We start from the raw sequence: 286456 nt of genomic DNA, 5'->3' as shown, positions 1-286456 counted from the left end.
TTAATAAACATCATTTGGCAGCACCTCGGGGTAGTTTTTGTTGCTGCCATTCTGCTACAACCACACTGTGATGATATTGCACAAGGTGTTATTGTAGGTGATGTGCCTGAGTGTGGCTCTCTTGGGACAACTTTGTCTTTGATGTAGCTGCCAGGCAGCTAGTTGGATGACTGATCAGCTGCCTCTGAAATGGGAATGAGAGGCTATCAGGGATTTTAGCTCAACAGCCACAGGCAGATGGTGTTGTGTACTCACGTAAACACACAGAAATGTATAGTTCAAGAGACTGTGGAACACACATACATACAATACAAGCATTCACGTTGCTTTCCCAGCCCACACTTGCAAAAACCCAGGTACACAACAACTCTCTCAAGAGGTATTAAGTACAACATGACTAATTAAACACACACACACACACAGACACACAGACACACAGAGCCTTTTTAGAGATTGTAAATTACTGTGGCTATAATTGCATTAGTGCAGTAAGTAAATTAAATGGCTGTACGCTTGCAGGTCTCTGCTCTGCTGCTGGTAGCCCTAACAGACCCTGCAGTGTTGTCACCTGTTCCATGTCATAGACCATTACCTGCAACTGGTTACCATTTTAGATACACTCATCTGAAAGCACACAAACACACACAGAGACTTGTGCTTTTTGTTCCAAAAGTAAAATTTCTTAACTGTGTCAAGATGTAATTCAGCAGTACATGTATTATTCACAGCTCTTCGCCAGCTCGCCCTTGTTTCTTCTGTAGCTACACACGACTTAACGGACAACACCTGAGAATACTAAGCAGGCAGCCATGCAGATACAGTACAGATGGATAACACTATAGCAAACTTGCCTGCATGTCATTACACATATACACACACACACACACACTAGTAAGCTTAGACAGCCAGGTGTAGATGTTGTGAGCGTTATCTGTGTCAGTATCAGGAGTCACATCACGTCAGGGGTGCTTCTGGTCACAAGCTAAGGGGCTTAGCCAGCTGGATGCCTGTGACCTATTAAACAGCTGATAAGTCCTCTCAGCGTGTCACCAGGTCAGCTTTGTGCATGCTACAGACAAGTAAAGAAAACTTCTAGTTATGGAATATCTTAACCAATATCATGAACACCTATAGTCAACAGGGAATCCCGCAGAAAATCGATTAGCCAAGGTGGTACCAGGAAGGGGGGGCATGTAGCCTATCTTAATGAAACAGATGTTATAAGAGTGGCATGTCTCTTTTAAGAAACTGGGCAGTGAGTGTGTGTGTGTGTGTGTGTGTGTGTGTGTGTGTGTGTGTGTGTGTGTGTGTACCTGGGAGAGGTGAGCTTGCATGAGTGTGTGTGAGAGTATGTGTGTGTACGAGACGAAAGAGAGGTTGTGTGCCCATTAGTGGCGAGCTGTTTGTTAGTGGCAGGAATTAAATGTACAGGTACAGAGTAAAACAATAAAGCTACAGCCCTGCAAGGACATATTTAACCAATAGATGCTGCGATACAGCCTTATTTCAGTGTCTACGCATGTGTGGATGCGTACAGAGTTAGGGCGGGGGGCATTTGTTGTCAAGGCGGCCACCTTAACAAGCCAAACCATCAGGCTGACATTCCTATTATATTAACAGCAGAACTAATCAGCCTAAGACAATTCACTATGTTAAACAACATAATTAAACACTCTAACAAAATATGAAGCAGAACACTCAAGTATAATGTGCTATGTCTCCCCAGATGAATGTCAGCAACACTTGCATGCTCAGCTGACCTAGAGGCAGTTTATAAGGTTATCTGGATACTTAGCAACTGAAATCCACTCCTTCCTCACCAGAAAACAAAGGGAGTGAGGGTGGCTGCAACTGTACCAATTGCCTAACCCTAACCTGGTTGTGCTGGCGCCTACACCTAACCAAGCAGCTGGTGAAAAATTAATAAATTAGACAGTTGGCACAAAGCCTGGGTAAAAGTCTGGATACAGCCATTAACCAGTGCTCCTCTGTCACTGTTAAAATCACACTACACTACCTCATCCAAATGATCATATATGTTGTTGTTGTGTTGAACCGACTTGGCACACTTTCTGTCTCTCTACTAGTCAGCAGACAGTCGCTGGTAAAGATATTGATTTGAAAATGGAGGCTAATGGTTGGGACTAATCAAGCAGAAAGGCAGGCTTCAGGGTGGGGGGTAGGAGCTCAGTATCATAGGGTGCAAGCCCTCTACATTAAAAAAAAATCCATACAGTAGGTAAGCTAATGGAAGCATTCTGACACCAATCCACATGTCTGCCATCATACAGAGCAGAACAGAGGTCACACCAAAACTGTCCAATCCTATTTAGACACATGGATCCAGATTACAGACAGCATTAATGCACATGAGTTGGAATGGGATCAAACTGAGCAAACAGCCACAATTACCACCACAGCCTGAGCTGGCATCCGTCCGAATGATTACGCTGCCATCTGATGCAGCTTGAACACAAATGGCAGAATATATTTTGTTGCTAACACGGCAAAAAGCCCAAATCCAGTGACTGAATGAGGCTGTCTTTTGAGGTGTGGCAACTGGAAATATCTTGCACTTGGAAATGGTGCATGTTGTTCTTTTAAAAAAGTTTAAACAGCAACTGGATCAAAGACAAGAGCTTTCTAGAAAGAAAAGTCCAATAGATAATATTTGGAAGAAATGATTGCAACATTTTCCTAAAAGCTCTATTGTCTCCAAGGAATCTCATTTACATTTTTTATTCTGGATTTCCTCCTATAGGGAGATGGAGTAATTTATGCCTCTTGTTACTGGGCTGTCTGCTCCAGTTTTGAACTGAATCTGCTATTGTGGTGTGACTTTCTTCCTCTTGTGTGTGTGTGTGTGTGTGTGTGTGTGTGTGTGTGTGTGTGTGTGTGTGTGTGAGAAGCATCTGAAGGTGTCTTAATGCCTGCGGCAAACTGGCACACTCAGCAGATGGGAGAGAGACTGATCCTCTGTTTGTTGACAGTGCACTTAAATGTGGATGTTTGTGTATGTGTGTGAAACCTCACATCATAAACCATCTCCGGTGAGTAGTGAATAAATCATAAACAATTCACTCAATCCAGAGACCAGTCAGATCCGCTCACTTCTTTATTTCTCGCCAGTATGTGTGTGCGTGTGTGTGTATGTGTGTGGGAGAAAGGCTGCATGTACTGGTTTTGCACTTTATAGGTATTGAGGTTAATACATTAATGAATTATTAATTTCCATTGGAACTACTGAATGTTTAAGAATTACGAAAAAGGGAATCTGAATAGTTCCAAGGAAAGAAAAAAACCAAAGGTACACATGTGAACATCTTTTTAGATGACAGAAATGTATACTTCTATCGGACACAGATAGAGAGGTGGAGACAATGACAGAGAAAGAAATGACGTCTATCATAAATGTTTCATGAAGCTCTCAGAACTGTGAAGGATTCATCAAATCCAGAGGGAGGTCTCTGGCCTTCGTACCACTCCCTCCTCTTCAGTTGCTGGCATCTATTTTCTTCCTCTCCTGCTCTGTTTTACGCACACACACACACACACATACTGGAGGGTTATATATGAGTGTAGATAGAATCAGCTGCAGAGTTATCATCATCTGGCTTTTCATTTACCAGGCCTATTAGCCCCATTACCCTCTCAGCCAGACCCTCTGCTTGCCCTTCTGCTCCCTTTTCACAGCAAAACCATGATTATCTTTCGGAAACCCTTCTATTCCAAATGTATTCAGCTGCTCCCTGCAACTCATACTTGGCTGAATGTCTTCCAAGTTGGCGGACATGCTTGTTTGCTAACTGACTGGCTGGCTGACTACCTTAGCTTGCTGGTGGTTACCTGGCTGGTCAGGTCATCTAAGGTGCCTAAATGATGAATTCCACACTGAGCGGGTAGCAGGCAGATGGCTTGGCTTGTGTTGTGTGAGGGGAGGAGGGAATGTGAACTGACAGAGGGCCTCTGTCTCCGTACACACCAGAACTCAGAGCAGCGTGTAGCGAAACACATAACATACCAATACACACAAAACAGAGATTATGAATAATTATGTTCTGAGATCCTTCATGTAGATCAAAGCAAGCCGGCACCAATTTGGTCACATTCATTAAAAGCCATGTTTAATGCATGTCAGATATTTTGAAACAGTGTGGTATGTTAATGAAGTGCTGCATGTTTGGTCTAGTGAGACGAATACGGCTAATTAAAATTCAAACATGTAAAAAAGGTTTGTGATTATGTTTGTCCAGTGATATACATTGTAATGAGGTACATCTAATGTGGTTCATTTTATATTAATCACATGTAACGCTGTCGTTTGTGTTTAACAAAGACAACCTGAGTGTTTAAGTGAGAGTGAACAACAGTGGGATCTCCCATAGCCGTAATGATGATTTCTCCCCAGATAATAACAGTTTGACTGTGTAATCTAACATACATGCTTTTATATGCTGCAATGGAAAAAGAGCAAAAAAAGACCATCTGACCAGAAAACAAATAATTATAATTCCATGTAAAAGTTGACCCATATCATGACCAATTGATCATGACTGCAAAGAGGCCACAATGGCAGCCAAAAAAGTGGCATAGAAGCGTGTCGCACATTCACACACTGTGGAACAATATTTTTACATGACACACTAGAACAGTGAGGCTATCACAGCGCTTAGAGGCAGGACTTATAAAAAGGCCATGGTCCATCTGAATGAGGGACACATAACTAAATAGTCCCAGGAATATATAATAGCAGCAGCATGGTTTGGCACATCTGATTGATGTGGCACGACCAAACATCGCTGGCTCATCCCATCAAAGCACTTTGATAAATGCTAACATGCTAATCCATATTATGGATACTGTAACCCAAGGAAAAACAAATTTACCGTTTGAACTCTGCCTGCACCTGCTCCTTCCATCACATAATTAGAGCTCTCATAAACCCAAATGTGCGCTTGTGTCAGTGCAACAACATACTGTAATTGCTTTAATCTGTCCCGGTTTGCCTGTTACTGAGCAGAGGACTGGCTGTTTGGGGGAATTAGCTGCATGCGTCAGAACTTTCATCTAAGGCTCAGGATGATTTTTTTTTTCATATGTTTTGCCTCTCCCTTATAATGTTTCAAAAGATGTGTTTCCAAAACAAATTTTTGTAGTGCTGATCGGATGTGTTCAACATCAGCTTCACCTGTTGTGGCTCTGCTGCATGCATACTATGTAAAACACCCTGAGGCAAGACAGCATCTGAAGGCAGACAACCCATCAAAATGACTGACAACTATTAGTACAAGAACTTGACCGCCTAAGGGGGAAGAGGTCAGGACTGAAAATACTGTGGCTTTAAGGCAGACAGTTGTATATTGTGCCTTTACATTTTCACATATCCTCCAGAGCGCCTGGATATTGCAGGATTCTGTGGTGGCAGATGGTTTTGAAAAAAGGCTAGAAATGAACAGAGGATGACATCTCTGGTAGAAATGTGCAAGAAAGTAGTGTGGACAACTCACTCCTGTACTGTGTGGGTAATTAGGCTCTCATGTTTTTAAAATCAAACAATCGCAGTGTTGAAATACAATGGTGTACAGTGGTGTTGCTGACACCACTGTACACCATTGTATTTCCACCACCACGATAAAAACGTCCAAGGCCTTATTGTTGTCCACTAAAATGACCTCAGCGAAAAAAAATCCAACTTGTGGCTAAAATATTATACTACACACCAATAACTTAAGCTGAATGTCTTTTACTTGTCAGGGAATGCTTTGAGGGACAGTAATAGCCCTCTTTACGGTACGTACAGATAAGTCTGTTGGAACCTGGGGATCAATAATAAATTAAAGACTGCTCCAGCCACTTCACACTAAAATCACTCCCTGGAGGGGATGCCAACAAAGTCTTTCTATCTGTCCTAAGGAGCTACCTACTTGATTTTATCTTACTTTCAAGCTCTTTAAACTTAACCAAATACTTTGCAAAAGTGTAATATTTTGTATCGTACAAATCCATCAGCATTTATCCTGTTACGATAATTTATTTAAATGAGCTAAACAAATCCTAATTGTACAAAACACAGAAGCCAGAACATCACCCCAGGCAAAATTCCTGACGAAGATTGACCAACATTGTGTTTGTGGAGCTGTAATATCAAAATATAGTACTGCTAGATTTATAAAACACAATGCAAGCAGGTTGTTCATCTCCTGAAAACCAGTAAACATCACTTATGCAAAAGACAAACAATGTGAGGGAAAAGTGGTGTGCCGTTCTAGGGGAGTGAATGTGCAGGAAGAGCGCAGATTTTTCTAGGAGCGCAATCAAAGCCAGCGCTGGCATGACATGACATGAAGTTCATTCTTTGATGGGATGGAACGGCACAAAATAAAACATTTATTTTGTAATGGAACATTTTATTCAGCTCAACATGTTTCAGTCAGGCTTGCTGCAGTGATTACTGGTGGAATTAAATTGTCCTTCACAACAATACGGAACTAAACAGCACATAATTTGGTTATACGTTGTCATCTCTTTCAAATGTTAGTACTGGACAATATCAGGGAGTACTCCATATTGCGTGATTAAAAGATAAAAGTGGGAGCGAATGGCTGATGCAATTGGTCAATGTTACTTCTTCCGTCACTCAAAATAAATCACTGACTCACTCTCTCTCTTATTTGTGGCCGCTTTGCGTTGGCTGCTGTCAATTTGATTCTTTTCCTTTCATGTCTGTTTTCTTCAGTGGTAGTGCATGTTTATGTTGACGTCTTTGTCCTGGCTGTTGGCTTTTTTCAGGTCATGTTGCACTCTAAAGATCACAACAAGCTTGCAGGGTGAGGTTGGATGCATTCAGGTGGCTGAATCCAACCAAAGCATCTCTGAGCAGGGCTGAGACAGGGGCTTGCTTTGTTATTTGCCAAATTTATTACTGTTGTGTTCGACATGTAGTCATGCCAGCAGCTTATTGTTCACATGGGTCAAACAGACCTTCCCAGCCCAGTCAAGTCCCTGCCAGCTAAGCATGCCACATCTACATGAGGCTGGAGATAAGACAAATGACAGGGGAGGTCATTAAAACAGAAACAACATCACTGCTCTCACCCAGACTGAATATGAATCGTGCAGACAACTTGGATGCGTGAATGTGCAGACACATATGATTCTCAGGAGAGAAAGCCTTTGCCTGTTGCTTGATGCTTTGGCTCTCCGTTTTCTGGCAAGAACCATTGAAATGCAGACTGAGGGATATGGATAATGGACTGTCCCACAGTGGCACAGCGCTCTGAACGCTCTCTGCCAGACAGACACTCATGCCACTCATGCTGTAGTCCGCACTACACATCCCCTCTTTTCAACCCTAGGGAGGTGCTGGCGAGTGGCCAACCATCACTGAGCGTGTTAGTGACTGAATATGTGCTTGTGTGTTTGTGCGTGATTTTCTTGTGTGGGAATATAGGAAGCACTTGCTCGCCAAGAGCTATGCTTATTAATGCCCTACAGACTAAGTGCTCTCTTTTGCGCTCTCCTCTGCCAATCTCATCCGCCTTCTGAGTGGTCATTGCTGAGAGGGAAGGAGGAGGAGGAGGTTGTGCTGCTGCTGGGGGACAGGGCAGGGTGCTGGAGGGAAGTACATGAACAAAGCAGAATATGGGAGGAAACACACTATTGGGCTTCAGCAACGCTGAACACACCCGCTGTCTCCCAGCTGCCTTCCCTGTTTGATGCTGAAAGCGATCAATAAATTCAGAGCTGCGCTTCAAATTGTCTCACACTACTCACCCTAACCACACACATCAACTTTCACCAAACACTCGTGACCAATGCCACACACTATCAAGAGTTATGAACCTTCGCATATTCTTCTTTTTAGCATTGGTAGGATTTACCAGAAGATTCCTACAGTTTCAACAGAAACTGCGTTGCAAGCACACAAACCGCCTCTATAACCTTGTAGCAAGTACAGAGACCCAGAAAAATTTTCTGTGGTTTCCTTCGTGCTTGGGCCTAATGTTATTCTAATAGTTTAGCTTACAGTGCCTGGTCATAACTCTATACGAGTCTGTTCTCTGAGTGCGTGTTAAGGTGGCTGTGTAATGAGACAACTGGGACCAAGCATAAAGAGGCCCATAGCTCCTGTCTGAGAGAGGTAGGGCAAAGGGTCCAGAGCTAGTTTAAGCATATTTAAGGGCACTATAAAGAGAGCCTGGCCTATTCCATATACTTTAAAGATAGACCAGGCTAAGTCTTGCTGTTGTTGATTTTCTTGGCTAGACTTTCATCTCCCTTTCCACCACATCCATTCATAACTATCACCTCCTTTCACAATCTTGCTGTCTTTCTCTTAGCACCTCTCTCCCTGCACTGGGTATAGATGGCAGCATGCCACTTTGCCCTCTGGGCACCCTTGTCTGATTAAGGAGAAGAGGTTTTTGTGGCCATGGCATCTGGCAGGGGTCAACCCAGCATATGAGAAACAATGGCTTATACATTCTGCAGCACAGAGCAAACAGAGAGGGACGCTCCTACTGGACCGAACTGAAAGAACCACATGAATGCAAACAGACCCCAGTACTGCAGAGTGGACCCCCTGAATGAGGGGTCCTGTTTGATTTAATCCCAGCAATGCGCCCTGAACCTCACGCACACACAGATTTCACAGGCATTACTCGGGGCCGCTGTTTGCACTGAGGCTATAGCACATCGCAGAGAGGTAACCCACTGAGGATGCCAAAGGTTTGGATTTTCCCATGATAGCAACCACTCTCACTGGATAGAGGGTGAGTAACCAGGAAGGAATCTGTCCCCTTTCAATGGCCACTGAAAGGGGAGCTGTGAAATTGTCCGAAATTTCTCTGTGTGTAAACAGAGGACTGAGGGGGGAACCCGTGGAGCCCGTCTGGGCCAGACCACTTGCTTCCCTGGACTCTTTCTCTATCTCTCATTCTCTCTTTCCGTCTTTGCCCCTCCTCCCTTTCTTACTGTGCACTCCTGTCTCAAATTAATTTTCTGTCTGTCTGTCGTCCCTCCCCACTGTGAACAAGTCCCACACTGTGAGGACACGGGAGCATTTCTGCACGCTGTTCTCAGATGGTATTAATTAGATTTGAGCTTTTCTTATTGAGAGACAGATGCTAAATACTTAAATAACAACCAAAGCACAGACTGTATTTATCTCCCAAAGCAAAATATCACCTTATGAACAAACAACAAGGGTGACAGAAGAAGAAGAAAAAGTCACCTGTCTAGATGTATCATTCCTTCTACTGTATATAACTTTATCTTTTTAGCACTCAAAATTGTAAATCCAGTTCCTCCAGTTTGGTGAGCACGACCACACACAGGAATTTCACTGAACTTGTTTTTTTTTTTTTTTTTTTTAATGCTGGTTGCTAGGTGATGGCTTCAGCTCCTGCAAGCATGCTGTGTGAATGAGGAGGGGGTAACTAATGTCCTCACCCAATGACCGCACTCTCAACAGACTGTTCTTGTCCAGTTAAAAAAAACATTATGCTACTTCCTCAATGTAATCAAACACACTGCAGTGGGCAGGCTGAAAAGCACTAATACTCAACATGTGCTGTCTGATGTTGTCCAAAGTGACAAACAATGCTAAGACTTTTAAATGTGGGAATATCACACGGAAATCAAAGAAAAAACATTTGTCAGAGCAGAAACATATTTCCCCTTCCCCTGACATGTAACAGTTACAAAAACAAATTGAAGGTTATTATTTGATATTATTGACATTTATATTCAACATTACACTTTTTCAATATATATTGTTAACATTTACACATTTACACAAATTAAAGCTGTCACAATGTATTGCTCCTGCTGCCTAGCAGAACTGAATTCTTCAGATGTTACAGTCATGTTTGTGGAGTGTGCCCTATTCTCTTACGAAAAGAATCAAACCGTCATTGGTGCACAATTTTGGGGTAGGTTGGAAGGTTGCACCCAGGATCCTTTCCACCCGGGGAATAGATGGACACAACACTGTGAGGCAACCATATCCTGACTTGCCAGATGTTCTGTTTCAAGTCTGGGAGGGCTACTGAAGAAACTATTTGCAAAGGGGAGGTGCTTTCAGATCCATGCTTGGTAGGTGATTGGGTAAACTGCCTGATAGTAACCGCCTATCACAATATAATTTGACTCAAGTATACACAAACGCTAACTACAAGCTGTCAGCATTTCTTATAAAACAGAGGCTGTACTCGAAGCCATCAACTACATGCTACCACCAACTACATACTATGCAGTATACTGTATTTTGCATTTCCCTTCAAAAAAAACAATCTGTTCAGGTACAATTAATAGATTTCTACACCAAGAATCGCCACTGCCTGTTAGATATCCACAAATAACCACTACAGGGATGCCAGAACTACCAGCATATTTCAACAGGACTAGCCAGGAGTAGACCATTTCCAGGCGGATAACCTGGCATCATCATCAAAATGACCATACATTTAAAACAACTAGATTTTGTTTTACAGATGGATTTGAGGGTATTTAAACTCACAGATGCTGTGAGAATCAAGCTACTGCTCAAATTTACAAAAAAAATAGTCTTCAGAAGTAGTATAGTCTGGAGAAGGAATGCACCAATCTGATTGATTGTGATGACTTCTAAACTGTGATGACTTCTAAACTTAAATAGAAAAGAGTACAAATAACTCCATACAACAGCCTATCTAAAATGTCCCCTCACTCATTATGAATTCTCCAGACAATGTCCTGCTCTACCCCCACAACGGCTCATTTGAACATTAGACGCACTTTGCATTCAGAGGCTGGCACTAATGTCTGCTGCAACCGAATCACATTTCCAAGTTCCCAATTACAGCTCCTTTAAGTGATATCCAGGTCTGCTGATTTGAAACGTGCTTCTGTCAATGTAGCACTCAGGAATTTTTGTCAACTATTGTCAACATTAACTGTTCCTCCATATATAAAGATGCATTTTCCTTTTAGGAGAATATGAGTTTGAGATGTGAAGTTTTAAAGCTTTCTAGGACTGAAGCGCAAAAAGTGAAGCAGAGACACAGACAGGGAGCACAGCCTCATCATTTTTCAGACCACATGCTATAGATGTTGTGGACTGAGTTCAAGCTATGTGACATAACATTGTCCTGCCGCTGTGCCATTCCTTAGTGACAAGACTGTTGCACACACACACACGCCCTCATACACACAAATGCATGCTATATGTACACACACGTACTGCAGATATGCACAGGCTGTGAAAGAAACTCCAAGAAGCAAAAACAACTGTCTCTCAGTGAGAGGAATAAAAATATCCTCCAGTCACTGTGGCTCATATCTGCTATCAGACTGCCTAGCTGCAAAAGCTTCCTCATCTATATTCCGGACAACCATGATGTTTCAACCATTTGCTTCACATTTGTGTCCAATGAATGACGCTATGATACATCTCTCTGTCAATGTCAGAGCCAATGACAAATCCATCCACTGCCTATTGTTTAACTTTCCTCTTAACTAATCATAGAAAGGAACTCCTAAATAACCACTCTACCTCATAATTTGGAGCACGGCAAGGCACCCACTGCTCAGTTTACTCCCTTCAAATGCATTTAATTCATCTTAACGGAATAAATATGGCAGGGAGTACGAGAAAGGACTCAAGAATTAGAGCTGTGCTCCACAGCTAAATCATATTTTAGTGCACTTACAATACCTCTAAAAGCCTGGGTGATACGTCCTCACAGCGAGAGCGATGGCTCACAGGACTGTGGTGGGAGAAAGAACAGCTTGAGACTGCTCGTTACAACCCTTTAAAACAACCTGAACTACCAGATGCTCACGCTGAAATGCCTCTTCAAAATGCCTCCTCCTTCACTTCTTTGTGCCAAATGCTTGGATCCATATATCCATATATGATAAAATTAAATTTTACTGCAAAACATAAATGGAATAAATGCATTTTAGATTCTGACCACTGAAAGTACATTGCCAATTGATTTATAATCCTCCAGATTATTCTGTTTCAGGCTTAAGTGTTTTTAAAATGATGAGCATAAGGTGACACATTAAAACACTCCAGTCCATTTGACTAAGAATTATCTGGGCTTGGAGCCAGTAATCTTTAGGTCTATTGACTTGGTTAGAAAATTTTAAGATGTGCCAGCTCTAAAAGATTTCAAAAAATGTTATTTTTTGTCCATAATGCATGTCATTCCAGTACCATGTCATGGCTGTGTTTATACAAAGGTTTAGTGAATGGTCCACTAACAAAACAGGTAGAAAGAAAATTACAGATCTGGTCGAAAGAAGGCAGCCTTTTTAGGAGCATGGATGAACCCTTAGGTTTCACAAAGAGCGGTTCGAAGGCTCAGCATGAGGGGTATGGTTGTCACCATACTGACAGTGCCAGCCTCTACCCTACTCCAAAAATGGGCGAAAAAGAAGAAAAAGAAGCGGAGTACAAGGGAAGCCGTATGTGGTTGGCATGAACTAATTATCTGTAGAGACAATGGTGGCTTTTGTACCAGACTGTAAACAGGTCTACTTGTGCTTTTATGTTAGGCATTTAATTATGGAGGTTTTAGACATTGGCATCTTGGATGTTCAGAAAGTAGTCCACAACAGCACCACTGTCAAAATGGTAACCACTGAGTACCTTTTATCATGGGTAAGAAGTAGTAGTCTGGGTAGTATTCCAGTTCATGGATGGCAGAAGTTGCCAGTTCTGATTTAAATACACTTTTTGGATTACATTAGTTTGTAAGCCAAACTATATAAAATAAATTCGATTTTAAATAAATGAAATGAATGAATGAATTCTTGTCTGAGTAAGGATTTTGTTATTTTCTGTTAGCAATGAATATCTTGTGATAAGTACACATCCTAAAGGGGGTAATGATGGATCTAAGTAATGTTGAAATAAGTAATATTTGATGTCTCTTCATTTTTGAACTACGTGTCAGTCATTTAGAAAATAGCTACAAATGCCTAGATCCGATTTAAAGAGGAGGATGTTTAAATAAATAGCCCGTTTGTCCTTTTGGTTGTAATTATATCTCATTTGACATGAACTCATGTTTGTTTTAACTTGAGGTGAAGTGTCAGTCTGGATTTGTCAACATCATCCAAACTTCTGATTTGGTTATTCACTGCTGTGATCACTCTACATTTCTTCACTGAAACTTGTCCTCAGGGAGCTCATATGGTGGCCACATCAGCATGACTTTAATCCAGACTCCTCCTCTCACTTCTGATATGGTTATTTTCCATGCTCTTATCTGAAGAGTTGTTCTCTATAACAACATTTTTTTAAAGGCAGGCATTAAGAGGCTTAGCGGCAGCAGTGCTTTAGCAGCCAAAAGGTCACTTTTGCAAATTGGGTTCATTAATCTTCTAGTGTATGGCAGCCCTGATGGGACACTCTTCATACATAGACGCAGATTAAAATGGGAAAAGCACTCGTAGATTAGCCTGGAAAAAAAAAAGCTCTTGGAATGATAAAGACTCTTCAGACGAAGTTGAGACTTGGCTCTTTAAAGTCAGATTGCCAGTTTCACTCATGTCAGAGGGAGAGAGAGAGCTGGAGAGAGGGAGCAGTGTCGTTATAAGAGGGGGGGTAGTTTGACTGAGCTGTGATTATACCATCACAGATGATTATAGTTAGCATTCCTCTGACCCAGTGCGTGACAGAATCTCTCACTTTTCCCCACTCTCTCTCCCTTTTTTTTCTCCTCAGTCCCTGGGTTTGTGCCAGCTCTCCTCCAGCAGTAAAACACCTGCTCCAGCAGCAAGACATGATATGAGCCCATAGCTGCTACTGTAGAGGTAAGGGTATCTTCTAACAGATCAATGGGCTGCAGAGACAGTGCCAGACCTGCATGCATTACTTCAGGCCCATTGACCCATGGGATGAAACACAAACCAAAAGAGCAAACTAAACAAAAACAGGTGAAGCCAGAGGAATGGGTCCCAAACGTTTATGTCGTGCACACCAATGAGATGAGCTTCATCAAACACCAACTTATTATTAAATCTTTTTGGATAAAAGCTTCGACCAATAATGTACAAATATAGCAGCATGAATTAGTAGCTGTTAGACAAGTATTTTAAGCCTTCTTATTAAAAATATATGTTTATCCATATATTTACCTTTGGCAAATCAATTCGTTGGCCATCTAGAGCTTCTATTTTAGCTCCTTCGACTTTTGATGGACTTTAGATTCAAACATCTTCATAGAATACAATGAATAAGAGCATATAATATGTGCAAACTCTAGCCTAAGATGATGATTAAAATTAACTAAGATGAACTGAATTGGACTCCATTGTATTTGCATTGATGTGCTAATTATGTTTAAGCATCATTGTTGTTAATGCACTCGAGAAGGAGATTATAAAGATGGTATTTACTTGTTCTCATAAAACTCGTCCAGCTCCATTAAATCTTTACTGTATAATAAAAGTGAAGTACATTAGCATAATGTTCTAATGACCACACTTTGAACATTCAGAGTGCATGCATAGCATGCAAGTATGTGTGCCACACTTGCCTTGAACCCATGCTCGGGCTTCCTGGCAACAAATGGAAATTAGATCTAGATCCACTAATACAGTTAATCAAAATTTCATTTATCCATTTTGTTTTGACAAACCATCCCCATAGTCCAGATGGCGTTGTGTGTTTTCGGTCTCTGTTCTGCCATCATGATGCTTATTAATAATTTATGTCTCATAAATGACTTATCAGCTCTCTTCATCTCTCAGCTCCTTTTTTCCCTACATTACGGCCACATGCACAGTATAGATGGTTGGCACTGGTCCACTGAGCCAATGAAAACGCATGATTTGTTCTACAGCTATAAAATGACTTGAAACTGACTTGGTAATCAATGGTTTGTTTTGTTTCTTGTAGTAATGCTTTTCTCAGAATGACTCTGGTCATGACACCATACATATTTATGTATATCAGCTAATGTGTTTTCTGTACACATGATAAAACGTGGGCTCCAGGAACTAGTCATCACTCACATAATGAAAATTATTCTCACCTAAACATTGTCATTAAGGAGAACTTTAAAGGCTCTAATGAAACTAAACTCATAACGACTTCCTGTAATGATCAGTAAGAGTGCAGATGGGATTTGACACTCCCACATGCACACAAACATACACACTCACACATTCAAAATTCGTATTTCATATTCTATCCACTGGGTGTGTAATGACGCCCGTTATTAAAGCGGGTAATTGTCTTACGGTGGAGCTGCGTTATTAGATCCGGGGGCATTTCTGCAGACACAGTCAGAGGCAACTGGATGTAAAGTCGCTGAGCAGTGAAATAGGGAGCAGGGCTGAGCAGACACACAGAAGATAGTATCAGCATCAAAGAGAGATGCTAGCATTGTGCTGTCTGACCCTTGTGAATGGCACTAGGCCCACCTGTTACCCTATCCCTCCTGAGACTCTCACTAACTCTGTCTCTTTGCCTCCTGGAACCAGACACTCAGCTTACTAGAAAATCTGATAAAGACCCTGCACAGTGAGATTCAAAGACATCAGGCACAGAGGTACAAACACATTGCACCATAGAGCAAACTGGGCCATGTGATTATACAAGCTTCTCTTGCAGAGGTCTATAACAGATCATGTCCATAGAAATTGCTAAATATAAATAACTAAAGCTCCTTTTAGACATGCACACCTTTCCATTAATCTGACAACAAAGGAATGTGCTGGCTTTATATCCAAGTGAGCACCCTTGACCGGAAAAGTCAGAACCATAATCTTACTATGTCACACCTCATAGCATTCATTTATCTCTTTCTACATGGCACTTTGCAGCCGTATTAACAGATAGGCATGCACAAGATTACAATCAAGAAAGAAGGCTTCTGCAGGCTTTTGGCAAACATGGCCAGAGACTAAAAGAGAAGCTGTCTGCATCCAGGAGCAGAATGAGTGAGAGGACAGAGTTTGTACAGGGGCAGGGGAATATGAAAGGGAAGGAACGAGCCATACAGATGGCAACATGGAAGGAGGCGCAGAAGCTTCCAATCTTGCACATCTGAAAATAATGCATGCCTATTGTGCCGCACACTATCAGTGTTGATGTAACACATTGTAACAGACTATGTTACTTTGTCCCAAGTCAGAAAGTAGCTTGATTCTTTCTCTTGGTATAAGACCTATTGAGGTACAGGTCATTATTCACAGCAGAGGAAAATCCGTGTCCTCTTTTCTGTCAGACATATTCAAATCTTTGCCATTTTTTGCTGTTGAATGCTGAGACTACCTTGGCATTCATTATATTCCCCTGCTTTTTCCACTGCTTTTAACTCCTGCCAGATTAGACAAATTATTCATCTGTCATTATTCGCAATCTGCAATAGTTATCCCCACATCTTTTCATTTTTTTCCCCAGTTATTTTTATCCAAAAATGTCATTTATTTATTTTAAACTACACAGTCCACAGAGTACATGAACATTTTTTTACTTCAAGAAGGAAAATGCACTGCCACATGTAGGAGACACAGCAGCAGCAATGATATGTTTAGTAGGTATCTGTCATACATGAACTGCAGCATACAGGGTTCTCTCAGACACAGGGATACAATTTACAACACAAAAAGGATGACAGAAGACCAAAATGAGAGCACAAGTATACCAAAATATCAATGATAATCAAAACCAAATATATATAATATATAATATTTGCAGTCACCTAAGAAAAGTAACAGCGTAAATCTGTGGATTGTTGCATAAAACATTTTCTAAAATGCACCAAAACAAAATTGTGGTCTTTGTAAACAAGTAGCTCCATGATTTATGAGCATATATTTGAGATGTACTAAATCAATGTTTAATGCAAACATTGCTGTTGGCTTGTCCAGTGAACAACTAAGAATTGCTTACTTGAAATTTTACTCTTGTTTTACGGCAAGTGACAAAGAGTCTGTTTAGCTCAAACAGAGCTTTGGAATATAAGATTTCAGAAAAGCCTGACACACAGCGTATGTCACATATTGACTTAATTTGTCCAATAAGTGGTTATTTATGCACACTGTGCAGTTGAAAGATCATAAACTGTGATATGTTGATGAAACAAAAAGAAATCACCTCTGAGAGAGTCCCAATTAACCAGCAATGACCCGGACACAAATCAACAGTCTCATTCAGACGTGCCCTCTCGTTGCCTCTTTGATTCAACAAAAACAAACCCATCCTCCTTTACAGCATCGCTGAACTCTCATTTAACGCTGCCCTCACAAACACCATTAATCCAGTTCCTGTCCAGCTGTGCACAGTGTGAGGCACTGCTGGCAGGAAAAGAAGGAGGTGGACAGCCCCAATACCCTGTGGTCTGCGCTCTAGCCAACCAGCTGGTGTCATTGGAGCTTTCCTGACTTGGACCGCGAAGGTGATTTCTCAGTAGGAGCCGTGGGCTTAGTAACACAGTTTTTTAACGGGGTCATTTTATCAGCAGGGCGCTTTCATGAACCATCAAGATTGTTACAGGAACAGCTCACTTAAGACACTAAACCACACATTACGCAGTGAGACTTAAAAGTAACGCCTATCTATATCCAACCCATCTAACTAGAGACATCATGGTATTGTTAGGGGTCAGCGAGGACAGTTACCCAGTGGAGAGCCTGATGGTGTCACATTTTCACTTTGGGGCAGACGTAGGGCAGGAAGCCATTATGTCTGTCTGGCCAGCAGACACTTTTTGAAACAGCACTCTTCCTAAAGTGTGAAAGCTTCAGCACCCAGAGGTAGAAGACACAGCGGCCAACAACTGTGATTTTTTTTTTTTTTCAAACCAGCACAAAAAGAGTGTTTTAATTTTTTGTGAGGGCAAAAACCTGCTGTGTGGATTAGCTGTGTATGCTTGTGAAGTTAAGTATGAACTGTAAAAGCACCATGCTTTTTTTTTTTTGCTAAAGCACAGTGGCACACTTCTTCTAGTATTTACACAGTGACTGGAAAAGCCAAGCTATTTCCTCCTTTGCCAGACCAAAGGCAGCCAGGGAGAATAAACAGGCCTTTCAGCCCATCCTGTGGGGATTGTTTTCCTTTTACCAACCACCACACGGATTTTAACATAAAAAGGTCAAAGCCAGAGTTTCTTTTATCCAAATAACTAAGAGAAGAGATTTGGTTGCATCCTGTCTTAATATATGCAAAGTCCAAAAAATTACAGTGGAGGGAGAGAAAAATGGGATGAGGGAGGGTACAAATCAACATGCGATGGCCCACAGTGTAAAAATGTTCAGTTTTTTTAATGCTACAAAGTGGAGCAGTTTATAAAAGAGTCACACACAGGACTTCCGTTTAGTTAGGGGGCAGACAAATATCTGAATCTTTATTTCAGATTTGTGAGCCTGTTCTCCCACAGTCAAGCTCTGCTATGTTAAATTTATGTTAGTTACGGTTTAGGAAAAACATTACCAATCTGAAGCATATTTAAACATTATTTTCTGTATGACTGAGGTGCATCGATGCTAAAGACTGTGACTTCAGATCAACCTGTTTCAATAATAAAATATTCAATATCAAAAAATACACACTACATGACATCCTAACTAATGTCATAACAGATACAGATGCACATGAATTATTCCTAAACTACCAGCTCTGAGGCAGCTCAAGTTTTCAGGAATCAGTGCGATTTGTCTGCAAAGTGTCTTCCCATCTACTCTATTCACCTCAGTCACATCCTTCACATCAGCCCCCTGTCTCATGTCTCATGAAAGGCAGTCCATTACTGCATATTAGCAGGCGAGTGAGGCAAGCAGATAAGGGAGGCAGCTGATCAAACACACAGACAAATCGCCAATGACAGAAACACACATTTGTTGCTCAGCGTTTAGCTTTGATCTCTGACTCTGCCAAGAGCCAAAGAGAAGCAAATCTCAGCCTTTGAACTGGAGCTTTACAGACGAGGTATCTCTCTCACTTTTGCTCTCTCTTATGGAGATCCCAGTGTACACTCCACACATCATTTGCAATCCCACTCCATGACTGATCGTGCCTACATATTCAGCAGGACAGTAAGGGGATGGATACAGTACAGGGCGGAGAAGAATCTCCACATCACTGACAGAGAACATGACACAGGTGATGTTGATGCTGACTATTTCAGACGCTAGGACTCTGGTGGGCTGACAGGGGCCTCTTACCCTGCAGCAGCCAGATAAAATGTTCATATATTCACAAATCACAGTCAGCACTGGTATCAACAAGTTATGATTAGAACACAAACTTGTGATTATGATTCAATCCTGTGCACACAAACAGCATGCTGACACACACATAAAGATCTGATTAGCCTTTGCTGCTAATCTTCTGATTTTGTTTTGATATCACACTTAATTTTGTTTACATCCTTGCAATCATGTGCGGACACTTGCACACATGTGAATGCACATACTCACACACAGGGGATGACAAGATTGTTTTTGTAGCATAGTAATAATAGATAAGTGGCTGCTGTGTGTCTAAGCTGTCAGCCATGGATCATCTCATTTCCTGACCGGGCCAGCCGAGGCCCCCTGTGTGTTATTACAAACAGCCCAGATCATGTGACAGGGGATGAAGATTACTGGAGAAACTAATTGAGGCTGCTCTGTGGGTTCCCTGCTGGAGAACAGTGGGGTGACTGTTTGGCCAGGCGGCCTGATACTCGACCCTCCTATGTCCCCTGCAACCACAAAATGGCCATTACAAACAAAGACCCTGTCAAAGCCAACTGACCTGGCCAGCCTGTAATGAACCAGATCGGTCTTTTGAAGCTCAGGGATTCCCCTCATCCTCATCCTGAAGGGGGTGTAGGAGTATGGGATTAGCTATGCATCCATCCACCTGGCTCAGAATGTCATCTGATTAGACTCCCTGTTAAAGTCGGGGAGAAACACAAAGAATGACTTTATGGATCGTACTAGTTTCATTTCCAGGATGATATATATTCACTAAAGTGAAGTGATCCCCAAATATGCCTCTCTGCTTTATCTTTTCTCTGATGCCCTGACCCAGCTACATTATTGATGACGCATGTCGCTCAGCCTGCCATGTACAACAGCTGTAGCATCACCAACCCTGGCATAGCACTATTCAGTGGTATTGTTACCTACAGTACAATGGAGCTGGAGAGAGGCCACCATTAGCAGCAGCAGCAGCCATAGCAGCAGCTAGAGCCCACTGGTCCTCACGCAGGAACAACTGTCAGCTTGCATTTGCTCTGAGTAGACCAGTATGGCTGTCACACAGTGCTATTATTATGACACAGCCCAGGGTCAGGCTGGGGCTCCAGGGTGAAACAAAGTGATCCTGTGTCATCACTTTCAGATCTGCTTTTTTCATAAATCAGCACACTGTAAGGTCTAAGCAAAGACATGTTCACATTAAGAACAGAAAAAAGAATCTCTTCTGACAGGTGTTACACCCAGAAAACACAATCACACAAGAAAAGTGTGCTATGTTTATCAAGAGAAGACACACAACCTCCTTTTTCCAACAACACCCACACAGTGACCTCTTAAACCCACTGCCCTCATGTAGCATAAACAGTCACATATACACCATCACATAACCAATCACACGTTTCAGAAGAGAAGATCCAGGCCCTGGCCTGGTAAAGCAGACAGTGGGGGATGGGGTGGTGGTATTGTATTTCCACACAGGATATGGTCCCTGTGTTTTAATGTGCAGCGGGCCCCAGGCACGGCCTAGATCCAGCCAGCAGTGGCAATGCCAAGGCTAGCACAGGTGCCGAAGCTGGCTGGACAGGTCTGATAGCACTTTTACAAGTGGGAATCTGAGAGCCACTGTGCTTTTAAAGCTTGGCTACTTGTGCTGCATCTCAAATGACATCCTCTTGCCACCAATAAAGCAATAATCTTGACCACTCCTGTGTCAAGTGGCTCTCTGGCCATAAGTAATGCACTATGTGTGAGTCTGAGCAATTTAATCTGGGCTCTTGGGAGTGATCGCCCTTCTTGGACAGGATTCTGGATTTTGTAGGAGCTGAAATGACAAACGACACTCAGGTCATCAGGAGTAGAAGTATCTGTTGAGTAGTTGATCAGTGAATGGTGGCCTCATAAGCAGGAACACCGCAGATAGATGACAGATCTTGTGGGAAACCTAGCTCTGACTGGGTAGCTTGTATTCTGTGGCTGCTTGAATTAAACACTCAGGCTCAAATGATCCTGATAAAAACTGAACTGCAAGCTGTACACTGCGCCGTTAACACTGTGATGCACACTGGAGGCCATTTTGCAGAAGTTTCCCTATTTCCATGCACCAAATTTTGTTCACAGCACCACACTCTCTGGCTGGCATTAGTACCAATTTATCAATGTGGTGACATGTCAGACTAGTTTAATTTGAAAAAATGACCCTAGCAACATATGTAGCAATTTCCTGAGCAGACATCGGCTAATTTTCTCTGCTCACTGTGGCTCTCCAAACCACAGAGCTGATGATGATTATGCAGGTTGAAAGATTTAGGTTCAGTAGAGCGAGTGGCAGTGTGTCTGATAGATGCTGTTCCTATGCCACTGTGAACAATAACCAATCAGTAACAAACTGCAGTTGGTCTATCAAGTACCGCCATTAAACAAACTGTTGTGATTACACTTTGAACTCTCACTGACTACTCTAAGACTACTCTACAAGACTTATTAGAACCAGAAAGTTGCTGATATAACCTGTAATACTGCAGTTTATGCTTTCTATTTTTTCCTCTATTAAGTACACAAAAATATTAAAATTCATGCCCCAAGTAATGTGACAATTTATTCAATGTAGCAGTTTCTTGAAGGATTTGGCAAGAATTAGCTATGTTACACTTTTGCAATACAGCAAATGTCCTGATTCATACATTACATTCATACAGCTATGTCCAATACATCCTCAAACAAAAAAGCAAAATATGTTGATTGTCAGAGAATCCCTAAAGAAAACATATTACGTGGTTGCTAGACTGCTGAACCTTTAGCTAGAGAGACAGAGAGTGTTTTTATTTTAAACCTAGGACTAAGTACTAAGTATTAAGTATTCTTGTCCCTGGAATAGAGTTTTTCTGTCATTTACTGAGTTTTGCAATACATTTAAATGACAACAGTAAGATGCTAGCATTTTCAAGTTGTTTCAAGAGCCTAAAACATTTGACTTTACTCAGCCTTACAGCACAAAAGGAAAAGAACAAACAGCACTCAAGTCATCCACTAGCTTCTCAATGTAAAACTCTGGTACTAATTGGTAAATTAAACCATCACATTGATATGACCAGACACCTACATCATGGATAGTGTACACTCCTACAGCAATGTTAATGCACCACTCTGTGTTCCTGACCCCCAGTCATTGTTCCCTGAGGCACTTTTATTATCCCACCAATGTAATTGGTGTTTCAGACCAGAAAGCCAACCTGCTAAGTGACAGAGGCAGTTAGAGCAAATTCACAGGTGCACTTCTGACTCATTACAAAATTATCTTTGCCATTGACCATTCAGCAGCAGCAAAAAAATAATCATACCCCATTATGAGCAATATTGTGGTGAATCTAGTTAGTATGCTGTGGCATGGTGATGTGAATTTGTTTATTTATGGCTGGGTGGTTGTTGATTACTCAACATTTGACAAGAACAAATTTACAGTCATGCCAATTTTCTTCGAAAACCATCCAGCATGATAAAGACAACAGGGCTTTGATGGATTTTCTCAGGGGACTGATCATGTCAGCCAGAATACACAACACTCGTTAAAAGACACATACCGCTTCTTTTGAACACATTTGATTAGGTTTGTAAATTACTTGCAATCCTTGTGGATTTGCCTTCAGGAGACACAACAACTTGACGTGCAAATAGAAGTCAGATTGTAATTTCATTTTTGCATGCAGTCACAGTGACTTGTGTCTCTCTTTACTGTTGACTTTTAGGAAATCTTGCATTTCATGCAAACACACAAGTGTCCTATAATGCTGACATATAAGCTCCAGTGAAGTGAAGCAAAGCTTGCGGCTATAATGGAAGAATCACACAGCCTTGATGTATTATCACCAAATAGCATATGAATCAGGCAGGGAAATAGAGTGAATTAGCATCAGAACAGGTCTCCTCCCCCAGCCTTCCGCCAGCCTCCCATCATTCATTATGATGATCTATGGCTGCTCTTTATGCCCTGACTTGATATTTCAGACTCATGTGAGGTGTGGATCATTAGGGAAAGCTTTTACCATTAATAAGCAGACGTTGTTTACATGACTAATACTCCAAGAGGCAATGAGGTTGAAGCATTTAGAGCAGGGCATTCATCTTCCCCACACCAGTAAATATCACCCAGATGCTATTGATATTTACTGGGCTATGGAGAAAAGGGCTAGAGTGGACAGACTTCATCATATAGAGCAAAGTTTGAGGAAGGAGGAAATCTAAGGGAATAAATGAAGGAAGGAAAGGATGGAAGGATAAGAGCTGAAAAACAGTAAAGAAAGAGAAACAGGAAAGCAATCTCAGTGCCAAACAACAATATACGTTTAAAAAAAGACATGATTCAGGTTGGGCTGTTTTCTCAGGGAGTAGGTCTTTGTGGTCTTATCAGACCAATTAATATCCAACCAATGGTAAACAGACTCCAGCGCTATCAGCTCAGAAAGATACCAGGGGATAAAGCAAATTGTTGAATTCAGTCATGAGTATCTACACATGAACACATGTATGCTGACACCATTTCTGTTGAGAACAACTCCTACAGTTCGATCAACAACTGCAATAAGAAAGGTAAACATTTGAAGGAAAGAGCAGAATGTGCGATTAAACACAAAGACAACATGATATTAGACAGAGTTTGTACATACAAATATGTATCATCAAAAAACAAAAGGAAGGAAGCATGAGACTGATACTTGTCAAACAACCCCAAATGAGGAGGAAACTATCTCTTCAAAATCAAACCTTGGAATAGTAAAGTTCATAGTTTCAAATGGCTGCCACTTGTTCTTCCTTCTTGTGCATCTGTACACAGACATTCACACAAATTAAGCCATATGCGAAGTGACACCTGCAATAATTAATAGCTCTTGGAAAAAGGTTACAGAAAGCAGATGCAAGACCTGGCCTTTTTCAAACATTATCAGATGATAATGAGAAAAACAGAGTGTGAGTAAACAGAAAGCAACAGTAGCATGAACTAAAGGTAACATGGACGAGGTGGGGCCATGCTGAGTGTGTTACTTGTCAGGGGATGCGGCTTGAAAGACTCTACACCACCACTAGACACTGATATCTCTTCTGTGTCTGTAACTGTGTTAAACTGCAATTATGTCCTTGTTCATGCTGTAATAGAGCAGGGCATAGGGGAGAGTGGGGGATGGTCACTGTGGAAAGACCACAGAGGTGAAGTGCCGTGTAGGGACATGGTTACATTTCCTAATAGTAGTCCCATAGTAGCTGGGAGGAGATGGCGGCAGTAATTTTCCACTAACCAATAGCTGGAGTCATTGATGAGTGATGACAGCAAAGACATTTCCATCCACCCAATGGATTATTAAGATTAGCTTTTAGGCCCGCCTTCGTGTTTCAGACCTAACCAGGAAAAGAGTGGCTTAACTTGTCATCCCTTTAGAGAACGATGTAATTAACAGGCTCTGATGAGCAGCTCAATCTCCGCAGACAGGAGGAGATTGGCCTGGTTTTGGAGAAGAGGTGCAGTGTGTGTGTGAGAGAGAGAGAGAGAGAGAGAGAGAAAGAAAGTAAGAGAGGAGCTGGAAGGAAGAAAAAGAGAAAGACACACCTGAAAAATATGTGCAACATCCCTGGTGCTAACTTGTCCTTGGATTCAACCTTGTTAGTTTTCTTCTCAGTTCTCATTGACTTAATGGTTTTAGTTTTCATTGCATTATCCCAAACAACCCAAATTTTTGATTTAAAACAAGCAGCAAAAGCAGAGGCTTTCCAATGCCTTTACAACACATTTTAAAATACATTTGGCAGATGTGGGAAAGGACAAGATAGTATAGGGCTGCTGACATGTTGGAGGGGAGAAGGAGAAGTGCTATTGTCAGGAATCCAGCAGTGCAGCACTTCCTCCCGTATCCCCTAGGGATAAATATTTGAATCAGATTATGTACGTTATTTCTGTCTCTACCAGTGACGTTGGCTCTCAGCATCAGAGGAAACAATTTTGCACACAGCGTTTCATCCAGAGTGGTATATTTTGAAACACCAGCAGTGATGGGGTGCTAAAACCATTCATAATGCATGGTTACACATCGCATACTGTAGATCCAAGCACATGTATCTTGTGAGTCACTACACATGTGGAGACATGGTTTACAAGATAACTATAACATTTGTGTGAAATTCAAATTGTTAAAGCATAAGCAAAGCATTAAATTACAGAACTACAACAACAATAAATGTACACCTAAAAACAATATAGAACTTACTGATACTATAATACTTGTTTCTTGGACATGGAGCTGTGAATTTGAAACAACTTTGTTTGATGTAATAGTTCCCATGAAAACTGCTTACACTTTGTTCTTTGGATCATCCAGAAACAAGTGGGCCGCTTTTACTGGAAAGAACGACTGCTCTTGAATTTTTAAATACTACTTTTAATACTGCGAGTGTTTCAAAAGAAATTTAATTCACCTCCATTTCACCTAATGCATGGTACAAATATAGGCATCCCAACATAACCCTGACAAACAGAATCGCAGTAAATGGAGGGATGATGTGCAGGTTTTAGTAACGAGTTGCAAAGAAATAATATGTCTCGGTTGTCCATTTTATACAAAAAAGTCTTTGCCTTTTGTGATTTCTTGTTTAGAATGTCCCTGAAACTGTCTGGCCATGCAATCTTTTGATCTCAATAATCTCAATACTACAACCTCATCTGAAATTTAAAGAGACTGGGCAGAGAATTCCCCTTAGTAATCTGTCAACATTGAGACAGTGGGAGCACTTAGGAGACACAGATAGCAAAGGAGAAACACAATACAAAGCACACAGGCAGATCTAAAGTCAGATGAAACACAAACCCCTGCCGTCACAGGGGCTTTAACCTGACCTATGACTTTTTCATTACTAACTTGCTTTGCAGATTTTAAGCAGGATTTTAATTGAAAGACTTATTTGTATCAGTTTTTAACAGATTCTTAAACATTTCAGTTGCAAAAAAACCCACTGTCAGACATCTTTAGAACTCTGGTCCTCACATCTAAAAAGGCAGCAGGTGAAAGCTAACACCAGACTGAGTGAATCTCACTGAGAGTGTTTAACGTTGTCTTTCTGGCACGGTTTCCCTCACATCTCACAGACATATGGATGGAATATGAACTGGAGAGCTAGAGGACGGAAGCCCAGGACACAGAGTGAGAAGTGGACATAAGAGAAATGCAGATAATGCTGGCTCCCTTCGAGCTTAGTACAATATCTGAATGCACAAAATACATCTGTCATTCCCACTACACAGGTCACATGTGACATACTTGGCTTTTCGCAATGTGTGGGGGAGTTTGCTTATCTCTGTTTTCTGTGTTTCTCCAAGTGGATGGAGAGCTCCATTTAGTGAAAAGGTCAAGCCTAAGCAATAACTCTACACCAAAAACAAATGCAGAACATTTCATTGTTGAGTCCTGTGTTGAAATTAAATAAACCGGAGAAGCTGTCAAGGATTCTAAACTTTTGAACTCTACAACCCAAGTTGTTTCGAAATAAGAAAATACAATTAATCAAATCATTATATAACTGTGTTTTTGTGTGCAGTGAACATTTCTTCTGTAGATGTCTATGAAATTTATGGAATTGGCACATATACAGTTAAAACCCCAACTCTCCTGTTTTCCCCTGCTCAGTCACATCCTATGTGTAACATATTCTACTTAGACCAAAATAAGACACAAATAAGACACCTACTCTGTGGTAAACTTCCTGTTTATCATGACCTGCTGCGCCTGTTGCCTAACAACCTGCAGTTCATATTTAAGGGTTTATTCTTCAGTTGTTATAGTTCAGTTTGTAGAGTCCACTGCATTCTATTGATAGAAGAATCCAAGCATCACCAGCCTGCAATGAATCCTGCGATATGTTGGGCCATGATAGATCCAACTGAATCATGCTTTACTAACAGAGAAAAGAAGGCTGATTTGAAGGAGCTTGTAAATGGGGCAGCCTTGACGTGCTGCAATCAAATCTACCTTTGAAGGATGCAGCCCCTGAAGTGGTATGCAGCTATGGAAGTTAGTGGAATTAGTGGCAGAGATGGCAGAGAGTCTAAGAAATTACAGTGGTGGCTATGGTGTCATCTTTACATCACTGCTAGCTGGAGCTGAAAACCCATGTGGAGCTAAACACCTGTGACTACTGCAGGATCGCTTGGCCTGGGAATGGATGCTGATTGTACTCATTTTCACTGCAGACAAAATCCCAGCTTGCAGCTTGTCTAATGTGACATTTTATGAGGTTAGATTCTCATGTTTTTTTAGCAATTATTGTTGTCATTTCTGCAGGGAATGGAAAGCAGCATGCAGGGCAGGTATACCCAAAGAAGTTAACCCACCACTTTAGTGTGTTGTTCTTTATTGCAATGTCAGGTCTGTGTTCATTCATTGCACACACAGCTGCCACTGAAAGAGGTCAAAATGCATTAAGTGAGAAAGGACAGTGTGTGAAAAGCAGCACAATGCGAGGGATTGATTCATTTGACCTTCACAGATGGAAGTCATCAGCAAGCAGCATTCAAAGCCCAAAAAGACCAAAGAGCACAAGTTGTACAATCAAAGCTCAACAGGCAAGTTACTTTCACTCATGAAACAAACAAAATTTAATTCAGTGTCAAACTCTTCACTACCCTGGCTGAAATAGTTTTTTGTCTGTCATTCGACTGAGGTTGTTAAAATATAACACATTCATAATGATTAAACTGCTTTCAAAACCCCTCAGAGGCGTCTACTGCTCTTTCACCTTAGCCATCATTGCCGTTTTAGCTCTCTGAATGTTTGACGTTGCTATTTTTTGCTTTCCCTGGGTTGCAGTTATCTTCTAATCTTTACACACCCCTAGTGCGCCCGCAGTGCAATGTGAATTTGCAAACAATATGAAGCAACAGCAGCTGTACACAAATACTTTGTATGAGATGTTGTTTTTGACTATTTATATGGGCCTTACTTTTGAGCAGGTAAAACTTTTATGAGTAAGTAAGTGTTCAGAATCTTCAGTCTGAGAGTTCTGCCTTTGGGTTAATATTAGAAATCCAGGGCAGGGCAGTTAGGTAGAACTATTATGTATAAGAACACAGAACCAAAGTTACTCAGACTAGACCTCCTTTGCAGCTAAGTTAATATTTTCTATGGTGTAATAATAACCCAGCAGATTAAATGTGTGATATTAAACTGCAAACTACTGTAGCAAATCTAGTGTTTAATATAAAAATGTAGAAGGACACTGAACCATACCTACTTCAGGCCTTATTAACTCGCTTCCTCTATGACATCATCCTGTCTGGGAGTGAGGTACGTAATGGACCTTCAGACATTACAACATGCCCCTTATCTTTCCAACTGGTGTAACCCCTAAAAATAAGCACTATCGACATTTAACCATCCAAATTGTGTGGAATGAATAATGAAACACACAGAGCTCTCAGAGATTACCTTACTCTATTTGTCCCTCTCTATATTCTCCATCCACTTGGCCATAACACAGAAAACATATTTTCTTTCTTTCTAGTTTTGTTTTCACTGAAGTGTTTTTGTTTGAAATTTTTAGGGATACGTTCAAACTGTGGATAGAGCACAAATGGCAATTTTGCAAGCATAATACAGCCAACAAGGCCTGACTTTTATTAAGGTAAATAACAGGGTTTTTTGTTACAAATAGTTGCCTGGCTAAGATTAACAGTCAACACAAATGACAGAAGAGGCTGCTTCCCAATTATTCCCCAAACAACATGTACTTGTTGATGGCATACTCGACTCCAAACTTTAATCAACTCACTCAAGAGACTATGTTTTGTGTTCTGGGTTGGAGTGCTGTTTTTAAACTAGGGGCTTAGCTCCAAAAGCGAGGCAACTTACCCTCCCAACGGAAGACTTAAAATTCCGCATAATAATTGGAGTGGCCCCTTAGAGTGAGAGGAGGATGCTGAGCTTCCTGCTTCCACCTGTTTCCACCTGCCTTAGCTCTACTCACGCTCCACCTCTTTGCCTGTATTTGGATTTTAGGCAGACTCTGACAATGCCAACATGGCAACAGTCGGAGCCCCCCACACCAACTCAAAACAGCTCTTCACAAACCAATACGTGCTGTCACAAACACTCCATCCATAGTCACAAATAGCTAACCTGGTGTCTAGTCCATCAAACTCAATCACTTCTGTTGTTTTTCTGATGCAGACTGGCTGAAATTATTGTTCTATGATGGGTAATTCATGTAGAAAGATTCCATTTTATCTTTGTACATAGAAGACTGAGGTTGCCAAATCAGACTGATTAGGGGCAGTGGCAAGCTCAAATCTCCTCCTGCAACATGGCAAGAACACTAATGGATTTGTTGTGGATGTTCTCAGACAGTGCTAGAAAACACTACATAATTCAAACTTTCTACATAATCACTCAAAGACTTGGATTGAATGTAACAAGAGCATAACTGTATTTATCAACTGCTAATCATATTGATCTAAATTGCAAAGATCAACACAAAACTTTGTGCCAACTACATATGTTGCCATGAGTTGAATGATCCTGCAATAAAGTTTTTAAGTTGAGTTGCACTTCATTCACAGCCTTACCATACTCATTTCTAATCATAAATTTCACTTTGCTGGGATTTTAGCATGCTGCCAATTGCTGTTGTTTAGTGCCTATGCCACACACACACACACACACACACTAACACACACAAGTGTGCTCATTAGTCATTCTGTCATAAAAGCAGTGTCGGCATGAACAATAAACATGGCTCATCCAAAACAAGGTTTTTTGTCTGTGTAAAAGAAATAGTGTTGGCAGACAGTGCCTCAAACAATGCAATAACCAAATAGGCCACACACACACTCACTACACTGTATCACATGTAATACAACTGCTCCTGTACGCCTGTCTGATTATAGTAGGTGATAAAGTAGCAAGAAATTAGCTTATCTGCCAGGCCATCTAAACAAAACAAGGAGATGTAGGACAGAGACACCAGAGGGGGAAGGGAAGATAAAGCACACAGAAGACCAATTAAAGAGAGATAAGGTAGAATTATGAGGAGAAGGTGAGTGATGAGGGGGAGGAGAAAACATTAAAACGTCAATATTTGCTTACTTTTCTATACAAAGGTGGCAGGGTAGGGAGGGCACTGCTACATAAGTAAGAAACAAAAACAGGGAGTACATTGCTCAACCATAAAATCGTAACATGGGGAAATATGGACATTTCACACACCTATGAGCAGTAGTAAAGTACCCCCTTCTCTCATGTTCACAGTCAGTGCAGGGAGACAACCCAGCCAGAGACCAGATGGTTCCAAATTCTCACACTCATGCCTGCACACACACACACACACACACACACACACTAAAGAAGATTCTCAGTGCATACACTGACACACACACTAGTGAACTTGCGATGTGACTGATATTTTAGAATTTTGCACGTCTGGGCACCACGCAGACGGTGGCAGACTGGTTCCAGCAGCAGAAAAGTGTCCCGATGCATAATTAACAGGCTGGTTTGGCACCTGACAGCCTCAGAGGTCACGGTGTCCTCTCCATTAGCCAGGCGCCAATCAGCCTCTGGATCACCTGAGCACGTCCTTGTCCCAACAGCAGATTGCCCAGAGGACATCAGTCACATTATACAACCCAATCAGTAGCTGGGACTCACACAAAGACCGGTGCAGACACAGCCAGAAGATAGAGTACAGAGGTGATGCCTCCCAAATGAAGCTGAGCTGCCACTCAGGGTAGAGGGAGGACAAGACAAAACACACCCTGCACAAGGATATGACCTTGGACATGCAGAAACATTGCACTCACAGCATAGATCAAAACAAGACTGATGCACACAGACTGATTCAGACTTACTGTCGGCACCAGTGGCAATTAAATTGGTTTCTTTACTCAATGCTGGATGTATTCATATGTCTATTAAACTGGATTTGTTGCAGTAATCCTACTGATGGGTGCAAATGTGTTTCTTTTAAATGTCAGTCCTGTGCAGGTCAGTATAATTGTGTTTCTGAAAATGCCACAGCAGGTGTCACCAGCTTTAATTTACCTTGGACATTTTGTGGCATTTTGCTGGGACGTGTTGAATAACTTTTGCAATACCAATATAAAAAAAAAAGATTACATGAACTTTTGTTTGAGGACCCACACCTAACCTCAGCCTGCGACCAGGCGATAGGATTTAAAGCACAGAGTGACGCCTCTGTCATCACAGTCATATTAGTTCTGCTGCAGTAATACTAAATACTTAAGTCAGCAATACCTTCAGTCTGATGGAAGTTCTAAAGCTACTTCAGACCGCTCACCAAACAAACCATTTGTTCCCACTCAGACTGCAACTCTAAATCTCTGGGCTCCCATTGACCTGGAACCGGGCCTCAACACAATACTGAAAGACTCCTTTGAGAGGGCCTGTACGGCAGGCAGCAGTAGGAGGGGTTTGAGGCCAGGGAAGCCAGGCTGGGGTTCTGTGAGTTGTGGGTCCCTTAGCTCCTGTTTCCCAGCTTAGAGTGATAGGCCCAGGCAGATGAAAGACCCTCAGACTCTGTGAATTGAGCTCTAGACAGGTCTCACAAAACTAGATGTGCTAACACAGGGCCTCCTTCAAAACTGCAGAATGACCTCTTTCAATTGGCAGGCCTATTGTCTTTCCTTAGAAAAGCCAACGTTTGACTTCTGATAGGCAACAATGCAGCGGACACACGGTATTGTTGTAGCTCCGTTGAAGGCTTCATTTTAGAGAACTGAAGCTGTAACAAGATTACAAACTCAACTACTGTCTCTTTCATGCTCCTGAGTTAAGCTGACGTAACCACAGAAGGACTCAGATTTACAAGTATTCTGTATTTTACAAACAATTTAACTCATCAAACACATTTTGTTGTAATCAAAAGTAAAAACAATTTCATTTTGCCAGAAGTTCTAAATACAAGATGACTTCAGGTGTGTGTTTTTTCATCTGCAAGCATCTTTTACTACAGCGTGGTTGGTGACCAGTCTAATATTGTTCAAAAAAAAATTACTAATGCTCTGTTTGAAGTGTGTGTCAGACCACTGGATGGTGTTGGAAGTCTCCACCCCTCAGCGATTACCCCACAAAACACATTTGACTGGGTAACACCATTTTTTTCTTTAAAATTAACACATTACATGGTTCAAAAGTATCAATTTCTAATGGAAACATCTTAACCATAAAGGTTTTTACAGTAAATACAAACTATACTCAAACTCTACTGGTTTGTATGGTGTTACAATCAGGACAAACATGTTCATAATTAGGGATGCACCGATGCATCGGCTAAACATCGGTATCGGCCGATGTTTGCCTCGTTAACTGCCATCGGCCATCGGCAAATAAAGATGACAATTGCCGATGGCAGTGGCCGATGTTTATATACTACGACCTCCCGGCCACTCTCAGTGCGCATCAGTGGCAATTAATTGAAAACTTTATAACACTCCTCTCCCCGTTTGAACAATTGACAAGAGAAGTTAGCTCATCAGAGGCATCAGCTGCCGATGTTATCCCCTCTGTGACCGCCCTGAGACGTCTTCTGAGTAAGCAGGCTGACAGCGTTAAAACAACAAAGGCCTCATTATTAGATGCTGTAAATAAACGCTTCGATCAAATCGAGAATGATCCCATGTTCTGCATTGCTACCTTATTGGATCCCAGATACAAGGATCGTTACTTTGATGAGGACGTTAAACAACGCGCACGAGCAATACTTGACGCGCACCTGTTGCCTGCTGCCGGTGCCGAGGATGGCACACGCGATGGAGAGAGCGCATATCACCCACAGCTCAAGAGGCAACGAGCCGACGGAGGGGCATCCCTGCATGGTATGTTTGAAGAGATTCTGGAGGAAAACGGACCAGAGAGGCCAAGTACTTCTGTATTCCAACAACTGGATATTTTCTTGGCAGAGACCCCTATTCCCAGAAGCGAGACTGCACTCGGCTATTGGAGAAATAACCACCTGCGCTTTCCAGAAGTGGCACAAATGGCACGCAAATACCTTTGTGCGCCATGCACCAGCACGGAAAGTGAGCGGTTATTCCGCTCTGTGTCTCATGTCTTGGATGAAAAGAGAAATAGACTTTGCTGCGACAAGGCAGAGATGCGTATCTTTGTAAAGAAAAACATGCATCTTACTAAAAAGTAGGCGAAAGACACAGCAGGTGACTTATGTATCATTAATGTTCAGAAAAGGAAGTCCGCTGTATGGGACTGTTTTTTTTTTGTTTTGTAAAGATGCCCCACGTTCCAGCCTGTGAGTTCTGAAACACTGTAATGTTTTAATATGAGAAGCACACAAGGTGAAAGGTAGCCCTATTTATATTTGTATTTTGTATTGCATGAGGAACATAATTTATTTTATTTCCCACTTATTTTTTTGTATTTTTATTTACACTTGATGTGTTTTTATTTTTTGCAAAAATATTTTTATTGGGCCATAAAAAAATCTTCTTATTGAGTAAGTTTTTGTTTATCAGGCTAAAACCACATTTTGTTGGGCAATTCAAGTACAATTTATTCAATGATTAGGTAGCAGTCCAAGAGGGTTTTTGAAAATAATTTTTAAGAAAAGAATTTACATGTGAATTAAGGTTAATCTTAATCTTAAATGTCAATTAAAAAGTGACATTAAAGGTTGTTTCATAAATTTGTCTAAATTTGTGCTCATTCAAGGATAGTATGATGAAGAGTTGAAAGACTTGTATGTTTCTGTGCACAAAAGAAGGAATAAATAACAAAAAGAAAAAACATCGGAATCGGCATCGGAATCGGCCAAGTTGTTATGTTAAACATCGGTATCGGTATCGGCCCAGAATTTCACAATCGGTGCATCCCTATTCATAATTGTTCTACATGGCCACACTGGAAGAGACATCTCAAAATTGGGATAATGGAGCACACTTTCAGAAAGGCATGTATTGCGTTGAAGCTGCTTGTTCAAATACAGTGCCAAAAATAGTAATGATAAGTTCCACACCTCAGCAATGTAAAGTGGTTGTATGATTGCAGGTTTCAGAACCTGTCAGACAAAGCAGTCCCTGTATTTAGATGTTGGAAAAGTATGGAGGTTTCAGACGCATTACAGAAAAAGCCGTGACTGCTTCAACCTGCTGTCATAAAGCTGTTCAACAACTGTGGCCATTAAAATAAAGGTTATGCCAAGGAAGGCGCCCTTCTAATGCACAAACTAGTGGTTAATGTTTGAGGAGTGCTGACTTAAATTACCTGTGAACTAGAGCAAAATGATGAAAATTATCAGCATAAAGTATGGTGCATTCTATGTGAAACAACACAAACACTGACTCACAACTATGTGCCAGGAAAAACATGTCAAAAGAGAACCTCTTTTTTTTCAAAACCTGCAAGACTCAGCAGAATTAGGTTTGTCTTTACCAGAAAGAATGATGAGATGTATCTGATTTCTTTCACATTGTCTTTGCAGAGTCAGGCAGTGTAGAATCAATTTGCCTTTGAATGCTAATGCCTGAGCTTTTTTTTTTTTTTTTTTTTTTTTAACTCAACATGTTACAGCATACTGTGGCGTTATGCATCCACACCTTTGTGGTAGCTGACAAATCCATTCTGGACCTGTCAGGTGGTCACATAAGCAAAATCTTCTCTTTTAAAGTAACAAAGAAGAGTGGACCACACAACCCCTCTGGCCTCTGTGGCCTAGTTTTCCTTTGCTTCCCCAGCCAAGAGTTCACAGAGCTCTGCCCACACTTCCATCGTACTTGTCTGTCTTGCTGAGATGGGGAGGTTTTGTGTTTGGTTTGAAAGTGCCTTTAATCCTCTCTCACAAGTCTGAAAGCACAGTTGGCTGGTCAGTCTTGGTCATGTGATAAAGTCTCTTTGAAGATATAGATGTGAATTCATGGTAGGAGGCCAGTAAAGAGGCTAGCTGTTCAGATAGAGACACAGAGGGATGTGCTACAATAAAGAAGATAAAAATCAGCATGATAAAATTGCATTTTAACAGCTGATGGAGATGTGAGGCAGAAATGTTCAGCGTGTCCAGGACACACTGATACCCTCGCACAAAATGGGTATTAGCTGCAGTGTCCTGTGCTGTTAACATTGCAATGAAGGAGGTGAATATGAGGTTCTACGGGTCTACAAACTAACTGACAAATTGTCTGCTGTCTTTTACATCTGATGAATATAATAACAGCCAAATGCAACTGAAACGTTTGTTCAAACACGCATTCCTGTACTGTGCATCACCTCCTCCACCCCTTTAGAAAGCATCATAGCATCCAAAGAGTCAAAACATCCACGTTGCAGTATAATCCCAGCCTGTGACAAGCTAAAGGCTCCACACAGAGAAACAGCACATTACATAAAGCTGACATAATGAAGACCATTTGCTGTAAACTAAACTTACAGCTTTTCCAAGACTCTTCAAAAAATTGCACGGACTGAAGATAGAAAATGTTGGTCCACTGTAGTTTCTAAAGCCAGCTAACTACACAAACAATTCAAAAGATTTGCCATTATTCTATAATCTAATTTCAGACCAATAACCTCTTTGTAGAACTCCTAATTGTCCGAATTTTCAGTTAATCACGTCCAAACACACCTGCTTACTCTTGCGCAATTAGGCGTTAAAACTGTACACAATTACGGAGCTCATTCAAAACACTGAAGCGTAATGTAAATATAGATAGATTCGTTGTGACTTACGGTTTCCGAAGATATCTTTTTACTTCGATGTCCGTTGAGAATAAACGTCCGTAAATCCCAATTAAAACCGTCAAAGAAAATCCTCAGGTCCAGAACTTGATTGGGAATCACCAGAATTTCAGGTCGTCTTCGGTCCAAAGTTAATCATGTCAACATTTTCTGTGCATCTATGGATACAACGCAACCAAAACCTGCTTATTGAAAATCTGACCTACTTTTATCGTCCCTATAAAAACCACCACATAACATACAGAACTAATAATCGAGGCTACTATATTAATTGACGCGTATACTTCCTGTTTACATCCCTCAATGCATTATGGGAACTGGTTGCGTTAAAATTTCCATAATATACATAATAATATACAATTATTAGTTTAATTGCTGCCAAGCAATCAAACTCTTGTTCTTCTCTTCTTTCTTCTACTTCTTATTCTTCCGTATGTTTTTTTGGTGCAGCGTATCTTCAGCATACATTGACCAATTTCAGCCATTCAACTATTAAAATGTTCATCTCATAGTGGACATTCTGGGTCAACATCAATTGATTTTTTTAAAAAAAATTATAATTTTTCAGATATTAAGCAATTTCTGCATCATTTTTACATTGGAGTCTATGGAGGAGCCTTCAAAACCACCTTCATCTTTGACATGTAACTAGTTCCACATGCTTTCAGCTACAGAAACCATTCAAACGTCATTCTGTTCAGCTCCTCAAGGGATATTAAACTTATATTCAGATTTGTTCAAATATGTTTCGTTTGTAAAATATTAATAACAATTCAAAAGCCATTTAACATTGAAGTCTATGGGAGAGCCCTTCAACGAGGGTCATCTGCCAAATGTATCTCCAGTGGCGGAGGTCAATAAATAAGGAGGAGGCTGCAATTCAATTCAATTCAGTTTTATTTATATAGTGCATTTTACAATCAGAAATTGTCTCAAAGCGCTTCACAGAGACCCAGAGCCTGAACCCCCTTAAGAGCAACAGTGCCAGGAAAAACTCTCTTTTGAACAGGACCCCACATAAGGAGAACCTTCCTGCTGCCAGTCGGCCGGGAAGAGGAGGAGAAGGACAGGACAGAGAGGATGAAGGAGAGAGAGGAGAAGAAGATGGAGACAGGACAGAGAGGATGAAGGAGAGAGAGAGGAGAAGAAGAGGGAGACAGGACAGAGAGGATGAAGAAGAGAGAGAGAGGAACAAACATGCAGCAAACATCAAACATTACAGAGAACAAACATGACAGGTTGCAAAATGGATAATATGATGATAAATGGTATAAAAAAGAAATTCCCCATTTTCTATATATTTGTTTCAAATTAAACTAACATAAGGCAACATAAGGCATGTAAACTAGAGCACTACAACTGTACTAAATCAAACATATGTCCTGTACTAAAATAGGACTGCATTTTATACATAAATATTTGTTAGCAATGATAGTGTTTTCAGATTTTAATAAGCAACATAAAAGGTTGCAATGTGTACACATAACCAGTTCTGGGCAACTAGTCATTTTGATACCTGTGTGATGGTCCAGACTGTGGGCATCAAGTGAAGATAGATATATATGAAAAGTAATAATTCCCCACTTTTTACTCTGTATTTAACTCATAAAACCAGCTGACAGCAGTATTCTTACTTTAGTTTAACGTTAATCAGCCTGTCATTGATGGACGGACTTATGTTAGAAGACAGTAGCTAACTTGTTAGGTAACCGACGAGCCAGAGCAGTGCATCATGGATGGACATTATAAAAACACACAACAAACTCTCAGTCCAGCATCAAACTCTCAGTCCAGCATACAGTCCTCTGTCTCTCTGCCTGCAGTTCTGCTGTCTGTCTGGTTTGGCCCCAAAACTTCTGTGTGGTTTAATGATCTTAACGATAAGAGCTCTCACTCCTTCGATCGTCCACGCTACTATACACAAACACACAGTGACGCACGCTATCACGACAGAGTGAGACCTCCCTCCTTCACTCCCTGTCCGGTCCATTTGGAGACCCAGAGGTGAGCTGTCCCCCGCGCCCCCTCCCCTCCTCTCACAGCTTCTGTACGGCAGCTTCTCAGCAAGCAGGGGCGCCTGCAGCTGCATGGGGGCGCTAATTTGCCAATTCTCCACACAGTGATCGATAATATACAAGGAAAACCGCTTAGCAGATGATTTTTTTTCCAAATGCTCTGCCGCCCCCTGTGTGATGCCGCCCCGGGCGATCGCCCGGTTTGCCCGTGCCAATGTGACTATGTATCTCCTCCTACAAATTTCAAGCTACAGACTCCATTTTAGTCTTAAAACGCTCATTAGATGCTGCTCTAAGAAACTTGTATTCAGAAATTTCTAATTCCGAATCATTTCCGCGTGCCAGGCTCTCAAAGCTGGAGTGGTTTTTGAGGTCTCCTCTGAGTTTAACATTGGTGTGTGTTGCGCAGAATGTTGGGAGCCAGAGTGGATGATGTCATCACTCAGAGGGGAGAGAGGCTGAGGAGATGCCTAAAAAAATCTCTCTAACCTGCACTCAGGCCTGCACCTTCCATCTAACTGGGATAATTTTTATATCAGTTCGAAGAAACACTCGTTAGCTTTCTGACGGTGTGACTCTTTAAACTAGCCAGCTGTTCGGGGAGAGTGCCGGACATTCTTCCATTAAGACATAATGTAAAACCAAAAACAGAGAAGCAGAGCAGGCATATTTTCTAACTCGCCACCATCTCCACATCTTTGACATCATAGACATAAAAATTATTCTGTGTTGTAGAGCAACTTCTTGTGATTCTGACAGTGTCCTTATTTTTTGTCTGAAGGCTTTGGTTTGGACAAAAAGAGAAGTTGTTTGGAGGGTGCAACCCCCATTAAAATACATGGGATCTGCCGTGACAGGAGTGAAAGGAGGCTGACACACCTGAGTCTCCATCGTAATTAGACAGACAGGCAGGCAGACAGGGCTGTTACCGTGGTGACCAAACATCAAAGGTATACCTTTGATCATTGATCTGGGGATTTCCGTGAAAACAAACCTGCCTGAAGTGCATAGCAATAGGCGTCCTAAAGGAAAATAATCGCAAGCGTGATTACTGGACTAAACGCAAAGAACAGAAGGATCAGAGAGGAAGAACAAGAAACACAGCTGCAAAGGAGGCTAACATCTCAGCAACATTTTTCTTCATACAGTCAGATTCGTGGTGAGTACCAACAGTAGTAAGTGATAAGTGCAACTTCATCGCGTTTATTCAAAGAGAGAGGGAGAGAGAATCATGCGCATTTACGCACATGCCGTGTGTGTGTGTAAGTGTGTCTGCGCATATTGGTGAACTTGCAGAATGGCGAACTCCATTCTGCGTGATAGAGAGACCAGAGCAGTGTAAACCCAGGGACTGTAGAGACGGTAAAGCTCTTGGTGACGTTAAATTGATGTTAGACTCAACTTAATGAAAACGCTGGGAGGAAGCTATTGTCTACTTAAAGTTACAGTAGAGGGTATTATTTGGCTGATGATCTGTTGTTTGCCATATCTGCGATGGACATAAGGAGAAGGGTTACAGGCTGGAATTAGTAGATCTGATTCCAGAATCGGAAAATAAGCGTTTACTTCTGTATGTTTGGCATCATAGACATAAAAATTATACTGTGTTGTAGAGCAACATCCTGTGATTCTGACCAAAAGGCTTTGGTTTGGACAAAAACAGAAGTTGTTTAGAGGGTGTTTTTACATTGGAAACGCATTAGGAAGGGGACAGAGAGAGCTGCAGTTAGGGGCAGTTGATAAACATTCAGGTTGCATGGATACAGGCAGGGCCGTTACCATGGTGACAGCTGACACACAAGAAGCACGCAAAGCAGCCATTTGTAATCTTTATCAGAATTTAAGCATTATATCTGTCATATTGATCATCCTTCAGCTGTATACTACTTTTTCAAATTCAAATCACACAGCCTGTGCTTCTTATAATCTTATGGTATTATTCCAGCCTCAGACCTTTCATATGGTATATTCACAGGCTATTCTTTAAGGTCATGACTTCATACTGTTTTTGTCTTCAGTTGTTTCTTTTTCATATCTTTCTAATACTCAAACATTTTCTACTTTTCAAAATAAGAGCTTTATCTTTTCAAATTCTTAAATTTAAATTCAGATTGCAGATTCTCCAGCAATTCAGAGCAATCCTTCACATCAGCGGTCAAAGCAATGCTTCAGCTGCAGCAATCAAACTTTCATTTTCTTCAGGAAATGCTTTTCTAGTTGATGATGGTGATACTTTGTCCAATTTTTTTAGTATTTTTTTTGTAACAGCCCAGTTTTCAGTGGAAAGTGGAGTGCTGTGACTGATAAACATGTGACTTGTGCACATGGTGCAATATGCTTCACCTGCTATGACACCTCTTGCTTCTTTGCCCCCCCCCCCAAAAAAAAACACCTCTAAAAAGATGCACAATGTTAGCAGCCATTACCAGCTGTGTGTTGTCACCAGTGTGCTCTTGCTGCACCAGCTAACAGCTACATTTCGGCTCTGTGACATGACTGTAAAGTTCCTCATTTATTTCTTTGTGTGTGTGGCTGTGTGTTGGCTGAATATATGTCGTGTCACTGGATTGCCTCCTGGGCCAGGGCTTTATTTACTGACCGGGTTTGGTGTATGGTGGGAACACAGCTGCCACAGATCACTACACGACCTTAATTATGTTATCAGTCAACTCTGGGCGTAAATATCCCAGAGAACGTATTGGACCCAGCGGGACACACACACACACACACACAGTGACTCACCAACTCATCCAGTCCTTTAGTCACCATTAGTTACGATCTTTTTCTGCCTTCTGACTGACGTGATCAATATGTCGGAGGAGGTTCGATGAACTTCTTATTTACAATCTGAACAAAGAGCGGAGTTGGGGCAACAACAAAAAAATACAAAACTCTAGTAAGTGCTGAGAGAAATGGAAAAAACAATTCAATCATTGAAGAAAGAGGCAGCTTTTCAAGGACTGCTGTGGGCAGAGCGTTCATAGATTGATCACACAAGTACAGTAACCACACACACACACACACACACACATACAGGCACATCTTGACATACTTCAGTATGAGTGGAACTGTCAGAGTCAGCGTTGTTTATCCATGGTGAATATATGAAATATGGAGCATGGCTGTGTCAGGCTGCCCAGAGCAGCAGAGCCGGGGATAAATAAACGCCCTGTGCCAGAGAGAGTTCAGGTTTGTTTTCAAAGGACGCTCCAGCCAACACTGTTGTTTTGGCTCTGAGGACCTGCCTGGACCCATGTTGCAACAATAACTCACTCTTGAGATAACTTTCAATATTTTCACCTCCGTAGTGGAATAGCAAACAAAGACGAGAGCTTAATACAAGGTATAACAGCATTTAAAGCTCTGCCGAACATCAAAAGTTCAGATCTTATTTTGATTATTATTCACAATATATTTCTGATCAGTTAACTGCACTCTGTAGTTAAAGGGCAGTTTTAAAGTGCTGCAGATTCTCAGTAAAAACAAACATCAGTGGCAGCTGATACCTGACAGACTACCAGAATGCAGACACAGAATCTGTGTATTTTGTCTTTGTCCTAATGACATGTATATTTGTCTCAGTGGTGTGTCTCTGTAAGCTGTAGCCAGTATTTTAGTGTCAGTAGCCTCACCGCGGTGACTAAGTAATTACCACGTGTGTGACCCGCTCCCATCCTGCGCTGTCCTGCCTAATTGTGGTTGTCACCACAACTTCCATGTAGCTTCAGATAAGAAGCTGCAGGATGCTGGTACATGCAGACTTCAGACCTTTTTTTAACAAAGGACACATCAGGAAGATAAATGTGTTTACTAATAACTCTTTCACATCCTCCGTTCAGGCTATTTAGTGCATGCTGGCTGGTGACTCATTCTTACCGGCACAGGATGGGCAGAGGTGTGATATTACAGTGTCTGTGCATGTAATAAAAGGCAGTGATGGGGAGGGGGGGGGAGATTCTGACATGTTTAAGGGAGACAAATGTGGCACAAAATTATGCAGCTGTGCATAAGACGATGCACATTATGTTGTCCTCACACATCGCCTCGTACGCATATGTGCATGTGTCTGCTAAAAGTGATGGATAATGAGTTCTCTGACGCTCAGTCTGCTCATCATGAGTGAGGTCTAACAGTAAAATGCGCCATTAAACCTTGTGATTATATAAAGAGCCTTACATAAAGCCTGGAGCTGGCTAAAAATACAGAACCCAACAGTGTTAACCCTATATATAGGTCTACCGGTGAATTATTCAATACAAGTGAAGTCTGACAAAAAAAAAATACACAAATCTACGCACCGACTCAACTCAAGTGCCTTCCTGCCTGCCTGCTGAGATTTGAGGTCACCACTGTAAAGTGGTTTGAGCAAAGTTTGCAGCTGTAGTTTTTAGCAGGCAGTAAAAGGCAGCGAGAGGTGAAACAGAGCTTCAGATAAGACGAGAGTCTGGCTGTAAAAAAAGAGATAAAACACAGATTCATGCTTTGTTTTCATTTTTCTGTTAACTTTGGTGTCTCTCTGTGATTCTGCTGATATGAAGGTCTCCTTTCTCCTATAACCTTCTTATTGACTTGACCAATGATGTAAACGTGTTCAATTTAAACATTTAATTTTCATTTCCGACGAAATGGACAACAGCACAGGGGGGTGTGTGCTCTCAGAGTAACTGCTTAACCTTGCCGCTCTGGGAAAGAATTCATCAGCTGCTGGCATTTTCTCAGCAGGAGCTTTCTTTTATGCAAACACGATGCTCTGCCCAGAGGCCACCCGGCCACACAAAACTTGTTGGCTCATAAACACATACAAAAAGCCACTGGAAATGAATCATTACATATTTAGCTGAATGTGTGAAGACTTTAATAAGACACATTTTATAATTTCATTTGCAGTATCATGCATTCGTAAATGTTAATGTGAACAACTGAAGTTGTGCAGTAGGATGTCCTCAAACCAGTTCAATGACAGTTCAAAAGACTAAACAGGAAACAACAAATCATTAGCAAAATAACACTGCAGCCATATTCAGTATTCATGCACATTCATACAAAGGACACAGAGCAACAAAACAAGAATAAACACATTGACTTTGATTGAAATATATGGACATATAGAGCAATCTTACTCTACAAGATGCAAAATGTATGGACATCTGGAGTCATTTAAATGAGCATCTGACAAAAGAAAAAAGAACAACAACAACACAAATATGTTAATGAAGATTCTCAGTCATCCAGGTCATATTCGTATAGATGAATGAAGCATCTGGAAATATTGTACAGGCACTTAGTTACAAAATCCACAGGAGGGTCCAGGGCTTTGTAAACTCCTTTCAATTTGACTGCTGGTGAAGATGGGCTATGCCTTACCAGAGCAGAAACGTCCATCCAATTCCAATCAGGAAGTCTGCAAACAAAACAGAAAGAAACCTGTTGCTACATTTTAGCCAGTGTTGTGTAGAGAGTTCGAGTCTGTGTGAAATTGACCCTGGATCTGTGTCCCATACTCAGAGGGGAGCTGATGGATGGGCTGAGTGTTAGACCATTTGGCCTAACTTGAAAGCCTCCTTGCTTGGACCCTGGTGGTTCTGTTTGTTGCAGCTCAAAACACTTTGTTTGACTCTGTTTGGAAGTACAGTATGAGTGTGTGAGTATTTGAGTGCACGCTAAGATCCTGGCATGAGTTTTCTAACAACCAAAGACTGTGGCTATAGAGAGAGGTCCTTTTGATCTGGCTTGTGGTGGTGCAAATGAGACATCCAGGGGAGAGTCTGGAAAGGAACAGAAAGAAAGTCCTTCTGTTGATGTGAGTGAATGCAGGTAATGTTTGGCGTGGTCTTGATAATCCAGGCATAATGGGAGGAAACTAACAGAGTTCGGGAAAGCACAATAACCCCTTTTGATGTAGCAGATTTTCTTTATTCACTGTAGTTTGGAGAGAATAAACGAATTGCAAAAATGAGTCAGCCTAAAACTGTCCATCGCTGTATAAAACTATCTTAAGGCACAAGAGACTTTGGGAGAAAGAAGAAAACATTTTGGGAACTATAATGGTTAGCAGAGTAGGCAATCCACTGAAAATTTCCATCTGGATCTCATCACAGGGAGGCAGAGAGTGGCTTGCTTTTGCTGCGGTGACTGAACTCACCACACACATATACACAAACACACAGAAAGACACACGCAATGACTCATCCCCGACAGGAAAGGGAAGTGGCGTGCAGCTGAAACATGTATAACTGGACCTAAAATTAATTCTTACATCCGAAAACCATAGTTTAAAAGTCAAGCCAGCCATGAATGGACATTCCTCTTAAGGGCATGGCTTTAAAGATATAGTGTGGCTGCCACTGTATAACATACAGCTTCATTCATACTTTCACTATAGGGAAGCAGAGTTCAAAATAACTCCCCTTACTCCCACCTAGATGCTATTTAAGGATAATTGGAATAGCAACCCAGTTAATTATAGAGTACATCAGGCAATATTAAAGTGGCTTTGTTTAGTAAGATATAAGGCAGTTGTATAGCATGCATGCTAAGATGCATGTACATGGACTACAACTACAGTACGCACCCCCATGCATTCCTCTGTGATCTTTAACAGAAATGTTTGTACTGGCTGGGAGGCTGAGAGTTTGAACCACAAAGAAGGATAGCCGATATACATGCACATTTATCATGAAGAAATTAGAGTACAAGGAAGAAGACAGGTGGAAAACATTGACTCAGTTTGCTCTTTAACCAGCCACCTGGCTTCAAACAGTGCACCCTGCTCTCCTGTTTTATAGAAAGCCCTTACAGAGAGATAAGAAGGGAGATAGTGGCGAAAACACTGAATTAAACTTCCAAAGAGGGCAGAGTCCTTCCTATATGTAAGAAGCAAGTGAAATAGACTTGAGGAAGAGGAGGAAAAAGGAAGATCCTGCCCTCCTCAGCACAGTACTTTCTTGACAGAATTATAATTGTACTGTGTGTATCATCAAAGGTTCCTTCCCACTCACTTCCTGCTTGCTATAATTAGACCTCTCTTGCTGGCAGCCACCACCACCAACTTTGGGAAACCTCTGCCTTGAGCTGCCACAGGTTGTAGACTGGGGGTCTGATTTAGAGCTTCCCCTGTATAGGAAGCCTGTGAGACCAGCGAGTTTTTGGGAATCAGCAGAACTCCAGATCAGCAGTCATTAGGACGAAGTAGAAGTGTAGTGTGACGTGGAAAAACAGTCTGGCCACATGGTCCCACTCACACAGACCTGATCCAACAGCCCTCCATGACCCCTCATAACTCATCCACTCACTACACATACACACATACACACACAATTAAGACCCTTAAAGAGAACATAACAGCCCAACAGTTTGAAAAACCAAGTGTGTGAGCTGCAGCAGAGCAAATTCCCATGTATCTGATGTGAGTTAGCATGTGTGTATAGGCATGTGCGTGTACACACACACACACACACTTGTGTGTGAGAGAGAGAGGTGGAGTTGAGGCTTTTCTATAGAGCAAAAGCAAACAGTCCATAAAGAGGCCCTGCCACTCTCCCATTTCAATGTAAATGAGTCTGACTCTGTTTGGGGGTTAAAGAACTCTCTAGGGGCCTGACGACTACCACCGCTGGGGTCACACATGCACACGGATTCACACACACGTGCGTGCAGGCAGAAACACAACACGCCAAGCACAAACATGCACACAGCAGACACACAAATTCTGAAGCGAGAGGCCCAGATAAAGAGCTCAGAGAGCCTGTCAGAGTGTCAGCTCCCATTAGGCCAAAGGCTGTTGTGTGTGTGTGCAGGCAGGCGTACTGCTTTTTACATTTCATTCAACACACACACCCTCTTTTTCTCACACACACATCCTCCCAGAGCCGCCCCGCCTGGCTGACATGCTGTTTCAGACAAGACACACAAAAGACAACGGAACCCGCCTGAAAAGACAAACATCTCCTACATTTCCTACATCACACACAGCCGGAAAAAAGAGAGGAAACAACACAAGCTCTAAATGATTTTAGATGAGCGAAGGGTTGTGCAGAAAAAATGTGGAAGCTTTCAAGGATTCCCTACATGATTAACCTCTCTAGTATACAAGAAAGGAAACTTCTACAGCGGTGATGCATTTTAAGTTCCCAGTTTTGAACATCAGAGTGCAGTATTTATTTGTTATGGCAAAATCAACTGTGATGTCATGCATTATTATACAGTAACTGAGTGGAGAGCAGAGAGCAAACCACATCAAAGAGATGGAGGCGGAGGCAGAAAGAGTAGAAAGACTCAGAGAGGCTGCGTAACCTCGGCGACATGCACAATTAGTGCTGCGCTCCCTTGGCTGCCTGTGGCCAGCAAGTTGTGTAGAGCAGGATTGGGCTGTTAGGACACAAACAGAGAGGACAGGAGGGCTGACTTTCTCCCACAGCGCCTTCAGAAATGTATTACAACCTAAGGAGGAGGAGGAGGAGGGGGAGGAGGAGGAGGAGGAGGAGGAGGAGTGGAAGCACAACAACAACCTAGAGGGAGAGAAAGATAAAGAGCATGACAGCAAGGAGGAGAAAAACCTTTTGATCCCATGTTCAGCCCCATAAATAAAGACATACACACCCACATTTCTTCAGTCACACATGCCCTGACTCAGCTGACTCAGGCAGGTGTGTCAGTGCGATGCAGCCTAAAGCATTGGCATGCTGCAGCATCCGTGTCGACTCTACCCACATAATCAAAAGTGTCAACACTAAACAGAATGGCTGGGATAACTTGAAGTCTCTTTATACAGATTTTTTTGTTGTTTTGATGCCTGGGTGTTAGATCTTGTCCTTCTTGCCTTCCATCTTTGCCTTTCATGTCTAGAATGCAGTCTGACAGCTGTTGCTAAAAACAGTCATCTGAAAACTGCGTATGCTTGATCTAGGGGAACTCCAGCCACCACAGAACATTCATCCTATACTCACACACACACACACACACTAGTCATGCTACTGACACACAGCTCAGTCTGCCTCTCCTGCTTAATCACTCCTTCTGTTCTAAAGCTTGAAACCACAGCCCAGACCCCCTTGGGCAAGAGACCGATTCATACAGCATACAGTCAGAATCGTTCTCGTACACATGCTCAGAGTGCTCATTACGGAGTTCACTTTTCACCCACATATATCTTCCCCAAGTCTAAGGATTGGCCATGCATCAGTCACAGCCAAAACGTGTACACACAGGCTCAGACAACACAAAGAAACAAACATAAAAACACCGCATTATGGAATTACTGCTGACGACACATTCACATGGGCTGGGAAATACACGTGTGATGTATTAACTTATCAGGACCCCGCAGGTCTTTCAGGGATACAACCAAGGAGGCCAAGCTTGGCCTCACTAAAACAAAAATAAAATAGGTATTTGAAAGTGTTTCATAACTCTGGCACTGAGATCAAAGAGCCTGCAGTAATAAAGCTGGCATTAGCCCACATGAAGTCTTTAAATATAGCTTTTCAATCTAGAATTAGAGAGAACAGTGCCAATATCACAAAAGTGGGGTTGCATTTATGATCAAAACATTATAGAAGTTAAAGTTTGCACGGAACAGATTGAGAAGTTTTCCATCAAAAGGTAAATACAGTGTCACATATACATGCAAAATATTTATATGCTATATATATATATATCATATATATATATATATAAAATTTGTAGCTGTGATTGCGCTTCTAAAACAGATGGTAGCAGATCAAATGTTGCCTGGTTGACCAAAAAAAATATTTATTTCAAGGTGATATGTTAAAATAATCCTGGGAGAGATGGTCAGTAGTCTGAATCAGCTCCTAAAACCCAGACAGCTACTGGATTCTGGTCACTTTTCCATGAAAGTTGTGACATCATCTTTTTAGGGTGGACCTAGCAACCCTCAACACATTCTTCAGCACATAAACAACAGAACAGGTTGTTCATGGTTTATGGTTAAATGTCCACAAATGGTTGTGAGGCAGATGGTGACAAAAACAACTTTATTACTGTTGTCACAGTTTGGTTAGGTTTAAACACCACAGTCACTTAGTCAGAATTAAGAAATGATCATATTGGTGAAAAACAACAAGATTTTCTCTGCAACACACTTCTCAGGCTAACATGGGGGATTTACATGTGGTATCATTAACCCCACAAATGTTAAGTAGTCCATGTGTAAGCAGACCCTCAAGGACCCGCAAAAGCCTTTGGTTGACCTGAACACATACGGTACTTTTCTAAAAGTCTGTCTTTATTCAGGGGCAAAGGGAATATGAGGACAGGAAAGGGCCATGCAGATGGAAAAGTGAAAGGAGATAGAAGGAGTTTAGCATGTCTGGCAAATATCATGTGTGTCAGAAAACATTAACATAAAAGTGATCTACATCAGGATGGCAAAGCTCTCTCACTTTAACAGATTTCTCGCAGATACCCCCAGTTTAAAACTGGCAATAAACAAGTTTGTTTTGCTCTCCTACTCGAAGAATAATTGAGTCTGGCTGTTGTTCATAAGTTGTAATTAACTTACTAAACCTGGCAGAAACTTTCATGCTTGTTAAAGCTATATAATTCCTTCCCCTAGCCACAGTCTTTCATTCAGCTCTCTGTGCTGCTCTGCTAACTCCCCAAATCTCACTGTCACACAATACCTGTTGTTTCTGCTGTTTGACTCCAAACACAAGCTACAGCAAAAAAAACAGGCTTCCATTCAGCTCTGTTGATAACAAGGGCAATGCTACTACAGAGGGAAGCCAGCAAGTCAGCAACATTTACCTCTTAGAGAAATGAGAAAGCCCAGGGCACTGGCCAGTGGCCCAGCAGCATCCCTGCCTATGAAGTATAGATAATGGTTTTGAGAGCCCCTGTAGAGAGCTGTCGTCTCATTTCCATATCTGCATAGCAATGGATATGATACAGTGGTGAGGATAACATGATCCACTGAAAACTGAAGCCTGTGAAATAATCTGTTAGTTAGCTTCTTCCTAATCAAGCAAAGGATGTGAAAAACTGAAGGATTTTAAAATAAGAGAGAGGGCCTGGAAAATCAAAAGAGACAAAAAATAGAAAGGACGAAATGGGAGGAGAGCTGAATATAAAACATGATTGCCCGTGGATAAGGCTCATTGGAATGACTTATCATCTGCTGGTATCCATGACTGCAGCTGTAACCTTTGCTAAATGGCTCTACTTAGGTCCTCGACACAGCCACTAGCCCAATGGGAGATAAAAATTAACATCCTGCAGCAACAGTGTGCTGACACATGCCCACTAAAAGCATCTCTGCAGAGATAAAGACTGAAAACAGTATACAGAGGCAACAATCATCAGATCTCTTTCTATCCGTGACATGATATTGGGACGTATCCTATTAATATAGCCTGATGGAGGCACAGATGTGAAGAGTGAGAAAAGATTTAACTTGAGGAACCGGGACAACAAAGGGGTTGCTAAGAGGGGGGAAGACTTTATTTAACATGCAGGATAACACTTGTCTATAGCCCCGGGTAGGACAGAAACACAGAGCTAAGCTACTTCAGCGCTCCATCCACCAGGAAAAGTGCAGAGGAAGGGTTTTCCCTCTAATGGAAGCCATTAATTATCATATACCCTTCTTCTTTCCAGTCATCACTATCTCAAGTTAAATCCTTAGAAGGGAGTTTGTATTGTCAGAGATAGAGGTTTTCTAGTCAGTCAGTCAGTCTGTCTGTCTTTGGGGTGTACTTAAAGGCCGAGCACACACACTCTGGAGCTGTCTTATGGAACTGACTGATGTTATCAACAGATGAACAGCCATGCAGGCCAAAGGTCAAGTCCAGCTCTGTTGTTTTGACTCTGAATCCTGGTGTGCTTACTCTGTTTCCTCTCCTCTAATCCCCACCAGCTGTGTGAGTGTGTGTGTACATGCACTTCTGTGTTTAAGGCTAATGGAGAATAGGAGAAAAATAGCTGGAGTTGGTGTGGATAGTGTGAGTGTGTGCAGTGCTTTGTGAAGCTGCAAGAGCCAGACGACTAAACAGGAAAAAAATTTTATGGTATATTCATTTAAATATAATCTACCTGTGGGAGACATAAGACGTTATATTTATTCAATGGCAGCTGGCATCCAGTAGGAGCAGAGACATCCATCGAAATACTCATTAGGCGCAACAGGAAGGAGAAATCAATCCCATAAAAACAGAGCAGTTAATAGAGTTCTATTAAGCTGACTCTTAGAGCTGTACAGAAATGTCCACTTCACTGCAGGGAGGGCACAGAGAGGCCACACTGGTTTCACCAGGCTACAATTTAGACTGAATAAAGTCATGCTCCATTTTCAGCCAGCCCTGACAACTGCTTTTTAAAATGACACCTGATACCATCACGCCCCCCCCCCCCCTACCACCATTCAGCTAAAGAAGCCACACTTGAAGAAGAGCAGGCAGCAGACGGATGAGAAGCAGGTTGAGAGCTTTGCAGAGGAGTGTGTGAGTGGTGTGGGTGGGGGTGGGGGTCAGACGCCAGGGCAGCAGCATTTCTATCCCGCCACCTCACATGACTGTCTCCAACTGTTTAAGGCAGTGCGCCTTGGATTTCACCTGGTATGTAGCCGTCTCAGGCAGTCAAGTAGTGCAGCAGGAGTGTTGACGTGAAGCCGTCAGTGATAGATTTATCAAATTAGACTTATGAAGGGATGTGGAAAAGCATTAACAAAACTGTCTGCTGTACAGCTTACAGGAAGCTTTAGTTTTACCTGCAGAAAACTGTTTTAGCCCTGACCTCAACTGAACTCTGAACACGATATTACAAATGATGAATTTTAAAATAAGGATAGATGTGTTATCCAATATTATGGCAGTATGTCTTTATTTATTTTGTCTCTTCTGGTTTCAACACATGTGCTGAACTCCTAAAAAGGCATAAAGCTAATTTGGAAATGCCAAAAAAATATATATAAACAAAAACAAAAGTGCAGTCCCACAAAAGGCCACTTGAGACTCAAAAAGCCAGTAAACCCCACAGACCCATGTGACCTGTGGCACATCTATTTCTCACATCTGACCTCTCCTAATCTGAGATATCATGGTTAACGGTTAAGGTCATGTCAGGTGAACAAGGATAATCGGTGGACAAGTATTTTCAAAGAAGGAAAAAGTTGTTTATCTTTATACACAGTCCTTTTAAGAAGAATAAACATTGTGTGGTCTGAGGTGTTCAGAGGCAAGATAAGGAACATTGAATAATTTCATATAAAACAGCAACCACAGCAGAAACAATGTCTCTGATCAAGCCTTAGTCTTTATTGGAGCAATTGTTCCCCTAAATATATAGTCATTGCAAAGAAATTCCTTTATGTTCATGATGCCTTTTATAAATCAGGTAGACTTGTGGTGAACTTTGGAAAGCTCCATCACAGAATTTGGTTTAGCCCCAACAAAACAACATAAGAACATTTCACAGAAAAACTTGCATGTTGCATGGTTTTGTATCCCACCTAATTCCATGCACTCATCTGTCTCATGATCCCCTGAGGAGTTGTGACATAGAAGCCAAGAATCAACAGCAGAAGCATGTTGGAGCTGGTCAAACCCCCAAAGTGTGGCGGCTGGAAAGTATTAACCCTGAAACGTCTAGCTAGGAGAGCTGGGTGTGTGCTCCATGATGGGTCTGAGAAGGAAAGATTTCCCTGTTGGTGCGTGTTAATTAGGCCAGAGTTAGTGGGGCTTGCTACAGCTTGTCTGATGGCTGACCTGGAGAGACGGGATTACCTTCTCCAGCTGCTCTCCTGCCTGCTGCCTCCCCTAATGTCACCTATATTAAAGGGGCAGGTGGCGTAGGCACTATCCCTCACTCATCACTGTTGGGTCATTCGGTACTAAGGTGTGTCACAACCAAGAGGACATTGGGCCAGATCAGGAATAACTCAGCAATTTTTACACAACATTACTGGGAATAGTAATACAATCATCCTGCATTTCACAATCAGATTCTGTCTGTACATGTTGGATCAGGGATGGAGAAATCATTGGATAAAAGAGAAAAAGGAGCTGATACAGTGGGAAGAGTCCGTGGAGAGGGAGTGTGTGCCTGGCATGAGAGAACATAGTATTATGTGGGTGTGAGCGTAAACATTTGCTCTGCACTTGAATGCATCTGCATTCACATGAACAGCTGATGTAAATGTGATAAGAGCTGTGTGGACTGGTCCAGTGAAATCCATCATACTTGCCCTCCTTGTAAAATAACCCACCATTTGCTATTGTCATGCAGGCAAGGCCATTCTCGTCATTTCCACTCTGACAAACACACACAGACACTAAACACCCCCCAGCTGACCATGTGTGTGTGTGTGTGTGTGTGTGTGTGTGTGTGTGGACACCTGGTCTAGATCTAGAGGCCAATGGCATTCCTGAGAGCTGGAAGCTTAATTCCCTAGATTAGCCTATACAATCCACCCAAAGGTTAATCAGCATGTAGCATCGCATCCCACCAGCACAACCCTTATGTGTGCCCACTCAATGGGCGTACATGGATACTGAAAATATACAAATTACAATCACATGTGTAAAGTAAACAGAAAAAAAACACTGAAAATATTCTCCACCTCATTTCATAATTTACACACCGTGCATTTGCTCTCACAGAAAACTTTGTTTGCCACCTCTGAGCAGCAGAAAAGATGCCATTTGCAGCTTTTGTGGTGTTTTGCTGACATGAGACATTTGCTCACCCCCCCAGCCCGTAGAGAAAGTCCTGGATAAAAGGCTTTTCCCTTAAATCCCAGATAGCCTCCGAGCTCCAAGAAGGACTTAGCTGGCGACTGACAGCCAGGATGGGAGGTGGGAAAGGGTATTCATGCCTGGGCTTATGACCAGTGCTGGGGTTGGGCTAGGGGGTAGGTAAATATTTGGGCCAGCAGTCGTAGTTTAAGTGCTTTCATTGGCTAGGTTGTGTGGGAGGCTGTCTGGTCGGAGTCAGTGCTGTGTCTCGGGTTTTGGCGTGCACAGCGGAGGCAGACTCATCTTGTTGTTAGCTCAAAGGTACAATATCATGCCTGAGACAGTGACTTCTGTGTGTGTGTGTGTGTGTGTGGGTGGGTGCAGTTGGCCCCTTTGAATGGCACCTTGCAGCTGCCCTCAGTGTATGTCTGTGTGTGTCAAATGCTGTGTCTGGTGGTTCGGTTAGAGAATGCAACAGCAATACCTCCCAGCTCGCCCTGCGCAAGCGCCTACACACAGCTGCTCACTATACAGTCAGAAGCACACACAGCACCTGTCTGCATGTATGTGACTTAGCCAGATCACACACGAGAATAGACACATGCTTCAGAGCGTGTGAATGGAGTAACCTCTGCTGCTTTTCCTTTCCTGTTCACACTTTAGACTCAGCCTGCTAAATCCTGCTTCTATCCTCTTCCACCCTAAATAAAGTCATATCCTTCCTTCCTGAAAATGTTAACTTCTCCAATAGCTCATTAACTTCATTACTGGGAACGTGAGAAGGTCTTGGATCATCCGCATGGTTCAATGCCGTGTTTAGGGCATTCATTACCCGAGCTACGTTGATGGATTTTAACAGAGATGGTGAGGAGATCAATGCTGTAATGAAGGGCATAGTGTGTGGGAGGAAGCATTTATTATCATTATCAGAAGTCATAAAACTTTTGCCCCCAACAATGGGTTCCCTCCCACGCCAACTGAATGTCAGTGTTAGGCTTGGGCTTAATTGGTGGAAACATTGTCGTAATGGTGTCAAGGTGGCATTGCTTTATAAGCACATCATCCTTCATTTCATACATAAGACGGAGGGCAGCTGTGTCGCCATCAACCAAATCTGGGAACATATCATATAGCTCTCCCACGTCGGTGCTTCGATGGCCGTGCAGATTAAAACATTTAGATGGAAGCTGAAATGGTATCAATAAATAATGAGTCAAAAATGTCATGTGTGTCACTCAATCATCCACATTTCAGTGATATAGCAGCTTATCGCAGGCTGCAAATTACCCACAGCACTGCCTATGAATATTATTAGCATTCTCATTTTCCCCATGAAAATTTTAATAAATACAATTACATTATATCAGAATTTATATCATACCTTTCCGTGCACTTCCTTGAGTAAATGTGGCAGTCATCAGAATCACATCAAAGTAAACTAGATATTGTAATTCCCCTAAATTTAGAGCAACAAACAAGTTATGACAAAACAGATTTGCCTCCTCTGCCTCAATATAACCTCATAAAATAGCTGAAGGAGCAATATGTGCAAACAGAGTACAGGTCATTTCATTGCAAATTACAGATATATGTTTCAATCCTACCTCCGTTCGGTGCATTATACTGTAGTCTGTAAAGCGTGCTACCTTTCTGTGACCTTTGGTAAAGCTGAATATTCCATAAAAGCAGGTGATGAAATGAGTTTGATGGCATCATCATCAATTTTACAATATGTGGCACACAGCTCAATTTAAAAGCAGAAATTAAATAACTTTGACACTGTTGATTCCAAACATGAACTGTTCTTGAACTCTTTTCTTGATAAGCAATTTAAGAAGAAGTGACAAGTTGTGCGGCTGATTTAGTAGAGGTTGGCGCTGTATAACACTTTATATTTCTATTCCGAATACAATCTACTGCCACCTGCTGGCAGGGAGAGATTTTTTCTCTCACAGGCATAAATCATAAATGCTAATGGGCGACTGGGTGTAAATTGTAGGCCTGTACACAGACAGCTCTTTAATGTTTGTTTATCTGGGGTTTAGCATGATGTAACTGACATACATGTATTATCTAATACTGTACGTCAATGAACTATTATTAAAAAGAGGAACTGAAACTGGAAATCTGTCCGCCAGATTCACTTGGCTCAGACTTCAAAATTTTGCAAAAGGACGTCTGGAGCAACCAGCATGCTTATATTTTTCTTAGCAGGTAGAGTTTATTTTTATGTTTTTAATGTTCCATTTGGTATTTACTCTAATCCAAAAGGCTGAGCACCAGAGTGAGCAAACAGATTTTTGACATGGGTGGCCCTGGTGGATCTGACTGAGTTGGGGATTTAGAGAAAAGGTCTGCATGTAGATCGGAGGACAAGAAGCTTCTCAACAGGACTGCACAGTCAGGTGACAAATGGTGCCCCAGGCCAGCCGAGTGCCAGAAATGGCCTCTTAATCAATCAGAGGTCACCACTTAGGTGCAGTCCAGACTGCCTCCACCCTGAGAGGCAGCCATCTGATAGAACACTTAATGCCAAGCCAAGAAGCACACAACCCCTTCTCCTAGTTACTGCACCTCTAAGTAGACAGTCAGTCAAATCTGTTGTCTTAAACCTGTTTGAATTTAGCCATGTCCTCTTGTGTTGCCTTGTTTGTACTTTATATTATCTAGTCCCTCTGATTAGCTGGTGTTTTATGCTGCAGTAAAAACCTTAACTCTTTCTCTGGCCTCAACCCCAACCTTAAACCTGCAGCCCCCATCCCTGACACAGCCATCTGTACCAGCATTTCTGGCAGTAAATAAGGGAGTGGAGGGTGCTGCACCTTTCTTGTAAGGCCCAACCTAAGGCCAAGCCCACACATTTTCTTCAGCACCCCAGGGCCCACCCACACACACCCCCTGGGGTTGACCTACACACTGCAGGGTCCCCAAGGGAGCATATCAGACTTTAGGAGTAGCACAGGCCTTCTGCCTTCTGTCTAAACCCCCACACATACTCCATGAATATCACTCCACTCTCCCACCATCCATCTCTCCATCTCTCAACATCAATGCATTCATCTGTCCATTCCCACTATCAATCCAGACACACTCTCACACGTCAAGACCTTTGTCATTCATCCATCTGCTTCATCTTTATTCACACTGTTTGCAATTGTGTCTCCATTTAATCACCTAGATGTAGTTTGAAGTCTTCCTAACATTTAATATCATTATTGCACTTCTTGCCTAATCCCAATAAGGGCAGGGTTGGCCATCATGAGTGTAGAGAAACCCCCAAAAAATCTAAATGTGTAAGCAATTGCTTTATTAATCACACTGACAGACATTCAGACTGTTGTGCTTCAAAAAGCCATCAGAACCAACTGAAATGGTGTCACATTGTCATTACGCTACCAATAACCTGTCAAAGAAAAGAAAAAAAGACCAATCAATGGACCTACCAATCACCGGACTGCCACAGATCCATATATCTATTCATCCACCCTGACACTCAAGACCTACATCTGGCAAACCTCACAGAGATTGATCTTTCCATCTGATCTGTCTTCTCCCACGTAGAATCTCATGCTGATTCAGTCCCCCACGGGATGCGGGGCAGCACGCAGGACTGACAGAAACATTGAGTGGAAAGATTGAAGTGTGCAAAAAATAAGGGGAGTGAATGTCACATGGACTGAGGTCTTTTAGTTGAGATAGCACCGGGAGATATTGGACAAAGATTGAGGAAAAAGAAAGGTTCTGTCAAGTGAAAAGACAAGAAGAAAACAAGAGGAAGAGGGGGTGGGACAAGCACAGACAAAGACAAGCAAGAGGTGCCAAACCAGAATCAGGCAGATCAGCAGTGCAAACTAGTCTTTCCTACAAGTATTGAGATGCAGATCCCACTTAATGGGGGCTGTCAGGAGTGTGTGTGTGCTGGTGGGTGAGGATGTTCATGCGGGAGAGATTCTCACACATCTGCTAACCTGCTTCTCTTAATGGGGTGCAAATGGGCTCTTTTGTCGAGCTTTTTTCAGACCTGGCCGGAATGGCCGGTCACACATGCAAAAACGAGCTTGAGCTTCACATGCATACGAGAAGATGCTCAAACTTGTGTTTGCATTAACATGCAGATTTCCTCATGCCTGGATATAAAACCAGGGGATTTAACATTCCTGTATCCAGAGAATTAACGTGTTTATACTACATATTATTATTACATAAGAAGATCTATGTGGCAGGAATTTATGTGTAAACCACATACCTGCAAAACTGTCTGACTGTGTGCAAAGTGCATGAACTGACTCTGTACAACTTTGTAAAGACAGTTACTCTAATTTTTAAAATGAAAGTCTGATGTATGATGTTGCACTGAAGTAGAAGATTTGTGCTAAATCTCGTTCTTAAAGATGTCTAAAGCGGTTTTACTAAGCGGGCAACTTGCCACAACTCAGCTGAAATGATTTTAACTAGGCGCTCTTGCTGACTTGGTGTTGGGGGATGGGGGTTTAACAGAAGGAGGGGGGCAATACGGGGTCACACAGGAGGAGAACGGGGAGGAGAGGGAGAGGAGGGGGGGGTCGCTTTTTCTTTCTCTCTGGGCTTTAGGAAAGAAAGGAAGGAAGCCAGAGCAGAGCAGAGAAGCCCAAACCAACCGAGGAGAGATGGACGATGGGGGGAGGGACTGGAGCAAGAGCGCTGCTTATTGGTAGGCTGTGGTTCTCTCGCTGGATGGATTGACTTAGCACGGGTCGAATTACACCATTTGCCGTGCATTAGTTTGTTTTTCTCCGAGCCAGGAGAAGTTGATTCACTACGACGCGCAATATATACACATTTTTCTGGGGATTACAGCAACGCAAAAGGATACAAAATAATCCATTCAGATGAGGTGAGTTCCGTGCTGCTACGTGGATATACTTTGTTGCACCAGCATTGTGCAGTGAAAGTCGAGGTGGAAAACTAGAGAGGAGAAGTCTTTGCTGGGAAACAAAAAAATATTTCTTTTGACCATGTCGCTATGCTGTTCTGCAAATCTGATGCTTGCAGGACAGAAATAGTTCAGGTCCGGACTATTTTTTTTACTTATGCTTTAAGCAATGTATTCATTCATTCCTCATAAGGGTGACAAAACCAATCTGTCCAGCAAGCTCAGAAGCGTCTCTCCACCAGTAACAGAGGGGTGTAAGAGGAGATAAACCAAGCGCAAAGTGTTTACGCACGTCTTTATTTGTGAAACATTTTACGCGCAGATATATTTATCTTATTAAGCTTTGCAGTCATATCAGTAAACTGCGCATCTGTCCGATTAACTCAAAGTTATGTGTTCATCTGGACAAACAGGCACAGAAAAGAGTTGTGCGTAAATATAATAATCAATCATCCTGTTCTGTTCCGCGCTGTATCCACCTCCACGCACGCCCTTCCTCCATTTAAATCAGTGTTTGTGGCCACATAAAGTCATAGAGCGGCGTAGTAGTAAAGACAGCGCACCGTTAATGTTTATGCTTTCCCCTCTGCTTTCCAAAGTTAATCGTAGTGGAAGGGGGCTGGTGTATTGCTGTATGAGGGAGGGGGCTGTGTGGTCGTGGCAGAGCTTTGAAGATCACTCATCAGAGCGCAAGGGCCCGGGGACGGAGGCAGAGTCAGAGTCAAAATGCTCATACGTGGTCAGGAGCGGAGCTGAAATCTGTGCGCAACTGGATAAAAAAAAGAGAAAAGTGGTGTCCGGATGGAGCTTAAAATAACAGGAATATTACATGTTGGGTGTTTTCTCGCAAATGGATTACTAAAGGGAATATGACATTCAGTCGGACTGCCCCATTCATGTGTGATTTCGGATACTTAAGGTAGGTGTCCCTGGGTGATGTTTAATTATTGACGAAGTGTGCCTTTTTCTGTTTTTAGTGTCCCCGTGTTGTATTATTAAGGCGGACTTTGGATTTAATACAGGGTATATAAGTGGCCTCCATTCTATCCGGAGAGCTACTTCTGTAAAAGACACTCCAGCAGATTCAAAGTATAATGTATCACGTTATAAAACAGACATATACGTGTTCAAATTGATTGATACAGATGATGATGAAGATGGATCAATCGGCAGTAAAAATTAAGCCAATCAGACCCTTTAGTGCAGTCAAGTGTCCACAGTTTCACCCACAATAGCTCGGTTAATATTTATTGTGAATTGTTAAGAGTGGGGTTAAATGATTAAAACCTTAAAAATAAAGTGTTTCAGACAAAAAAATAACTTAAGGATAAAAAGCAACCTGTGCGTGATTGAACGGATGGAGAAACACAGGAGGCTGTTAAACAATAAGAGATGATCAGGACGGACAGTTAACCATTAGAGCTGTTGTCTGTGATGCCTGTAAGATATTTAACGTAACCCGAGCATCATTGGGTTATTTATTTTTTTATGTAGGACAATAAATTACAAAAGCGCTCGTAACCTTTTTGGAGGCAGAGCAGCATGGAAGCCCAGCCCTGTGCACGCATTAAGTGCTGTGGAGGCAGTTAAACGCAGCCCCATCACACTGTTGTCACTCCACCGCTGTCCCCCCGCGTCTTTGTTGTCTTTTGTATGAGTCCTACATGTGGACTAAAGGGCTCTGAAAAAGATTTACCACGGACTAAACTTGAATGCCTTTATGCCCCCGGTCCGCACAATGCAAGCATTAGAGCCCGGGCTGCTGCGTGGATTGTGTGCGCAAAACAGAAGCGGAAGATCCACACGCACAACTTGGAAAAATGACCAGACCTGAATAAAGAAATAGAAGCGTGGAAAAATGGGGGACCAGGATGGTTCATTTGCTTAACACGAAGGCGTGGAGGTATGGAGGTTAGAGTAGCTTTTGGAAGTGAGTCTAAATATCTAGGAATTAAAGTAAAGGTGGGGAAGCAATTAAACAACAACATGGATAAGTCTTAAAGTTGTCACTAATATTAAGTGTCAGGCAGGTTTATTGTAGTTAGTCTGAAGTCAGCATGCTGGTGCTGGTGCTCTAATCTCAAAGAATTTCCTTTCCAGAAAGAGGAAGGAAGATCTGCACATTTCCTCTCAGATCTGTCTGAACTCTGACAGAGATCAGAAAGCTTAGCTCAGCCATTGATATTACAAACTAGTTATTGGCAAAAGCACCCCACACCTAAGGCCAAGCACAAACATCAGAACCAGGTCTGGGTTTGTTGACGGAACAGCTGGCTGGTGTGTCTCACTTCGCCTCACTGGCCACAGGGTCAGAACTCAGCGACCAGAACGACCACTGTTAACCTCCACTACAGCCGGCTATAACCCCGGAACACCCACCATTAAACCATACAGTGATAAATGTTAACTCTTTACAGCTGTGTGGCTTCCCGAAAATGCTGATCACAAAATCAGATTGTTCCACTGGTTGGGTGACAGAAGTTTGACTGTGTGTGTGTGTGCAGCATTTGGAGTCAGCATGTTTACAGGTTGCTTTGTTGCCTTAGAAGCTCCAAAACAGCTCTCCTGAATGTAGGTCCACTGACCGGGGGTGGGGCTCCATTGTGTAGAGTTGCCCAAAGCCCCTTTTGTTTCTTGGTCACACCTGCAGCTCAGTCCCTTTGTGCTCTACTATAGCAGAACTACTGCTGAGAACAGCCTTTCTCCTGTTTCACTCCGCCTCTCGTCAAGGTAGTGAAGAAAAGGGAGGGAAGCATGGTTTAGGGTGGCACAGCTTTTTCCTTCTGCCAAATCTCTGAAGCAACAAGTCCAACCAAGCCCCATCACAAGTGATCCTTACATAAATAGCATGTGATTAGGGGGGTGCGGGTTATTGATGAAGTGGGAAGAGGAGTCATAATACATTTCTGAGCCTCTGTGGTAGCTGCTATTATCATGCAGCTGGCTCACTCCCCTAGTGTGGCTGCATCTTCATTAGAATCTTACAGAGTTGTGACAACCATTTTATAAAACATATCCCGTTTTAGACAGGCAGATACGCATTTAGACAAGCGTGAGGAGTGAAGTGCCTGAAATCGAACTCCTGGGTTATCCGATTTCTTGTGCTGTTAGGTTTACAGCTCAGTATGGTGCATGATGACAAGTCAAGCAGCCTCAAGCAGCAGCACCCATTGTTCTGCTGGGATTGCATCCACCCATCACACATGCACACAATTTACGAAACCTCACGCACCACTGTTGTTTGTCATCCTTTGATGAGCCATAATTCCTCCTCCCCCTGTAAAAAAAACGCTGTGAAGGGGGAGAGGTTATCGCTTTCTTATGCCACTGAAAGCACAGCTAAGAGGAGAATATGTGTTAATCTGTCATTTTAAAGCGTGTTACACTAAAGCTTCTGCTGTAACCACCAGAATTGGGCTAGAGACCCTTTACACCCACCACCAGCAGAAATAGCAATCCAGCAAAACCCCTCCCCTCCCCATGTTTAACACCATGGGCCTGAGCCAACTACATCAGTAGGGAAAGTGCGTGGTTGTAGGACATTGAAAAGCCTGTAATAACAGAGGTAGAGTGAGGCAAGACTGAATGGCACAGAGTTGCGTGACAAGCCCAGCGTCTCAAGGCTTGTTGAGGCCTATATGCACACACACACGCACACACTTGAGGGCAGGAACCAGAGAGCACAAAGCAATAGTCAATAGAAAACACACAGGGCTCACTAGAGAGATTGAGAAGTAATTTTAGATCACTGACCTCTGGATGTCTTCTGTTTCTGTTTTACATTAAAGTTTCTGAGGAAAGCCTTTGCTGCTGCATTGTGGCTTTTACCATGCAAGGAATCATGGGAGATCAGCGCTGAGCTTCTGCCTCTGCTAGGAGTGTTTTTCTCCTGAATTGTTTAGTGTGGGAGAATGGCAGGGGAAAAAAGTGGTGTGAATGTGAGTGCTTTTGAAGAGGCGATACAGAGCAGGACTGTAAATTCTGACAAGTGAGGAAATGATTTACCTGCGAACACAGCCAGCCGAGTGCAGGCTATGAGTACAGCCTGCAGCCTGTACGATAGCATTATAGAACTGAAATGTTGAGCTTGGTTTATTTACCTTTCATAGTTGCTGTCTTTTCCCTGTTGTTGAACATTTGGTATCTTTTCCTCTCCCAGGCCTCTCCTGGAAACTCAGCAATTTATTGCTGGGTTTTTGAAATAGCTGCAAAGCTTTTAAGGAACACCACAGAGCAGCGTCATCATTTCTTATTTATATTAAGTTCCCAACAGTTATTCTTCTGTATAGATCAGTGTGCATAGATCTGTCCGGAGATTCATTTGTATCTGGATTAGAATTAGTAAGTGCACCAGCATCATTGATGTTTGTTGTCATAGGGGAGAAAACAAGCCTTTATTAGCCCCCTTAATATCCTCCTGTTTTGCAAAAACATCAAACCTGTAATTTAACCACTAAGTGGACTGATTGAGTCAAAGCATCGTCTCATTCAGGACTCGCATTACTCAATGATAATGACACTGCTCTTTTTTCAAAGGCCCACAGCATGCTGAATAGCCATGATTACACACTGTTGATGACTAAAACATGTCGGCTATACTCTAATTCCATCTCACCACCGATGCCTTTCTTCCTGTGACACATCATCATACAGTAACTGTTTAGTTAATGCTTAAAAACACACAGGAGGGCGTGCAGCCAGCTTTTATGTTATATAATCCACAACCTGACAAAGGCTGACAAGCTGATCTATATTGTTGCTGTCAGGTAAACACCTCTTACTGCTTAACACTTGACAACCATGTGTTTTCCAATTAATTCACTTGACAACCACATCTACCTTATTTAATGTTTTAAATATTAAAAATATTTCTCAAGGTTTTTCAAAAATCTTTCAACTTATTAGAAGTCAAAAATCACCATATTTAGAGTAACACAACACTCACATGGCTACAGTGCGGTGTTCCATTGATAGCCCCTCTGGCTGTGGATCTGCCATGTTTCCTGTGTGGATCAATCAAAGCACTAATGGCCTGGCAGGCAGGGCACACAGACAGCACTGGAGCAGGTGTGCTTTGGGGCTAATTGAAAAATGAGTCAATACAGTGTGCGTGTGCATGTGGGTTCATACGCTCACACAAGCATCAGCCTTTGCATTATAGCATTTGAACAAGTGATTATGTATGTGCAGCCGCGTATGTGTACGTGCGCGCATCTCAGTGTGCTCCGAGCTAATCCATCCCTCTGCCTGTGTGACGTCTCCCAGTAAATTGTTTATATCCGTTCAGGCTTTGCCCACATGAATAATTTGTTTGCCTTATAAATATTTGAATGTACACCAATCATTAATATGCACAGACACAGTCTGTCTCTAAAGTACCCCTCCTACACACTAACATACACACTAAACCTTGCCACTCCCACAATAAATTATTACCAGGGTAACTGTTACTGTATCATGTCCACAATCAGATGCTGTACAAACTATTCTCCCCTCCAAAAAATGACTACTATGTCAAAACAACTGTTCAACGAGAAGGAACTCACAATACCAATATGAGTGAATCACTGCAGCTGCAATAAAGCACACCGACCCAGAGGAAAGGCTGGAGCAATAAGAGCCAGCAGAGTGCTGATAGAAGTCTGCTAAGGTCAGAGCAGAGGCTGCACTACTGATGGTGATGAAGTTGCAATGTGCTGATTAGTGTTGAGCCTGGCCCAGTACAAACCAATCAGGGCACAGATGTACTGAGACAGCAGGCCTGCCACGTTCCTAACAGAGCGGACTTCCGCTGCATCCAACACACACAGAGACACCCCACTGGTCAGTTGGCTGACCTTCCCTTAGACAGCAGATGCAGGGAAAGGTAGAGGGGAAAAGCCGAGCACTGCCACTGAGTGCTCAGTCATCAATAAATCAGAGAGGATATTATGTATGGATTTGCATTTTTGGCAATAAGTTATTTTCTTGTTTTGGATTTGGTGCATAAAATCCATGCATTCCTTGTGTTTGTTTCCAGGTAACATCTCCACCAGTGTGAAACAGGAAGTGTCGTCTGTGAGCAGCCATGGGCCAGAGAGCTGCGCTTCTGCTCATTGAGCTGCTGCTGCTGCTGTTGCTGACAGCCTCGCACACTCTCCTCGCAGTCAGCTTCCCAGAGGACACCGTACCCCTTGATGTCGTCGACGCACAATGTGAGTGCACGCACAAATGAGCTCTGCAGAGACAGGGGTTGAGATTATGGTTAATATGTCAGAAAAAAAATCATCAGCAATCAGTAATAAACACTGTTGATATGCATGGTGTTAAAATGAGTAGCAGCAGCTCCTCCATCGTGTCAGCAGTTTAGTCGGTAGTGTGCAATATCCATAGTAATAAAATCAATCTGCTGTGTGGTCAGTTGCAGCTAGCATTAAGTAAATTTTATTTTTCATCTACGTGATGTACTGCAGCTTCAGAGAAATGTGCTGACATAAGCAGACGCACAAACACAATGACACAGGTCTGACTGAAGTTATACATTATTTTAATCATTTACACTACACCATTACCATAATTGTACAGCATATTTATGTTAAAGCACAGTGCAGTTAACGGCAGTAATCCGTTCATCTGCTCCTGCCCTTATTTTTTTCATTAACTGTACTGTATATGTGTGTTTGCAGTTGCACGGAGGTACCCTGCGTTCAGAGGCAGGCCCTCTGGAAATGAGTCACAGCATCGCCTTGACTTTCAGCTGATGACCAAGATACAGGACACTCTGTTCATCGCTGGCAGGTAAAATCAACACACACACACACTATTTCTTTCTCTTTCACACATCCCCCACGCCAATATACTCAGTCACTCCTTGGCAGGTAAACAGCAGCATGGGTGGGAGGGGGGGGCTCTTAGTGTTATTGAATCTGTGGCTTCTACGTCTGCATCTGATGTATATGTCCTGTATTGATCCGCTAAGGGCGTCTATCATCCTGGGCCTGACGTGCCATCAGGGATTTCTTGGCATCTTTACATGTCTTGTATTTATGGGCACTGGGATTAAACTGACCGCTAGCACTAATATTGTAGCAGGAAATCACTTCGACATCTACAGTATAAAACTCCCACCTCTGTTGTGCTGCATGTATCTGTTGTCAGGTGCTTCTTGCTTTTGGCACTTTGGGGTATTTGTGTGTTTTTATTGAAAGAAAAATGTTCTTCACTATGACATATAATCAAAACCAGGAAGAAAACGGTACAAACAAGCTGCTGATTACTGACCACAGATCCTCTATGAACATAAACTGGTTCCACCACCGTTATGTATTCTATAATTGTACTCCTGGCTTTGTTGCGTCACTGAGCTGCATGTTTTGTATTTGTCTGTCCACAGAGATCAGGTGTACCTCGTCAGTCTGAGAGAATCCTACAGGAATGAGATCATTCCTTACCGGGTAAGATTCTCGCCACAAGCTGCTCTCTCAATCCACCAACACCATAAGAGCTCTATAGAAAATACAGGCCCATTCATCACAAACTGGACAGGTTGTAAAATGAGAGAGAGTGGAAAAGGGAGAACTGTGTGCGTGTGTTTGTGTGTGCACACCATATATGTGTCTTAATTCTCCATTTTGTTTTGTTTTTTACAGAAGCTAACATGGCGATCGGGCCAAGCTGACAGAGAGATGTGTGCTGTCAGGGGAAAACACAGAGTACGTATTAAAGACATCCTTAACCACACACACCTTGTGTTCTATAGCTCATCACGCAGACAGTTAAACTGTGAGCTGCTGTGTCTGTTTACAGGACGAGTGCCACAACTTCATCAAAGTGCTGGTTCCCAGAAACGACGATCTGGTGTTCATCTGTGGGACCAACGGCTTTAACCCCATGTGCAGATACTACAGGGTGAGTATGCAGAGTCAGGCACGCACACACACAATCTGGACTAGCAGTGTGGTAAAAGAAATTTGAGTAGACCTATATTTCAATATCAAATACATTTGACTAAACTGATTTGACTGCTTTGCGTGCATGCTGGTGCTTCTGTTTGTTTTCCCGTGTCTCTTGATGAAACCTCCTCTTAATGCGTGGGTGACTGTTCCCTGCAGCTGGATAACCTAGAGTTTGACGGGGAAGAGATCAATGGACTGGCACGGTGCCCGTTTGACTCCAAGCAAACCAACGTTGCCCTTTTTGCTGGTAAGGGTCAAACGCACAACCCGCCCACGCATAGGCATAGTTCGTCTTGCTGAAGACGAACTAATGTGTTCCTACTTATGCTCTCATTATCACCTCTGTGTCTTTGCCACAGTAAAACAGTGCCGGCAGCGATAACAAGTCAGCCAATTAAGCCTTATAAAAGAGGAGAAACAACAAAAGCAGTGTATTCCTTTTTTTGTGAGTGTTTCTTCTTGTTTTGTGTTTTAGAGGGGAAGCTGTATTCTGCAACCGTAGCTGACTTTCAGGCTAGTGATTCTGTCATCTATCGCAGTATGGGTGATGGATCAGCTTTGAGAACCATCAAATATGACTCCAAATGGTTGAAAGGTAAGCAGCACCTCTTCATCTCTCTAAATCTGTACTCCTCTCTCCCCATACTTTCCCGAAGAAACATGTGTCTACCTGCCAGCTTACTAAATGCCAGTGGCGCCCTTGCATGGTCTATGTATGCATGTGAGCTGTTTTTTTTGGAGTGATAGAGAGCTCTCCTGCCTTGCCAAGCTCTAGGGGGATATGGCCTGTTCTCTCACAGGCAATCTAGGTCACCCCCAGTCATATACAGCCTTGTACAAATCCCTGAAATATTCAACATGCACAGTGGTGGTGACGGTGCAGAAACACACTTCAACTCTTTGCCTCCGCCTCTCCCTCAGAACCTCGTTTCCTGAATGGAGCGGAGTATGGGAATTATGTGTACTTTTTCTACCGAGAGATTGCAGTGGAGCACAGCAATCTGGGAAAGGTAAGACAGTGCACCTGCTGTTTATAATGCAATACATATTCCACACATAAAAAAACACAGGGCAACACCTCCCTCAGAGCACATGTAAACAGGCCTGGTGGTAATGGTGCCCGTTGAGGCGATGACACTACATCACATTAGAAAACACAAGAAATTTCAACCACCAGTGTTTCCTGGGACTGTTCCACTAATGTAAAACCATTACACAGCCAGAGGATTTGTCTGCCTCTTTCTGCAACACACACACACACACACACACATAACAAGCAGACGGAATTAGGATGTTCTGTGTTTGAGGCCAACTTCGTTGATTTGACCATGCCTCATCCTGAGCTGGCCACAGGAAGCCAGCATCCTCCATCAGCCACCAGCTAATAAATATTTCAACCCAACTAATGCTGATGTGACACCTGGCCTCTGATGGAGGTTTGCACTTGTAAATTATTAAAACTGTCTTAGCCAACTGCTTCACATACTTCATTTATACTCTAAGCCTCGTTAATATGTGCAATCAAACACACTTTCACATGGTGCTGCATTAAAGTCAGCCAGGGCCATTCTTCTTTTTTTTCTTTTAAGTGTTTGCTTCAGTTAAGATGAACAATCTCCACACTCTAAGTTAAATATGAGAGAGCGTGTGTTTGTGAAGTCATCTGTGCTGAGTTGCTACAGGATGGAGAAATGCATAATTCAGCATGTTGAAGTGTTTTTAGTGACATTCACTGAGATGACTTCCTCTTGCACCCGCCTCTCTCAAACCTCTGCTCTTCTCAGGTTGTGTATTCTCGTGTGGCCCGGATCTGTAAAAATGATGTTGGAGGGTCACAGCGGGTCCTGGAGAAGCACTGGACATCCTTTGTGAAGGCGAGGCTGAACTGCTCCGTGCCAGGAGAGTCCTTCTTCTACTTTGATGTGCTTCAGTCCATCACTGACATCATCAACATCAACGGGGTTCCCTCAGTGGTGGGAGTGTTCACCACACAGATGAACAGGTGAGATGTTGTTAGCCGCACAAGACACTGGATGCAGAGGTCAAACATGGAGGGTACATCGATTTATTCTCTCTCTGCAGCATCCCTGGGTCTGCAGTGTGTGCCTTCTCCATGGCAGACATAGAGAAGGTGTTCCAGGGACGGTTTAAAGAGCAGAAGACTCCCGACTCTGTGTGGACTCCCTATCCAGAGGAGAAGCTGCCCAAACCTCGGTAAGGACTTTTTCTCCAGACGCATCAGCAAGGCGAATATAAAAAAAAATGGCAGGTGGTGCTCGACTCTGCAGCTATTTTAACTCCTTCTTTGTCCATTTTAAACCCAATGAAATCAAATCCTTTTCACAACTAAAGGACCAAGTTATTAGTTTTGACCCAGCACACACATTCACCATCTGCTGATGATTAAATAATTAATTTGGTATAATTAGACGCCTTGCATATTTAACCTGTTTACCGTCAGCATGTATATTTGCAGCCCTGCCCTGTGTCCAAAACACAAAGTCCACAAAGCACCTCATTACCGCAGTAAATCATTGATGGAGGATAACCATGCATATGTATATTTTATAGTTTCCAGCTGAGGCCCTTTTTGTGATCCTAATAAGCACCTGCTCCCCTCTCATCGTGCTCTTCCATCCATTTCAATACAAGTTATTATTACTCCCTGGAGTGTCATCGTATAGGATGATCTTTGACCTTTTGCCCTTTGGATCCTAGACCCGGGTGCTGTGCAGGTCATGGTCCAGCTGCGTCCTTTAAGAGCTCTGTCGAATTCCCGGACGATACCCTGCAGTTCATCAAGTCCCACCCACTCATGGACACAGCTGTGCCTTCGATTGGAGATGAGCCGTGGTTCACCAAGACACGTGTTAGGTAAACACACGAGGGAGAGATATCAAGATTTATAGCTTGTTCTTTTTTGGATAACTAGTAAGTTTATACAGGAATAAAGATGTGAAAATCAGTATTTCCAAAGTGAAAATGATTTCTGTATTCCCAGGGTCTGTCCTATTTTGAATGCTTCAACACCTGCTGTGGGTAACACATGTCTCTCTGCTGTGCTTAAAGGTACAGACTGACAGCACTGGCTGTGGACAATGAAGCAGGACCCCACAAGAACTACACAGTTGTGTTCATCGGCGCTGAATCAGGGGTCGTCCTCAAGGTTTTAGCCAAGACCACCTCTGTTTCCCTAAATGACAGCCTGCTTCTGGAGGAGATGGACATCTTCAACAAGGCCAAGTAGGGACATGCACACTTTTCACTCTCACTGTCTGCCTCTCTTTTAGCCGAGCAGTCGACTGTGCACTAATAAAATGAAGGTTCCTGCACAGCCGGCAGTGCCTGTCTGCTTATGTGCCTGTACTTTGTGTGTGTTTTTAATGCCATGTGTCAGAGGTTAAAATCCTGTTAAACTGTGTGAGAAAAAGCTTTATGTGACTCCACCACCTAACAAGTGATTAAATCTACTGAGACTGAAACAGTAGACAGACTTATCTGATGGACCTCTGATTAGGTTTCTCTCTTCCCTTTCCCAGGTGCCTGTCTAACCGCGAGGATGACAAGCGTGTCCTCTCTCTGCACGTGGACAAAGAGACGCACAGCCTTTATGTCGCCTTTTCAAGCTGTGTCATCCGTGTTCCCCTGAGCCGCTGTGAAAGGCATTCTTCCTGCCACAAGTAAGTGACGCGCTACCTGGGGGGTTCAAATGTGCTTCGTGCAGTCACGTTTGTGATTTTATTGTTTTGTTTTGATGGTAAATGCCATAAAAGGAATGATAACAGCTTCACCACAAGCCTTGAGGTTAATGTTCAGTCAGACACTAATGTTTATAGTGCATTTTCCAGAATGATTAAACCCGGTGTTCTGATAGATGGTGTGTGTATGTGTGTGTGTTACCAGGTCCTGTATTGCATCAAGGGATCCTTACTGCGGCTGGAAGCCTCATGGCGCCTGTGAAAGGATACTGCCTGGTGTTTTGTGAGTTCAAACCCCAGCTGCAATATGAAAAACAAATATTATAGATGAGAAAATGACAAGCCAAGAATTGTTTTTTTGGAAGTTTTTGATTAATATCTATCCCATTTTTTTCAGGACTGGATATGAGCAGGATGTTGAATTTGGAAACACAACACTCCTCGGTGACTGTCAAGGTACGACTCTCATCTCCATGCCATGCCATCAATCCAGATACAAGCACACATACACAGATACACACATGCACACTCACATACCTCAAATGAAAACTCATCTCCACATACACCATAAGCCTGCACACTCACACCAGTAACCACTCCAGTAACTTGCCCCTACATTAGTCTATGTGCAGTATTAACACACACATCTACATACAGTACATGGCCACTTGTAACTAATGCTGCCTGTGAGGCACAAACATGGACATGTACAATCAAGGGTCATGTTCAGCTGGTGCAAATGATACAGGTCTTATTTCTGGGCCAAAATGCGCCTTTTGCACCAATTTTGCTTTAATGCGTCTGTCATATGTATCAGCTAACCATGACCCAGGCTGAACCTCAGTATTGATCAGAACCAGAGGGCCTCCAGTGAGAAATCGACACTGCTAGCGAGTGCTTAATATCTTTACTGTTAACACAACTAAACAGCACTCTTAGTGTCTCTTAAGGGTTTTTATTTTTTCCTTCTGAATTCCCTTATAATGATTTCTTGTCCCTTTTTAATTCTTTTAGCGTTTTTGGGCACTACTTCAGCGCCAGATTACAAATCATTTGGCGACCCTACCTCTGGTTAGTTTGATCTTTTACTCAAATGGTTTCTTTCCTTGAGTTCAGCATCTCCAGCCCCTTTCCTTTTCCACTGCTGCTACCATTCATCTTTGTTTTGTTTCAAAAACACCTCCTGAATGCCTCATTTTCATTTCCACAAACAACAAAACCAACCAGGCGGTGCTCAGCACAGATTCACCTCCTCGTCTTCACTCATTACGTCCTGTTCTGATCCATCCTCCCCCCTCTCTTGCATGCCCACCCACCATCTTTTAGCATCCTTACTGTTGTGTACCAACTCCTGTAGGAACACCAGTATCCTCTCTTTTTTCCTCTTCAAAATGTTTTTTTAATGTGCTTTAATTGATTTGCGAATGTAAAAAAGTGTCAAGTTATTGTTTGAAAAACACCGTGACCATGCCTACTAACAGGGATAATAACAGTATGCTTTACACCCATCTGCAAAGTTTGTTAACAGTTTGTTTGTCACCACAGACATGGAGTTTTCATCACCGCCAGTCACTGTCCAGCCCAGTGGGCCCATACACCCCCCAGTACTCATACCCACTCAGAGCCCCAGCTCTGGGCCTGGTCCAGAGCTCTACGGCTCAGGCTTTGTGCTGCAGGATGACCCAGCCACCCATTCTTTAGACTCTATCCCAGGGGGCCAAGAGGGTAAGGCCCAAGGGGAGGCAGCCAGCATGCTGCATTGAGCTTGATCTGATAGCTGCCAGCAACTCTCACTAAACCACACAAAATGTGGCTATAAACTATAAGGGTTTCTGTTAGATAACATGGCAGATGTACATTTTACTCACTTTATTTTTTCTTTGTTTCTTAGTTGTATTTTTCTTCTTCCCTTCTTTTCTTTTTCAACGATTTATCCCCAGTTCTCTAATCACTTTTCATTTTACATTCACTCTTCTGATAGTTTCTCTAAAATCTTTAGTTTTGTTTTCTCTGCCAGTATAGATCTTATTAACTATAGCAGTAGTTAACAGCTTCCTCTGGCTGGTAGATCATTGACTGGGCCATGCTCTGCCACATCGCTTTTGTGGCTGCACGGTGGATGACTAACTTTTCCAATGTCTGTGGTTACTAACAAACATCTCATAGAGCAGCAGCACCAGGAAAGCAAGCACTGCTCCTCCTTTCTCTGACCAATTTCCTGCTGGTCAATCTTGAAGATTGATTTGGCTCTCGGATAAGAGTGCATCCCTTAACCCTTTTTTACCGGACGCATGACAAACATCTAATGGAACGTGGTTCAAGGCAACATTTTCCTTGCTTAACTAACACTGCTTCTTATTTAGATGGTGAAATGGATGTGGGTACATAACATCTTCTGTTCACCATGTATCTCCTTCATCTTAGTTAGTCATGGTTGTGTTCTCACACAAACATGTTCATTTCTGCTGTGGGTGAATGGAGACGTACGCATCACTGAGCACTTTTAATATTTCCACCACAGGGTTAACCAAAACCTCACTGTTTTTATAGGTGTGTGGGATATCCAAGCAGGTGAGACCAACCAGATGGTCCACATGAACATCCTCATCACCTGCGTGTTTGCTGCTTTCCTCGTTGGTGCCCTCCTGGCTGGACTTATGGTTTTCTGCTACCGAGACTCATTTCTGCGTAAACCAAGGCACGACCACAAGGATGTCGAGTCTGCACCACCATCCTGCTCCGATTCCACTGGAAGCTTTGTCAAGCTCAACGGCCTCTTTGACAGCCCTGTAAAGGTACAATTCTGATGCTACGTCTTAAGTGGAGAGCAGAGATTGAAAAGCATGTGAATCTGTGTTTAATCTTCCTCTTTTGTTGTGCGCAGGAGTACCAAGCCAACATTGATTCACCAAAGCTGTACACCAATCTGCTGAGCAATGGCAAAGATCTGAATATCCCCAATGGTGACACAAAGACCATGATCCTGCGGGATGGCTGTCAACCCCCTGAGCTGGCTGCCTTGCCCACACCTGAGTCCACGCCAGTGCTTCAGCAGAAAGGCCTACAGCCCATCAAGAACCAGTGGGAGAGGGCTCACGGGAAGGTCAGTGGGCCCCGTAAGGAGTCCAGCTCCTCAGCGAAGAGTCCTCAGTTCCTTCCTTCTTCTGCTCCTGCTAACCCCCACCATCCTCATCTGGCCCTGGGACACTCCAACATCCCCAGTGCAGTTGTCCTTCCCAATGCTACACATGACCATCCTAACCTTGACAATGGAGATGATACACTGCCACATTCTTCTGAAAAGAAACTTAAGAACCCAGATTCAAAGGGAAGTAGGAAAGATCAGAAGAGGTCTGTGGATGCCAGAAACACCCTAAATGACCTTTTAAAACACCTCAATGACTCTGTGGCCAGCCCCAAGGCCATTCTTCAGGAGGGATCAGGGCCCCGCCCAAGGCAGCATCTTACACTGGAGCCCATGGAGGAACTGACTGAAGTACCCCCCAAGGTGCCCAGTCGTGAGGCCTCATTGTACTCTCCCTCATCCTCCCTGCCTAGGCACAGCCCTACCAAGAGGGTGGATGTGCCCATGCCCACAACTCCCACTACACCAACGGGAAGCTTAAGCATGGGGGGCACCCTGGAGAGGCAGAGAGGGGGGTACCAATTGCACCGGAGTGCCTCTCACAGGCACTCTTTATCCACCTCACCAAATGGGGTAACTATGGGGGTGTCTGTGTCTCGCCAGCACAGTATGAACAGAGGTGGTTACATGCCCCCAACACCCCCCTCTAGACTTGACTCCCATGGCGGATTGATGTCGCCGGGAATGAACCCATCCTCTGTAACCCGACAGAGCAGCTACAGTGGGCACGGCTCACTCCCTCGCACGGGGCTTAAACGGACCCCATCGCTAAAGCCAGATGTGCCCCCTAAACCCAATGGGTTTTCACCACAGACTTCACAGATGCGAGTGGTCAATAAGTACAGTTACTGAAAAAAATAACTTTTATTTATATAGCACTTTTTTTTTTAAACACACAGTTTCAAAGTGCTGTACAATAAAAAATACCATAGACATTTCTGAGTGAGCTCTTGACCTTGACTGTAGAGCTTTGAGCCCTGAGGGCTTGTGGGGAGGGGGAAGTATGGATGGGATGAGGCCTAGTGTGTGTCTGTGTGTTCCCCCTTTAATTGATATGCACATTCACTCACACTTAAAAGGGAAAAATCACATGTGCGGCCAAAGATACTCATTGGAGCTTCTTTGCTCTCTACGACCCCATCCCCCTCCCTTATCATGGTAGCCACAGGATATGAACAGAGGACAGCAGTGACTCTGCTGCCCCTCTCTGTATCTGGGTTTGGGTGTCGCCCGTTCCCATCTTTGGCACGAGGTTTAGGACACCAGCTAGGAGCCGCTACGGTGTATGTGCATGTGGTACCAGGTCAAAAACAGTGGAATACTTGAAGAATGAGTCTCATTTGTCACTGCCCTTGAGCACTGTCTTCCCACTAATGTGAACTGAACAAAGAGGAGAGGTAGCAGATATGGCAGAGGGCAGGGGAGAGGAAGATCAATAATCAATAGTGTGTGTTGCTACAAACAGCTGAATCAAGCAGCAAGCGAAGAGAAAAGAGAATGTTTCTGAGTGTGTGCGTGTGAGAGAGTAACTGGAAAGCAGATTTGTGTAAAGGCAGCACACATATTAGGCCTTCACACTCTCGTAATCGAGAGTGGTGCCACATGCTAGAGGATGGTCCTTAAAACTGGTTTAAGACCTAAGTCACTGTCTTTCATTTCATACAACCTAATCTCTATAATCCCATCTGAACCATCCTTTATGTCACTCTGCGGTGTCGTTGCTATTGAGGTTTGGCTGTGGCGATGTTAGTCATGTTGACACAGAAACTCACTGGGAAATTTTACTTAGCTGCTACTGGTTTAAGACATACTAGCTGTCTGTTCTTTACATTTCCTCTCTACCATGTTGGGATCACTCCTGACATGGGTGTGCACATCTGTTTGTGTGTGTTTGTGTGTGTGTGGGTATATGTGTGTTGTATCAGACAGAGGCCAAGACGTACAGTTTTAAGCAACCAAATGCACTGTTAAAACTGATACAGGGGGGAAAAAACTTGTCTCTCCAGAACTGAATTTTCCTCCACCTAACCTCTACTGCCTGTTTTTAGGGATTATACTGGTGGTTTAAGAGTCATCTGTCTTTATGTAGCAATGGTATTAAATAATAAAAAAAACAAGCATTTCTCATCTCATTCTATAAATGATTGCTTTTATAATGTTTTACTGTTTTATTTAAGGAATTTACCACACAAAACTAAAGCAACACCAATGGTTTAAGCCCATGTATATGACTTCAGCATTTCAGGGCGCTTCTGTTCTGTGTTCCCTAGATTTTTCCTCCTACATTAATCCTATTAAAGGTGTATTCAACTGACCCTATAGAACAATACATGGATGTAACATCTTCCGTCATCTGTTGTGCTGGTTCTGCAACCCATGTACCTTGTGCAGCTTCCCTGTGAGTGGCCAGTGTACAATCAACACAACATTTATGTACCAATGTGTCCAAATGAGTCATGCTGGGAATGACAAGATCCTGTATATACTTAAATACTATAAATAAGGAGTATAAATATTTTTAGGCAAGTGAACCTGAATCTGTGCATTGTGTGCCTTATTCACAAATTGAAGTATATAATATTGGCAATGTCAATTGGTCCTCTGTATGTTACTGTCATATGATATACAATTTGTTTTAGATATTACAAATTCAGCAGGATGTCGCTACCTAATCTAAACATGCTAAAACAAATTGACAAACACAACTGGACTGTGCAAATATTGGGATTTGAATCAGTTTTTAACTTTTACTGCCGGTGTTGAAAAGAATGGTGGTTCCACCATATAGAGGTGCCATGCAGTGAATGTATTTTCTTGAAATGTGGGATGTAAGGTGGTGAGACCTTGCACTGTGGAGCAGCAGTCCACTCAGCGCAGCACATTCTGCCCACAGATAATGTATTAACACAGTGTTCATATGGCCACTGGCCGTCGTGCAGAATCTGTAACTCCCCAGGATTGCAGAGACGGGAATTGTTTGTATTGGCCAGTATAGGGACGACCCCGAGGGATCATTTCTCGTAGCAGTGATTTGGGTGACTTGTGCAGTCTTTTTTGAGTGTCAGTTGCCTGGTTTAGCCCAAAGCCACATTTTGTTTACAAGTGATGATTGTATGTAAAGACTCTCTGCCTGTCATCTAACCAGTGTTTGGGCTCTCTTTTTTCTACTCCACAATTGCACACTGACATCAACACACACACACTCAACATACACTGCTCAACTGCCTTGTACATTGCAATATGAACTGGGTCTGTCTGTTGCAATCTAAATTGAAGCCTTTATATTTCAGTCTGAGCTTGGTCTAGGTGCAGATGAACCAGATTTTGTCATTTTATGTCATTTTGATTTAAATACTGTGCAACATGGCAACACGAAGCCAGCTGTAAATATTATCTCCAGAGTATTTGAGCGTGTAGATAATGTTGTAAAGTTGTACTGTGAATGTGTAAATAATAATGATGGTCTTTGTTTCATGATATTTTTTGTTGATTTTTTTAACACGGCATGTATAGTTGAAATAAAACATTACTGCACAGGAAAGGGGGGTTTGGTGGATTTTTGTTTAGGAACTTGTAGCGTGAGAGCTGTAAAAAGCTGCATCAGGACTGAGCTAACGCTGCATGTGTCTAATTTGTGAGCTGAATATCAGAAAAGTTAAGAGTCTGCTGAACGATTAAGACTATTTTTAGAAGTGGGTTGTTTTGATGTGTGAGGCCAGCGCAGAGTCAACCACACCAGATAGCATGTGGGAAAGTTTCCAAAGTACTATGTTGTTACAGAGACACCAAACATCTGGACTAAGTACTGCTTGGGGCATAAGATCTAAGCCACCAATGAGCTGTGGAGGAATGCTCACAGACACAGACACACTTGCATACACTTAAATGGACACAGCATAAACATCTAGGGCTGTGATGTTACGCACAGATAGGACTGAGATGAGATTAGCTGTGTTGTCTTGTAGGGGAATGACCGCTCATTCCCCCTTTAAACAAAAGACCCCCATATATGCACATATGAGCATCATCTGCTGCAGTATGGAAAAATGCCTGGTTGTAACAGGATTTAGTGTTAAAACATGACAACGGGAATGCAGGATCACTCAACTGTTGGATGTCACAGTGGTTTAGAGATCTAAAACGCATCACATAACAGAAACAGCCCCGATTTGCATTTCCTGTATATACCTGCATCGCTTGCAGTCAAATAACATGCAGTAAAAATGAGAAAAAAATGTTTCTAAACAACAGAGACAACATTTTGTAAGTGCAAACCCTCTTCACAAGCATGATCAGCAGGTGCACAGAGGGTTGGAGGACTTGTCCTAACAATAAGCTAAGAATGTGTTCTCTGTTCTCACTCACAAACATGTCCTATACAGATGCTTTATAAGGATACCAAGACATCAGTGTTCACGAGGGGGAGGAGTCCAGTTCAGCTTTCGATCCTTTTAGGCCAGAAAATTATGTTTTAGTCGTTTTCTAAAACTTCTATAAAAAGCAGAGCACAGCTAGTGAAAAAAAAACTTTGCAAAACCAAAACTTGGTTCCTCACGAGGCCTCCTCAATGAAAGTCCTGCATGACTGATCTTCTACCAACCCCTTTCCTTACTACTAATCTGAACCGAGTGGCACACTTTATACGACTTCAGACACTGAAGGGGCACTTATGCCAATAGTTTTGCTATATTTAATATGCATTAAAACATTCTGCCATAGCTGTTATTTCCTCTCACTCTCTTGACAATTTCAGTTCATTTTTGAAAAGTAAAGTACTTTACAATTGTTAAATTAACACAGCAACTGTGAGATCATTTCAAAGTCAAATGTAGAGCCTGAAATAAAAGTGCTTTCATCTCACTGATCTGAACACAAAGAAGAAGTGTCGGAGGTCTCTGAGAGCACAGCTCGTGCTTTTTTTGCAGGGAGGTGATGCAGCCCTTTGGATGTTTGTCCAGGAGGCTTTGTGGCTCATCACTGCCGTCAGAATGTTGACACAAGTAGTCCTTCATTTGCTTTCAGCAGGACCTCCCGAAAACTCACACCTCCTAGCAACCCAGCTCTTTCTCTCCCCCTTCTCTCTCTCTGTCATATACACACACACACAGACACCCACACACACAAGAGAAACATTCTCCCCTCTGGGTGTTCTGGCGGGGGTTGGGGTGTGATTTGGTTGGAAATGGGGAACAACAAAGAGGCGCCTCTTGCTATTCTGATGTACATCCCATCCTCTCAATTTATCAGATGGTCTCTTTGAATTAGTGGAGGCAAATCAAACACAGCCAATGATTCTGTAGCCGTTTCATTCATTTGTCCATCCGCCTGGCCACACTTAGTCTCATTACTAGCACCGACTGTTCCCGGACAAAAAGCATGCGTTTGTTGTCATGCAGACGAGTGTGTGTGCATGTGTGTGTTTATTCCACCTCTCAAGGGACCGAGGAAGCAGATGCTAAAAAAAAAATACACACACACACACACACACACATCTCTTAGTTAAGTCTAAGTGGAACATGGCAAGGTCACTCATCTAGATGTTAAGTTGAAAGTACAGATTAAAATGTGCTTCATTACTTGCAAGCAGAAAATACAGAAAATAACACACACGCACACATACGACAAATGATCAAGTCCATTTCTCTGCCTTTTGGCTCTCACAGCAGCATCTCTTTAGAAATTTAAGGACAGTGATTAGACTGAAAATCATCCACCTGCACTCCTTCCTGTCCTTTTTCCTTAAAAGCCCGGAGGTGAAACCAGCAATTACACTTACAAGCCTCAGTCATGGAAAAGGTGCTTACAGGGGTTCTTTGTGGGCTTTAGCGAGCACATGTGCTCTCTCTGATGCATTGAAACCTGACAGAAAGTCCACAAGATGCTTCATTTGAAAGTGGAACTAAATGACAGGGAAGAAGCTGAAATTTCTTTTGAGTTGGAGGATGCTTTGACACATCAGCCGGCACAGTCAGGAAGAGCCATCAAAATCTAATCCATGTGCCCTTACATTTACAGCTTGGTTTGTGGCAAACACATTGCATTGAAAAGTGACTTAAAACAGCAGATGAGTAAAGGAGCAAAGAAACCGTGAAAATGTGAGGAAATATAGGTATTTGAATTTAAGATAAACAAGCAAAGCATCCTAATGAGGGAAAAAGGCTCATACTGAGACGTTTCCTTTATCTTCCTTACAGAGTTTACAGCCAACCTCTACTATCAACTGCATTGAGAGTGAGACAGGAAGGAGAGAGAGCTCAGCCACGGAGATTTTACTTCATTGGCATATTATATAATGGCTGCTAAGATTTTCCAGCAGTGAATGATGGTTGTGGTCCCAGATAACCTCCAGAATATAACATGAAAACCTTGTTTGTTTCCATGCATCTTTACTCCAAACCGTGTTTTATCACAAGGCATAATTATTACTAATGTGGAAATAATTATGTTCACAAAAGCAATGCTGAGTCTTACGTAATAAAGCCCAAAATTACTTAAAGGAAAAAAACACTATCACTCCACACACAGAGCCATTGTTGCCACAAAACTGTACACTGCTAGAATATCCTGCTCCTTTTCTTCCCAGCACTTAAACACAACCATGCTGCTTGCCAGGACACGGTGTTTGTTTCATGTAAAATGCACCTGGATTATGTAATCCAGCTTGAAAGGATATCACCACGATTTGTGTCTTTTTTTGCTGGAATTTCATTCACAGGTGCAAAACAGTAGAAAGTCAGGTCTGTGAAATTGTTAGCAGCCCGATATTTTTCTGCTAGATAAACACAGCTACCCTGATTCATCATCAGGAGTTGGGGATTATTTTAATGTAGGACATTTCCAATGTGCCATCTTCAGCTGTGGGGATCTTTTTTTTGTGGGGCCTATAGCCATCCTTTTGAGGCTGTCTGCAGTAAATCAATTTCACGCATCAATCGATCAAAGAAGTCACCAAATAAAAAAAGAATACTGGTTCATCGCCAAGTTACTGTAGGCGGTGCCATGTAGGCAGCCCTGTCGGTCTGCATTGATGTCAGAGGAGCGATTAAGTTCAGCAACCTCGCTGCTGGACTTCAGACCATCAAGTCGGGGAGGGATGTAACATCAAATGCTGCTCCGTCATATTCAAATCAACAATAATGATGTGATATTAGTTTGACATGCAGCCACTTAGAGTATTAGATTTAGTAGTAGATTTTTTTGCTCACTATGAATGTAATGTCAACTTGATGATGATGAAATGACTATTGGAAAAAAAACACCTTTAATAGTCCATATACATGCACCCATGCACATATCTATATAAATACACAGCATATATTGATTTCTTGGAGAAAGAGGAAACAACATCATGATAAAATAATAAATACATTTCAAACTGGAGGTCCTCAGTGTAAATATGTATGAGTCACATCTAAGAATGCATCACTTTTCATTGCACATGTTTCCGTGCAGGCAAAAGACATCGAACTGCACCTTTAGATTCTAAGACTCAAGATTCAAAGTGTTTATTGTCATGTGCACAGTAAGGAAACAGGTTTCCCTGTGCAATGAAATTCTTACATCACTGGTCACACTGAATGCCATGAAAGGATTATAATAAAAATAGAATAATTTAACAAAATAAGCAATTGAGAAGAGCATTCAAACAAAAAAAGTAAAAAAAATATGAACTATAAATAGGAAAGTTAAGCTATATACAAAAATGTGCTTGTGTGCTACATCAGCGATGTGCAAACTCAGCAGAGAATGAATAATTGTGCAAAAACTGTCAGGTGTAAGGTGGAGGGAAAGAAAGAGTTCCTGAGTCTGGTGATCCTGCGGTTGACAGACCTTGTTGGGGATGGGTGGGGTCCTTGATGATGGAGGCAGATATCAACTGGTAGATGCTCTGCGGAGAGGGCAGAGGAGTCCTGGTGATCTTAGATGGGGTCTTCATCACTCTTTGCAGGCATTTACGTACCACACCATACCATGCAGTGATGCAACTGGTCAGGATGGACTCAACAGCTGCAGAAGTTGCTGAGGATCTTTGCTGATATGCCAAACTTCCTCAGCCTCCTCAGGAAGAACAGCCGCTGCTGAGCTTTCTTCACCAGCTGTGTGGTGTTTAGTGTCCAGGTGAGGTCCTTGCTGATGTAGACCTACAGATATTTAAAGCTGCTCACTCTCTCCACTTCCAGTCCCCGGATAAGCAGTGGCTGATGAGGGCTCCTCTCCTTCCTCATGTCCACTATCATATCATTGGTCTTGTCCGTGTTGAGAATGAGGTTGTTGTCCTCACACCATGTCACCAGAGTGGCCACCTTCCTCCTGTAGGCCGCCTCGTCCCCGCCAGGAATGCATCCTGAAACAGCAACGTCGTCTGCAAACTTCAGGATGATGTTGTGCTTATAGGGGGCCACACAATTAAGCCACAGGGCACTTAAAAACTATTTGAAAATGGCTTTCTTCTCTCTGTGGTTGCACAAACTACATCTTAAAATATGCAAAAGCAAGCAATTTATCATTCTTATTAGGCTACACAAATTTAACAAGGTGCACAATTAACTTTCAAGCTTTTTCCCTAAATAACAATAACAGTATTGATCACAGTGGAGTTACTGCTGTCTTTGGAATGAAAATTAAGCTGACAAATCATTCTGTGTTACCATGCAGAGCTTTAACCTCAGTGACACACACCAGTCTGAGAGGAAGAGTCACAAGACACAGATAGAGAATGGTGCTAAGAGCAGGAGGGGAGAGTGAGATGAATATCTGTCCAATATGGTTCTTGAAGATGCAGAGACCCTGCTCCAGCGCCTGCAAGTAAAGGTGCTTATCTGTCAGATTTAATCTGCTCACTAGGCTCTGTGTATGTGTGTGTGAATAAAGAGTGTGTTCTGGAGAAGAGTTGGGTGAGTGGAGCAAGTCGTAGCAAGCCTAAGAAGCACGTTTTCACTTTACTGAGAGTCTGAATACCTGAACACCTTGTTGCAAGGGTATCACAACAAAATCTGTTTTGTTAAGGTGGAAATAATTTAATTTCTCTTCGTCTCTTTCTTCTTTTGGTGTTTCTTTCCATTGCCTTTACGTGCCCACTTTGAAGCCTGACTCAGGCCTTTTACAGTGTGGGTGTTCTGGGAGCTTTGCTGGTAAACCAGTGGATTATCCCAATTGCTTTATGACTAAAGCCTAGCCTACTATTATGGCGCTTTGTCATTGAGAAATCGCATCTTCCCAGACACGCACGTTCAGACACACCCTCAGACACACACACCCTATCCCCCCCCGAGGGGTAGGGAGGGCCTATGGCATAGCAGGACCCTCAACACCTATAAAACAATCTCAAGCCTGGGAAAGCCCCTGATGCACAGACACACATAAACAGCCTTAAGAATAGATCTATCATCTGGCAAATTCCATGGATGTATGAGCAGGATGCTATAATAATGAAAAATGGCTTAGAGCATAATGCAGCAATATTTTCGGGTTCATTTAATGGCTGATCTGATCAAAAATATAAAGTCAGACATAAAAACACGTCTGGCTGTGAATGACAAAACTACCATAACACAACTACATCCCATGGATCAGATTATGTGGGGCCGCTGTAAGTGCATCACTCTGCCTTTGTTACCCAGCTTAATTGAACATAGCTCGGATCTGACGCTGGCTAACAACATGAAGTTAGCCCTCTCCTGCATTAGTGCCAGAGCAAATTAATTCTCCCTACAGATCAATGGGCTTATAGTCCACACATATCAGAGAGATTTCACAAGCAGGCTGCTGTATTAGCTGCCTAATTTTCTGCCTCTATTGCACAGACATCCCCAAACCGACCTTGTTTATCATTGAGAGGAAATCAGATCAACACACAGAGGCCAACACGAAGCCAACTTTCCTCTGTCGTTTTCCCCTTTCATCTATATGGGTACAAACATAAACGTGCCCTCACTGCCCTGCACAGAATCTAGATCAATACGCAATGGCCATCACAGTGAGCAGATAAGCCTTCTGTCACTCTTCCCACCCTGGCTGAACACTGTCTCTTTGTGCTGTTAGGGCACATCTACAGCCTCAGAGAGAGCGCAAAGGACTGAAGGAAAGAAGCTGGAAGGGAAAAAAAAAAACAGGAGCGAGGACAGAGAGTGACGGAGGGGAGAAGATGGCAGGAGGGAAGAGCCGAGCGCCAAGATGTTGCACAACAACCCCTAGTCTTTCCAACAGGCAGAATTATCATTCAGGGCAAAAACACATCAACAGTGATCCAATACTCTGGACGCACAGGATACAGCTTAGCACCACCCCCATCCCCAACTGCACATACCCACACACAACCAAAAAGAAGCTTATATTCACTTCCATGTCTACTTCCAATATTATATTTCAAAACATACCTACTGACGCCTATAAGACTCTTTGATTTTTTTGCCCCCTTGTCCACTTTGTAAAAATAAATGCCCTGACTGAAGACGTACATCTTCTTAAAACAGAGTAACAAATATTTTAACACAGCAAAGAGGCTTGGTAATTTCCTAAAAAACCACAGAGTCAGGTGGAGGAATAAAGTAGATCAATCAATACCTGATAGCTTGTTGCCTTAGGTTTTTATGTGACAGATAATTGAACCATTACAACCTTGAAAGAACAATCAAAGCACTGGAAACACTCTGAGCCTCCCAAGAAATCCACATGAGTGAGATGCTTCAGGCAAAATGATGGCCTCCGTTTTCTGAGATACAAAGAGAGCGGTGCAGGTGGAGCGCCTGGAAAAGGATCACACTAATATAGAAGTTTCAATCAAAGACTCCACCAAGAAAACTACTGAGCTTACAAGTCTGCAGTGGAGATGGCATCCATCCAGGAATGTGGATTTGAACTCATCTCACCACCACGTTCACGCCTATTCCTCAAATGCCTTGATGACTTTGTAGACGTGTTATGAGCTGTCTTTTTTATGTCAGGTGAAGTCTTAAAAAAATCATCAGATAAGTATTGATTAATGTATTTTGTGTCAGAGAATAAAATATGAGAATCATTTCATAAACCTCAGACCTTTGCAGCTGTATCTGTCCTTTGTTCTCTTAATGTAAACCTAACAGTGTCATGTCAGGCATTATGTCTATGTGTTCTGTCCATACATTTATTCATTCTGACAGATGTATAATTTACCAAATTTCATTAACATCATTAATTCATAACTTATTTTATTGACAAAAAATAAAATGTTTTTTTTTACATTACAAATTTGCAGAGGTTGTTGCAGAGGTTGTTTTGCAATCTAAAATCCATCCATTAGCTTGAACCCAATTTCAGCTCAGGCAGACTGCATCCCCCATCCACAATACTATTCCTTGCTAAATCTTCATGCATCAAGTGCTTTTAAAATCTACATCATGTGGGGAAAATGGCAAAGAACCTTTAGTACCCATCAGACTGCTGTTGAGAGCTGCTCGTACAATACCGACTAGTCAGAGTTGTAGCTTTAGCTTAGCGGCTGCGCCTCTGCATGATGTAGAAAGTAAAAAGGCTGTCGTCTGGCCTTAGGAGCACTTCAAAAGGCCTATAGCAGTGTGAGCCGCAGCACAAGTGACAGACACGCACAGGGGGTCAATGGCTTGTGTGTGTGTGTGTTGTGTACATGTGTGCAGTGTAGGTGTTTGCGTGTGTATCTGTGCATGTGTGTTTATATGTGTGCGTGCTATGGGAGGGGAGGCCTATTAAAAAGCTGCCTGAGGAGAGGGCTTTCAGTTGGGAATCTGTGGGGGGCAGAGAGAGGATGGCAGGGCCATTGTGTGTCATAGTTCCATCCTGAGAGCTGGAATTAGAGCCTTTCTCCTCTGCTCGGCTGGAAGACTCTGTACCACCACCGACCCCGTGTTTAATTAGAGCAGCTCTAGAGAGACAGCCTGGAAGGATGAGGAGTGGGGAGGAACAGGAGCGTATGAAGGAGTCAAATTTAAAAAATCATAATCGTTGGGGGAAAGAGAATGGAAAATTGGTTTCACACCGCTTGGCAATGCTGTGCAAGTCTGATTGAATGTGTAATGAGGTGAACGATAACAACATGATATGAAATATGATAAAGGGATCATCGGGAACACTATGGCATGACACTGATTGGAAACAGCAGCTAATAAGAACAACTTTCACCAAGTGCATTCGACTTTCACTTCAATTAGCTTTCAGGATTTCTCACATAAACAATGTCGAGAAGTGTATGATATGCCTTTTTGGAGGTTATAGTCCAATCAAATTAGGTAAACAAACATTAATGGATGATAATGAATGTGAGCATTATCTCCAAATAGAGTGCCCATTAATATTGATGATTGTTTTTATCCCTGACGCATTACAAACCAAAGCAACATCAATATTTGTCAGAGCAAATGAGTGCGAGAATGTACATTTATCAGTGATTGGATAATTAAATGGATAGACAAGGGAGATAAACACAGGCTGTTATCTCCTCAGCCGATGATCTATCCCTTTAGCCTTGTAAGGTTCATTTATGTTAAAAGGGTTGATTGTTACCTGAGGTAAACAACATGTCAGGCTTTATTCCAGAGCATCTCACTATGGTAACAGTTAATTGACATTAACTGGTAACCATAGGGAGATTAAGATCTGCTGGTTTGTCTTTGAATTACCTGCTTGTCTGTTCAAAGGGGCTATCCAGTTCATAAGGATTAGAGTTATTACTGGATGTTGGGGTTTCTGATCTATAGGTATCTTCCAAAATCACAAGCGGCTTTCCAAAGTTTCAAAAATTGCAGTTCCAACCATGGTCTTTGGGGGCTGGCTCCAACAGTGGGTCAGTCTCCACAAACTCCTGTTAACATGCACAACTTTACAGCAGGAATAAACATGTTCATAGAGGGTGCAAAAACAGCCTGGCCTCTTTTTTATGACAATTGTTCAGGGGGTGAATAATCGTGCCTTAGCTCCACTTATCCTCAACATCTTTGCCTGTATTTTCATTAACCGGGGGTTAAGGTGGACTATGGCAACAGTCAGAGCCACTACAAGGGATTTAAGAAATTGACGTTTCATCCATATTTTTATACAGAATCTGAGTTAATACTAATTCAACTTTTAGTGCTCTACTATATAGACTATTGTATAGAAGTTATTACTTTACCAGGTCACATGATCCATGGTATATGTATTATGACTATATACTGTATGTGGATATTAGTCAACAATAAATGATCGAACAGCTCCATACAGATGTGTCTTTTTATTTACTTTACTTCTGGGGTTGTTCTGAAATGTTCAATTTAACTTGATCAGTCTATAATCAAAACATGCAACTGTCCAACACAACAGTGGACAAATTACATGTTGATGACTGCAGTTCACAGAGCAGCCACAGGTGTCACTGTTGGCCAAGGTTTATTAATTCATACATTTAAAACCTTCAACCCCATGATAGCTCACGTCATACATAACACTGTAAAACAATTAAACCAGGAGAAAAACACCTCATCACGGGACATCATAAGACTGCAGAGTCTATAGTCCATAGACACACACACACACACACACACACACTCATTGCATGAGGTGTGTCCTGATCCTGGCTATATTTGGACTTTCTCTCTCCAGTGTGTCTTAATCCTGCTGTCTGCTATGTTCCACCTGATTAGTCTGATCATTCACTTCTGACAGGCCCATTTCTAAACTCTCTCCATGCACAGAAACAAGCACACACACAAAGGAAGTCATACAAACACATGATGCATCACATACACACAGACAATCAGCCTTTGAAGGGCAAGAAAACCTAAGAGAATGGTTTGTTGGCCCAGCCACTCACCAGGAAAAAGTCCCATCATTGCCTGCAGTTACCAGTGTCACACATCACTTCACATGGCCAGGCGCAGACACTGGTTCATTTAATGTTAGGGACACAGACACACACACACACACACACACACACATGAAAACACACACATAATTAAGGCTGATCAAGGTATAGAAATCCCTCAGGAAAAGCTTTCCACACCAAAATATGAATAATGAAGCTACGTAAATTCTCCTAGGGGATTTTACATGCAGAGAGATAGAGAGGTTGGAACTCAGGAGGAAAGAAACAAATGCAAATGTGAGGTGCAGCTGTGGGACTGTAGCTAGGTTTCCCATACAATGCCTGAACAATATTGTCCTTCACCTGCTGAGATCTAAAGCAGTAATCAAGAGGCGTGGAGAGCCGTGGCGACTGTTTCTGTGCGGGAGACCTCGCTGACTCTGAGTGACTCCCTCAGGCTGCAGATAAGAGTCAGAATACCGTGTGTGTGTGTGTGTGTGTGTGTGCTTTCATGCATGTAACTGAAGGAAGTGTATCACTCCCCCTGCATGTTCAGCCATCTCTTTTTTCTCTCTTTGTGTTGCTCTCTCTCTCATTGATCTCATTATTCCAAACAGTTCCTCGATGACTAGCCTGCTGTTGTAGTTGTAGTTGATTTAGTTCAGCTTGCTGTGACTGAACTCTGAGGGATCTCCTCAATAGCTGCATTTATTTACAAGGAGGAGCGAGGTGGATGGAAGAATGGGGGACGAGTGGTTGTTTTATCTGTGTTCATGTTGAGCGTGTCCAAACCAAGTCCACCAACCAGGGTAATAGAGCTTAGACTCTTTACTGGAAGAACTTTAGGGTCAACTGATTGAACAACCACTGGCAAATGTTTATCACATACAAGTATCACACACATAAGGCATTATAGCACATAGTCTAAGTAAAGTATTTGCTTATTGGTGTGGAGACAGGGATAGAGGTGATTATTTAGAATGTACAGCAGTGGGTGGTAAGCTGTGGTACTGGTGACCACACACTACATCCTGATAGTTTGGTCTGAACAAAGGCCAAAATGTTACAAATATTTGGCCGAGCTGTGTCTGAAACTACTGTATTTCATGGCTGTTGACTGGTTGCCTGGTTGCCTGATTACCCACAACAGATATTGTAACAAACGCACAGAGCCAGGCTGGCTGGTTCCCACTGTTTCCAGTCTTAGTGCTAAGCTACGCTAATCAGCGTTATATAGACACATTTGAGAATCTTTTTTCTCATCTACCTCTCCAAGAAAAAGCAAATAAGCATGGCCAACTCTTTAGACTCCAGACATTCCTCCAGGAGGCTTGTGTGTTCTGTGCTAAACCTTTACATTTTTTACTTTCAGCATTATGACAGAAAAAAAGTTTTGGGTTAAAGCTACCCATCTGAAACAACCTTAGTGACAGACTGAAAGACTGAGGAAGGCAAATATCTACATGGAAAGGAGTGGTTTACCATTTATTAAAAAAAAGAAAGCTGCTGGTGAAAAAGAGCTGGTTTGTTGAGTAACTTTGAGGAAAAATCTATTTATTAAGAGCCTGCTGACATTTACAGTTGCAGGTGAGATCGACTATAGTCTTTAAAAGGGCACCATGTCTGCAGCTATGCATATAAAAACTAAAGATGCTATACAGCATTTCAGAAAAACTACAGGATAAAGAAGTGTTGTTTCCACAGCCTGGTAATCTTTATGTTGTTGTTTTCTTTGATAAGAAGGATCATAACAACATTAATCATTAAATATTGTAACCTATAAACTGTTTTTTTTTTTTTAAATCATTACCAAACAGTTCAGTATTTGAAAGACCTGATGATATCTTCCTTGCTGTATCCTATCCTCACCTAAACCACAAATCCCAGCTCAGTCTAGACCACACAATAACGCTCACAAAGAGCTGCGGCTGTGTGAGCAGGAAAAGTTTGCCAAGCAATTCTCTCCTTCTTTCTCATCGGCACAACAATCCTCCTCCACCCTGAGGCCAAGATTCTCTTTGTTTATGTAACATCACATGGTGTTCTAGATGACCCTACCTGAAGCTAGAGACTCATATCTGTTTCACAACTTTACCTCCACCCCCCCACCCCCAGCTTGGGCCTCAGCTCAGCCACAGACCAGCTACTATCCCGTTGCGTGGACAAAGGCAGCTTCACTGGGATGTAACTCATGCCTGCACATATAGAAAGTCAGCACAAAGCCTTCTATTATCCCCCTGACAACAACAACACCTTTTGTCTTCTTTGACAAAAGAAAATACACAACATTAGCCAACAAGATGCTAACAAACGGACATTTAATAATAACCTTAAGTTGGTATAAAGTGGTATGAAGAACGATTAAACTGGAAAAACATCACAGCTAGAATTATGCAATCAGAATCTTATCAGACTCCATGGAACTTATCTGTGCACCATGTGCGTGTTAATGGGTGTAAAAACAGTATCACACTACATAATGTTAAGGTCAGAAGGAGGAATGATGATAATGTTGTTTCTATAAACATGATAAAAACTTGGGGCAAAATACTGAAAATGTATATCTATATTTAGATATGGAGAAACACACCAAACAAACAGGATCCCTCTAAATGACAGATACCAGCCAGGACTGTAGCCAGCTCTGTGTGTCACTGACATACAAACAGGATTTTTAAGGTACATTATTCTAGTCAGGTTTGTGGATATTAAAGTAAATACACATATGAAATTCAGGACAATACAGAGAAATATTTCCTCTCTGCCATGGCTGTAAAAAACAGAAATGCTCACAACCCGCTAGAGTTCATATAATATCCTGTTCGGAGGAGACGCTGTTCTCCTGAACAGATTTGATTTGTGTCTGCTACATCAGTCTATTATTTATACTTAAATCCAAATTGTCCTTCTGTGCTGACTTGTCCTCTACAGTGCTAAAACCGTCTTCCTTTACAAGATCACGCCCCCCCCCCTCCTCACATGGGTTTTATACTATTGCACAACATGTAAGCATCTGCTGTATATACAAACTTAAGCCAGCGGACATAACCCGCCCTGGCATGGTGACTGGACATGAATATAAATGCAGGAGAACCTGGTGTTGTTGATAGAAACACATGGCAGACAGAGGAAACAGACAAAAACAGGCTGGGGGGGGAGGCGTGTCGCAGACTGTACGAGAAGTCAGACATTTTTATTACGCTGACACGTCATTAGATCAATTTACAGCTCCCAGGTTTACCTTGAACTTTGTACTCATTACTGCAGTCTTTAATTAGTTTAGTTACAGTAAATATGATACACAAGACATTTCCCTGTACTCCTTTATACATCCAAAATATTGTATTTCTAATTCATCTACCCAACAGCTATAGGTACCTACTTTTAAAGTACACACCCTTACACACTGGATCATATAACCAGCTTTCAGCACACTGTTAAACAGTAAACCATACGTTTCCAAACTCATATGTCTGTATCTATCCTATCTATCCTTCCTCTACTTCTAACATGATTTCATTTCAATAAGAACTCAGAAACAGATTTTTCTATGTAGGACTTTCTTTTCCATTGATCACATGGTGACACCTCAGATTAATCAAATAATTTATATAACTAGTTTCATGCAGGACTTTTGCGTATTTTTACCAACACGTCTTCACAAAAAACACCACATGTGGTCGATAATACACACGCCTGCTTCAACTCATGGTGACATTTATGCTAATGAACCGAATTCATAATATTAAACACATTTTTACAAGGAAGACTATATCCACATGGTCGACAAATTTGGGGATGAGTCCCTGCCCCCATGAACACTTAGAGATGCAGACAAAGAAATACACTCACATATTTATCTCATGTTAAGACTTCCTGGTTTGACCACCACTGATTCCTTTTATAACTGGTTAATGTTTTCTTCACATCAAACATTTATTGTGTTGTTCTTTGATAGTATGAAACATAAAATCTGCTGTATTACAGAGAAAAAACGTCTTCATCTGACAATGATTTACTTTCAATTGAGTGTTACTGAAGTTGAGCCGTGTCCCAGCACTGACCCTTCCTGTATGAAAATGAGGACAAACCTTCAAGTGACTTTTATTGGTGAACCAAATGGCAGCCACAGCTTGTGGACAAACTGTGTAGGGAAGCCCAGGCAGGCCTGCGACAGATGGTCGGAGCGAACCGGTGACTGTCGACAATGTGTGCTGCGTTCAGGAAAACACATTGAATACAATGACACAGAGAAGATCCTGAAGCTTCTGTTATGCCTGTGTGACACACACAAACTCTCTCTCTCTCTCACACACACACACACACACAAGTGTTACACATGCATGCAAACTGGGACTGAAAAGCACCGAGCAATCACAAAAAGACAAGAGACATGGTGGCCCCTAGCCTGGAACCTGTGCACACAATTTTTACAACTGATGTTAATTTTAGCTTTTTCCCAACTCACCACTCACATCCAAATCCTAACACAGACATCAACCCCACCCTAAATCCCCATCTAATGGCTCTTGTGCTTTTCTCTTTGTCCTGCTAGTGCCTTGCAATTAAGCAAATGGGTCATTAATTAATCGCCACAGGTAATGAGACACACGAGGAGTTAATCAGAGTGGATGGATGGACTGCTGGGAGAGAGTGTGACACACAAACACACATACGCGGTCACACAAACACATGCTCAAGTCCACAATCTATTGACATTTCTGAAAAAAGTGGAGCCTCTGGTAAGATGTGTCGGAATAAAATTACAGAAAATGGCAGGGGATGATGAAAAGCAGCTTGATCATTGATTCATGTCGTCAAACTGTGCTGAGTGGCAGTTTCTTCTAGGGAGGAAACTTTGGTTGAATCCTTGCCTCGGGGCATCAACATTCAGAGTGAAACAAGAGGATATTTTTCCAGCAAGTGATGGTGTGCAGCTCAAACGCTGAGGCTAAAGATTGCTGACAAATCATTTTCACGAAGTATATACAAATCAGGCTATTGACAGGGAAACCCATGCAGGATTCATATATAGGCTGGATTTATACTGAGCAAATTACTCTGATAAGTACAGATCCAGACAGGTGCATGCTCAGTGCTGAGACATCACTCTGGCTGTGGAGACAGAGGCTGATTGTGAATGCAGACATGTTTCTTAAACCTTTTCTGCTTTAAAGACGGGTTTTCTCTAGAGGCACGTACCTCTTTTTTATCTTTCTCTCTCTCTCTGATGTGTGTTTGTGCAATTGATGTGTGATGGGTGGGATTGAGGTAATGAGATGCACAAATGTTGGGAATGTTTGGAATCTGCACTGACAGGAGGAGAATACCAAATGTGACCCACACCATGCAGGGAGGAGTGGAAGGTATTTCTCTTTCGAGAAATAGAAAAAACTACAAAAACATAATCAGGAATGCAGATTTTAATCCTGTGACACCTTTGGACTACTACCTCTTCCTCATAATGAAGCTACTCACCGTTTTGACAGTGATCCCCTCATCACTGATGTGGACCCCTTCCTGACTGGTTAATCAGTATCAGTGCTGTACACTTACTAGATCAGATATTGGAAAATGAAAATATCAATGCTGGTCTATCAGCCTAAAATATCCTGCAAAATGCTATGTTGTCTATCACGGTGCTTTTGTAGCACATCGTGTGGTCAGCAGCACTATGGCTATGCATGAGCAGAATTAAATGTTTCCACAGTTTTTGCTGTAATTTTGAAATGGTGTGGTGTAGCATAGTGATTCCATATAAATGTATTAATAACAGTGGAATCAGTATTGGCAGATAATTGGGGCATCAGTATCTAAGATAAAAAAAAATGTTCACCAAACGTAAACTTTTCTTGATTTTTAAACAGCTTTTATCAACGTTCAAATGCAGTCTAGGCTTATTAAAACTCATATAACGCTAATTGCATAGTTGACATGTAAACAGAGAAAAGAGTTTTTAAAAAGTGCTTGTATGAACCATGTTTTGTCTTTTTAATACACTTGTGTGTAGACAGGTACTTTAACCCTTTTCTACCTCAGGCTATGAAATTATCAGTCCCCCTTTATAGTATTGTACCTATACTGGACAGCAATTGGATTCTTTAGGAGACACATGAAACCTGCAACACATTTTCTAATTTATTTAAAAACCTGGAAAAAGTTTGTATTTTCATATAAATAACATGTTCTTTTAATCAACAAGTTAATGACTAGCCTACTTTATGCCATAAAGTGCACAAACATGCATGAAATCCAGTTTCTCAGCTAATAAAACTACTGTTTTTCCTCCAGCAGATGGCAGACTTGTAATCCAAACCACATTCAGTAATAAATGCTAAAGCCAACGCTGGAAGTGATACAACATCAAAACAGACCAGGGACCTTATTTTTTTTAACCCTTTATTACAGTCAGATAACCATCACTTCCTCCTATTGAGCCAGAGGGGAAGAGGTGTCTCTTCCTCAGACGTCCTCTCTTTTCATAAGCCTGCCCTTTTGCTGTCAGCAGGAAAACAGAGCGAGCAGTGTAGGGTGAGCCGGCCAGCATGTCAAAGCACAGGACAGGGCAGGGAAGCAACAACAATGACACAGGATGAGATTTGTTTAGTCCAGCACTATCTGATCTACCAGAGGGGCAACAAGAGGAAGGAAGGATGCACAATATCAGGCAGAAGGTATATGACTCTCACCTGGACAGGCCTGAAATAGGACTGCTGCTGGCATTATATCAAATGTATGCACAACGTGTGAAGCTGACACTTCCTGATTAGATAACACTGATGGCAAACATTGCTGTATTAAAAGTAGGGAGCCAGACACATGAGCCGCCAGTAAAATATCAATTCATTTTTATAGAGGAGAGCCAGAGTCCCTGCTAATAATATGAACATAAACTGATTGGCCAAAAGACATAAACCCTGCAGAGAGAAGTCTCAATATTTACACTTCAGCTAGAGATGTGGAGGCTCATATTGTACAAGCAAGGCTTCCGATCTAATAGTCTGTGCAAGCAGTAATAAGAAATATTTAATGTTGTACTTCCCGACTAAATGGATTCATTTGTTTCTTACTGCACTTTTATAATCAAATTTCCCTCCTTCATTAAGATAATTACTCAGACAGGCTGGGACGAGAGAGCCTCAGACAAGACCAACTACTGTAATTTAATTAGAAAGACTTTGTTTCGGTCTGCTGAAGCTGCAGAGAGACCATCCAAAGACATACACACACACACACAGCTGTACAGCAGCAGCTCGATAGATCGATAGATCAATAGATAGATAGATGTGCGTGTGTTTGCGAGTGCCTTAGTGCACTCACAAACGCACATAAAGATTTACAAGCAACCAAAGATGAAGAAAACCAATAGAACTCCTCCACTGGGCCAATAAAGTATACAGCCAATGAAGTTCTCTATTTCATTATGGCAGGATTTATTTCGCTGTACGTTCCACTCAAGCAAGAAATTGCCCTGAAGTACCTGAGGACCAAACGTAAAAAGATGGGAGTGGTAATGTCACCATGTCATTTTACCTGCCCTCACTGGAAACCTCTGCAAGCAGTGATCTTCTCCACCAGGGGGCACTGCATGGCAACCATAAAAGAGGCTGAGACACAGGAGACACAGAGGAGTGTGGGCCTGAAGTCTCAACATTAAATAGTGTTTCAATATAGAAAATGTTTTTGTTATTCAAGTGAGAACCTGCAGCTAAGTTTCTCTGTTTCCATAAAAAAAAACTTCAGATATTTTCTGTGATTGCAGCAGATAAGCTCCCTGAACACTACAGTGGTTAATTCCAGTGTTTGATTCCTATCTGGACCTGAAGGTCAAGTGCTGTATTAGAACACAGCCACCAACGAGTATGCCATTAAATGAAAACCTTCTGACTCAATTTTCTCCTTAACAACCGCAATAAATCAGAGGAGTGCCACCGCAGTGTGTGTGTGTGTGTGTGTGTGTGTGTGTGTGTGTGTGTGTGTGTGTGTGTGTGTGTGTGTCTAGTGCAGGCCTTGCCAGGCTGCACCCAGCCTGGCCAGTTAGTTCCGTATTGATTCTCTGTCTCGTTGTTATACCACTATAACCATCTGACCCATGAATGCTGAGCTCACAACACTGGCCTGAAATCCGGTACACACTGTACACTCAGAGGGGGAAAGACTCAGCTCACCCTGCAGGTGCTGGACTGCACCTGCTGATACCCTGATGACTTTAGCTTGTACACCTGCATCCCTGCACCGGGACACCTCTCAACCGTTACAATCTCTGATCCTGCTGCAAGTCATTTAGTCTTTAGAGGACTTGATGGTGATTTAGAACAGCAGCTCCTGTGGTCTGCATCGCCCCCTAGAGGCCACAGTGATCCACAGGGGTCTTAGGACAAGCACGTCCCAGAAGCAGCTCTTTTAATATTAATAAATAAGTGGAATTTAGTAAATAAATGATACAGGTACAGGTGAAGTAAGAAATAAGGGTCTGACAGCACGGTCAGTCAGTGGTTCCCTTCCAAGAAAGGGTATCCCAGATACCACTGTTACGTAAATTCATGGTCTCTTTCCTACCAGGTATCGGACACTTTCACCTTTTCAGGCTTCACTGAAAGTCGAACCAAAGACCACATTTAGGTTGATTCAAGTCATGTCCACATTCTTAAAGCCAAGGTTTGCCCTGAGGGGTCAAATTAGTTTAATTTAAGAGGTCAAATGCCAGCCAAGGTACGGGAGCCCTGCTCTAAAGGAACAAGCTCATTTAAGATGACATATTGTCTGACTCAGACAATATGTTCAAAACTCTGAGGAAATTCAATTCAACATCATGAGGGGATAATAAAAAAAATAACATTACTATTCCATCACTATTCAGCTGCATATCTCTGCCTGCTCGGGCAGGCCTCTCTACTTATGTGGTATGATGATTATCCAGCTCAAGCTCAAGGTGTGTGTGTGTGTGTGTTTGTGCACAGCTCCCACCTGTGCAGAGGTAATTACACTTTCACTGCTCTCCAACAGTCATCGGGAATAAGTCCATAACTCTGAAAGTGAGACACTGCTTAACCACACACAGCATATACTGTAGGCCTGTCTGCTGTAGAGCAACCCACACGGATATTCATATTCACACACACACACACACAGGCACACACACAGACACACAGTCACTTTTCTTAGAAGCGCATAACATTTGCCTCATTTTGAGGGATTTATTGCATTCTATTAAGCATCAATGTGATTTAATACAGGAAGTAATATTCATGTTTTTTTTTGCAATATAATTTAAGACTCTTGGAATCTGTAGTGAATATGAATCAGTATAGAAACATATACAGTTTAGTACCAAAATCACCAGCAAATAGAGAGATGAAAATATTCTGTAGATTTATCATTTACAGAGCGACACACATAGTATCAGAATCTTAAATTTAACCAGTTCAGAGGTAGAACATAAGGATTCAATTAGCTCCAAATAATTCAAATGCAAAAACCTGGAAGACCTTTTTAACATTTTGTGCTTGTATGTGAAAATCAGCTGCTTAGAGGACTGTACATATTTCACCTTTAACAGACACAACTTCATGACTGATAAACCAGTTTATCCGCATTATATATATATATATATATGTATATATGTATGATTTCAAAAGCCAGAACACAAAAAAATAAGTTCCCACTATCAAAGAAAAGCATCTTATCTACAGTTCCTATGACATTCATTTTATCGCTGTAGCCATGGTGCAAGAAACAGATGGTGAAGAGCTCCTTCTTATTTCGACATATTGCTGAAAAGCCTCAGGGGGTTTCACTCACTCATGGCAGCGCTGTGTGCGAGTCTACCTGTGTTCCAGTCAAAGGGTGTGTTTGCAAATTCTGCCCGACAACCTGACAAACCTTATTTACATAGAGAACCATATTTAAAAAAAAAAAAAGACAAAGAGAAAATTAACCTGATTAATAGGAGTAATTTATCTTTTAATGTAGAGACAATGGTTCCTTGTTGGTGGCAGCAATTTGGCCCCAAAACAGAACAGATATTCAAATTCTCCTTATCCTACTCTTTCACTTCAGGCAGCATCAAGCAGCTGTGTTTACTATGCAAAACAGAAACTTGACACCGGTGTCACACCAGGAGGACTTGATTTTTAGAATGTAGTCCAACCATCTAATAAACACACCCAACAGTCACAAGGCAGACACAAAGAAAGTGCAAGATCCACAATGATTAAACAACATGATTCCTGTATTTTTTTTAACTATATGACATTGTCTGCATTACATTGTTTTTTTCCTGTAGGTTGATTTCATTGTGCTGGTTCAATATCTGTCTTCAAACTGTGTCCCAGTTTGTTGCTGTTTTGTTTCCATCACTCATCCCCTTGCAGCCTCCGAGTCTCCCTCAAAGGCCCTGTTGTCATAGCGATGCTGATGTCTCTCTGGGTCAAGGCTCACAGGGTCAGTCAGTGGGACTTCATACATGGGTTCCCCTCCTGCCACTGTGATCACGGTGACCTCTGCTGGTGTTTCGCTGGAAATGTCCTCTTTACTGTCGTCCTCAACCCCGAGGGCCTTCAGGATATCGCACTTGCACATGGGGCAGGTTCTCCTCTCCAGCAGCCAGGGCTCGATGCAGACTTTGTGGAAGATGTGGTCGCACGTCAGCACTGTCACCACATCGCCTGCCTTGTAGGATTCAATACACACAGCGCACATGTGGGAGTCAGACTGGGCTTCCTCATCCCCTCTTTTCAGTGTGCGCACCTGTAGACGTCCTATGGCCTTCTTAGCCTCAGATTTCAGCCTCCTCTCGGCGCGCCGGTGCCTGCTCAGGTTGTACAGACGGTTTGCAGTGATAAACACAAAGTAAGCAATTGAGGCCACAGTCACAATAAAGAAGGCAATTGACAGAAAGTAGAGCCAGTATGTGTCCATCCAGGGTCCATGAGGGCTGCCGACGTCAACAGTCATATCAACGTCCGTCCCGTTCGTTACCAACCGGACCACCTCCATGCCCTGAGTGTTGCCGATCATGATAGCCACAATACCATCCGCCTCTGGGTGAGCCATTTGAGTGGTGCTGTTCCCACTGCCATCTGTATTGTACACCACCACAGCAACTGCTCCCTGACGTTTGGCAGCATTGATTTTGTCACTGAAGGTGCAGTTGCCCCTTTTTACCAGGGCTATCCAGGCAGGTGAGCTGGAGTTGCGGCTGTAAACGGGATCTGGGCCACAGCCTCTGGGGTCTCCCTTAGGAAGTGTAACAATCCCTGAGACCTCTTCCAGACGAGAGTTACGGCCAAAAACCCCACACTCACAATATTTGTCCACAGTCATATTGTTGCTGTTGATGTAGCTTATTTTTACCATGGCTGTCCATAATACCATGGCAGCTGAAAAGTGAACAAGCTCAGACAAACACAGCAACAGCAGCAGGCAGTGTTGTGTCTTCTTACCCATGGTTACGCTCATCTCAAAACAAGAGGAAGCCTCTTTAGCTTCGTTAAAAGTCCCTTGTTTAGTCCCAGTTCCTGGTTTGTTTGAGCCACAGCGATCTGAGTCCAGCTATGGTTTCACCCGACCTGCTGTCTTCTGTAATTTGATATGAGCCTCTGGTAACAAAACACGAGCTATGCGTCAGCCACTCACCTCTCGTTATCTTCCTGAACCTTGAACACTGAGCACTCCCTTGCCGAGGGCAGGGTGCTGCTATCCAACAAGTTGAAGTACATAAAACACACAGACCTGTGCAGATTTGAGCACCAAGGATCAGTGTTCTAGAAGAAAAGGCACGATAAGCAAACGATAAGGAGAATATCCAAGAGCAGTGACACGGCTGTGACACCACCGAAAGCTGCTGTGTGTCCTTGTGTAATGACGTGTGGACTAGTTTTTCTGGCGTGACTTGTTTCCTTCCCCTTTTGTTGTTAAAAAGCAGACTGACAAGTATGACTCCTCTGTCTTCTCTGTCTTGTGGTTAGACAACTACAGCCCAACACATTTTTTTTTTAAACCAACCCAAACATTAAAGTGTGTCTTTTAAATCACACAGTTTTTCCTACTGTTTGAACATAGGGAGCCTCATTCAGCACAGCCAGCATACCAGTGACAACTGAGATGGAACGGAGCATTGTCAAGTTTCCATTGTATCTTCTTACACACACACAAGTGAAAGCACACACAAACAGAAACACACACACACACACACAAACACAGAGGCTTCAAATGACAAATGAGATGGAGATGTTTCTTGCCAAGTTGCTCTTTTAGCTTATAGCTCTCCAACAAACACGCACAATAGTACACGTGCTTCTGCTATTAAATAATGCACTGCAGAAGGACAAAAAAGGGTAAATAACAGAGAGCCTGGTATTTATTCCTTCAGCTGCACCTCATAGCTCTTGATAACAGGAACAATCGAGCTGCTATGACCCTTAAATTCCTGAAATTATCACCTGAAACCAGTTGAAACTAAAAGAACAATGTGAAGCCAATGAATATTATGACTAAAGAGGATGTAGTTCTTCTTTAAATAACACATTCTAATATATGGTGTGTAATTATAGGTATCATATTTTCCAGGCTTTGTGCTCCAACACTGGCACCTACTGGCTGCTCAAATAAAACTAAAAAAAATAAAAAATCATCTGAGTCACTCCTGGCACACACTGTGGAAACCAGCAAATAATGGATATAAAGGTGTAAAGGTGTTAATGATTGACAGAAAGGTTTCAGCAGTATTCCACTGTACAGAATAATGTTAAATAAAACATAATATTTTAACAAAATAGCTCTAAGGACTGTAAATATAATAATATAGAATATAGAATAATCTGACAAATGTCAGATCATGTTTGTAATCTTTGGGCCCACCAGCCAGTCCAGCCCAACATCATACTTACTGTTACACATATGATACTACCGCCTGTTTTTACCTGGCTTATCAGTTAGTAAAATAATTGACAATCATTATAGAGCTCCGTTTTCTGCCTCTTGCTATCCATGTAACAGTAACCTTACGACCCCGTTTTGTCCCACCTCGTCCCACCTCTCTCCTATTTTTCGGGCCCTCTACCTGCCCAGCATCAATCATCTGCTTCTTCTTCCTATTTTATTGAACATGACTGTCACCCTAGTGCTCACTTTGGGTGGGTTCAGACTCAGGATCTGTAAAGAATTTTGTGATCGTATCCGGCACTTATGAACCTCTACAGGTAGCACTGGGTGCTGCTGATACAGTGAATGAAAGGCCTCAACACAGTGCAGCCTAGGAACATGCATGCTGGTCGTAACTGACAAAACCATCAACACATGCAAATACAACACAGACATGCACTGACAGCAGGAAGGTTTCCAGCACACACAGAAGCCATGTCATTAAACAACACGCATGCCCCTGACAGGTCTGTCACTTTTTAAGGTCCTCCTTCTGTCCCTGATCATGCTGTGTTCCAAGTGTATGCAAATCCAGAATAAGCCAGCAAACCACAGCACAACCGAAACCACACAGGGGCGCCATTAACTCACTGCAAACTCTTCAGTGACAGTAAAACACAAAACACATTGTTTAGGCTCCATCACAGGAGAAGCACGCGCGGCGGCCTGCGTCTCACTGACAGTAAATCATTCGCAGCTCGGGACAGCACGTGTAGTCCCAGACTTCACGGTTGAGTGGGGGCCACATTAAGACAAAACAGGCTTATTAACTCACCTTCTTGTTGCGTACGAGTGCGCTGCAGAGGACTGTCCATCACTTTGTACGTGCCGGTGCGCACAGAGTTATGTCTCTGGACCTCAAACATGTCCAAACAAAACCCCCGGCACCCCGTCACTCCACATTTTCACACACACACACACACACACACACACACACACACACACACACACACACACACACACACACACACCTTTCCTGTCACGTGACTTGTGTGCGACAGTTTTTAGTATTTTCTAAAGTTACGCAAAAATATATGAAAAAAAAGCTTCACGGGGTTTGTGCCAAAAGTTCATATGCTGATAAATATTTAAAATGGAGACCACTTCATGTATATAATTTACACACCGAGACAAATGACGGTGAATCATAATTGATCCAGGATCAAAGTATTATTTTAGGTAAACCCAGGCATGTCAATCTGTGCTACACTCACTGTTACCAGAAAAGCCCATTTTCCACTTTTACAGACAGCAGTGAATCCGCGCTAAAGTACTTTATGTTGCATTACACCCATGATGCGCCTCAGGCCCCAGCAGTCCAGTTCAAGTCGACTGGAATGACTCGCAACTCGTGACCCCCCCCCCCCCCCCCCATTCTTGGTAGTGCCAGGGCCTTTAAAGATGCTTTCGCCCCTCCAATAATCTCCCTTTCTCAGCTTGTAGCCGGTAGTGTAGCGTTAGATGCAGCGATTACAATCCCACAGCACAACTCTGCAGGTTTATTAGAGTAGAGAAACACATGATTCCTGGGAATATTTCCTCCTGTTACTTTATTCATTTTTCACGATAACCATGAGTAACGGTGCAGCTCTACAGAAAAAGAAGAGGAAAGATTTTATACCTTACTTTCTGGGATTTGTAATATTTTTGTATGGCACTGTGCATCTTGTGTCATTTACAGCACAGACCACTCAGGAAAGACACTCTGTCAGGGTGCGCCGCGCTCTTGGTAAGTTTGGTTACATTTCATCTTCCCATAATGAATGAAGACAGCTTTGTTTTGTTACTTTTAATCTGTAAAGTGTGGTAAATATATCACTGCTCATTTTCTTGCTTCACAGAGTGTGTATAATCAATTGTGGCTCAGCAACTGTGACAGTGTTTACTCTACTAATCCTGTGTCTTATACTAGCGTGAAGCAGCGTGTAACTGCCATTTAGGGTTCAAACAACCTTGGCAGAGTAACTTAAGGCAGTTTTTGTTAGTGATGGTCACTGAACTGTGTGTTTGTGTGTGTGTGTGTGTGTGTGTGTTTCAGAGAATGAGTCTGAATGCATCTCACCACAGTCATCTGAGTTCCCTGACGGCTTCTTCACGGTGCAGGAGAGGAAGGATGGAGGGCTCGTTATTTATTTTATGCTCATTTTCTACATGCTTCTGGCTGTGTCGATAGTCTGTGATGATTACTTTCTGCCATCACTGGAAGTGATCAGTGAACGTGAGTTGCATGAAGTATCCTGCAGCTTATATGTGTGTGTGTGCGTTAGAAACAGCTGCAGCTGAATAGTCAACATGTATATATTTTATAGTGTATCAACACTTGTTAAGTCATTTTTTAAGCAGAATCAAATAACCTGATCATCTCAGGCATCCAGGATTTGAGCAAAGAGCATGTGAACTATTGTGGGTTGGTGATGACGTACATCTGTCCAAGCCTTGTGTGATGGCAGGCCCATGATGTCATAAGTCAAAAACCACACTAAACCATTTTAAGTGAGGTTTATTTAATCAATCAATTTATCTTTCTTACATTTTTTCATGCAACAAAAAAGAAAACCTGCACATCCCTGCAGTCAGTGGATATTTGGGATGATTAGATGGATATATATACCGAGCACGTATGTAAAAGCTGAGGTCCAGACAGCTGAAAGAAAGTTATCATGAACCACTGCTACCAGAACCTCCGTCTGCAGTCAAACCATGATATATATATATATATATATATATGTATATATATATATATCATGCCTTTGTTTCTGAGGTAGTCATTTAAAGTGTTGAAGTGATCTCTGCTGTTTTGTCTCTCAGGTCTGGGCCTGTCTCAGGATGTAGCAGGAGCAACATTTATGGCAGCTGGAAGCTCTGCACCTGAACTAGTCACAGCCTTTCTGGGTATTCACATTAATTATAATCAGCATTCCTAATAACAACACCACCATCACTGTTGCCAGTCTGACAACTGACGCGTTCTTCATGTTTTAGGTGTGTTTGTGACGAAGGGTGACATCGGGGTCAGCACCATTGTGGGCTCTGCTGTCTACAACCTGCTGGGAATCTGTGCTGCCTGTGGAATCTTAGCCCCCATGGTACAGTGTGACACAACAAACATGATTACTGAACTATTCAGGCGGCACCTTTGTTGTGCGTGTGTTCTGTTGTTGAAGCTGTAAAACATTTCTTTTTGTTTCCTTAAACAGGCGGGGCGCCTCACCTGCTGGCCGCTGTTCAGGGACTGCCTGGCATACGGCATCAGCGTCGCTGCTGTTATTGGAATAATATCTGATAACAAAGTGTACTGGTGAGTGTGTGTGACTCGGCACTGTGCACTATCATCCTTACATAAGATACGGTGTCTTGTGACACAGAACAGCTGTTTAGTACAGTGCATAATTATTACACTAACCGTACACAACGGCCTCTGCTATAGACTCATTCATTACACACATTTACATTTAGAAAGCTTCGCCATTCATGAGGTCACAGGAAAATCTAACCATGAGTGATGAGTTGTGTGTCTAAATCTGAACTGTGTGCTGTTTCATCTAAACAGGTACGATGCTGCCTGTCTGCTGCTGGTCTATGGCGTTTACATCGTGGTTCTGTGCTTCGACCTTCGCATCAGCGAGTTTGTGTTAAGGAAAATGAGCCCTTGCTGCACCTGCTTGGGTTCAGGCTCCAAGGAAAAGACTGAGGTGCAGCCTCTGATGGGCTGGCACGATGACACCAGCCTGCGAGTCCACAGTCGCTCCAGGACAGACAGTGGGATCTTCCAGGACGACTCGGGTTACTCCCACCTGTCCCTCAGCCTGCACGGCCTTAATGAGATTCCTGAAGGTGAGAAACACTTTTGCCATTTTCACCATTTTGACTTTCCTAGATTGATCATGTGACATGAATCTCCTCTTAACATTCACCTTGGTCTGTCCCAGCAGAAGAGAAAAGCGTGTTTGCCGTGCCAGAGAGCGACCTGAAGCGGATTCTCTGGGTTCTGTCTCTGCCCGCCATCACTCTGCTCTTCCTGACAGTCCCTGACTGCAGACGGAGGTTCTGGAAGCAGTGGTTCATGATAACCTTCTTCATGTCAGCTGTCTGGATCTCAGCTTTTACATACGTGCTCGTGTGGATGGTCACTATTGTTGGTAAAGTTTGAACTTTGTATTCTGTAATGAGCTTGTATGAATTCTGTACATTTCTTTTCAGTTCGCCTGCAGGTGTAAATCACCCCCCCCCCACTCTGTCACTCACTGTGAGATCACAAGTGTTTGAAAACTAGAGAAAGAAAAAAGTCTGATTTCAGAGTAGAATCACATGTTGGTCTGCTGGCTAATTCCTGAGATGCCATTGTCCTGGTAAGTTAAGAGGGGGGTGATTGTAGCTCCAGTGGGCCGTGTGCCGAACCAGCCACAGCAGGATTACAGTCAGCCTCAGCCCTGAGGAAACACAGTCATGTGAGGAAGGGCCATATATTCAGAGTTTGGCAGGGTTTCAGCACAAAGGCTATTATAGTAAACGTAAAAGTGTTTCAGTTACTTAGATGTAGTTAAAATTGTTGATGCACCAACATTAAGGTGGAACTGAGACGTTTGGCTATGTTGTTCATGACTTTGAATTAATTAAGATTTATAGCCCCATAGTATTAAATACTCTGTACAGGACTGACCTGGGATCAGGCTTGAAGGGTAACTTCATCATGTGACAGTAGTACGTCTACTGAAGTATAATGAGATTATTATCCCATAGTCGTCAGATAGACTCACATGGAAGGGGAGCTTAGTCAATGAAAGTTAATGAAAGAGCAGGCCGTTCGACATATAAGTATTTGAACGTTTTCCCTGTGGCTCTGTTCTGTACATCAGTGACAACATGTGACCAGTTCCTAGAAAGGATGGTGGGAATTCATCTGAAGTGTTGTAAACCATATGAACCCCTGCAGACACTGGATATTGTTATTAAGTCCCACACACACCCAAACATTTCTTGAGTGGGTGGGATTTAGTCTTATTAACCTAGCAGCCCCAGCTACAATACAGGCGGTTGTTCTGTTAACGAAGGGAATCTGATTATGTTTCTTCTTACGCAGGTGAGACCCTTGGCATTCCTGATACGGTAATGGGACTAACCCTGCTTGCTGCTGGGACCAGCATACCGGACACCATAGCCAGTGTGATGGTGGCCAGAGAAGGTATCTTGAGTTCTTTATATAATGAAATACGTTATTATAGTCTTCTTCTGACACTGTGTATACTCTTAAGTGATCAACTAAAGCAAGGTTTACAAACTTAAATGTTTTCTGTCCAATCAGGAAAAGCTGACATGGCCATGTCCAACATCGTGGGCTCTAACGTATTTGACATGCTCTGCCTGGGTCTGCCTTGGTTCATCAAGACCGCCTTTGTGGACACCAACAACCCTGTAGAGGTCAACAGCACCGGTCTGGTCTTCATTTCCTCCACTCTTCTCCTTTCGATTGTCTTCCTCTTTGTGGCTGTGCACATCAACGGATGGAAGCTGAACTGGAAACTGGGAATCGTTTGTCTCATCTGCTACATCCTCTTTGCCACTCTGTCCATCCTGTATGAGCTGGGGATTATTGGAAATAATCCCATAAGACTGTGCGGTGACTGAGGTCTGACCTAACCAGGACTAAAGCCATATTTTCTGACAGTTTTTTTTTTTTAAAAACAAAAATGTTAAGCCTTTAAAAACACAAATGTCAAGGCAAGGAGGTGCTGTTCCACTCACATACTTTTAAAGATGCCATGGAAAAATGTTAAGCATGGTGTGTGCCAGCTGAGACCCACAAAAGACTTTTCTCACACAATAAAGGCCCCTCCAGCCTGCTAAGACATGTCTCCTGTCTTCACACAAGGAGGACAAATGTGTCATTGCACAGGAGAACCAGCAGAGTTCAGAGGAATCTGAGGTCAAGAAATAAATGTGTCAACTGAACTCATTTGGCCTTGTCCTTGTTTTTTAAATGGATGTTACGTTAAGATACAACAGGCGTTCTGTACACATCTGATAAGCTTTTACGAGCAGGAAGTAACCATGGACAGAGCCATAAGTAGTAAAAAGCAAAAGAAAACTTTCCACTCTTCCTCTGTGCCTAAAATAGACTCAATTAAATTTTTCTGTTGTGTTTACAACTCAAAGCTAACATGGACTTCAGACACTGACAGATCTTCTGACTATAATAAACCTAAAACACAAAAACAAGCTTAAATAACTTCCTGTAACTATTGTTGGAGAGAACACCTGATAGGTTCATGTCTAGTCATGCCTGATTTGTGATTAATGTGGAGTTTTCCAGCTTTCTAAAGGCACGGCAGTGTTGTCAATAGAACAACACCTCTGGATCAATGCACACACCGAAGACCGACCTGGAGACTTTGATCTCAGAAGAGTTTACGACCACAGAGCTTAATTAAAAAGTTTATTTTTTTATTTTGCCTGACAAATTAAAAAGGGTTTTACAAAACAAAGACAAAATAGCTATGAAGTTTATATAAAGAAAAAATGAAACATTGGACACGATATGATGTAATTGTGTTTTTAAAACAAAACAAAAGATCATTGGCAAAGGGGCTGAATGTGTGAGTGTGTTAGCTTAACTTCTACAAAAGCTCTAAGCATTGCGATCAATGCGGACGTCCACCTCTCGACCATTGATCTTGGTTCCATTCATCATCCTGCAGGCCTTCTCGGCGCTCTCTGGAGAATCAAACCTCACTGTTCCGCATCCCTTCGACTTTCCATTCTCCATCTTGATTTCTGCGAACATTACCTGACCTGCAGTGGACAGGAATAAGAAATGACTTGAGCCTGAGATTGCAGTGTTGATGAGCGCTGATGAATGTTCGATCATTAGTCATGATGAAATGTCAGAAGGCTTTGAGTGGTTTGTGAATTAAGTCACACAACACTTTAAAAAAAAAACAAACAAACGTACCGCAGTGACTGAACTTCTCTTTCAGCTTTTGCCATGTGAGATCATACGACAGCTGCAACAGAGAAACTTTTGTCAGCATTGAGATATGTGGAGTTAGTACTAAAAGGTTAAGACTCAGAAGGGAAATTCATATATTGTAATGTAACTCACATTTCGCACAAATATCTGACAGCCCGCTTTGGACCCAGAACTTCTGTCAGACATGCCTCCACCCATGTGACCTGATCCCCCACCTCCAAAGCCACCAAAGCCACGGTTCATGTCCATTCCTGACATGCCCGTCACACGGTCGAAGTTGGAGCCCATCCGGTCCATCGACATATTACCCATTCCACCACCTACAAGTAAACACAGTCATGTAAGGCACCCACACATAACAGCACTACTGTATGCCTGGAGAGCCTGATCACACAGGCCTGAGGTTCTACAGCACAAACATGGTAGACCTATATTCACTAACATTACTAATTTCAGCATGACATTGTTTATGTAGGTGGACGAGCAGTCTTTGTACCACCTGGGATTCAGTCGTTAAACAAGGAAAAAAAACAGCATTTTATTTTTGCATAAGATAACGATGACTGTTTCTCTGTAAAAATGGGGATTCTGATATAGATTTGCTGTCATGATGCTGTCTTGTTAGTGAAAATCAATGCACTGTATATTCAGTTAGCAGCTTCTCTGACCATCACTGGAAAAAATGATTCAGTTTGCAGATGACAGGTCACATAAGTTGTCAGCAACTGTTGTGCATTCATTTTATGAGAGAAAAATCTGGAGAACATGTAAACAAAGATCCAAAAACTGGAACCACTGCCACCAATAGACAATCCCATAAAAACCTTATATTCTGATTGTCACATATTTCTACTAAAATCATCTGATCTATACCTCTGCATTACTGTTGCTTTTTCAGCAAATCATGACACCCAGTTCGTATTTTTAAAAGACTGTGCAAACTGTGAGTCTATAAAATGGTGTGATTGAATTTTTCCTGTACCTAATCCAGTCCCCATGTGCCCCATGCCACCACCGCCCATTCCTCCTCCAAAACCCCCTCCACCTAAAGGAAAGAGTGCAAGTTGGCGCTGATTAGATTAAATCATAATGCAACAATATTGCACAATATCAAACTGATAAGTCACAGCCAAACTACACAAAGACACCTGCCTAACCTCCTCCGAGACTGGTGTTAAAAAAATGAAAGGACTTACCCATTCCTCCAAAAGAATCCCCAAATCCTCGGTTCATTGGCATGTCACTGTGGCCAAAGTCCCGATCCATTCCACCCATTCCTGGCCGGTACATATCTGAAACAGAAAAAGTGACCTTACATTCATGTTAACAGTAACAGTAACATAAAAGGACATTTAAGAGTTCACAGACTAACACCGAATATCATAGCCCCTTAATAAAAACATTCCCTCACCTCCCATTCTTCCAACTGATGACATGTCTCTCCCTCCAAAACCACCCATGTTGCCCATGCTCTCCATGCCCCCAAAGCCTCCACCGCTGCTCATTCCTGTCAAAAGCAGCAAAGGTTGATCATCAATGCTGCTTCAAAAAAAGGCTTTTATATGGTCATATAAAACTCTTACCTCCTCCACTAAGTCTGTTCATTCCACCATAACCTGAAACATCCATACCTAAGACAAAAGATGCACATCATTATATGATGCATCTACTCAAACACTTGGTTATAATTCCATGAATAGCCACTTGGCTGAGTAAAAGACCTGTGTATTAGAGCTCTGGTTATCTTATCTCTTCAACCAGTGTAGAGTAAAAGGCCTGAATATTTCATACAGTAGCACAGTATCTTTATTACTTTCTTCAATATTGTCACAAACTAATAGAGGTGCACCTGTTTCACTGTAATAAAAAACTGCTTGTACAGATTGTACAGACAGTGGTGCAGTACAGAACGCCATTATATATTGCATGTTGCATTTGTGAGCATTTCCTGCCACAAAACTAAAAGAGGGGGACTGACCTCCAGGTCCCATGGAGCCCATGCTGCTGCTGCCGCCGCCGCCGCCTCCTCCTCCTCCGGCTCCACTGCTCAGACGGTTGGCATTTATAGGCTGCCCTCCTGGCCCCAGTCCCATTCCAATACCACCTAGACCACCTACGCCACAAATACACAGACAAAAAAGAACTTTAAACTAGGCCACCGCCTAACCAAAAGAGAAGAACTAGTGTGGTTTATTTCTATTGTATTAAGAAACGTGTTCACTAAAATCCGTACTGTTCACAAAAACTGTTGGATTTGTAGTGCTGTAAACTGTAAATAGGTTTTCAAAACTATTTGTAACACAAGAATGCAAACACAAACAATTTTTATTTCATGCATGAAATCAGCATATTAAACTACACACTGCTTCAGCAACACAGTAGGTCACCTTACATCACTGTTGTTTCTCTTAATGTGTGGTGTCATAATGAATTCCCGAAGTGATCCAATGTACTCACGTGGTAGCTGAGGTGTTTTCTCTGCTTGATGGAAATCATCAGGGGGGAGAGACTTCTCATCCTGCAAACACAAACAGCCAATGTTACTGGTGTTCGTTTTCACAGCCTGTTGTGATTTATTAACAAAGAAAACACATACCATTTTAACATGCATCTGCCTCTCAAACAGCATCTGTCCATTGAACATGGCTGAGTCCAGGGTCAAGGAGACAATTATGGTAAAAACTATAAAATATTCTTGTTATATATTTTTTTAATTGTTTAGTTGTAAAGGATACATATAGCCTGCACAGCCTCCAGTGGCTGTTCAAAAGTCACTGTTCCCATCCCGCGACTTTTGCCATCTTTATCCTCCTTTACATCAGCTCGTTTCACCACACCAGCCATGCAGAACACCTCCTTCAGTTTCTTCCAGCCCACCTTGAAATCCAGCTGTAGAACAAGAGGAAGATACAAATCAGTTTAATCAATATCAGTTATCGTAATTGATTTGTTCATGAATATGTCCTCACATTGGCCACAAACACTGTGTTGCCCAGTCGTCCAGCCTGCAGTGCATGGATGACCTCAGGTGGGATGTTAGGGTTGTTGGCGATGGAGGGTGGGAGGTTCATCCCACTGGGGCCCATGTCCTGCCATCGGCCTCCCTGTGGACCTACCCCCATGCGCTGCAGTGCACGCCGTGCATGCTCTCCATCAGGGTCCTCAAATATGACAGACACACAATATGGTCAATCAAGACAATCATCACATTAGGTCAAGTGAGCTGTGCAATTAAAAATACACTGTAATAAATGTATTTAGTTACAATTATAATGTTGACGTTAACCCTCATTCGATCCTCACCTCCTTAATGTTGAGTCGTCTTCCATTCAGGTCATGCTTATTCATAGCCAAGACTGCCTTATTGACAAACTCCTCATCTTTGAACTCCACCACACTTTGGGGCAAACAAGAGTAGCAAATGAATGAACGAACGCAACAAACAAAAACAATTTAACATTTAAGAAAGTGAAGATAATTTCTTACCCACAACCCTAAACAGGAGGAATCAAAGGAGCCCAGGTAGCACATGAGGAGTGAACAAAATATAGTTAAAACCATACAATCCATGGGGACAGTTTAAATCTCATCTATCAACATGCTTATACTATGTTCTACAGTGGTTGTTGCTCTTATTTTGCCCACTGGTTGAGCCAGCAGGTGTCTGGTTGTGTTTAAGTCTATTGCAAACATTTTGGATTGTAATAATAACAATAAGCATTAAATAAACACTTGTATAAAGGATTCTGGTAAAATATTTTGGAACAGATACCAGTGCATTGCAAAATACTGAAAACATTTTAAGGTATTGAACTGGACATAAGTACCAGAGTAGAAAATACTAATAACAAATTTAGGCTTACTCATTTTAGACTTCAACAAAAAATAGGTTAACATTAGAATGCATGTTGCCATTTGATAATAAAGCATAACAATAAAAACACTACAGGATCTTTTGTTGCATTGGAGAGAAAACTGCCATATAACAGAATTAGAAAAAAAGGATTTTGAGACATGAGGGTCAATCAATGAGACAAATCGCGCAACCCACATTTCCCTTTGGAAAATGGCCAAACAAACAAACTTTTAAACTAATTGAAATGACAACAACAAAAGCATAGGTGTACTCTTAGATGAGTTCATTAGGCTACTTTGCCAAAAATCAACAGGACATCTCCCTTTCAAATGGATATCAATCGTTAGGCATCTATCAGGCTCAAAAACACAACCCACAGTATCTCCAGTTCAGTAGACCCAAAAGATCAGAGCCTAAAAGAGCACTTGATTAATAAGAACCTGCTGAGGGCATTTAAAACCTCGTGCAGCATGTTGGCCACTTCACTTACCCTTGACTTTCCTTCTGCATCCTTAAAGAGCTCCACGTATGTAACCTCACCAACTACATGAGACATACAAAGGAAAAATACCAAAAGAACAAAGGAATTTAAGTCACCAAGTCTTCAAGTCGCCGTTGGCCTTGGCAATGCCGCTACAGATGGAGATGTCCCATTAATGATCAACAGTCAGCCCAGACCAACATCCCACCAGACAACACCATGCCTTTCTGGGCAGTGACTGAGACACCCAAAGGCCAAGGCCAGAGAGAAACACAGCTACATTAAACCTGGGAAATTCAAAAGACTTCAACATGATCAGTGTGTCAACAGATACCATTCATAGCAGTTGAGAGTTTTAAGCTGTCCTTTGACCTTTCAAAAGGCTTCTTGAAACCCCCATAATTCAGAAGGTAAAACATTACAATGTTTTCATTCATATAATCAAGATTCACCTTGCAGCAGATGCAACAAAAAATTCAACTGTCAATTCTACTACAGGTTTGAGGTTACATTTTGGAGCTGACTATGCCGTAAAAACAAGTGACAAGATAACTAAGTTCATCTTCCTTTTCTCACATATCAGCCCAAACTAAATTGGTGTCCATCCAAAAATTTATTAAAACTCCAATAACACTAAAAATCACACTATGTTGATTCCTTTATACATCCAGAGAGAGATACAAACTAACCATCTGGTAACCAACAAAAATTGGTGAAGAACTTCTAATCAGCTGAAGAGATAGAGAGAAAGGGAGACACTATCCCCATTACTGGAGACATTACCTTTCTCACGCATAAGATCTTTAATTGCCTGCCACTTCATATCATACGGGATATTGCTGATGAACACCCGGTTTCTATGAGCACCCTTCTTTTCTCCACCATGTTTGTCTTTGTAGGGATGGTATCGGTTTCCTCTTCTGCTCCCAGAGGACTTCTCTTTAGCATCAGACTTTTCTTTGGCAGGTTTGCCTTCATCAGCATCCCTACAAAGTGTACAGACACACAAGGTCAGAGAATGGTTCATCACAAAACCACTTTTGAGTCAATATATTTGCAAATAGTAAGAGGCGCATATTGTGTATTTAAATCTGCATTTTGTTGCTACATACACCCTTAAGTTCTACATGACACATTAATGATAAACACTCAACATAATTTATTAGGCTTCATATTAAGTTTGGCAGCGGGGCAAAATTACTTTCAGATTTAGTAACGTTTATATTTTAGAATATTATTTATATTTTAGTTAAAACAGAGGTGAAAATAAATAAAGCAATTGTATATGTAAGACACTGGATTTTATTCTAATATGTATGTATTCTAATATGTCTAATAGTCTTCTGTGACCAGTGTTTTTAAATGTTATATTTTTTAGGTTCTGTTAAAACAAACCTTAAGTCAGTATAACAGTCACAATTACTGTGTAGCATTTGTAGCTAACCCAACGTTAGCTTGGCTAGGTAAACAACAAACACAATACTAAGCGCTCATACATTGATGATAATGCTAGTTGCTAACAACATCGAGTTTAATTTATAGGTTTTGGCCACTTAATTTAGTTGAAGTATTAACGTAAAGCTCAAGCTGTTGATTTAATAAGCGCTAAATTACAGCTAATAGCTTAAGTAAAACAAACGAGATTAGCATCCAGTAAAGCTTGGCCCATTAAACCACACATAAAGTTTGAGAGAGACCGCTAGTTTTCTGTCGACTCCTGTCGACAGTTATACATCATCAATGTGGTGAAATGTTATCCATAAATCTCTAACTTTGGTCAGTCATACAAGACGGGACTGTTTTTGACAACAGAGGTAAGAGGCTAACAATAGCTAGCATATCAGGACTCCATTTTAGCTAAGCTAACTAATAGCTGCACGGTAAAGGGGAAACCACAATACTGGATTTACTTACGTTTTCACGCCGTTGGGTGTTTCTGGAGATGTTTCATCAGGCTCGGACTTGATGGACGCAGTAGACTCCTCTTGCTTTGGCTCCTCTTCTAGATCAACGACATCTGCCATGCTGAGGATTGCTCGCCCCGCACACCACACACAACGCAAGATGCCGCGGTCGCTGCTACGCAGTTCAAAATGTGCAGTGGAGATTTGTGGGCGTAACGCGAGAGTTGGGAGCTGTTGCTAGGCAGCCTGGGAGAGAAGAGGAGACAACATAAACATACGTGTGCATACAAATATAAATATAGGGTATGTGCGTATATATATATATATGGGGAAAAATGTGAAGAAAAAAAAAACTTGCAAAAAAAAAAAAAATCATGCAACTCTTGCATGCAACCTAGAAAAGCAGATTGTCTATTATGGACTAGAATCCGCCAAGTCTCTAAAAAATACTCTGCAGGTGTTCCCATGCAAACAACACAATGCAACAGTTGTACTGTGCATTCAGTTTCTAATTTCAGAGTGTCATTCATACAGCAGTGCCGGTAATACCGACAATATTCCAGGCAGCTCACTCACAGACTATAAATGTCCCATCTTATTGATTACAATACAGCGCCAAGCCAATTCATCATTCTTGAAACTATTGATTGATGCATTTTTACTACTCTGGAGGAATAATTTCAATTTCTTTATACAGTCTGCTCAGAGTGGATTCCACCAACAAAGAAACAACCTTTTCAACGCCTCAGACAGCTGCACCACAATACAAAACTTTATCTCTGTTAGTAGTAACAGAAAATCTTGACCTCACTAATGAAGATGAATGAATATATTTCACCCTGTGAAATGTTTTTTTAATCAGATTACAGCTGTGAATTAGAGTGACCTTTAATCTTAACAAGCAGTACATGTATTACTCCCTGAATGAAAACCCTGATAATATGTTGTCTCAGCACGAAGATAATTTCATAATGTTGTTTGTTAATGTTGGTGCTTCTATTAAAACTTTATGAAACAGTATGAAAATAACAACACTGTAAGGTATTGCCAAATTAACCTCTCTCTTGTGGCTTCACTGAAAATATTTTAATAATAACAATTTTCTATATGATTAATATTATTTGTCAAAATGTCAGACCACTCTTATTTAATGAAAATGTAATTTTCAGCGGACCATGTAAATGTAATGAAGTTGTCAGCTCCAGGAGAGATAGCAATTGCTGCAGTTATGTTAATGAGGAAGCCTAATAAACTTGTTATACTCTTGCAATTTTACTGCATTTGTCTTTGTTCTTTGAGATTGTGTTATTACATGAGGGTGTGGTGTAGAGTTCATCGACATTAAAGGGAATCCTGGAGGAGCAACTCATAGAATCATGTGTTCGACTAGTCTCTCAGTCTCTCAGAACTCCAGCTCCTGACCTGTTTGGCTGTCTGTCTGGCTGAGATAAAATTCTGACTATATTTATCCATATGTCTTCTGGACACTGGATAATATCCTAATATGTTTAATGCAAAATAGATAAGAATAAAGTGGATCTACCCAAATCAGTGTTTCCTAACCTTTTATTGAGCCTCAGCACATATTTTACATGTTAAAAATCCCACTGCACACACACACAAAATATTTACAGTAGATAATTAATCATTTTCAGACTAATTAAGTGAAGTTATTGGATCAAGAAATCGCTGCGAGGCAATTCAGACTGTTTTGGCTGAGTGACGGCACCCAGAATTACCCTGAAAAAAGATGCAGCAGTTACCAAATTCTCTCCAAGCAGGATGGACTGGAGGGAAGGAGGAGCTGCAAGAAGGACTCATGGTTCTGAGGTTGTCTGACTTCATCAGGTCTAAATGTCCTCTGTGGTTCAATGAACCTTTTTACTACAATAACGTTGCTGTTGTTAGAAAATACATGAGTTTGATGGGTTAGGCATAAACAGGAAAGGCTTTACTTTGACGTTTGGATCAATCACTGTAAATTTTTTTATTTAACTTATTGATTAACTCATAATGAAAGAAATCAGAAAATAGCAGGGGAAGTTCAAATATTAGGTGTTCGAGTTTGGGAAAGACCCAACCAAAACGAATGAAAGGAAACTAACAAAGTATTAAACAAAAGGTCAAAGGAACAAAACCTGGACAAAGTGCATGCTGAAGACACTGGAGACACAGGACAAGACAGGTGTGTGTGACAAGTGACAAAGGGGAGCACAAGACAAATACACACAGGTGAGAAGAATCAGGGCAGGATGCAAAGGAAAACCAAACTGGGAATCATGACATTAGCAATAATTAAAACGTAATAAACATGCTGCAAAAATGTTTGGTTTAATAGATTAAATCAAAAATAAAATGTACTGTCCCACACACTTACACGTTTCCTGCCTTAAGTGTTTTTCAAAGCATTGTCAGTATAGAGAACAAAAACGCATGACGCTCACTCTCCTACCGCGGCCTGAAGAGTCTGAATTTTACGATGTTCCACCTACCATTTTGGAGGACAACAAAGAAGCCCTGTTAAACTGGATTGAGCTCGGACACTCCTACTCCAGCTGGATTGACATTCTCCAGTGTGAACAGGGCCTAAGAAGGGGCAACGGAGGTGCTACAACCATGTCCTCCTGGACTTGGTAAAGAGGTAAGCTCCTGAGACAGGGGTAGTAAATAACTGCATGAAGGTCATTGTCAAATCAAACTTCACTCAAACATCTCATGGGCCACAGACTCATCGCTCAAATCTCCTACAGCCCACAGCCAGGCAGGAGCAACACAAAAAGACCCCAGAAGAGCAAAAATCAACTGCACTATCATAAACTTGGAAGGGAATATATAATCAGGGAGTTATTAACAAATGTAAATTATAACACATTACACACCAGTGATGGCCATCTCCCTCATGACATGCCTTATCCTTACATCTGAGTCACTGCACCACCGACATGTGACACTGTGATAGGAATTTGCACTGCCTAACACTGAAGCAGGGCAGCAGACACTTCACTGATCCTGACCAGTGAAATCTGTTTAAATATCGGTTTCTCTTTCCCTCAGCATCTCCAGGCTGCTTGCATTGGTAAGCCTTTACGCAGAGGGGCTAATTCAATTCGACCACAGTAAACTGCACCAATTAAAGACACATCATCAAACCAGGCTTAGAGGATAATGCTGTGCTGTACTGTAATATACCTTTGCAGCAGCATTTACTGGCCCGAAGCAGTGAGAGGCAGCATTTCTCCTCCATGATATCTTTGTTAGATTCTGGTGGAGTCGTATTGAAAACGATAAAATAAGAGGGAAGAGTGAAGAAAGAAGGCACAGGTTGTTTATGGTGCTGCATCCATCCTGGTGTTGCTGAGGGTGGGGTACTGGTGGGTGGGTGGCGGAGGGGGGGGGATATTGTGAATGACTGAGGTAGCAGAGCAGCTGAGTGAGACTAACAAGTGGTTGCCATGCAGCAGAAGCAAGCGTGCGTGCTTCTGGAGGGAGAGATAGAGAAACAGAATGATAATGAGCAGGAGGCAGCAAGTGAAGGAGCATGAGGACAGGAGCTGTGTTGCTCAGAAGACTCACAGATAATAGCTCGATCCTGCCTCCTCTTTGCATGTCTTTCTGGCTTTCTGGCTTTTTGCTTAGATGAGCAGTTAGCCTAACACAAACAGTATGCCAGCAATGGATGGATTAATGGATACACGTCTGAGGAGACGGAGGAGTTGTTCGCAAGCATCAGCAGCAACAGGTCTGTAAAGGATGGCACAATAATGATGGTGAGACGCCTGCTTTTTCTTCCTTAGACATCCTCACTAGAGAATCTGTCAATGCAGTCTCTCTCTTTCACCCTACCTCACTCCCTCCCCCTCTCTCTCCCTCTTCTCTGTCTCAGCATACTTGTGCAGTGTCCTCCTCATCATTCTACTTCCTTCCTCCTCGCCTGTCGTTCCCAATTCTCTCTGTTCATTTCCCTGTCTGTATGTGTTCTCCCTCTCTCATCTAGCCCCCCCCCCCCCCACTCGCTCCAGCCACCTGCTGCTTGTGTTCATATGAAGAATTTGGGAGGAAAAGAATGACAGAAGCAGACTTTTACTGGTGTGACCACACCAATTCTGCGATTATGTTTAGTCCATTACCCTCGCTTTTTTACCATCTAACGGAATTACATTGTCTGGCAAGGCATCTGCTCACACGCAACAGGTAGAGATCCCTTTCTTCTAAAACAAACATACATCACAGCTTCATGGCATGTGACGTTTTCATTGTTACCTTTGCTTACAGCTGGCTATGCACTGCGACACACTGTATTTCTAACCTGACATATACAGGAATGTAGCCAAGGTATTATCTCGTTTTGTCTGTTTTGCAGCTGTCTCTGTCACTCCTCTGTTCCTCTTTGCTTTTTGTGATTTTATGCCAAATTCCCAGAGGGGCAGAGTGCGGAAAAATCGAAGTGTCCGGACATCTGTTTGATACCACATTCAATAGAGGTTATACATACCAGTAACCTTTCCTGTTTTTCTCAGCTCAATATTCAAATGTGGAATGTCTATATTTCCTATCTGCACTCCCAAACCTCTCTGCCTATGCAGTGTATGCACTAATTGTAATATATCCTCCCTGCACAAGAGGCACTAATCTGAAGCCATCGTTTAACCTCTGTGCAGGTAACATGCAGGCATCTAAACGCCTGACCCTATCAGAGGAGAGATGAGGCACCTAGATGCTGGTTTACCATGAGTAGCATCCACTTCAACCACTCCCTTGCTGCCATGAGCGGAAACGACATGATGGCGCACTCTCTGACTCTGGAGCAGAAGACAGCGTTTGCTTTTGTGGGGATGCTACTGGTGTTCTTGGGGCTGCTGATAGTGAGGTGTTTCAGGATCCTGCTGGACCCCTACAGCAGCATGCCCTCCTCCAACTGGGCTGATGGCATCGAGGGGCTGGAGAAAGGGACGTTTGAGTACGCCCTTACTTAACACAGGGACACTGACATCCACGGATGTCCTCACAAAAACAAATGTCTATAGAAAGACAACCACACAGACACACACACAAGCCGCAGCCTTGCACAACCACTGCACCTGCACCATCAAGACATTTCTCTGTGTATGTTGTTCAATGTGTGGGCGCCGTTAGTCCCTCTTCAATATGTGACTACATGTTTGTTGTATGTGTGTGACTGAGTGTGAGGCAGAAGCTGTGTCATATTCTCTGCCCGTCTGCCAGGGGTTGTGTATTTCAGCTCACTGATTTACACAGAACTTGGCTGAAGCTCCCTTTAACCCATACCTACATGTTGAATGTCTGTAGATGATGAGAGATGGATGTTGGGTGGCAAATTAGGGTGCAGCTGGGACTATTCAAATACAGTTTGAAGACTCAGGGACAAGAAGATTCCTTATACGAATCTGAGAATTGGGAGACCGTGCACCTCAGCACAGCGTAGCTGCTCTGCACAAGAATGTATATTGGTGGATACAGGGTATTATGTCAAACTAGTGCTTTGTGGACCAATCTGTTGGTGATCCAAATGGTATGTTGCTGCTGCTGCTGTTTGCAGTTTGGACCTTTCTGTGGTGTCTTGTTTTCCGAAGTCATGCAAAGAAAGGCAACTGGAAAAACTGTGACTTTCATTATGCTGTTACTGTTCATAATGATGCAAAATCAGCTCTTAAGAGTTTGTGCTGCTGCTGTTTTTTGAGTGATGGTTTACTGTAAGTTGACACAATTACATGACTGAGTGAAAGGAAAAAAAAAAACACAACTGTTTACGTTTGACAGTGTTCTGCCTAAAGGTTGGCTGAATGAAATCAAGCCAAAGAACTTTTAAGGGAAGGATTGTCTCACCCTGCTGCTGCTAGTTTTCTATAATGACAAGGAAAAACTCTCTCTACCTGTCTGCAGAAGAAAAGGTCACATGGAAAACAGGGGTGGGATGTGTGTCAGCACTGCACGCGAACATCTTTTTCCCTCTACTCTCAGCCATCCTCCACCTTCCTCACCTGCTCTATCTTCCTTCCAGACAGAGGAAGACAGGACAGTCCTACACAGAGAGTCTGTAAAAGGGCAGACTGCTCAAAGTCTGCAGTGTTCCTTTGCTAATTTTTACGGTATCTTCTTAGTGCTGTGAATCTGCCTTACTGTGACCTTCAATGGGTTTATGTGCCTTCATCTAGAAACAATAGAGCACCTGTGTGTGTGTATGTGTGGGTATGTGTGTGCATGTGTGTGTGTCATATCATGATGACAGACCTGTTGCTTGCTCAGCTGGTGGTAGAGATTTTTCATTGATTTCATTTAATTCAATGATGTGAAATAAATAGAATTTCTTCACTTTAATTACTGTCAGTCAAATCTTTGCTTTCTGGGTCTGAGTAGTGAGCGTGTTCACTTAAGTGGCAGTAGATCAAAATTCAGATCAAGAGTTTCAAGCCTTTTTATAAGAGTGCATGGGTAGATGTGTATGATGTAAAAAGTGACACACTGACGGTCTCATGTCGATAAGACTCGTCTTTAGCTGCCAAGCGGTCAGTTCACACACAGAGGCCACCATGCACGCTGCCCTTCACACACATCAATGCAATCATTATTGCACCATTATCTCTGACACCTATGTGGCATCCTTATCTAAAATCTATTTAAAAAACGCTCTTCTTTTTCCTCTTTATCCTGCAAGCCCATTTTAAAAAAAACAACCCCTGGAAGTAACAACGTGTAGCTATTAAATTTTAACAAACGTGTCTGCTCTGCATTGTATTTTTATATCTCACTGTTCAGACAGGTCGCATGATGTCTGCAGTTTATTGAAAGCGTCATAAATCACTTTTCCTTGTTTGTACAGACGGCTACTGTCATTGCATGGCAGAGACAAAATTATGATTAAATACATGACGTACATGAAGTAACTATGATATGCAACAGCAAAATGATTTCACTAATAATTAAAAATAATTACAATTAACTTTGACATTATGAGCTTTGGCTGCTGAATGTACAGAAAAAAACAGCTTACAGAATACTCGCAAAGAGTCGTGGACCAACTTTGCTGATTATCGATCATTAGCTTTATTACTTGTGGTCTTCGGACCTGGTCAGCTACGTCCTTGATTTGTTGTGATAAGAACAAGAGATACAATAGGTTTTTATATGTACAGTATGCAAAGTGCTGTGATACTAAATGTCAAAAAATAGCTTTAGGCAAGTGGCTCTGTGAAGCAGCACAGGACAGACACTTTATATGAAAGTGTGTGACAACAAGGCAACAACTTTGATTTTTAAACTCCCTGCCTGTAAAAATGGTCAATGATTACCTACCATGACATACTGAATAGTAACAAATATGAACAAATATTAATAATTATAAAGCTATTAAGCTTAATAAGTTACTTTAAATCAAAACTTTACTGTGAACTAATAGTTCTTAGATATCCTTTTCTTGGTTCTACGCAGAATAATGTTGCTTTAAATGAGGAAATATGACATTTTTCAATTAAAAACATATAATGTTCAATCTTAGCATTTAATCCAATAAGAATGAAATAGTTTTAAGATTATAATTTACATATCTATTATTATTTAAACATATTCTATTTTTTCATGTGCATGGGTGGTTTTGAGTCTTGGATTTAAATGGCAAATTTTATAATAAAAGGTCCCTTTGACAAAGCAGGCTAATGATAAATAGCCTCTTTAGTCTGTAGGACAGAATTTGAGCAGAGATTATACTGTATGAGTTTGTTATTTAGCCTTGCTATTAGTTCATATTTTATTCCACAGTCACTTGTTTTGGTCTTTGCCAGAACAGCCATCAACCCAGAGGCCAAATGTTGTTATTCATCAACTTAAATCTCTTTGATGTTTTTAATAAGGAGGCATACAGATTTGGCCATGCTCAACTTGAGGTACTTTTTATTTTCTGACAGACAGATATGATAAGTAGGTCTGCACTGTGACAGCAGCTAAGAAGATGAATAGGGTTTACCCAGCCTTTAATTCATCACAACCCTTTAAGATGTAGTATCAACTATCCTGTCTGCTGATATCTGCACTTAAGCATTTAATGACTTGTTCACATTGCAGTGAGCAGAGTAAGGTTTGATAAATGCCACAAAGGGATTTTTGCTGGCTCTTCTGAGCCCTTTGGACATTAACTAGAGTGCAAATTCTCTGCATAAATTGGATCTTGTGCACCTGCTGCCACAGGCTCACCACCAACAGGAATGCGGTATAGACTGAATTTACTAAAGCAGAGCACACAAGTCAAGCAGCCCTGATAATAAAAAGAAATCACCTCAATTTCACGTCCAGAGACTCAACGGGGCCCAAGGATCACTGGCTGCAAACAGAAAGCTGCAGTGTAGCGTGAGACGAGAGTGGGCTCTGTTTAACCACAAAATAAATTCAGATAAAGAACTGAACATTACTATTGTAAAAATGGCCTGCCACAGTTTACTTAGGAGCAGAGGACTTTATTCATTATATTCCATGCGGACATTTTTTCGTTCTTCAGCATGACTGTAAAATTCATTCTTGTACAAAACATCCTAACAGCTTTGAACCACGGTGTTTTGAATCAGATAAGCATTCTGCAATTGATTGCCTCCTTTCAGTCTGTGCATAAAAACACGTGCTGGAATATTTTTCTCAGCTCACAATACAGCCAAGGTCAGACTTCCAGTCATTAGCCTGCCTTTCACTGAGTGCATAAATCACTGTGGTGTATCAGTAATAAGGAAGTTTACCTGTTAAGAGGTCTTTTAAAGGCACTTTAGAAGTCATGTGGCTCCAGTGAAAGGCCTCCGGCATGTTCCTGTAATTCATAGTGTTATATTAACTCTCATTTTCCTCATGAATATGGCCATGGCCATTTAACTTTATTATTTAAAAAGTCATTAGGGGTAACACTTAGTCAGTTATATAACTCTTATGGGCCCAATATCTAGATATGTTTTCCCTCTGTTATTGAAGTTTTTATTGATTAAATCTGACTATTTCTATCATTTTATATTAGCGTTACCTTGTACATGCAAAGGCTCTGAAACCTTGAAACTTTTCCTGCACCAACATACAGGCTTTCTGCTAGTGGGAACTTCCATGTGGATATTTCCCAGTGATTCATCAAAAGGGACCATAGGTGTGAGGAAATACTATTCACAGTCCCATAAACTTGCAACCACAGAACAACATGTGCTGTTGCCCTGCACTTCAGCCAATAATATTAGTAATCAATTCTCCAGAACTCAGGCAATGAGCGCCTTTATCTCTCGTTTGGCGTTTATGACTTAGTTAATCGTTAAGCAATGCCTTTGTGTCCCCTAGGATGGAGCAAGGACATATCTGACACCCCTCGTTCACTTTTCTGAGGGTTGATCCAGAGAGTTAGCCAATAGCTGGCAGCCAGTGTGTGACCATTCAGGGTATAAAGGTAGGCCCTTCAAGACAAACTTAGCTCAATCACAAGAAGCTCGGAGCAGCAGAAGAGCTTTGAACGTCTGATCCTAGTCTAGTCTACATCAAAAAACAAGGATAACCACACCAGTTACTGCAGAGTTCTGCACTTTTGAAACACTGTTGGATGTGAAGAAGATTTAAGACCTGCACTGCTATTTTATCCTTGACTGTTTAAATCTGAGAATCTCCTTCAGCATTCCTGATGGAGAAGTATAGGTCTAATGGAGGGGAGCATGTTAACTCCGCTTATGATTCCAATCTGGATGAACCTCCTGTATACGAGGAGACAGACTTCTCTAACGGCGATCACCGCACAGTCAGGCCCTCGGTGGTCAGTGCCTTTGGCCATGACACTTTAGACCGTGTGCCAAACATTGACTTCTACCGCAACGCAGGCAGCGTGAGTGGTCATCGAGCTGTGCGACCATCCCTGCAGGAGCTCCATGATGTGTTCCAAAAGGTTAGTGCATCTGTGACTGTGAGTAACAATGGTAAATATGAATGTTTACTGCTCATGTGCTTAAAATGTCTAGACAAGTCAACTTACAGCTGTTTTCTTCCTCAGAAATTCAAGTAAAATGTCAATTTACAGACTGTTACAGCTTTACTTTGTTTTGCTTTGTTCATTTGTATAAAACCTGATCTTTTGTGTTGTTTAATCGTTCAATCATCCTCACAGTGTCCCCAGTCCAGTCATTATCTCTTTATCTAAAAACTTGTAAAACTAACACCAAACACTATTTCTGGAACTCAACCAAAGTCAACACACTTTGTTTTTACAGCTTAGAGGTCGATTTATAGGTTGAACTAGCTGAACTGATCAAAATCTTTAACTGTTTGCACTCTTACCATCAGCAAACAAAAAAAACTTTGTGCCAATTAAGAAATGTATGTCTCTCTACTGTATCACCTAATCATTATCATGTGGACAAAAGGATCATAAATAAATCACCTGGAGTGTTTTATGTAACATGTCCTCAAAACACTGTTGATAATAAACACCACCAAATTATCATGTTTCGTCTCCACATTTTTCTAACAGAATGGAGCCATTTCTGTGGCAGACACAGTGCAGGATGATGGGGTGAGTGATGGGACCCCCTCTGATGACCTGGAGACTGGTGCTCCCACTGACGACAACAAAGGAGCAATAAAGTTCGGCTGGATACGGGGAGTCTTGGTGAGTTATGTTGGGTCACGGCGAGCTCCCTCTGTTTTATATAAGCAGGGTTACTCTATATGACTCTGACCTAGCAGGACAAAAAGCGGTGATATCACAGCAGGGCCAAGTGGGCCTTTCAAGACCAGAGTCTAATTTACATATGCTCCAGCTAAGTGTTGATCATTTGTGGTGCTGGCACAAAGATAAAACATCGGCCAATATTTTGTTTAGTTCTCTTCAGCAGTTTTTTTTTCAGTTTTAACTATTAAGCACATTTAATAATTGCATCTCACCTAAATAACAAATCAACAAGAATCAACTTAGACTGTACTTTTCTTCCACAGGTGAGATGTATGCTGAACATCTGGGGTGTCATGTTGTTTATCCGTCTGTCCTGGGTTTTTGGACAGGCAGGCTGGGGTGAGTGAGACAAGGATACACAACCCTGACCACATTGTTTGTACAGCATTTTTGCTGGCTGTATTTTTTGCAATTGGGGTATTTTGCACTTATTTGCATGTGGTTGGTCTTTTCATTTTCTTTGTACCCAGGGTAGGTTGTCTAGGTGTTTAGGTTGGTAGGTCTTTATCAAGTTTTTGTGTAGCACACACATGTAGTGTGGTGGGCTCTTTAGACTTACTCCAGTCTCTAGATGATTTACCCAGTTGCCGATACATTGTCAGTGGCAACAACACTAATCCTATGAGTCTGAGGACAAATTAGCATACTGTTATCTGTAATTGTAGGGACTAGAGACAATTAAAGGCTTACACAGTCCTCCATTCACTAGCAGCGAATAACTGAATTGGGCCAGATTCAATTCAATTCCTTTCCCATCTATACTTGCTGGAGGTGTAGAGGTGTAGGTTTAGAAGCTTTATTCAGCTAGAGTAACTAAATGATTTTAAGAAGCAGAGAAAGCTGATGGCAAAGCAGGTACAGCAGATGACGATACCTTACAGCCTCTAGGCTCCTATGGAACTCTCACTGTGTTTAAAGGGAGAGAAGGCTTTCAACTCACAGCTGTTTATGAATAACCTAAGTTGTACTTTAATAAGTAATTATTTTAAGCTGTTACATATGTGTATTTCAGGTCTTGGAATTGTGGTCATTGCTCTCAGTTGTGTGGTCACCACCATCACTGGTCTGTCCATGTCTGCCATTTGTACTAATGGTGTGGTCAGAGGAGGTACGTCAATGCACAACCCATAGACAACAGGGTAACTGAATTCAACTATTCAACCTTTTGTGCAGACACCTAGATTTACATTTTTATTACCTTAGATAACATACATTGACACAAAATCTTTTAGTAAAAGAATGAAACAACCAGGACGTTCTAACCTGTGCCTGAATGTCACCTCTTGAAGCCTCCTGTCGGCTTTACTTAACTTGTCCTGACATGAAATCAATCAATCATTGATGTGGCGATTAATCATCCACTGCTGCCCATATGTGTCATCACTGCAGGAGGAGCATACTACTTGATATCTCGCAGTTTGGGCCCAGAGTTTGGTGGGTCGATTGGCCTAATTTTCGCCTTCGCCAATGCAGTGGCTGTAGCCATGTATGTGGTGGGGTTTGCTGAGACGGTGGTTGATTTGCTCAAGGTGTGTGATGCCATAATGACCAAGTGACTATGTGATTCATTATATTTGACTTCATGCTTAATGTACATCATCCCTGTTTTACTCTCAGGACAATGATATCCTGATGGTGGATATAATAAATGACATCAGGATTGTTGGATGTATCACAGTGGTATTGCTCTTGGGCATTTCAGTTGCTGGAATGGAATGGGAGGCAAAGGTGAGAAATTATACTCCTACTGGTTGTCTACCCATATCTGTGCTTATTGTAGTAAAATGATCTACTGTGACTTTAATCGATTACATTTTGTCCACAGGCACAGATAGTACTGCTCGTCATACTGCTGGTGGCCATTGCAAACGTATTTGTGGGAACGGTTATTCCTGCAACCAATGACAAGAAATCCAAAGGCTTTTTCAATTATAACGGTAAGACAGCCTGTCCAAAGAACTGCACGTCTGCATTTTGCAGTTGGCCTGTTGGTATAATTTTCCTTTCACCTTTTTATTCTCTTTTTCACAGCAAAAATATTTGCAGAAAATTTTACTCCAGCTTTTAGGGACGAGACATTTTTTTCAGTGTTTTCCATCTTTTTCCCTGCGGCAACTGGAATCCTGGCTGGAGCCAACATTTCTGGTGACTTGAAGGTATTTGTATTCCCTAAACCAAAGACTGTAGCTACTTTTTCTACAGAGACTACACCATGATGCAATAAAATAGTCTAACAAAGATCTGTCGTTATGTTAAAGGATCCCCAAGGTGGCCTCCCTAAAGGTACTTTGCTGGCCATCTTAATCACTGGTGTCACCTACCTGGGTGTAGCCCTTTGTGTATGTAAGTACAATTATTCATGAAATATAACTCCAGTCAATATAATTACTCATTAAACACTCTTTCAAGTCAATTTCTTTGGACAGATACCTAAGGTAGACAAATGTATGCAAACTGTAGCCTGTGTTCTAAGAAATACATTTTCTCTATTGTGTTAGCAAGCTACCATATTTCTCCTGCAAACAATAAATCAAACAATTCCTAACCAATGAATCTGTTCTTTTCTTTAATTGGTTAGCTGCTACAGTTGTTCGTGATGCCACAGGAAATGTGACAGACGCCATTACTAACGCAGTAGGCATGCACTGCAATGGGTCAGCCGTAGCTGCATGTGAGCTCGGCTATGACTTCTCTTCCTGTGCAGTACAAGAATGCAAATATGGCTTGATGAACAACTTCCAGGTATGCACTCTTTCAAACTGAACTGTGAATAAGAAAGAGTTTTTTTTTCATCGCATCGCCTCTGTTTCAGGTGATGACCATGGTGTCTGGGTTTGGTCCCCTCATCATTGCTGGAACCTTCTCAGCCACCCTTTCATCAGCACTGGCTTCCCTCGTCAGTGCACCTAAAGTCTTCCAGGTTAGTGAAGGAACTCTCGACTGAGAAATAAGATCGCTGCTCCAAAGTTTTGTCTTTTTTTTCTAACTTGTGATCTGCCCCTCCTAAGGCACTGTGCAAAGACAATATCTACAAGGGCCTACATTTCTTTGCCAAAGGATATGGAAAGAACAATGAGCCAATTCGTGGCTATGTTCTCACCTTCATTATTTCTGTGGCCTTCATTCTCATTGGTGAGTTCAGTCGGCCCTGCTAATGGCTGAGTCTCTGAGCTGCCAAAAACTAAGAAATGGATTGTAATGTTTTTTGTAGGTAATCTCAACACCATCGCACCCATCATCTCAAACTTCTTCCTGGCATCTTATGCGCTCATCAATTTCTCCTGCTTCCATGCATCCTATGCCAAGTCTCCAGGTGGGTCTACAAAGTAGCAAATGCAGGAAAAATTCTGCCATCAGCCTCAGAGAAATCTACTTGAACAGTAAAAGGCTGACTTTAATTTCCTTTCACTAGGTTGGAGACCAGCATATAAATACTATAACATGTGGCTGTCTCTGATGGGAGCTTTGCTCTGCTGTGTTGTCATGTTTGTTATCAACTGGTGGGCTGCTTTGCTCACATATGGCATTGAAATCCTTCTCTACGTGTATGTCACTGTCAAGAAGCCAGGTGAGCTTGTTCACATGCGTCAAACGTACCTTTATGAGGCCCAGATTGCAGAACTAACCTGTATTTTATCTGCAGATGTGAACTGGGGCTCATCCACGCAGGCAGTGACATTTGTGAGTGCTGTCAATAATGCTCTGTCTCTGTCTGGTGTGGAGGATCATGTCAAGAACTTCAGGTAAGAGTCTGTGCTGCACCACTGTGCAATGTTTCAAAATGATTTTACAATAATGCCTTGGCAGCATAACATTAAAACAGAGCATGACATTTTTCATATTTCTTCCTCAGGCCTCAGATATTAGCATTGACAGGTTCAACACGAACCAGACCAGCTCTTCTTGACTTGGCTCACTCCTTAACTAAGAACTATGGACTCTGTCTCACCTGTGAAGTCTTGCTGGTAGGTTTTATTCAAAACAAGATTAGCACATACAGGTATTCTCAGTTCTTTACATTTAACTGTCAATTTTTTATTCAATGCTAATGCCAGCGGGGTTACTTGAGACTAAAGTTTAGGGTCAGGAGTCTCAGTGTGGGTGTATGTTGGAGCTGTTTTTCTAACACTTACATTCAGCTGTGTGTTGGGACCTCTTCAGGGCCCGAGATCAGCAGCACTTCAAGAGATGAATTCTGGAATGGAGAAGAACCAAATGTGGCTCAGAAAGAACAACAGGAAGGCATTTTATGCTGCTGTAGCCTGTGACAACTTCAGGGATGGAGCTGCAGCACTACTGCAGGTCAGTGGGGTCACGATTTACACAGCATTTACAGAACAACAACTAACCTAGAATAACACTTACTGTGTATATGAGAGTTCTGATAAGAGGTAGACTTGTAGAAACAGATTTTGTTGACCCATTTCTTCCTCACAAGCTGAGTATCTATTGCTTGGTTATGACACTGGCCTACACATGTCTGGCCAGAACATTGGAGCTAGAGGAAGAGGAGGAGAGAGTTACAGCCTTATGGCTTTGACTATTGCACTCTGGAGATAAGGCCTCTGTTCATTGTCAGGATTGCTTACTTCAAACAGACACTGTAGATTAAAAGCTATAATTGATTAACACTGCATTGGATGAGTCCCTGCAGACTAACTGAGATCTGCTGAGTGATCCGGTCATAACTTCTGGCAGTAAAACAGCTTCACAGCCTTCTTGTCTAGGACATTTTGAAACTTTCTGGAGATTGTTTTTTTTTTCTTTCTTCATTTAATGAAGACATCAGGTTTTACAACCCTGGGCTGACACAGTGCCTGTGTTGCTTCAGTTTTACAGCTCTTTCTGATTTGGAGTTTTATCTTTATGCTATGTGCTTTTCCTTGCAGGCTTCTGGCCTTGGCCGTATGAAGCCTAACACACTGATGATAGGCTTCAAGAAAAACTGGAAAACTGCAGGCAGAGAAGCTATACAGAATTATGTGGGAGTCCTGCAGTAAGTCACAAATAAAGTCACACCGATATAACAGTAACACATTTAATGATTGAAGTGCTGTGTGTCTAACTGTGTGCCCTAACCCTGTTTTTGATAGCGATGCATTTGATTTTGAGTACGGGACAGTGATGCTGAGGGTGAAGCAGGGGCTGGATGTGTCGCACATTATTGAGGCTGAAGGTATGAAAGTGTGATTTATTTTCCCTTATATTTATTAACCCTTTAATCTACCCTACATCATATTAATACATCTCATTTTTGAATGGAAACAGCAACAGATATTAAAACAACTGTCCACACTATCCCAGTAACTGATTGTAATAAAATGAAATAGATAAGCCAGGGCATGGTGTTCCATAGATTATATTATATTAACAGTAAAGATATTGAAAGGGTGCTAAAATAACTACCAGTTTACAGCCTCAAACTATTACATTCTGGTTTTTAGAGGAGATGCTAAAAGCAGCAAAGGAACAACAGGAACTGGACAATGAGTTCATGCCAAATGGAGGCAAGGCAAAAGGACTGTTCAGGAAGGCCAGGAAATCATCTCAGCAAGTGCTCACAACCAGAGGTACAGTATCTATCTAGAGATTATTTATCTATGTGGGACATTTATAAGCCACTTCAAAGAAAGGGTTGCATCAGTGGATGAGTACGAAGAAAGTTTTCTTATCACTCTGCCAAACACACACATATCGCCACTGAGTTAAAGAATAAAATAACATACACTTAACAAATGAAACCATTGACTCACATCTTTTCTTTAATTTTCTCCACACTCACACTGAGATATAATTGAATCAACCTCTCTCACTAAAGAAGTCGCCAATGGTGTAATCTAATAATATGGTCCCTTTCGTTCCAGAGCAGCTCTTATAAGCATTCCTTTAACCCAGACAGCAGAGGGTGCTTAGAGCCTCCTGCTCTATCTGTCTCTGTATCTCTCTCTCTCCCTCACACACACACAAACACACGCAAACTGCTGAGCTGCATCTTGGCAAGAAAGTGATGGTCATTAGTATACAATCTGCATCCCACTCATTGGAACATTAGACCTGAGAGATGGCTTTTCCAGCTGATGTACAGTCAGCTCTTAATGTTGGTTTGCGCTACTTTCCCCATCCAACATAACTCTCCACTGTCATGAATTACATTCCCTCCTACGGTTGCTCTGCCTCCTCCAGCTGTCATTGCTCATATCTGTTTTTCCCTCTTCTCCCCCCCCCCAGTCTCAGTGTGTGGCCCGCCACCCCCGGATGTTGCCAAGATGAATGAGAAGTTGTTGGAGGCCAGTGCTCAGTTCAAGAACAAACAGCCTAAAGGCACCATTGATGTGTGGTGGCTGTTTGATGATGGCGGTAGGTGTTGGATCCCCTATAGGCAGCCTGCTCCTACATACTTTGCGCATAGATTATAGCAGATGTATCATCACATCCTTCTCCTCCTTGGTAGCTGCCTAAACAGCAAGACTAGATCCAAGTGGCTACATCACAGCTAGCTGCCTAAGCTTGGCTGGCTTGCTTGCTAATCACTTGAATATAAATATTTCACCATTCAACACAATAAGCTCAAAGCTAGGTGTGATTATATTTATCAAATATCCCGATGGACAACATCTGTGTAGTAAAATCCAGTGAATTGGCTTAAACATAATTTTAAAAATGTGTTTATCTTCTCCCAGGTCTTACCCTGCTGCTCCCCTACATCCTCACCACCAGGAAGAAGTGGAAAGACTCCAAGTTAAGGATCTTCATCGCAGGGCAGCCTGGACGTGCTGAGGTGGATAAACAGGAGTGAGTAAACATAAATGTTTCAATATCAATTATAGTCTAATGTGTGCAATTTAGGTTGGGTACATTAATAGGCGTAATCCAAAGATTAAAATTCATGAGCCAACACTCACATTACAGACAGTGTTATTCAACATTAGCCTAAAGTAATTACATTTATATAAAAGTTAATGGGTGCATAATAACTTGATTTGCAGGATGAAGTCTCTGTTGCAGAAATTCAGAGTTAACTGCAACGACATCCACGTCATCGAAAATATTCACATCGCACCCAGCCCTAACAGGTATCTGTATCTACTCATTTACAGCAGCAGGCCAGATGGTGCAGCAGTAACAGTAACAGTAAAATTTAATCAGCTCATAATATCAGCAAATGTTAAAAGTGAATGTATCCCACAGCTCATGTTCTTATCTGCATTCCTCCAGCTTGAAGAAGTTAGAGGACATGATTGAGCCTTTCCGTCTGCATGAGGGATCTAAAGATACAGCCCAGGCAGAAGCCATGAAGAAGGAGTACCCCTGGAAAATCTCTGATGCAGAGCTGTGCAGTTTTGAGGAGAAGGTAAAACCACTGACACGAGTAGGATCTTATGAACAGCACACATGTAGGATCACTAGTAAACGATGAAATGTACTTGTTTTACAGACAAACCTTCAGATACGACTGAATGAGATCATGCAGGAGAATTCCAAATTAGCTAATCTGATCATTGTGTGAGTATAACCAGCTGTTGCCTGGATAAATGTTGACTTACAAAGATTAATCTAGTGCGTGTGAAGTAACAAAATCTAACATGCTGTCTGTACACCGTTACCCTTCTGCAGGAGCATGCCCATTGCTCGAAAGGAGTCTGTCCCTGACTTCCTCTACATGGCCTGGCTGGACATTCTGACAAAGGACCTTCCACCCACCCTGCTCATTAGAGGCAACCACAAGAGTGTGCTTACTTTCTACTCTTGAAGACCATGCAGGCCAAACAGCAGAGTAATATGTTTCAAGAAAATGGATGATAGTCTAACACTAAATGTAACACCAGACAACATTGTCTCCATTAATGTTCCAATATTCCTTTGACCGTAGATCAATAGAAGAAAATAAGTCCCAGCTAAAACCTTTAATATTTAACTTGGTTTTATTGCTTGGTCTGACATGAGCTATTTCTTGAAGCCTTGTGGCAAGTTGTGTGGTTTGACCAAGAATTACTTTGCACTGTGTGGAGCTGCAGCTTAGTTTAAAACAACACTATATGAACGAAGGTTCTCTTTCAATAATGTCAGCAAGGGGGAAGACTATGAATAAAGAAAGCACATTCTGACACCGAATTAGTAAAGGTGGAATGAATGTGAAATGAAAGTGTTTGCGCATAAAACATTGTTATGTGTACAGAACTAAACTCATCAATTCAGATTACATTACATTACGATGTGGTCAGATCAGTTCAGCAGACAAAGGCAAAGACACAGGCAGCAACACAAGGCTGCTGCAAAGGTTACACTGAGTGACTGTGATTGTAAAATAAATGTAAATAGTGGTAGTAGTCAATATTTTTTGAGCAAATAATTAACCAAAAATTTCTTTATGGTAAAAATGATTGATTATTTTTGTAACATAGACTGTCATTACTGTTGTTTACCTGTTCCACATTGTATGGTTTTAATATTTTCAATGTTACTATCAAAGTACACGTTTTTATGTTAAAGGGTAATTTAGCAAGGCAACATATTACAAGCCTAATACTGCTGTACATTTTAGCTTGCATATTTAAATATGTAACTGTGATCACAAATAAAGAATTAAAGCTGCAAGCAGCATTGCGGGCCCTCGCGCACCTGGCGATCCGCGGGGTCATCGCAGTCTTCTCTCCTATGCTCTTGTCTCCTATACTCTCCTGTCCTATGCTCTCCTCTTATTTCCACAGAGATACAACGAACACATGTTTACAACCAAACTTTCCTGCTACCAGTAGGTGGCGCTATGACCGTATCATCCTATTAGCATATATATCTGTTCAGACTCGGGTCCATAGCAGTACTGTAAGATTTTGTCCACATTGCATAAAGTATATGGGTAGTACTGCATAAAACACAGCGAGTTCCTTTGTAATGGCGAACGGTCAACTTTGAGGCCACTCCCCCGCCACACGGTAATACTTTTAAAAGAGTTTTGGAATGCATCTATTCCCTATGGTGTCCTGAGTAGACACAGTGAATTTCAGCTCAATTGCATGAAGTATGTGAGGCGTGAAAAGTTTTGAAGCAGGGTCAAAAATAGGCAAACAATTGCCACAAAAGTCAAAATGGTGGACTTCCTGTTGGGTTTGGAGGCGGGGTCCAAGAGACTTTTTTGTGCGTCTTGGGGTGATACACATGTGTGCTAATTTTCATGAACCTGTGTCAAACTGGCCAGCGGGGCTACACATTAGGGCAAAAAATACAGGGAGTTCCTTTGTAATGGCGAATGGTCAACTTTGAGGCCACGCCCCCACCACACCGTAAGACTTTTGTAAGAGTTTTGGAATGCGTCTATTCCCTGTGGTGTCCTGAGTGGACACAGTGAATTTCAGCTCAATTGCATGAAGTATGTGAGGCGTGAAAAGTTTTGAAGCAGGGTCACAAATAGGCAAAAAATGGCCACAAAAGTCAAAATGGTGGACTTCCTGTTGGGTTTGGAGGGGGGGTCCAAGAGACTTTTTTGTGCGTCTTGGGGTGATACACATGTGTGCTAATTCTCATGATCCTGTGTCAAACTGGCCAGCGGGGCTACGCATTAGGGCAATAAATACAGTGAGTTCCTTTGTAATGGCGAATGGTCAAGTTTGAGGCCACGCCCCCGCCACACCGTCAGACTTTTGTAAGAGTTTTTGAATGCGTCTATTCCCTATGGTGTCCTGAGTGGACACAGTGAGTTTTAGCTCATTTGGATGAAGTATGCGAGGCATGAAAAGTTTTGTAGGAGGGTCACAAATCGCCAAAAATTAACAGAAATTTCAAAATTGCGGACTTCCTGTTGGGTTTGGAGGGGGGGTCCAAGAGACTTTTTTGTGCATCTTGGGGTGATACACATGTGTACCAATTTTCATGCCCCTACTCAAAACAGGCCAGGGGGGCAGGCAGAAAAACCTATGAAAACACAACATTTTGTGTAGGCAGTAGGTGGCGCTCTGTCAAAGCCTCAATATTGTTGTATAGATGTGTTTAGGGTCAGACTCTGATCATACATGTGACATTTCGTACAGATCGGACAGAAAACGAAGAAGTTATAGAGACTTTCTGTGTCCTCAGAAATGGTCAAACTTTGAGGCCACGCCCCGGCCACACCGTCAGACTTTTGTAAGAGTTTTGGAATGCGTCTATTCCCTATGGTGTCCTGAGTGGACACGGCGAATTTCAGCTCAATCCGTTGAAGTATGCGAGGCGTGAAAAGTTTGGCAGCAGGGTCACACATCGCCAAAAATGGCCACAAACCTTCAAATGGCGGACTTCCTGTTGGGTTTGGAGGGGGGGTCCAAGAGACTTTTTTGTGCGTCTTGAGGTGATACATATGTGTGCCAATTTTCATAATCCTGTGTCAAACCGGCCAGAGGGGCTACGCGTTGGGGGCGCTATAGAGCCATTTTTATATGTGCATTTCAAAAGTCAGCAAATTTCAAAATTTTTCGGGCGAATGAATTTTTCTACCAAGTTTGGTGAGTTTTTGGGCATGTTAAGGCCTCCAAAAATGCGATCTCGGAGGGGGAAAAAAAAAAATAATAATCCTAAGGGTTTCAATAGGGCTCTTGCACCATTCGGTGCTCGGGCCCTAATAAATGCAGTGTTGTGTTGTCTCTGCCAGTCATGAGCTGATAATTTAGTCAATGAAGCGGTACTCTGCATCAGGGCACAAGTCATGATGTATTATGTTTGTTTTTAACCTATACATTGGTTGTGTTGTGTGTGTAAAATTATACTGCTCACATAGTTTCTTCTAGTTGATATTATAGATTGATGAACTGGGGATTTACAAAATCTGTATTTAACACTACAACATCTATTTCTTGTGGGACCCCTGTTTTCAGGGAAGGTAAACAGGTGGATGCAAGACAACGAACGGCAGAACACGGCAAAACAACGGAAGGTGAGAATAAATCAACAAGAAAGTGCATGAGTTGTTGCATTGTTGGCTCATTGCACCAGAGTGGGAAATAAAACATGGAAAGGGCTGATTAGGCAGCATTGCTGCAAACAATCACACCACCTTGTGCCTGCACTGAGTTCCTGCAGAACAAACAAAACACCTCATGTCTAGATGTATATGGGCAAAGAGCTATTTAGACTCCAGAACATACCATGTTTATAAATATAAACAGATGTGCACTTTAGAGTACGACCAAACAATGTTAAGTGTAATAAGTCCAATCTTTAATTTGGCCTAATTAAACTTCAAATTCACAAAAATATATGAATATAAAATAAAAGTAGCCCTGAAATCCAATTCAAAGCTGTGTGTCTTATTTGTCTCTTGTTGTAATACAATGCATCTTAGTTGAGAGTCACATGACATAAATGATATTTGGGGGGGGGGGGGGGGGTTCCATTAAAAGAGCAATACAAAGGTCACAATTTCTATGAAGGTATTACTAAGAGGTGTGTCGTATTTATGTCTAGTAGGACTATAAATCCACATAGTTTCAGAATTGTTGGCTTACATCATATAGAACAGGGGTCTCAAACTCAACTTACCCGGGGGGTGCTGGGGGTAGAGTCTGTGTGAGGCTGGGCCGCATTAAGGCTGCATTAAAAAAAAAAGGGTTTCAAATATTCTAAAAAAGTACTGGTCCAATGGTCTCAATCTTTATTAATAACCGGTCAGAATAGGGATGCAAATTATCAATTAATTCATTAATCGTTAGTTGAATGACCTTATGGATCGATTAACGATTAATTGATAAGTGGTGATTTTCCTGGGTCTGAATTTCCCTCAGTTTCACTAAGACTAAAAGCTAAACATTGTTTACTAAATAAAAAATGCATGTCATATTCCTTAACGAGTGACTATGTTTTGCAGTACCTTCTATATCAGGGGTCTCAAACTACCTATATTTTGTGCCCCCCCCACTTGACATCAAAGTTTAGTGTTAGTGCGGCCCGCACATTTTTCTCACACACACTTATTTGCTGAGGCTTGTCCTGTGCGTTTTATTTTTTATTATTAATTGCCCCGTCAATATTTCTCGGATATTTAGTTTGGGATTTTTTTTGAGGAGTGGCAGCCTCAGTTCTGCTCGGCGTGTCGTTTCTGTATGCTCGCCCGGAGTATAGTCCCAATCAGATCAAAGTAGGAGGTTGCCGCGTGATAATCAGCATTTCCATTTGTGCTCGCTGTGAATACGCAGGTCACCTGAAGTACTTGGAATTTCTTTCTTTGTTTTTAATCAGGATGCTAGTTGAATAGAACACGTGTTCTCAGTAGCTGCCCTCACTATAAACAAGCGCCAACTTATTTACATGTTAAAGCAGCCTACATATTTTATTTAATTTCTATTCCCAATTGATTTTGTTATTCTAGCCTACATAAATGTCATTGTCTGTACTGTATCCCAATGGTACAGCCATTGGGATACAGTACAGAAAATGACATTTATGTAGGCTAGAAAGAAATAAGAAATTCCAAGTACTTCAGGTGACCTGCGTATTCACAGCGAGCACAAATGGAAATGCTGATTATCACGCGGCAACCTCCTACTTTGATCTGATTGGGACTATACTCCGGGCGAGCATACAGAAACGACACGCCGAGCAGAACTGAGGCTGCCACTCCTCAAAAAAAAATCCCAAACTAAATATCCGAGAAATATTGACGGGGCAATTAATAATAAAAAATAAAACGCATAGGACAAGCCTCAGCAAATAAGTGTGTGTGAGAAAAATGTGCGGGCCGCACTAACACTAAACTTTGATGTCAAGTGGGGGGGCCACAAAATATCGCTAGTTTGAGACCCCTGATATAGAAGGTACTGCAAAACATATGTATATAACAACTACAATCTTTCCTTAAAATATTAGAACAAAACGGAACTGACTAAAATCTATTTAGAACAGGTGCCCCTCGTCCATGTTTGTCACCTGTAGTAATTAGAGCACTTTTTTCTTATCTTTAACTAACATCTGCAAATTAGCGTTACATGTGTTGAAAACAACATTGATTTTGCGTTAAAAAATTATCAAACACGTTGCAGACTTTACAAAACATATTAACTGGAATCCGTTTATAATGGGTCTACTGTTTACCGTGAGAGTACCGCCTGACGGGACAGGCGGAGGAGGAGCGCTGCAGAGAGCAGACAGCTGACAGGACGTGAGCTCAGCTGGCTGCTGCTAGCTCCTCAGAAGGAGTTAGCCAACAGTATGATACGGGTGTTGCTCAAGCTAAAGGACTTTCCGATATTCTCCTCGTCTTTTGATGCTGCTCCACGTTTCTTGGGACGAGCCTTTTGCCCTCTTACGGTCACTAAAAATAAAGGCAAGCAAGACATTAGAATGGATGTCGTTACCGTTACCAGCCATATGCTAAGTGCTTATTGACGTTAGCTTTGCTAGCTGACGTCTCTGCTTTTATTATGCTACGTTATATATTGTATACTGACCGACTACATAACACTAATATTACACTATGCATGATGATGCAAAAATAATGCTCAATTATTTATTTTATGTATACTTACTGTAGAAGCTAATTTATTTTAACACCGGAAGTTAGAGATGTTGAGTAACTCTCGCGAGAATATGCAAATTACGGCTGGGTTGACAGTTATATAGAGTATACTTATTCTTGTTCGATTAATATATATTTTTTTTGTCCTAAAATCGAATACTGACGGTCGTACATCAGCTTGTATATGGGAGTGTGTTTCAGTACAGTCTGCGCTGTTTAATCCCGTGTCTGTTTAAAGCTAATCTTTTCTAAGGAGGGGCTTATTTGGCGCGTCATACAACGCGGGAAATTCATTCAAACAAACCAGTAACGCGGCAAGAAACTGGAGCAGAAGCTCAGAAGAGTCCTGTAGTGCAGTCTCTCTGTCTCTCAGTAAGAGTTTATTTATTTTATTTGGTGTACTATTAGTATTTAACTGTACAAACTTTGCCAACATGCCCGTCTTAGAAGTTACGGATGCTACTGCAGTTTCTCCATCAAAGAGGGCAAGGACAGAAACAAAGCCTGCAGAGGAAAGACCTGTTCTCAGGTTTTCTAAACTGTCTGAGCATGCTACAACCCCTACTAGGGGCTCAGCCAAAGCAGCGGGATATGATCTCTACAGGTAGGTTTTACTTTGGTATTGTATTTGTATTAATGAATGAATGAATAGCCTGGTGTGTAGTGTGTAAAATCCATGTAGCTTGTATTCCTACACAAGTATAATGCAGTAATTCATCTTCTCATCAATTCATCTCACTAACTTCGCTTTTCTAACTTTAAACAGTGCATATGATTACACCGTTGGTCCTATGGACAAGGCCATTGTGAAGACAGACATTCAGATAGCAGTTCCACATGGCTGTTATGGCAGAGTGGGTGAGTGTCTGACCTGCTGATGCAAGCCTGAATCTGTGAAGAAACAAATTGCAGGACAGCTTAACAACTGTCTCTAATTTGTCTTTGCAGCACCAAGATCTGGACTGGCAGCAAAACACTTCATTGATGTTGGTGGTGAGTCTTTATCCATAAGGCTTATTGTATGTCAGTAATGTTAACCACTGTGGTGTCAGCCATTTTAATTTCACTTTCTGTGTGTCTTGCTTAGCTGGAGTTGTAGATGAAGACTACAGAGGCAATGTGGGCGTTGTGCTTTTCAACTTTAACAAGGAGCCTTTTGAAGGTGAGTTGTCTCAATCAGTACAAATCTTGAACTACATATTGATGTGACATTTTATTTATTATAATCTGAAAATAAAATAATTTAAACAATAATGGCTTTCTCGAGCTGAAACTCTAACATTTTTGTTGCACTAACCTGGATATAAAAGGTAAAGATGAATTTTACGAGCTGTTTATGTTTGTAAAACAGTCTAATCTTTCTTTACAGTGAAAAAAGGTGACCGAGTTGCTCAGCTGGTATGTGAGAAGATCTGCTACCCAGATTTGGTGGAGCAAGGGGTAAATTTCAAACTCCTATTATACACATTGACTCTAGTTTATTATGTGCATCTTACTGAAACTGATGTAACGTATATCTGATCTCCATGAAGATTACAAGTTTATGTTGTACAACATGGTCATCAGGGGCTGTTACTTGTAGTTCTAAGCGACTTTGACACAGGCCACTGGGTCAGAGTATTTATATAAAGCTGGTCAGAGCAAGACAGTACAGCACAGCAGCTTCCTCCGTATGCAGACTGGTCACAGTGCCCATGCTCACCCCTGTTCACTGCAAAAAGTGTCTATAATAAGCACATGTGCGTCAGAGCTGGACCAGAGACTAACAGATGAAGGTGGACTGATGTGATGAATCACTTTTTACATCTATATTTGGGGAAGAAATAGCATCTGAATGGGAACAGGGTGGGTCAGCAGAGGCAGTGTGTTGCTGCAGGCAAACTCTGGGTACTGACATTAAAGTTGACATGGACTACACACATCCTTCCAGAGCATCAGGTAGGAGAGATGCTGCATCAGTGAGGGTAAATGTTAGAATCTGTATGCCACATTTAAAAATGTACAGCCTCTAAAATGATCAACATTAATCAACAAACAACATTGCAATTTTCATGAAGATCAGATTCATTGTAGGATTTTTGTATTAAGCTTATTACGTTTGAGGTCCTAAACTGGCATCCAGGTGTTACCTGTTTAAAATACTTGCATACATTGTGAAACAAGTTTGATCCCATCAATAATTCAAAATCTGCTGTAATGTTTCAGACTCTTGATGAGACGGAGCGTGGTGCCGGAGGATTTGGATCCACTGGAAACTAAAAAGCTATAAATATAATAAAAGTACTGTATATATTTAAAGTAGGTTCTAATAAAAGTTCAGATTTTTGCATTTTGTATTGTATTCTTGCTGATTGTATGACTCTACATACATAAAACCTAAAAGTCTTTCAAATGTCCACATGGGGGCAGTGCAGGACAAGAATTATATCTCACAGTAAAATGCTCCACAACTGATTTGACTCCCTAAAACATTCATGTTGGGACTGCAGAAAAGAGAGAGAGAGATACATTTCAGGCTGGATAAAGGGGAAAGCAGAGCAGTGAGTACATGTACACCAAAAATATGTTTTTATTGTGAATTTACAACTAAACCCTCACTGATGTGAACATAGAACACAGACTGGTGTCAGGCTGGTCCGTGGCAATGCAGCACTGATTTTACTTTGTGAGAGAATGTGTGGCCATGAAGACCTCAGTGCATAATCATGAAGGCCCAGGTTTGGCATCATCAATGTGTTTCTTGTGTGTGTGTGTGTGTGTGCAGATGTGTGTATGTATACACAGTTTACAAAGGAAGTAGTTGGTCATTATAAGCACCATTACAACCCCCTTTATTCCAGGGGCTTCCTCTAGTTTACAAATGCTTCATAGATTAAAAGTGGCATTGATTATTACAGTATAAACACAATTTACATGTAGTATAGAGGAGAGCAGACAGGCTATGAAGCTAGCTGTTACGGGATGCAAAGACATGAAATCTTCAGAATGGCCGATGGGATTGTATCTTGTTGACTACTGAGTTTTGTATAGTAGTACAGTGCATTCAGAAGTCTATGTGGACATGTTGCTAGCACCAGTAAATATGAATTATTCTAGTCAGTAGGAAAGATGGGAAAAGCATAGTTTAAATATGCAGTAGGAGTCATTCAAGCTCAGACATGGCTACACCTCAATAGTCCATAGTAGTTCCTTTCCTCTCCTAACCGTTATTTGTAATCCTCACTACATGAAACTGCATCTGGTGAAGAAGAAATGTGTTAACTTACATGTTTCCAGGTTGGTTCAGTCATTCACCTGAGGGGAGGAAATGAATGTATTTCAGACTATTGGGAGTCACTGCTTTTTTTCTCTCTTCCACCTAAGCTGAAAAAAAAAATCAGCTTTCGAGCTTTCTGCAGTCCACATGCCCTTCAAAGTGGCATCTGATTCCACATATCATTATACAACATTAAAAGCCTACAATTAAAAACCCTATTCACACCCTCAATAGTGCTTTAAATACAGCTGCAGTTGTGTCATTCAGCTGGTATTTTCCACAGATTGTATCTATGATATGTAGAATCATCTTTGGTAATCTAATGACGCAGTCCAATCCCCAACACCCACCCACCCTTCTTGTCTCTTTGGTGGCGAGCCTTTTCTCCCAGGTGGAGCAGGTAGAAGTTGCTCCTAACTACTGACCCAGAGTCAGAAATGTTTGGCCTTGCAGGGGGGGAGTGTGAGCCTGACACTGGATTAGCAGCTGCTGGCAACATCTGCCTCTCTCAGTCTTGTGATGGTTAATGGAGGATGATCTCCACCCTCATCTTCAGAATGTCTCCCAGCTGTCCTGTGAGGTAGTCTTTATCGTGCTGGTCCTCCAGCTCAGCCAGCTCCTTCTTCCTGTAGAGGGGCATGCTGCTGATCTGAAGGCTGTACGCCCCTGGTAGAAGGGCCTTCTTCTTGGCCAAGTGCAGGTAGCTGACACCCTCTCTCTGGTTGATTTTGAAGTAGCCCTCATCGTTTCCGTAGTCGATGCTGTAGCGCACGTGCTCGGTGAGCGTGGACAAGGCTGGGGTGAACTCAAGGATGTGGTCACGGTTACTCAGGGCGCTGATGTTCAGGTGCAACTGGAGAGTATCCTCAACGTCCACACTGGCCAGGCTGACCTTTTCCTCCTCAGTCAGCTGCAGAGAGAGGATGTTGTCCAAATAAATTAAGTGGATATAAGACATTCAACATGTTTTTCTGTTATGTTTATATAATTTATATTTATAGTTTATATAATTTAACTGGGAGAGGAACAGGAACACTATTCAAACAAAGCATTTGTTGTGCCAGGCTATAAATGACGATTTATTTCTGCTGTAAAATTGGGCATTTTTACATTGAGCTGACACTGACTCATTTGTAGTGCCAGCCTCATGTGGCCATAACAGGAACTGCAGCTTTTAGCACTGCTGTTGCTGTGTGTGAGGCCCAAACCTTGTTACAGCCTTTCCTACATTTTCTAAAACTCTGGAGAAGAAATGCCAAATCGTGTATGTATTTATTTATTATGTAATATTTCATAAGTCAAAAATGTTGCAAATAACTGCATCTATACTATAAAACCTAGGATATGACCTCTGTGTCTTCAGTGATAGATGCAGTCCTAAGGCATAACGCCCACAGATTACCTGCACATCTTCCAGAGGATCCTCCTCCGTTGAGTTGGTGCTGCGACGTTTGCGTCCCTTCTTGGGATAGCCATTGATCTTACATTCGTAGCAGGCCTCAGGTGAGAGTGAATTATCATCCACCTCACCTCCCTGTCCGTTACCAGGGCTTGTAAAGCCCAGACCAGTGACACAGTGCCTGAAACAAAAAAAAAGCCGTCAGTCAAAGGGTAGAAACGCCCAACAGGCTGCTTCCAAACACACTCATGTACCCTTGTCCTGCACGGAAGTATCCAGGCGGGCATCCACACAGGTAGCCCCCGTCTGTGTTAGAACAGCCGAACTTGCATGGGTTCTGGGTGGTGGAGCACTCGTTTATGTCTGTGCAGCCTCCGCTGGTCTGCTCGTAGTTGAAGCCGGTGGGGCAGAGGCAGCGGAAGCTTCCCAGAGTGTTGTGGCACGACGCTCCCCCGCAGATCTGGCTGTTCAGACACTCGTTCTCATCTGGGTCACAGGAAGTCGATGGGAAGCAAACAAACAAGGGGTCACTCCAGTTAAAGGACACAAACAATACTGGGAAAGTCTAGCATCAGTGTTGGCAGAAATATGTGGATAGATTCGCTCTAAAAATAGAGGTTTATCCAACAAAAGCTTGTTATTTTGGGGAATACACACACACACTGTTTGTCTATACTTGAACCAGATCTAATTAGAGAGGTTCTTGTTTCTATTCTCTGTCTATTTAAAGTGAGTAGGACATTAAGCATCTTCTTTCCTCTTAATGCAGTACAGAAAAGGGTTAAAAAGGAAAAACATTTGTGAGATATTTATATAATAAGTGGCAGGCATGAGGTGAAAGATAGACGGGTTGTTTTAAAAAGGCTCCAGGCCCAGAACTTCAAGGCTGCCTGGTACATTTTTTACCAGCCGAGTCATCAGGGTGCCCCAAAAGGAAAGAATTTTTATATTTGCTGATAAAAAAAAAGCATTGCTGACACTGACCGACACACTGGTTCCACTGGTAGTGCTGCAGGTAGCCTTGAGGACAGCTGCACCTGTATCCACCCACTAGGTTCTGACAGCCATGCTGACACCTGTGGTTTCCATCACACTCGTCCATGTCTGACGGGGACAAAAGCAGGAAAATTCTTGTAAAAGGTGAAGTTACTCTGCTCCCGCTGAGGCTGGTATCAGTTTCTTTTCCAGACCTTCACACGCTTGTCCATTGGGATCTAATGAGAACCCTCGCTGGCAGTCGCAGTTGAAGCTTCCCGGAGTGTTCTGGCAGACACCATTGGAGCCACACAGATTGGGGTCTGTTGCACATTCATTGTTGTCTACACAGAGAGGAGGGACGGTTCAGAGAAGGGTAAAACCAGAAACGTGATATATAGGCTGACTTTGAGCCTTGAATTTGTACGTGTGTAGTGAAATTCAGGCAACAAGCCTCCTCAGAAAAATACAGCAGGCCACAAATAAATCTGCAAGGGTGAGTCCCACCTGCTGATCTCATATCAAACCAGAGGCGGTAATTACAAACATCTGAGTGTTTAACAGTTCATTGTTGAAACTGCGAATAATAGTTTTGACAAACGTCAAAATTGATTGCTGGCATTTTCTGGGAAAAGGGCCTGGAGTAAATTAGTTTTGACACGTTTGATGGTTGTGACCGGAATTGTTGCAAATCGATTGTGTTGTTGGAGATGTTTAACAATGAAAAACAAAACAAAGAAGAATTTATTCTTGAAATATCAGCCGCTAAACGTGTCATCCTGTTGCTAAAACAGTAAATAGTGGGAAAACAGAGTTTAAAAGCGCAAAGCATGTCTCTTGTGAAACGGACGATTGATAAGTTTATGGCCCAAGTTGAGTTGTTCACTTGTTACATGCATGAATGAGCAGATCAGGGTTTTTTAAATGATTATGCAGAGAGCTTAGAGTTAATGACATCTGTGGTGTTTCTGTTTTGGTGACCGTAACTTCATGCAATCACCTAGAAATGTGAATTTGACTAAATCATAGTCCCACCCTTTTAATGTGAAAGGTCACCCACAGACTACTACCTCGAACTCAAAATGATAAAGGAGCTTATTGGTCTCCAGTTTTACAATGATGATGACACTGCTGCTACTCCCACCCATGTTTTTTCAACCTCATTTACTTCAGTAAGACTGTGTGAGAGTGTGTGTGTGTGTGTTTGGCCTGGGGTAAATTCTATAGTCAAAACTGAGGGATCCCTATCTCTAGTTTGATGAGCTGCTTTATGGTGTGAAAAAAGCTTGTGGTTGTCATGGCAATCTAATACAATCTTCCATAACACAGCATCACTAAGCTGCCATGACTACAAACCAGCCTAATAAGATCAGTGTGATATCAGCCGGAGTCCATTAACACTGAATGTGTTTGTAAAAAAGTTAAGACAAGAGGGTGCTTCAGGGGTCCATTATGGGCTGGAAGATGCTGTAAGAAATTACACTGTGAAAGAACTAATTGTGTGCAGACTGGGCACAGAGCGTACCACTCAGTGAGAGCCTTTGTTGGACAGATGTAAACTGAGTGTGTGTTTACCGACGCAGGCGGTGTGATGCTGTGTGAAACCAGGAGGGCACTTGCAGGTGAAGCCACCGATGGTGTTGACACACAAGAACTGGCAGTTGTGTTGTTTTGTTGAACATTCATCCAGATCTAAAAAAAAAAATCAAGTGGTAGAATTACAAATGTCCCACAAACAGTGTGTAGTAGTTTATATAACTGTCATGGTGCTGTGGTTGGAGTTGTGTCAGACTGCAGCACACTCTATACTGTATGGGAGCTCCGCTTTTGTGAGACAAATTCCAGTCCTTCTACAGTCACTGACCTACAAATGAACTGCAAATGAACCAGATACTGGAAACACAGAGGGGTACTGCAGAGGGGGAAACTAAAGCTATGGTAAATAAAGATGAAAGAGACACTAAAAACCTGAACACTCTGAGCACACTTGTTTAGATTTAAAAACAAGTCGGATAAACAGAGACACACACACAGGTGCTACAGACAAGAGGGTACGTGTTCATGAAAAAACACACGCATGTGCACACACTATTCCAAGCTGAGCGTCTCGGGACAGTGAGCAGAACACTGGCAACCCGCTCAGCACTACAGCTGCTCTAACCTGGAAACGAAATCAAGCAAGAGAAGCATGTCGCTAAACTCAACTGATCTGAGACGGTACCAGCGAATATTAGGTTTTTGTTAGTGTGTCACCTCTGCAGCTCTTTCCATCCTCCTGCAGGATGTATCCTCGTGGGCACGAACAGAGGTAGCCTCCCTCTGTGTTCTTACAGATGAAGTTACAGGGCTTTGGTGCCTGTATGCACTCATCCACATCTAGAGGGGGGGAGAGAGAGGGTGAGACAGAAGTAGTGAGAGATTGATCCTGAAGCCAGAAATTCCATAAGGGGAGCTGATGAGACCCACAGACTTGGGCTGCATTTTTGGGTGGACTGTGCAGGCAGTCCACCCACATAGTTTCAGCTCTTTACTAGACAGCAGGAATGAGAATGAAGGCAGGAAAATGAGTCTATAAAGCGTGAATGCTGGTGGTGAATTTGGACCTTACCCACACACAATGTGCCGCTGATGTCAGTGGTGTAGCCAGGTTTACAGATGCAGCTGTAGGAGCCCAAAGTGTTGATGCATTGACCGTTCTTGCACAAGTTCCCCATCACACGACACTCATCAATATCTAAGGAAAAAAAAAAAAGAAGTCAGCCACAGATAACAGTATCTTAACTGAATTACTTGTCAGCTGCAGGGTGGGGAATAACAATGTGTGTACTCAGTATTTAAGAAAATACCTTTGGTAATAACTAGGTTTTATTAATGAGTAACACACACCAAACATTGTCTTTCTATGCATATTTGACCGTCAGAACTCATAATAGGACTGTTTCAAAAACAACTGATGAGATTTCACCATCATGTGGATGGCATCTAATCATTTCAGCTTATGTCAGAAAAATGAAGAAAATGTGTCCTTGTGAACAATTTAATAGTCAATGAGCTTTTGATTGTACTGCCTGCTGACTCAGACTGACGCCAACAAGGACATTTCAGAGCAACAACAAACAAAATAATTTTCCTTCTCAAAACATTCATGTTTGTTTGCTGTCTTCTGGGTTCGATGTGCTTATTTGACTATGACAATGTTTTTATGTTGTAAATTTTGGTGGTAGATGCATGTGAACCAATGAAAATTAATCCAGATTGCTTGGAGAAAGCAATGGCTGAAGCAATTCAAAACAAAGCAACTGTGATGCTGATTTATTTTTTAGTTTTTTACTGTGATCATTTAAATTCAGTTCATTACCTCTGCCATCAGTGGTGTATCCAGGTCCCAGAGGGCACATCTTCTTGTACTGCGTAGTTCCTGGCAGGGGGCAGAGCTCACAGTTGGTGCCCCAGCCTCTGCCGCCATCACAGCAGCACTCTGACTTGGTCACCAAGTTCCTGTTACTAGAGGTCATCTGACACAGCGTGGTCAGAACTTCAGTGAAACAGAAGCCTTCGCGGTTATCTGGAAGGGTGAGAAAGACGATGGAGGGGAAAAAAAGAAACATGAGTGTCAGACTAAAAGGGCCAGAGAAAAACTCCCAGACAGGACCAGGCCTCACACGCCAGACGTAAATAGATAACCCACACTGCTCTATCACTGCTGTCTACGAGGAGTCAGATAGCTCATAAGAACCACCAAGCTTAGAAAGTCCCACTGGAGTTTTTCTCACCGAGTTCAGGAAGGGTTTCAAAGATTTGCCTGCTCCTATCTTGATAGTAACAGACATGTTTTTTCAAGAATGTGGGCACTGTCATGGAAAAGTTGAATTACCACTGAGTATATTAGAACGATTACGCTTTCATTAGAAAGTAACATTAAAATATTAGCCCCTATATCTGAATTTAGCAGAATTAAGCAGTCAAGTAATATTAGTGAATCATGAACCCATATCCCTGTCTCAGTAGGCAGAATAGGTAACTTTCAAACTTTTTTAAAAAAGTCCTGAATGCTCCTTCCAAGAATTAGAAAAAAAATATAACCAAGATTGATGTACATACCAATACATTCTGTCTGTGTGGGGTTTGCAATGAATCCTTGGTCACATCTGCAGCGGTAGCTTCCTACTGTGTTCTCACAGCGGCCATTTTTACAGATACCTGGCTTGGCTGCACACTCATTCAGGTCTAATACAGAAACACATGCATACAGAGTAAAGATGAAATTGACATAATCTGTTAGAATTTTCTTTCTTTTTTTTGTACATTAAGTGTCACAGTAGATGCATGTTGTGCACAGTGGAGCCATCATAGTAGAGCACTGTGGTATTTACCCATGCATCCCTCTCCACCAGGCTGGCGCGTGTATCCGGGTGAACAGATGCACATGTATGTACCAATCAGGTTCTTGCAGGTCATGCCTCTGCTGGCGCAGTCGTCTATGCCGTCTTCACACTCATTCTGGTCTGAAAGACAAACAGCAATGCTGACAGTGAGAGGATGCACACGTTTCGGGATGAGTAATCACAGCAGTGATGTAACAGACACACTCCAGATTTCAATCTAACCACCCAATCCAGCTCTAAGCTCTGTAGTGTTAACAGGCGTGTAATGGGAGACTTGGTGGTCTGTTTGGAGCTGTAATGTAAACAGTGACGCTATAGACACTGACAGGTTCCTCCTGTCTTAGCTCTTCCCTCCAAATACAAGCGTTACTATGGTGTTCAGGCTATCTGCGCAAGCGGAGGTGTAAACAGTGTCTCGACACATGCAGTGTTTTAAGTTCATCCCAGACAGAGAGCCCTTGAGGACCTTGCAGAGATAGTGTGTTATGTAACTTTATGGATGGGGCCAGTACGTCTCTATGAGGCACTTTATTTCCAACCAACACTTTTAACACTTGGACCATTCCTGAGAAAGCTGAGTGTGTGAGCGAGTCATCTTTCTTTAGTATACCTTTACACATCCTCTTGTCCTCGCGCAGCACGTAGCCGGTGGGACATTTGCACTCATATGATCCCACCACATTTACACAGCGGAAGGCACAGAGCAGAGGATTCAGGGCACACTCATTGATGTCTGGGTAAAGAACAGGAAGCAATGAGTCACAAGTAAAGTCTGGATGGTGATGATGATGATGAAGTGGGAGCTGAGGTGAAGCTTCACGTACCTTCACAGGTCATCATTGGCCCAGGCTCGAAGCCATCGTCACATGCACACTCAAACCCGCCGATGACATTAGTGCACGTGCCATTACCACAGGGATTGCCGATGTCACACTCATTAGTGTCTGCATTGACAAATGTTAAAAGACATTAAATAACTGATGAATGACAAAGAGGAAGAGGCAGAGAAGAGAATAAACTGACCTTCACATCGGACTCCACTAATGTCCAGGCGGTATCCCATCGTACATTCACAACGGAAAGAGCCGTCGGTGTTGATGCACTGGCCATTAATGCAAGGATCATTGAGGCATTCATCAATATCTGGAATTAAGAATCAACACTGTGTGAAATGTCACACCATCACAGAGACACAGGACAATGAAGATTTAGCATTAACAACTCTTATACCTTTAGGATGGTCGTCTGGCCCTTGCTGATATCCCTCATTAGGACACAGAAGAAGATATTTATCTGCAACAATGACATGTCAGAGGTCATAATTAATTTTTTTTCTGCATGTATGTGTGTGTGTGTCTGTGTGATGGGATAAATACACACCCTCTCCTTTGCTGGGACAGATTTCACAGGGGTCTCCCCAGCCTTGACCAGGCATCCCTGTGCAGCAGCATGCTGCCTTAGAAGTGTTCTGAGCCTTTGGAGCCAGGCAGCGTCCATTCTCAAACTTAGTGTAGCAGTAGTTCACACGGATATCTAAGGGTTAACACACAAAGAGGATCAGAATATTGAAAAGTGATGGAGGAAATATTACTATTCATTAACTTTCAAAGTTACACACAACCGTAAAAAAATTACAATCGATGTTACATGAAGGAAAAACACTCGCAAGACATTTGTCTGAGAATCAATCATTTAAAATGTTAAATCTCAAATGTTGTAGCTGCATCTACACAATATGCAATGGATAGAGAGGGGATAGACTTCAAACTTAAGTTTACAAATATACTGAGGTTGACTCCCATGACAACACAAGATGATATCATAGCAGTGCTGATTTTTCTGACACTTGTATAAAAATGGATTAAAGCAGGACTAAAATACTGAGAAGTATCAGGGTATTTTGTGGTGAATTATCTCTCTTCAGTGATCGGTGTTTGTCTTGTTCCTCCTGGACCAGGCAGGCAGGCACTTACTTGTAATGAGAAGCATATGGCTGTGCTCTCCTGCTAGTACCGACCTTCAGTGAACTCAACACAAATAAGCTTTCTGACCACTGTAGATCACACACACACACACACACGCACCTGGCTCAAAGGCAAAGATCACACATATGAACACCTGGCGCTGTGAGGAGAATGTCAAAGAGTGTCATGTTACTTCCCGCCATGAAACTGATTTGTCAGCCTTTCTGCTTGGGAGATTGATGGTGCTCTGTGCACAGCCATTCTGCAAGTGTGTATGAAGTGTTGGTATACTCACCAAAACTGTTATATGCTATGTAATTTGTTTTATCAGATACAGCATATAATAATGAAAAAATAACATGAAAGGCTCAAAAACAAGAAAATTAAGCTCTAAAATAAATCACTTAGCCAACACTGACAGCGGTGACACAAATTTGAGGTGGTGAGTGTTCTGACAGACAGTTAATGGTCATGATTATTGCAAATTTGCAAAACCGCGACAGCATTATAATTTAAAACACATCATTAATTGGAAAGTCCTAGCGGCTAAGTGGTTAAGACACATACTGTTTACTGTCGCAGCAAGATGGATACAGCCAAGGGCCAATCACGAATGTCATCAATCTCTTTCTTAACTGTCTCCTGTCAATAAAGGCTAGAAAACAACAGCCTATGACCTCATTATATTATTTATTTTCATATATATCTGTCTGTATCTGAGTATGGGTGTGAATGCTAACCAGCTATCATGTATTAGCCCTCAGTCCAACATGGAGAAGATGAAGAAGTAACACTGCCCAGGCAGTGGGTGTATATATCCAATAACCAACATGCATGATATCAGATTACATAATATTGGCTGTCTGTCTCAGTACTTTACAAAATTACTATTTAGATTGTTATAAGATTTTGTATATTTTTCTAGTAAAGGGTTAATGGTTGTTTAATACGTGCAAAACTGCATCACAACTTGACTTGGTTCTTTTTCCCTTATCATTTTTAACAAAAGCAAGTGTTTGGCTTTGTCCTGCATCTACTTCACTGCCAGTGTTGCTCACTCTCCACCCAGCTCCTCCTGTTTATCCTCCGGCCTTCAGCCGAGCACTTCTGAGACCGAAGAGAAAAGTGAAATGCAAACTGTAAACTGCCTCACTGAACTGATGATGTCATCACTTCAGTGTTTGCAAAGGGAACTCCCTAACAGAGGGACTCAGCGCACCCCCACCCATCCAAAAAACACACACATACAGTATGTACATAAACACACGCGCACGCACACACACACAGAGTGAGGAAATGGAAAAGTGATCTGTTCAGAGCCACCCTTGGCCTTGTTGAGGCTGCAGCAGCAGAACCAGCTGGAACACAGTGTGCTATCATGAAAAAGCAGGAAAAGTCTAGCACCACTGACTGCTGCTTTGTCTCCACTGGTGCTCGCTTTGCACAGCTTCTTTCTCGACCCACACACACACACACAATTACCTAAACATCTGCGTCCAGAGGCAGAGAGCTGGAAGCCTTCGGGGCACAAGCAGGTAAAGCTTCCTTCAGTGTTGGAGCAGGTTCCAAATGTGCAGATCTCAGGTGACTGTGAGCACTCATCAATATCTGACACACACACACACACAGAGAAAAACAGCTTGAATCACCTCATTAAATTTACAAATCCACAAAAACTCATTCTTCATTTGAATTTTCCCTGGAACTACCATGAGAGCAGCAGAAATGAGGTCATAGCAGCATGTCATCTCCAATCCAAATATGATAAAACAGAATGTAATCCTGCTAATAGAAAGTTGGATAAAGGCGTGTTATCTGGACTGGTCTGCATGTCACGTGTTCACTAATCACAGTGACCAGCTGCTGCTGCTGCTGCTGCTGCTGATGATGATGCTGAGAATTCATTACTGTTCCTCCCTGCTTCCAGGAACAGAGCACAAAGCAGGAATGTGTTGAAGTCTGCCGAATATCTCTTCATCAGCTCCACTATATAAACAATCCAAGTGTTCTGGCTCGGGCCCACTCCCACGTGTGAAAGGGAGAAGAGGAGAGTGTGTGTGTGAGGAGGGGGAGAAAGCTTATTCTCCACTTGTAGAACACAGCGAGGCTAGACTAAGCTGTGATTTGTGTGTTGGTTGCCTGAAGTGAGATTTAACCCTGTGTGAAGATATTTTATTACTTCAGAAATCCCTGTTTTTGTCTTTTCTGCAGAAAGGACTGTCCTCAGGCTACTTTACCTTCACAGGTTTCCTCGTGGAGATAGTAGCCGGGCGGACAGATACACCTGTAAGAGCCGTCCAGATTTAGGCAAGTTCCTGCACCACATGTGCCTGGATTCACCGCACACTCATTAATGTCTGAGAAAAAAAAAAGAATATATGAAGGATATTTATATTATATTATATTATATCTGTATAGAAAATCAAAAGATTTGCTCACCTGCACACAGTCTGCCATCCAAAGTGAGCTCATATCCGTCGTGGCACACACAGAGGAAGGTGCCCACTGTGTTCACACACTGCCCATTGCGACACAAGCCCCTCTGCGTCGCACACTCGTCGACATCTGAACGACACACAAATGTCACAATATATCGCAGAGCCTCTACCTTTACCTCTTTCTCCTTTAATCACACACACCCACCTATGCAATCGCCGTTGTGTGAGTTCTGAAAGCCGGGGTAGCACAGACAGTTGTAGGAGCCCACTGTGTTTTTACAGGTCCCATTTCCGCAGGGCTGTCTCTCACACTCATCCACGTCTGAAAACAGAGCAGTTATATCTCAGACAGGACTCAATTAGCAGAGTAACGCACATATGCGATGAAAACAAACGGCAGCTTACCGACACACATCGACAGGTCCCGGGTTGTTTTGAAGCCGTTGGGGCAGACGCAGCGATAACTCCCCAGAGTGTCGATGCACTGACCAGGGTTGCATATGCCAGGGTTCTCGAGGCACTCGTTACGATCTGGGGAAGGGAAAAAACAAACGTCAAGCTGACCTTTTGTTCATCTTTATTGCTCCTGAATAATTCAAAATCTCACACCTTGTTTTTAATTTATTGTGCCAAAAATAAGTTTTATGTATGTATGACATCAGAGATTTGTCTCTGAATGTATAGCTGTGAGCATATATTCTGAAATCATTGCAGCTTTGCCTGCCCATAAATTTAGCCTCTTCCACCGCTGTCTGGCAGGCTGCTGCTCGAGATGTATTATTTTAAGACAGCTGAGAAATGGATTAACATACATCAACGTGAAACCTGCACCACATGTGCTTGGAAACATTCAGAGATTAGTTAAATGTTAACTTAACTGAAGCTGAAACTGAAAAAAGTCGGTTGTACACTGGAGGTAGCGAAGTAAATGTAAAAACTCACATTAAAGTCTAAGTAGTGTTGTTTAAAGATGCAAGGAAGCACAAGAGACAGGATCAATTTGATCTCCAGATTTGATATTTTAGATATCCCTGCAGTGACTATGTTACCGTGAAATGACGCACAAAATTAAAAAAAGAATTTAATATAACTAATGGGTATTTGGGAACCGCAAACTGTTTTTATAAGACAGCATTTTTACTGGTTCATAACAGGAAATTGGCCCCTTAACTCAAATGCATTATAACACAATATGTGCATTGTATTAATTTATTAATGTAGTGATAATTTTTGATGATTTTTTATTGTATTATTATTTAAAATATGTCCTTACAGGTCATTATTACCTCCAGTCACAGTTTCCATTTTGTCTCACTGGAGACTGAGGATGTTGTGCTGTTAGGACTTGCATGAAAAGCAGGAAGCAAAACAGGATGTTGATTTAACATTTGCTTATCGGTTCGGACTCTCCAGACTGACAGCAACAAGTTTCAGATATGCTGCAGCACATGTTCAACAGCTTAACACATGCTTCACATTCTCTCCTCCTTAATCACAAGCCCACCAAGAAGAAGAACTCTCCCCCTGTCTGACTGTCACTGCACTGCCTCTGGTGCTTTATCTTTGGCAGCTGGCAAAGAATGTGCAGTTCAAAGAGTTTCATATAACCGAGTTTGATACGATAGCTCGAGGAGGAAAGGCAGTGTCAGGCCACAGAAAGAAGTTAGCATCATTCTCACGGAGGGCAGCAGTCTTTCGGCTGCTTATTCTAACCTTTTCTCTAATCTCCACCAAGATTACTTTAAGAGCCAGGTAAACTGCTGTAATCTGTATGAACGTTGATGAAATTGGTTCAGTGTTATTATTTTAGTCCTTTAAAGGTCGGTACAGCCTTACCTAGACACTGTCCTGTGGGGGTGAAGCGGTATCCAGGTTTACACTCGCAGCGGTAGCTTCCAGGCATGTTCAGACAGGCGGCGTTCTGCTGGCACACTGGACCATTCTGACACTCGTCGATATCTGACAACACCAGAGGGAAACATCTCCTCATGACACTTTTATAAACAAGGTATGAAAAAGGACAGGCCTGAACTATTAACATGTCACCTTCAGCACCTTACCCTCACAAATCAGCAGCTTGTCGTTGTAGATGAAGCCGATGGGGCACTCACACCTGAAGCTGCCGATCATGTTGATGCACACTCCATTCTCACACACACCAGGGATTTCCCTGCACTCATCAATATCTATCACATGAAGAGGCAGAACAAGATCAGCAATAAAACTTTCAATTTTTTATTTTAAGAACATTTGAGTAGGAAGATCTTACCAATGACACGTCCGGTAGTGATGTCAATATAAAATCCAGGTCTCTCACTGCCGCACAGGATCGCAAACTCATCTGAGAGCACATAAGCTCACTTTCAGGTGCTTGCACATATTTATGTCTTCTTGCCACTATACAGTATGAATAAAAAACCTCACCAGTGCTGGGCACAGGACACTGTTCACAGGGTTTATTCCAACCATGGCCAATGTTGTAAGAGCAGCAGCACATCTTCTTGGTCATGTTGAAGGTCAACTCTCCATCACATGTCCCGTTGTCAGAGTAAAAGTTCCTGTAGCAGTAGCTCTTCCTCATGTCTGTATAAGAAAGAGAGAGAAGTTAAAGTATGGACTGCTCTGTAGCTGCTGCCATTTAGGCCTATGATGATTAAATCATCTCCAGTGATGTAACACTTTTTGTGTTTTTGCTCATTTCAACATGAAGGTCTTTGGAGAACTGCATCTTGCTGATGTTGTGAAGTGCAGCACAAAAACCTACCCATGCAGTTGTTCCCTCCGTTGACCTGCATGTAGTCCACAGGACAGATACAGGTGTAGTTCCCGATAGTGTTGTAGCAGTTGCCTGGGCCACAGATACCTGGTCGCTCACACTCGTTAACGTCTACAGGACAACAAAAATACGTTTATTCAGGTGGAATTTGCAGATTTCACTCAAGTCACATCTATTTGCAGCACCACTCCTCCTCATATTGCATGTAGTGCATATACAATATCACTATTGTATCTATTGTAATATGATTTCTATTCTATATTTGTAAGCTTCTCTTATGTACTTTATCTCTTTACCGATAGTATTAAACACAGCTCTCGTTTTCTTTAGCTCAGCACTGTGGCTGAATGATTGAATAGAGACAGAGTGGATGTGCAGTTCTGGACTTCACACTCACTTTCTTCTGGCCAACAAACACACGCTAATTAAAATGCCGCTAGACACATGTCATTGTCCAACCCTTAGCCCCCTCCCTCCACTCTCTGTTTTCTAAACAGCCTTCTCATTTATCTTTTCTGCCTATCTTTAATTCTCCCTCCTCTCTATCATCTCTGGCTTGTCTACAGGGGACTCGATGTACTTCCCTGAGGAGAGGGCTGACCACATCAGAGCCTCGCTCCTCTGGACACAGTTAGGCGCTCAGCTGTCTCATCATCCTGACTGAGCTTTGCTGGGTTAGCAACAGAGGGAAACTAGAACAGACACATATTGAGCTAGAATGAGCTGCAGCGCTTCTCTATGGGACAACAGGGTCCAATATTTCTTTGTCTTTTTTGCTCTGTCTCCATGTGCTGCTGAACTGAGGCCATAAAGGCTGGACTCAATTTCCTTCCCGCTGAAAAAAACGTCCCGGGGCAGAAGCTTGAGAGCGATAGGTCACCTGTGTGTTTGTGTGTCTGCTCACAGAAGTACCTTCACAGACTCTGGTTTCGGTGTTGAGGGCAAAACCTCTCGAGCATTCACACTGGAAACTGCCAAATGTGTTGATGCACTGTCCTCCCTGGCACAAGCCTGGCAGCTCCTGACACTCATTGATGTCTGCCAGAGAGAAAAAGGAAACACTCAGCCTTATTGTCTGTGTGCAACCTCATACAGTCACAAAAGTGCCGCTGTCTGACCTTCCAAGATGACAGTGATGGGATTTGGTCGGAAACCTTCTCCTCCAGGACACAGTGTTTTGTACTCGGCTGTAACACAGAACACATCGCCGAACCACATTAAACAGCAACAATGACACAACACAGAAAACACTATTTTAATACAGGATATGTCAGTAATAGTTGGCCGGCAGTGAATACATTGATTAAGGACCCTCTTTCTGGCCATGGCTTTTTCTGTTGGGCCATCTCAGGGTTATTCTCAGAGCCCGAGGGCCGGACATGACTGAAGAAAAAGGTTTTGTTCTCGTCACAGAAGCAAGCATTTGCCTGCACTGCAATGGATGAGTCACTGCCTGTAATGTTTTGAACCATCTGTTGGCAATTTCCAAGTAGGTTGCACAAAGCTGTCTCTTTTTTTTAACCAGCAACAACAATTACTGCAAACACACAGTCATTGCATGACAGGATGAGGCAGCATGTTAGGACAGTATGTGGGCAGAGCAGCAAACTCGCATCCTATTGGACCTGAATTATATCAGCATTATTCTGTATTGATGTTAATGATGTAAAGACAAAAGGCCAAGTGTGGATTGATTGATTAGTTTACTGTTATAGTATAAACCAACATCAAAGTTCCCTTGTCTAGGACAAAACGTCCCTCAGAAAATCAGAACGTCCCAACAATTAGCACGCATGATCTGTGCCTGAATAGCTCTCAGTAAAACCCTTTTGTAACTTCTGCTACTCTTAACTGTGAGCACGGCATGAGTTGTTGGTACTGGAAAACTTCCTGGTTTCCATTTGTGGTCCGAGTAGTATTGCCCAATCACGTTCCACTCCGCCTTGGTTGCATTCAGACAGAAGGTTTGTGTGAAGAAGGTTATTTTGGTGGATTTTAAATTGTTAATTGAGTGTCAGCTGCCCAGTCAAAAACCCCAAACTAATTCCTGTCTCTCCTCTCAATTTGCTACTTGGCTGTAAAGATGGACCAGAAAACACAACGTGAAGTCTCTTGCCCCTGATATTTGTTACTCAGATATTAGCTGGCTTCACCAGTATGCCAAATCACTGGTCGCCTCTTTCAAAAACAAAGTCATCTATTTGAAGGTTTCCCAGATTTATCACAGAGAATCAGCTGCCAAAAAGTTGTGTTACAGCCATATATGTGTGGCTAAGGCTGAAAAAAAGCTTAATAATGTATTCAATGTGAAAGTAACATTTTCCTGACTCACTTGAGTTGACAGAGGGGCATGCTTCACACGGATTTCCCCAGCCCCTGCCCTGAGAGCAGCAGCAAGATGCTTTGGCAACACCAACTCCAATCTCATTGGAGCAGTCCAAACTCTCTGAGGCGTCTCCTCTCGAACGAACATCCAGATAGCAGCTTCCAGAACGAGTATCTGTGCACACACACACAAATAGATAGGTCCAGAATTTAGGTCTATGGGGACCTAAAATGAAATGCAGATACTGTGCAGTGGCAACCTTCAAGTCTCACCTACACAGCCCACCCGAGTGGGATTGAGTTCAAAGTCTGGGGGGCAGTTACAGTGGTAGCTTCCAGGGATGTTGACACACACTCCATTAATACAGATGGTCGGGTCTGCACACTCATTGATATCTGAGAAAGGACAAAGGAAGTCAATAAAATATCTAAACTGTAAAATCTAGATGTGAGTTGTCCGTCTCAAATCAAAGATCTTCCGTTTTTTGGGGGGTGTAGTGCATCACTTTTCTTACCTGTACAGTTTCCTCCACTCCTGTCCAGTTCATAACCGATGTTACATTCACATCTAAACAGTCCTGGGATGTTCTGACAGCGTCCGTTGACACAAATGGCAGAAAAGGTACATTCATCTATGTCTGTAAAAAAAAAAAAAAGACAGAGAGAGTTAGATAGATAAAGAGAGAGAGAGAGAGCAAGAGAGAGAGACCCAGCTGTGAGGGATTAGTGGATCATGGGATCATGGTGGAAAATTGGCAGGCAGCAATAGGAAGTGAAGGCCACTCACCTCTGCTACAGGATGACAGTTCTGGGGCAAAAAAAATGCCCAGACATATCCAGACAGACACACACACAAATACACTATCAGAGCTGCTGCCAAGGTTATGAAATTGTGTTCTTCCACATCATTAGACTCTGCACAAGTCATTACTGTCCAGTCCTGCTTGGGCTGAGGCAGACAGGACCGGACAGGTTATTTCAGGATGTTTGACACATCAGCACAATGAGGTCAGTCTGTTCATTCAGCTGAATCCAGCAATGCCTTATCACTGGAGGCATGGATCACACTCATCTCCCACCAATCATAACACAGCTCTGCAGTACAGTAGCAGGTATTGAAAGTAATATTTTACTACCTGTGTAAATGTTAAAAACACGGACCTGGATCACCAAGTATATCAGCAAGGTCATGAAACCAGGGAAACTCTTTCACAGCTATTTTTAGTCATGCATACACATCCTTCCATGTCTGGAAAGATGTCACTACTTCCCCCGCACCGTTATACGGCTCGTAGATTCTGACTCAAACTCACTGAACTGGATAAAGGACCCATTTTTCATGAGATATCTCCAAACTAAAAATTAATTTTGTTCAAGACTTGCCTGCATATGCCAAACAGAAAGTAATTAAAAAGAGGAAACCATTTCGTATTGATAATTTAGCTTAGAATGTCAGAATAAGTATTCCTGAAAACATGAAATAAACCTCTCTTTCGCTTCTTGTTGTCTATTTCTCACTTGGAACCTTCTGTTGAAACAATAAATCATCGCCCAAATTTGAAAAGCAAACAAGGCAACATCAATTTCTTCATCCCTGGAAAACTTCTCACAACTGAAACCACACTTTAATGCCAAGCATACCGTGTCTTTCCCATGCCCAGTATATCTATCTCACGAGTTCCACTTGAAGGCAGCATCTGTTTGGATCGGCTGTTCCTCCAAACAGCAAAACAAACAACCATTCACCGGAGTAACACCAGACCTTCTTAAATCACTCAACATGCTTTAAAAGTGGGCACTGTTTCAGAGCTCTGGAACCTGGATCGTTAGGAGCGCCTTACCCTCACAGGCCTTTCCATCAGGAGTGGGTATGAAGCCCATGTCACATTCACAACGGAAGCCCCCGGGCAGATTCAGACAGTGGCCGTTATCACACAGGTTGCCGTTCTCTGCGCACTCGTCGCTGTCTGTAAGTGGAGATCACATACAAAGTCTGTAAAAAGTATCTTTTAAAAAAGACTTTTGTATTTTTAGTTTGTATGTGCGACCTGAGCAGTAGAATCCATCTCCTGAGAATCCGTCCTTGCACGCGCAGCGATATGAGCCCATGGTGTTGAGACAGTCAGCATTGTTGCTGCACATGTGCGTCCCATTTGAGCACTCGTCCAGATCTGAAACACAACGAAGGCCAAAAACATTTACATTTATACAGGTGAAAACTATGTCATCCAAACATTGAGCAAAGAATACGACAATAATTATGTAATTTTCTATATTTTTCTTATTTACAAAGTGAAATAAAGGACTGAATGCACCTGCATTTGTCTATGTATTTTGGCTCTGAAATATGAAGCTTTTTTTATGAGAAGGAACTAAGTATAGAAGGCACTGATTTTCAGCCTTACCTGTGCATTTGAGGCCGTTTCCAACCCACCCTGGAGCACAGTTGCATTTGAAGCTTCCAGCTGTGTTGGTGCAGGTTGCATGTCTGTCACAGTTGTGGGCTCCGATCTCACACTCATTGATATCTGACAAGGACGAAACAAACAAGAGGTGAAAATAAATAGACAGAGCTCTGATGGTCTGGTGATTTGGGTCTGCTTTCTCATTCCAGCTGGGTTCTTGGCACTGTGGAGCAGAGTTGATGCTTGGGTTGAATTCTATAAAGACAGCAGCAGGGGAGACGACAGACCTAAGTCTTTCTGGCTCATCCGCAGAGAGCTGTATTTCAGAGCAGACGGCACCAAGACATTCTTGTGATCATTGACACTAATAGCCTTCATTCACAGGTTTAATAAGCACAAATAGTCCCTGGATTGTCTTACTCTTAAAAACTGAGCGAGAGAACAATATCCTAATGCGGAGGCCTTGCTCTGTGTTGCTCCGTGTACCCGGTCTGAACTAGTATATCTGAGGTTATTTTAGGCAAAGATTTCCCTCCTCACCCACAGACCCACACACTCATATGAGGCTTTTGTAACAGCACATTACAGTCCCTCTTTTAATACTCGTGTTTGGTTTTCTCACCAACCCCAGATGTCAAGTTTGGAAATTTAATCTTTCCAAAACACAATTTCCAGAAAAATGTGATGTGGTGAGGTGCCAACTCTTCAAATAAACATTCCTTTGCAGCGAAGCCATGACAGTTATATCTGAACTCAGCCTATGGATGAAATATTGAGGTACTCAGTAGAATGCCTCTCTATATGTGGTTCTGGAATCTAATAAACGAGCAACTAAAATTATTGCAAACAATTAGTGGCTTCTAATAAAACCAGCCCTGCCCATAAAGCTGTTTACATCCTGCAGGGTGGAACCGGTCAGGACCTCTATGAGGTGGTGATAAGTGGCTACGGCGCTCACGTGACCCACTACATGGCACAATGGAACGACCGTGTATAAGGCTACAACACGACAACAATGACGGCTAATCTGAGCCAAAACAACCCCGACCAACACAATACCTGGCCTTGAGCCCTAGGACCAAGCGTGTAACAGTCTCCATCACAAGTTTGTGTTTGTGTGGTGTGTTGCTGCACATCAAGGGGAAAGCCATGCCGTGAACTCGATCAAGATGTTACGACTCATCAGCCAGGGAGAGACACTCCTCTCTGTGTGTCTGTCTCTGCGAGGGTAGTAATCCAAAACACTGTCAATTAAAGATTAGCGCTGCTGGTTTACAGTCTTCCTGAGGAGAGGGTACGGTATATTTACACCACATTTGATGACAGGGTTAATATGAGGGCTGAGAGCAAACGAATCTCCCTGGATTACAGACGGAATTAACGATCATTTCCCCCGAGCCTTTGATGACACAGAGGGCATAACAAACACACACAAGGGCAAAAAAAAGGTTGTTGGATGTGAGAAGTGCATCAGCGGTCACAGCTGGTGTGAAAGAAGAGTTTTGATTTAACTAGGATAATTAAAAAAATGCAGGAAAAGGAATAGAAGAGAATTACACATTGGTCTTCCTGTCTCCAGGTATGTCTGCCTGCCTGTCTCAGTAACATTTGTATATCAGCCTTAGTCAATTAATTTGGAAGATCCACTCCTTGTGTTTTCACATTATCACTTATGCATTAGGGAAGCCCCTTATCAGAGGAATCATGATAAAACTTTAAGCTACCTTCAGGCTTTGCCTCGTGTATTTTCCCAGCATCTTTATCAGGTACATGTGAATGACAGGAAACCTGATTCCCGGCCACATGTCAGTGTTCATGGGCCGCTGCTTCTTTGGTAAGTTTTCAGGATCACTATGGACTCCAACCTCCTTTGATTAAGGCAGATAATCGTCTGTTTTACCCCCGTTTTTGAAGTTTTTTCTACTGAAGGCAGCCATGTTGCTGGTAATTTTGCTACTCAGTCTAAAGTAGGGGTGAGTGTTCAGGTGGGAAAGTGACATATGCACATACCCTCTATATAGGTAAGATGATGCAACCTGGGTTAACAACAGAATATCAACATGTCACTGTCACCAAGACAGGCCAAACCAGGTGAGTGTACTGAAGTGCCAATCACTGCTGATTAAACTATTGAAAGGATGATGGTGTAAGGGTTTTACAGTCCTGCTTCACCTCAAATAGTTTGACTGTTTTGTCATTTAGCTAATAGACAATAAAGACAGCCTGCTGAGCTTTAAAGAGGGGATCAGTATAAAAGGTTAAGACACTCCCAGCCTCGTAAACCCCCACCAGTACATCTCCACCCAGGCCTAACTTTCCAATCCACACGCAAGTGCTTAAGTGTACATAGAGATACTCGCGCCCTGCCCCTGAGTGTTCACTGTTGTGGAATAAAAACAGAAATAATTCTTGTGGGAGCTTCATCAACAGCTGGATCAGATCTGGGGCTTGAGAGCGCCACACACGCATGCGAGAAGATTTAGTCCACACATACCAACATGGTCACATAAGGCAGTTCAACAATGACAACCAATTTCTTATGCATTTTTTTTGCCTGAATATACTGGATGGGGATCTGTTCCAAAAAGAGTAGCAGGTTTTGTTCGCTTGTCTATAACAAGACATCCAGCCGGCCCAAGAGGAATTAACGTCTTGATTCCCTGGTCTGGAGATGAAATTCCAAAGCTGTGATTCAGAACCGGCTGCTTTACTGACTTCTCAGCTTTCTCAAAACAAGGAGAATACTGTATGGACATTTTAATGTGATTAGAATGAGTGTGTGTGTGTGTGTGTGTGTGTGTGTGTGTGTGGAGACTGATCACACTTCAGACAAACCTGTTTTTTTGCGTCTGAAGGAAGACGTGGCTGCTGCTGCTGCTGCTGACTGTGTGTCTGACTCATTGTTCGAGGAACGGCCAAACTCACAACTAGTCCTCAATCACAAAACTGTTTAAGTGGCATTATAAATCAGGCTTAATTCCGGCTAGACGATAAGTGAGCCCAAACAGGCAGTGAACTCCAGCGGCCGGATGGACTTTGTATTTATGTGTTCTGGAGCTGATAGAGGTTATTACATGCTGCAGAACTCCTCCAACCATCACGTAATGTTTAACTGACCTTAATGAAAGAGCAACAAAGGGATAAACAAAGGTGCAATGTGATGCACACGTCTGATGGAAGATAGTGACCTCACTGCTGCTGCTGCTGCTGGTGTGTGTGAGACGCGTGCTTGTGAACGTGTTTCTCATCAAATCAGACAGGAGCTTTTCACTGAGGGTGAGTAATGCTGAAGCTGCTTCTGGTTAGCCAGACATTCTCCCTGCATCCTCTCATTTCTCACCTCTCACTTCAACTTGCTGTCACTAATACCAATTAACACACACACACACACACACACACACACACACCTCCCTCACCACATAATTCGCAGCAGGCATTCACTGACTCACCGTCCTTTCACTCTTCCTGTTGTTTGTTCGCCTGAATGTTTGTGTGTGTTTGTTCTTACCTGTGCAGCCCGTGGTTCCCTTGCGCACAGAGTATCCCATGTCACAGTGACATATGAAGGACCCCTTGGTGTTCTCACAGTTCCCACTCAGGCAGATGTTTGGGTTCAGCTCGCACTCATTCACATCTAGGCGGGGAGGAAGAGGAGAAGGAGGAAGTTTAAGAATGTTAATCTGTTCTAAACATGACTAAGTTAAGGAAAAGTTTATAACGACAAAAACGACTCAATGAGCGTTTGTTGATTTGACCCGTCAAACAGGTTTTGATATGATGTTTCCCCACCAAACAGTTAGAACTGATGAAGCTGCTTGGATGAGCAGCGAAACGTCTTCAAGAAAACTCCTTGCTTCAATCTTCTCTACGGATATGATGTGACACATTTCAGTGAGTCTTAAAATAATGACATCATCAGCTGTATTGAGGCTTTAAATTCTGTCGACTTTGAATAAATATAGCAGTGACATTGTGTGTGTTTGTGCAGACCCATTTAGAGGTCCTCACTGTTTTTGTTTTCTCGCTCAGTGGAACCAGACATCTAAATGTCACACATTCCTACAGTCCAGCTAACACAATGTTCACCATCTGATAAATCAACAACAACACTACTCAAGACACAGACTCATAGATCTGAGTCATTGAGTCTTACTCTCATGACTCACATCTTTGAAGAGTGTAGAGCAGCAGATGGTTTATCTACAGTGTTATTTAAGTATATATTGTGCTTCCTTTACCCAGGCATGTCTTCATATCCTCAGATGACATGAAGCCGTCAAAGCACAGACACTGGTAAGTCCCCGGGGTGTTGGTACACTGGCCGCCGTCACAGATGTCTGGGCTCTCTTCACACTCATCGATGTCTGATGATGGAAGACAGAAAAGCAGGAAGATAAAGGAAAAGGGATAAGGCAGATAAGTCAGGCATAGACCTGAACACACAGCAATGTACAAAACATTAGAGTGTGGAGATGATGGAGTAAAAGGAGACAAATTGAAATTTGGTCTACATTTTCACACTGTTTAAATAATGTATCACATTATAGAGTCTAAAGAATGTATCCACACTACCTACACTGGTAGTGTGGATGCATTCTTTAGACTCTATAATGTGATACATTAATGATGATGGCCATCACTGAGCTTCTTCTTAAGGAAAAAGTCTGAGGGGGAAAATTGATTGATGAGGTGATCACACATTTCCGCCATCATCGCTTAGGAGCTTTCCTGGTTAAAGAGCACTCCTCTTGTCAGCTTCCCACACTGAACCGTTGTGGTTTTCTCTCTCAGAGATAAGTGTAGTGTCGTTTAGTAGGAAAACCCAGACCCACTCACAATGATTTGGCTTTCATGGAGGACAGAGACTCTAGTGGACCCCTGACTCGTCCATGATCACGCATGTCTGAAGAAACCTTTCAGCATCCTCCTCAAAAATGGTAGCTTGTTTCTTGTTTCTTGAGTTTCTTAGAGATAAGTGCATGTTTCTATGAGATGCCCAACTCTGTGACAATAGGTTATCTATTCATCTGTCATGGATTGTGTCAGAGTGACAAGTCTTCCAGGATGGGGGCCATCTTCTGGGCTCTCTCTGCTACAAACCCAGCAGCCCACCTCTTCACCATGCAGTCCTCCTCCTTCAGGCACATGGCTACACAATGTACATTTTTTTCTGAGACAGCTTTGATTTGTATTTTACCCAGAAAGAAAAATACCACAAACGGTAGTGCAGATGCAGCCTCTGCATTAAACCACTGTCTTATAAATCACACATCATACATAACAGCAGGCTGTGTAAGGGTCGAATCAGGATACGGCTCTCAAACTATTTCTCTCAAATTACTCCTCTACTGCCTTGATCTCTGTCTGTATATCTGTCTCTGGTAATTAAAGGAAAAGGAGTCACAGGACCCAGCCTCATCAGCAGTGCATAAAACCTGCTGTCATCCAGCAAAATGAACTTCTTTGAACTTTGCCTGAATAACCAATGAGCACCATCTATCACTGTCTGCTAACATTTGGAAGTTAATAACGAACATTCTTCAGATGTAGTCTGAACCTTCTTCCCTTTAAACACGTGCCAGCCACATCACGGCAGTGTCTCTCCAGTGTATATACAAGCTTTTCTTAATGTGCCTTTTTATTCCTGCTCTTAAATCTGCTCTCTATGACACAAACTTTGAAGTATTCTTGTACCACCACATGTGTAATGTAAAGACAATCTGAACTATAAAACATGTCACTGAGAGACAGTTTTGCTTTAGCTGCCACATCTTGACAAATGAGACACAAAGTGGATACAAGAATGTCCCCGCCGTATAACAACTGCCTCACACGGCTACTCACCAGTGCAGCTTCTCAGATCGGGCATCAAGGCGTATCCACTGTGGCAGCTGCACTCATAGCTGCCCTCTGAGTTAGTGCAGAAAGTCTCGCAGCCGCCGTTCTCGATGGTGCACTCATCAATGTCTGGGAAACAGGAACAGGTGCTTTAAAACTTCAACAAAATCAAAGAATCTGTGTATTTGTGAGGAGACGATGTCAAAACATACCAACGCACTCCAGGCGGTTCTCAGTGGATTTGTATCCCGTGTTACATGAGCACTGGTAGCGACCGATCATATTAACACACTGACCATTCTTGCACAGCCGGTCGCTCAGCTCGCATTCATTGATATCTGTGGAAAAACCAAAGCGATCAGCAAATGTCTACATACATACAAGCCGACGGTTCATTGTCGGCAGATAGATTAAATTCATGGACATAATATCCAAGTCAAGGCAGTAAGACAGATGACTAGTGTTAGATGGATGATGGAGAACCTGAAAGACCACACATCTGTCTGAAAGTGCTACATAACTAAAGTTTATTATCACTAAGACTAAAAAATTGCGATATAATAAGACGATCCACAGAAGAGGTTAGGGGTAAGTATTCAGTAATGCTTTCACTGTTTTTAAAACGTAAGGAGTAATAAAGAAAATAAATAGCTCAACAGGCAGTGATTAAACATTATGTCATGGACTGAAACTTTCATACTCTGCATTAGGTCATCAGGCTGACACCCTGTTAATAAAGCATAATCACTGCTAAGCTGTGACACTACTGAAAACACAGAAAAAAGATTCTTCACTTGTCTCTGGGAAAATGTGATAAAAGCAAAACTTACTGTAAGTTTCTGTTCATTATTCAGCCCACATGTTTCAGCACAGAGCTTTCATCAGGACATTTTACAGAACAAGCAAAGACCAGTCTATTTATACACAACAAGATGGCCGAGTCTTTGTCAATTATCCAACGAAAACTAGACACAGAAAAGACTGGCCTCTAAGGACGTTTCTAAATGAAAGTATAAACCCAACATTAAGAACATAAAACATAAGGACAGCTTTGTAAAGGTCTAAATACATAAATATATATCTAAAAACAGCAAAAAAGATCTTCTGATGTGCTCTGTTAAAAGTGCACAACCTACACAAAGGCCCAGAGGAGCTCATGGCAGCCCATCTATCAAACAATATATATATACCACACATTAGCAGACTCAAATAGAGTGCGCCCACACACAGAGACAGATGGACAGGGATGATGCAGAGCGCGCCTCTCCTTCTGTCTGCTCTGAGACAACATCTCCTCTCACTTAGCTTTTTCTTTTCATTCTATAGAGCAGAAAGTCCACACTGCCACACAGATGAAGGGAGAGAAAAGAAAAAAAGAAACAGGAACTCACTCACCTAAACACGCCGACCCATCGGGGGCGATCTCGTGTCCCTCGGGGCAGACGCACTGGAAGCTGCCCTCTGTGTTTACACAGTCTCCTCCACGGCACAGCAAGGGGTTTCTCTCACACTCGTCGATGTCTAACACGCACAGACACAATTTTCTCGTCACACTCGGACTCATGTCGGCAAACATTTGTTTCATGTCTCATCTGTTTCCAGTGAAACTCAATGACCTGATCATTTTAAAGGAGATTGACAGTCTGTAACTGCACAGTGAGAGAATACAAGCAGCTCGGCTTGCAGTAAAGAAAAGAAGAAGAGAAGTTTGGTAAATAATCACTGGTCACATTATTTCCAGATTTCTATTTTGCCTGTGTGTAAATGCGTTTTGGTCTATTTGGAGACATTCTGTGTGTCTGATTTCTCTCAAATTTAATCAAACAACGTAAAAAGGCAGACCGGAGCAAAAATAGAGCATTACGTTCTTTTACAGACGGTACTTGTAGCAGGATATAAAAATCATTTGTTGGGCAGCAGATTGTGTGTAAGTCCCTCACACTCCGGTCAAGTCAGGTATGTAATAAGGAATAATTATCTTTAAGATTTTATGGACCCATTTTGCGAAGTGATTGGAAAGACCCTTGTGCCAAACTGGGCCCTTTCAACAATCCACAGGGGTTTAAATAAAGTCTCCTTCTTTTCTCTCTCTCTCTCACACACACACACTCAGTCTGCAAAATTCAGATTACATCATTCGCCCAAACAGTGAGTTTCAGGTCTGGCATGTCATCCAAAGCACCTCATCCAGAGCTTATGGCCCAAAAGGGAGCGCGAAGGGGATGGCTGGGTTGTGATCCTGGGCCTGGGATTGTGTGGCAGGCCTTCCCCATATTTGGAGAGCTTTATTGGCTCTGCACAGTCCTCCACTCTCAGATACTGCCTCTTTAATAGGGTGTGCGAGAGAGGAGATCAGGTTTCACACTCGAGTCCTCACAGACTAAATGATTTCATATGAAAGCATACGGCTGAAGCAAATCATCTAAAAGCTGGAGAGGTGAGTCATAAATGGAAGCATCTTTTGTGTGTGTGAGTGTGTGTGCAGGTGTGTGGGTTCATTACTCACCCATGCAGTTTTTCATCATCATGAAGCCGCTCTCATAGCCTTCAAAGCACTCGCACTCGAAATCTCCCGGCGTGTTGACGCACCTGCCCTGTCCACAGAGGTCCGGAGAGATGCGGCACTCATCAATGTCTACAGGAAACAAATAATTTATTGAGTTTAATAAATCATTTATTTAACAACTGCTGACATGACGGGACGGCTCTAAAATTAGATGAAAAGGTAAAGTCTACAGAGTCTCCATCTCCCACTCACTCATACAAGGTTAAAAGGTCTCAACCATCATTTATTCACTAGGAGCCCATACATTATCTCAGAATGAATAAATGGCATTAAAGCCTATTCTGTGATGTGTGCAGAGCAGTAAAATAGCTAAGCAGACTGCAGGGACCAGCTCCAACAAGTCCAAAGCAGCCAGACTCCCATTAGACTGAATGAGCTGAAAGTAGGCAATGCAGGCTTTACACCACTTTACTGTAATTAGAGTTGGCAGAAGGATACAGAGAGGGGGGGCTGATGAAGAATGGCCAGACTTGTAGAGGCACAATAAAGCTGGTACATCCTTAAAGTAGATGTTCTGCATGCAGCACAGTCAAATATAGAAGCTAAGCTTATGTCAGCTGCCGATGAAGACTCCTGAAAGTTCACGATTCTGCTCGACACATGACTTTAAATATCTCAGACTGATGTAATCAAAGCCTCACCTGTACAGTTCCTCTCATCTGAGTCCAGAGCGTAGCCGTTATCACAGCGACACCGGAAGCTGCCGATGGTGTTCCTGCACTTCCCGTTGGAGCACAGCGTGTTTATCATCCTGCATTCATTTATATCTGAGCAGAGCGGTAACAGCAGGTGAGAGATCAATGATGCAACAGTCAGCACAGGCTGTGAATGGCACAATACCTTTAAGGAAGGGTCTGCCATTGATGAAGTCACCCCTGTGTGAGAAGCCCGGCCCCCGAGGACAGAGCTGGTTATATTCTGGAGTCCCCCTGTCTGGACATTCGTCGCATTCAGGGCCCCAGGCCACGCCAACCGAGCAGCAGCAGGCATCCACACGGTGCTTTCCTGAGATGGGAGCCCCACAGCGCTCGTCCTCATGGGTGAGGTAACAATGCTCCGTACGCAGGTCTGCACACATTTGTTATAAAAAAAAACATTTAATACACATCAGGTAACAGCAACACAACAGGACACACATACAAAACCTACCAATGCATGTCCTGCCGCTCACGTCCACTGTCATTCCAGGAGGGCACTGACAGAAAAAGGAGCCAGGTGTGTTGATGCATTTCCCATTAATGCACACACCAGGAAACACTTGACACTCATCCACATCTGAGTATCACAGTATAAAGAGAACAACATCAGCAACAAGCTCAATAAAATAAAAACACACGTCTGACTTCATCAAAGCAGCTCCTACCTTCACAGACGTTTCCTTTGACTCTAGCAAAGCCTTTACCACAGATTGGATCTGAAAAATGATTGGTCAAAACATTCTGTCAATGTTGTTATTTAATTTAACAAAAAGCCAAGAAAACTAAATGAGAAGTAGCTCACCTTTTTCACATTTGGCACACGGGCTGTTCCAGGCCTCCCCCAGCGTGGCGCAGCAGTGCGACTTCAGTGTGGCTCCGTTGATATTGACCTCACAGCGATTATTGATTATCTTCAGCCAGCAGGTGCTTTTAGTTGTCTCTGTTTCATGAAACACAACCACGGCACAATGAAGTAGCTGGTCTGGCACATACTCGTATCAAACAGATTTAATTAACTGCTGCTTTGTTTTTAGTTTTTTTTTTTGTCCCTTTATCAGACTTTACAGCAGAGCTGCAGCAGAGTTAAAATAAAAGAATAATTATTGTATTTTGTTAACTTGGCCTATGTGTTTGTGTGTAAAAGATTAATTGCAAACAAAAATGTTTGGAGAATCAGTCCAATGTTGTGCAAAAACACTATAGCCAGCATTAAAAATGTGTGTGTTTTTCTGCCACTGACAGGTTCTGATTGTTATTATAAGAGCCTCACACGCATCATAGATAGCATTCCTACAGAGATAGAATTGCGTCTCGCATGTAACAGAAGACTCAGTGTGAAACCTTGTAGGAGCCATCTGGGGAAGAGTGGAGTAATGTTACAGAGATGCAGTGTGGTTCATGTTTGCGAATTACCCAATTGTGGCAACAGAAAACACTTGTGGCAACACGTGTACTGACTACATTAGGAGCAAAATGACATACTGAAGCTGTGGCTAGTTGTGCTACAAATGGGTGACAGCACTAAGCCTCACAAGACATCATGTTTACAGTGACTGTTATGACAGCGGGAAGTCAATAAGTTAGAAAACAGGGCTTAAAATAATTAGGTAAATGTGTTTTTATGCCATATCAATGTTTGGTTTTAAAATGTATGAATATGTTAATGTCGACTCTTGTGTTGTTTTCGTTTTTGCTTGCTTACCGATACACTCCAGCCCGGTGCTGTCCAGTGAACTGCCCATTGAACACAAACACACAAAGGACCCTTGGCTGTTCACACAATTTCCATTAATACAGGGGCTCGAGTCACACTCATTCACATCTGTGGGACACAAATACAAACACCAGACCTCAAGCTGATCATCTCAGACACACAGATGCAGTGGTGAAGTGACACTATACTGTAGAACAAATCGGAGTCTCTGACCCTCGCAGACATCCGTCTCCGGATCAAATCGAAATCCTTTGGGGCACTGACAGGTGAAACTCCCCGGTGTGTTCCTGCACAGTCCGTTTTCACACAGTAGCCTGTTCATTACACACTCGTCGATATCTAAGGACACACAGACACAACCACGTTCCTCATACGGTTTGTTCTGATCAATTTTAGTGAGAAGATGCAGGCCTCATCATCTAGCCGTTGACCTACCGATGCAGTTTTTTCCTGTCAGGTCTACCTCAAAGCCTTCGTTGCAGGTGCATTTGTACGTCCTCAGCATATTCTCACACACTCCATTCTGGCAGACATCAGGGTCGAGGGCACACTCATTAATATCTGAGTAGGCAGAGAAAGAATAACGTGAAATAAATATCCTCTTTTCATATTTGGTTGTGTCGTGGTCAGTGGAAGACATCCAGACGAGCTGGTGTGCGTTACCTCTCCCGTCGCCGGTTATCCCGATGCCGTTGGGACACAGAGCCAGAAACTCAGCTGCAGAGAGTCACACAAACAGCACAGTTTGGTTGATAAAAGGAGAAATAACAGCTTTTCAGAGAAGATCACATTTACCAAAATCAGAGAAATCTCAAAGCAAGTCATTTAATACCATGTCATTATCCATTTACATGCTTTCTCATTTAGCCTACATGTATATAAAAGTGTCTCTTAATGTGGTGCAGCTTTGGCGTCTTTTGATATAGAAACTTTAATTGGCAGGACTAATGAGAAGTGACTGGATGACGTGTGTGTGTTTTTGCATGTTTGTGTGTGTGTGTGCGGGCGGGTGTGTGTGGTGAGGCTGTGGATGATTCCTAACTGTGGGCGTCTCTGTCAAACAACTTGACTTCATGACCGCTATTCTGTCATTTATGAAATCCAAGTTTGTCGTGCAAAAAGCAGTGTTTCATCTGGTCATCCTGACTGTGGCAGGTGTGTTCTAAATTAAACACAAGCGTGTGTGTGTGTGTGTTAGAAGCAGCGGGAGGTGGCTCTATATGTGTAAAAGGGTGGAGTGATTTGGGTCTTCGTACCAGAGCTTTGTGGTGGGCAGGGTTGGCAGGGCTCTCCGTAGGCGTATTCTGTGCTGGCACAGCAGCACTCCGACTTGGTCACAGCTCCAAATAAAGGCCTAACGCACTGCCCTCGCTTGTAGCCACCGTAACACGTACTGCGCATATGTGTGTCTGTTTTGACAAAACAAGACAGAGAAAGAGAGAGTTTGTGTGTGTGAGCAAAAGAGACGAGGAAAACGAAAGAGACGCAAAAGTCAGCAACTCCAATAAACAACAACACTGGCAAAACAAATGGCTGTTCTCTTTCCATAATATCCAGGGATTTGAGGCATTCTCCTGCACTGATATAATCCTGACAGACACTCACCCACACCGAACAACAGCATTTCAACACTTCCCACACAATAAGCAAAAAAAAAATGTCATTTGGAGAAATGCCAGAATGTTGAAAAATAAAGACGTAAACAAATCTCGCACTCCAAGAGCCTGGAGCACAAAGAGGAGGCAAAACATGCTTAGTGATGATAGCATGTGGTTGCAATAGGTGAACAGGATGCGGATGTTGATAAGGTTTTTTTTCGATTATTCTCTGCTTTGTCATGTTCTGTTTGCTTATTTTGGAAAATATTTGTGGTTATTCTGGTACAACACATGCACACAGCTGTGGGACAAAACCTTTGTGAACTCGAACATGTTTAATCGTGGACTGCATATAAAGATGGATGACTCTTTTGTGAAGTCATCTATAGGTTTTCCCTCAGACGAGTTTGAGTGTTGGAAGCTCCAGACATTGCCGCCTTGGAAGTACTTCATTCATTCATACTTCATGATTCGAGGTAGCGGGTGAGTGAACCCACTGGACACACTAAAAGTCCTGACTGAATTGGTTTGGAGCCAGCCTCAAGCAGGTATTTAAAGAGCTCTAGTTTTCACCAGATCCCCATTTGCTATACTTTTCAGTCCTGGAGGTTTTAAACTTGGCTTTTGTATGATATGCATTGCATTACATATCACCTGTACACCAGTGTGGTCAAAAAAAAGTCCATGAAAAACATGATATTTATCCTGGATGCATTACACACCCCTGTACAATACAGTTTTGCATCCAATGAAACATTTTCTTGGATTATCAAGCTCAGCAACACTATTCACTTTACAGGACTCAGCTCAAATGTGGATGGCTTTACTCCAGAAACAGCATCTTGGTTGTCTTACTTGCCAAAGTCACAATTTCTATCGAATTCTTCAGTAAAATTGAGAAGAGTGCAGTCTTTCCTTCTCCATAAGTAGCTAGTAACTACCTGCCTAGGTTAAAAACACAGACAGAACAGATGCGTAGTGGTAGAACCAGCTCAAGCTGTAAATATACAGAAACAACTTAACTGAATGCTAGTAACTTTCTAAATGAAAAAAAAATGTGTTTCTTTTCAACTATGGCTGGTGTGAAATCTTGTTTGTAATAGTATCCAAAATTCTGTCTACATATACTCACCAACGCAGACCCGTCCATCCAGGCCCACTGCCATCCCAGCCATACACTCACAGCGGAAGGATCCCTCCGTGTTGACGCAGTGGCCGTTCATACACATGCCTGGAGTCTCACACTCATCAATGTCTGTAAAACACATACCACAAAATCACTTCACTTTACAGTCTGTGTATGTGTATCTTACGTGTGTGTGCTGTTGTGAGTGGATTGAGAGAGAGATGATGACGCCCAAGGGCCCCTTTACAGACTACACATTTCATTAACGAGAGCATACATCAGCACAGTTCACCCACACCCTGCTCCCCTGTTTATTTATCCTGTTATGACTTAACCAGGTCAGTGTCTCTGAGATCAAACGTCTGGATCTGAAGCCGTTTGGAGCAAAACGGCTGCAGGTCACACACGGAAAAGATTGAGAAGATTACAGGGCCGTTTGTTGGCAAGTTGGGTGGTAAATACGTCTACTAAACGTCTTTGCAGTTGCATCTGAGGTTCAATACAACATCTGATGTGACAAAACGATGCCGTCTGCAGCATGCTATGTCAGCAGAAGGCCAAATGTCTTGCACAAGTTTAAGTAAAGCTGTCTGCTAGAATCTGAAAATAGGTGGGCCCCATCTATCCACACGTCCAGCTGGCCTGCCAGGAAGGCTAAGGGATTTTTCCAAGGCTTTTAGGGGGATTTTTGCCCCATGTGCTAAGACTCTCATAACAGAACTACTAACATGCCAGAGAGGTAGCCCCCCCCCCCCCCCCCTTCCAGGCGAGCTGAAAATGCAGGTCAAAAGAATAACTGACTCAAGATATATTCTGCCAATGACTACATGAATGTGGAGATGTGATTAAGGAGCTTTCTGACAAACACACCTACACACATCCGTCCGCTGGTATCAAGCAGGAATCCTGGTTTACAGATGCATTTGAAGCTGCCATCTTCGTTGATGCACAGTCCATTGAGGCACATGTTCCTGATCAGACACTCATCCTGGTCTGTGGAAGAACAGAAACTAAATGTTTACATTTGTCCAGACACTCAGATTCTCACAGAACTTGATTGCTTTAATCACAGTTTGCAGATGAATTATGCTGAGGACAGCAAAGACTATTTTTAAAACCTTCATTAGTGCATTGAAGCACCAGAAGTCAAGAAGACAAACAGGAAACATATTGATTTTAGCTTTCAAACAGACTTTTTTCAGGCACCCTGTATTCGAAACTTTAACACTTCCAATGAGTCATTAATATCATAACATCCAGGCTGTGCTGGACTGGATGAGACCATGTTTTGGGAAACATAATGAAAAAAGGTGGTGTTTAAAAACCACTCAGTCTCTATTAGATGGCGTTATTACATGGGTGTGTTGAATTCTCAGTGGTGATCAGTCATTCATGTTGTGTGGTCTGTTATTTATGAAGAACAGACTGCTGATATGTATAACAGACTGTTGCTATGGACGAGGCTCTGATTTCTCTTAACGGACCACACGCATACTGCTAAAAGAAGTACTGTAAATTTAACCTTAAATCAATAATCTCTTGGCATTTGCCAAAGAAATTATTGAATTGCTAAGTAAAGAGCCATGTAAGGGCTCATTTCTGATTGATTGACCACCTTGCTGTACATTAAACTGCACTTTTGATGAGCATGGAAAGTGACATAGTTCTGTCAAAATGGAAAATAGAAAAGACAGAAGTAGAGAGAGTGAAGTATGAACTCTGGCTAAACAGCAACCAAACTGGCCTACTTCAGCATAAAGTAGTTGTAACTGTCAGTATGCTGGTCTCCTACAGGTAAGACATAGGGTTCCTGTGATGGACCTCTTGTATCTAAGACATGTTCTAAAAATGAATGGAAACAAATGGAGGGCGGCAAACTAAGAAGCAAACACTAATAACATCGGGTCTTATGGAAAAAAGTTGGTAATATGTAATGAACATTTTTTGTAGTTAATGTGCTGAAACACACTAAACCACAAGCATGATCATTTAAAATTATGACACATGCATCCAGCAGGCATTGGTATTAAATCACCACCTCCAACAGATCCACGGATCATTACACATGAGCATTACACATACTGTGGCTATTAAAGAAAACTACGCTTTAAATATGTCTTAACTCAAGAAGTGCAGATGTCAGAGCTGGTATTAACAAGACAAACCTTGACAGTTTTTGCCATCTGCTGAAATCTCAAATCCAGCATTGCAGACACAGTGAAAGCTGCCTTCAGTGTTCACACAGCGGCCGTTGTTGCAGATACGACCGTTGGCCACACACTCATCCAGATCTGACAGAAACAAGTGCACAGCACAATAAGCACAGACATCCTCTTAAAGTGTGTGTGTGTGGGTGTACATATCTGTGTGTGTGTGTGTTTGTGACCTCGGCACTCTGTCCTGGTTGATGTGGTCTGGAATCCAGCAGGACACTGACAGATGTAAGACCCAGGAGTGTTCACACATTCTCCATGTGCACACGGGTTTCTCTCACATTCATCATCATCTGGAGAAAAAAACAAAAGGATGAAACACTGAAACATAAACGTCTTCATGTAGTTGCAGGTTAGTGTGAAGAAAACCTGTCAAAACCTACCAATGCACTCTCCCCTTCCATCCAGCTTGAAGCCCATGTTGCACTCACAGCGATATCCAATACCAGGCATGGGGATACACCTGCCGTTCAGACACAGGTTGCGGTAGGCCTGGCACATGTTGGTGATATTCTGGGTTTGGATGATAACAGGACCTGAGAGGAGCACATAAATAGATAATCTATCAAAAAATAAATATCACTTTAAGTTGTGAGAATCTAATCTTATAGATCTTACATGAAGAAGAATCATCTGCACATTAGTTTGAGAGTTTTTTTTTATTGCAGAATATGTTGCACAATTAAAGCTGTCCGACTCAAAACATTTCCATCATTAAGATGTAGCTCATTAGTTCACAGCATGGATTGTTGTTGTTACTCAAAACTGGGATTTTGATGGCAGTGTACATGCAGTGACTCAGACCAGAAAGTATGAGTTATAAGCTACACGTCATTTTATTTGTTGGAACATACCCGGTGCAGGCTGAATGGGTAGAAGACCTGGAAATTGTCCTGGAATTTGTCCTGGGATTTGAACTGGAATTTGACCAGGGATGTGTCCCGGTATTTGTCCTGGGACTTGTCCTGGAATTTGTCCCGGTACCTGGCCAGGAACCTGGATTGGGATTTGACCAGGAATCACTCCAGGAACTTGTCCAGGGGTTTGACCAGGATATGGAACTGGGTAGATGCCCGGTAGTTCAGGGGCCCCAGGCACACGTCCGGGTATCAGCACTCCAGTGTCAGGTATCTGGATGCAGAGTTTCTGGTACTCCTCTAAAAATGAGTGATAAAAACAACAAAACATCAGCTCACAGAAACACACAGACTCATCACATGGCGGTCAGTGTCCCCACCTGTTCCTCGGATAGGACACATTTCAGGAGTGGATCCATCAGACCAGCAGCGTCCACTATCACAGCAGCACTGCATTTTGGTAATCAACTGTGAGTTTTGATTGGCGCAGCGCCCGTTCAGCAGGCTAGCGTAGCAGTATCCACCACGAGCATCTGTGGGAAACAACAGCATTAAGTCAGTTAAAGTAACCATGCTATATGCTATATGGTACAGACCGTCTGCATGTTTGTGCAAACTGGCAAGAGAGCAATCAAAAAGTTTGTTATTGCCTGAGATTTTCCATAATTGGAGAATGGAGGCCACATCTTATAGTCATCATTTCCTATTTATGTGAACCTTTCCTTCATCCTGCAGTTTCTGGCACTGTGTATCAGTATGACTCACCCTCAGGTTGCCTATTAACATAAATGTCTTGTTTCACACCCAGCCCATCCAGGGCCTTGACAGACTACACCACCTATGGCTTGGTTAACTTTGACAGGATGTCATGCACGCATAGACCTGGTTGGAAGTAAAACAGTCAGGCCAGACTAGCAGTAGGAAACAGAGTAAAATGTTTGGCGAAACAGTTTTCTGGAACGACAGACTCAGACATTCCTTCCTCACAAACATGCTCTCCTGGGGGGGGGGGGGGGGGGGGGTAATGTGAGAGTGTGTTTGCATATGTTTGTGTGTGCATGTACCTCTAATGGACCGTTCTGACCCAAATTCTTCTCCGTCTGATTTAAACTGAGCTAAAATTGGGAGCTTTATAGGCTTTTTTTGGTGTGTATGTTATTGTGTACAGTTCAATGGCACTCCTGCACACTCTCACTGTTCAGACTGACAGACTCACATCTGATGTCAAAAGCCAAAGTCGTCTGAGCCCAAGAGGGGTCCCCCTGTAGTCAGCTTCAAGAGAATATGGCTCATTATTGTTGTGGAACCAGAAACAAGTAAGTGACTATTGACCTAAATTCTACCAGCTGGAACATTGGACACATTTCAGTTCTTTCTGCTCTCAGTGCCAGGCATAAAGAGAGAAGAACCGAAACATGGTGGAAAAAGGAAAGAGAATGAAGCTGCACCTTTTTTCAGCACAACTGCTCTGCCTCAGATTTTATCTACCTTAGTAACAATCAACCAAACCAAATACACAGCAGCAGAGTTACCTGTGAAGGAACTGGACAAGCAATATGACAGGTTGAATACTCACCTATACACCTGGATCCATCCACAGAGCTATAAAATCCCTGCGGACACTTGCAGATGTAGCTGCCAACAGTGTTGGAGCAGTCACCCACACCGCAAAGACCTGGAATGTTTGAACACTCATCCAAATCTGGAGAGGAGAGAGGAGAGGAGAGAGGTGAGGAGAGGAGAGGAGAGGATAGGTGAGAAGAAGAGAGGAGAAGTAAGAGGAGAGAGGTGAGAAGAGGAGCGGAGGACTGTATTGTAAAACTGCCGACAGAAGTCAAAATAAACTAAAAAACTAGCTTGAAATGTGAATGTCTCTAGGAATGGAGCACATGCTGGCAATAACAATGGAAATAGGGCACTGTCACAGGATATTAAATCCAGGGCCTCTGTAGCTGCTCTTCTGTTAGCACAGTTAAGTACCAAAAGCACATCAGCGGGCATCTGTTCAGAAATACACTGAAAATTAGACCCGTTTGAAATGTCTTTTACACAGTCCAGAAGTTTTCCGGCAATTATTTCTGGGCATTAAACAACACATATTTTACTCAAATGAGTGCCAGAAAGGCTTGCTCATTCGGTGTATTTCACCAGAGTTAAACTCGGTCTGGAAATTGTCATATTCATGTTTTAATGATCCAGTATTTTTCACATGCTTACTGTGGGCCCTTATTTGGGGAGAGAATAAGATGTGAGAAGGGTTTTATTAATTGTCGTTTTGCCAGAAACATATATTGTGGGTCTCTCAGTGGCACCATTTAAAAAACTCGCTATGAGCTAATAATTCTGGTAGCCAGTTGATAATTAGGATCCCAAGCTGAGAGAAAAGTGTGTTTTAAAAGCTATGTGTCAACGTCATCTTTTCTGATTCATAGTGTGCTCTGACATATCTGGATGAGAAGCTGCTTAAAGCAAGCAGCCTGCACAGGAGCTATGTTGGCTACAAGTGACAGCAATACTTAATATCTAATAATAAATCAGCTGGGTCACCAAAGCAAAGTAACAGAAGCTCTGATGGGGAAGAAGTGATGAAGAAGTAGTGTTAAAGTTGTTTGTAGACCAACATTTAGCTCTGTGACAAGAGGTCTCAATTAACCTCTTGGGATTCTGCAGTCTGTTATTTCTCAAGACTGTTGCTATGCTAAACAGACCGTTGCTAGGGATGCAGTTCTGATCAACAGAGAGGATCATGTCCACTCCTTTATAGAAGGCAAGTAAATTTGGTTTATAAAATACATGTATATATACTTGGCACCAACCATTTTCAATGCATTTAACAGCTTAAAAACTGTGTGTGACATGTTCTGTTGGACACTAGCGTAAGAATCTCTTGAGCTTAAGAGACAACCATCCAATAACAAAAATGCAAAATCACATTTCTGGGTATTTTTAGTGACTCAGACAAAAAAGCAGGTTACTTCTCCAACCATAAACTCACTTTAACACACTTTATTTTACTTCAGCATTCCTTCAAACCTCACATTTAAGTGTCACATAGGATCACTGAGAGAAAGCAGTGCTTCTGCTTTGGTTTAATTAAACCTATTTCAAGGGAAGGGCAAAGAGTGGCTTATGTGTGGTCTTTCCCCCACAAAGTAATAATCAGAATGCCACGACTGAGGGGAAGCTAACCACATCTAGACGGATGTGGCTTTTAACTCTCTTAACTTTTCAAATATTTTTTCAGTCTACTCTGTCATTCAAGCTGACACTGAAAGTTTCACAGTTTTACTAGGACGTCTGCGTGCTTCATTTCTTACCATCACATTTCTGAGTGATCTCGCTGAACTTGTGCCCGGCGGGGCATTTACATTCAAAAGATCCCACTGTGTTGATACAGTTTCCTCCTTGGCAGATGCCAGGGATGGCCTGGCACTCATCCACATCTGTACATACAGAGGGTACAATTAATACACACTCCCAGGAGGAAATACGGCACCACACACACACACACACACACAGTAGTTATACCACCGATTGAAATTGTGTCTGGTTTAACAGTCTGGCTGTGACTTTCCTGCAATCAACAGGGTGACAAGGAAAAAAAGAAAGAGGGAGAGGAAAGTCTCCTACAGGAGAAACTGAGGCAAAGTTGACCCCAGAAAAGACACATGGACATGTCCACACAGATGGTCATAGCTGTGATCACATGCAATGAATAACTGTGACGTCATCAGCGAGCTGATCTGGAGCACCGGGTCTGTCTGGGTTTAAAATCTGTTTCTCTGTGAGTATTGCTGATGACTAAATTAAATCCATTTAATGAATTGGACAGAGTAAAATGCAGGTCTCGGGTTGGAAACCTGCAGGAGGCTGTGACCTGATGCAGTCTCAGAGTACTCTATGTTCCTCTGGGTCCTGGCTCAGGTCCGCCTCCCCTGCAGAGGTTCTGATGTTGTTGGGTCTGGAGCAGGCAGACACAGGGCCGTCTTACCAGAAATGAGCTCTCCTACGTGGCACCGCCACTGACCCGTGTTACTGACTCTGACAGTCCCGCCACAGCGGGTGTCTGTGGGCATTCCATACACAAGTGGGAGGCACTGCCACCCACCCCACTTTAACCCAATTAGACCTAATCCTCTGCTGAGGGGGCGGCAGGCAGAGACAAGGGGATGACAGAGAACAGAGAAGGAAGGAGAAGGAGTTAAAATGGGCAGAAAGACTTTAGTCAATGCAGGAGAAGGGAGGGAGGGTGACAGAGAAAAACAAAGATACAAAAACAGAGGAACAGACAGAGACACAGAGGAACAGACTTTACCTTGGCACGCCCCGGTGCGGTGGTTTGGTATGAACCCTCGTCGGCAGGGGTGAGGCTGGGCTGGGCACATCTCACAGGGGTGACCCCATGCCCGCCCCACTGTGGCACAGCACAGAGTCTTTGTGCAAACGATGCCGGTGAGCTGGCCTTGACACATCTGGTTATTCACCGAGGCAAAGCAGGGACCAGTGCGGTAGTCTGGAGAGATACACCAGGAGTTGGTTATTGTCAAAATGTAACTGTATTCCAAACACAACGCAAAAAAAAGAGAGAGAAGGTTTTCAGATCTGGTAGCCAGTTAGACATGAAAGCAGGCAGAGGACAGATTCTGTGAGTGAATGGCTTGCAAACAAGAACACTGAAACAGAATGTAATTTTGAGTGACATCTACATCACACGTACATTATATGTGATGAAAGTGCTGCACAGCGGACAGTAACACACTCCATAAAGAATGCATTGTCTCTTCCAGGCATTTTAATCGGCCTGGCTCTCAGGTGCTTTGTGTGTATGTGTGTGTGTGTGTGTATATATTTGTGTAGGGCAGAAAAAAAGCAGAGATAGAGAAGAGGTCTGGAAAACCTTTTAAAGTTGTGTGGGCGGCTGTGGACACAAGCAAGGACACCCAGGCAATGAAAAACCAGTCTGCTGCACGTCTCTGATCATTTCAGGGGAAAAGAAATGTACAGTGCAGTGTGCAGCTCTTCATTATTTTTATAGTAATACACAATCTAGAGGACAAGTCAAAAGAGGCCGGGCGTGTGTATGGAACACAGTAGGTGATTTCCCCACCCGCTTCAGAGTTAAAGCTAAATAGCTTATAATAAATATGAGAGTGTGAAGAAAGTCCCTCCATCAAGATTCTTCAGCTCCCCTCCCCTCCAAACTGGTTTAAACCTCATTCCCTCGAGCCAGCTGCCTCCATGCATCTAAGCCTCACTTCATTCCCTCGCCGAACACCACTCCTTAGCTGCAAACTCCCAACAGATTATAACAAAATCACTGAATCTTATCAGGTGAAGGATTGGAAGATGGTCAGATAGGGACAGAGAGAGAAAAAAAAATGGGGAAAACGCATCACTCCCAAAAGAATCTGGACTCGGTCCAAAGGCAAAAATCATTTCCACATTTCACAGCAGACAACAGACAGCGAGAGGAAAGAGAGAGAGCAGTTCCAACAGCGCAGTCGTTTAAAACAAACGAGACATTGTGCGTTTCCCGTGTGGACCGGGGCCCAGCCCAGACCCGTCACGTGCACCACAGCCTCTACGGTCTCTCTGCCTCTGGCACCAGAGCTGTGTGAAACAGAACTGGGTCATCTCTCTTTCTCTTTCCCACTCCCTCCTGCTCAGGCTCCACTGGAGACCAAATGCTTTTGATTCTTTGTCTACTTCTTCTTCCAACAAAAGGTGGAAAGTAACTTAATACATTTACTCAAAAATAATTTCAGGTACTTGCACTTTACTAGTTAGTCGTACAGATGGTCAGTCACAACAAAAATCCGATTTACCTTCTAACCAAAAGTTAGACCAATGCTACTTGCACGACTGTACAGTAAATACAACCAACTCCAGCTGCTCCAGTCTAAATCTCAGCCTGTCCTAAATGTTCCTGCACATAACACCCTGTAAAACATGCCCCCTGCTGTCTTTACACTTCATTTTACTACTGCTAATTAGTGATCCTCAGAGGTGCAGGTAGGCAGACTTTGTTAACTCAGTCAGGAAAGCTGTCGTCTGCTGTTTCAGGTCTTCACACTACACTACAGTAATCATCCTATGACGCCATCTTTGATTAACGGAAATTAGAGTATTAATTAAATTTGTGTAGAGCGCACAAACACTGACCAAAGTGCTGGAATTGTCACCTAAAAAAACAGACAGTTTGGTTGTGCTCCCTTTTTTGCTCCCATGTGAGGATTTATATATGTAAATAATATAACCATAGAATATCAGAGGTCCATTGAGTTAGAAGTCATGATGACTGCTGTAAGGCTAAAGATACACAGCACCTTTACAAAGCTGTAAACTGCTGCAGACAACAATGCAAAATTCTCTGTCACTTTTAAGCAGCTTGCATGACATGGGAAGCAGAGGTCAGCGGATCTGAAGCATCTGAGAGTCAAGAGTCAAGCAGTTTAGAGATATGATCTGGTGCCACATAAAAGGCAGATTCTGTGCTTCACTGGTAAGCAGTAAAGAAAGGCTAACACAAAGGGAGCTGTGGTCTGTTTTCTTGGTAGCAGGCTGCTGCAGGAGAGATAAGGCTGACAGGCTGATTCCTACATACAGAGAATTGCCCTAATTGAGGCAAGAGAGAGGGGAAAAACACAAACTGTAGTCTCCAAATCTTTAACAGGCTGGAATGGTTTCTGCAAGATGAAAGAAGCAAGTGCTGACAAGAGTAGTATCCTTCTTATCTGAAGCTTGAAGACTAATTACCTTTTTTTTTAAAGAAACATTTAACAAGTCATGTCTACATTTACTCTAATGTTCTGAATGTTTTACCTTTATGGGATCAGAATCCTTTCATCAATGTCAACAAAGTCAAGAAACCAGTTGGCAGCGATCTTCTATGTTAAAGTCTGTATTATGTGTCTTTGCTGCAACAACAAAGGAGGAAAAACAACGACAGGATCTATGGAAAGTCTTCACATGGCGCCCCTATAAGACTGTTCTTTTCATCAGATTCACCCCATCTGACATAATACCTGCTAATTAGTGCAGGAGAGCGACACAGAGATTTGAGCGTGAAACAAAGTAAACACAAGCGCAGCACTTAAACAGTCAGCTGAGGTAAACAGGGAGAGGCAGACAGCTGTTAAGGGTGAAAATGGTGTCATTTCATCCGTCATCTCACTGCCTCTCTGAACTGCATACAGCTGGGAGATCCACCCATGTCCTGTACATCTGGGAGCAATCGCACGTGTTCACACACACACACACACACATCTCAACCCCAAGTCTAGCCAGTGATGACCTCAAACCACAACAAATCTAACAAAAATGTTGCTTTTGTGTTTGCTTTGCTGCCCTACTTTTTGGAAACATGCTATATTAGCTTGTGTTTGTCTTAATTAGGAACTGATTTCATGTTTGTGTTGAAGCGCAGTTACATTTTGAACACAATAGAAACGCTGGCCCCCTGAGCTGACTGCAGAGTTTCTGCACACCAACAGCCTCGGTGTGAACAGGAGGGAAACCCGACGGGAAGTGTGTCAGAAGTGTTTCCTGGATTATCTCCAAAATGTTTGTACACACACAAATCTGTCCACCTCTTCCACATCCACCCTTCCTCAGTCCTCCCCTCTGCAGATGGTGCACTCTCTGTACATGCACCTTACATGCCTTTACATATGTGTAATTTGCACATATGCATGTTTGTGTGATTTGTGTGTGTGCTGTAGGGTCTTATATCTGGGTGGAGTCTTCCCTGTTGGCCTGTCAGCATATTTCTCCATCCTCCCAGGGCTAAAACACACACACACACTTATCTACTGAGGTTTGCATTGGGATAGAACAGAGCCTGATAGGGGAAAGTTAGTGAGGCATTAAGAGACAAGAGAGCCCCTCAGCTGACTAACCGACTTCCCCATTGCTCTGGCTGCAGAGTGTTCGACTCACGTGTTACCACGTTTCAGGCCAGACTTTCACCACCATCCCAAGTGAACTCGATGGCGTCATACCGAAAGCTCGACTTTATTGCTCCGTAGCTAAATGACTCTGCAAGCAGGAGCAACGGAGCCCTGCATGCGATCTGCAGCAGTCTGGCTGGATCTCACCAATTCCTGCATTCCAACCTAAATCACATTTGTAACCAACAAAGGAAACGTTGATGTGCCAGACTGCATTTCCACTGCCGTCAGCCGTGCCTGGTGGTGGGACCACTGGTCAGCAGATCACCACTCACTTTGGCAGCACACAGCTTCGCAGAAAAGTGTTCAAGTCGGACCCTGATAGCACCAGCACATTTCCACAGTGCTCCCAAGTGCAGCTACTTCTCCCCCGGTCAGATCACATGCTAGTGGAAACCTCGTGTTCTAGCTAATGTGATAAGATCAAGCCATAATGGGGCATGGTTCTGTAAATTGCGTTATAAACTGTGTGGGGTGTGCGCACACATGTACTTCATGCATGTGCTTGTGTTTATGTGAAAGCACAATAAGTTTCCCTTGGAAGGTGATGGAACACAGCCAAGGAAATTCCAGCAAAAGTAACTGAACCTGCAGCGCCACTGTAACCGTCGACCTACATTCCACACATGTATTGATGTCATTTGGATGATAGTTTTGAATAAAAATTTAGTCAAAGTCTCTACCAGTTTACCAGTCAATGAGGCAACTGGGCAAGAAGACACACACATGAAGATATGCCCGGATCCAGATACTGCATTTTACCCTGATATATTCAGCTATCAAACACCGGAAGAACCACTTAAAACAGAACCAACAGACTGTGTGTTTTATTGCAGATGGAAGCCAGACACTGTGTTACTGCATTTGCTTTGGATATGTTTCCATGAACACTGTGTGAGGACTGCATGAATGCAGTGAAATATGTGGCTGAGATGGCAACAAGTCAATGAAATAGGTGTCATGTTAACAATGCTTGTCATCTAATAAGTGCAGACAAAAGCCTGATGTTAGTGGATCTCAGCGTAAAAGGGCCTTTAGCTTGTTATGACAACCCAACAGTCCAGATTCTATTAAACAGATAAAGCACATTTCACCTCTGAGAGGCTGAAACGAGTAAATATTTGGAATTTATGGCAAAAAAATGACACATAACAATGCTCTGACCAGTTCAGGCATTTCTGCATCGAAGGTTTCATAGAAACATTAATAAACAGTAGTCAATGATTGGCCTTGCCAGATGTGAAGGACGACGCATCAGGAAATGATGTTTTCAAGTATTTGTCAATATGACATGTATATAAACATATAAACAACTTCACTGAAAGAGTGTAAAACAATTCTGAATTCTTTGGATAGCCTCCATTTATGTGGCCTGTCTGTGGTGCATGTGTGAAAAGGACACAAACAGATACCTCAATTATTACCAGTTAAAATGTTAGGATAAATGACCAAAGATGGAAGGCCATTTTAACGCAGCTGCAAGTTTCACATATCACTCGAGCAGACAAGGAACTACCATTCATAAAGGCAGCTGACAGTGAGCAGCCTGTTTGCATTCCCATTACCTAACACGGCAAATCAGAGATTTAAAACCAGATGTGGTCGTATACTTTGCCTGAACATCATTTCTTTCACAACAGCAGAGTCCTTTCTGTGAGTCCTCGTGTTCTCTGAAAACTACGAACATCTAGAAGAAAAATGCTTTATTTAAATTCTCCAACAGTCTCACAAGACCATTGGCCAAACACAAGAAGGAGAAGAAGCCAAAGTCATAACATGTAGAGGTGTGCTTCAGCAGATAAGGCCCGTCTCTAAAGCATCAGGCAACCAGATAGAGCTAAATAGCTGCAAGGTTTGAAGTGAACTCGGACAACTGAAGCACGGCCTTGTTGAAAAGGGATATCACTAATTGAGACCTCTGCTGTCAATCCAAATATTAGTTTTGCAAGGTCATCACTTTGACCTCTGAAGGTCACCCCAGGCGCACACCCCTACACACACACTCACACTAAAGCCTCGGCTTGCGTGTGCTTGTATACTTTGGAGCCTTTGCTCACATGTGCCAGAGAGCAACCACAGGAGGTTGGGAGGTCTTCAGTTAACAAACAGCACACATTTAGAGAGACATTACATTCCCCAGAGCGTCGTTTCGGAGCAGATGTGGAAAATAATGGTCATTTCTGAGCTCAGGCTTGACATGCAAATGTTCCACAACAAACCACATTCCTGGAGCCGGTGGCATGACTAAGCAGGAACTGTCTTCAGTCACAAAATATAACCACCATTCAACATGGAGTCACGTTTTTTTTTACACAACCAGCACGTGCGGCTCTGAAAAACCATCTCAGCAGCAGGGAGTAGTGGATGTAGAGCGCGGAGACAGCATGATGTAAGAAGGGTGAGGGAAATGCTGAGAGCGCCAGAGTGTGGCACGCATTACGTACCTCTCTCACACTGAGCCCCGGTGAAGCCGTAGGGACACACACATCTGTTGGGAGCCACACACCTTCCTCCATTCAGGCAGCCATTTTCACAAACCGCTGGAGAGGAGAAGAGAGAAAACAAACAATGATGCAACACACAGACACCATGCAGTCTCTAATTTCTGTGAACACATAAATCAAACAGATGAATTGAACTAATTTAGGATTGATTGCTTTGCTTTGGTTTTGTTGTCGCTGGACAAGCACTTCCCCAAAAAACTATGACTGGTCTTCTTGGTACTGTCACATGTCCTCCTGCCCTGCTGTTGTACTTGCTGCGTTTGGGCTCAGTGGTCGTACACACCATCTCCTCCGATGCCTCTTTCTGTGTTACACTGATTTCCATAAAAGTAACTGTGTTTAATATGTATTAGTTTTAAAGAAAACATAACACAGCACAGATGCTAATGCTAATGCTTCTATGAGGCCGTACTTGACCTCAGCAGGTCTATAAGCTAAACGCAATGGCAAGCACAGCAACACACTTACAGTGTCTCTTTTCTCTAGTGACACCTATGGTGATAAGTAGTAATTGCAGGGTTTTTTTGAAAGATATTGTGCGTTTTTTGCCTTTAACTACAGAAGCAGAGAGAGTGGGAATGGCCAGATCACCACAAGGGCCACTGAGGACACCACAGGGTGCCTGAAAGCCATGTGGATTCCCCTTGTTGATGTGTGATTTTTTTTTGTGCCATCAAACACATAGAGAGACACAGAAGTGCCTGAGTGCACAGAGGACATGGCAGTTACAATCTAAATTGTACCCCTCTTAAGTCTCCGTGTTTTTATTTAGAGGGTTCTGGCATTATACGTTCACACAGCGAACGATCTGCTGGCACAAAAGAGGTGCAATAAAATGCTTCTCCATTACTCCTCTATGCTTTTTATGCAGCACAGCAACGATAAACAGTACAGAGACAAACAGGCTGCGTGAGTGCTTATGAGATTAGCACACTGACATGCTAATCTACGCATCTATGTTCACTTCCTTGGTTTACACTGTTTACAACCTTTGTTATGTAGCACTAGACATACTATAGAAGTTAAAATGCCAGAAAATGGTTCATGGTTTTAAAGAAATCCATAATTATGTTTTGCAGATAATGTTAGTCACAGCGGTCTGGTGGTTTTAACGGGATGATACTTACGTTGACCACAGTGGTTTCCCACGTAGCCTTTCTGACACAGACAGTTGTCCTCCGCACACGTTCCCCCATTCATACAGCGAATGTTACAGTGCTGGACTGTGGGCAGAACCACACACACACACACACACTGGGGTTGAGTTCAGAGCACCCAAACACATACTCCAGATTATATTTACAACATAAACACGCTTGACGCTGAAGCATGTTTCTCAAACGTCATGCTCAGATGTAATTTCCAAGAAATTTATGGTGTGCAAACAGATGAGCGCACTGGGTTGAAGCGCTGTGAGCTGCAAGAGAGCAACATGGAGGAGATGTTGATTGTGGACATTTTCCAAAACACACACACACACACACACAGAAACACAGAGATTGTATTTGCAAAAACGTGATTGCAACATATATCAGCTGCTACAATCTGAGAGAAGTTTGAAGAGATGTTTTCAGGAGGTTCTTTGGCCTTGTATCTCATACTCTTGTATGCTCATGCTGGTTAGTGCTCATTACTCATGATGAGGAGACAAAAAACAGCAGAGTGCTTCAAAAAATCTAATCCAATTACAATCTCTCTAATTCTATTTCTGAACAGAAAATGAGTCTAGACTGAATATTTTCTGTTATCTGTCATCTGTCACTGCTCGTCATTATAGTAAAATGTTTTCCTATGGTTGCAGCCTCGTTATTGAACTGAAGAGAGGTGGTCTCTGACATGCTTTCCCGTGTTTCAACACACACACACACATTCCTACATAATAAAACATGAACAACCTGACTTGGATCCACAGGATGGGGCGATCTGTCCGTTGGGGCAGGTGCACATGTTGGGTCTGGAGCAGAAACCATCTCCACATGAACTCCGGCAGATTGCTGCGTGTAGGAACACAACACTCAGTAACAACACGAAAAACTGTCAGGTGCAAGACAAAATAATAGCACAGCGCTCACATTATGGCGCCGGGATTTGTCTTTACTTTGCGTGAGAGAAAATTGATGTTATGCATCTGCTGCTTGTCAGCCTGTCCGCTGCAGGTTTTGAGTTTCTGGTTAGAATTTCAACTGGTGCAACTTAAGCCACGATCTAAAACCTCATACTGAATTCTCATCTATAATATTTAAAAACTCAAACAGACCACAATGAGAAAAGGGCCAAATTTTCCCTTTAACCTTCATCATGGTTAAGTTATAGAAGCCCTCTTGGCAACAGAGTTCAGCTATTTTCTTCTTCTAAGTTGTGTTGCCATAAATGTGTACCAGTGTGTGTTTTTAGGTTGTCTGTTTTTGCTCAGTGGTTCTCTTTCCCACAGACTGTTTGTTGGCATGGTCCACTCCCCCCCAGCTCCCATCAGGTAGAGTCCAGCCGCTGACCCCGACTCCCTGAACCCCACTGCTAAACAATGTCATTAGGGCTGCGGCGGGCATCCGGCCAGCCGATCAGCCAGTCTGCAATCATACAAGTCTACAGCTGCTCAGACTGTGCTGTCTACTGAAAGAGACAGAGGGAGAGGCACTGAGAGAATGCCCGAGTAATGCACCAAATTACAGTTGTTCAAGGTCATAGGTCAACATTTGTTTGTATCTTAGTAAAGTCCTTTCAATAAGTCCCATTATTTGTATAGACAAATCGGGCCAGGTCATGTCCACGTGCAGTTATGGCCAGAGATGTGTTTTGTGGGGTCGATATGAACACTCGAAGAAGTGCCTTCAGGACGTTGGGATAAACGTGACGTCATATTGACTTTGACCTTAGAACCCCATATCAGTTCATCCTGGCATTCAAAGTCCCACTTTGATTCTATGCTGACAAAGGTCTGCTTGTTGTAGTAATCTGTTGGGGGGCAGTACCAAAAATATGTGGACCAACTGAAACTGCAAACAATCAGTTTTTAACCAGTCATGTTAGCATATTGGTGGACTACACGATAGCTGCTGCAGTGGCTAAATTCAAGCACCATAAAGTGTACTGGTACTCACAATTTGTCACTATCAGCTAATATATATATATATATATATATATATATATATATATATATATATATATATATATATATATATATATATATATATATATATATATATAGTTTTAATGATCTCAATACATGACATCATATAGTCATTACTGCTTTTTGCACAGACACTGCAGATTTGTGTGGTTTTTAAGTCCAAAAATAACACTGATGCAGTTTTTTAACAAGTGGACCAGTTTACATTTTACCTCTACATAAAAAAAAGGGCAAATTAATCTGAAAACTACACCTCATTGCCCTGTTGGCTCCACATGGTTTTGTCAGGCAGAGAAATTAACCCTGCAAAGTACAAGACTTAAAAATGCACTCTCACTTACTTCAGAAGGAGCAGTAGAAGGACAAATAGAGCTAATACTCACGAACAATGCACTGGTTTCCTCCAGTCAGGGTCTTCCAGCCTGGGCAGCAGTAGGCGTTGTTCCTTGAGCCGCACACATTTGGTCTGGAGAAGATGTAGATGTTCATAATCCATGTCACAGTTTGAATGGCTATATAGTAGCTTTACAGTCTGTAGGCCTAACTATTCCTTTATTTGCTTAGTGGGCCACATATTGTAGAAACACCTTCACAGTTTCATGAACCCACTCTGCAGAACACTTCACTAGAGGCAGCAGGAATAATCACTCATGAATACTTGGCGATGAGCAGCCACAAGCAGCAGATTAATATTGATCACTTTGTCCATGTCGGTCAAAATTCACTGACATTAGTTGGACTACCAAACACATTTATCATTGACTTGGGTAAATTCTTCCAAGTTTTTTTGTTTATGGTTGGAGTATGTTCTGATGCCAGTATCAAAAATGCTTCCACTGCAGCCTGAAATACTGGATCTGGTATCAATAATGGACACCTTTGTGCACCGATCCAATACCACATTTCTCCAAAATAATATATCACTAAATTGCTCTGATTTTGCCGTCTCTGGCTAATATTACACAGCTGGAAATCGATTCATCCTCACCTCACTAAAGCCGTGTTACACTAGCCAGAGATAACAAAACGTCATCAATTTGGCTTTATTTCACACTGGAAAATCCCACAAGTAAAACGGCGGTGTGTGCAGACCGCCAGGCTGTAGTTCTGAGGGGTAGCCAAGTTCAACACCAGCACCAGGATTTGAAGACATGAAAGAAGCATGACGCGGTAACCAAGGCCGAACTGAAGCAGCAAACAACATTCAAACAACAATTGCTGTGTTTCTTTTTTTAACATGAGAACCTGTGTCAGGAAGGAAAACTTTGGACGTCTCTATTTGTGACCACATCACATTGGTCCATCCTGTGTCCTGATTAGGTAGAAAAAAGGTAAAAAAACAACATGTTGCTACATTCCAATGCACCTGGAGGACATATTTCACCTGACATGACAGAGAACACCTGAACCATTCTGCCACCTGCAGGTCTAACACAGGCCTACATATGTGAACTTGCGTTCACCTACAGAGAACCCCCATTGACCCACAGGTCGCTCTATGTACTGTAACTCAAGCCCGAAGCACGGGGAGGTGAATAATGAAGCCACTCGGATGTTTGAAACAGTGGTAAGTCAGTGTGACACAGTATGCAGCCTATGACACAGAATGCACTTCCTGCCTCTGGACCCAGATGTTCTGATAGATTAACTTAAAGCATGTCAAATAAAAATGCCTGTGGAGAATGCTCATTGAGCTGTCTACTGTGTGACCTTCATCAGCTGTCATCACTGGACACAGACGTTCTTTCTTTTCTTTATTGCTTTCCTCCTGTCTGTCTTTCTCTTCTCTCTCTCTCTCTCTCTCTCTCACACACACACACACACACACACACACACACACAGCCTCTCCAGCAGTGACCCACTGTGTACAGCTGCAGATGTGATTTATCCACAACTGGGGTGTGGTGTTTTTGGCTGGAGAGAGGATTAGTCTCTCTCTCTCTCTCTCTCTCTCTCTCTCTCTCTCTCTCTCTCTCTCCCTCTCTCTCTGTCTCTCTCTCTCTCTGCCACAGCCACACACACGACCAATGGCCTCCTTTGTTTGGATGTAATTTATTATTGCAGTCAGCAGGAATGTGATATTCTTGCCAGCATTTAATTACTAAACTTTGCTCCAAACTTCCCATCACAGACAGTGTCACTCATGGGTCCCAGTCACACACACACACACACACACACACACACACACAGTACCTGAAACACCAGCTAAGGAAGAAGAGACACCTGCTCCAAGCCAAATATTTAAATTAATTAGAGGAAAAGAAAACTTTTCCAAATCTGTGCCACATTACCCTCTGAGGACGTCCGTCCCTCCCCTCCTCTTGGCCCTGCTGGCTCTGGTGTCAGTCTGCTTGGTCACCACCTCAGTGTCCCCGGTGTCCACCACCTCTGCAGCGTCCCTCAGCTCGGCGCAGAGCGACAGCAAAGCCACCAGAGCCACGGCCAACTGCAGGAGCCGTCCTCCACGCTTACTGTCCGGCATATCCAATCTCAAGTATACAAGTCCAGTGCTCGGGAGAATAAGAAAAAAAAAACTCCAAAACTAGTTTCCCAGCTTTGGAGAACTTCTGCAGCCTGGAGTCAAAGCTGCAAAACAATCATGAGAAAAGAAAAAAAAAACATTTGGAAAAAACGCAGCGAGAATGAATGCTGCGCAAAACTCCCTCAGTTGACAGAGGTCTAAAGAATAAAAAATGAAAACGTGCTAAATGAAGTAGAGCCGTTACTTTACCTTGTCTCCCGGGTAGGAGATTCGCCTGGGACCCGACAGAGGACTGCCTCACTTTGACTTGCAGGTACTGCTGAATAAAGACTGCGAGGAAGAAGAAAAGTCACTCAAACTTTTCGCTGAGCTGCTATAAATAGATGCGCATGGTAACTTTTGGAGTCGTGCGCATCCAGTTGTGTGTTGACTTTGCACAGATAAGTTAGAGGAGCTGACGCATTCCAGAGGATGAGAATGCCTAAAACTCACTGTGTGTATGTGTGTGTCTCCTTCACAGCAGAGCTCTTTCCTCATCCCTGCTCAGCTCAACTTTCCCCCAAACTTTTTTTTTTCTCTTTTCGTGCTCTGCTCTCGCGATACAAAAGTACAAGAGTTGAAAAATGCACTTTAAGACTTGGACTTTTTTTTATTCGTTTGTTTTTACTGCCATAATAATAATAATAATTAACTCGGACTAACAAAACATTATGTTTGATAATGAATAACCTGTTTTTTTAAAAATAAAACACCTGTTCTCAAAAGCATCCAATTCCTTTATAGGGCAGTTCCAACAAAGCAGGTGCTGTCTAGGAGTTTGTTTGTTGTTGTTGTTGTTATCTACTTTTTACATGACTGAATTTACTGCCATTTACTGAGAGGAGCGACTGATAAGTTCATAGCCTAAGGTAGATGATAACTTAAAGCATCCCACTTCTCCATCATGCTGTTAGAAGAAGCGTCATCTTTTAGTGTTGCCACTACATCACCACATCTCGTAGACCTCGTCTGGAGTTAGGTTTTCACTTGGAGTAATTTCACTTACTCCAAATAGTAAAAAGTAGTTTTTTTTTTTAAAGACAACATCCTGATCACATTATTTCTTGGTTATTATAAGCCTGCCTGTGAGAGTACCAAACGTTTTTGTTGTCTTATTTGTTTGTGTTGTTTTTGCAGAGTGATTACCTCCACTACATAAACCTTAAATTCTGCACAAAGACGACCTGCACGTGCATACAAAGAAAAATGTAAACTCATCTTCTTCTACCTTAGAACACATTTGTTCTATCTTTTCAACCTACAGAGCTTTTAAAAAGTTCTGGAAGTGTACAGCAACATGCTCCTAAACTGCACTTTTAAAGCAGTTAACCACAGTGAAAAAGAACACACAACAGCCCTCAGTGAATAAAAAAATGAAACCACTTTATTCCTCTTGATTTAGTGCCTCCTGTAAATATTTACCCTGCCTACTGTATGATTTGAGGAGTATCTTCCAGTGCGGCGATAGTTTTCACACACTCTGCTTCATGTCTGCAGCCACACCCAGCAAATATAGCGATATAGAGTCAGTCTGGCTCCTCTCTCAGGTTTGCTATCACTCGGAAACCTGTGCTGTATATTCCACCACACTGGTTTTCACTAATGGCATTTTCTTCTTCTATCCACATTCTCTGCTCTCACACATGTCCAAACAGAGCCTCGGCCTATTAAGTGTTGATTTTACATGTGAGGTTTTATAGTTTTGACTGAGATAAAAGTGGTTGAAACAAAACTGGGATTTGATCATTTTTAGACCCACCAAACTAAATGTGACTGCCAGCCTACATTTTCCCCTCTCTCTCTCTCTCTCTCTCTCTGCCTCAGCTGCTCGCCCCACCTTCCACTGTATTTCATCTGGTGACTTAGTATTTATACCAACTTCCCCAACTTTTCTTTTCCATCTTCTGACACTCAGGTTGAGGCACGCATCTCCAGCACTAAAGCCTCGCTGACATATCCAGTTGGACGTCTGCCCATCACCTCAGACTTTAGTCTCAACAATACAGTGTTGCTTCTTCTTCCTCTGTACTCTGGAAAGTCCTGCCCTCTGCAAGGCCTCTCCATCACTGCTGACAAGACCACGTTCCCTCCTGAACAGGCTGCCAAGAATCCCTGACTGCCTCGAGACAACCGTCAGGCAGAGTGTTACCGCTCTTCAGTCCTGCAGGTTTGCTCCTTTTTGTCTAAACAGAGTCCTTACGAAGGATCGCTGCTTTTTGTGTTTGAGTTACTACACCGCTCTCACCATTTCACTCCCTTTGTGAACTCCCAATTTCCTGCCTGCCCATGACCTTTTGTATATAAATTCAATTGAAAATCTGCTTCCGTACCTCTGCGTCATGGTCCTGGCTTTGATTTTCCTGCAGCTCACACATCACAGCTCATCTTTCTGCAATAAACACAGAACATTTTTCAATAAAACGGGTGCTTTATTTGTTCAAGTTGAAGACTTCAACCTCTTGCTCAATGTCAAGGGCAGTAATACTCAATGTTACTAATATTAGCCGACCCCTCTGATGATTACATTTGGCTAATTTGAAACAAGGGTGTTTATTGGTCACGTGGTGCCTTTTCTGTTATGTCACAGCAAGAAAATGAATATTTCACAAAATGCATGAGTTTAGTACTAAAGTTTACTTTTAGTGACTCTGCAGCTGACAGAAGGACAGACTGCAACAGAAGCCTGATGAGAACTAACATCAAGAGATTCTTGGGGTCTCAGCCAGTAAGCTGTCTCCAACTGCCTCCAACAAACCCCAAACCACTTTGCGCTCTGACACTCAGCTCATTTCAGCTCCCACCCAGGTCATGCTCATGTTGCAGAGGTCGATCTAAACTATGCTCAGAGAAGGAGAGAGAGAGAGAGAGAGAGATGAGGCTCCAGGATGAGCAGGGAGAGGCCGTCTTACTGTCAAAACAACCACTCCAATCAACGGTGGACACTTCTGCCCTCTGCCTCTCCCCCAGACTCTCACTCATTCCTCCACAGCAGACCTTCTGTCCTCTGGACCGTTGTCTTCCCTTATACATACCACTCGTGTAACTTATCTGCTCTTATCTCACGACAAGCCCAATATTAAGAAAAGTTTCAGTTCTCATTCACATTCACAAGATTGTACATCCATTATAATGAAGCACAGGAATGTGGGACCAAATAATATTTCACTGACAAGATAATAATAATGTACGGAGTTGTATGTATTTTTACAGTGAAGTCTGACTGAGTTAAGGGCAGAGAGGAGAAATATTAAGTACAGATGGGAAGGGTGGGGGTGGTCTGACTGTAACCATGATTATTAATCACTCACAAACAGAAGAATCTGACTAACCCGTTCCTCATAGGGATGAAATGTAATAAAAACGATGAAAACAAGGTGGAATTGCATGCATTTGCTCATTTTTTAAACTAGTGATAATGATATCACACACACACACGAGTCAATGGGCAGAAAAATGCTCAGTGGAGGTACCGTGCCTTGCACAGGGGCATGTGGATGTCAAGTGATCCTTCATGCAACTCAAACTTTGTGTTATTGTTGCCATTTTCTGCATTTTCTCAGCATTTTTGTGGTCTATCCAGTCCACTGGAGTCCACTACAAGGACTAATCCTAAGAGAACCACGACAAAAGGGACCATGGACTAATCACACAGGAGCAAATAACTAACTATAAGGACTAGAGAGACGGACCACAGACAGATCATGGGGACCAAGGGACACCCCAAGGGACACTGTAAAAGGGCCAAAGGATCTACTAACTGACTGCATCGACCAGTAACAGAGGGACCACAGGCACAAACCATAGGGAAAACCAACCACCCAGACGGACCACTTACACAGCCGAGGGGGACTGTTAACAGCCGCCAGGGACTCCTGAGCAGGTGGTCCAAATCACAAGGATGAACTGGCAGAGTCATTATTAGCGGGCCTGCACATTTCATTGTGTCTTTTGACGTCCCACAGCTGCTTCTGAAGCAGGTGGTCTTGTGCACAAGTGTGTGCTGACAGATTGGTGTGTATGTGGATGTCTGTACAGAGGACTTTCAGAACCTCGCACAACACCAACCGTCTGGTGTCATTTCTGATGGTAGAATGACAGGAGAAAAGCAGCACACAAGATGAACCTGGAGTGGAGTGCTATTTACTACATATATAACAAGCAAGACAAGCATACAGATACACAACACTGACGCTGCTGCTGGAGTGATGTCAGAGCTGAGAATGTTTCCCAGGAAGCTTTGAGTCACGGTTCTCATCAAGCACCTGTAGTGGGGGAGAAAGCTGATGCCAAGCAGAGCAGGGCTGCCCTCTGCTCTTCCTCAGCCTAGAGGAGGTGTCATTTACAGTAAGACACCACCTCCCCACCCCGACCCTGCCCCATCCTTCTCCCGGCTAATCTCCTCACTGTCGTGGGTTTCATTTTAGGGTATGTTTACTCCTCAGGCCTGAAATGGCTGAACTAAAAAGCCCAAAATAGCCCGAATGACTGAAGCAGAGGCTAGGTAAGCATTTTAAGAGTGTAGCCTGGTTGCTTGTGTGAAGATTTTCACTACCAAAAAACAACCATTTAATTGTAACACAACCTGTGTTCTATTTGATTGCTTTAAAGTGATGAAGCCAATTTTTCTGTGACTACATCACTTCTATTCTTTCACCCAATCATCTCCTCGCCTCTGTGTTTAATGTATCCCACGACAGTTTTAATAGTGGCGATTGAGATTGTGTCTCAGTGTGCTGTGAGGAGAAACTGTAGCGAGACTTTCTCACACTGCGTGTTGTCTTTGGCTCCAGCAGCCACAGTTCATTTCCTTTTGTCTTCTGCAGCACAACTGCTGCCAATATTCATGTGAAATATTTCAAGAAAATGAGCTGCAGTAGAATTGAGTCCCCCCACCTCCTCTTCTTTTTCTCTCTCTCTCTCTCCCTCTCACACACACACATGGACACAGATTCTCTACTGGCATGAGTGTGTGTGTGTGTGAAATGGGATTACATGTGATTCAGAAGGTTGGCCTCTAGTGCTTCTTTTGAGGATAATGTAATGATGGAATTCTATCAACTGTTTGGGCTTGGTCTCCTATTATCACATATGGTCTCCTTTGCTAACACACACACACACACACTTAAACATAACCACAAAATAACTCAGAGGAATCCCTCTTCATCTCCAAATGGATCTTTTTCCTTGTGTGTACCTAGGCACCGCATGAACTCATTTCCCTTAAAGAATTGTTTCCCCAGAAGAGCAAAATATAATTTTTTGGGTCATAAAAAGTTGTAATTGGTCCTTTTCGTGGTGAGGATAACCCTTTTCTTCAGGCTGTGAGAAGGCTGACAGCATGACTCACCTCTGAGTGTTCGGGAGTTTAATCACTGGTGTTCTCAACCTGGATGTTTTTAGGGCCACACTTGTTCTCTGGCATCACTCCTCAGGACGTTATATCAGGACACCCCCCCATGGCTGAGGAGACACAGAGAAAAAAAACCCTCCTCCACAGATCCTCAAAGTAATCTCTGTGAGAGCTTATCTTAATGGGATGCTAAACACTCTTGAATCTGCTAGTGTAACCACCCAGAAGTGTATGCACATCAAGTGCAGGTTTACATGCTGTACAAACAGAAGAGGATATCTATCGAAGCACTGGGTGCATTCTTGCTAAGAGTTATCTCTGTCACATCTATAGCTTGTTAGCTTAGCTCATCCTAAAGACTAGAAATAGGTAAACAGCCTGGTGCTAATGCTTAGCTCACTAAAACTATGTATCTGTTTAATACATACAAACAGTGCAAAGGGTGTACAAACAGATGATCACTATGGCAATGTCAGATGTGTGTGAGTGTCTCTGGCTGCCATCATTACGACTGCTGTGTTGGCACTAATTGGACGCCCGTCTGCAGCTTTTCAACCAGTTGAACACTGGTGGCAGGCCGGCAGAAGGCTGAAGGGCTCTCGTTATCTCACCGCCAATATGCGGTAAATTCTTGTCTCTTGTCTGTTCTGGATGAATACAGAATACAGCTCCCTGCTACCTGCTACCGTCCTGTTTCCTAAAACATCAATGATGTCTTGATTTGTGGTCCCACTTCACCATATTTGCAACCTCATCATCTGCCTAAACTTCTGATACACATAAAGAGGTGAATCGTTAATGGACGCAGTAGCAGAAGCAGGAAGTTGGCCATTTAACATAGGAGTCTATAGAGATTGACTCAGTTTTTGGAGCCAGCCCCTAGAGGCTGCAGAGTGAACTGCAATTTTACTTGGCCTTCATTTCTTTGCTATAGATCTAATTAAAAAGGTGGCCTAAGCTACCACTGACCATTCTCCATGTGGAAGCATCTTCATGCATGATATCAGGTGTTTATGTTGTGCTGTTTATACCCTGTATCTGTATCCTCACAGCTTTTTTCAGCCTCTGTGAGGCACACTGGATGGTCTGCAGACTGATGTAGCTGCATACTCATCTCCCCTCCACATGTGATTTATGCAGAGGTGGTGCCCCCCCCCTCCTCACAAATCTGACCATCTTAGGGATGGAAAAACATTCCCTGTTGAGTTTTCCCACTGGTGGTTCACCACCACCAACTGTAAGAGACCCATAAACACACATCATGCAGATAGCCACAGAGAAAAACTGGTAATACTACTCCTATATTAATGTGACTCCTTCATCAGCTAGGGCATCTATTTGGGTAGCCAATATAAACACACAGATGAGGAAGTGACATCAACAAACATGATGGTACTGGTGCAGCGTGCTTGGGGGTACTGCATGTGTCCATACAGGTTTCTGTAGTGTAGTGGTTATCACGTTCGCCTCACACGCGAAAGGTCCCCGGTTCGAAACCGGGCAGAAACAAGCATGTTTTTGTAATTACACTTGATTAATATTTGTAAAACCTCACGCGTACACTGACATTGTAGCTCAAGAAAATAAAGAATTTTAACATTTTCAAATCTTCATAATTCACTTGCCAGTCACAATTTTCAAGCGTCTCAAATAAAACGTGATAACGAACGTGATAACCACTACACTACAGAAACCTGAACATCCGCACTTCACGTGTTGACGTCACGGAGGGGATGTCAAAATGGTGGATACTGAGTTAGAAGGCTTCTTGATAGCCTATCTTAATTTGATTAGATTAGATTTACTTTATTAATCCCCGTGGGGATATTCTGCTAGAAGTCAGCACTGATGTTGGTTGACGAGGGGTTAAAAGTTGTTACACCCACCTTCATATACACATGTACACAACTAAAAGAGCACCAAAAAAAAAAAAAAAAGAACTCCCCGTCGGGGAATCGAACCCCGGTCTTCCGCGTGACAGGCGGAGATACTGTCCACTATACTAACGAGGAAGCTGCGTTACGTGGCGACGTCACAGGTACAGAACAAGTGATTAAATATAGGCATAAACTATTACAGAAGCCCAAGAGCCAATTGAGAAATACAAAATACTGTATTCAAACACATGGAAATGTGGTAAAATAGGCCACTATATGTTGGCCACTGATGGTCACCAACACGAACAGAAGGTTCCAGCATGACAGCATCCAATTGAGATCTAAGAGAGAAGGAGAAGTGTGAGCTGTTGGCCAAAAGTGAGAGAACAGCAAAGGAATGGAAAGCAGAGAGACCAACACTGGAGGAAAAGTCGCCTTTTGAAGTTGGCCAACAAAACAGTTTTGATTCAAGTCTCCCACATCTGTCTGCTGCCTCGTGCAAGAATCCTGGAATCCCCCACCCCCTCATCATCACCGTGTCTCACACACACACACACAGACTGTAGACTGTGGACTCGATTCCAATCCACCAGCACAGAGCATGAAAACAAACATTTTCAGGGAAGTTCTTAAGCCAAGTGGCAGATAAGCATGGCTGCTAACTGAACATGATCACACACACACACACATGCACACACACAGCTGGAACAGAAGCTAATGACATGAACTGACATTGACCTACTTTCCAACAGTGAGATGATAAAGGAAGAGAGGAAAGATGGAGATTTGGCGAGGTAAAGAAACTCCAGGGCATGTTGTGTGTGAGTGTGTGTGTGTGTGTGTGTGTGTGTGTGTGTGTTTCCGCTCAGAAAAGGCCTGCCAACAGTCCACACACCCAGCCCAGCTTCAGAGATGTACTGTCATGCTATAAACCAGGGTATAGGGCTGAGAGTTGAGAGCAGAGGGAGGGTGAGAGCTCAAGCTGAGCTCTGCTGAGGCAACCACTGTGAAGGTTAGACACACACACACACATCTATTCTGCACCGACCTCGGCCAACAGCAGCTCAGTGCTTTGAACAGACGCTGCTCCTCTGTAGCACGCCCTCACTGGTCACCTACTTGTGGAAACAGGAAACAGAACCTGGTTCTGGTCTCTTTGTTTGTGTGCATTTGTTTGCAACACCCACATGACTCACATGTCTCTCTGGAGAAACATACATGTAGACTTTGGCATGGCAGCGACTCCAGCAGCATGGCCCGCTCAGCGGCCAAGTCTTGCTCTGTTTCCTTCCAGATCTGAACTCTGTGTGACTCTGATAACATTCAAACAAGAAACAATTTCATGCTCTCGTACTCCGGGCGCTTTTTATGACTTTAATTGTTCCATTAAGGCGCTTCAGGGTCTGGGAATGCTTTGTCATAAGCTTGTGTGTGTGTGTGTGTGTGTGTTTAAAAGTTAATGCCCTCAGGCTCATCGGCACTCAAGTTTATTCAGCAAAGGAATTCATGGAGTTTAGGCTTCTTTATGCTCTGGATGTGAACCAAAGCCACAGAACCTGGTGATTAAACTGAATGTTTATCATTTCCTGTTTCTGAGGCTGTCATGTCACACATACACACACACACACACAACACATGGAAGCATAATTTAAGGTTCTTGCTGTAGTTTCAGCTGCAGAATTCTAATCTAATAATAAACCTTCTGACAAACCTGGAGGTGGAAGGAGCAGCTGATGTGCTGATTACTTATCAGAGATGTGTTCTGTTATTAGATTTTCATAAAAGTTTTCACAGCTGGGGTTTTGTGGAAGCTATTGGAGATTATTCAGTAATCATTGGTTGAATATTTACAAATACTCTGCAGTAGTTACACATACAGCATCTCAAGCTTCAGCTAGTTAGTTAGTTAGTTTAATTATTGTCTGATTATTGCATCTTTTGCCCAAAGGGAGGAGTCCTCTCTCCATGTTTACACAAAGAGGTCGGCGTCTACAGAAAAAGGTCCAAAATCTCAATGACATTATCATCACTGTTCAACTGGTGAAGGCTGAACTCCGTCTTCGTCTTGGGGAATAGTGTTGTTGATCAGGTGATTATGGCCACATGTAAGAGCAGCTCTTCTGTCAGTTGGATCCTGTGTCAGAGCTCTGTGTGGCCTGTAATAGTTCAGCACCTTCTTGGTGGATTTAGCTTCGTTTAAAGCTGGGTGCGTCCACTGCTTCAGTTCTTCTTTCCTCACTGTTTGGAAGGGATGGACCCAAGTCTCACCCAAAGTCAAAAACTGCTGCACAAATCTTCCAGGATTTGCCTCCAAAAAGTGTCAGGATGCCTCTGAAATGAATCTGCTTCTCATCAGACCTGAGAAGTTTCAGTCAGAACCCAGCAACTGACACCTTGGTCATTTTGGATTTTGTGGTGGATAACTGCACGGACACGTTCCTGTGAGATATCCAGCGCTGGATCTTGTCAGTGGTGTCCTTTGTGGTGACTGGCCTTCAGAGACAGGGGGTCATTATCTGAGCTGTCTCTGGCATGGCTGTAAGAAGGAGCAGCCTCCACTAATGTGGTGATAAGGCCCTGAGGCTGAGGTCAAATATCACAGATGATCCTTTTGAGCTTATTGCATTTGTAAACACCATAATTGCAAAAATGAATCCACAATAAATTATAATAATGTTTATTTTTTTCTTTGATCCTGCATAAAAATATTTGCAATCATTTCAATAATGATTTTATGTTGCAACATAATATGACTCATGTTCTGTGAAAGCAGCCAGTGCATTTTTCTTTCTTCAAGGACAATCATTGAAAAATGGACTCCTCCCAAAAAACTGCTTATAGTGAAATATCTTCCAGCTGTCAGGTGCTGCTTTTGACATTAATGAGGAAGGGTCAGAGGTCAAACAGTGACCTCACATGTTTGACAACAAAATGTGACCATCAGCAGGCCTCACAAGGTTGAAAGAATGGCATCACACACTAGGTCATTGTTGTTCTTGGTGAGTTGTTCTGGGTGAGGTTCGTGTGACTCAGAAAAAAATCCACAGGGACATAATAGAAGTAGGAAAATACATCACATGATGCCTGATTTGAAGTTTGAGCAAAGACACTGACTGATACACATGTGTTTTTTTATATTTAATGATGAGGATAAAATAGAAAAGCAGTGCTGTCAGAGTGATGGGAAGTTTACAGTGATAACATTCATATTGAAAGTGGCTTCAAGGGTTGTTGTCCCCACAGATACCCTACAAACCTCCCCCTCTCACTCTCTCTCTCTCTCTCAAAGGCGACAGGGGACACAGCCCTAAAACAGTTAACTGCATACTTTGTGTGCACAGTCATCTTTCACTTCAACAAAATCTACAAGTGACAGGGTGCTGAAAACCAAGAGAGAAGTGTTGCAGCTCTTATTACAGGCTGTTTACTACCAGACGTTTTCACTGCTCTGTCAGACACACATCTGCTTCAGGAACTTTCTGAAGATCAGTTTTTGTAGTTTTTGCTTTTAAGTGTTTGTAACATATTGTAATTATAATTATGCAGACATGAATCAAGAAAACAAATACATAGTGTCTGATAAGGAGGTGAGAGTTCATATTAAGACTGATGGCGCCATCTTGTGGCATGAAGAATTCATCAGTGAAAAGCTATTTTTCCCCATGAACACTCAAATTGAAGTAAAAACTTTACACTCCCCATGACAAATTAACTCTTTGTGTATGAACAAAACATAGGATGACTTCTTGGATGGTTGACTTTGTAAGGTTTTGACTACTTTTTTGCACACTTGTATATGCTAATAATTGCATGTAAAATCATTATTTTCTTTCATTGTTCTTTCTTCTTTTCTTCCTTTCCTTCTTTGTGTTTATTATATGACTTTTCTGCACCAATAATAACAAATAGCAAAACTTCTACAGCAGAAGCAAGAAGCAGCAGCATGTTCAGGGTTAAATTGAACCAAAGTCCTTCATGGGTGCCACCAGAGCAATAAAAAAACAGAGAAAGTCTTCTGTGAGTGAGAGTAAAGAAAACTTACCAGAAAGCTTTGAAAGCCACAGGTTTCTGTTCACATTGGTGCCAGAAGGCAAAACATACTATTTAATACTTCTTCTTCCTCGTCTCTGCACTCTGATTGGCTGTTTTTTAACCCTACAGGAAGCAGGAAGTTAGTCTTCAAAATAAGACAACAAATTCCACTGTCAAAATAAAAGTTTGGTTCAATAAAAAGTTTAAGTGGAATTCGGTATTTTAATCTTATCAAACTAGTTTTAATGTTTAATGTTACATTTAAAAACAAAAACAGAGCCTGCACATGAAAGTTAAAGTTTTTTTTGTTTTTGTTTTGAGATTTATCAAAAATAAAAATCACCATTAAGCTCATATTGGACATTCTATTTAATCTTTGTTAATCTAATCTCACATTAAGCACATTTACATAACATCCTATTAGTGCAGACCTACTTGTCAAATGTGTGCAGAATTTCTGAATATGTCACAAAAAGTTTCAGGAAAAAAACAACAAAGTCTGTTGTGTGAAAGAGCTGAGGGTGTATTTGATGACTCTTTATAGGAGACAAACACTGTTTGCATATTTTTTAGTGTGTCTGAGACAAACTGCATTTCTGAAGACTCTACTAACAGAACATTTGAATTTGACGTGACAAGGATGAAAAGTTATTTGTTTACAGGTCAAGCATGGGAAAATGGAGCATTTGATAAAACAATAACAAAAAAAAAGAAAGCAAATTTAACATGTAGAAATGACTTGGAAAGTTGGCCTACATTCTGGTCATTTCCTCTCTTGTGCTTAAACTCTGAGTAAACACATGCAACAAACTCAGAGAAACAGGATGTTCTGCAGCCTGCTCCCACTCCCACTGCATATTAAATGTACCAAAATAATATAATAATGTGTGTTGAGGCAGTTTGGACAAAGCTCAAAGGAAACAGTGTCCAATATGTCAACAGGATTGTTTTCAGCATCTAAATGTGTTTAAAGATTCAAACCTGCTGCTCAGCTCTAATAAATGCATGAGAGTCTGTCAGTGTGTGTTAGTGTGTTTGTAGGATTGGTTGTTTCAGACACAGCTCGCTGCTTCCAGAAACGATGGGCATCTGGTTCTCCATGTGGAAACGCACAAGGTGACCGACACTCATAAACACCTGATCACGGGTCCGCACCTGGTCGCACAAAAACACACAACAGACCGAAGTAATGAGGACACTCTCTTCTCCTTGTGCACAAGTGTGTGTCTAAATATCCAACACCACAACTCTACCTGTCCGTGTGGATCAACCAGGAGCAGGTGGCGCACGGTGGCTCCCTCCATGCCACTGAGCACATACTGACCAGAGGCGGAGCTGCTCTCTCTGACCAGGAAATCCCCGCTGTAGGTGAGGAGCGCCTCGGCCTGCTCTCTTCCCAACCTGGGATAAAGGACACAAAGTTACTGACAGAGAACGAGGCTGAACAAAAACGCACACTAGCAAGTCAACGCATGCGATACCAACCTGCCATGGAACCAGCCCTCTTCCTGGATCTGGGCCTTTGAGAGAGGAGTGCAATGTTCAGCACTGACCTCAGATTGCATTGAGTCTAAAAACAAACACTAGTTAGACACACACATTATTACAGACACATTTAAATACAGACTGATGTTGCTTTTCACCTGCAGGTGGAGCAGGAGTTTCTTCTGTGATGGAGCAGTTCTCATAAACGGAGACCGGCTGAGACAAACAGACCTGCAACAGCACCAGATGAGTCATACACAGGACAGATATCTGTGTGTGTGTGTGTTTGTGTGTGTGTGTGTGTGTGCAGGGGTGGCAATGGCCTAAAGGTTAGACATGTGCGTTTGTGACAGGAAAGCCACTGATTCAATTCCCAGACTAGCACAACAATTCTGGGAAGTAAATGAGAAGTGTGCCCCTTATTACCGACTGCTGAGGTGCCCTTGAGCAAGACGGGCTGAACTGCTTCTCCCCTCAGACCAACAGATAAAGCCATGTTGTACATGGCTGCTCTAAAGAGCACTCAATAGTCCAACCCTGGATGAACATACTTATACTATATTCAATGAAATTATATGATGTTCTGCATTTAACTTATGTCCTTCCTCAGTGCTCTTCTTATGTGATGCATGCACCTGAATTATCCTAGTGATTGCTGAGCACATTAATGCTTTAGAAACAACCATGTTACATTTATTGTTCAAACTAAATGAAGTGCTTTGGTGTCACTCTCACCTCTTGTGTTCCTGCATCCTGCCTGTCCTCCTCCCTTGTGTGCCGCAGGTCCTCCATCCCACCAGGAGGTGGCGTCTTCCCTGGGATCACGTTGTAGTAGTCACGGCGTTTATTGACCTCAGATTCCTGCTCTACTTTTAGGTCAGTGATTGTCTCCTCTGGGCTCCATCTGGAACAGATTCTGGCTGCTGACCTGTATGCAGAGAATTTCAATGATGTTCTGATACTGACTGATGTGTAGAAGTTAATTGTATAACAGCAACAACAGGACAACCTGGGAGTGCTGGAGAGGATGGACTGTGTTTGACTTAGAAGCTGGCGGAAGCGAGCCTCAAAGGCCTGACCGATGCTGTTGATAACCTCAGCAGCCTGACCGTGGGGACACTCCAGGATATGACAGGCTAACAGAGAGAAAGAGAGAGAGAGATAAGATATTGAAAGATATTTTTCCATAGTAAACACAGTGAATTCCGTGTGAAGCCCGGCTCATCATAATGAGGATCTCTTACCTCTCTGATTAACGAGATCTTTAGCCACGTAAGCGATGTAATCTGTCATGTCCTGTAAACAAATTCAGAGAAAATGAGACACAAATTAAAGGACCAGTGATGATTTAAGGGCAGTCTATTAACAGAAACAGGAAGGGAACCAGGAAGTGCCTCTCATATTTAATTTACACAACATTCTATGTTACACTGCTCATTGTGGACAAATTGTGGGACCTTTAATTCCCCTGTGACATAAGGGGACAGACACACAGTTGTATGTATATTCGTAACACAAGCTAAACCTTAGCCACCATAAGCTATAGTCAAACCAGATAAGCAAGTAAATTCCATTCAGTAATGTTGATAGTAATGACTTCATCATTGGTTTTTCATCTCACAAAGCCTCTCATTTGTTTTTATTGTATTTATTTATCGTCTGTGTATGTTTACAGTGAACCTCCTGACAACATTGGTTCAGCTTTAAACCCTTTGATTCGTAATTCTGTGCTTGGTGGTGGTGACACATTTAATCACTGGAAACACAGCTGACATTTTCAGCTAATGGCCGTCCATGTGTATCGCCTGTTTGATGAATTCACTCCCCCTTCAGTCTGGTACAAGAGCAGTCAGCTGAATATGTTGCAGATTGATTTTAATTCCCTTCACTATCTTCCATGTGCCCAGACCAAGTGAGCAGAGGCTTAGAGCATGCTACAAGATTATTTTAGCTAATTAATTAAACAGTGTGCTATAATCCCATCCATAGCTTTGCTGGTGTTGTGTTTCCCAGAGAGAGACTCCCTTCATGTGTTCTCTAATCTTTGCAGCAGCACACTATTACAATGACAATGAAGCACTTCAGTGTGCTCACAGTATTTGTCTTTTTTTTTTTTTTTGGTTTGATGCCAACCAAAGCGCAGTTGTTGGCAGGGTTTGACATTGATTGACGCGTCCTGCAGATACTAACAGAGCTGCATTGATTTTTATATGCATTATAGCCCACAGGATGATTTCACTCAGCATGAATAACCCAAATTTTGTCAAAGAGAAACAATGTGGGCACAGAGGGAATAAAAAAAAAGAAAAACAGATAAGAGTAATTAGTCTGAAACGGACTCAGCGAGGTGTAAAAGTGATGAAAGCACCGAACAGCTTTGATGGCTGCATTAAGTCAGAGTAAAAAGTTCTAGCATTATCATAAGAGTGAGTGATAGAGTGTTAGGAGTGAGATGCATTTATTAACTCCGCCTTTAAGCACTTGGAAATATAATGATGCTGATTCTAGATTATTTAAATGTTTATAAAATCAAAGATTTCCACTATTGTACTGTGCTAATTGTATTATACTGCACATATGTTTACATTTTTTTCTACTTCTAGACTAGACAATCTTTAAACTGCAGTGAAAAATGAGTCCACAGTGGCAGGAGTGTGGTTTTAAAAGGGTTAAATTATCACAAGTCATGCATTTATTAAGCTTTACCTGTGTGTAATCTGAGTTTATTCCACTTCTGCTTCATGTTTTCTAAGCAGGGTGGATTGATTTCAGGTTTGAAGTTGATATTAATATGTGGACTGGGATTATTACTACCATTGACTGCAGCAAATAAATAAAAATATAACTAAAAAACTTCTATACTTGTACATGTAAGTTAATTGTTTTATAATTACAGAACCTGACCTCGTACCACCAAGTATAGAATGATCAAGAGTTTGGACAGGAAATATCCCGTTCTCCTCAAATGGCAGCAAACCAAGCTGTAATTAAATTAAATCAAATTATTCACTATGTTTGCACAAATGCGACCCTGTTTGTGTCCCTATCTGACATTGAACATGTTTATACATTTGAAACTATGAACGTACTGGGTCTCCACCGGAGGCAAATGAAATGGCCTGCATGGGGTGGTGGGCAATCCTCTGTGGAAGAAAAGAAGGGGACAGAAACACAGAAACAGGCTTTTAATCCAGGAATCCAGATGTGCAGCAGTTAAAATGAGGGTAGTGAGGTGTGTTGAAGCTTTCACCTGTAAGGAGGAGGCAGCAATCAGCGTCAGACTGTCTGTGGAGACAGTGAGGATGATTCTGCTCCCTGAAAACTGCAGGTTGATTTGACCCAGAATGGCCGAAAGTCCTTTGCAAACAGGCTGACAATGACAAGAATCACCCAGTTATATCTCTGTTGATTGCATTAGTACGTCTATGTGTGTGTGTGTGTGTGTGTGTGTGTGTGTGTGCATCTTACCCTTTTAGTTTTCACTGCTGTTTTGGCCGATGTCCTCTCACACAGTCTGCTGATTGCCTCTCTGAGCACACACACACACCAACACACATGCAAATTATAATCATACGCACAAGTACGTACTAACACAAAGCACAGAGACACCTTTGTAAATATGTGGTCCAGTGCTCCCTGCTAACATGTGACCTCCATGTGAGAATATGAGAGGAAGTAAGAGAAGTGTACAAAAAGATCATCTACAGAGAAACACAAAATTCCCTAACATTACATCCATGGGAGTTTAAGGACCAAAACCAACATGATTAAAAAGAAAGAAGAAGAAGAAGAAGACAAAGCAGCTCCACCTCAGTCATGCTTACACAAGCCATTTACAGTTAGTTACATAGTGATGCTTCTTAACAAAGTTGTATTTCATGCAGAGCTACAGATCTGTCCTACTTAGTCACAATAATTATATTAAGTATTTTGTAACTAAGTCAAAGCATGCAGAAGCAACATCCCACTATCTAGTAAGCAGGACTGTTTTTCAGGAAGTGCTTTTCTTCTCCTTGAAAACAAATTGTGTAATAGATCGAGGTCTCTCTCTCCCTCTCTCCCCGTCCCTCTCTTTTAATAAGACGATGAGAGATCATTAGGAGGAAATTAATCTAATTGGATTTTCTGCCCCATCATTCAACAGCGTTGTTGTGAATAGGGGTTGCTGTGTACATCTGTATTTCGGCATCCTGCACTAGAATGTCAATATCAAATGATGAGAAAGCCCCAGTTTATGAAAGATTATACATTTAATTAGATTTCCCCCTTTGAAACATTTTTAAATAAGATACACATGTCTAATTTGGCAAATATATAATGTATGATTTTATTTTTAAGTTTTTTTTGTGCTCATCCAAAAAAAAAAAAACAACAAACAAAAAAAACAGCCACAATAGTGGATAGTGTTGTGATACATGTACCATATTTGTGTGTGTGTGTGTGTGTGTGTGTTGATATCCTACCGTGTGACTTGCATTCTCGTATGAAAGTCGAGGGTTCTCATGGACTGGGTCACTTCCACACTCCCCATGTACTAGAAAAACACAACAAAACAGCTGTTACTCACTGACTGTTGTACAACAGGAAATAACTGAATGGGAGGTTTAATGAGTGGCTTCAGACAGAGTGCTAATGAGTGCGTCACTGAAGTTTATGACTTTTCTCTAACAATACATCACTGAATGAAAGTGTAGAAATGGAAAGAGGCAAGTGGAGGAGATGATGACTGGAGTCCACCAGCTCAACATTTTATTTTTCCCCTGAATGACCATAAAACAGGTCCCAGACTAAACTCCAAATGAAAAAGCTTTTTATTTTCCTCTATTGGCATGTTTCATAGCAACCATGGTGTCCCACAGGGTTACACGTTTGATCCTCTCATATTCTCTGGGATGTTGTTTGCTCCAACTGCATGACCTTTTGCTCTATTACTTTACTTTTACTTCTCCACTATCAGTGGAGACCAGATATTAGTGGACAAACATGGTTTAAAACAACAGTCCAAACCAAGTGTTTATAAAGGATTATAAAAACCAGCTTGTCCACTAAGAAAACTGCAAAAAGAAAAACCCAACAGCGGGTGAAAACAAAACCGCTGTGCTGTTCACAACCAAGCTTTTAAAGACTTAAAGAGAATGTTAAGGCTGTAACAATGCTAACATTCTAGCAGCAGCAAGGCTAAGGCAAGATAGTCACTGTTGGATTAGCACGCTAACATTAACACACATATATATATATATATATATATATATATATATATATATATATATATATATATATATATATATATATATATATATATAAACTGTATAGCTGATCATGAATGACATTGAAGGTCCAGAATTCAAGTCATGTGATCAGATACACTTTGGCCAGTCCCACCTCTATTGGCCGTAAGCTTCAGCAGAGCAGAGCCTATAGGCTGGAGGCAGGATGAGTAAGTCCATTGATGAAACTAGACTTAAATCAATACATGTGGGTGGGGTGAGTGGGCGGAAGTGTAATGTATGTGCGTGCTTGTTTATAGAGCACATTCGGACAGTCCGCTCTCGTTTCCATCAATGGTCAGCTCACAGGCCCCGGTTCCTAATCACCCATGCGGACACACCTCCGGTTCTAGGACAGCATGGACTCTGCTGATACCGGATACACTCACACACATGCACACACACACACACACACACTCACACTCACACACACACAAGCAGAGCTGGTGTAGAGAGGAGTAGAGAGCCAGGATGAGTCACTACTGCCTACACAGGAAGCTCTATCTGAGAGGGAGGGGGTGAATGTATGAAAGTGAGTGTGATGGTGCGGACAGAGCAAAGAAAGACGTGTGTGTTTGTTCTGTTTATGTGAGTGTGTGTTTGTCAGTGCTAGAAATTAGACATGTGCATCCCCACGCTTTCTTGCAAAGTGTAGAGAAGCTTCACACTGACACACAAACAGAAATGTAGTGATTAATAGTTTTTAGGACATGAAGAAAAGTCCCATGTGCCCTTGCTGCAGTGTGCTACATGACAAGTCACATTTGTGTTGGCATGTGTGGGGAGAGGTACCTTGATGTGATGGTGAACTGCTCTGTTGGCCGTCCCCACTACGGTGCAGTCCTCTATTGCAGAGGAAGTCTTCAAACAACATACACCGTGTCTGTGTGAACAGGGAGGGCAGCTGGGGGTCCAGGGGAGGCTGGCCATCCGATGCAGAGTGATGGGTCTTTTTGTGCACTGCAGAGCAAAGTTCTGACCTGTGGAAAGGGGCACACTGAGGGAAGGGTGGCCACAAAGTCTCTCACTAGATCCAGAGCCCAGAGATGAGGGCTTGTCATTGTGTCCATTGTCACTGGCTGTGTGTCCCCTCAGGCATTGCAATCGGATGTTGGCCACGCGGGGGATCACGTCCCTCAGGGCTGATGGCAGGTGGTGAGTCGGCGTCCCAGAATCCAACTGAACAGAATCAGAGTCCAAGCTAAGTTCCCTCTTCAAGGGGAGCAACATTCTTTGAGGATGATCCTCCAGAGATGTCAGTGAGTCGTTGCGTAGACGACTGTATTTTGTGCGCTTTAGCATACCTGTAGAAGCTGAAAGACAAAGTGTGAGTATCAGACCTGCAGCACGGTGAGTGCCGTTGTACTCATGTCTGTCTGTGAAGTGACCTGCCTGGTAAGAATCCCGTCTGTGATTTAAACCTGGGTAAGGTTTGCTCTCTCATAATCAGGGAACTGCAGGAAGGAGAACACTGGGGTAAAATGAAGAAAAAGACAGAGTGTCAGAGAAGAAAAGGAGCATCAAGTTCAGAGTTCTGCATCAATTAGCTGATCTTCAGAATATAATCTGCAGATTACACGATGGGATACCTGCTGTACATCACTCCAGACTCAACTCACCGGCGTGGGGCTGAGGTTGTCCTACGTAGTCTGTTCCACTCCAGTCATGCAGAGTACAGTCCTATCCTACTGACCCACACACACACTTTCTCAGGCAGGCTTGCAGCTCTGCTTCATTAACTTTCCTCCCGTCTGTCTGAGGCGCAGCAGAAATGCGCAGCTTTTATGAATGAACTTTTTTTTTTATGAATGAGAGTCTCCCTCACTTCCTCTGTGTCTCTATGACGGTGCATGCAGATGAATGTGTGAATGGAGCAGAGGAAGAGATTGACAGACGGCCCCTAACGCTGTCTCCCACCCCCCCACTCCACCCCCTCCCTCACCCGTAAACTACCATCCAATCACAGGCGGGCAGGGTGACTCATGCTGTACACACATACGCACTCGCTGTGATACACTGAAGCAGAGTCCATGAGTGTTCTGTTCCTCTCTTCTAACATCACTTACACCTCGTGCTGTTAAACTGTGTTATGATGCAATATCATCTTAGTTTTGTCCTAATCTTAGAAATTAAGATTATAATAATAATTTGTATTAAAAAAATGCAGGTGTTATTCAACTAGCCTGCATGAACACACACATGAGGAAGAGATTTAACTGAAACATTTGCATTTCCATTTGATTCTGATCAGAGCAATATGCCAGGCGCCGGCTAAAGTGTATTTTACATGTTCCTGATTAAAAGATCTTTATCTTTTAACAACAACAAGTAGGCCGGCTGCAGCAGCGCTTCTACGCCAATGGTGGAATAACAAGGTAAATTCAAGTATCTTTGATTTTAGGTATTAAATAGGTATAAAACTTTGTCACAGAAGGCTTGGTGTACTGTTAATAAACTGAAGATTAGCTGTGGCTGAGTGCAGAGTGCAATGAATAGTGTATTGTAGAGCTTTGTCCCTTCCTAGTGGTCGCTCTGTGAAACTTCAACCTAGGCCCGGACCAAGAGTTGATGGTGTCTCCTCTGCTCTGTCTATGTAATAACATCACACTAAATAAATGCTTTTTGTAAACAGCATTGCATATGCTGGGAGAACAGTGGATAGAAGATAAAGCATCAGACAAACATTTATTTAAACAACATTTTAATGATGTTAATCATCAGTCCATATAGGTTAAAGAGTGATAAACAGGATTATGAGAAACAGCCTCTAACAACGTTGCTAGTGATGTACAGTCTGAAGGAGACAATCTTAAATATCCATATAAAGACGAGGAACACGCTGATAAAAAGTACTTCATTGAACCGTTTTTTTTTTGTTTTGTTTGTTTTTGTTTTGACTTTTTTTGTTCACATTAGTTACAAGACCTTTAACCAGTACTGTATTTACATAGTGCAAAAAACACACTTGCTGTCACTTTAAAACACTTTGATGGAAGTCATAGAGCAACAAAAAGCCTACACACAGCGTACCTTTAATCAAACTAGAAATACTTTCATAATCCCAGGTATGATATTCAGCACACTGTACATCTCTCATCGCGGGGCTTCACATTGCATACAGCCCGACACACTGCCTGTACAAACTGCATCTTCATCAGAGGGCTGCAATCTCACTACGATTTACTATCAAATACCATTATCTAATTGGATTCCAACTGTTAACATGTTAAAACTGTCAAATGGCTTTAAGGACAGGATGATTGTATTTTTTTAATACAATGCAAAATCTCTTTTGTACACTTGTATTTACAACGTATGTGCATGACTTGTTATGAACTAACGGGATGTCTAAAATATAAATCTGTCTCCAAAATCTAGAAGTGCTCCAACACTGCTGATTGATAAATCAGCCTGAGGTAGGAGATGCAGCTCTTATTACACACAGACATGTTGTCTGTCAGTGATTATGCAGAAAGGTCCAACAGATTTTGAGGAATTCCTGCCCCAGCATGGTGGCAATGCTAGGGAATACTGCAGCATGGTGAAGAGGGTGTCAGAGAGAACCTGGAGGGCCGATTACCACATTACCACAAAGCTGTGGGAGTTTGGGTCCAAAAAGCTCTATGAGCCTGTCACAGGACATTGTAATCTCTGAGGGAAATCCTAAGAGACTTCTCCAACAATCAGTAACCACAGACGAGGTCTCAGTGGTTTGACCTCAAACTTTCTGCACAATCACTCCACATAACAAGCACCGTGTCTCCTACTTTAGTTCACCAAATTATCCATCACCCTTTGTACATTGACTCATCATTTCTAATGTTTTTTTGGGGGGGGGGGGGAGGGGGTCATTGTTGAACTTCTTGAATATGTGTAAACGCTTGTTCTCAGCATCCAGTTTCTTTCTAAAATGCTGTAAACTACACACACACACACACACAGACGTCAGTGCTTCACTGTGTCTAACAGCTATTATTGACCAAAAGGTCTTTCTGGATGGAAAAATATCTGTGTTGATGATAAAAACGGTGCCTTTGTAAGAAAACTGAAAGCCCTCCATAAGAGAACGAACACAAGAGAGAGAACAAAACAGGATCACTTTTTTTTTTATGAAACACAGACAGCATCAGGGAACTGAAGACACCTCTGTTCAGAGGGGAAACAACCCCAACTAGTATCACACTAGGCAAGATCAATATGACAAGTCATTACATACTGTAGAAGAACCACCTAGACAAGGTTATATTCACAAAGCTTGTTTTGCTTCTTAGAAGTTAAGTCATTTGAATCATCTGAATACAGAATGAGACACTTATTATCTGAACATTAAAAACACTCTCTGAAGACCAACAGGTGGGAGTGGTTTTGGTACAAAGACATAACCCCCTCCCTGACACTGCAATGTTCTGTGATGAAAGCTAAATACCAACCAAGTGGTTATTAAGAAATGCATGTCTCTCAATCCCCTCGTGGAGCAGCGAGGTGAAAACAAACACACATCATTTACAAATATAAAGCCAATGAACACAGCAAAATAAATGCACACCGTGCGCCCATATAAACACACACACACAAGCACACAAATACTTGCAGAGCTGTAAACCTTCCATACTCCGAATAGAGTAAGACGGGAGCTGAAAGGTTCTTCCTCTGTGAACCATAGACAGCAGTTCCAACTCGTGTTTTTTTGCTCCCACAAACTTCCTTGACTCTTAAAGAGTTCAGCTTCAGAGGGAGAAAATCAAAAGCCTCCCTCTGAATTCAAGTGTTGCAGGTTATGGGTCGACGAAGTGAGGGCATCCTTCAAAACTTTAAACATGTATTGGTGTCAATTACTCTCTGCATTAGCTGTCATTTGGTCTCAACCCTGTGTGTCTGTGAGTTGGTCAGTTTCTCTGTAACGTGTTGTTATGTGTGTGAGCGTTGGTCAGTTGATTGGATACCTGAGATTATGTGTGGTGTCGGGTTAGAACAGAGGACAGAGGCAGCTGGCTGACGTGTGAGGGCAGAGGGAATGAATGCATGTAAGACAAGGGAGACGTGATTTCAGCCGATGACCTTCTTAGCTTCCACTTGTTCTTTGCCCTCCATCCTCGTCTCTGTAATGTCTGCTGAATCAAAGTCTTCCTCGTCCTCACTCTGTCCTCGCTCCTCTTCATCGTCTTCCTCTTCCTCCTCCTCTGTACTTTCTTGGCTCTTACCCAGATGGAGGTTTTCCAGGGTTTTTGACACCCAGGATTCAATGCGGCTGCTCAGTGTGGGCACCTCTACAGAAATAGGCTCTGGAGTGTAGTCCTCCTCTTCCTCGTCTTCCTCCTCAGCCTCTTCCAACATTCCTGGGACCAGGGTGGAAGTGGTGGATGTGATGGATGAGTTCAGTGGCCCCCTACAGCTCCCATCGAGTGATCCCGTCTCGGTACTCTGCTGAGAGGCCAGCTCCAGCCGGTCGTCAACTCGGACCTCGTCTCTCTCTCCAGTACCCGGTGCCCGGGCCTGGGGTGCAGTGGAGCCAGGTGGGACGCCATTGGTGGTTGCTGCCAAGGCTTCGCTTTCTCTCTGAGTGGCTGCTGAAGGTGCAGGACGACTCGGCTCAGCCTCTGGAGGCTCTGGGGCATCTGAAGACTCCATCATACTCCTCCAATTTGTCTCTGAAGAAAAAAATGGTATGTAAAGGATTCGAACATGTTTTTCCACCACTAATTGCAGCTGGTAAATAGCCAGAAAGGAAGCAGCTTACCGTACTCCTTTTCATTGACCTCAGAGATCGGCTCAGAGAACATGGAGCAAAAGGAGATTGCTGAAGCAGCAGAGTGGTTGCGGTAATGTCCCATCTGGTGTGGGACCTTCTTATCATTTTTCAGAGCCTCCTCTGCCTGCTCCTGTTCTAAAGCAGACACCATGTCCTTGTAGGCCTTCCTGGCCTCTTCTGTCAGAGACACTAAGCGGGTGAAGAGTCCCTGCAGGAGACAGACGAATTAAAAAACCTTTACAGTAGAAGAGTCTGAGAGATGATTCTCTGTTGATGTAGAATTTGTCCATACAATTACAGACCCACTGTCTATATATTTTATTTATTTATTCAGTGTTAAGGTGGACTTGATGGTATAGGTAAGTTTTAACTGGAAAGATATGAGTGAAGATTTTCTTACCTCTGCTCCAGAATAGTTGAAAATGCCCACCACACTAACAGGCACCAGCTTGTTGACACAGCGTCCAAGAGCCTTTCTGCCTAAGGCAAACACAAACGGGATCTCCTGCTCTCTGGCCATTGCAATTACATTGTATAAAGCTTCATCCAAACCACCTGCAAAACATACAGCAAACAGTGAGTCAAAAGTATAACATGATATCAGGTAATATCCATTTCTGGTCAGCTGGCAAAGTTTTTTACACCTGTACTTTTTCATATAAATACCTACACTACACTTCAAGTACATTAAAGGTGTTGAAATTGAAGCACTCAATGCTAGCTCACTCTCTCAGGAGGTAGGTAGGAGGAGGTAGCGTTAACCTCCACGCTATCACAAACTATGTTTTCCTGTGCAATGGCTAACATAAAGCAATGAATCAGGAAGAAAAAAATCTTTGGCATCAGTGGAGCTGCAGATTCAAGTGATACGTCACTATATTGCCACTGTGTATTTACATTGTACCTGGATAGATAAAAGCTAAGGCTATAATATAAAACATGGTTGCATCAAATCCTGTTTAAAGTTGTGCTTAATAGACCTCAGACAGTTTGGTCAAATCTGGAGGGTATTGCAACACTCACCCTTGGCCTGGATTTTCTCACAGTTGGGAGAGATGATGACACACTTAATCTTGTGCAGCTTCATGTGCTTGGTGACCTCCCTGAGTCCCATGACGAGGCGACGCTTGGATTTGGCCTTGGTGGGGTCCTTCTGGTACACCCGCTCCTGGAAGCGAACAAGCTCCTGTAACAGCAGCGTCACACTCTCGTCGATCTCCTTGCTCAGCACTTGATTACAGTACCTGCAAAATAAAAAACAGTGGGAGGGCAAATTGAGAAAAATGGGAATTAAAGACAAGTTAATCACACAGCTGACAGTTTTGGTTTTGGATCTGACAAACAAAACAATTTGATTGTATCAGTTTGGAATTTAGATTATTAACTGTCAAAGCACTCTGATGAAAATAAATGTATCACTTTTCAAACCTACTCTAAAATGTGAATGGGGTATAAAATATCAATCAGAGGGTTGATACTATGTGGCCTGAGGAACAAGTGTCCTGGTGGTCAGAGCTGGGAGGAGGAGTTTGGCTACAGAGGCCTTTTGGAGGCTTTAAATGCAAGATTTGTTAGAGAACGGTGGGCTGGGACAATAGGCCTACAGCAGAGGACACAAGGGGACAAAGATGTGTTTGTGATCACTGGCATACATTTTGCTGAGAAAGGACAATGTGCTAGACATCTGTGCCATATTTTACAATTCTTTATTGTACATTTCCGCCCTTAAAAACAACCCGTTCCAGAGTACTCTTCTCACTGCCAAGGCTATGTCATTTTTGAGTAGGACAAATATTTGCTTTATGAACCATTTTTGTGTCTACATTGTGTGTACTTACTCTCTGAAACGCCGGCTGTGGATTTTGGTGATGGCGTTAGAAGCCATCGGACTCCCAATGCCAGAGCTGGCAGGAGAACCCTGAGACACCGGTGTGATGCTGTATGGGGAGTTCTGACTGGCTGGGGAAAGGGATGCATCACTGGGCACGCTCAGACCATTCTCTGTGGTAGAAACAGTAGAAACTGTGTCATTAAATGCATACAGACTTAAGTGTTTACATTAATAATGAATCGTTCTCACCTTCTTGGGAAGCCGGCTCTCGTGCAAGATCATCAGTAAATTGTAGACATTCATCCCCTTGGCCTGAAGATTCTTGTTCTAGGCTCGGCTTCCCTTTCTTACCTTCACGTTCCTTCAAAATAATCTACAGAAACAGAGGATAAAACAAATTGTCATATGAAATGAAAAAAGAGATTAATTCCATATATAACTTCTCAGTCATTCATCATCAACCTTCTTAAGGGCTGTTGGTCGCTTGACTTTGGGGATCTCTCTCTCCTTCCCCCTCTTGACGCGGGGTGCAGTGGAATCCAGGGCGTTAAGTGGGGCAGAGTATGGCTGCTGATGACCCTTTGACATGGACATGGACATGGTGGTAGAGCCTGAGCTGTGGAATGGAGTAGTCGCTCCTGGAAAAGAACAACCAGGCAGCACGCAGTAAGTACAGAGTTGACACTTTGACCTTAGCTTAAACACATTTAGCAGATTTAATCATAATTCATGTCTGGTTGAGTATGAATACCTGTAAATGTCAGTGGCTTAGTATTGTTGATTTGCCTGGCCTTCATAGCCTGCTGTTGTTTCTCCAAAGCTGCCAGGATGTCACCCAGATCTAGCTCAACAGATGTTTTACTCTTCTTCCCTGCTGCTTTGGTGAATGCCTCCTGCCAGACAAGGAACAAAAAGGTGGTCAAACACAACTGAACATAAGAATGGTAATACAGACATGGCAGCAGTGAGAACTAGGATTATACCTGTAATTTCTTCTGCTCCATGCTGATTTCAGAGTACTCCTGTGCAGTGGCCAAAGCAGCAGCCAGAGCCTTCTTTCTCTGGCTCTTGGCCCTTTTGGGCACAGAGGTCGTAATGGGGATCGGAGTCTGCACAATGTTGATAGGGGAGTTTTCTGGTAGGTTATCCAGCTTTGATGCAAAAAGAGACAAACACGTATTTAGTCTAAAGGTAACTGCAGGATTTAGTGATGGGCTGCATACATACACAACGTTTGATGTGACAAAAAACTTGTTAAAAAGATTTAAGCAGTTTCTGTGACAGTCTTAAACTGTGGAAATAAATAAACTATGTGTTCTTAGACCAAAGAATTAACCAAAAGTAACAAATAATTCAGAAGAGATGTACTATTCCACTAAATAATTAAAGACATTGAACCTTAAAGACCAATTGTTAGGTTCCTTTACCAGGTTTTTGGGAAGTTTAGATTGCGTGTGTGTCTGGGCTGGAGTTGATTCTGGTTTGTTGTTGCGTTGAACAGCCCCTCCAGTGGCAAGATCTGGAAACTCATCTTCATCCTAGAAAACATGTAAAAACCTTTTCAGCACATCAGATGAAACAGTTTTCTCAAAGCATTGCATGATGGTGGTAAAGATGCCACGTTAAGAAATCAAAGAAAACCTTCGCTCACCTCAAAGTAGAGCGGCTCTGGAGTGAGATTAGTGGTCGTGACCACTGCTGGCTGTAGCCGTTGTTCTGACTGGTTGAGTGGCATACGTCCTGGGTAGCCGCTGTGGAAATCCTGAAACAAGTGGAGCATGAGTCAGACAGAGCAGCACTGGCAGAGTTTTCGTATATGCAAACATATTCTGCATCACTATTTTAAGGTATCTATTTATCTATCTAGGTATCTAGCAATAAGGGAGGGGACGACATGCAGCAACAGGCACAGGTTGGCCTCAAACCTGCAGACAGGACTGCAGCCTTATGTTAACTTTACCTGTGAGAAGTTTCTCTGATCAGGAGTCTTCCTTTGATCTGCTCTGTGAAACTGGCCGTTTCTCTCACCCCAGGACTTTGGGGGAGCCTGAGATGCTACATTTGCCCAGGTACCTGCAACAGAATCAACAAAAAGCATAGATCACATACAGGGTACAAAACAATGGCGTAAAAATAAATAAATGTGACAACTTACCTGTCATTACACCAGTCTCTACACCCTGTAAAACACAGAAAATATGGGCAGATTGAAGACACAGTCATTTAGAAAGTATATTAGACCTTATCCATTGATACTAGATGATCCTACATGATCTTACTGGCATGTCTCTGACCTCAACCAAGATAATTCTTTGTTTCTTTTTCCCTTTATTGGACAATTAATAGAGAGCGACTAGACAGGAAACAAAGGGAGGGAGAAGCGGCCCAGACAGAATTTCAAAAACTGTACTGAATATACATTTTTTACATTACTTTGTGTGTTCTGTAACTGTTCAGGTATAAAGGTGCTGAAATGACACAACCCCCTTTCAGGCATTTTGTTAGTAGTTTCACAATATCAGAAAGGTAATATGCTACTTTTCTTCCTGACTTGATATTAATAGAGATGTACTTGTTATCTACTTGACTGTCACTGTCCTGGATCTAGAGATAACGCTGATTATCCAACATACCACAGGTGCTGCTGTACTCTCTGCTGATCGCTGTGTTACCCCAGCTGCTTGGTTGTGTTTGGGGCTACAGTAGCCGCTGTCACTGTCTATATCTGCCTCACTGGCACCCTGTTCGTTGTAGTTTTCGGCTGGGTGGGAGGCCCGCCTTCTCTTTGTTCGGTTCTTCCACAGCAAGGGACTAACGCGCTCAGCGGCACACCGCCCCGATGCCTCGCCTGGGGAATCTGAGGACAAGAGAAAAAGAGTGCATTCAAATTAGTAATAAAGGAATGGATTATGGATTATAACTATGGATGGACTATAACTGCGGAATCATCATCCACATTTTAGTAAACACATACTTGGACTGGCTTTTCTCAGAATTAATGTACTATGTTTCTTTGTATTGTTATTTTTAAGGCCACAAGTAAGCAGGTGAACTATTTATGGAGTCTCATTAACTTTCTCAAGATATCACTGTTGACATCACGAGCTGCACACATGTTCACCTCACCAACTAGAAAGTCAGCATTCCACCTTTCAGAAGTTAAGCCCAAGCACCACCGTCAACCTGTAAGACCAGACACTGCTCTTACTGGCATTGTGTCCTCCTGCATCACTGACAGGAAAATGCCCTGTCCTCAAGTAAAGTACGTATTTGTGCTGAAGTTTGGAATGTGTTGAACTTCTGCCCTCCTTTCAATCACCGTGACCATAAACTTATAAACTTAAAATCTCCTCCACAGCTACAACTAACAAACTTCTTAACCTTAGCTGGTGAGAGAGTTTTACAGTTAAAATGCAAAAGTCTGCATGGTAGTCTGAATAAATCTAAATTTATTGCTGCAGTATTCTTACCAGTCTGTTGTGCTGCATCTACCAACAGGACTGTCTTGGTCCTACCATCAGGCCCTAAGGTGCACACCTCCTTCTGCACAGCTACACTTCTAGTTGGAGGCCTGCGCCCTCTTTGAGGCTGACACATGCCCATATGCGGCTGTATGAGAAAGAAAAGGAGGCAGGATGTTGTCAATAAAGACATTAACATGAGTACTTTTTAGTATATGAATAATATCAGTGTGACAGCATCCCAGTGACGAAGTTGCTCTTTCATACCTTTGGGAGAACATTAGACCGCACCATGCCTCTCCCCCTCTGACTGGCCATTCCATATGCCGGCCCTAGAGGCAGAGGTCGTTCGCTAACATCTGCTGAGACGGGATTAACCACTCCAGCTTGCACAGGACCTGCATAGGTGCCAGGGAACGGCTGGTAGAAGCCCATCACAGGTGGGCACGGAGCAGGCATGATCTGGTAGTAAGCGTAGTCATTAGAGACTGGAGGCTGGGGAGGAGACAAGATGGGGTAGGCCAGGTATGGGCCACCAGGGGTGGGATTAGGCTGCTGCCACCGCAGCTCCCCTCCATTATACATAGGATGTTGCCTGTGAAACAGCAGAGAGGTGACATGAATGATTTGGACTAAGACAAGCCTATCAAAATGACACAATATTCTACAGGAAAACACAACCAATGTAGAAATCTGGTTTACACTAAATATACTAAAACTACAACTCACATTCTAACTTGTACTTTCCCTTAGTTCTCATTTAAATTTTCTCCTGGGTATATCAATAAATATCCTGCAAAATAAGATTTTGGTTTCTTCAGGAAGTGGCTTCTCAAGACAGAGGTTAACATCTCTGATGCCACAGTGATATCCACGATGTCTGGTTTGTCAGCAAGTATGTACATAGTATGCCTAAAAGCTGATAAGGATCCAGATGACATTTTCACAGTCAGCCTACTATAGCGGGCATTTCCTTGCATTCAAATAGTGGGGAAGGAAACAAAGGAACGGATGTGAGCAGGATACAGCAGATCACTCTGGACAAAGAAAGAGCCACTGGAAACAGAGATTGTGGTTCCATGTAAACACTGTAAAACTGGGGAGGTCCCCATGCATAATGATGGAGTCTTACAGTGCAGAGCAACCTAAGGGTTCTGACTGTTTATTGGATTTGATCACAATCATTTTTGTCATTCTCTACAACAGGGACACAAAGTTCTCTTACTATGATTAGTCCAAAAGAGTTCAACAGTCTCCAGAATTCCCACAGTGTTACAGGGAACGGCAATATTTCAAAGTGCACGAACCAGAGCTACTGGTGCCGTTATCTCATCGTTAAAAGAGGTAACAGGCAGCGACTGCCTTTAGAGTTTCATCCATCACTAAATGCCCCCCCTGCTATGACAGAGAAATAGTACCTGTTGGGTTGGTTCTCCTGAACAAAAGGGTAGCAGGTGATGAGGTAGCTGGGTATGGGAGTGGTTTCCACCCCTCCACTGCCTCCTCCTATACTTCCTCCCCCTCCTCCTCCTCCTCCTCCACCCGCCTCACCAGAAAGACTCATGCTGACTAGCGATCCTTCAAGACCTTTCTTTTGTGGGATGAACGGTTCCACTTCAGGTGAAAGCTTCACATCCTGCACAGAGACAAAAAAACAGCCATTACTGTCACACTGTGAACAACAGCAGCCAATTACAGGCCGTGTGGTGCATCTGAGAAAAGCAGTTCAGGAGCTAAAGCACAGATGTGTTTGTCAAACTTCAGCCAGTTACCACAAGTATCTGCCTGCTTTCACCAAGCTCATAGATTCTGTTAAGTTTTATGGCTATCACACACTTATCAAAAGAAAAAGTGGAAGCAACACTCCATATCAACACGACCATGATGGACCAACAGTGTTTCATAATTTAACTTGACTGCATGGATAAGTTTATGAGGATTGTTAAGCCATCTACAAGCTCTTTCCAATGGAAAGCTTTAAAAACAACTACTACTAATAATAATAATTAACAATAATTCTTTATAGGATTAAAGTTCATCTTAATCTTAATAATATGGACATAAACAGTGCTGTACATAGTTAACCATGAGATTGACAATCCTCTCAATTGCACTATGTTTCCTCATACTAATCCATCTGGTTTATGGTCTTGTTCGTCAACAACCATCAATAAAAAAAGGGATCAGGCCTTAACACGGGCATAAAACTTAGAACTGTGACATAACTACTTTACTAAGAATAATAAACAGGTAAACAGGAGGAAAATGACCCATGAAATTTTTCATGAAATTACAGGCATCATAGAGCACTGCAGCATTCAGACAATGTGTGCACATTATACAATAAAACACCAAAAAAACTGTCAGTCTGATTTTAAGGATCCACAGATTTATGGTGCAAACACATCAAGCCAATAGTTGAGTTGCTGTACTGTCGTAAAAAAGACAAATGGCCTTGCAAAGGACTAAAATACAGAAGTACTTTCAAGCTCATATCATCTACTTACGAGAATAGCTCTCCAGAGAAAAAGAGGCCTGTACTGAGGATCATTTTAGAAACTTATTTTAAAGCCATTATAGTATATTAAGATGCTTGTTAATGGCCATATAAATGCATTAACATCCACTACAGACTCCATACAAACATCTTAAAACAATACGGCCAGCCATCAGCAGGAGCATCTCCCCTTATGAGCCAGGTCCTGCTCAAGGTTCCCTCCTGTTAAGGGGAAGTTTGTCTTGCCAATGTCTGCCTTTAAGTGCTTGCTTGGGGCTCAGGCTCTGGGTTTTTGTAAAGCACCTTTTGACAATTTTCACTGTAAAAGATGCTATACAAATCAAACTTAATTGAATATGACAGCACGTCTTGTCTTCAACTGTAAGCTTTTCCGGTTGTGCCCCTTATTGGACATCATAGGGTGACACTGGCCTAACTCTAATTTGCCATTTTGCAAAGGATGAGAAGAGGTGACAGGGTTCAGAGTACAAAGGCGCCCCCTCACTTCTCTGAAACTGGATGTGTGAATAGAGTATCAGTGCAGCCTGTGGATGTCACACAGACAGCTATTGTCTCCCACTGCTACTGTTTGTGGGTGATTCTCTCATTTTTTCCTTATGTATAGATGTTTTCCTATCAGCACAGAATCATGTTATGCAATAGAATATTGCCAGTTTAGCAAATAAGATGGACATTTTACAATATTAGCAGCCTCCATCCCCGGACTGATATCTAGATACAAGGGTTTAAGATGACAGTACTTGGTCTGAAGAGGTATAATAGTACAGTATAGCTGATGGGGTGTTATTACAGGATTAAGTGTGAGAGGATAAGGTAAGGACAGCACTGCAAGATAAGCTAATTATCCAGTATGGAGGCCTGCTGTGCACTTGTGGTGAATTCTCAACAATAGTAGAAGAATAAAAAAGTGAGATAACACACAGCTGGTCAGCGGATTCATCTCTTGATTCAACCATGTGTGCATCTGTGCGTCAGTGAGAGGGTGAGCGAGAATAGCTGTGATTGTAAAAACGGCATGAGGTCAGACCCAGATGTGCATCCGTTGGGGATGTCAGAACTGTGATCAGACTGGGGTCTACTGATCTCACAAGCCTCTGTTTGTGTAAGCATTTATTCTCACATCAGTTGCTTTCACACACTATGAGGCAGTATCTGACTTTGTCCTGAGAGCAGGGTGGGCTGTGGCGGGACTACCATGTGTATGGAAGTGTCTAAGGAGTTTCATTTAAATGAATTCAATTGTTTTTTTAAGATATAATCAATCCAGCAAATCTGACACAACTGAGATGTTGTCAGCCAGAAAATAATAACACTGATTGAGGTAACAGGTTACATTGAAACCCTGGCAAATAATAGCCTTAGGTCACATAACCAAAGTAAACTTTCAGCATAGCTGACAGCGTCTGAGGAATGATACACATGCAGAAGAACCAGACATTCCTCTACTGACGGACTATACGAAACCTCCCCGCCTCTCCTGACGACAACAAGAGCCGTGCACACATTCCTACCTGACTGAAACCTTTCTGAGAAGTCTACCTCTCCAAATGGTAGCCAAAAAACATCTAAACTACATCCAGCTTGTATCTGTTGCCCAGCTGACGCTCTGATTACAATGACAAGCGCAGTAAGAGTGACAGCTGAGGCGTTTAAGTTAGCTTTAGCAAGCTAGCCAAGCTAACAATTAACCAAAACTGTCTTACTGGATTTCACGCATACAAATATTGACACAGAAATATATCAGAGTCGTTTGATAACAAAAACACGAGTACTGACGTGACAGAAAGCCAAAAACATCGCGCATAATTATATAGTAAGCTTTTGTTACCGTGAGCGTTGCTAGCTCACTAGCAAAATGGGATAGCCGCTTATCTTGCTGTCGCCTGTTAACACACCAAAACCTATCGCGTTGTTAGTGCACAAAATCACCTGAATTCCTCTTTACCATTAAAAAAATGCAAAAACAGAACAGCCGCTGTATGAATAACGACAAAAAGGTCCGAGTTCGGGCCTTAACATAAACAAACGTTATGTCCCATTTCCAAAGGCTAAAGCTTTAGCAGGATCCCAACAAAAAACAATGTTAAAATAAACTGTACCTTATTGTCACTAGCATCCATGTCAGTCACCAACGCTGCGACAGACAGTCATTGACCACCGAGTGGACGTCAGGATATCGGTCTTTTTAATTTCTTCATTGTAAATAATAACCACTAAAGGCTTAGAGTGACTCACACCCAGTTCCTTCTAACTAGAGCCCTCTCCGTTAACTGTTGCTAGACGCTACTGCGTCAGCTAGCGGCGCTTTCCACAGACTAGCTCGTAGCTTCGGCTCGTTGTAAACTGCTGTCAGTGTGAAAATGGGAGTCACCTGGAACGGAAGCCGCCGAGGCCCAGAAAGATGTAACTGAGTGGAAAATGCACTACGTCACGAGCGAACAGCGAGTCAAAACAAGTAAAAGAAAGATTACTCCAGGTCGCATTTATTGGCAGTTTAAAAACATTTATTTGACTTCTACTCCACATTCAGCCAGTCACAAGCAGTCTTAGCTATTCAAAGGCAGCTGAATCTTTATGGTGCTGAGAGAAATCAGTTTATTACAACAGTATACATTAAAATACTGTGTACACGCTTCCATAAATGTGGACTTTTGATTTAATAACCAATGAAGAAGCATTTCTGTGTTGCACAAGGAAGGATATGCCAACCAGGAACATGGAAAAACCAAAATAAGTGTCAGTGACTTCCTCTCAGGACAAAAAACACACACACTCACACACACTTTGAACACGTTCTTGGGGGTTCTTGAAGTCTTCTTGAAATTGATGCATTCTCATAACCTGTGCTGTGTATCTTGTTTCAGAGGATATACTTGAAGAAGCACAGTAGTAGCATATTTTATGGATGTATTCAAACATGCCATGTTTTTCTTGTCTCTTGATTTAATAGTACATGCCATCATGTGAGCTTGCTAACAATGGCTTGGTTCAGAGAGTTCAGCTGATTTGTCCATTTGTCTAAAGCTGTGTAGCGAGCCCCTCCTCTTTTCTGGTAGTCCAGTTCTAGTAGCTGGTTGACCTGATCGATCCGTCCGTGGATTGTGCTGTAACACAATATTAAGAGTTAATAAACTTCACAATGAATGTTTTTTTTGCACTGCCTATGCTTTGATGGGAGTCACACACACACCTTTAACAGTTCACTGCATGACTTGAACAATTAAAAAAACACAAAAAGAACAGGTTACAGTAATCTACTGTTTGTTTGTTGTTTGCCTTCTTCTAAATCATGCAGTAGTTGCCAGTAACTCAGCACAGGCTTGGATGTGAACATATAACGTAACTATTACTGTCAAGTCATACCGCCTGATTCCCTCACAGGTCAAATGATGCAAACTATGAGGAACTACAAGGAATGATTACAGGAAGAGAGCTGGTTTTTTCCATTAGACTTCTCAGCACACGAGGATACTTACTTATCCAAAATGCACTGCACCAGCAAGCTCTCCACATCGCACACATCGATGTTCAGCTCCTGGAACACGAGTAAAAAAGAAGATATGTGGCCCAACATTAGTGAAAATGTGATCTAAAAAAAGGACGCACAACAACAACACACTAACAGGCGTATCATCCACACAATGTCACAATAGGGGAATGCCCATGGCTCTGCAAGAAATTGCAGCCAAGGAGGAATTATATACAAATAGAGGACATTTTTCCATCACATGCATTTACCTTAGAAATGAAAGGGATGTGTATTCTTGTGTATGGTTTGATGAGTTTGATAAGTACTTGAGTTCTAATGTTCCTCAGGAGCTCTGCAATGAAATAATACACATAATCAGCCACGCTTCTCCATTACATGTGCACCAAAGTCACGTTCACCACTCACCTTCTATGTGCTCTCTAATGAAGGGGTCGTCCATTATGTTACTGTGATTTGTTTTTAAGATTTTCTCAAATTCAGTGATGTCATTGTTCTGGTAGGCGCTGAAAGGGAAAACAGCCGCTGTTATTCTACTGTTACACATCGTATCTTCACAGCCCACACAAAAGCTCCTATACCGATAGCTGTCAGTCACATTTTAAAATATTACAGTGTTATGTAAACACTATTCTTGTGACACTTCCTGGTGTAGTTTCTTGTTTATGTTATAAAGATTTGAATATGTGCCAGGAACCTCAGCAGTTTGCGATGGTCCCTGTGGTTTTTGTAAACACAGAGCCAGAAGGGTGTAAATAAGGAAGCAGAAGACCAGTGAATGTTCAGGAAAGACAAAAGCCATGCTCTATGATTTACAAAAATACTGTGAAATGTGCACTAATGTTGACAAGAATGTGTTTTGGTAGTTAGTATACATGACATTAAAACCATTAGTCTTGTGACTGTATCAAACTTACCTTACTAAATTTGTCATTGCTAGGATTTCTGGGTCATTTTTGTAAGGTTTGGCCTTTAGAAAAAAAAATACGAGAAGTTAACACTTAAAAACACTTCCATCCAATCATTGTGCTTATATATTTGAGCTGTGCTTTATCAAAAAATTCAACCTGAACAAACCAGCTTGTCTGTGCATTGTTATCTCTTGCTTCATTTTTAGAGATACAGTTATTATGAGCAAACATTCAAACCAATAACAATGATTTCTTACCTCTTGAGAATCAAAGGGGTTTATTCCTGACTTCATCAGCATGTTTGCTAAGACCAGGTACTTCAGGCATGTTGTTCTTCTTGGGCTTCCAGACTCGTCATAGTTTTTAAAGGCCTCAAAGAAGTCTGTGTGAGCTTTCTCAAACTCACCCTCTCTCAGATGCATCTTACCACCACACTCTGGAGCAAACAGCACAAGTTATTCAACCACAGATGTAACACACATACTGTACACATGAATAAGAGTTACTCTGATTAAGTCTTACCTCTGATAACTCCCATTATGAGCGGGTGAGGAATGGCAGATTTAATATGAAGTGACTGCTCATACAAGGCTTTCAATTTCTTGTTGTTTTTCTGCGCTGTGTACATCTGGATCTCCAGAGCATAGATCTCCAGCAGCTGCGTACCTTTCTTCAGGTCATCCTCCCCGTCATCTGTCTATAAATGTACGAAAAGACAGCTTACCGGTACTGATACTCCATTCATTGGCAATCATTTACAAGTTGTCTGGTAGCCATGATGTATCTGCAACTTATTTACTATAGCTAATAAAACAGTAATATAAAGTATGGATTAACCAAAACAACTACCTGACATGACTGGTGAAGTTGCCTGAGGATCTTTTGCAGTTTCCCATACTCTTCTCTCTCCAGGTACAGCTTTCCCAACTGCAATACATTTGAATAAGCACAATTTGGGTTAATTGGTTGAAAAGAATACAACAGTTAAAATTCTCTGGTAAAGTAAGTAAAATTCTTACATACCTTTGTGTTCGTTTTAAACCACAATCTGTCATTTTTTGCATCTTTCAAAGCTTCAAGGGTGGTCTCATAAAACTCCTGTAGCAAGTCCATCTAGTGACAGAGAGGTGGATATAAAAAAAGAGGAGCTTTAAACACCTGACGCAAGTTTCAAGAACATGCATTTCATATGGTCTGTTCATACCTGTTTAGAGGTAGAGATATAGTCCAGAATGGAGTTAATGGACTTCTCTGAATAGTTCCTGGTGACAGCACTTCTGATGTATGTAAGGAGCTGTTTGTATCTGTTCATCATTTCTGGAAAGTTGGTCTGCAAGATTGAGAAAAACAGAAAACACTCCTGAAAAAATCCTATATTGTGGAATATAAATCCAATATTGTGGAATACTTGCAAACAATTTTAAAGATGCGTAGCACATACCAGTTTGAAGTTGATTTTGATCATCTGTTTAAGTGCTTTGAACCCCCATTCACCCTTCTCTCCTTCTAGTTCCAATACCTAAAAACAACCAGAGCGACCGTAAATACCTTAGAAGCAACTGAGGTAAATAAAAAGAACACTAGTCAGTGGGATGTTTTTATGGAGTATGGACTCCACCTTCTGGAAACTGCTGAGTGCTGCTTTGGGATCATCCTCCTTCAAGGCTTTGGAGTTGTAGTACTGGTTCTCCAGGTCCACGTTTGGCTCCGAGTTGCTGTCCTCTGAGTATTCCTAGGTTTAAGCATATCAGCATGTCCAGGTTAAAAATCTGAAAATCCCACACAAACCCTAAACTTACACGTTAACTGAAAACTCCCTCAGCAAGCTAGCGCTAAGCTAAGCCCCAATATTATTCTGCAAATACAAGCTATGGGCTAACGTACAGTTTGCTAACGGTCGCTAAAGACATGCTAACTAGTCAGGTTGTTTGCTTTTCCGTGACTGCAGTTTAAATCCAGTGACACCCGACAGTATATACACGCTAAGCTATATATCCGATGTGTTCAATGTTTCTTAATGTTAGTCAACCCAACAGCGAAAACCAACAACCGTTAGCCAGCTAAGGGGCTAACGTTATTCACCCGCTGTCAACTTGATGTTAGCTGACATGCTACCTAAACAGCTAACACAAGCTAGCATGTACTGTCGGCATTCTACTCCATTCAGCGGAGAAAAAGGATGAAATTTACAACAAAGCTAAGTCATTCCGTGTGTAAATACCAGGTCGTAATCCTCTTCATCGTCGCACATAAAATCGTCCTCCATATCAGACATTTTGATGGTGTTCCTTGTTCTTATTCGGAGACAGACAGTAGCCCCGGCCTGTGCTGTGTTTTGCAGCGACGATGTGGTGGCGGTGAGTCGGGGCGGCGAGGAGCAGGAACGTATTTCCGCCTATAGATGGCGGTGTTGGATCGCGTCTGATGCAGGGATAACGTTGCAGTAAAGGTAGCAGCTGCAGACCTCTGTATACTGTTACACAAGATATAGATAAAAGTTTATTTTTTTAACAATGTAATGGACTTTTATTACATATACAAATACAAATAAATATACATTTTATATAAATAAAAGTTAAATACCATAGCATAGATATGTAGCTATACAAGTATAGAAAAAGAAATCTTAAACACAGCTCTAAGCTGTCAGAATTAGCCTGTGTTAGCCCAGGATAAGATTCATGTTTCTAAACATCTCATCTTTATGAAGTTAAATGCTGATATATTTGAAGGAAAATGACATTTTGCATGAAAACATTGCAAAGTACAGTAAAGAAACATAAATTTAAAACGGTACAAGTACTCCAACATTGTATTTATAAACAGTACTTGACAAAATGTACTTTGTTCACTTCCACCACTGTGAATATCCCATAAACTCAAGTTAGCTCCGTAAATCAGGTTCTTGTCAACTGTATTTCGTGACTCCCCGACAGGCTTGCCTGCCACACAGAGAGACCATTGGCAGCATCACATCTCTCTCTCTCTGCCTCACTGGCCTCACTGTGACGGGTTATTCCACGCTCAGCCCTGTGAAGGATTTTATTACTGGTTCCTGTCCCAAAAAAGATTTACGCAATCAGCTTGTGTGTCATCAGGTTATGTGTCATAAGTTTATTTCAAAAACACTGATGAGTGCGGGTGAAAAACTCAAGTCCATCATCCTGTGCAGTCAGTTTGGCCATAATATTTACAATATCCAGGCATGAATCACTGACACCAACACATGAGGCAAGAGCGTATTCACAGACTGACTTATAGCTTTAAAAGCAATAAGGCTGCCTGGAGTAGTATTACTTGTGTGTGTGTGAGTGTGAAGTGTGTGTGTACAAATGTGTCATAGATGGTGTACTTTTCACAACCATATTATTTGTCATGTTCACAGACAGAGTTATTGCATTTTTTTTACATAATATCCAACTGAAGCTGTCCACCTGTTTTACTATATACTCCCATTACTCTGCGTGTGTATGAGTGGCCTAATACTATCTGTTGCATGCATTCCCGCAGCAGTGGTGTGTGTCTGTCAACATTTCATTAATTGCACTGGGTTAGCATCAACACAAAGGCTTCACAAATAAGCAGTGCTTCACTGCAATGCCAGAAAAGCTGTGGGTTGCAGACAAAACACACATGGATGCTAATAACACCCTGATTTGTCATCACTACACCCACATAGCCTCCTCAAATTATATGGCATGAGGCAGCAGCTTCACATACCTGAAAAACACCATTATGGCCACAGGCTTGACTGAATAATAGGGAAATGCTGTAGTTTTTAAAAGAAGCAAAGAAGGACCCTCCTGGCTCAGGCACCAACATGGTGCCAAAAAGTTTTATTTATCCGACTGAGTCATGGTGTGATAAACACAAGTTCATTATGTTTAACCCTGCCATGTAAACCTACTAACCTTATTTAGAGTTCCAAATGTGCGGTATTAAACCTTATAAACACCTCTGAGCAGCCTTTTCTTCTTTCAAATAATTGTTGATGATTTATTTGATGAAATTAGTGCCTTGATATTATTCCCTTGGCGTCGATGTATACACTGGGTTTTATAAGCCGTTTAATTTTTGGTTGCCAAAAACTATTTTATGCCAAGCCGAATAACCTAAATAGAGTTAATAGAATCTCGTTCGTGACAGTTCAATAAACATGAGACTGAGCGTGGCATCTGACAAGCAAAACCCCCTCTGTCCCTCTCCCAGCAGGCTGCCTGTATACACACAAACGGCTCCCTTTAACTCTTTAACTGCTCACGTAAAGGCGCTAACCCTCTCCAGCCTGCTGCGAACTTCCTTTTCCAGTTGCAGACAAAATTATCAGCTCTCTCATGAAAATGTCCTTTTTCCCCCAAAATATTTTCCACATTCTGTTTAATACAGCAACAAAATAACATACCCAAACATACTTTATTTAGAAAGTTTACATCATTTTACAAGAAACAAATATATTTACCAAAAATGAGGCGGTCAAAATTAATTGATGCTAACAGCCAGTTGTGTATCCTTTTTGTTTGATGCAGCCTGATGTTGTTTGCAAGAAGTTTAAGGCATGTCTCGCTGAGGAATCCTGGCTCATTCTTCTTTGGTGAATCTCTCAAACTCCTTCAGATTTGATGGTCTTCTGGCATAGACTCTGATCTTCCACTCCACAGATTCCAATCAGGCTAATCAATATCATTCACTGTGCTTTATTTTGACAAGGTTCATTTGGTCTTCACCTTTTTAACTTTAAGAGTATCCCTTTGAATCAGACCAGTGTGTTTGTGTTTTTTACCTTGACTCTACATGTTTCGACTGCTTCCTGCAGTCTTCCTCAGAAGTTACGTGATGTTACCGGTGACGTGTCTGCCAGCTGATTTTATGCAGGTTGTGGCGCCATTCTCCCACTACTCCAGGTAGTAGGGGAACAGCGCCACCTGTAGTCTGGCTTCTTCAGCACTGTGTCCCAGGTGTGGGACAGCAGTCTGGTCTCCTCAGAAACATGTAGAGTCAAGGTAAAAAACACAAAAACACTGGTCTGATTGAAAGGGAATACTCTTATAGTATTCACTGTGCTTTGCTAGAAGACACGTATGCTTCAGGTCACTGTTATACTGGAATAACAAATGATAACCTAATGATAACCTAAGCCCAGTTTTGCTGTTGTCACCTTTTATTCAATATATTTTTTTTTCATTTTCTTATACTTTAATAATCCAAGAAGGGAAATTGCTGCCAGCAAGTAGCGCCACACATCAGTGAGTGCACTGGAGGCAATGCAGGTAAAATGCCTTGCCCAAGGACACACAACAATGACTAGGGAGGAATTGGGATTGAACCACCAACCTTCTGGTTATTGGACAACCCTGCTCTACTGAGCCACTGCTTCCCCCAATTTATTCAGATTCCTTTTTATGATTCATTCCGTCTCAGACACACTGAAGCATCTCCACAGCATTAGTACACTGCCACTACCGTGTGTGACTGTGGAAAGCATCTTCTTTGTGTTACACCTCTTCTTTGTTCCTCCAAGGCAGCATCTCTGTGACCAGAGACCTCTAGCTTTGTTCAGTATGTGTAATCTGTCTCCAGGTTGTCTCTAGCATACTTCAGTCTGGTTTGGAGGTGTCTTCTGCAGCAGTGAAGTTGTGGCAGTCTCTAGAGACTGTCCTCTCTGACTAGGTTAAATCATTCACTCGTGTCTTAGCAGTTGTTCTAGGCTGTTTAGACACATCTCTCACTAGATTTCTTAACCCAGCCTTCCACATGTTTCTTTATACCTCTGCCAGTCTTGTTCTGCACTGTTGGACTATTTGAAGGTATTGATAATACCCCTCACATTAGTTCTTGGCACTTGGAAGCACTTTGGTTCACATGTATCTCCTTCTTCTGCTTTGTAGGCATTAAAAAACCTTTTTCTCAAATCAAGTACTCACTCAGTTTAAGCACAGGCTACATGCTATCATTGTTTAATAGTGATTTGTACGATGGCTAAACAAAGAGAACAGTTGTAATATTGACCCCGGTATTTATTAGTGTGTGTAAAAAAAAAATCTGTGCAAATTGAGGCAATTAAGGCTTTCCCAAGGGAACCAGTATGGTAAAAAAAATGTTATGTTAAAATCACCAACTGTAGATCATTACTCATAGATTAACACAAATGCACACACAGTCACACCCCAAGAACCTGCACGGTGTTGCCAGTCTTGTGCGGCCTGCCCTCAGGCCCTCATGGCTGCTCTCACTTCTCAACTTGTGCAAGATGCGTGACTAGCCAGTTTGTTTTTGTCTTTCTCTTTTTTTTCTTTGTTGCTGTTTTCATTTTTACAAGGTATGTAGAAGCGTGTCTCAATTTTATGCAACAAACTCCATCATGTGGGGGGCTGTTATTTCAGATGAAATCCAACTGCTAAGAGCTGTAACAGTTGCTGCAGCCAAGTCCACACGCACCCCTACTGCATCACACGCTAACACACTGTGGTATGTGTGTGGTATGTGCTTTGAGTGGGGTATGTGGGTTGGAGTTTGAGGAATATCTGGTGGATATTATACATGTATAAAGGTTAGAAAAATAATATCCAGTAAACACTTTAGGGTAAGCTCATGACATGATATAGTAATCATGCCAATCCAGAGAGATCAGGGGAACTGGGCTCGGTTGAGCAATTCAAAGACTAGCTTGACAGGCATTGTTATTAAAAAAAAAATCTTTAAAACACACACACACGCAAAATTATATCTGTGCAGTTGAACTACTTATTAAAACATAACAATGTGTCACTCATATCTGTGGTGTATTTCTGAAATGATCCTGCACAAAGGATGCTAAACAGAGTTTATTGTTTTTTTCATAACTGCAAACATGTCACAAAGTCCAGCCAGCTAAAGCTTCCCCTGCAGCACAGAGCAGCAGAATATCCCACCCATGCTCCCTGATGTGACTTCCCCCTGACAATGGGATGGCAGGCTAACAGTTGTAAGCTGCCCTCTTTTATTATTCTCTGTTGCAGATGAAAAATAAAAACAGATGTGGCTTTAAAAGCCAGTCCAGCTTCTAGGCCAGGTCCAGGATGTTGAGTGCAGGGTGGGATTCATCTTGAATGCCCTGTGCCTTCTCCCCCTACACTGCTCCTTCCTATGCCACTCTCCCCCTTTTTTTTTTTTTGGTTTAGACAATCAGTCCCGGAGATGTAGTATATTTAGATACCCTTACATATTTCAAATACCAAGGCTGTGGCTATAGGAATGTTGGTCTCTACATTCATGCCAAACAACAGGACCACATTCAGCATACGTCTGACAGAGGAAGTGTGACCCTTTAGATGCTTTTATTAACGTTTGACAGTGCAGGCCAGATGCTGGTTTACATAGAGCAACTCTGCAACAATGGACTTACCTTATGTTGTCAAGGTATTGACCTGTCAGCGTACGCAGGGATTTATGCCCTTGTAGCTGACAGCAAAGCACAGAGGAGCCACGGCTGGGAAAGTGCTTGTCAGAAATGGTGTAATAAAACCTCCACTTCTCCTGCTGAAAGGCTCACATGTGTCTTCCATATATTGTATATATAGAAATACCATAGCTATTTCTGGAAGCTGTTCTTCTTGGTCTCTCTTCTCTGAATGCAAATTACACTCTATACTTACGAGACTGATTTACAGTCTATTGTTTGTTGTCTCTCTGGTTTGCAGCAGAGATGACAGCAGGCCTGGAAGGACTGACATTGAATGTGCAATAATTCCTCTTTGCTAGAAAAAAAACTAAATTAATAACCTTACAAACTCTCCTACAGAAAAGGTCCAATATTTGCTTTGTAGTGTCTGTTTTGTCAGTTTGAGTACAGCACTGATTGCAGCTGGCTGGCTTTAATGCACCACGTGTTGCAGTTAATCGTTTGACATAATTTAGACATTTAGAGTTCTGCAGTAATGTGGATATAACAACATTCTATCTGCACTATATTTAAATAAAAATCAAAAAGTAATTGCTTGTCTGTGATTCACTTAAGCAGGATTTCTGTTATTTCTGTAGTTCTTTAAAAGGCAAATCAATATAAAACGGAATGTTTTGTTTTGTTTGTGCATAACTTTCTGGATACTGAACTTGTTAAAGGTAGGGTAGGAGATTTTGAAAACTCAGTGAGAGTCAGTCAGATTTTGAAAGTAAACACATGCCCCTTTCTTTTGGAGCTCACCGCGAAGCCACGCCTCCAATCACATGGGCGCGCATTACCTGAAGACGAGCTGCGGTTTGTGACTTCGGCCATCATGCATGTACCTCTCTGGTGGACGCAGAGCAGGAAGAGAGTGACAACCAGCCAATACTCTGTGCAGGGTCCACCCGGAGGATTGGCTGATGTTTTTAGCGTTTTATAGCTTCCACAGATGATTAATATTCTTCATTTTAAAGCGAAACTGCCGAACTAATTGGTTGCTATCGGATTGTAAATAGAAGGTACACTAATTTAACAAAAAGTGCATCAGAATGAAATCTCCTACCCGACCTTTAAGTTCATCAAACTGACAGCAGTAATCATCCACAACTATATGCTAATACCACACACAGGATGCTACAATAAGAGATTCCCCAGTCAGGTCATTTAGTACCCTGATAGCAGAACAAATGATGGAGTTTGCATTTTGTTGTCCTCGCTGACACATGAAAGTCAGCTTGAGGGCATAACTTAAAATTCAGTTAATGAAAATATACGATCAGCTCAGTTTTTTATTCCTTCTGCTTTCTGCACCACTTGCTTCTTCCAGTGAGAGCAGAGGTCATGTTGCTGAACTCCAATGATCCTGGATCAGGGTTTGACTGAGTGTTGCAGCACACTGTGTCTGATCTGTTGTCACCCCAGCAGGCTCTTAATGTCCACAGCTAAAAGTCTATGTGAGAATCTCCTGGATCAGATAAAAGCCCTCACATTCATCCATTAGGATCTGTTTTGTTTATTTCTCTACTTGGAGGTCTACTACTGAGGAGGCATGTGAGACTTTTCCACAGTCAAGTCACAAATAGTAACTTTCCATTCCATGGAAGCAGGATGCTTGCTGAGAGATAACTTTGATGTATCTTATCTCCGCGTGAGTGCCCTCATTATTAAAAGGCAGCAAATTACAGTTCTAGGAAAGAGGATAGGGCATTTATCTTGATCATAGGGTGGATTTATGACCACTCATTGGCTCTAACCTTATCTACGTTTTGATGGCGTGTGTCTGACTGCACACATGTTAGCTGTGCATGCAATGTGTTGATGTAAGTTGTGTCTGGCCCTGTTGCACAACGTCCCCAGAGACTGGATGATCCACTGTGATCTTCCACTTCCCACACTTGATGAAATCGCTGCTCATCTAAGATAAAGAGCTGCAGCAGAGGTGACACAGCAAGCTGTCAACACTTGTGCGACTGCTGTTAGCGAAGCAGTTATTGCAGAAGTTATTCCAATCGTCACAGATTACCATAAAACAGAGACATTTAACAAGAAGCATGATCAAGACCATATTTGTTTTTCCCCATGTGCAGACAGGGCATGCATAAACTACCACAAATGATGGTGTGATTAACAACATTTACACAGGGACAAATAGCAGATCAGCAATCAGTGCTTTTCTTCCTCAAGGCGTGCTGAACCTGAGATTAGGCTGAAGAACAGAGAAATGCCTGTTGGAGCAAGACTGCTGCTAAAGCTGGGACCAGGGCCTGGGGTGGGGTGGGGTTTAGGCTGGGGCGAGTGTTTAAGATACTGCAGCACTGCATCAGATGACACTTTGCGTGCAGACGTTTTTATGAACTCAGCCCCATTTGCCAAAATATTTCATATTTATGAGCACAGGATTCGTGCTAAGTATAATAAAACAATTGTTATTACACACATCACAATCTATTACTGATTTAGATGAGACATATGGCTCAGGTTTAGCCATGACTGCAGTAAAGGCTGGCAGCCAGCCAATGCTTCTATGTGATTTTTAGATCCTTGAGCTTGTAAAGAGGAACTGGCTAAACTTTCCCCTCTGGAGTACAGACATAATGCATAACATACAACATAATAGTGTAAATCTATATCATTCACAGTGTTGTCTACATGTAAACTGTCTATGTTATGTTGAAGTCTGCTAACCACATATTTACACAGAAGCAACAGGCTATAGCGTAGTGGGCCTATGTTCTCCAAATACCATGGAGCTGACCAAACCTGTGAGGTTTCAGACTGATAAAGATAAATATATTGCCTTTTCTGTGATTACATTTATTTTTTTGGTCTGTCGTCACCCACAGAATGAAGGGGTCGAGAACCTCTGCAGAGAAACCTAATATAGAAATCCAGAGTTTTACAATCTGTAAAGAGTTAGGAGGCAGCGGAGAAGAGGGTTTACAAATGGTTCTGGGCACATTTCCCACAAAGGCGGGAATTCCATCCTACTTTACCAATCTGGAGATGTTTACCTACAAAATGTGGAAGCATGATGCAGTGTCTATGTGTCAATGTCGGCGTGTGTGTTTGTGTATGTGTGTGTGTGGTCAAAGGAGACCCTCGGCTCTCGTGACTCTGGCTGGGGATAGGAGCAGGGGGGTGGGGAAGATACTATCAGGCCCTGATTTCTGTGGTTATGATGACATCCAGATAATAGCGTACACACACAAACACACACGCACGCACGCACGCACGCACGCACGCACGCACGCACGCACGCACGCACGCACACACACACACACACACACACACACACACACACACACACACACACACACACACACACACACACACACACAGAGAGACACATGCACAAGCATCTCTTCTGCTGTAAGTGCACCATCTCTGGCCTCTCACACACGCACACACAAAAACTAAGATACACACACACCAGAGCTTGAAAATTACCGCTTAGCATGCAAGCGTTGAGCAGATGGGTTGCCTAATGACTGTTGTGTACAGTGCAGAGGGAGTGTGCAGCTTTCCCATTACACGTCCCCCTTACAACCCAAAGCGCAGGTCTGGCTTTCATTTACTTTATGTCTTAACTGGCACTAGCATGACACATGCAAGTTGCAGGTGGTCAGACAATGAAGGAAAAGAATGAAAACATATTGGAGTCTTCTCTGCACTTGCTTTCTGTGTGGTGGGGGTGGGGGGGGGGGGGGGGTAGTCACCACTTGTCAAATGCAGTGTGATGTTTTTACATTTATGGCATTGAATCCAATTATATAACCTCATCTACTTGTTTCCTTCGTTTTTATATCTGTTTTGTTGTTTAATGCACCATAACGTGATGAAAGTCTATTACTGTCAGAGTGTCTATAAAACAACAATCCTCTTAGTGAAGCGGGCTTTTAAATGACATCAGTGTGTTAGCGTGAGAGTCGGAGGTAGACTGCTGAGGATCCGTCATGATTGCTGTCAAAGGATGATTACTTAAAGATGATCTCATGTAATGATCTAATATTTTAAAAAGATATCTCTCTACTCTCTATCATTAAAAGGGGGATAATTTAGCTCTTAAAATCAACCTGGGCTTCTTTCCTCCTCCTCTGGGAAAACTTTGATTGTATCAGGAGGATTTCCAGAGAATACAATCAATTGAAATTGGAAACATTTTGAAATTGTTATCCGTTATTAGAGCTAATGAAAAGAGACAACACAGCATTAACCAGAATTGTACTGTATGATTTTGGGCTATTCTTAGGCTAATCTAGCATGCAAGGCTTAAACCTCTATTGTTTATTTACAAAAATGAATTCCGTGTTTAAATTCACCTTTTGTGCCTGTTATAGAGAAATGATTTTCAGTGTAATGATGTCAGTCTGATACAAAATTACAGTCAGGTCTGTGCCCTATAGAACATTCAACTTCCTTTCTGAGACCAGCTGATAATCTGCAGGTGCTTATAATGGGAAACGTATCCCTCTGTATTCATTTTCTTTTGTTTTTAATAACAGCCACTATTATACTAAACAGAAATTTCCACTACATCCATATTTTCCACTATATAAAGTGATCAGCTGACTGCTAAAATCACTGTGACACCATCAGACCTGCTTTACAGATACAGTCACACACAAAAAAAACACATTTATGGAGTCAAGCCGTCACATCAAAGCAGCACAGATCAGGTCACACTCACAGACGTACACACACCTATCTGCTGTTTGAAAGGCTTCAGTCAGCAGCTCGCTCAGAGCTGCAGAGAGAGGGGATTGATGTTGTGTTCATGTGCGTGACCCGTCTTTATGCATGTTCAGTGAATGCATGTGAAAGAGACAATGGCTGGTGGGGCCCTGTCTATACCTACTCTGCTGTTGCATGCAAACAGCAGTGTGTCAGACAACCATGAAGGAAACTTCAGATGGACGAACGGCGGGTCTGAATTACATCACTCGGTGAGGATGCCTTTGTTTCTGTGAAACCAAACACATCCACATGAATGACATGGCAAGCTGGCTGTAATTGAGATGTCAGTGCAGGAAGGCGTGCTGAACTTCTGTTAGTCTCAATTTCTCCCCTTCTCGCACGATATCTCATCCATGATACCTCCCTTCTCCCTTCTCCTCTGTCCCCCCCTCCATTTTCATCCTCATCATTCTGTCTCTCTGAGAGGCACAGCACAGTGATATCCTATACAGTCTGCACTTTTGACCAAGTGTCCTGGATAATGGTTTTCAGATTCTTCAAGGTGGCCTGAAACTGTGCCAGAGCTGAAAATGGAAAGCAAACACAAGCCCACCACCCTCTGTTCCTACTTAGCTCCAATGTAAGCTGATTATTCAGGTTTTTAGAAGATTCTGTCATGCTTTTTCATGTGAGACTCCCATTCCTCAATGACTGCACAGACAGAGTGAGAGTTTTTTTTTTTAAACAGCAAGTCCTTTATGTAACGCAGTCAGCTATTGAAGGATCAGTCATGTCAGAGGGGGCATATTCAAAAAACGTGTTAACATGGATCCTCGACATGTGTTAGACCCGGCAACTTGTCTGCGGATCAATACGCACAGTGTCAACAATCTCTCATGCAGTATTCCGGCTGCTGTTAAAGCTCCCTTCGCTTCCCACATGGCCTTGGTGTGTGATTCCTCCTGACCGCAGAACTATGTTTACTCTTCCAGCCTTCACTTTTTTAAACTCATACAATTGCTGTGGTTTTTGATCTTCCCAAGACTTGTCTAGCAATCCACAATTACTCCACGGTGTTACTACTGCACAACTGCAAAAGTGAAATTAAATATTATAATAGGAGGTTCATATCTTTCATTGCTTGGGAATTTGTTGTGTAAACTGCCAACGACTCAATCAGATCAGTGACACATTACCCCTGTGAGGTCCTGCTGGACACGCAATCAGCAGACAGCTGTGGCTGTTTTCTAACAAATCATACAGAAGCGTGAATGTCTGGTCAAAGCATGGGATCTCAGCAAATCAAGCAAAACTACAACACAGTAGAAATATTCCTATTCAATGACTCGAGGTATTAATTGTTTTTTACAGTAATGACATGAAAACTGCACAAGTCATCTGGAGAATACCAAGGCATTTGCAAACCAGCCCCCTTTCACTTGGACCAGGGGGTATGAACCCGAACTACATCCACTCGCTCCTCTCAACGTGGAGAAGCAGTGACTGTACTCCAAGCTCCGCCTGGCCACAATGTATCACCTTGTATCTGTCATCTTGTTCTTTTGGTCACTACCCACAGTTGACAATAGGTTCGAGTAGTGATGTAGGCTAAACAGTACATTAACAGCCTTCCCTTCCAGCTCAGCTTTCTCTTCATCACAACAGACCAGAGCAGAGCCTGCATCGCTGCAGATCCCGTAACCAATTCACCTGTCAATCTTCTGCTCCATTCCTCCCTCCCCTTGTGACAAAACTCCTCCATTCAAGTCAACTCCTTCACAACCCAGAGAGGGCATTCCAGTGCAGAGATCAGACCCTGAGGCAACCAAACCAGACCCATTCCACATCTTGGCTGTGCTTCAAAATTCTGTCCAAAGAAATTATGAACAGGATCGGTGACAAGGGGCAGTCCTGACCGAGTCCAACCTCCACATCCATCATCTTTTTAATACATAATGTATAATAATGGCATGTTAATCTAAAATAATTTCTGTTTCTCTTCTTATTTTGTTATAGCAGGTGGTGCTAACAAAACACGGCAAACCAGTCGTCAAACCAGTCGAAAGTGAGAAACAAGACAGGGTCTGCTAAAATAGTTTGAGTTAAAAACAGTAATTATTCTCCTAATGTTCTGCATATATTTTAATATATTTGTGAACTATCTGACCACACGATGGCCCTAACTAGATCAGCATGATTTCATAATAATTTAATGTAAGTTGTTGCATCGACTTTTGTTTGTTTGTTTAATTAACATCTTATGTGTTATAGCTCAGAGCTGAAACAGAAAGTAAATTAAGGGAAATAAACACACAGCACTTGGCATGAAATGAAACTGAGCAGATGTGTACCAGACATGTTGTGGTTCATGGTTAGCACCTTTACCACTAGGGGACTCCTGCACCACGATCATTTATTTTAAATAGTAAACCTTAAAGTAAAATTTTATGTACAATTTAACACACTGCACAACATGACTGAGCAGTCAGTTATATTTAAATTGACCAGTGAGTAGAGAGCTGAAAGCTCTGTAGATGATTCAATATAATTGGTTTAGTTTAAGAATTTAATGATAGATTCTGCCTCACTGAACTGTCCCACTTCATTTTAACAAGGTGTACCTTATGATTTTCACCCAGTCATGTCATTTTACAGCTCTCACAAAAAGATGCCGCTGTTGTCCTTGTTGTCCTCTTCAAAGTGTATTTACACATCCTGCCAGTGTACATCCTGATGCCCTCTGGCCACACCAGCATATGTGCATTCTTCTGCATGTTCATTCAGCCCTTTAAGGGGGGGGGGGCTACAGAGCAGTGCAACCACACTTTATGCAGATCACAACTGCAATACCACATTTGGGGATATGGCAAGCCACACTGTCTGTTTCAGGAACACGCAAAGACCCATAGTGAGCTGGATTCAACAGCTTTCTTAAACATTTGCAGATTTTGTAAAATCATTGAACTCCTCTCTCAGCTATGGCCCCTTGAGCTAAACTGGTCTTTGAGTGGTGTGACCACATGTAAGTCACACAGAGGCTATTTTGATGAGCTCTGAAACTGATTCATGCATGCATTCCATGTTACAGGATCATGCAGGCAGTAAAGCAGGGAGTTTTTAATCCCCACAAATGTGAACTGGTGTGTCTAATTGCTGAGTAAGGGTATATGGTGTAACTCCCCAGGCTTGCTCAAACAGATAGAGACAGCATCCTGTATCATTTAAAAGGTATGTGAGAGGTCAAAGACACGGCGGAAACACTCCTTTATTAATACTCCCAGTCTAATGAAAATACTTGGAACTTTGTGTAACAGAGGAAAATTGCGTGCCTGACAGACATTTTCAGCTTTAAAGTAAGTGGTTTCCTCCTCTGCATGCGTGCGTTTTTGTGGGGTTTTAATATTCTACCATGTGAGCCCCCCCATCACTCTCCCAGCGCACACACCTTTCCACACCTCAACCACCCCCGGCCTACATAGGTGTGAAATGTGTGTCTCGATGTGATAGGAGCAGGGAAGGCACTCCTGGAGTCATAAGAAGGTGATGGGGCCAGAAAATCTGCACTGAGGGGTGGTCTGCTGAGGCTGCCCCAGCCTTGGCAGGACCCCTGGGCCCAAATTGAAAGCAGACGTGTTTGGAGTTCATTCTCTGAGTTACTACTGTTCAATTGTGATTTACAAGAGTGTGTGAGATATGGAAATCTCTCACGCAACTCAAGATATGGGCTGAGTGAAAGCACATTGTGAAACAGGCCCCTCCGCCCTGTGGGAAGGACTAATCTGTAAACTCATGCTATCCCTCCATTTGGCCAGGGCAGTTTATTCAGTGTTTTGATCCCTTCAGCCAGTTGTCTTCTCAAATAGGGGAACAATGTCCTATTTAGCTAATGGTAAAAGCATGCCAGCAAGGCAGGAAAATTAGGCCTTACCACTAGGGGTGCAAGGTTGGAATAATGTGGGTAGTGCTATATGAGATTATTATTACTATGACATCATAAATTCACACATGCTCTCCAGTGCTGTGTGGGACTGTTCCTGCACACCCCATAGCTAAAGACTCACACTACACAGTGTAATCTACTAAAAAAGCTATATACAAATAAGCAACAATAAATACTGAATAAATACTTTATCGTCGTAAAATATAAAGTAATATTAATATAGTATTTTATATATATAGTCTTTTACAAATAAAATTATTTTTATGAAAACAATGTACATATTCCATATTTTATATATTTTAATTTCACATTTTTGAAAGTGTTATATGCTGAGCTGTGCCCATTAAAAGTAGGGTAGGAGATTTCATTCTGATGCACTTTTTGTTAAATTAGTGTAACTTTTACAATCCAATAGCAACTGATGAGAAGTGCATCAGAATGAAATCTCCTACCCTACCTTTAGGAGATTTCATTCTGATGCTCATTTCATTCATTCTGATTCTCATTGTTAACTGTGCAGTTTGATCCAAACTCTAAGCTAGTTCGCAGCTACGAGCCAGGCTAGCAGGAGAAGCTAGACGACGAGTGGAGACTCAAGTCTGGGAAACTAACAAAAGTATAGTAAAGACTGGTAAATGTACCAACAATCATTTGAAAATAATCACTGTAAGACACACCGACAACAATTAGAGCTGCACCTGTCCTGGTCAACAGCCAATGTGGTTAAAAGCAGAACACAACACAACCAGCAGCAACATCCCTACCACCTTTAGGGAACAGGATTTCAGCTTTAAAGGAGCATTTTCAAAAGGAGAAGAAATAACAGCTCATGTCTACCAGCAGGCTGTGCACTGTGCACAATGCAACTTTATCCTACTAGCCAGCCTAGTCTAGTCTGTCCTCAGTCCAACAAGAGAAGTTGTTACAGAGCAAAAGATGTTCATGTCTTGTGAGAAAATCTCACCTGATAATCTGCTGAATGATTGCTTGCTGTGAGACTGGGCTGGTGGTCAGTGAGGAGAGAGAGGAAGCAAAATACCAGCTGGTCCAGCTGTGTGCTGGGTTCTAGTTACTTCTCATCGCTGCTGCAATAGAAAAACAACTCTGCAATTCAAAGGAACTACGCCTTGCTTTTAATTTATTTTTTCCTTAATTAATAAAGACTGCACAAAATATCAACTGCAAGAAATGTACTTTTCAGAATGACATCATCTCCATATTAGGCAGAGCAAATTGGAAAATTTAAAGAATGATTGCCTACATCTGCCTTATATTAGTAATTGTTTTAATAATTTTATAAAGAATGTTAACTCTTTTCACTATGCGTGCTTTGTTACAAAGCAGGATGGCAGTTAGGTAAAGGTTTCAAGTGCTTTTTATGACTAACTCCCCTGCAACAGATGTCACAGGTAAACAGAAACACATGTTGCCCTTTTAGGTTTAGCAGTTTGTTTTGTTCAAGCAGATGACAGCAGCACACCTTTGGTTATAAACGAGGCCAATTCAGGACATAACTGTTCACAAAAGTTATTTCCTCTGGCCTGTGGCCTGGCCACTCGCATGCATGTTGCCTCATGGACACACGCACACACCAACACGCATCCAAAGCAGACAACACCTGCTCTCCACGCAAACAACTACTGTTCATCCATCTCTGTCTCGGCACAAAACTCCTCCCCTATACCCTAACCAGGAACACTGAGCAGCAGTCATGGCAAGATAAAAGTCAAGACATATACAGACGAATGGAATTATGAACAAGAGAAATGGACTAAGAGAGAACTCAGGGCCAATCAGAGGAGGCAGACAGATGACAAAAACTTCCTGGCGAGTTCACTGCTATCAGAAATTCAGACTGGTAATGTGTTTGTTCTCCGTCCAGCTCCTGTTCTCCAGCTCCGCTCTGGTTCTCCCACCTCCACTATTAAAAAGACATCCATCCCTACAACGAGACAGGGAAGGAGGCACGACAAAGGGACAGTTATCTTAAGGCCAGAGACTATTTGTCGAAAAGAAAACCACATGGACACGTCACATGGAGACAGACAGGCCACACACTCAGACTCACTCACGCCATCCGCACAGATGATCCGGTTAGACAAACACACATGAATTTCAGGATGCAAATAATCTTGTAAATACCACAGAGGTTGTGTTCAGTGCTGAAATCAATAGATGTAAACTTGATAAAAAAACAAATATGTGTCCTATGAAATGCCTCCATATAAACTTTGTGTGTCTGCGTGTGTGCACTCTTATATCCATGAACTTCTCAGCCTTTTGTAATGAGGGTTAAGAAAATAAAACACAAAACACTGGCTCTCATTAACTTCTGTCATAACACATGACACAGACATTCCTCTCAGAAGCGAACGAACAGTTGAGTGACTCAGTGTTATGGTTATGGCTCCACTAAAGCCAGTAGCTATGAGAAGATTAAGGAGGACTTCAGATGGATCCAAAACGAGCTCTGCCCCAGAAGGAATTTTATTTGGTCTTTCAATCGAGGGAGATTAATCGTGATCATGAGTCCTTTCTGTCTGCCAATTAGTTTGAGTAATTACCACTGCCAATAAAACAGTGAAGGACAGATGATTAGTGAAGGTGTCCCCTCATACCGCCTCCCATGCTGGCCTCTCCTGCTGTCTCTTATGTCTGTAATGACCTTCAACCCACAATATAACTCAAGTGTTCCATACAAGTGATTCACAGAACTCTCAGTGTTTACAGTGAATCTATGTTTAGGAGTTTTGGATTCTAAAATGGCATACACCTGTATTTCCCATTGAGTACTGACTCTATTACTGTGTGTACTGTTTATTTGGTGATGCAGTAGAGTTGTCTTAAGGTTGAGGCATCACACTGTGTTTTAAATAAAATAAAATAGATGTGCATTTGTCTTTCATCATCAGTAAAAGGACAGATTGCACAGCTATGTGCCTTCTTGTGGTCGTGTTAAAGTAACCCATCACCACTGTGGGCAAAACAAAAACAAAATGGCAGAGAAGCCTCTCGCTAATGGCAGAAGTTTGGCTTGTGCTCAACATTGGGAAAGCAGCTCTTTTAAACCAAACCATAATCTTTTCCTAGAACTTATCCGGCGACTTTTTGTGCCAAACAGAGACTGAAACAAAAGCAAACAGGAACAATGGACCATTAAGTCTGGTTAATGAAGCCATTTTTTCCTCAGGCATTACACTAACCTCCACAATATATGACAATATAGGTTGTTTCGTGAATCATTGACTTTTTTGCTGCTATTAAGAAAGCATCATAGCCAGCGTATTCTACATGAAGTCATGTAATGTTTTGATTGGTTATTGGTGACACTGTTTAACTTATGGTGCATGATGTCTCTTGATGGCTGGCATCAGGTGTGCCAAAAACGTCCAAAAATGTAATTACTGATATGTGTTTGTAATACACAAAAAAATGGAGCATGTGACCAGTACAAAAGAGCAGTGAAGAAGACTGGTAAATAATAATAACATACTGTAAACAACACAAATTGTTGTGGTTGTTTTCCTCGGGAAGAAAAACTTGGTGGTAAGAATGAAGCACTTATCATCTCTGATGAAAAATAATTTTTTTAAATTTTTTTTCTGACAGCACAGCCTTGTGTGTCGCTGTAAGAAGGACTATGGAAACATGGTTTAGTCTAACCAAAGCTCCCTGTTGCACCTCACCCCCTCAGAGTCATGCCAGGTTCATTAAGTGCCCCATTTAGCTCAGTGCACATGACTTTTTTTAATGAAGTTAATATGGCTGGTGTGTTTGAACCTCACCTATGTTATTATCACTGCACCCTGCTGTGTGAAGCCCCTCACACACTTTTTTATGATGAGACCAGAATGTAAAGTGCTGTACCTTGATGAGCCATGGCATTTTATTAGCGCAATATTCTTCAGTCTGTGTTTTTAAAAGCGTGTTGTGCAGGGGGCATTAACATGTTATTATTATTACTGTAAAACAACCTGTACTCAAGCTGCACAGTAAATATGACACAGAAGGTGATGGTGGTGAAGTGAGGTAAACAGGACAGAGCGTGTACTGAAGGGTAATGATGGGACACTCATCTGGAAGCATTTTGTGTCACAGAGGAAGGCGACTGAAAGCAGTTGTGACAGCAATCTCCTAAAGAACAGATTGTTATCTGACATATTAATTTCAGATAATTATTTAAATACAGCTCTTTTTTTGATACCACAAGGCTGCTGGGAGTGATTATGAGCACAATTTCATTCCTATATTATGTTTACTTAGCACCTTACATCTCCATATTGTATCCATGTATCATATATTGTGCTCATACCGCGTACTGTACTCTTTTTGGATTATAGTGACACTTATACTCTGTACTTAACTGCATTTAATGTAACTTAATACCTCTGGCACAAGAATTTCCTTCGGGATTAATAAAGTTTTATCTTATCTTATCTTATCTTAATTTATACTTTAAGTCAGGTTAAGGGATTTTTTTCCCCACTATGAATACAAAAAGGCATTAATATACCTTATATATGATCAGAGATTCATTTAAATGTATGTAACATTGCAATCATTTTAATCAACATAATTCATGGATGTGATGCAGCAAAATCCTAATTTTAACAAATTTAAACAATTAGCATACAATTAAAACTGTTATTGAAGAGGAAATAGGAAATTAGCACTTTACACACTGCTACTTTAACTTCAACATTTTCCCAACCCATAAGAATATATATTAAACAAGACTGGTCAACAACATGCCAGTAAATAATACATGAGTGAGCAATACTGAGAGATTGCAAGTCGTCTAAAGTTGTTATCATCCCTGATTTGTTCGTTAAATTTGGAATTTGATACTTAGTATTTTACAGTTTTTCATGGTTTTCTCATAGCATATTTTCCAATAAACAATTTACTCCAGCAACAACTGTACCGTGAATGTTACAGGCTTAAAGAGTAGAAGTCTTCACAACAACTCAGTTACATCATGTGGATGTGACCGCAACCTACTCAGAACTAGCTGTGGTGAGGAGGGGAAAGAAATAACAAAAAAAATAGAATTAACAAATGATCAAGGAAGACCATAAAAATCACCGTTTACCACCCACTGTGCTGCAAGCTTGGCAGGTATATGGTTATAAATCACTTATAAATCATGGCACTAGAAGAGCTGAGAGATCTCCAAAGTCACCGGGGTTGATTCTTGCGGGGTTGATTGAGTAAAACGTGTTGCTCAAATCTTCATACAAATGTAAACAATGTAAATACATGCAGAGAAAGAATGGAAAATGTAAGCGTGTGGGTATCCATACACATTGAGTCACAAGCCACATACCAGACATTTTTAGGCAATACATGCATGTCATTGTGGTATTTTGTATATATATATATATATATATATATAGAGAGAGAGAGAGAGAGAGAGAGAGAGAGAGATATTGAGAAAATATTTCTAGTGTATTCTTCCTAAATGCTATTACAATTTATGTACATGTCTTCACAAAAAATATGTCTAGATTAGAAGATTATTTTACGTTTGCATTAACTTAGCATATGACTGTATTAGCCAACATCATCTTATCACGAGTAGGCATCTGTATGGTCTACATCGCCTGTGCTAAAAAAACAAACCTCAAATCTAAAAAACATAACGTATGTAAGAAGAGAAGATGCCATTGCATTTAAAATAAAAAAAGATCCTTGTTCTAAGGAGAAGTTGGTCAACAGCTACTGCAAAATTACAGGGTCCAATATTGACATTCAGTTTTTATACAACAGAAAACAGCTGGTGTCATTTCATTTATAGTTTGAGTTATAAACATGAACTGAAATAGAGAATATGTAAACTGTGGACTGTTTTGAAACTCAAAAGCGCTTATTTTAGAACCTCTTTCTCCTTTAAAGCCAAGGTAGAGAGCATGTTTTTATAAGCAAGGCTCTGCCTTTTCTGATACATGAGCAGATATGGTGAGTAGTTAAGACTGTGATCCCTAACAGCTGTTCCTGCATTAGTTGGGATCAGAGTATTCCCCTGACAGAGAAGCACAACGCCAGTTCACATTCTCTAACAAGGCAGATTACACTGCCCCTAATGCACTGCAACTGCACACAACACAAAAAGTGCCTGAACAAATTGAAAAGAAAACTTCTGAAATTCTAATTTTTTTCATCATGACAACATCTAATATGGAAATAAGATGGATGGCTCTTAGCAAGGAAAGACATATGAGAATATGAGTAGTATTTATAATCAGCATTAATATTCGTGTTGTTAGATTTGCTACCCTACCCGACCTACATGAGGGTCATCAGTTTGCATACGATTTGTTGCCTTCAGAGGAAATCAGATGGAAGACTACTTCACACCTCTGACTGTAGTAAGAAGCATTCTGACCTGTGGCCATGTGTCTTTTTTTTTTTACTGCGCTAACACTCAGCAGGAAGAGACTCTTCAAAGAGATGAGCGCAGTGGTCATATGTCACTCTGTACTGTACTATAACGTGTTAACTGCAAAGCCTGGTGCCACAGATAAAGCTTCACTCTTCCTCTCTGTGCACTGCCTTAAATGGCGAGTGTTTCAAACCTGTTGTTTTGGCACACCCAAAAATGCGTTTTTGCACATAAACCCTGTGCAGCTACAGTAAACCACTGTTAAAATTATTTATTGAAATTTCCGAAACACACAAATATTACTGTTCATCATGTTTGCACGCAAGTACACAGTGTGTGTACGTGTGTGAGTGTTTGTAAGCTACAGTTATTTATAGTTGGAGCTAATGTTGTGAGGCTCCATCCCTAGAGATCCCCAATTATCATGGAATTTAGAAAGCAAAAGCTAAACCCAAACAGTCGAAAACAGCGCTAAGAATAGAGTGACCTTAGAGATGATCCATTCTCCCAACATAAATGCAGTCATATCACTACAAGACAGGGTAGAGAGTGCGCACACACACACACACACAGAAAGAGACACAGAGGCTCTTCTCTCTCCAGGAATGCTTTTAGAGTGTTGAGAGAAGATACTGTGCACAGGCAGATGTCTCTGCAGTAATAGTGGAAACTATCATAAATTCTGGATCTTTTGCTTGATGTGCTAACTCTCCAAGAGGTTCTTGAGATACAACAGAGGGGTAAACCTGACAGAAATAATCCCGTCCTGCCTTGAAATAACTAGTGAGGCATCAGACAATATAATGCATACTTATTTTAATTAAAGAAGCAGTCACAAAGACGACACAAATTAAAGTACACAGCAAGTTAAAGCTGCCAGACGCACAGCAAGTCTGCACAACTGGATCTGGTGGTTAGTCTGGATTTGGGGTTGGAACGGGACTGAGTTCCTGGTGAGCATCCACATTTGCGTGTTACTCTGCAATCATCTAAACCCTCACGGGCTCTCTGTTGGCTTCCACATAATTCAACATAACCTTTAACAATGGGAATCAATTAAGAAGAGTTGTAAGATTTTAAACGCTGGCCTCTGTTCATCACAACAACTCGGAGAGCGACACAAATGAAGTAGTGAGACGGACAGATGGGAGCGATGGCATTCAGTCACTGAGATTTAAAGAGGCTCACTCACGCAGGTCTAGTGTGCCTGCCTCACGGCCACTGCACTTCCTATGCTACTGTAAACTCCAGACAGTGCTGGGCCTTTGATCCTTGAATGGCAGCAGGCAGCCGTTCAGCCTGTAAAACCAAACTACCTGCACACACACACACGCATGCATGCGAGCGCACACATACGAATACATGAACACACACAGAAAAGAATTAAGAACAAGAAATTTCTTCTTCTGTATAAATTCCACATAAATGAGATGTAGACGTACAATTGGCACTTTCATGAGACTTATACTGCTCCTGTTACGTACACAATTATTACACAACTATAGGGAAAATAATTTTAGAATAACACAGAGAATGTTGACAAGACAGTCAACTATTTTACAATAAACATTTGGTAAACAGTTTCTGTGACAAAGATAAATCACCTGTTACAAAAATATGTAAGAAAAGAATAAATAATAACAAAAATATGTTTTATGTCAACTCAAAGGTCATGTGTGTATAGTCATACATCATATGTTAGTGGAAATTTAAAGAGTTAAGTCCTAAACGTCCTTGTCTCCTCGTTCCTCATCATTAGGTCAATGACGCCACACTTGACCTGTGAACTGAGAGCTTTTGTAAAAGAACTCTACAAAGAGGTTCTTTTTAACAGCTATTTCAGAGGTGTTCCACTGGCAACATCATCTCCTTGATCCCAACGATCCAGCCAACACTGAGAACATCCTAACCCTAGCCTCATAACATTGATTGGTCAGCATGTGGATGACTGATCGTACAGGAAGTGACCTTGCATCAAGAGGTTACTCATTGTAATAATTAAACATGTGGCAAAGAAAGTGGTGGACTGGCAGCACCTTCAATCATTCCTAAATCTGGGTCAGGTTAGTGACAGTCTGTGAAATGATCTAAAATGTCCTTGAGCTATTTCAAGCCAGCCAGAGAGGATATGTCATAATGGAAGCTCAAGACTTTAGCTACTTTTCAAAATAAAACAGCAACAGTTCCACAGAGGACACATGTAGGTAATGGGCAGAAAGTACAAAGATATACTGCAACATGAAATAATCCAATACTGCCTCAAACTTCTGAAAATTTAATAAAGAATGTTCCTGGCCTCAATGCAGGCCTAATCTCTTTCCTAAACTCCACAAGTTAATGCTTCCTCCATACCCTCTTCAAACATGCTTGGATGCGCTCTCAAATTCAACCTATATACAGAAATCTGGTTCCTTATCCTGGAACTGTGACCTTAGACAGGCCAAACTACACCTAAACCTATAGGCCAACAAAGGAAATGAGCCCACATGGCCATCACACATGCTTGGGCCATACACAAAGGTCTCACCTGTAAGCTCTGCTCACATGCCTGCAAGAGAGAGGAAGTTTTTAAAGTCCAGGCAAGGTCACTCATTTCTGTTAGTTTCATATGGGTCTTCAGCATGTCTGGTCTCTCTCCTGGAAGTAATCTGCCTCAGGAAACCTTACGAGGTGCTACCTGCCCCAGACAACAGGGCTCCTGAGGTCATGCAAACACCTCCACAATGAGGAAGTGTCAATACATGGACCCCAGTTTTTTCAGCTGCTGACTTCAAATATAAGAGTTTGAAAACGTATTACCTAACGTCTTTTAAACAAAATTAGATTTCATTTTATTGATGTTAATTCATTAAAGGATTTATGATTAATTTTAGGTTTTATGGTCGTAGCATGTGGTAGTTTGTTAAGTGTAGGTTTCTTGGCCCATGCATTCAAAGGGACCAGCGCGTGAACTGTGTCTGAGGTGATGGAAGGGACAAATGAACAGGCCACAGTGACACCTAATAGATCAGGTCTTTACGACCACCAGTTTGGAGATGAGAAGGAGAACTGCTGTGGCCAGAAGTCCCTCTCTCTCAGGCCTGCAGCCCTGACCTCCCCGGGGGAGCACGTCATTAGGGCCCATATAAACTTTTGAAGTAGTGAGTCCAAGGAAAGGCCAGGTATGTAGGGCAATAAATTGTGACTAAATACAAACATGAAAAGTGAAAGAGTGCATGACCCCTGACACATAGATGACTACTTGTGAGCTGTTATGTCTTCTGTTTTTCTCCCCTTGGATGGATACCTGCCAGTCATAACTTATCGCTTCACACTATTACACTCAATAAAAATGAGAACTAAAGGACTTCTTTGAAGTTTTTTTTTTACTTGCGTCAATAAATCCTTTCCAATGATTCAGAGCAACCAAGTAAAACCACTAATTAATTGTGATGTTAAAAAAGATAGAAAAGAGATTCTTTAAAGCTTTGTCACTAGAGCAAATGTAACATGACATGAATGTGAGTCACACTGAGATCTGTAACACGCAGCAGAAATCCATTTAAGATCAAGCTGTTTTTTTTTGGTTGCAGTAAAATCTGCCAGAGTGAGTGTGCATGCAAATGTTCTTAAAGTACTTAGAAGTGCATACCAAGGAGAGCCCGGTATTCCAAGAGTTTATAGCTCCCTCTCATGTCTGGTGGGCGAGTGACAGAGAGAGGCAGGCAGAGGGTGTTTCTCCATTGCATCTCAGCCAGGGACAGCTGACTGGTTGGGATCTAATTGCTCTCAAGTGAGGTCAGCAGGAGGCATTTATCTAAGCACAGTGTACGACGACAGGGGAAGATGCACAGAGTTGGCCTGCCAGAGTCAGAGAAGCATACATGGGAATTCACAGAAGCTCCCAGCTCTTGCTTTGCTTCACTGCATGACAGGGCTTGGTTTACAACTGACGAGGCTGCAGCTTTAGATCTGAAGAGACATCAGATTAAAACTCCTGCTGCAAAGGAACACACCTCCGACAACTGCTGTCACCACATGTAAGTCAAAATGTTTTTTAAAGCAGGAAATTCTGCTTGTAGTATGTAGTATGTAGTATGTATATACAGAGGAGACAGCGCTGATTTTCACTGTTCTGGGAGACTATTTCTGCCAGTCAGTGTATCACAACAACACTTTTACTTACTGTTTGCAATTGTATAATGCAAGTTGTTTATGAAGTGTATGTGAGATTCACTTTAGGACTTTACTTTAAAACTTTGTATTGTGGTTTAAAGTATAACCGTCTACTTGTTTTTTATAGTGATATTTGGCATTACATTTCCTAAACTGGATTATGATGTCCTTTTTTGGACTATGGTCTCAAGAGGATGGAGCAGACAACGTGCCCTGTCACTGAGGACTAAAGAGAGACATCATCATATCATACCGTCACCTGTCTTCTTCATGAGCCAACCTTAAAACCAGCTTCAGGGCTGCCCTGTCTCAACATCCCACTAGGAATCCCCGTTTTAGGAACGAGGACCCAGAGGTCACAAGTCAGAGGTCAGGGGGGGTCACTGGGCTAAGGAATAGTGTGCAGATCTCGCATTTCAGTATGTTGTTCATTGATCCCCACTGCATTGTATTATAATGCGCAAATGGATGCTGACATGGAACCTTCAAAATCTGTTCTCGGGACTGTACCTGCACGCGATCTTCCTGTTTGGCAGTGTGTGTGTGGTCTACAGTGACTGCACTCCAGAGCAACTTGCTGCCATCATGAACTGCTCCAAACATGAGCGCCACACCAGGAACTACGACTACATGGAGGGTGGAGATGTGCGCATCAGGCAGCTGTTCAGTCGCACACAATGGTTCCTAACGATTGACGACTCCGGCAACATCAACGGGACTCAAGATCCCACCAACTGCTACAGTAAGAATCAGCCTTTACGTTTAAATAATGACAGTTCTTTGCATTTATTAATAGTATAAACAACACTAATTTTAATTCATGTTTGTGTGACGTTTCGGTGTAGAAGTTTTGGCTTGTCAAGGTGACGCACGTGGGATGTGTTATTGTTACAGGCTTCACCACAGTGTAATAACAGTGTTAATGAGCCAAAGTGACAGAGCTAAAATGAAGCAGGTGGGGACTTTGGCTTGTTAAACTACAACACAAGCTGTAATGAAGTAAACTGAAGGGTTTTAGAGACTTATGGGTGCCGGTGCCCCTGTGACCCCAGCCTCACACCAGCACTGACTCACTATTGTTTAGCCTGATTGACTCTCCCACAAACATACACAATTAGAAATGTAAATAAATGAATGATATCCATACATATTGCATGCCATTCAAGTAATTAATGGTACATTTTATATGCTTCCCATTGCAATTTAAGACATTATAAGTCAATCCTCTCTAGCCAACATTTTTGAAAGCTTGTGTTTCTGGACAGCACTACAAGTCGCTGTCATGTTGAGGATGTTTTAAGTAGCTATCATTTCCTCCTATCTGACAGTGCGGCTGTGGCTGGAATGTTGGCTTGAAATGAAGATGCCTCATGGAAAAGATGCTTGTGCAACAATTGGCAATGAAAAACAGAAAAAAATTGATCCACCCATATGTGGCTGACAATCGCACGCTAAAAGCAGACACAAATTTAACCAATAATCCTTTGATGAGACCAGCCTGGTACTGAAGTATATGTAATAAATCAGTGATTCATGCTGTTAATGCAGTGAACAAGAAACCAATTACATAAAAAGTTTTTTTTTTTTTTTTGTCAAACGGTTGGGAAGAAGAAACCAAAATGAGAAACTTGGAGCTTGGAGCTTATTTTTGGCTGCCACATTCCATGTGCCTCTTTAACAAAGGCCTACTTCTAGGGAACAAAAAAAAGTTTGTGCCTAAGCATTTTTTCTTTCCCAAAAAGCTGCTTACATTAGCTACAGTGGAGATTTTAATGCTTTTATGTACAAAACAACAAAATTTCAAAGTCTACCAAAGCGGTGATTCAACACAACGGCGTGTGGCCTGCAGCCAGGCCTAAAAACAGAATACACACAAACCGTTGTCGTCTGTAGCATAGAAGTAATCACTGACCAATCTATCATTATGTCTAAATGATAATGACATAGCTTAATGTAACCAAAATGTGACAATGTTGATGAAAAACAAAGTTGTATTTGGCCTTAATAATCAATGATTTGTAAACAATAGCAACTGGAAAATCCAGAAAATTAATGCGCAGGAAGACGAATATAATGTAAAGAAATATTATTTTTGTAATTAAGCAGGCATTATTTGAGCATCCTTGCACATAAGAAATAAATTTACATTTGAATAAACAGAATATTATTCACACTGTGTATACTATTCTTATATGAACAAGTCTGTATTAATCACAACATGCACAGCAGTGGAGTAACTATTCCTGGAAGTCTATCTGCAGCAACATAAACACTGTTCAGAGAAAGCAAAATTAGGAATTACCCACAAGTTAGTTTACTTAGCCAGGGGCAGCCAGCGATGGTAATTCAGTTTAAGCTGAGCCAAATGTTAACAATATGTGTGTGTGTGTGTTTTGTGTTTCCACAGCACACCAAACAACTGTTACACACACAGTTACATCTACATCTACCAAACAAATGGTCAGCTGTCTTTGAAAGTATCGGTGGCTCAAAAAAATCATCATTTAAAACTCTGGGATCATTTATAGTCATGGCAAACAGAATCCTGCGGGGTTAAATAAATAAATACAAGGAAACAGTTAAAGATCAGTAATAATAAGCCAAATATCAGGCGCTAGCAGAGCTCAGACAACATTCCAAGATTAGGAGACTGCCATCTGTTTGTGATCTAACAAACACTAAAATGCAGCATGCTCAGTGTCACTGTGAAGAGCTTTAATGGAGTCGCCTGTCAAATGAAAGAATTTCTGCAATTGTTTTTTTAAATGTGAACAACAAGTTTTTCTAAAACCTAAAAATTTATGATCTGGACGTGGTTGTTAAAATACATGTGTTCAAATCATGTTTACTCCTAAATATCACGCCTGAAATACAATGCATGCTGTTGGATTAAACGTTTAAATAAGGGCTTATATAACATTTTTTCCCTCTATTTCGAGATGCGTTGTTGTTTACATTACCTGCTTCTAAAATATTTCAGCCAGTCATCATGACAGATTATGGCCTGTTTTCTTCGTCTTGCATTTCAGTGCAACACTGCTGCTACCGAATAACTATATTCATGGTTAAATGTATCATTTGTTCCTAAGCAGCAGCATAAAATAATTTTCAAAAATCACAAGTCAGACATAAGTGTTTCTGACCTTGCACAGATTTGAAAAGCAGGCCCGAAACGTAGCGTGCAAAGCACATGCAAGGAGGTAGTTTTCTCAATCCCAGGAGACAGAGGCCTAATCTGTCTCCCATATGTGCAATGGCATAGGTTGTGGTTTGTGTAATGGCCACCCAGGCCAGTTAACAAGGCTTGAATAAAGCCAGAGAGACCACAGACTGATTAATCACAGGAACTTCCATCACATTTGTTAATGAAGAATGTTGAGAGCCGTGCATGGAGCTGGAGTGAAGGCGGGATGTTGACAGTGTCTTTATCTGTCCTGTAATATGTCTCATTTTTCCTGTCTGGCAGGTATCCTGGAGATCAGGACAGTGTCTGAAGGGGGAATACTGGCCATCAAAGGTGTGAAGAGCCAGTATTATATCTCTATGAATAAAAATGGACAGCTGCAAGGCAAGGTAATATTTTTCTTTTAAAGTCACATGTGCTGTTTTCAGCTACATTTCATTTAGAATCATTACATAAATAAACGCTGGCAACTACAAACCGCACTGTATTAAGGCTTCGATATGTTTCCATTACAGAGGATCTACAATGAAAACTGCAACTTCAAGGAGGTTTTCCTAGAAAACTACTTCAACGCTTACTCCTCCGCAAAGTGGACTAAAAATGGGAAAGAAATGTTCATAGCCTTGTCTCAGAAGGGAAGGCCGATGCGAGGGAAGAAGACCAGGAGGGAGCATGTAGCATCTCACTTCATCCCCATGAAATGCAAAGAGGAAGAGAGGAGAGTGGACTAAAAAAAGAAAACTGGGGGTTGGGGGCAGAAAAAGGACTCAAAATTGTGTATGATTTCAGTCACATATTAAATATGTTAACAGACACATGTAGACTCATTACAAACATCACGCTCCACTCTCTTCCAGTTGTAGATTAGATGTGTGATGTTTCATAATATGTTGTCAAATATCAAGATTAAGGCACATTAATGCAGTCCATCCATCCTCAAATAAGAACAAGAAATCATGGATACCACTAAAGCTACTCATTCTTATTGTTATTTTTAGTTGTTATATACTACATTTCCTTATAAAACATACTACTACGCACAGTCAGGACTGTTTTCTTTTCCAAAGATGATCTACACCCAGCCTGATGAGGAGATCAACACAAAGGTCTAGAACAGGGATTTGGCGTTTGACCGAGATGTTCTGAAGCAAGCTGGACTTGTCTTTTTAATGGTAGAAGTGCTCAGAGCACACAAAACAGAAACACAATCATTTACAACAGCATGCAAGAATAGCGCACACAGGACGGTTGATTTGTGAATACTCTGTTTTTGATCTGTCTTTCTTTTGTTGAAGACCAGGCTCTGGTCTGAAAGCTGCTCACTGACTCCCTCTCCATTACTAAGGTGTGATTTTGGAAAATGTTCAAGTATTCTGCCGCTGCTGCTCCTCCTCCTCCTCCTCCTCCTCCTGAAGAGATATCCAGATTTAAAAAAAAGAAAGTGAACAACATAATAAATGTGTATGCTATGCGATCTCTTTGTATCAGAGTGAATAATCCCATATTTATTTGTACAGAGAGTTTCTTTAGTTTCACTTATGGTATTCCTATTTTTACTCAGCATGACAAAAGGTTCACAGGTGATGCAATTTTAAATGTAACTCTCACTGCATAATATCACTGCAATATCCTAATACTGGCTATAATATGATAGTATCATTTATGGCTGTAAGTTATTTGTATTATTTATACATAAAAACAGATAAGCTAAGTGTTCAGTGTCACTCTTCCTTACAGTGTGCATTATTCTGCCTGAACCTGTTGAAGCACAGTGTTCCAGATTGTATTTGTGGTGTTTGTGGTGTCCACTAGGGGGTATACAAGACCCCAGAATGAACTCACAATTAGGTAATCAGTTTTTCTTTTGGGGGGTACCGTCAACAAGCTACTAGCACATCCAACTATATTTATGAGGACTTCGACCTGCTTTAGTCTTGCACTTGGCACTTGCTGTAGAGTGTTAACGAGCCAGATGTAACAGATTTTAATTGTCAATGATAAATTAATAATAATTAAATAAGCACAAAGAATAGTATTTGAAAAAAAGTAAAACTAGAACTTTCAATCTTTAACCTGGCAATGTATCACAGACGTTTCAGAAGTTTCTCAGAAGGTCCAGAACAATCAATAAGTTTGTGTCAAATAAGCCTTTACTTCATGTGGACCATCATGCTTACTGCATAGTCACGCCAAAAACTATATATATACTAAATAATGCCTCATGCATGATTCCAGAATTTATTATAGATATATGGATACATAATTGATAATTTTTTTAACCTTGTTTTTCCAGTTTCGGAACATCTTGCTCAGATTTGGCCTCACATTAATTCAAAATGTCTGATCCGCCTTCTGCAGTGATTTTAATCTCATTAGAGAGAAACTGTTTGGGGATTGCCCTGACCTATTCTCTAATACAATTCACACAATCCTGTAAAGAAAATGCATCACACATGGAGCAACAGACCACAGTCCTCAGGAGATATTAAGCAGTCAATTTCCCAGCTTAACTGATTAATGACAAGATAACAAAATATGGAGATTGAATACACACTGCAAAGCAACATTTGGGAAAACTTTAGTGTCCTCCTCAGATAATATAGGGTCATAATAAAAGATCACTCAAGCTGATAAGAGAAGAAATGTCATTTATCAGTTGAAGGATAAATCAAATGGTACATTAATTCCCTCTGAGTTTATACTGTATCAAGTAAAAGTGGGGTCTTGTCAGTGCAGACATATTGGCAGGGTGCCGGCACCGTGTATAAACACATGTGTGCAGGCACACTAACGCACACCAACGAGGAGCAGCAGGCTTTACCTTTCGCCTGGGTTCACATCTGGTTCGGAGAACCCCTGTCAGATAAAGACAGTCAAATTGAGAGAGCAAACCTCTGAAACACATTTGACCCAAACAACATCTGAGCAAGGTGAGGGCTTCTGCCAAGTCACGCAAAGTTAGTCTTAGCAGATAATTTGTAACATGCTCAAAATGTAAACACATTTCAGACTCAAGGCTGTGTATTCCCATCAGGACGGGGGGAGAAGCCCGAGCCAATGAGAATGAGAGAGAACTGTCACAGCCGTGAAGCTGCAAGGCTTCCAAGAGGAAAGACGCAACGCAGGCACATCACACACATAAATCGTTGCAGCCCGCAAGGTAGTCCAGGATTTACAGATTTTGTTTCATAGCGGGCTCCTGAAATCACAAATCATTTCAGCACTTTTTGAACATATTAAACAACTGTTGCAGCATAGAGCTAATTATACTGTCCAGTAATACTGTCACTGAATAAATATATATGTTTCTTTTGTAGTAACAATAATTAACATAATATCTTAGCAGATGCTTTGGTTGGGTCAATATTAGAATTAATTTCACAATATCTAGATTAGAGCACAGGCAAACATTAAGTTTCACAAACGACATTATAATGTCTTTGTCCACATACTTCTTTATTTCTGTGCAGCTAACAGAGCTACTGTGCAGGCTAATGGACCTTCCTGGATGAATAATGATTCCATGACAATTATTCATCACAGTGCTTCACAACAGCAGTTTTACATTTGTACTTTTGTGGAAGCATAAACACAACAAACCACATGTCCCATATTACAAGCTACATGCGCAGACAAGGGCAACGTCTACAAGAGCGCTGGCTGTGAACAGCACTGGGCAGAAAAAAAGAGGCGGAGGGGAGGATGAGAAAGCAAGGCAAGTGAAGACAAACACAGAGAGGGAGGCTGAGGAGTCTCGTGCGATGTAGAGAGGTGGTCTTGGGGCAGTGGGGGGGAGAGGTGGAGGCCCTGAGAGGGAGGAGAGGGGGGAACTCACAGCTGAACTTGATACATTTCAGGGCCGTAAACCTTCATTTCCCCAGAGGAAATCTGTTGTTATGCAACCTGGGGAATTCTGTGTTTGGAGCCCTTAGCACGGAACCCCCAGAACACCAGATTTTCGTGGAAGAGGGTCAGGACCTCCAGCAACTCGCCGCAATAACACACTTTTACTGACGGGTTGAATTAAATCAACACGGACAGACAATAAGCTTTGATTAAAAGAAGACTAAAAACATTTAAGACATGAAACATACACACGCAAAAAAAGGTCTACTGGCACTGCTGGTTTTTAAAGACCATTTAACTATGGTGCATATGGAAACTATTGTGGACCACCAACAAATAAAACCAAAACCTCAAATGCCAAATTATAACACACTGCATGAGTAAATAAAACTGATTAATGCCTGTAATTCTATGTGATTTTTTTTTAAACATTACAAATGGGTTCATGATTATTACCTGTTGCAGGTTGGAGAGGTTATAATAGTTTGCAGGGTGGACTCCTATTATCCAGTTAAATAACATAATGTCCTGTTTACCACACAAATGCTTAAAGCTGACACACTATTCATGAAAATGTACCAAACAGCAAACTCAGCCAGTGAGGTGGATTCAGACGGATATATCGCCGACACAGACAAAAAAAAATAAATAAGGTGACTTCTATTATCTGTCATCTTGTAAGTGACTGTATTTTTGGACTGAGGTGCTCTGTGGTGTAAAACATGCTGAAAAAACTTTTTTTTTCTGTGACCCTCTAAAATATTGTTGAAGCGCTGCATTACAATTACTCAAGTGTAATATTATCCCAAGGGTCACATCTTTAAAATCTGAAAAGGTCCACGGCAAATGAGTCACATATGTCTCTACACTCAGTAACACAACTCTGTCCTGTCGGGAATCTGTCAGCTTTAAAGTTATTCCTCAATGTTTATTGCCCTTTTACAGGGATTACTAATGTGTGTGTTTGTTCCAGTAAGAAAAGTACAGGAAAGGTTGTTTGGATTAGAGGTAATGAGTCACTGTCTCTTAACACGTTATGCAGTAAGTTGCTCCAAACAGCAACAAATACGCCTTCTAATAGGGAGAGAGAGACAAGCTGAGCTTCTGAATCCAAATTTGATGCAGCTTAACCTGCAAATCATTACTTTATTTATTGTTATATATACAGTACATATAAAGCATTATTGTAAGGACCACCCAAAAAAACATATATGGCAGCAATAAAAAACAACAAATATTCATATTTTAAACTGTTTTTCAGCAGGTTAAATACGTTACTTAACCACATTATAAGACAACCTACTTCTATTTGTAACAAGCAAAACATCTTTTTTAAGGCAGGACTGTGGGTCTTTTATGGTGTGGCTATGTTTGTGGCTACCTTGGTTATCTGTCCAACAAACACATTACCAGCTCTGAGACAGTTACTACACTATGTCTGTCAGAGCTTAAATATCTATATTAAATTAGATAAAAAAATATTTTATGTAGTATTTAAAATGGTAACTGTATGATTAAATAAAGTCACTGTATTATTTTATGTAGGATTTTCACAAACAGTATGTGCAAATGAAATACACTGCCATGAAATACACACCATATACAACAGTTCAGAAACTCACATGCATGTCAAATATGGAAGGTCTGTCAGTCTAAAAAGAATTGCAGGTATGTATCATCCTCGCACGGTTGGTTACCTGAGATCCAGAAGGCCAGCGGATCCACATGGTATCGCTTGAAGCTGTCCACCAGGTGTCCATTTGATGCAGGGAATGATCTATAAACTGCTACATTGACTGCTTAGGTCAAGCAGACTGGAAACACCTGGAAAACCACGTCATCAAATCAACACAAATTAGATTGTTGCAGTTCATTTATCTGACTCAATTTAGATATTTTGATTTAGTCTATGCTGCCAGAAATACTGTCAGTTTGTTTTCATTTTTCTAAACAGAAGATGAAGGTAAGTGAATGAATTTTAATGATAAGAAACATCAGTCAGCTCCTTATTGATGTAGACCGTTGGTTCTTCAGCCTCATATTGTTGTGTCTAGCTATTTCACAAGGTAAAGACAAACACAAAATTCTCTCTGTGGAGACTAAAGGTGTTTTAAATGTGCAAGGTAAGCCTGATATGAATGTAATATGACCTGCCATCAATCAGAAAAGCATCAGCATCCTGGCACACAGCACACTTTAAGCAGATTTCTGATTGTTTGAAATCTAATATTACAGATAATGAAAGAACCCGAGACACATCTGTTTTCCATAAAGGTCTGCATGTGATTGTCTGTTTTATAAAAAGTGTGACAGCTCAGGTATCTTTGATATCTGGCATAAAACAGTCTGTTTTACATCACACCCAGCACATCTGGCTCTAAACCAGACCAATGCACATTAATATTTTAAACTAATCTTTCAGCCTTATTGCTGTGAGTTTTGTTATGGCAACCCGAACCAGTCTCTTACAACAACTGTTTGAAGAGCATCCCAGAATTTTCCATTGTAGTTTAGAGAAAACTATTCCTTATAATGAATAACCCCTTTTATGTGATGTAGATATTTATTTCCATTAATATTACCCGAATAGCCAAAAATATGACTGCACCCAGCCAACAGGATCATATTTTTGGAACTGTGTACATCACAAAAAAGGTAAAACCTACCTTTTACATAGGTTGTTGTAGTGACTGTCAACAAACTTTAAATACGTAGTATCTCAAATTTTGACAAACTATACATTAAAATAACACTTGAATAAATCTTGCACAGCTGTTAAAGCTTCTCAAAAAACTTTTTCAATAAACAAGCTTTTCTCTAATATAGCTCACAACACGGTACATACATATCTTTGATTTACTCGAAAACTTGTATTATTAGTTTCAACACTTTGCAATATGTGCAAACCTGAGGTTTCTAAAGTATTTTGTTTTCCTTTTTACTATTTATAAATCTGTGTTTATGGGAAACTTCACAGCCCACGTATTAACACGACAAATAACTTTTAAATAGCATGACTGGCGGAGTGAATTATCCACAAGCTAGTTTTCAATGACTTCTTCGAGTCAACTGTTAGCCTAGCTTTAGCATCGATGTTTAGTTGACAGACTAACATTTTACATTCAAATGATAAATCACTGCACAGCAAATAAATAAGCGGCAGCTGACTACAACTACCTTGCAGTGGCTCTGCTGTCCATCCTACAGCAGCATGTAGCAGTTTGCGGACATCGCTTAGCAACAGGTTCTAACTAAACCTTCACCATTTCCGCCCGGCGTAGCGGTACTTCCGGCGTAGAAGAAGACGTCCGTGCTCATCATTTAACTGGTAGGCATGGTTGTGTCTTGATTGTGTTGACGTGTCCCAGTCAGCTAGTGGACTTAACTGAGCTAATACAACAGCAGCATCTGTCTTTTCGGTTACTTAGTCATGGCGTGGCTTTTACGTAGATTTGTATTTGCTAACGTTAGCCCCAGCTACAGATGTTTAGCAAATGCTAACAGGAGTTAGCTTCATCTGAATGAACGAGGTAACGTTGGCTGCGTGTGTACAGCAGCGACAGATGTACAGCATCACAGCGAGAGATGCAACATTAGCTATACTGTGTGCACTGAACTCTTGGAATTGTGTGTACGTACTTTCTCTTTGCCTTTAGTTACCAGCTTTGTAAAATTAGTTGGTGTTTACTGTGCTCCCAGTGTTTACACTCTCCATGTGCAACAAGTTCCCCTTCTTGAACTTTTCTTTCCCGTCTCATGAACTGCTGCAGACTAACATGATGTGAGAGAAAATTTCTCAGGATATTTATAGTCAGATTTAAAACATTATTTCAATTTAATAAACAAAACATTAAAAGTCTATTTAAGTAAAACATTTAAGATTCTACAGAACATGTGCTGCACATCTCATAAAGCAAGCAACAGAGAAAGAAATGAAAACGTTTCCAGAGAACCACAAACAATGGGGCTAATAATAAGCCAAAGGTTCGTCTTAATTTGCCTGTGTTTATCCAGTGAGCGTGTACTTTGTTACACTGTTTTGCTCGCATGGCCTCATGTTAAACCACAAGACATGTCACCTGGGTTTTATTAGGAAAAAATAAACATTACAAAAAACAGCACCTAATTTTAATCAAGCCTAAGCCTACAGACACCTGCCAACGGAGTAGTAGAAAACAGTCCCCTGTCTAAAGGGGGAACGTTCTTTACAATCAGTGGTGCAGGACCATTGCACTTGCTTTTAGCCATTTGCTCTTGTATGTCACTGTTTTTGCTGTTCTACTGTTTTTGTGTACGTTATCTTCTTTCTTTTCCAATCTGTACAACATTATCTTTTTCTATGTTTCTTATACTTCATTGTTTTGTATGTGCCTTTTAAACGCTTGATAATTTGTAGTTTAATCTATTGTATATGTAGATTTCTAATCACCTGTACAACAAGATAATTCAAACTACACCACGTTATAAAATCTGCTAGTTCTTAGGTCTCATCAGTATCATCTCAAAAAAAGACTCCTGGAGGATCTTTTAAATAACAGCTCCTCCTGCCATAAATGGCTTTTCCACATTATTGAACTGTATAAAAAAAAAAAGTTTTATTATTTATGTCTTGTATAGTTGCCTCATTTGTTTTGTCATTCTTGTGCAGCTATGAATATTGGGCCAGCATACTCCAAGACTAGTCTGTCAACATTTAAAGAGCAAGCATGAGCAGCTTGGATCAAGACCAGCATCTCCAACCTAGTTGCCGTGACAAAACAACAGTCTCCAGTGATTCATCAGAAGGCTGCAAGCTTGCCAAGCAGCCTCTCCAAGGTCTAAAATTGGCATCACATGCGGTGCTGGAGGAAGCGCAGCAGAAAGGCAGGTTGAAGTGCTTGAAATGTGGAGGATCAAGGATGTTCTTCTGCTACACATGTTGCTCATTAGTGGGTGTCAGCGTGCAAGAAATCCCCTTAATCAAGGTCAGTAAAAGGTTAAAACTGAGTTGATTGTTCTTTTAACAAAAGGCTGCATAATGGCTGCGTTTTAATGTAGTGGAAAATATTATGATTTTTTATGTAATCTATGAAAGTTTGCACATGGTGTGGCTGAAATATAACTGTTCTCTGGGCCTGACTCTGCATACTGTATGTTCTGCTCAGCTTCCTGTGAAAATAGATATCATCAAGCATCCCAATGAGACGGATGGCAAGAGCACTGCAATCCATGCCAAGATCCTTGCACCCAGTGATGTCACCATCTATACCTACCCCTGCATACCCGATTACAAAACAGATAAGGTTAGTTAAATTTATGTTTCAAGTGCTTTATTAACTAATTAATATATTATTTGTCCATTAATCTGCTCATTACATTCAAGATTGCGTCAAAAAAATCAGCTGATAATTTTTAAAACCCACTGATTAGAAAGTTTTTTTTTTACTTTGGATGAAGTTGAAGATGAAGTTTATTTAAAACATAGATCCCACCTGTATTTACTTTTTATGGATTAACCTTCCTGTCATCTTTCCATGAAAGATCTTGATTTTTTTTGGATCCTGTGTTTATACTGTGGCCCTTTTCCAAATAGTCAGCTTCCTAGAAATCAGATATCATCACCCTGCTTTCATAGGAACTGGAGAATCTTTTGTTTTCATTGTTTGGTTGGTGTTGAGAACTAGTGGAGCCAAATCTCATCTAAACCTCAGGATTCATTTAAAAGAGTCAGATTGTTGCTCTGCATGCTGTGCTGAAGCTACTTTTCATCAGGCCTAATGAGGTTCACAACATTCACCACATGAGGACCTGCAATTACCACAAGAACCTCACAAAAGATCCAGGTTTAAACTTTTTGCCTTGTTACTGTTGGAGTAATATTTTTGAATGCATTTGGCAGTTTCAGTCAGTTGTGAGATTCACATATTTCATGCTTGACAGGTTTAAACTTATACAGAAACACAGTTACTTTAAGTGCACAAGCCATGTATGTTTATTGTAGTATATTTTTCCTTCTTGCTTCCCCCATCTGTTTTATTAAAATGTACAATCTCATGTTTTCATCTTTATTTCGCTCCTGTCAAACTGTTTACCTCTGGTTCACTGCTTCCTAAACGTAGCCACCTATTAATCACTGCACTGTAGAAACAACATGTTAGAACGAACATACCTTTTTATACTTTGTTTGCTCAGTGCTCTTGTCACCCTGCTCTCTCGTCAGGTGGTGTTGGTGTTTCCTGGTCCAGGGGCCATCTCAGTTCAAAGCATGTTGCAGTGTTTACGTGACAGGAGTAACAGCAGGTCACCAGACTCCTCTGATGAACCCTTCATAAAGAGGCTGAAAACTGAGGAAGTTCAAGGTGCCACACACACTGCAGAGAACCCAGAGTCAAGGACCCCAGATGGAACAGAGAGCTTGGAGTCAAGGGTGTATCCCCTACAGAGGGTGGTCTTCATTGACAGCACATGGAACCAGACCAACAAGATCAGCACAGATGAGAGACTGCAAGGTAATCATGAAACGCTGTACTTTGACTCCTGGTGATTGTTAGGGGCAACTTACCTCGCCCACCGTGTTTTTCAGCATGATCTCACTCTGTTTTCGTGCACTCTCTGACATGTGTTCTCCTCTCCAGATTTGCTCCAGGTAGAGCTGAAGATGAGAAAAACATGTTTCTGGCGCCATCAGAAGGGCAAGCCAGACACCTACCTAGCTACCATCGAGGCCATCTACTATTTCCTCAGGGACTTCCATGATCATTACCTGGATCATGAGTACAGCGGCGAATATGATAACCTCCTCTTCTTCTACTCCTTCCTGCACTCGGTTATCAACAAAGCTAAAGCGTCTGCTGGGAAATTATGAGGAGTGCTGAGGAGAGAACTGCAGCTGAAGGGCAGATTTAAGACCTAATATGTCCAGTTTTATTTATAGCTAAGATGTTTTTAATTAATAGGGGGTTATGTGGGTACAATTATAATACACAAACAAACTTTCAATAACTGTAAATATTTTTATTTACAAAGTACATGTTTGCTTTTTAAATAATTCATGTCCCTTATTTGCAAAACCAAGGGTAATCCTGAATCTTGGAATCAACTTTTGTTGCAGACCCAATAAATTTGTTCTCCAAAAACATAGATGCTGGAAATTGAATCATCTGCATTTGCACTTGAGCACTCCTTGACACAATGATAATTAGTAGAACGACTCTCTGATCTTGGCTTGCAGGCTGTCACAGGTCTTCTTGGCATCTCCCAACAACATGGATGTGTTTGGTTTGTAGAAAATGGGATTATCTACTGCTGCATAGCCCACGCCCAAGGTACGCTTCATCACAATCACCTGGAGTAAAATAAATAGGAAAATGCTCACAGTTAATATTTCAGATGTCCTTCCAGCAGTGACAAGATTATTTAATAAAAAAAACATAGATGCACCTGTTTGGACTTCCACACTTCCAGGACAGGCATGCCAGCGATTATAGAGTTGGGATCTTCTTGTGCGGCAGAGTTCACTGTGTCATTGGCTCCGATGACCAGCGTCAAGTCTGTCTCTGTGGGTCACAAACGTTTACACGCAAGACAGATGAGAACACAAAGCACCGCTTATTTACCACTAACCACAACCATGTGTCTCACTCTGAATGCCTGGTTGCTAAGTAAACAATGACTGTTGTCCTAATTGCTAAATATCCAGACACAACATGTGGCTGCTCTAAGTGTAGGTTCAAGGAGGAATCGTTTATTACACATAAGTGTTCTGATAATTTTAGCCGAAACCTTCCTGCGTTTGTGAGAGTTTACCTGGGAAGTCCTCATTGATCTCATCCATCTCCAGTACCACATCATAGGGAACACCAGCTTCAGCCAAGAGGACGTTCAGCTGGCCAGGCATACGACCAGCCACTGGGTGGATACCAAACCTGTGGGGAGACAGATACGCAATAAAAACTTCTTCCTGACCAATTCCTTCTGTTGTGCCAGAAATTAAACTGCACAAAAAAAGAAAACAGCACAGAGATCAAAGTAGGACACACTACACAGAGAGCAGCAGTGAAGCTCACACAAACATACCTGACAGTTTTGCCTTGTTCTCTCAGCATCTTCACCATGTCAGCGATGGGATACTGGGCTTTAGCTGCACACAGACCCCAACCTGAACACATAAATACCACAATAGGCTTTAGATCCACTGTGGTGACCTAGCAGACTGCTGGCTTCTGTTACAAATGATGTTTCCTTCTGTGAAAACGACATCACCTAATGTGAGTGCAGAGGACACTGGATAAATGCAACAGGAAAAAAAGGACAAAGCTGCAGCTGAAACCAGTTTTCAAGAAGATACGACCAACCAAGGTCACTCAGAAACTGAGCTGCTGAGAGCAAATGGCGCTTTTTATCCAACTGCTCTGTGACTGAATTTGTCTGCCGTCATGGATTCTGGCATGGGCTGTTTATATTGGATACTATTCATCGTTCAGAGACAATCAATATGGAAAGCATTTGGAGAGTTGTTGGAAGTCCCTCAGGTTTGACGACCATTTGTGAACACTGTTTTGTCTCTGGCTAACACATTATAAACCAAATAACAGTCAAAAAAGCAAAACGTTCTCTGTGAATGCATTCTTCCATCTCTAATACGTTGTCAACACAGAATGAACAACCACATGAACAAAAATCTGTTTAGTCTTAGGATGTACCTAGATCTACTTCTCAGTCGTTTGAGTCCAACATCATTTAATTTCTGACTATGCGCTTATTTTCCCCGTGTCCCATTCATTGACCAAGCTCCAACAGGACAACAATAAAAGCATGTATTTCTCTCCCCTTCGCTCTTCCTTTTGTCCTCCTCTGCCTGTCCTCATCAACCACAAGTCTCCCCACTGTGTTAAATCAGCAGTTCAATGGTCAGAGACACATTTTTCTAAGGAAAACGTTTTTCATGTGTGGTGTGTATTTGGGTCCCCTGCGTGCAAAGAACAGTTTTCCCTGTGTCTGCATAACCCCCGTTTAACCCTGGTGGTGAGGTACCTTGCAGAGTTCAGCATTACCCCTAATGGAGGTTTTTGAAGCCAGTCACTTGTAACCCGTATCTTCTAATTCCCCAGACAACCGGAGCCTTCTGTTTCCTCACTGTCGTGCTTTGTTGTTGACAGCGCATGGAGAAGTCTTGAGTCTGGACTCAATAGCTCTTATGGCTTTTCACTGTTTCTTTAATCAAAGCAGCATGTTGGACCACACAGCTGTCCTTGCGTTGGTTCGGAGCCACTGGGAAACAACAGCAATCTTCAGATCCAAGTTATTCAAGAGTGGTTCCTCTCGCTCAGACCACTCAACAACTTCTCAGTTGTCAGACAAGCCTGGCTCTTTCAAGTTAATAAATCAAGATGTGGCTGTTATCTCAGACTCAAAAACACAGAGGAGTTTGTAGCCAGGTGGCAGCAGGCTCATTTGTGAATAAACTACTCCCTCTTGTGGTCACCACACGTTTTAATTAATCACTGCCATCAGTCCTCATCCTGACCATTATCCAAACACTTAGTAAATGAGTCTCACTTTTCCAGAACTGGGGTTTTGATCTACACTTTGGCAGAGCAGTCAGGCTCAGCCTTCTTGTCAAGTGAAGTTAATAAAATGAGAGACAGATGATGTTATTTATCCAGACAGTCTGAAAAGCTGCAGCTGGAGTCCAGAGGAGAATCCAGTGATGAGAAAGTATGATAGTAAAAATGTGTTTCAAACTCAGACTCTCATGTCAGCCCAAACTTCTTTCTACGCCCATCCCTCCCAAAGGCTTCAGTCCTTTTCTTTGACCTCTGCTAAAGAGATAAACTTTTGCTACTGTATGAGTGTGGAATGCATGGTTTGAATTTCATACCAAAATATGGTCAAATGACAATCAGAATGAATAACACAAACCAGGCTGGAGCCTAATCTCTGTCCATAAAATGTAGGTGGCTGGACATGTCCAAGGACGCCTGGGTGCTTCTGCTCCTCTTAATGGTTTTCAGCATGGATGATGAGTGTGTAAATCTTTTTTATGATGCTGGGAAAGTTGACCGATTTTGTTAGGGTAGGTTTCAGCTATAGACCAGAGAACTCTGAGTGAAGCAGACGTATGATCAGACCCCTGTAACCTGCTTAACCCTTAATCTCTTAAGCTTAATTAGCCAGTGCTAACATTACACACAGGAATCAGTACATTCACAGGAACCAAGTCATGTTGTACTGTATGCCGTCACAACAAAAAACTCAGTGTATACCTGGTGTGATGATGATGTTGTTGGCCTCTTTGATGATGTCAATAGTCTGGTCCACATTGACCTCTGTGTGGGTGCCAACGATCTCCATAGGCTTACCGCCTGCTGTGGAGGTGGTGCCGTACCCGCCCAGGATTACATTGGGCAGGGAGCGGTTCATGGCCTTTTTGAGGAAGAGCAGAGAACAATCAACATAAAATCTTACTCTAAATGTGTTGCCGGACTATGTGCATCTACTCACCACACACATGATGTAAGACAGGATGGCACCAGAGGAACCAATCAGAGCTCCTACGATTGTCATGAGGTTGTTGTCTAGTAAAAAGCCTTCTGCACACAGTGCCCACCCGGAGTAGCTGTTCAACACTGTAATGACCACGGGCATGTCGGCACCACCGATGGCTGCTGTCAGCGTCACACCCTGTGAGAGGTTGTAGTAATACAATTATCAAATACATTGTTTATTGAGAGTATTTGATGGATTCCTGCCCATCATTTTCAAAACTTCTTAAGCTCACCATAACAGTGGAAAGCCCTGACACCCCCACCAGACACCCCATGCCAGTTCCATAGCTAGAACTGAGCATAAAGGGCACCATGCCTCCTACAGACGCTGCCATCAGACCAGCGTTCAACATGTGTCGCCCAGGCAACAGCAGGGGGGCAGAGTTAAGGACGCCTGCAATCAAAACAAAAAAAAAAGAGAGGCCAGAAATCATTGTAACCTTTTTGTAGGGATAAAGATGAGATAAAACAAGTAAGCACACTTTTCTCTTAATCAGTGTTGAGTGTCTTTGAACCCTCAGGCATCTCTGTGGAGGCCTCTAATCCACAGTCTGAGAGTCATCCACACAAATCAGACTGCAGACCTGCACCAACCACAGCCAAGCAGCCGCTGCCCTGCCCCACCCGTAACAAATTACCAGAAAGAGTCTCATGTGTTCCTCTTGATCAGCTGCACTACAATGTAAATTAGAGACTGCTGACACATGCACACAGAGCCCCCCAGTCCAGGCCTGGGTTTAACAGGGGATCTTTTTGGCTTTAACTAGATGAAAGGGCCAATCAGCGCCAGAGGACGCAAAGCTCGCCATGTTTACACAGATATTAGCATGTCTGTGTCAAAAGGAGATCAATGATTGACCTGAAAAAGGACACAGTCTACTGACTGTAAAATGTCTCACATGCATATAGAGAGATTGATAAGTTCATGGCCTAACATACACGAATATGAGATGTCCACTTCTCATTACAGACACATGCTGCATGGCTACTTTATTGATTATACTCAAAGCTAAAGGTCTAAACTTGTACTACATCACTTGTCGCCGTCATCTGTTGCCAGGGTGGTGGGGGGAGCTTTAAGGATGTCACTACATGACATCAACTTGGCAGGGTCTCAATGATGTGAAAATTGATCACAATTTGTCTAGGAGAAGGACAATTTGCCAGATCTACAGAATTCTCCAGTAACCAATGATGAGTCAACCACTTCCAATCAGAGATGACATAAGAATTGACACACCCAGAGTTTTTGACTCACAAGAGAGTGGCCAGGGGCCTCCTACACTGATTTATCAGGACATCTACAGAAAAATGTCAGGAGCAGATTCGGAAGCTGACCAGGGAATGCTTCTCCACCATGGCAACACTCAAGTCAACAATGGTGATTGTTGCCATCCAGGACTGTAGATTAAAAACTTTGCACCACTTTCTGGAGATCCAAGAAGAAATCTATGTACTCCAAGACTGTTAGACTAAGTGTGGAGATGTAGAAGGGGCAAAAAAATCCCTCTGTAGATGCTACAAGAATCTTTAAAAATAATCCATTACCTTGAAGCTTGCCATAGGCCACCAGGGAACCACTGAAGGTGACACCACCGATGTAGGTGCCCAGATACGCCACAGTCTTGAGTACACCCGCAGCCGGGTGTGCGTCCAGGTGAGGGTACTCGATCATGAACTCGGCAACGCAGGTGAGAACAGCTGCCAGGCCCACCAGGCTGTGGAAGGCTGCCACAAGCTGCGGCAGGTCTGAAATTTCAATGCGCTTGGCAATAGTCAGACCTGCAGAGAAGATATATAAAAAAGATTTCAATGAGTGAAACACCAGAACCAAACTTCTCATGCACATTGGATGACTGTATCATTTAAGAAGTTAAAAAAAACATAAAGCTGGAGAAAAAAAAAAGGAGTAAATGGTTAAAGGGCAGACACCTGTTTTCAGTTAAGGGTTCTGATCTTCAAAGATCTAAGTAAAGTATTTAATTGTGTTTTCTCAGGACACCAATTTAACACTGAGTAAACCCCTCTGTGTATGTGTGTCTGTGTGTGTGTGTGTGCGTATACATGTTGATTACAACATCGTTTATCATCCTGCTTCTTAAATTACTATTAACATGTACAGCATTCACACATGATGATGGAATCCACTCATCTCTGTATCTGGACAGAGTGATTGATGTTCTGTTATGAATTAGCCAAAAAAAAAAAAAATCTCTTCAAAGACCAGAGGAGTCGCGTGCAAAGTTAACAAGATGTAACTCATTCATGATGGTCCTTTAGTTTCCTAAACAAAGTCTTGGACTTCCAAAAAAGGGGCCACACCCAAACTTGTGTTTTGTTTCTTTGAAAATGGAGCCTGAAAAGGAAAAAGGTGCCTTTCTAAACACCAGACTCTAAATTACGACTGCACCATTTCCAACACAATAGTATTGAAAAGAGCATCCTCTGCATACAGGGAGGCACCTACCCAGAGTTCCTCCAGTGGCCATGGCCAAAGACATCTGAGACAGCAGCTCTGGCGAGGGTTTGAGGGCACCGAGTGTAGCAGCGAGGCCGCCTGCCACTCCCATCATGCCCAAAGCATTACCTAAACGGCTGGTGCCCTGGGCAGAGAGACCAGCCAGAGCACCAACACAGCACAAGCCTGAGCCCAAGTACATCATCTGAGAGACAAAAAAAAAAACAATTCAGTCAGCAAGTCATCAATAAAGAACACAAAGTTCAGCTCCCAATGAAATTCAGTTTGATGTTCCAAGTGTTTATATGTCTGAACTAGCGTCACCTATACCCCAGGATTTGACAGGCTGGAGGCTGTCCTTTTGAGAGGGGTGGACTATTTTAACTTGTGGATTCTGGATTCAAGTTCTCCCATTAATCTACAAGCTTTAAGTGATGCAAATATAGTGGAACAACAGCCCTGTGAGGAACTACTAGTGCTACTACCGGAGGTATGTGACAGTTCACCCGAAATTTAAATATTTATATTTTTCCACTGAAATGTATCCATCTAGACTGTTTGAACTATGTGAATTAGAGTAAGATTTCTGCTTTTCACGCCAATATAATACAAATATAAATGGAAAAAAACTCATTAGCATGAGGATGAGTAGGGAACATGAGTCTATCACGGGTCTATACATGCTGCCCTCTGCAGAATGATACCGTTTACAAGTTTCTAAAAACAACCTAGACAGAGTGAAACAATACAAGTTTGATATTTGAGGTGAATTGTCCTGTTAAAGTCTTAAAGGTAGGGTAGGAGATTTCATTCTGATGCACTTTTTGTTACTAGTGTAACTTCTCTTTACAATCTGATAGAAACAAATTAATTCGGCAGTTTCACATTAAAACAAAGAATATGAATCATCTGTGGAAGCTATAAAACACTAAAAACATCAGCCAATCCTCCGGGACGACCCTGCGCGGAGTATTGGCTGGTTGTCACTCTCTTCCTGCTCTGAGCGCACCAGAGAGGTACGTGCATGATGGCCGAAGTCACAGACCACAGCTCGTCTTCAGGTAATGCACGTCCATGTGATTGGGAGGCGTGGCTTCGGAATGAGCTCCGAGAGAAAGGGGTGTGCGTTTACTTTTGAAATCTGGCTGATTCTCACTGAGTTTTCAAAATCTCCTACCCTACCTTTAATGCATTATGAACTTAAACTAAAGATTGTGTTCTATGCACTTCTTGTGATCTAGGTCTCCATTTTATAGTACTTATGTATTCCAGGGTTTCACCTGCTCGATGTTATATCCAGCAGCCACTGAGGCTCCGTATCCTCCCACAAACGCAGCACAAGGCAGAGCATACAAGTAATTATACTCCGGAGGGTCAGTGGGACGTTTGAACATGTCCAACATCCTCTGAGTGATCAGAAAACCACCTGAAAGACAAATGTAACATTTTCATTGAGCTGCTTTAATGATTCATGTCATCTGCTGTCAATCTGTGCCCAATGTCAGACCGGCAATGTTGATGGAGGAAACAAAGGCGGCGGCCAGAGCGAGACTTTCAGGCAGGCTGGAGGGAGTCAGACCTCCACCCATCAGCACCAGACCTCCTACTGCAGTCAGACCTGAAGCAGAGGACAAAACGCATTTTTATTTAAAAAGCACGTTTTAGTAGCCTCATAATGGTCCTATTCTGACTCCTGACCTGAGATGGCGTTGGTGACGGACATGAGAGGAGAGTGCAGAGCAGGGGTGACGCCCCACACGGTGTGGTACCCGACAATCCCAGCCAGACCGAAGGTTGTGACCATCTGAGTGAAGGCGGCATTTGGGGAGATGATGCCCAGAGCCAAACAGGTGGACAGACCTACATGGACACAGATCAAAGCACTGCTGCCGTTGTCATGTTTGTGCATCTGTGTACAGCTCTTTTCCTGTTGCTGTTTGGGGAAAAGTGTACAGTTGTTTTTCCTCCAGTCCTCATTTTCAACAGCTAAATCAAACGAGGAACTGAAAGGGACAAACAATTTATTTTTAAGAGTTATGCAAGTGTTATGATTCAGAGTTTCTCAGGGGGAAATGAAAAATATAATCCGTCTGTGGTCAATTACACTTGAACAACTTTCAAAAGTCACATTAAGATCTACTGATCTCAGTGCTCTTGGCGATAAGTGCTTTAAAAAATAAAAGGTACTGTACAAAAATCATGTTTACTAGGGCAGAAAATGACTCTTTACATTTAAGAAGCTTAAACCAAAGTCTTAGACAGGTTAGTTTGAAAGATGATTTAATAATTAACCGAACAAAACACCCACTTTTAGAAGTGCTATGTGCTTTAACTAGATTAAAACATGACAGGAAATGCAGAATTTGGACAATTATGGTCAAACAAACCTAAAGAAGAGCTACATAATTGCATATCAGTTGTGTTTGTATTGAACTGGAAAGGTGCATTGTAATGTTTTATTGACCCCTTGAATATAAAATTGTGTCATGTTTGTGTGTCTGACCTGCAGTGTAGGCACTAGCAGACGTCAGGGTGCGGTTGAACGGTGAAACCGCCGCTTGTTTCTCAGCGTTCAACTCTGCGACCGATTTCTGTTTTACTGGAGGCGGCGGGGTCGTTTTAGGGAGGGGGGCCGGGAACAAGTTCGTGCCTTCCTGTATACACCAGAAAACACACAAGAAGACCAGTGTGTGAGCGCACGAGACGGGCGTCCACAGCATTTTTGCGTGAGAAACAGACATCAAGACACAGTGGGAGATCTCAACTGGACTCCAAATCCAAACTCATGGACTGCATGGGAGATTATACTGAACAAACAGCAATCATGAACCAGTTAGCAGTGGTTTTGAAAAGATAAATTCTCTTTTAAGGGGCTTGAATAATGCTTAGTTTAACAAAGGGTAAACTGATATGTCCTGTTGAGGTTGCATGCTTTCTCTGCCATAAACAATGTGTCAAAGCCAAAATTCCTGGAAAAGTATATTTTGAAACGTTCATAACATTCTTGCTGGGATCCAACATGAGCTATTCCCAGCTGGAACTGGGTTTTTAGTACTCATTTGGCAGCATGACAGGATCTGATAGCTCACACTGGGAGGGAGGAGGAGGGAGAGATGCCAGCAGAGACTTCTAGCAGACAGTTGCAACAGATGAAAACCCACCTGCATAACAAGAGTGCCGCGGATGACATGGTCAATTGTTCCATGGTCAAATTCTTCCTTGGGCTCATAGTAGAAGTACTCCTTGTCTGGGCTGATGGCCTTTAGTAGCTTCAGTATGTTATTGGAATATAGAGTACTGGCCTGGGTGGCCATGCGGCTGGGCAGGTCTGTGTAGCCAATGTGGGTTACTCCCTTTTTTGAAAAAAAAAAAGAAAAAAAGCATGTTATCTGTAATTATTTATCACAGTGAGGAACTACGTTTAAGTCGTCAGGATTTCTTTTAGTTTTTTGTCACTTCACCTTGTGAACGTACAGCTCTCCAGGCCTGGTGGTCTCGATGTTGCCTCCGGCTTCTGCAGCCAGATCCACCACCACTGAGCCATCCTTCATAGACTCCACAAACTCTGTCTTGATCAAAATGGGGGCACGCTTCCCTGAATGAGAACAGGACCACAAAGGGAGATGCAAGAAGCCGTGACTAATATGTCATGTAGGTTAAAAGGAAAAGCACACCGAATCCAACTTTTAGGCCACAGAACAGCAAAAAAAAAACATTCTTCTCCCTCTCATGTTGGACTAAGACTGCTACATTGGCACCTCATGTGGTACAATCTGGTATTACAACTAGTCTGAGGCTTGCTTTTAACATGCAAACTAGGCAACACAACACAAAGACATCCTCATAAGTTGTAACTTCAGGAGCAGGTACCGAGCTCACTGACCTGGAATCAGGGCGGTACTGATGAGAATATCGACCTCTTTGCACTGCTTGGCGAAAAGCTCCATCTCTGCCTCTATGAACTCCTTGGACATCTCTTTGGCGTAACCTCCGACGCCCTCGCCTGACTCCTTAATGTCCACCTCAAGAGGCTCTGCCCCAAATGACTTGAACTGCTCCAGAGCTGCTGGCCTGACAGTCAATAAACAGTCAGTCAAAATGCCAGCCATCACCAGCAAGTCAGCAGTGTGAGTGTTTTTTCTTCCATCTCATACCTGGTGTCAAACCCTCTGACTATGGCTCCCATTGACTTGGCTGCCCCTGCTGCTGCTAAACCTGCCACTCCTCCTCCAATCACCAGAACCTGTGAGGAGCAGAGTCCGCATCCATGTTAAGCTTTTTATTTAAAGAGACACAAACATGTTCATTATTACCTTAGCTGGAGGAACTTTTCCTGCAGCTGTGATCTGACCAGTGAAGAATCTGCCGAAGTGGTTGGCAGCCAGAACAACAGCTTTGTATCTACAGAACACAAAAAGAGAGTCAGGTAACAACACATTACCAGACATAAATCTCTGTTTAAATGTATATTTTTGTTTTTTACCCGGCAATGTTTGCCATGGAGCTGAGTGCATCATAGCCCTGTGCGATGGTTACTCTGGGCACCTGGTCCATGGCCAACACTGTACTCTGCCTCTCTGCCAGCTTCTCCATCAGTTCTGGGTTCTGTGCTGGATAGATGAAGCTCACCAAGGTGGACTTTGGCTTCAGGAGGTCAACCTCGCTCAAACTGGGGGCTCGAACCTGACGCCATAACGGGATGTTTAAAAAAAAAAAAAAAAAAAAAAAATCAAGAGCAGAAATTCAGTTTAATATCCGAGCAGTGACACAAACCTTAAGGACCAAGTCTGAGCTGAGGGCCCCGCTGACGTCAGTGATGGTGGCTCCTGCATCTCTGTACTGCTGGTCAGAGAACTGGGATTCCACTCCGGCCCCACTCTCCACCTGCACCTTGAAGCCCTGTTTGACCAACGCCTGGACGCCAGCAGGCGACAAGGCCACACGGCGCTCATTCTGCAGCGTCTCCTTAGGAACTCCAACCACCACGTCCTTGTAGAGGACACCTAACACACACACAGCGGTTGACACGGAAAAGATCAGGAACTGAAGTGAACATTATAGTAATTATTCGTCTTAACTTTTTACACAATACCACAGAGGAGCGTGTGTGTGTGCGGCTGAGATTGTGTGGCTGAGAACAGTGTCAGTTTACAGATTTCTCTCCAAACATGGCGTGGTGACCTCGACACCATGGAGACATTATTAGCAGGTGGTTGGCACTGTGCCAGCTCACACACAGAGTGGGCCTGCGCTCCTACACAGAAGCACTCAAAAATCCTACAAAGCTAACACACAAAACTTTCACAAACACTCTTTTGCACATGAACAAGGAGGAGCTCCGTAAACAAACGACTGTCAGCAGAATCCACCATAAGGCAGTTATATAATTTTACATTTCACCTTTAACTGACCTCTCCCGTGTTACATAGCAGCGACTACAGCTCACAGAGAGCAGCTACTACCACTGCTTCACAGCAGCTTTCCCTATTTTGGGAAGATCTCTAGCAACCTGCGGCAAATAGTTCATGATCTGTGGAGTTTTCCACTCTTCTGGCCAAGGAGGAGCGTGTCCTTGAGTGAACTTCTCATTCCTCAGCTCAGACACAGGGGAAATCAAAACCCAGAAAGAAAGCACGCAAGCCGGGCCTGTCCTCTGTGAATAAATACTGTAAGGTTAAAGAGAGATTTTATAAGAAGCTGCACATTTCCTACCTCTGGAGGCCTTCTGATCCCATAATACAGGGAAAGTCCTGAAATGCCTCCTTCCAGGAATCCTCTGATGGACCCCTCGCTGGGAAAAAAGGACAGACGAGGTGGAGATGCAGCGCAGAAGGGTCGACATGGCCGCTGAGCGTCCGCCCTCAGACTCCCTCTGGCTCTTGACAAAGAACACAAACAAGCAGAGGAAGGTGATACGTTAACTCTGCTGTCAAATAACAAAGAACATTATAATCTCCCTCGTGTAGGTCCAGAACCCCCCTGACACAAACACTCAAACTGTGCTGCGAGGCCTACAGACAGCAGAGTGACATTTTAGCTCTGCAGGACACACACACACACTGAGGGCCTGCAGGGTTGATTACACACTCTAGGCTTGTTCGCGAGATCTGGAATTATGACGGCACAGAGGGACACTGTGCCAAGTCTGGCCTGGCGCTGTGAACAGGAGAATCAGATAAAATGTGCAAGAGGAGACTACTCACAGATAAACAACTTCATACACAAGCAAAACTGGACAAATGTGTTGTTTACAAACACTGGAATTATATAAAAACACAACAAAATATGTTGAAAAAAACACATGAGTGTGGAAACTTTAGGTGCTCTGCTTGGTGTTTTGATCTTCTGAGTCAGACCAGTTGTCTTTGATAATGCATTTTCCATTTATTCATTCATTTATTCACTAACTCACACGTGTTCTTCAATCTACACCTTTTACTAGATTTCATTCATAAACTGGCAGATTGATTATTATGATTTCTCGAACTTGCCTTTCAGATTCCCAGAAAGAGCAGCTTAATGCTTCAAACTTTCCCCTCAGCAGCAGGGTCACCTGAGACGTCCTACCCAAAAATCCTTTCGTCTGCGCGCAGGGACGGACAAACACACAGACAGACGACCTTCCGCAGTTTCGATATCACTGCGACACTCTTTATGTATAAATAGCAAAGCACGTGATTTCACCCATGACCAGTCTGGAAGCAGATAAACTCCTTGTCGCCGCCGATTAACCCACTGCCAGACAACCTGCGATTTAAAGGCTGGATTACCATGTCAGAAATCAGATAATCGATTGTCAATTGGTTTAAAAAAAAAAAAAAAAAGCATCTTAGACAGCAACCATTGTTTACTGTGCAGCTCTAATATAAATTACATTTTAAAATAGTATATACATATATATTCTAGAGGTCCTGTTTACACTTTGTTTCACATTTTAAGCCTTATTTGTAGACAATGCATTTTCTTTTTTGTACACATGGGGGCGCCACAGTGCCACCGAAAAACAGACAAATTGTTGGACGTTAACTTTTCTTGTTTTATACGTTAAGAACTAACTACATCACTTACAATAATCACAACAACAATAATAACATTCATAACTAAAACAAAACAACAACAACAATAATAATAATAAGAAGAAGAAGCAGAGGATACTTTTTGAGAAATTTAGAGAAAAGAACTGGAATACAACAAAATATTTCAAAGAGCTACACTAATTACAATTATTATCAAAAATAAAAAATTATTATCAAAACAAGAAATACATACACAAAAAGATGCGATTTAACGGAGATTGCACGCACATTATGTTCTTTCTACTGCAAAGTTGAAAGGCGGAAGTCTCGTCTCGCCTTACGCAGGGATAGGTTTTTGTTGGCCATCTCGTTTTCGCACCACATGGATTTTGTAAACATTACAGTCGCTTTTATTTAATATCTCCGCCGCTTATGTAGAAGAGTTTTCAGCTACCATAACTAATCGTTATTCTGGTATGTCACTATCTCTTTGTTTATTTTTTTAAAGAATGTTTAACGCAGCTAATTTTAGACTCTGGTGTTAGCTAGCTAGTAGCATCTAGCTGTGTTGAAGTTAACTGCAGCTGAAGTGACAGTGCCCCAGCTGACTGTACTTTTGCAAAACTTTACAGATAAGAATAAACTAACTGCCTCCTCGTCTGTATTTTACTGTCAGTGTGACCTGAGGCTGCTGATGAACGATGACTCCTCTGAGGCTCCTGTCAGAGGATCCATCAGACCGGGGTTCTCAGAGATGCAGGCTGGGTCCTGGTATGATGTCTGCTCTGGGTCTGAGTCTGGGCTCCCCTTTGCTGGTGTCTGTTCCCGGTGGAAGCTGCCTGTGCACCGCCTGGCCCCGGTCTGACCTGGCTGAGAGCTTCCTGCAGATGGACTTGAAATGTGTTTCCCCCAGTCTGACCTCTCAGGTCCCGACACAGGTGGACGTGGACCCCGGGCAGTTCACGCCTGTGTCCTGCCCCAAACTTAAAGGTGTTAAAATAACAGTGGTGGTTCAGACAGCAGATTTTAAGAAGCAGACACCTGTACGACTTGTTCACGAGTTTGTGAAAGACATGTTAAAAGGTGTACATGTCCATAAGGGCTATGTGGTAAACCTGGAGGATTTTGATACAGAAATCAGATACGCTGTTATTGAAAGCATCAATCCAGATGATTCTAATGCTGGACTTATCACTTCAAAAACTGGTGTGGAGATACTTGGCATCCAGACAGCGCGGCATTACAGGAATCAGCTGCAGGGCGAGCGTGCCGTTCAACTGGGGGGACTAGAGGAGGTAAATTGTTGTAGTTAGCGTTCATTTGGTCTGTATCTTTCTGAACACCACAACACATTTATTTTACTTTTAGGTGAGTGCATCTCTGAAGGAGATGCTGCAGCTGCCTTTGCTCTATCCAAGCACCCTGAACTCTCTTGGAGTGTCCTGCCCCAGAGGTGTACTCCTGGTGGGGCCTCCAGGTGTGGGAAAGACCGTGCTGGTCCACAGAGTAGTGTGGGAGGTGGGAGCCAGTCTGGTGGTGGTCAGAGGTCCAGAGGTACATAACACTGAGATTAATTAAATAATAGATTTCAAACTTCAACCAGTTTGTAACTCGTAGTGATCACAATTTGAACAAAGTCAGTATTTTTGTAATGCTCTGTTCAGGTGGTGGGATCACGGCCGGGTGAGAGCGAGGAGAAGTTGCGGGCTGTGTTTGAACGTGCTCGATCTGCGGCAGAGGAGGGGCCCTGTGTGCTGTTCTTAGATGAGCTTGACTCTCTGTGTCCGAGGAGAACCGGCTCGTCAGCACCAGAGAATCGCCTGGTTGCTCAGCTTCTCACACTGATGGATGGGATAAATCAATCTGATCGTTTTCTCATCGTCGGGGCCACAAACCGGCCTGATAGCCTGGACCCAGCACTGCGCAGGCCTGGAAGATTTGACAGAGAGGTACAGTGTTGCATTTCATTTAGAAATGTGTAATCTTTGTTTTGTGGAGACAAATAAAACTTCATAAATGTTCTGTCTGTCTTTCAGGTTATTATCGGTCCTCCCACCTTGCAGCAGAGGAAGGCCATCTTATCTGTTCTGTGTGATAGGGTGCCTGTGTGTCCCAGTGTTAACATGGCAGAGCTTGCACAAACAACTACAGGCTACGTCGGCGCAGACCTCAGTGCCCTGTGCAGAGAGGCTGCCATGCACGCTATACGGGAAAACTCTAAGGTAAACTCTTAAACACAACATGCTGAAACTGAACACAGACATATTTAAAGCCTGAGTTCTTTCTCGTGTTGTGATATTGCTGTCTGCAGGGATCAGGAGAACAGGTGGTGGGTATGAAGCACTTCCAGGAGGCCCTGAAATCAGTGCGTCCCTCCTGCCTGAGGAGCAGCCTGGGCAGGACGGAGCTCACTCCAGTGTCTTGGGAGCAAATAGGAGGCTTGGATGAGGTCAAACTCAAACTGAGACAGGTAGCTAAATGAGTTGCTGTACAATGAGTTCTCGTCATCTAGCATCCCAGTTTTTGTTTGTCCTTCAACTCTCTTGTCTTGTGTCTCCACATCAAAGAGTATTGAGTGGCCAATGAGGTATCCTGAGGCATTTCTTCGTCTGGGACTGTGTCGACCTCGCGGTGTGCTGCTCTGCGGACCTCCAGGCTGCGCAAAGACAACACTTGTTAAAGCTGCAGCCACATCCTCACACTGTGCCTTCTTGTCCGTCAGTGGCGCTGACCTCTACTCTCCATATGTTGGCGACTCAGAGAAGGCTTTAGCTCAGGTACCTTCTTTCTTTCTATGACCTACAAACAATAATGTCCCCCTGCATGTTTCATTCGTAAACACCTGTCTCTCCTAGCTGTTTCGTCAAGCCCGGGCCTGCTCTCCCTGCCTCCTGTTCCTTGATGAAATTGACACTGTGATCGGCTCGCGGTCCAGCAGTCAGACACCCAACAGCGTACAGACACGCCTCCTGTCAGTGCTTTTAAATGAGATGGACGGGGTCGGCCTGAAGACGCTGGAGAGGAGAGGGACTGAGAAGATCCTCCTGGCTGAGGGAGCAGAGGAGAATCACCCCAAGGAGGAGGTCAGATGTTAGAAAAATGTGTGAACATCACACAACATGTCTCCTTTGTGCTGTGAGCTGTTTTCGCTCTTTGACAGTTGGACTGCCAGGAAGTATGCAACAAAGATGTGATGGTTGTGGCTGCCACAAACAGACCTGACTGTTTGGACAGTGCCCTACTCAGACCAGGCAGGCTGGACCACATCATTTATGTCCCACCACCTGACCAACAGGTACACTATTGGTCCTTAACCGAGCCTTATCAATTAACTAATTACCACTAAACTAACATGCATATTCTTGTATGTCCAGGCTCGACTTGCTATCCTTAAAGTATGTACGCAGTCGATGCCTGTAGGTGCTGATGTGTGTCTGGAGGAGCTGGCAACAAAGACCGACCTTTATTCTGGAGCCGACCTGGAAAATCTGTGTAAAGAGGTAGCAAGAAGCGACAGTCTTACACATTTTACACCTTCCTAAAAATGATATTTGATATAAAATGCAAATGTTAAAGAAACACATTCCTGACAAAATGACTTCTGTTTTCCAGGCTGCTCTTTTGGCGCTACAAGATGAGAACATGGAGGCATCGGAGATCAAACACACACATTTCCTGCGGTCCCTCAGCAATATGTGCCCCTCTCTCACTGCCCAGCAGATCCACACTTATCACACAGCCCACAGATGATGCTTTGATAAGCTGAATTATTATATTTTTGTTTGAAAATAAATGATTGAAACTCATATTTTGTCTCGTTTTTTTGGCCTTTGGACACTGCACACTAAGAAATGATATTGGTTATGACTCAATGAAACTTCATTTTTAAATTCTGGCCACTGGAGGGCGCTTCACACTTAGGTAATGATCATCAGCCTAATAGATCTGTCAACATATCAGCCTCCACTGGTCCAGGAAGCTCCTTTTGTGTACGTGCCTTTTGCCTCGTACGACCTCTCATCCAGCCTACATCAGGCCCCCCCAGGAGATGGAGGAGTGCAGAGACTTCTCAGCTGCAGGTGCGAGCTGTCACACTCAGCTGCCTTGGATCTTGGATCTTGGATGATCAGCCTTATTACTTGGACATAAATTACTGTTTCTTCAGGCGTTCGAAAGCTTTGAAAATGTCTTCATTTTTTCAAATGTTGAGAAAAAAGAAGGAGGTGAGTTAAATATAATTTCATTGTATTTATTTTGTATTTATGTACATTTTTACAGCACACTGGGTATTTAAACACATTGTTTATGTGTTCCAGCTGATCCCTCTGATAGGGTTCATGGCTTTTGCTGCAACAGGTGCCACCTCTGCTGCTATATACTTTCTACTGACCAAACCTGATGTTATGTAAGTGCTTCTGTCTATATTTTCTCATTATAAAAAAAATGTTTTACTCTATTTCGAACTTTTGATTCACTTGTTTGATTTTTTTTATACATGTATCAGACTTTGCATATTAAAATCTGTAAGATTTATCTTACATTTGTAGTTTAAATAAGACCAGAAACCCAGAACCATGGGAAAGACTGGACCCATCAAAACCCCAAAAGGTAATTATAAACAACCTGTAACATTTATATTCAAACACACATGTTTATCCGGACATCTGAGATGTCCTGCTGAAGGTCACTTCAGGACATTGACAGAGGTAAGGGCTGGGGATTGACTCAGTATTATTGCCATATAAATGTGAGCATGTTCTCTGCTGCTGCAATGTGCTGAGTCACTGAGGAAAAGAGACGTTATCATCAGTGCCAGTCGTCCGCTGTGACATCAGATAAATTATGTTTATGTTGCCGCATGTTAAAATCCCTGTTGCTAATGGATCAGGCGAAGACTTATTGATATTTATTTGTTGCCATCTCGCTGCAGCTTATCACCATCAATCAGCAGTGGAAGCCGGTGGAAGGGCTGGAGCTGGTGAAGAGCCTCACCAAGTAAAAAAACAAAAAGAAGGCAGGCACCTCCCACAGCAGTCCAGGGCCTGACTGAATACCTGCCTGCCAGCCCTCCAACACACACATATACACACACCCATCAGTCCAACAGAATCCTTTCTGCACAAACTAGGATGCTTTGACACTCAGTGTGCGGAAATGCTTCTGCTCCACTGGTGGGGTTTGAACCTGCTCTGTAGGGACCCATGTGAAGGACAAACATCTGCCTTTAGGTTCAGTTGTGGTACTTTTGTGAATGTTCGTTAGTTTATATATGTAAAGTCAAAATGTAAAATCATTGTTGTACAGTGTCAATAAATTATTATAAGATCAGTTTTGTCCTGAGTGTGTCCTCTTTGGCCTTTTGACTAATAAGATGTAGCGCTACAGGGTGTAGCAGCATCATGTTTGACGTGTGTTTGAAGGTGAATGTATTTCAAAGAGGTCAAAGCATCCATGCAACATTACAAAGAACTGCCGCCCAGGGGACAAATAAAGTTCTTAGATTTAATTTGATTGTAAATGTGTATTGTAAATTGAACATGGAGTTCATCTGTATCAGCTTTCTCCCACATTCCAAAGTCATGCATGTTGCAACTGGGGACTCTATATTGAGCGCAGGTGTGAGTAGTGGTGTGTCATTAGCCCTTTGATAGACTGGTGACCTATCCAGGCCACACCCCTTGACCTTGTACAGGACAAAGTGGGTTAAAAATGGATGGAAATTTAACACCTATAGAACCATTTGAATGATCCTATGGAAGCCTCAATGGGACCACATTAAACTCTGAAGTCTTTGTCCTTTTGAAAGGCCAAGTCGGAGACACAAATGAGTTAAAATAGGTGAAAATACGT

General features: G+C 42.2%; 16 protein-coding genes and 2 non-coding genes across 29 annotated transcripts; 10 read left to right on the top strand and 8 right to left on the bottom strand.

Annotated features, from left to right (window-relative positions):
* The first annotated feature begins 57360 nt into the window (after positions 1-57360).
* On the top strand, positions 57361-75844 carry sema6d (semaphorin 6D). 5 transcript variants are annotated; one of them, XM_028401426.1, is made up of 20 exons: positions 57361-57496; positions 63555-63729; positions 64201-64312; positions 64908-64968; positions 65164-65226; positions 65321-65422; positions 65626-65716; positions 65945-66064; positions 66391-66479; positions 67254-67471; positions 67552-67683; positions 68188-68343; positions 68539-68712; positions 69009-69149; positions 69373-69450; positions 69565-69623; positions 70182-70238; positions 70713-70892; positions 71718-71962; positions 72052-75844. In XM_028401426.1, the coding sequence occupies exons 2-20, from the start codon at positions 63603-63605 to the stop codon at positions 73162-73164; spliced, it is 3318 nt and encodes a 1105-aa protein (XP_028257227.1). In that variant the 5' UTR covers positions 57361-57496; positions 63555-63602; the 3' UTR covers positions 73165-75844. The 5 variants fall into 5 exon arrangements, with proteins under 5 accessions (XP_028257227.1, XP_028257229.1, XP_028257231.1 ...); XM_028401427.1 differs by lacking the exon at positions 57361-57496 and adding an exon at positions 58084-58454; XM_028401428.1 differs by lacking the exon at positions 70182-70238.
* Positions 75845-95273: 19429 nt separating this feature from the next.
* Positions 95274-97962, bottom strand: rnf128a (ring finger protein 128a). The gene has a single exon (XM_028402619.1). The coding sequence runs from the start codon at positions 97559-97561 to the stop codon at positions 96461-96463; it is 1101 nt and encodes a 366-aa protein (XP_028258420.1). The 5' UTR covers positions 97562-97962; the 3' UTR covers positions 95274-96460.
* Positions 97963-100475: 2513 nt separating this feature from the next.
* On the top strand, positions 100476-104911 carry slc24a5 (solute carrier family 24 member 5). Its single transcript, XM_028402156.1, has 9 exons — positions 100476-100754; positions 101064-101243; positions 101834-101917; positions 102008-102111; positions 102223-102323; positions 102576-102859; positions 102958-103164; positions 104106-104207; positions 104328-104911. Exons 1-9 carry the CDS (start codon positions 100598-100600, stop codon positions 104648-104650), a joined length of 1542 nt encoding a protein of 513 aa, XP_028257957.1. The 5' UTR covers positions 100476-100597; the 3' UTR covers positions 104651-104911.
* Positions 104912-105525: 614 nt separating this feature from the next.
* Positions 105526-112439, bottom strand: myef2 (myelin expression factor 2). 2 transcript variants are annotated; one of them, XM_028401016.1, is made up of 17 exons: positions 112244-112439; positions 111113-111315; positions 110339-110391; positions 109479-109486; positions 109296-109389; positions 108962-109153; positions 108728-108881; positions 108589-108638; positions 108450-108510; positions 107971-108105; positions 107576-107623; positions 107404-107499; positions 107189-107284; positions 106975-107037; positions 106125-106312; positions 105975-106026; positions 105526-105814 (listed from the first exon to the last, which is right to left on the bottom strand). In XM_028401016.1, exons 1-17 carry the CDS (start codon positions 112351-112353, stop codon positions 105651-105653), a joined length of 1767 nt encoding a protein of 588 aa, XP_028256817.1. In that variant the 5' UTR covers positions 112354-112439; the 3' UTR covers positions 105526-105650. The 2 variants fall into 2 exon arrangements, with proteins under 2 accessions (XP_028256817.1, XP_028256818.1); XM_028401017.1 differs by lacking the exon at positions 106975-107037 and having other exon boundaries at positions 105651-105814.
* Positions 112440-116960: 4521 nt separating this feature from the next.
* ctxn2 (cortexin 2) lies at positions 116961-117206 on the top strand. Its single transcript, XM_028401018.1, has one exon. It carries the CDS (start codon positions 116961-116963, stop codon positions 117204-117206), a length of 246 nt encoding a protein of 81 aa, XP_028256819.1.
* Positions 117207-121691: 4485 nt separating this feature from the next.
* slc12a1 (solute carrier family 12 member 1) lies at positions 121692-131526 on the top strand. Its single transcript, XM_028401015.1, has 26 exons — positions 121692-122140; positions 122723-122860; positions 123187-123262; positions 123936-124031; positions 124313-124452; positions 124541-124651; positions 124749-124860; positions 124955-125079; positions 125182-125266; positions 125502-125665; positions 125736-125843; positions 125932-126055; positions 126135-126236; positions 126336-126491; positions 126567-126666; positions 126777-126888; positions 127085-127225; positions 127813-127919; positions 128017-128099; positions 128368-128493; positions 129152-129280; positions 129604-129715; positions 129910-129996; positions 130139-130274; positions 130359-130426; positions 130538-131526. Exons 1-26 carry the CDS (start codon positions 121883-121885, stop codon positions 130671-130673), a joined length of 3132 nt encoding a protein of 1043 aa, XP_028256816.1. The 5' UTR covers positions 121692-121882; the 3' UTR covers positions 130674-131526.
* A 4481-nt stretch (positions 131527-136007) lies between these two features.
* Positions 136008-138730, top strand: dut (deoxyuridine triphosphatase). Of its 2 annotated transcripts, XM_028400980.1 has the most exons (7): positions 136008-136211; positions 136851-137007; positions 137170-137261; positions 137352-137396; positions 137491-137565; positions 137773-137843; positions 138609-138730. In XM_028400980.1, exons 1-7 carry the CDS (start codon positions 136097-136099, stop codon positions 138660-138662), a joined length of 609 nt encoding a protein of 202 aa, XP_028256781.1. In that variant the 5' UTR covers positions 136008-136096; the 3' UTR covers positions 138663-138730. The 2 variants fall into 2 exon arrangements, with proteins under 2 accessions (XP_028256781.1, XP_028256782.1); XM_028400981.1 differs by having other exon boundaries at positions 136072-137007.
* Positions 138731-138948: 218 nt separating this feature from the next.
* fbn1 (fibrillin 1) lies at positions 138949-196423 on the bottom strand. Of its 3 annotated transcripts, XM_028400979.1 has the most exons (68): positions 196385-196423; positions 193368-193426; positions 191248-191328; positions 190808-191102; positions 188900-188982; positions 187285-187383; positions 186517-186612; positions 185330-185425; positions 179252-179449; positions 178254-178379; positions 176513-176638; positions 175317-175469; positions 174934-175236; positions 174463-174615; positions 174253-174372; positions 174032-174157; positions 172737-172859; positions 171873-171995; positions 170399-170551; positions 169806-169859; positions 169578-169703; positions 169356-169481; positions 169131-169250; positions 168231-168368; positions 168094-168144; positions 167880-168005; positions 167571-167798; positions 167372-167497; positions 166671-166799; positions 165560-165685; positions 164377-164502; positions 164171-164293; positions 162565-162690; positions 161835-161960; positions 158327-158449; positions 157970-158092; positions 157763-157888; positions 156437-156559; positions 156195-156317; positions 155929-156096; positions 154715-154783; positions 154509-154634; positions 153585-153707; positions 153245-153403; positions 153090-153161; positions 152881-153006; positions 152657-152779; positions 151226-151351; positions 151026-151142; positions 150822-150947; positions 150620-150739; positions 149865-149990; positions 147799-147951; positions 147649-147711; positions 147442-147561; positions 147243-147362; positions 147029-147151; positions 146407-146538; positions 146135-146260; positions 145392-145598; positions 144642-144767; positions 144287-144409; positions 143609-143725; positions 142249-142377; positions 142043-142162; positions 141313-141544; positions 141062-141239; positions 138949-140569 (listed from the first exon to the last, which is right to left on the bottom strand). In XM_028400979.1, exons 4-68 carry the CDS (start codon positions 190996-190998, stop codon positions 140183-140185), a joined length of 8775 nt encoding a protein of 2924 aa, XP_028256780.1. In that variant the 5' UTR covers positions 190999-191102; positions 191248-191328; positions 193368-193426; positions 196385-196423; the 3' UTR covers positions 138949-140182. The 3 variants fall into 3 exon arrangements, with proteins under 3 accessions (XP_028256780.1, XP_028256779.1, XP_028256778.1); XM_028400978.1 differs by lacking the exons at positions 193368-193426; positions 196385-196423 and adding an exon at positions 191491-191551; XM_028400977.1 differs by lacking the exons at positions 193368-193426; positions 196385-196423 and having other exon boundaries at positions 191248-191524.
* A 1400-nt stretch (positions 196424-197823) lies between these two features.
* Positions 197824-197896, top strand: trnav-cac (transfer RNA valine (anticodon CAC)). Its single transcript has one exon. It is a non-coding gene; the product is annotated as a tRNA-Val (tRNA).
* Positions 197897-198327: 431 nt separating this feature from the next.
* trnad-guc (transfer RNA aspartic acid (anticodon GUC)) lies at positions 198328-198399 on the bottom strand. Its single transcript has one exon. It is a non-coding gene; the product is annotated as a tRNA-Asp (tRNA).
* A 4248-nt stretch (positions 198400-202647) lies between these two features.
* Positions 202648-210905, bottom strand: LOC114433119 (SHC-transforming protein 1-like). 2 transcript variants are annotated; one of them, XM_028401463.1, is made up of 14 exons: positions 210668-210905; positions 210441-210519; positions 209841-210361; positions 208245-208315; positions 207250-207310; positions 207032-207151; positions 206871-206924; positions 205026-205077; positions 204791-204917; positions 204517-204709; positions 203940-204012; positions 203782-203866; positions 203550-203697; positions 202648-203451 (listed from the first exon to the last, which is right to left on the bottom strand). In XM_028401463.1, exons 2-14 carry the CDS (start codon positions 210490-210492, stop codon positions 203323-203325), a joined length of 1686 nt encoding a protein of 561 aa, XP_028257264.1. In that variant the 5' UTR covers positions 210493-210519; positions 210668-210905; the 3' UTR covers positions 202648-203322. The 2 variants fall into 2 exon arrangements, with proteins under 2 accessions (XP_028257264.1, XP_028257265.1); XM_028401464.1 differs by having other exon boundaries at positions 210441-210502.
* A 1956-nt stretch (positions 210906-212861) lies between these two features.
* secisbp2l (SECIS binding protein 2-like) lies at positions 212862-224943 on the bottom strand. The gene is made up of 18 exons (XM_028401462.1): positions 224707-224943; positions 221508-221725; positions 220357-220684; positions 220099-220237; positions 219262-219485; positions 218784-218808; positions 218589-218701; positions 218280-218390; positions 218056-218166; positions 217612-217779; positions 217380-217521; positions 217091-217266; positions 216878-217001; positions 216636-216798; positions 215821-216041; positions 215198-215352; positions 214786-215005; positions 212862-214696 (listed from the first exon to the last, which is right to left on the bottom strand). Exons 1-18 carry the CDS (start codon positions 224725-224727, stop codon positions 214095-214097), a joined length of 3261 nt encoding a protein of 1086 aa, XP_028257263.1. The 5' UTR covers positions 224728-224943; the 3' UTR covers positions 212862-214094.
* A 126-nt stretch (positions 224944-225069) lies between these two features.
* cops2 (COP9 signalosome subunit 2) lies at positions 225070-229383 on the bottom strand. The gene is made up of 13 exons (XM_028402212.1): positions 229227-229383; positions 228624-228737; positions 228447-228524; positions 228210-228335; positions 228029-228118; positions 227855-227932; positions 227528-227702; positions 227263-227441; positions 227012-227064; positions 226503-226600; positions 226346-226428; positions 226084-226142; positions 225070-225711 (listed from the first exon to the last, which is right to left on the bottom strand). The coding sequence occupies exons 1-13, from the start codon at positions 229278-229280 to the stop codon at positions 225567-225569; spliced, it is 1332 nt and encodes a 443-aa protein (XP_028258013.1). The 5' UTR covers positions 229281-229383; the 3' UTR covers positions 225070-225566.
* Positions 229384-253132: 23749 nt separating this feature from the next.
* fgf7 (fibroblast growth factor 7) lies at positions 253133-258471 on the top strand. The gene is made up of 4 exons (XM_028402213.1): positions 253133-253440; positions 253704-254318; positions 257043-257149; positions 257276-258471. The coding sequence occupies exons 2-4, from the start codon at positions 254033-254035 to the stop codon at positions 257489-257491; spliced, it is 609 nt and encodes a 202-aa protein (XP_028258014.1). The 5' UTR covers positions 253133-253440; positions 253704-254032; the 3' UTR covers positions 257492-258471.
* Positions 258472-263894: 5423 nt separating this feature from the next.
* Positions 263895-267721, top strand: dtwd1 (DTW motif tRNA-uridine aminocarboxypropyltransferase 1). Of its 3 annotated transcripts, none has more exons than XM_028401251.1 (5): positions 263895-263934; positions 265255-265570; positions 265751-265888; positions 266806-267094; positions 267221-267721. In XM_028401251.1, exons 2-5 carry the CDS (start codon positions 265313-265315, stop codon positions 267448-267450), a joined length of 915 nt encoding a protein of 304 aa, XP_028257052.1. In that variant the 5' UTR covers positions 263895-263934; positions 265255-265312; the 3' UTR covers positions 267451-267721. The 3 variants fall into 3 exon arrangements, with proteins under 3 accessions (XP_028257052.1, XP_028257054.1, XP_028257053.1); XM_028401253.1 differs by lacking the exon at positions 263895-263934 and adding an exon at positions 263943-264136; XM_028401252.1 differs by lacking the exon at positions 263895-263934 and adding an exon at positions 263943-264237.
* On the bottom strand, positions 267585-280232 carry nnt2 (nicotinamide nucleotide transhydrogenase 2). The gene is made up of 22 exons (XM_028401249.1): positions 280082-280232; positions 279303-279468; positions 278364-278593; positions 278074-278273; positions 277904-277991; positions 277745-277833; positions 277474-277661; positions 277052-277185; positions 276752-276943; positions 276094-276244; positions 275289-275450; positions 275098-275208; positions 274871-275016; positions 273600-273795; positions 272681-272914; positions 271366-271526; positions 271089-271268; positions 270851-271010; positions 268662-268743; positions 268392-268510; positions 268026-268141; positions 267585-267930 (listed from the first exon to the last, which is right to left on the bottom strand). Exons 2-22 carry the CDS (start codon positions 279430-279432, stop codon positions 267784-267786), a joined length of 3216 nt encoding a protein of 1071 aa, XP_028257050.1. The 5' UTR covers positions 279433-279468; positions 280082-280232; the 3' UTR covers positions 267585-267783.
* Positions 280233-280947: 715 nt separating this feature from the next.
* On the top strand, positions 280948-284414 carry afg2b (AAA ATPase AFG2B). Its single transcript, XM_028401250.1, has 11 exons — positions 280948-281080; positions 281283-281901; positions 281975-282160; positions 282271-282555; positions 282643-282828; positions 282918-283076; positions 283174-283383; positions 283462-283689; positions 283767-283901; positions 283981-284106; positions 284219-284414. The coding sequence occupies exons 2-11, from the start codon at positions 281308-281310 to the stop codon at positions 284354-284356; spliced, it is 2247 nt and encodes a 748-aa protein (XP_028257051.1). The 5' UTR covers positions 280948-281080; positions 281283-281307; the 3' UTR covers positions 284357-284414.
* Positions 284415-284605: 191 nt separating this feature from the next.
* On the top strand, positions 284606-285934 carry coxfa4l3 (cytochrome c oxidase associated subunit FA4L3). Its single transcript, XM_028402179.1, has 4 exons — positions 284606-284829; positions 284923-285011; positions 285154-285214; positions 285537-285934. The coding sequence occupies exons 1-4, from the start codon at positions 284791-284793 to the stop codon at positions 285603-285605; spliced, it is 258 nt and encodes an 85-aa protein (XP_028257980.1). The 5' UTR covers positions 284606-284790; the 3' UTR covers positions 285606-285934.
* The last annotated feature ends 522 nt before the right edge of the window (positions 285935-286456 follow it).

Source organism: Parambassis ranga, chromosome 3 (assembly GCF_900634625.1).
Source record: "Parambassis ranga chromosome 3, fParRan2.1, whole genome shotgun sequence".
Classification (NCBI taxonomy): Eukaryota; Metazoa; Chordata; class Actinopteri; family Ambassidae; genus Parambassis; species Parambassis ranga.
This window is presented reverse-complemented; position numbering and strand designations above follow the sequence as displayed.

Coding starts and splice junctions, on each gene's coding strand:
- fgf7 (XM_028402213.1), top strand. CDS start 254,033: ATGCGCAAATGGATGCTGACATGGAACCTTCAAAATCTGTTCTCGGGA. Junction 254,319..257,042: donor AGATCCCACCAACTGCTACA/GTAAGAATCAGC, acceptor CCTGTCTGGCAG/GTATCCTGGAGATCAGGACA. Junction 257,150..257,275: donor ATGGACAGCTGCAAGGCAAG/GTAATATTTTTC, acceptor TTTCCATTACAG/AGGATCTACAATGAAAACTG.
- coxfa4l3 (XM_028402179.1), top strand. CDS start 284,791: ATGTCTTCATTTTTTCAAATGTTGAGAAAAAAGAAGGAG. Junction 284,830..284,922: donor TGTTGAGAAAAAAGAAGGAG/GTGAGTTAAATA, acceptor TATGTGTTCCAG/CTGATCCCTCTGATAGGGTT. Junction 285,012..285,153: donor CTGACCAAACCTGATGTTAT/GTAAGTGCTTCT, acceptor TTACATTTGTAG/TTTAAATAAGACCAGAAACC.
- dtwd1 (XM_028401251.1), top strand. CDS start 265,313: ATGAGCAGCTTGGATCAAGACCAGCATCTCCAACCTAGTTGCCGTGAC. Junction 265,889..266,805: donor CCGATTACAAAACAGATAAG/GTTAGTTAAATT, acceptor CTCTCTCGTCAG/GTGGTGTTGGTGTTTCCTGG. Junction 267,095..267,220: donor CACAGATGAGAGACTGCAAG/GTAATCATGAAA, acceptor TCTCCTCTCCAG/ATTTGCTCCAGGTAGAGCTG.
- sema6d (XM_028401426.1), top strand. CDS start 63,603: ATGGGCCAGAGAGCTGCGCTTCTGCTCATTGAGCTGCTGCTGCTGCTG. Junction 63,730..64,200: donor TGATGTCGTCGACGCACAAT/GTGAGTGCACGC, acceptor GTGTGTTTGCAG/TTGCACGGAGGTACCCTGCG. Junction 65,717..65,944: donor CAACGTTGCCCTTTTTGCTG/GTAAGGGTCAAA, acceptor TTTGTGTTTTAG/AGGGGAAGCTGTATTCTGCA.
- ctxn2 (XM_028401018.1), top strand. CDS start 116,961: ATGAGTAGCATCCACTTCAACCACTCCCTTGCTGCCATGAGCGGAAAC.
- slc24a5 (XM_028402156.1), top strand. CDS start 100,598: ATGAGTAACGGTGCAGCTCTACAGAAAAAGAAGAGGAAAGATTTTATA. Junction 100,755..101,063: donor CAGGGTGCGCCGCGCTCTTG/GTAAGTTTGGTT, acceptor TGTGTGTTTCAG/AGAATGAGTCTGAATGCATC. Junction 102,324..102,575: donor TCTGATAACAAAGTGTACTG/GTGAGTGTGTGT, acceptor TCATCTAAACAG/GTACGATGCTGCCTGTCTGC.
- dut (XM_028400980.1), top strand. CDS start 136,097: ATGATACGGGTGTTGCTCAAGCTAAAGGACTTTCCGATATTCTCCTCG. Junction 136,212..136,850: donor TACGGTCACTAAAAATAAAG/GCAAGCAAGACA, acceptor TGCCCGTCTTAG/AAGTTACGGATGCTACTGCA. Junction 137,008..137,169: donor GCGGGATATGATCTCTACAG/GTAGGTTTTACT, acceptor AACTTTAAACAG/TGCATATGATTACACCGTTG.
- fbn1 (XM_028400979.1), bottom strand. CDS start 190,998: ATGCCGGACAGTAAGCGTGGAGGACGGCTCCTGCAGTTGGCCGTGGCT. Junction 175,470..176,512: donor GGATGGATCCAGGTGTATAG/GTGAGTATTCAA, acceptor TGTTTCCCACAG/ATGCTCGTGGTGGATACTGC. Junction 146,261..146,406: donor TGGTGGAGAGGGATGCATGG/GTAAATACCACA, acceptor TTTCTGTATTAG/ACCTGAATGAGTGTGCAGCC.
- rnf128a (XM_028402619.1), bottom strand. CDS start 97,561: ATGAGCGTAACCATGGGTAAGAAGACACAACACTGCCTGCTGCTGTTG.
- cops2 (XM_028402212.1), bottom strand. CDS start 229,280: ATGTCTGATATGGAGGACGATTTTATGTGCGACGATGAAGAGGATTAC. Junction 228,119..228,209: donor ATATCTCTACCTCTAAACAG/GTATGAACAGAC, acceptor CTCTGTCACTAG/ATGGACTTGCTACAGGAGTT. Junction 227,065..227,262: donor ACCCCTTTGATTCTCAAGAG/GTAAGAAATCAT, acceptor TTTTTTCTAAAG/GCCAAACCTTACAAAAATGA.
- myef2 (XM_028401016.1), bottom strand. CDS start 112,353: ATGGCAGATGTCGTTGATCTAGAAGAGGAGCCAAAGCAAGAGGAGTCT. Junction 108,882..108,961: donor ACACAGTGTTTGTGGCCAAT/GTGAGGACATAT, acceptor CTTGTTCTACAG/CTGGATTTCAAGGTGGGCTG. Junction 108,106..108,449: donor GAAAACACCTCAGCTACCAC/GTGAGTACATTG, acceptor TTTGTGGCGTAG/GTGGTCTAGGTGGTATTGGA.
- secisbp2l (XM_028401462.1), bottom strand. CDS start 224,727: ATGGATGCTAGTGACAATAAG. Junction 219,486..220,098: donor AGATGCAGCACAACAGACTG/GTAAGAATACTG, acceptor TCTTGTCCTCAG/ATTCCCCAGGCGAGGCATCG. Junction 218,167..218,279: donor CAGAGCCGCTCTACTTTGAG/GTGAGCGAAGGT, acceptor CATGTTTTCTAG/GATGAAGATGAGTTTCCAGA.
- LOC114433119 (XM_028401463.1), bottom strand. CDS start 210,492: ATGAGAGAGCAAACCTTACCCAGGTTTAAATCACAGACGGGATTCTTA. Junction 208,316..209,840: donor CAGTTCACCATCACATCAAG/GTACCTCTCCCC, acceptor GTGTTTTTCTAG/TACATGGGGAGTGTGGAAGT. Junction 204,013..204,516: donor AGGATGCAGGAACACAAGAG/GTGAGAGTGACA, acceptor GTGCTGTTGCAG/GTCTGTTTGTCTCAGCCGGT.
- nnt2 (XM_028401249.1), bottom strand. CDS start 279,432: ATGTCGACCCTTCTGCGCTGCATCTCCACCTCGTCTGTCCTTTTTTCC. Junction 277,834..277,903: donor GAAAAGTTCCTCCAGCTAAG/GTAATAATGAAC, acceptor TGCTCCTCACAG/GTTCTGGTGATTGGAGGAGG. Junction 268,744..270,850: donor CAACATCATCATCACACCAG/GTATACACTGAG, acceptor TTATGTGTTCAG/GTTGGGGTCTGTGTGCAGCT.
- afg2b (XM_028401250.1), top strand. CDS start 281,308: ATGACTCCTCTGAGGCTCCTGTCAGAGGATCCATCAGACCGGGGTTCT. Junction 283,690..283,766: donor AGAATCACCCCAAGGAGGAG/GTCAGATGTTAG, acceptor GCTCTTTGACAG/TTGGACTGCCAGGAAGTATG. Junction 284,107..284,218: donor TGGAAAATCTGTGTAAAGAG/GTAGCAAGAAGC, acceptor TCTGTTTTCCAG/GCTGCTCTTTTGGCGCTACA.
- slc12a1 (XM_028401015.1), top strand. CDS start 121,883: ATGGAGAAGTATAGGTCTAATGGAGGGGAGCATGTTAACTCCGCTTAT. Junction 122,141..122,722: donor TCCATGATGTGTTCCAAAAG/GTTAGTGCATCT, acceptor TTTTTCTAACAG/AATGGAGCCATTTCTGTGGC. Junction 125,844..125,931: donor GTGCACCTAAAGTCTTCCAG/GTTAGTGAAGGA, acceptor GCCCCTCCTAAG/GCACTGTGCAAAGACAATAT.